General features: G+C 53.6%; 1 protein-coding gene and 1 long non-coding RNA gene across 16 annotated transcripts; both read left to right on the plus strand.

Annotated features, from left to right (window-relative positions):
• Positions 1–8,172: 8,172 nt before the first annotated feature.
• RGS3 (regulator of G protein signaling 3) lies at positions 8,173–207,566 on the plus strand. Of its 15 annotated transcripts, none has more exons than XM_039506171.1 (24): positions 8,173–8,287; positions 8,817–8,945; positions 33,513–33,563; positions 37,358–37,416; positions 38,302–38,396; positions 39,527–39,595; positions 41,121–41,181; positions 46,828–46,918; positions 48,427–48,494; positions 54,730–54,811; positions 63,118–63,223; positions 66,841–67,180; positions 68,985–69,024; positions 82,321–82,511; positions 86,861–86,944; positions 103,037–103,148; positions 124,550–124,593; positions 153,173–153,295; positions 187,991–188,578; positions 197,825–197,898; positions 202,998–203,099; positions 204,147–204,208; positions 205,469–205,635; positions 206,368–207,566. In XM_039506171.1, the coding sequence occupies exons 1-24, from the start codon at positions 8,266–8,268 to the stop codon at positions 206,551–206,553; spliced, it is 2,946 nt and encodes a 981-aa protein (XP_039362105.1). In that variant the 5' UTR covers positions 8,173–8,265; the 3' UTR covers positions 206,554–207,566. The 15 variants fall into 15 exon arrangements, with proteins under 15 accessions (XP_039362105.1, XP_039362106.1, XP_039362107.1 ...); XM_039506172.1 differs by lacking the exon at positions 8,173–8,287 and adding an exon at positions 8,295–8,440; XM_039506173.1 differs by lacking the exons at positions 8,173–8,287; positions 8,817–8,945 and adding an exon at positions 23,083–23,336.
• A 47,288-nt stretch (positions 207,567–254,854) lies between these two features.
• On the plus strand, positions 254,855–276,840 carry LOC120386666. Its single transcript, XR_005589841.1, has 4 exons — positions 254,855–254,894; positions 271,994–272,178; positions 273,511–273,650; positions 276,333–276,840. It is a non-coding gene; the product is annotated as an uncharacterized LOC120386666 (long non-coding RNA).
• Positions 276,841–284,421: the final 7,581 nt, after the last annotated feature.

The following is a 284,421-nucleotide window of genomic DNA, read 5'->3' on the forward strand; positions in this document are numbered from 1 at the left end:
ACACAGTGTGAGCAATTTGTCTAGAAACAGGTTAATTTAAAACTCAGCTTCGCCCAGAGATAAAAAAAAAGAAAGTTGTTTTATGCTCAAGGTCAAGCAAACCAAAGGCAGTACAAGTTACAGAACTGAGATTACATTTGCAAAGCTTAACTGTTTGGTGAGATCCAACAGTCTGACTTTGTGACGGATGCCGGTGCTGGTGTGGCTTGGTGATACTGGAGAAGCCACAGGTAGCTGACCTGGACTAGAATCTCTGAAAGAGACACCGCAGGAGATTCCAGGGTGTAAAAGAACAGCCTTCCCAAGAGCGAAAGCATGTTGGAAATTCTGAACAAGCTATATACAGGATAATCTCCCGTCCACCTATTCCCCTTTTCTGAATGTTATATACAGACGTGGCCAGTCTGGATATGTGTAAGTATGGGGCATTTATATCTTTCTTGAGTGATGTGGGAGCATTCCCAACACTCTCCATTGTTGTTTTATCATTTTAATGAAGCTTTAAAATTTGGTTATATGGTGTATTTTCTCTATCCTCCTGCAACGTCCTGCAGTGTCAGTTTGATCACCTGACATGAGGGATAATTGGTAACAGAAATTTGTCACAGTTTGGTGAGCAATAGAGAATGGGGGAACCCTGTAGAATTTACACCATCTATTTGTTTTACCCTTGTTGTTTTATGTTTGTTTTATTTGGTTCTGTTGGTGTTATATGTTGAGGATTGCATAATTAAAGGTGTGCCCTCAGCTGCAGTAAGTCTGAGAACTGGAGAAGGGTTTAGCATTCCTCTCTCCACCCTGGTTGACCAGGAAGGGTGGCAGGTGAAAGGATCTACCCCCAGTCGTAGCAGGACTGGGCAATAGAGTAGTTGGAGAAAAGGAAGCCCTGACTAAGCAAGTACCAGTCCTTCAGGGACTTGTTAAAATGTAACCATTCGTGCTCAGCATACGCTGTAACAGCAGTGTGTTTGCTACAAGAGGCAATTAAATAGTTAACGCCAGTGGGCCATGCGTTTTGCCCAGGTGGCGAGCCTCACACGGGAGGACTCGGGTAGTCTTGTGAATAAAATGTTTTAGGGAAAAGACCAGAAAGGTGGGGGCAGAAGCCCATGAAAGAAACGGTTCAGCGCAAAAAAAAAAAAAAAAAAAAAAGGATCGGGCCCAGGCGGGCAGGCAACAGACAGAGAGCTTGGAGAACAGGTTGGAAACTTTTGAGGGTCTCGTGGAAGGAAGAAGTAAGTGAGTGTAAGCATGGGGATTTCAAATACTCAGGAGGATATTTGGAATGGCGATTTGAATTGGTAAGTGGCTGTTGAAAGACAAAGCAAGTGATATAAGGAAAGAGCAAGTGATTTGAAGGAGAGTGAAGAGTTAACTCTGTAGTTGCTGGAGGGAATAGTAGTTGAACTTTGTAAAAATGCTAAAGAGAAAAGTTCTTGGTGTTTTTTTTTTAAATGTTTGTAAATAAATTCAGGCAAAGAAATTATTAGATTGCAATCATTTGGCTATGAACAATTTTGTTGAATTAGCTAAAGAATGTATACAGTGCTGTGTAAATGAAAATTTATTAGGCTTTAAGGCACTATCAGTGGTGATGTTTTCTTTCAGTGTTTAAAAGCAGGAGTTAAAAGTAAAAAGCAAGCCAGAAAGCATCTGTATTAATGCAAATTATCTAACTGATAAGGTAAAAGCCACTGAAACCTGGGCTGCCTATAAAACATATACAAGAAAATATGGGGTAATTCCCCTGTTTTGCCTAAAATCAACAAGGGTATTTGTATATTTTAAGCAATAATTGACTGCCCAGAAGGGGTAGACCTCTGTTTTTGTCTTTCAGATAATCAAAGAAAACTAATGCCAGCTAAACAGCATTCAACGTATCGTGATTTACTGGCAGAGTAAAAATTAAGTTTTGTGTTCTGTCTTGTGGTGTTTGTCTTGTAGCCAAATTGTTGTGATTAATATTTTCATGGAATGGTCTGGTTTGAAATAAAGCAGAAGGCTTGAATTGAAATGCAGATATTTGTTTTGTTCAACTTAAAATACAAAGTGTTTGGATACATCAGAAAAATGTGATCTATTAAAGTCTAATATATTTTCTTAAGTAAGAGAAAGAAACTACATTGGCCAAATCTTTTAATTGAAAATTGTTGTTAAAATTTGCATACTAACAGTCTTTGGAAGCGAGGACATGAAAAGTTAACCCACTCCCCATATTGTACATGGGATCCTTCTGGCTACCTCAGATTTCTAGCCAGAGGGCTGGGGATGGTGGGAAGCTATTGAACTAGAGCTTGTATTAAATGAACTCATCAAAGTGGGTGTGCTTGTCCTGGCTTGTTGTTCCAAAGCTCTGTAATAAGGTTATTTTAGTAGAAGGATACATGTGGCATACATTAAATAATAAGACTAATGTACTGTATAACAGCAATGTGTATGTGTTCATTGTTAACAAAAGGTGTATAAGTAAAAAGTAAGTTTCCTTTGTAGGTTAAAAAAGGAAGGCAAAAAGGGGAAAAGGAAAAAGAACGAGTTAAATGAGAAAAACTTTAACTAGCAAGCTCAGTCCAAAAAAAAAAAAAAAAAAAAAAAAGAAAAAGAAAAAGAAAAATACACTGTCTTCGTTCAAGGACACTTGGCTAACAACCAGAAAAGGGGGGCTGTACAATCTGCAAAGACACTAATGCAATGTGTTAGGTTTCCTTTTTACACAGGTAAAGACGCACTACCCGAAGACCCTAGCAGCCCTGCCACTCCATGGAACCTGGAGACCGGATCAATGTACAGGTCCACCAACAAAAGACTGCTTTGGCTCCACGCTGGAAAGGCCCTTATTGAGTCCTGCTGATTACCAACACCGCTGTGAAGTGCCAAAGACTGACTGCTTGGACCCATGATTCTCACTGCAAAAAGACCCGTCCACATAAGGAGAACTCTCCTATATGATTAGCCTATTCCTTCTTCTAGCTCCACGGTACCTTCTGGACAGCAGGGAAAAAGGACAAGGTGACGTGCTAGCTAACCTCTCCCTTGTCCGCTGACAGACCTACTGTGCCTTTGAACTTTTCTAGAAGAATCAAAAACCATTACAGGGTGATGTGCTGATAATCTCTCCCCTGTAGAATGCTAAACTACAATTGTTTTGGGAAAGAAGAAAAAAAAAACACTCACTCCACTGACATTGCCAAAGTCCAGGAATTCCTGACTAAAAAGGACATTGAGAACTGACCCTGGTAAAGAAACAAAAATTCTACACTGGCAGGAAGAAACTTGTGGGATCCTGTTTGGAAATGTGGTATTAATTGAATTTTGGGGTTTATTCTACAGGCTGCGCCCTGTGTTTTGGATAAATCCTTTAGTATGTATTGCCCTCCCTAATTGGATTTTAAATGACATTGCCTTTATCCAGTTTTCAGATCACTTTTACATACCCAGATTGCTCACAAGGGGCTGCCATTAGATTAGCACAACAAAGAGCCTGGGTTATTTCCTCTGGAGAAAGGGGAATTGACCAGATCCCTGTGGGCTGGGGCCAATAGTGTTGCAGTCATCTGAATTATTTTTCAAAGCCAAGAATATGCTAAGAAATTGGGCCAACTAGAAAAGGCCACTAGCCTTATTTTTGAAGACAGAGATGGTATTAAATATCACTAAGACTGGGAAGGCATTGCAGTGGGATCTAGTATGTTTAGAAATCCAGGATTTCCTGAATGACCAGCTGATGGCCATTTGGAGTAATCTTGAGTACCAGACTTGGCCCACTGCCCTTACAGACACATCTGAAGTACCATCTGATCTGTGGTCATGGAAACATATTCGGACACTTTCTGGATGAAAGTGTGTACATTCACAGTGCTCCTTCCAAGCATATGGACCGGTTAGGGTGGGTGTGGCTCCCACATACCGAATCCTGCTGGGTCCATGGGGAGGATGCATATGGGACTAAATTATTCACTGAGACATCTGGGAAATTAAACCATTAGGTATACCTACCTGAGTTATAGTCAGTGCCCCAATCCCTTAGTTGTTCAATGAACAAGGTTCCACTCTTTTGTCCATGCATTCATTCCTGGGTTGGGGGTGACTAAGCTTAAAAGAGCAGTTGTAAATATTTCTGCAGAGCTTCATTGCTTTTTGGTCTCAAAGTGTGAGAAAACTCAGCCAAAAGGTTTGGTGAGTATTCTCAAAGGGGGGAGTTGTTGGAAAATTATAGTGCTAATGAAGCCTTTCCGTATTAGGCCTGAGTAAACCAAAGTTATGTTATGCTTGTCCAAACTGTGTTGGAAAGCTTACAGAACTCATTAGACTGAAAGCCGTGTATCTACCTAAGTCAGCTATTTCGCTTATCAGTTTTGTTTGGCTCCCCAAGTATATGTTGGCTCCCCAAGTGTATGCAGCTGCGTTCACATGTATGCATCCAAAGTATCTAGTACAAAGGGTCAACGGATGTATCTTGTGTCCCCTTCAGAATGACAAATGTATCCTCAACAGATGTATCTTGTAGCCCCCACAAAATGATATATGTATCCTGCATATCCAATTATCCCCTAACAGATGCATGTACAGGTTCTACAGGTCAACCAAATGACGTAGACAAACGTAGGCTAAGTTGTTTGTTTCGGGGTATAAAGGTAAGCCCATCTGGCCATGTAAGGTGTGTCTCTTTCTCTGGCACTAGCCGAGAGGAACACCCGCTCAGCTGACCGATCAATAAAGGGTGTGGTACTCGTCTTCCTGTCTCCGTGCCTCCTTGGTGTAATTAGGTAAGCTCCGGGGAGAACGAGCCCTTTTGGCTAACAATGCCCCCCCAGACAATACACCCGAAACCCCTCTCCCCCAGAGCCCAGCCATGCCCCCCCAGACAATACACCCGATCCCCCTCTCCCCCAGAGCCCAGCCATGCCCTGCCCCAGACAATACACCTGAACTCCCTCTCCCCCAAAGCCCAGCCATGCCCTGCCCCAGACAATACACCCGAACCCCCTCTCCCCCAGAGCCCAGTCACGCCCCCCCAGCCTGACACTCACACCCCCCAGAGCCCCGCCACAACCACCCCCAGCCCAGACACTCACATCCTCTCCCCCCCGAGCCCAGTCAGATCCCCGTGCCCAGACACTCACACCCCCTCCCACTCTCCCCAGATGCCAGCTGTGGGCCACCTCCCCCAGCCCAGACACTCCCCCCCCCGAGCCCAGGGATCCAGAGGGAGAAACAGCCTGATGCTGGATCCCAGGCTTGTGTGGAGGTTCCTGCGCGCCACCTCCTTACTTCAGAGTGTGCTGGGAACCCTCCAGCTCCCCCCCTCCCCTCCTCCCAGCCTTGTCTTCTATTTGCAAGCTGGGCTCTGCCAGGTCCAGTAGCCCCTAGTGGTCGCCAACATCTCTGCAGCCTATTTCTGTGGGGGTAAAAGAAAATTCTGTGCACCCCACATTACTTTCTGCAAAATTCTGCATTGCGCAGTGGTGCAGAATTCCCCCAGGAGTAAAAAATGCATCTTTGAGCAGTCCTCCCTAGAATTTCTGGGGTTCATCCTATCTCCTTCTAGTCTCAGAATGGACCTGTGCAAGGTAAAGGCAGTCCTCGAGTGGGCCACGCCACAGCATGTTTGCAAACTACAGTGTTTCCTGGGATTCGTGAACTTCTACCAGTGATTCATCCTAAAGTTCTCAAGGCGGATTCCCCCTTGCTGACCTGCTCTGGAAAAACACCAGGTTCCTCTGGTCTCCTGGGGCCCAGAAGGCCTTCAAGCAAGTAAAATTTGCATCTACCACTGCTCTGATATTGGTCCACGCCGACACCATGCAGGGCCTTCACCATCAAAGCGAATGCTTCCAACTTGGGGACTTGGAGCAGTGCGTTCCCAAAGGTACGGTCCTCAACAGTTGCCACATCCAGGCACCTTTTATTCCAGGAAAGTCAGACCTATGGAGAAAAATAACAACATTTTGGACAAAGAACTCTGGTGGACCAAGTCATCCACCTTCATGGCCTCCTGAAGCACATTGTCTCTGACCACGGTGTGCAATTTACCTCCTGCAGTTGGCAAGAAGCTCTTCAGATTTTGGGCATCTGCTCTTGTCTCTCCTCTGCTACCGTCCTCAGACAAGTGCTCAAGTGGAGAAAACCAACCAGATCCTGGAGCAGTATCTTCAATGCCATATAAACCTTCCCCAGAATGACTGATCCTTGTTGCTACCTCAGGCAGAGTTCACATACAATAATGCAGAACATGCTTCTATGGGGCAAAGCCCTTTTTTCAAACTATGGGTTCCGCCCCTGGTCATACCTGCAGCTACCTGCAACTTCCCCCAACCCAGCAGCCCTGGACTGGATACAACAGAGACGTCAAACCCAAGATGACCTAAAAGTTCACCGGGAGGCAGCTCACCCGACTCATTGAAACAAGGGGCTAGCGGAGCTCTAATTTCCCACAGAGCTCCTGATGGGGGAGACACCCAGCCACACCCACTGGCGGGGACGGACTCATTACACCGGAGAGAGGCACAGGAACAAGGTGATTCCCTGGCTGTTTGTTACTATGCCCCCAGCCTGTTCCTGGCCTCCTTAGCCCAGAGCCGGGTCTGTTCCCTGTTCCTGCTCCTACACCCAGCCCCTGACACGGCCCGGCTCTGACTCCTGATGCCGACTCCAGCTCTGCCCCCTGCTCCTGTTCCAGGCGGCTGACTGTAACTATTAGGCATGACTGCTCACACCCTGTTTCCCTACAGCATGCCTGAAAGAGAAATCCTTACAGTACGTGAAACAAGTGTAAGTCAGATGCGTCTGGGTCTTAATTCTTTGCTACTTCTCCCTGTGACACACAGAACTGAGGTGTGGCTGTTTCTGATCTTGTGGAAAAATTGGGTGTAAGGTGTGTTCATACAATACCTTTGCTTCTGTGTATTTGTTTAGGCTGTGGCTACACTTGCATTTCAAAGCGCTGCCGCGGCAGCGCTTTGAAGCGCTAAGTGTAGTCAAAGCGCCAGCGCTGGGAGAAAACTCTCCCAGCGCTGTCCGTACTCCACCTCCCTGTGGGGAATAACGGACAGCGCTGGGAGCACGGCTCCCAGCGCTGGGGCTTTGACTACACTGGCGCTTTGTAGCGCCGCAATTTGCAGCGCTGCAGAGGGTGTGTTTTCACACCCTGCTGCAGCGCTGCAAATTTGTAAGTGTAGCCAAGCCCTTAGTGTATGTGTTTGGGGTGTGTGACGAACTGGGACTGTTCTTACTGTGGGCTGTGAATGCTGAGCGAGGGTGGGGGTGTTGGCCTGGGAAGACGATCTGCATTGGGGGATGGGAGACTGGCTGGAGGGAGGATACCTGAGCATGTAACGTGAGAACCCAGGAAGGGGTTAGAGGCAGGTGACTCCTCTGCCCAGGAAGCTGAACAAAGGCTGGAGAGTGAGAGGAGTTTCAGGAGGTGGCTGGGGAATGGAGGGAAGCAGAGACAGGACTCTGACCCCCTAAGGGGGCTTTGATGCTCCTGGGACCCCAAGATGGACCAAACTGGGGAGGATCCTGTTGTCTGTGCCTGTAAAACCTGTCTGGGACTGTGTTCCTGTCGTCTAAATAACCCTTCTGCTTTCCTGGCTGGCTGAGTCCTGGTGAATCGCAGGAAGCCCTGGGGTGCAGGGCCCCGACTCCCCCACACTCCGTGACAGGGCGGGCAGGCAAAAGGGATATTTAGAAAGGGCCCAAATCCCATTAAGGACCCATTTCCCCCCTAGGAATTGGATTTCTGTTCTCAGGGGTTTAGAACCAGCCCAAGTGCAGTATTGTGGTGACAGGGAAGCAGGTGATGTGAAATTAAACCTGTGCTCCAGAACTTCATTCTTATTTGTACAAAGGGTTGTAGAAGGGCTGTGTGGGCTTGTAGACGTCCACAACACACAGGGATTTTACCAAGGCTAGATGGCTGTCACACCCACAGCCGTGCTTCACTGCTCACAAAGAATTAGATAAGAAAAAGTTATTTGACCAGCAACCAAGGAATCTGAACTGCCCTGAAATTCTTTCTGTGCTAGTAGAAGGACATTGGACAATGCTGTGTCTAGAGTCCCTGACGGTGCCTGCTCCAGAGCAGTGCTCTTGTGCTGGCTAAGCACATGCTGTCCTGGGTACGCAGCAGGGTGGATTGTGACATCACTATCAGCTGCTGTCTTAGGGTGGGACTTTCACAAGTGCTCTGAGTTGGCTTGTGTCTGCTCCCACTGACACCTGCTGACTCTGCAGTGCTGGGAACACACAAGCCCATGCTGAGCACTGATGAAAATCCTCCTGGGAACATGTAGGGCTTCGCTTTCTATTCTGGTGTCGATTGGGGCTAGGTTGGGTTTGTACATGAGTGTACATCTCTGTGTCCCAAGGTGGCACAGGGAGTTACTCTGACCAGTGGGAAACGATTCCCTCTCTGTGCGGCAAATCTGCGTCTAAACCAAGGGTGAGCTCACAGGTTGGCCTCTTGCCATGGTTCATGGAGCTGCTGCTACTTGCTGCTCTGAGTTACAGGTCAGATGCGTGATTGCAGAGCAGCCCTGTGGGCAGCGATCTCCTTCCCAGCTCCTGGACTGATGGGGTTTAGTGGAGATTGCCATATCCATGATGCATCCAGAGGGGGAATGTGTCTGCTCCGTCCCAGCGTGAGGGCCCTGGCGGGTGTCTGGGGCAGAGCAGGGCTGGGCAGGGGGAATGACTGAACCTGGAGAAGGTGAGGTGGAGGATGCTGCACAGCCTGGCCCGCACCATGTGGCCACCTCTCTGTCTGTGCCGTGTGCTGAGTGAGGCTCTTCTCAGCTGTGCTGTGTTCTCTCGGGCAGGGATGGAGCTGGCGTGTGCATTGTCCCCTGAGGTGAAGGATGCCATAGTCCCATCCTTGCCGCGGAAGCAGAGAGGGGCGCGAGTGAGCCGGCGGAGGAAGATCAGCCATTCCACAGTGAAAGGAAAGGGTAGGTGGCTACGGGAGGTCCCTGCCCAGCGCTGCAGGGGCTGCCCTGGGTGGGTGTGGCCAGGTGCTGTGTGGCTGGGGGGAAGGGGAGATGACTGAGCATGGAGCAGCATGAGCACAGCAGGGTGGTGCAGTGCCAGGGGAGCACGCTGCAACCACCAGCTGACAGTAGCGCCCATGCAGCCTGAGAGATCAGGCCTGGTGTCGCAGTACCAGGCAGCGGACTGGGCAGGCGTAACCCCGGCGTAGCCTCCTCTAGAAGGTGCTGTGAAATCATCCCCTCCCCCAGAGCTGGGGCGAAGCCTCCCTGGCTACTGTCCAGGCCAGCGGCTTTGCTCTCCTGTGGGGCTCTGCTGGCCCCCCAGAGGGACTAGGCACTCCCCAGCAGCGAGAACGCTTGTGCCAGGGCACCCCGTGCCGGCTGCACAGAGATGGAGGAAATGAGCCTGTTTTGCCCAGGTGAGGCTGCCCGGGCCCAGTCCCAGTGGTACAGACATGACAAGGGGTGGGCTGCTCCTCTCCACGCCCACGGAGCGGTGACGGCCTGGCTGGGGCGAGCCCCCCGCCCCCGGCAGGGCAGTGCCTCTCTTCCCCATCTCGGGGCGCCTCTTCTAGGGCTGGGGGGGGGTCCCTACTCCAGGCCTGTTCGGCTGTTGCCAGCGAGGTTCGCCGTACAGGGTGGTGTTCCTGAGAGAAGGGCATAGAGCAGCCTGCCAGCTCTCACCCTCTACCAAGCTGGGCTGGATCCGAGACAGTGCCAGGGTCACGCTGAGGAGCCCCTGAGCTGGCTGTCCCAGTCCCCGCTGAGTCTCTGCCTGCCATGTGGGGTAAGCATGGTGGGAGGCCAGGACTGGACCAAGCATTAATCCATGTGATTAAAGGCTCCCAGATGTGCAGTGGATCAGCCTGACTCAGCTTTGTCTCTCAGGGACGCCCTTTCCATGTCTCCTGCAGCAGTGTGTGACCAGTGGTGGATTAGCCACTGGGCCAATGGGGCCTGTACCCAGGTGCCCCGGTCAGTTGGGGCCCCCTGGAAAAATGGGCACCCTCCACACCCCACCCCTCATCCCTGGAAGGAGCGCCGGTTGGGTGGGCAGACCGGGGCAAGCCCCCGTGTCCTGACTCCATTTCCCTGGCAGGAGTGCTGGACGAGGGAGCGGATGGGGGGGACGGACTGCAGGCAGAAGGGGTCGGGAAGGGCCCCTACTTACTCTGGCCCAGGAGCCCCACAAAACCCTAATCTGCCCCTGTGATGGTAGTAGATGCAGAGAAATCTGCTGGGGAATGCCCCCAAAATCAGTGGGGCAGCTGTGGGGCTACCCCAGAGGGTAGAGATTGGCCCATGGCTGGCGGAGCAGTTAGTGGTTCAGTCCCCAACTCCCAAAGAGCGGCGGTGAAATGAGTGGGCTTCTCGTGGGGAGCTCCGTACCTGAGTTACAAGCACTGGGAGTAATTACAGCTCTCGGACCAAAGGGCAGAACAGAACTGGCACTGCGAGGAGAGGGCTCCAGTGAACTGTGTTCCTAGGCACTGCAGGCGGGCAGCAGGGCGGGCGGCTCTGGGGGAGCTTAAGCCAAATTTCCAACCTGTGATGATGTCACCATCTCGAAATTCAGCGCAGTGTCCTGGGCAGGGAGAGGCCGGGGCTGCGAGGTTTGATGGTGACGTATTAACATTCCAGAAGCATCTTGAGGTCCCATTGTGCTAGGTCCCATTCCAAAGAGCTTCCCGCTGACTAGCCAGGACAGCCAGGGGCTGGGACAGGCACAGTGAGCAGAGGTGACTTGCCCAAGGGCACCCAGACGGCTGTGACAGAGGCAGGGACAGACTCCAGTGCATTGCCTGGTCCGCTGGACCATGCTGCCTAGAGACCCAGGTGCCTCTTGTCACTTGATATTGTCAAAATCAAAAGTTTTGTCACCTAAAACTTGAGACAACAAATGTATTTGATTAAACCCAGTTATCAGCAAATCCCACCCCCGTGTACAGCCATTGCAGAGCACCCTGGGACGTGTCAGTATTTGCAGACAGGAATAGAACAACTAACATTCCAAGCAGCAGCCCCCCACAAAGAGATGGAAACTTCCCTGCTTCTGCAACAAACCAGTGTTCAGAGACCGGTCGCGGTGACACTTCGGGCCCCTCTGGCCCCTCTTTTGTCTCTGAGGGCCCCCCTTTGATGTCAGCCCCTGTGAGGGGTGAAAGTAACTTAAAGGACTTACCAATACACTGGAGTACTGAGTGGGGGCGTGGCCTCAACTGGAAGAGGTGGGGCCTCAGCCAGAAGAGGTGGGGCCTTTAAATCAAGATTTAAAGGCCCCCGGGCTCCGGCTGTGGCTGGGAGCCCCAGGGCCTTTAAATCACCCCTGGAGCTATCAGTTGCAGAGGCAGCTGGGAGCCCTGGGGCTAAGAGGTGATTTAAACTGGGGCCCACCACTACCCGACAGGAGCCCCGGGCCCTTTAAAGCACTGCCTGAGCCCGGCTGCTGGAGCCTCAGGGTAGCGGCAGCAGGGCTCCGGAGGCGATTTAAAGGGCCCAGGGCTCCGGCCGCTGCAGGGAGCCCCAAGCCCTTTAAAGCGTCAGCCTGGGGAAGCCGGTCCGGTCCGGCACACCGTACCTGCCCGTACCGGCTTACTTTCACTTCTGGTCCTTGTGCCTTTCTCTCTCCTGGGGTGGGAATGCCATGATTCTCCCACCACACTCAGAATGGGCTCTGGGCTACAGCTGTCTGAATAGCCACTGCACTTCCCCCACATCCAGCTGGATTCAGCTCCTGTGGCCTTCCTTGCGGGAGTCTGTGACTGGTGTGGAGCAGCGTGACCCAGAGCAGGGCTTGCTCTGCAGTAGGAACAGAGCACTAGAGAAAATGGATTTTAAAACAACTGCCTCCAGCTGTGTGTCTTGCCTTGCCTAGAGTCCTGCCATCCTCCCAGGCCTGTCTTCATCAGATGGCCTCAGAGCGGCTCTGCCTGGTTCCCCCTCACGGCAGACAGGTCCCTTTTCATCCTGCCAGAGCTGTCTCGTTCTTTCCATGTTCCCTGGTATCTTCCGTCCTGGTGCAAACCAGGTTTGTGGGTTGGCTGGAGAGGAGGCAACATCATGAAAACGAATAGTTCTGGCATTGCCCCTTGAGAGCTCAGCGTTTGCTGAGAGGTGACTTATCCTGAGCCATTCATTCCCCTCCCAACAGCCCCCTATTAAACTAAATCAGTCTATCCATACGGTAGCAGCCCAGTCACCAGCCCCACAGACACCGTTCCTCAGTTTGCCCGGAGCAGCTCCAGATCTGTCAGTTGCCAAAAAATCCTTAGGATTGTTTTGATGCTTAAATGCAGCGGGGTCAGTGCGTACCCGTGTGCCCAGTAGAGGGAGCTCTGAAGGTTCTCTGAGCACCGTGCTCCTCTGGGCTGGCGTTGGCTCACTGCCCAAGCCGGCTGGGTGTGCGTGTCCCACCCTGGTCCTGGAGCCCATGGGATCCCAGCCCTCACTAAACGGGGGCTGGTGAGAAGAGACGGTTCTAGCTCATACCCCAGGGACAGACTGGGCGCTGGGTAGGATGATGGGGGTGGTGGGGCAGAAAGCGATGCCCCAGCCTGCGGCTGGTCCGGTCCCCTCGGTGCCAGCCCAGCTTCACCAAAGGCTCCTTCACCCCAGCACAAAGGGAAGGGGCATCGGAGCTTGTTCCCCAGCAGCCAGGTAGCGCCCCAGCCTGGTACACCTGCATGAAGCTCGATGGTGCTTTCGCAGGCACAGTGCGACCCCAGAGCAGTGTCCCTTTGGCGGAGGCCAGCTCCTGGCAGAGCATGGGGGTTGCATGTGGGTGATGGCAGAGTATCCACGCTGGGGTCACTGGGCAGCCAGGGAGCCAGAGCCGCCTAGCAGGGATTATTCCAGCAAATGGCATTTGCCTTGGGGCCCTGACTCCTTAATGCTCATAGCCACATTAACCACAAACTGAGTGCCAGGGCTGGGGCTGCTGCCCCCCGAAATCGGTGCTGTCCCTCCTGTGCTGGGAGACGACCTGGCGCAGAGCCCCCCAGAGAGACTATGTGGAGAAGACACCCCCCCCCACCCCGATGCCCCTGCCCTCCCTGTCCTGGCTTGTGCCCTGCTCTCAGGCCAGGGAGCCAGTGCTCCCCTAGGGGACATGCCTGAGTGCAGATTTTGGCATCCTTGGGCAGAAGCGTAGGGGCTCTCTGGCTGGGTCTGCTCCAGAGCAAGGTCCTGTCACTCTCCATCCCACTGCTCCCTTGTGCTCTGTCTGTCCCCGGCCGTCACTGAGAGTGTGAGCTGTCTGGGGCAGGGCCCACCTGGCTGGGTTTGTACACGGGACCCTCTTGGCAGGCACTGGCAGCAGCAACCACAGCTGGGGTCAGTATCTAGGGATCCCTCTGAACAACACAAAACCAAACTGGCTTGAGCCCCCCCCAATAGTTGGGGGAAAAGTAAACGAAACCTCCCTGGGCACCTCCAAGAGGCAAGACGTCCCTCTCGCAAGCACCGGGGCTGTGTATAACTAGAGAACACTCTGATTTCAAAGAAGACAACAAAGCAGTAATTGGGGAAAACACTGCAACAAGGACTAGAAAGTACACAAATGCCCCCGCCCCACAGTGTCTGGGGCAGTGTTCTTTGCCTCAGTTTCCCTCCTTGCAGTGGGAAGGTCTGGTGGATGAATGTCTCTTTAATATGCCAGTCCTCTTTTCCCTCCGCTGCACCCCACTCATGGCTTGTTGCCCTCTGCCCTGTCTTCTCACCACACCACCAGCTCCACAGCAGGTGTCAAGCTCAGTAGAGGTGTGAGTTCAGCTGTAGTGATCACTGGAGAAGACCCAGGCCTCTAGTCAGCTCTGTCTTTAAACCCTGGAGGGGAAAGGGTCAGCTGGCTCCTGGGGCCCTTAAAACAGATCCACTCCCTCGCCCGGATGAGAACAGCTATGCCCACCTGTTATGCCTTTCACTGGGGTTTGTCATACGATCCCCTGCTTAGTGAGTGGGGGTCAGCCCCCCCAATCAGGCAGGCTAAGCACAGGTCTGCTGCCCTATAACAGCACTTCATTACCCCAGCATTCACATTTTAGAAAAATTATTAAAGCCAATGTTAAAATGATCTAATACACAGGCTAAGGAAAGGGTTTCTCTACCTGTGAGTATAATGCTTAAACTGTCCAAAAGTACAAAATTTGGTTTCAAAGTCATAAAATACATCTAGTACATAGTCTGCAATATTCCAAATTGAGGTTAATAAATTTAACAATACAGTTAAAATATTAGCATCCAAATATTCTGGTACATCACTTACAAAAAGTTATATTAAGAGTAGCTTGTGGAAAGCAAATATAGCAATGAGTGTAGCTTCTCCTTCAGTAATTGAGAATTTAGGCTAGGTTGTGCCTCAGTAAATACAATCTACCAGAGAAGTATTTCAGTTACTTTCCTGACTTGATTTCTCAATGGCACTCCCGCTCATCTCTGCTGGTATTGCCGATGTCTGGTGACGTGTTCTAAATAGATGTCCCTCGACCACCTGATGGCGTCTGATACCATGAGTTGCCGCATCAGCCAAGCACAGTGCTGACCGATTCTGCATTCCTGCAACGCTCGCTTGTTAGTAGGATCCCATGTGCCCAGAGCTCCGACAATCAGTGTGTGAGTTTGGACCTAGTAACCCCTAGCTCTCGAAGTGTCAGCCCGAGGAGGGTATTTCTCCAGCTTTTGATCTCAGGTGTCGTGGAAGGCCGGGGTCCTGTTCTCAAAAGGAACTGTGACATCCACCATGATGAACTTCTTCTGTGCCTCATTGGTGATGACAGTGTCTGGTCGCAGTTGGCTGTCCCAGGGATGGCAGAGTTCATGGACACCTTCCCCACAGGTGGCGGGATGGCTCTGACTAGGCGATCCTGGAAGGCATTGTGGTGAGCTGCCAGGCTCTGGAATGGGGTTTGCAGATACACAGGACATGGGGTAGGGACTCACTGGCATAGCCGCACTTCCTGCATCACTTGTCCCAGTTTCCGTGACATACATCTCCGTTCAGCGGGACGCAGCTGAGACGGGCCCTGTGGCTGAACCTCCAGTCGGCAAATTGGGTGAAGCTGCCCCTGGAAGTGATTGCTGGCGACCCACTTGGATGTCACCTCGAAGGCCTTGTCCTGGTCCAGCTTCCGTTTCAGGTTTCCCACGTACTGGCAGCGGATAGCATCCTTCAGGGTTGTCTCCAGCATGGTTCTAGCTCTTGGAGTGATGATTGTGTGCTCTGTATTCTTCACCTGTGGCACCAGGACTCCCAGCTCCTGGCGTTCCTCGTACCACGTCCAATGGCAGCCAATACACTTCTCTGGTCATCGTGTAGCATTGCGAGCATGAGTCCAAAGCAAAGCCTCTCCCCCCCTTCCAATTTCACCTTCCAGGGAGCTGCTCTGGTAGGTGGCGACATCTTGGTCGGAGGAGGTCCTGGTGATTTGCTTCCTCGTGACATCATGCATAGCACTCGCTGCGATGTTCCTCACCATGGCGTCTGGGCACGTCAGAAGGCGGAAGGCATGAGTGATCATGGCAATGTCGCACAGATCACCCATTCGAGGGACGTTGGTGCCGCCCTGCCTGTGCAAGATGTACACCAAGTTCATTGCTGGCCCTCTGGAGAAGAAACATCCACTTCTTCACTAGCTGCCTGATGGTGTTGTCCATCTTCTGGAGAGGTACCTTCACCATGGCAGATCCCCGCAGGACAAATGAAATACGGGGGATCAGGAAGGTGTTCAAGGCATTGATCTTCTGCCATGGTGGCAGCAGGGAGGAGTTGATCTTGGCCACATCCCACAGGATCTCCGCGATCGTATCCTCAGGTGTCTGCTGGACATGGAAACCGTGGGCATGCCCAGATGTTGGTATGTTTGCCCGTCCTCAAGGAAGATCATGGGTTCACCCTGGATCTGGAATGGTGTCACCTGGACTGAGTCCCTTCTACTGCCATCGCTATGCAGGGATGTGCATTTCCTAGCATTGAAGCAGAGTCCCATCCAGTTAGTAGCTTGGCTGGTGACACTGAGCATTTGTTGGAGACTCTCAGGGTTGTCTGTGATGAGGACCAGATCGTCTGCGTTGGCCAGGATATTCATTCGGTTGCTGAACAGGTCCAAACAGTCTAGACCACTGGAGATCGCTCGAATGAGTGGTTCCATGGCTAGGTTGAAAATAATGGGGCTGAGGGGACTGCCTTGCTTCACACTGCTATGGATTGGAATTTTTGGAGTCTCTCCTTCCATGGAGTGGATGGTGGTGGTGCAGCCTACATAAAGTTGTAGAAAGTTTTCAGGCATCCCATGCTCTTGGACCGTGGCAAAAATGTGCTGGTGGGACATGGATCCAAAAGCATTAGGCAGGTCAAGCCATGCTATGGCATATTGCCTCAGTGGATGGCAGTTCGAAGGACAAAGTTGTGTTCGTAACAGCCTTTGCACAACATGAAGCCTTTCTGGATGGAGCTTCTCTGTTCACTGACCAGTCTGTGATCCCAGCCGCGAGGCAGCTGGTATAAAATTTGTACATGGTGGAACAGAGAGAGCTGGATCTCCAGTTGCTGGAGTCATCTCTCTTGCCTTTCTTTACCCAAAATAGCCAAAATTGATCACTTTGGCACAGAGGTGGCGCACATGGATTTCTGCCAGGGTTTATATATATATATATATATATTTTTTTTTGCAGGGAGTGGGTTCTGCACACTATCAAAACCTTTAAATTGTGCCCCCCCCAACTATCAACAGTTACTCGTCGCCTCTGCTTTGGCAAGCGGGTCCGTTCACTGATCATCTAGGCCAGGCAACCTTTCAGAAGTGCTGTGCCGAGTCTTCATTTATTCACTCTAATTGAAGGTTTCGTGTGTCAGTCAACCATTAACATTTTTAGAAGGTCTCTTTCTATAAGTCTATAATATATAACTAAATTATTGTTGTATGTAAAGTAGATAAGGTTTTTTAAATGTTTAAGAAACTTCATTTAAAATTAAATTAAAACGCAGAGCCCGCTGGACTGAAGGTCAGGACCCGGGCAGTGTGAGTGCCACTGAAAATCAGCTTGTGTGCCGCCTTCGGCACGCGTGCCATAGGTTGCCTATCCCTGATCTAGGCAGAATTGATGTGTCTGTGCAAATAGAACGCTCCTGAGGTCTTTTCTCCAGTTCATCACTAGATGGCAGGAGAGAACCCGTTCAGACACTTTTTACACACAGGACCTAGCACAATGGGGGGCCCCCCAAATGCAGGACAAATCTCATCTGACAACCTGCCCCCAAGTCCTGGCTGGCGGCGCAGCAGGACTCAGGCAGGCTACCTGCATTCTGTGGCCAGTGTCCCCACGCCGCTTCTGGAAGTGGCAAGCTGCTGGCACGTCTCTGCATGCCCCTGATGGGGGGAGGTGGCTCCGCGTGCTGCCCCCACCCCTGGCAACGCACAGAGACCTGCTGCCCCCCTCCCACCAAGGAGTGTGCAGAGATGTGCCTGCAGCAGGGCTAAGGCAGCTCCCTGCCCACACTGCCTCCCTCTCTCCCCGTCGCATCGCTCCCGGAAGTGGCCACCATGTCCCTGTGGCCCCCGGGGGGGGGGTGTCTCCGCACATTGCCCCCGCCCCGAGCACTGACTCCACAGCTCCCATTGGCCGGGAACTGCGGCCAATGGGAGCTGTGGGTGCGCTGCCTGCAGGCAGTGGTGTGCAGAGACCCCCTGCCCCCTGCCTAGGAGCTGCTGCCAGAGGGGTTTGTTTGCCAGTCACTTTGAGAGCCGCGCCACCTGAGGTAAGCACTGTCCCCCTGACCTCTCCTGCACCCCAAGCACCTGCCTCAGCCCAGAGCCCGCACCCAAACTCCCTCCCAGAGCCTGACCCCCCGCACCCCCTTCCACATGCCAACCCCCTGCCCCAGCCCAGAACCTGCACCTAAACACCCTCCCAGAGCCTGCACCCCTCACCCCCTCCTATGCCCCCTGCCCCAGCCCAGAGCCTACACCCAAACACCCTCCCAGAGCCCGACCCCAGCCCCTCTTCCACACCCCAACCCCCTGCCCCAGCCCCAGCCCAGAGCCCGCACCCAAACTCCCTCCCAGAGCCCGACCCCCGCACCCTCTTCCACACCCCAACCCCAGCCCCAGCCCAGAGCCCGCACCCAAACTCCCTCCCAGAGCCTGCACCCTCCTGCACCCCAGGCCCCTGCCCCAGCCCAGAGCCCGCACCCAAACTCCCTCCCAGAGCCTGACCCCCCGCACCCCCTTCCACACCCCAATACCCTGCCCCAGCCCAGAGCCTGCACCCAAACTCCCTCCCAGAGCCTGCACCCTCACCCCTTCCACACCCCAACCCCTGCCCCAGCCCAGAGCCCGCACTCCAAACTCCCTCCCAGAGCCTGCACCCTCACCCCTTCCACACCCCAACACCCTGCCCCAGCCCAGAGCCTGCACCTAAACTTCCTCCCAGAGCCTGCACCCCTCACCCCAACCCCTGCCCCAGCCCAGAGCCCGCATCCAAACTCCTCCCAGAGCCTGCACCCCTCACCCCCTTCCTCATGCCAACCCCTGCCCCAGCCCAGAGCCTGCACCCAAACTTCCTCCCAGAGCCTGACCCCCCTCACCCCCTTCCACATGCCAACCCCCTGCCCCAGCCCAGAGCCCGCACCCAAACTCCCTCCCAGAGCCTGCACCCCTCACCCCTTCCACACCCCAACACCCTGCCCCAGCCCAGAGCCCGCACTCCAAACTTCCTCCCAGAGCCTGCACCCTCACCCCAACCCCCTGCCCCAGCCCAGAGCCTGCACCCAAACTTCCTCCCAGAGCCTGCACCCTCCTCACCCCAACCCCCTGCCCCAGCCCAGAGCCGGCACCCAAACTTCCTCCCAGAGCCTGACCCCTGGACCCCCTTCCACACCCCAACGCCCTGCCCCAGCCCAGAGCCTGCACCCAAACTCCCTCCCAGAGCCCGACCCCCGCACCCTCTTCCACACCCCAACCCCCTGCCCCAATCAAGGTACCTCACTTTTTTTTCATTTACTTTCTATTACTTATAATATAGGAGGACGATGAAGAAAAAAATAATGAAAACGGGGGTGGGTGGGAGATGAGAGAATGTTTGTTTTTTCTTGGCTGGGTCCCAAGGCCTCCCCCCACTCCCAAAAATGAAGCTGCACACAGGGCCCCACTAACTCTAAATCCACCACTGCCTCCCAGAATGTCTGGGATCAGTAAATACCCACCCTGGTGCCACAAAAGAATGAGTCTGGTGGTACCTTAAAGACTAAGAGATTTATTTGGGCATAAGCTTTCGTGGGTAAAAAACCCACTTCTTCAGATGCATGGAGATGCATAAATCTGTTAGTCTTTAAGGTGCCACCAGTCTCCTTGTTGTTTTTGTGGATACAGACTAACACGGCCACCCCTCTGATACTTGGCACCCTGGTGCCCTTAGTCGGCAGTGTTGCCTGGCTTGCAAGCATGATGTCTGCGTGTGAACCCAGGAAATCAGAATGTGTGTGTGTGTCAGGGTTCCTTCCCCACTCTGAACTCTGGGGTACAGATGTGGGGACCCACATGAAAGACTCCCTAAGCTTATTTCTACCAGCTTAGGTTAAAACTTCCCCAATACCGTCCTTGTCCTTGGACGGTATTGCTGCCACCACCAAGTGATTTAGACAAAGATTCAGGAAAAGGACCACTTGGAGTTCCTATTTCCCCCAAATATCCCCCCAAGTCCCTTCACCCCTTTTCTGGGGAGGCTTGAGAATAATACACCAACCAATTGCCTTTAATAAAAGTACAGACCAGACCCTTTATTTTTAGGACACTAAAATCAATCAGGTTCTTAAAAGAAGAACTTTATTATAAAGAAAAAAGTAAAAGAAGCACCTCTGTCAAATTAGGATGGAAGGTAATTTTACAGGGTGAATAAAAGATTTAAAACACAGAGGATTTCCCTCTAGGCTCAACTTCAAAGTTACAAAAACAGGAATAAACCTCCCTCTTAGCATAGGGAAAATTCACAAGATAAAACGAAAGATAATCTAACACATTTCCTTGCTTTTACTTACAATTTCTGTAATTTTAGATGTATCATTTCAAGGTATCTTTTCAAGAGATGGGTTACCTGCTTGGTCTCTCTCTCTCCCCGAAGGAACAAAAAGAGAGCACAAACACCCCTCCCCCCCGATTTGAAAGTATCATCTTTTCCCATTGCTCCTTCTGGTCAGGTACCAACTAGGTTAATTGAACTGATTAACCCCTTACAGGTAAAATGATTCTGTACCTCTGGCCAGGAGGGATTTGATGTTACTGCATACATAAAGCTTGTTACCCTTCCCTTTATATTTATGACAGTTTGTATGAGAGTGTCAGTGTATATGTATATATCAGGGGTAGGCAACCTATGGCACGGGTGCTGAAGGAGGCACGCAAGCTGATTTTCAGTGGCACTCACACTGCCGGGTCCTGGCCACTGGTTTGGGGGGCTCTGCATTTTAATTTAATTTTAAATGAAACTTCTTAAACATTTTGAAAACCTTATTTACTTTACATACAACAATAGTTTAGTTATGTATAGACTTATAGAAAGAGACCTTCTAAAAATGTTAAAATGTATGACTGGCACATGAAATCTTAAATTAGAGTGAATAAATGAAGACTCGGCACAGCACTGCTGAAAGGTTGCTGACCCCTGGTATATATCAAAAGGTCAGTGTAAATATGTGTGTATCAGAGTGTCTGTGTGTGTAGATCAGAGTGTCAGTGTGTGTGTCTATCAGTGTCAATATGTATATCAGAGTGTGTGTGTATCAGTGTCAGTGTATGTGTAAAAGAATCCTGTGGCAGTTGAGGTGTGAAAACCAAGGGAGGAGAAACTGCTTTTGTAGTTGACAAGCCAGTCACAGTCTTTGTTTAATCCTGAGCTGATGGTGTCAAATTTGCAAATGAACTGCAGCTCAGCAGTTTCTCTTTGGAGTCTGGTCCTGAAGTTTTTTTGCTGCACGATGGCTCCCTCAACTAGAAGAGGGCCTCATCCTCCCTGATTGACCTAACCTCGTTATCTCTAGACTGATTCTTGCCTGCATATATATACCTGCCTCTGGAAATTTCACATGCATCCGACGAAGTGGGTATTCACCCACGAAAGCTCATGCTCCAATACATCTGTTAGTCTATAAGGTACCACAGGACTCTTTGTCGCTTCTTACAGATCCAGACTAACACGGCTACCCCTCTGATACAGTGTATGTGTATATATCAAAGGGTCAGTGTGTAAATCTGTGTGTGTATTAGAGTATCTCTGTGTGTAGATCAGAGTGTCAGTGTATGTTCAGAGTGTCATGTGTATATATATCAGAGTCAGTGCATATATCAGTGTGTGTGTGTGTGTGTGTACCAGTGTCAATGTGTGTGAAAGTATCTCTGTGTGTATATATGAGTGTGTATGAGAATTTGTATCTATATATTAGTGTGTCAGTGTGTGTGTCTATCAGAGTGTCTGTGTATATCAGTGGGTCAATGTGTATATCAGTGTGTGTGTATGTGTCAGAATGTGTGTGTATATGAGAGTCTGTGTATGTGTATATTAGAGGGTCAGTTTGTGTGTGTATTGCAGTGTATGTATCAGTCTCTCTTTCTGTGTATATTAGGGGGTCAGTGTGTGTATCTGTGTATCAGTGTCTGTGTATGTATATCAATGTGCGAGTGTGTGTATGAGAATTTGTGTATGTGAGTGTGTGTATCAGTGTGTGTGGGTGTGTATCAGAGTTTGTGTATGAAAGTGTCAGTTTCTGTGTGTGTATATCACTGTGTGTGTATGCGTATATCAGAGGGTCAATGTGTGTATCAGAGATTGTCTGTGTGAGAGTGTCAGTGTGTGTGTATGTATATCAGAGTTTCGGTGTTTATCAGTGTCTTTGTGTATCAGTGTCTCTCTGTGTGTATCAGAATAGCTGTATGCGTGTATCAGTGTGTGTGTATCAGTGTGTCGGTGTGTGTATCAGAGTGTCAGTGTATATTTGTGTGTGTTTGTGTATGTGTCATTGTGTGTTTCTGTGTGTATCAGTGTCTGTGTGTGTGTGTGTGTCAGTGTCTGTGTATCAGTGTCAATATCTATATGTGTGTTTGTGTGTGTCTGTGTGTATCAGTGTCTGCATGTGTCACTAGTGTCAGTGTGTGTGTGTGCGTCAGTGTCTCTGTGTGTGTATCAGAGTGTGTGTGTATGTGTATTGGTGTATCTCTGTGTGTCTGTGTGTGTCTGTGTATGTGTGTGTGTATCAGTGTCTCTCTCTGTGTTTGAGTGTATCTCTGTGTGTGTATCAGAGTGTGTATGTGTGTCAGTTTCTCTCTGTGCATATCAGAGTGTCTGTGTGTGTGTGTGTGTCAGTGTCTGTGTATCAGTGTCAATATCTATATGTGTGTTTGTGTGTCTCTGTGTGTATCAGTGTCTGCATATGTCACTAGTGTCAGTGTGTGTGTGCACGTCAGTGTCTCTGTGTGTGTATCAGAGTGTGTGTGTCTGTGTGTGTCTGTGTATGTGTGTGTGTATGTGTCTCTCTGTGTTTGAAAGTGTATCTCTGTGTGTGTATCAGAGTGTGTATGTGTGTCAGTTTCTCTCTGTGCGTATCAGAGTGTCTGTGTGTGTGTGTCAGTGTCTCTCTGTGTGTATCAGTGTGTATGTGTGTCAGTTTCTCTCTGTGCGTATCAGAGAGTGTGTGTGTGTCAGTGTCTGTGTGTGTGTGTATCAGAATGTGTGTGTATGTGTATTGGTGTATCTCTGTGTGTATCGGTGTCTCTCTGTGTTTATGAGTGTGTCTCTATGTGTCAGTGTCTCTGTGTATGTATCAGAGTGTGTATGTGTGTCAGTTTCTCTCTGTGCATATCAGTGTCTGTGTATGTGTGTCTGGGTCTGTGTGTATGTATCAGAGTGTATGTGTGTCAGTTTCTCTCTGTGTGTATCAGAGTGTCTGTGTGTGTGTGTCAGTGTCTGTGTTTTTGAGAGTGTGTGTGTGTGTCAGTGTCTCTGTGTGTGTATCAGAGAGTGTGTGTGTGTCAGTTTCTCTCTGTGGGTATCAGAGTGTCTGCGTGTGTGTGTGTGTGGCCAGGGCCTTGTTTGTTCAGGCAGGTGCAGCTCCCCATTCACGGCCTGGCCAATGGGCTGCCAGAGCCCTTTGTGCTGTTCAAACGCGGGCGGGCAGTTGGAAGCTGGGCTCTGTGCAGGCCGCGCGCTGCCGTGTTAACTGGCTGCTGAGGCTCCTGCCAAGCGCCCCCAGCTCTCCCAGCACAGGCCCGCTGGGCCCGGCGGCCATGGAGCCCGGCGACGTCCGCAGAGTCTCGCTCTGTGCCGGCCAGGCCGACCCGCTGGACTCTTCTTTCTATCTCACGACCTTCGGTGAGTGCCGAGGCCGGGGCGGGCTGGGCCTGTGGGGCTCAGTCCTGGGGGTCAGTCGGGCTGGGCCCAGGCTGGGGGCGGCTCCCTGGGCTGTGCTGCGGGGCTGGTGGCTGGCCTGCAGACTCGGGCCTGGGGCAGCTCCCCGAAGGGCAGATTTAAGCCCCTCACCCGTACTGTGCTGCCCATGCCAAGGAGCCGGGTGGGCAGCGATCCTTTCCTCTCTGCCTTGCTGGGCAAGACTAGCCAGTCCTCCCATCGCAGAGCGCGATGGTACCTGCACCTCAGCAATCAGCCCTGAGCACGAAGGGGCCGGGGCTCCTCTGAGGCTAGTTTTACTCTGGTGTTGCTGGACACATTCAGATGGGGCAGCAAGTGCAGAGTGAACTCCCAGCTGTGTGACGTGATTGTTGCATCGTCACAAGCTGTCACACTCTGAGTGCAGAGGTTTGCAGGGGTCTATTGTGTAAACATCTGGCTTGTGGAAGGGGCTCCTGCAGTGGGACCCGTCACACACCATTGAGCGTAAGAATCCCAGGGGTGGAGGAGGAAGTCGGGAAAGTCACAGTAACAGCAGCTTTGCTCCCTGCTCACCTGCTTTGTCAGATTAGCTGGGTTTGGATCAAGCAGTTTTTCGGGGGGGTTGGAACATCCCATCGCTGGTGGCTGCACATCCCTGGTGTTTGGAGAAGGCCCAGCACTGCTACAGCTCCTGGGTGGAGATTAGGAAATGTGCCCCCCCCCCCCCCGGCACTGATTTATAACTGGGTTCCTACCTCTCTTCAGCAGTATGTGATGCTTTGTCACCCTGGTGCCCTTTACTCGTGTCTTAGAAGTGCTACGATTTCGTGCTTGGGGGCCGAGGTTTGTATGTAGATGGGAGACACTTGTGCGCTGCATCTCTAACGACCCTAGTGTGATTGGGGGCTGTGGGGCTGTGATGGGAATGGGGCATGCTGGTCTCTCGCATACAGCGTGATGGGGAGTTTGGGACTTTACGGGTTAGGTTCAGCCCTGCAGTGCTAAGGGTCACTCTGGCAAGGTGCAGTGCGTGGTCACAGAGGAGCTGAAAGTGCTGGTTTGAGGGGCTGGTTTTCCTTCAGCGGCTGCTACGGGCAGAGATCCGCTTGGCTGGCGACTTTGGTTGTGCATTTCCACATGTCAGGTGGCTGGTCCCTTTTATGCACCTTCGCTCTGGAGTCCCTAGGTCTCTACTGCTGGGGTGTTCAGATCAATAGCCTTCCTGGAAGGAGTTTGACCCTTGCAGCCTAATCTCCATTCTCAGCTCTAGTGTAACCCAGGAGCAGCTTGTGGGGGCATGTCAGAAAGTGCTTTGAAAGCTGAGAGTCTTTCCAGGGACCAGAGGAGGCTTTTCAGCACTGTCCACTGTGTGGGCCAGGGAAGCGTTGGCTGAGGGGAGAGGCTAGACAAACTCCTATCATGCAGATGCCATGTTGGGCTGGGATCTAAGCTTCATATAGCAGCTCTGCAGCGCACCATGTGCAGCCGCGTCCTGCGTCTGGATCAGGGCCACGAGGCTGTTGGTTCAAGTGCCCCTGCAAGCTGCAGTCCTGTGCCCAGTGCTGCCCTGCAGTCCCAGGGGAGCTGTTTGGGGCCCACTTGGCTAGGGGTGCTTTGCCCTTCCTAACCGGTGCTCCCGCTGCATGGTGGGGTGAAAACTAAAGATCCTTTGGAAAAGAATCGCAGGCACTGCTCTGATTTCCCCTGAGTTACCTAATCCCTGAGCCACATGCGTACCCAGCCAGTGCACTGCCAGAGGCGGCTTTGTAAAGGGACACAGGGCCCTCCACTTCCAGGTCACTGGGCCTCGGGGCGCCTGGCTGGCAGTGGTTTGTAGCTTTTGCCACCAGGGTGCTGTGTGATGTCGTCTGCCCAGTGCCTTGCATCCACCAGAATTAAATACACAAACGCATGTTGTCTGTGTCCCTCTGCCTCCAGCCAGCGCCTCACCCGGGCCTTGGGTCAGCCACTCCCCACCCATGCCGTGGTTCCAGCCCAACCCTGGCATAGCCGGTGACTCTGGGCAAAGCCCACTGAATTCCCAGGAATAACTTCCAGTGACTTCCCAGGCCTCTGTGGGCTGGGAGCGAAGGAAAGGGCTGGGCACCTCTGCATGCTGCTGTTGGAGCACTTGGCATCGCCCATTCTCCAGCAGTGGCACAGGCCCAGGGAGAGAGCAGAGCCCTGTGGGGCTGCACAGGGGAGGGGCCAGGGCACCGGTGGCACAGGAGCAGCTGCCTCTCACCACCCTGTGGGCACAGCCCTTGAGGAAGGTTTCCTGCATTGCCTGGGCCGTGCCATCGCTCCCGGGCAGAACAGCAGCGGCCTGCGATCGACTGGGAATTTCAGCTTTCAGTGTGGACCGGGGTGGAGGAGATCACCTGTCAATCACATTGTATGCGGGCCCCAAAGACTCGTGTTCTGCCAGTCCAGAGCCGCTGCCGGGTGGATGGCTGGAGCTGTACTAAGCACGCAGCGCGCTGTGTCGGCTCTGGCGTTTGCAAGGCAGCCAGGGTCTAAATGTGAGAGCTGCTGAACACAGGCGTCTCCTGGGGGGAGGGTGCTTAGCACCTCTGGAGATCAGGCCCCAGGTGACTTCACAAAGCAGCAGGTTGTCACTGCCATTCCCTGGATCCTAATCAGATCAGTAAGTGGGGAGCGCGTGCATGTGCGTGGGTGTGGTTTTTAAAGCTCCATGCGCCACAGCTAGCGAGAGCCGTGGCCCTGGGATGTCCAGGGCAGCAGGGCCATCATGGCTCCAGGTCCCTGGGCCCACACTGGGGCCAGCTGGCTGCTCCTGAACAGGCCTGGAAATGCTCAGAGTCAAGCAGCAGAAGGAACTGAGCAAAACGTTCCTCCCCTCCCCCAGGGAGACCATGGAGAGCGAGTGACACTCCCACGCTGGGTCCCTCTGCTTTGCTGGGCCCTGGCCTTGGGATGGAGAGTGCCTGGCAGCCTCGTGATTCTGTGTGGAGGGGAGAATGTCCTGCGATGTTCCCTGCAGCTCCTTCCCTGGGTTCAGTCCCTGCAGTTGTACCGTGCATGTGCGGATGCGTCTGTGCGTGTGTGTTTGTGACAAACCTGATGCTGATTCCTGGTTTCCATGGGGGCTAGTGGACTATTCTGTGCTGACGGAGGTTGTTTTCCACGTTCCTCCATGCTGCTAGCACACAACGTTGGCATTTACTGGTGCAGTTTCCTTTTCTCTTCAAAGCGGCAAGGTCTTACTTACGGTTCTGTTTTAAGTATCAGAGGGGTAGCCGTGTTAGTCTGGATCTGTAAAAGCAACAAAGAATCCTGTGGCACCTTATAGACTAACAGACGTTTTGCAGCATGAGCTTTCGTGGGTGAATCCCCACTTCTTCGGATGCAAGTGGTGGAAATTTCCAGGGGCAGGTTTATATATGCAAGCAAGAAGCAAGCTAGAGATAACGAGGTTAGTTCAATCAGGGAGGATGAGGCCCTGTTCTAGCAGTTGAGGTGTGAAAACCAAGGGAGGAGAAACTGGTTCTGTAATTGGCAAGCCATTCACAGTCTTTGTTTAATCCTGAGCTGATGGTGTCAAATTTGCAGATGAACTGGAGCTCAGCAGTTTCTCTTTGAAGTCTGGTCCTGAAGTTTTTTTGCTGCAGGATGGCCACCTTAAGATCTGCTATTGTGTGGCCAGGGAGGTTGAAGTGTTCTCCTACAGGTTTTTGTATATTGCCATTCCTAATATCTGATTTGTGTCCATTTATCCTTTTCCTTAGAGACTGTCCAGTTTGGCCGATGTACATAGCAGAGGGGCATTGCTGGCATATGATGGCATATATTACATTGGTGGACATGCAGGTGAATGAACCGGTGATGGTGTGGCTGATCTGGTTAGGTCCTGTGATGGTGTCGCTGGTGTAGATATGTGGGCAGAGTTGGCATCGAGGTTTGTTGCATGGGTTGGTTCCTGAGCTAGAGTTACTATGGTGCGGTGTGCAGTTGCTGGTGAGAATATGCTTCAGGTTGGCAGGTTGTCTGTGGGCGAGGACTGGCCTGCTACCCAAGGCCTGTGAAACTGCTGAGCTCCAGTTCATCTGCAAATTTGACACCATCAGCTCAGGATTAAACAAAGACTGTGAATGGCTTGCCAATTACAGAACCAGTTTCTCCTCCCTTGGTTTTCACACCTCAACTGCTAGAACAGGGCCTCATCCTCCCTGATTGAACTAACCTCGTTATCTCTAGCTTGCTTCTTGCTTGCATATATAAACCTGCCCCTGGAAATTTCCACCACTTGCATCCGAAGAAGTGGGTATTCACCCACGAAAGCTCATGCTGCAAAACGTCTGTTAGTCTATAAGGTGCCACAGGATTCTTTGTTGGTTCTGTTTTAGTTCTCTCCAAGGCCCGCTGCCGTAAATCATCTGAGAACAAAAGCGACAAGGTATAAAAGGCTGCTGGAAGCAGGCAGGGAATCGCACCCCTTGCCTGACACGGCGTGTCCCTTCCTGGGGCCTCTGCTTCCGTAACATCACCACCGCTTTCCTTCCCCACACCAATCCTGGGCCAGGCGCAGTCAGGGAGCGCTGTGCTCTGCCTGTGTGCCCAGAATTGCCCCAGTTGAGACCCAAGCATGAGCCAGCCCCCCAAAATCAGGATTGGCTTAAAAACATACGACTAAAAATAGTAAGTTTGGGCTCTTTTTTGTTGGCCTTCTGGGTTTGGAGCCTTTAGGTTGCACCTGCATCACCCGACTTGGCCTTCCTCAGCCTGGAGGCCAGAAACGTCCCCTTTTGAAATGAGAGCTGAAATTCTCACTTAATCACTGGACTCCAGGAGCTGGGACTTGAAGGACAGAGACCTGTGAGAGGGTATTGCGAGCATTGTGGTGCCAGTCAGAATTCTTACCTCATTCAGTACAGGGCAACTCATCCTCCCCAGTAGAGCATAGCTCAAGTGGTGAATGAGAGCGCTACAGTAGAAGAAAGATGGAGTGTTGGTAGGAGATCCCTGCTACCGGGATCCAGCATGAGACAGCAATGGACATACACCCAACTCATTGCTCTGATGTACAGGTGGGAATACCCAGACTGCCCAGGGCTCCTTGGATGGCTCGGAGGAGTGGCAGGAGAGCTCTCAGCCCTTAACTGACTGTGATGGGGGGCAGGATCCTTCGCCAACAGACCTCTACTCCCAAGGGTTTTAGTTAAACAGGAGGTACAAACATGAACAAAGCCCAGGGTTTAATGCATCAGAGTAGGGATCATTGCCCTTGGTAGTGAGCCGGCTCTCTCATGTCCCCGATCACTCCCCCCTGCCCTGTCTCCACTAGGAGTTTACAAGGAGATCGTTATCTTGTGCTCACTTGTCTTGTAAAATTCCACCTTTATCCCTAGTGGAGACACAGCCTTGGTGGGCCTCACTTACTGCTTCGCTGGTGCCCAGAGAGACATCTCACTGCCACAAGACCCACATTTCTCAAATGCAGCCCTCAGCCTACCCTCTTTGTCTGGGGAAACTCAGAAAGCCAGCAGCTCCTTGGGTCCGGATTTGAAGTTAATAGAGTTTTTGCTGGTTGTTCTACATGGGGCGAGGCAGGTGTGGGGCTGCCTTTCCTGCCAGCCGCGGGACGAGGCCAGCACTGCGTTTGTCTGAGAAAATCTGAATGCCTCAGCTGGACCCATATTGCCATGTGGCTGCAGTTTGTTTATTTAACTCTCCCCACCTCAGCCTCCTGTCCCAGCCGCAGTGCATCCTTACACGTCTCTCAGGCTGTGGTTAAGCTTCACTGTCTTGTGTTCTTTGGATTACCGGAGTGCTTAGGAGCCTAGTCAGGATCAGGACCCCCGCGTGCTCAGTGCTGTACAAACACACCACACTAATGCCGGCTCTTTGCAGGTAGCTAGAGAGAGGCAGGGGCAAGTCTGTTTGCAGATGGCTTTCTGAGCCAGCACCGTCATCCGTTTCCTACAGGAAGATGGGGTTTTCCATACTGGACCAGTCTTCTAGTTTAGGGCCCTCTCTCTCGGCACCAGTGGCCAATCCCTAGTGGTTCAGAGATGGTCAGAACACCCCATAAAGTTCCGTGGTTTCACTAGGTGTTTTTTTCTCCTCCTCCCATCTTTTTTGTAAGTATTTGTACAGCACCTAGCACCCAGGGGCCCTAATTCATGGCCTGCTGGCACTACCGCCGTGCATAGTAAATACTAAACCAATCCTATGCCTCAGTGCTAATGACCCTGATCAGTGTCCAGTCCGAACACGCCTTCAGATTGAGTTATGCTGTCATAAAACAGCCTCACATCACTCAATTATTTTAACCCCAGCTGCAGCCTTCTGCCCTGCTTCTGCTGTTCTCGCTCTGCTTAATCTCAGCTCGCTGTGTTTAGGGAGCACCACGTGCTGCCTCCCAGAGCCAGGGCTCCCCCGCCACTCCTGGCGCAGATTCGATCTGTGCTTTCCTCTCCTCGCTCCTCAAATAGCCCTGGCACAAAAGCTCTCTGTCCCCTCGCGCTCCCGTTCATTAGCAGGCTGACTCCGGGTCATGCTTGGCTGGATCTCACCCTTTTGCTTTCGCAGGGTAGCCATTGTCAGATGTTAATGGCGGGATAACGAGGGCGTTCCCACGGCTTCAGAAATGGGAAGATGGCAAAAGGGTTAAAGTCCTGGCTCCAAATGCTGGGTTTGTTCTGGGAGCATGTTAAACACTGAGGGCCAAATTCACCACTGGTGGAAATCGACACAGACTTCAGTGGAGCTGCACTGACTTACACCAGCTGAGGGTGAAATGACCCCTCCCCGCCTTGTTATTGGGGCAGAGCTGTGAGCCGTCTGCCGTCTGCCGCTAAGGTGATGTGCCAGGACCTAGAGCCCAGCTGTGCCCCGGCTCGGCCAGTTGGAAATCTGGACTTCCTCATATTGCAGAGGATCTCCAGAAATACCTCATGGCAATGTAACTAGCGGGACTCTGCTTCCCCTCCCCCACGGCTGCTTCCCCCCTCATGGCCTGCCCCCAGTGATGCAAACAGCCACACTAGCTTAACTAACTGGCTGGGGATGGCACATGGGAATCTGTATGGCATGGAGCCAGGGCAGGATCTTTCCTGAGTCTCAGGGCTTAGGAGTAGCAGCCGTCACTCCCAGACCTTGTCTCGCTAATGTTACCTAGTCATTGCATTGAGCAGCCCAGCCCTAGAGCGCCAAGCCCTGCGCACAGGACGGGGAGTTTCGTTATCCCCGTTTTCGGGAGGGGGACATCACGGCCCACAGAGGAGAAGGGACTTGCTCCAGGTCCAGGAGAAGGGACTTGCTCCAGCAGCTCAGTAGCAGAGCCAAAATTAGCAGCCAGGCTCCTAGCCCGGCAGCCCCGCACTCACTGCCATGGGGATCTTTGCTTCCTCCAGGTGCACTGCAGGTCACTGTCCCAGTGAGGGGCTTTCTGCTGCCTGCGCGTGGGACGGCACAGCCCTTAGCAAAGCAGGAAATGCCCAGTGAAAGTGTTGCTTCCCCACAGTGCCGGCACCGCACCAGAGCTCTGCCCCCTGGGCGGCCAGCCCGGCCCCTGCCAGGAGGGTCCCTGGGGCATGGGGACTAGTTACCTGAACTCCTGGTAGGGAATCCCCTCTTCTGCTGTCCGTCCCTGGGGTTGTGCCTGGGCAGCTCAGTGTCAGCTCTGCCAACCAGCAGCAATTCCCTCTGGGTCAGGGCACCGCAGGGGGTGCTGATGCCTCTGGGATGGGCACAGAGACAGTGGCTGTGTGAGGGAAGGGTAAGGTGCTGGGCTCCTCCCCACTCCTGTTGGCACCCATTGGGCTGGGGGGGGATAGGTGCCCTGGCCACGGCAGGTCCAGGCTGAGGCTGGGTTCGGGCTGAGTTGGGGACAGGGGCCTCTCCTCCGGCAGTGGCAAGTCCCGGCCAGGGGGTTCCCTGAGCGCCTGCGCGGTACTAAATAGGCTGCTGTGTGGCCGTGCCACTTACAGGGAATGTAGCTCCCTGCTCCACTGAGCTTCTAGGCTGCTGATTGCCAGTGCAGTGCTCCATCCACTAGGACACACTGCCTCCCTGCCTTAACACGTTGCTAATGTCCCTGCTAGCAGGAGCATACACTGTGTGTGTAATTATACTCAGCGCTTCCCCAGGTGTTACTCTGTCAGACCACCCTCCCTGAGGCTCACTGCCCCTTGCAGCCTGCTAGTGGGGGCGGGTTGGTGTTACCCCAGGTTTGTGGGCAGGAAAGCTTTGGCAGAGGGGCTAAGGGACCTTCCGAGGCCACCCAGAGGGAGGATGGAGAGCTGGGGGTTGGGTTGTTGTATTAATTTTGTTGGAATATATGGGCCGAAGGTGTTAACATAACCCGATCACTGTCCAGTGTTAAACAAGGTCCAGGGTCCAGTATACAGAGCCCTCAGCCTGCTCAGTACCAGGGCAAACTCCATCAAGAGCATATAGAAAAGAAGGAAAAACAGCTAAAGTATTTGAAATGTGAAGTGCTGAATAAGGCTTTCATTTGAACTACATCCCTTGTTCCGTTTTCTCTGAGCTGGAGAGAGTTTTCAGAAGGAAGCCCCCACCCCACCCTTGTTTGACAGGCTACACTGCAAAGAAAATCTCACCGTACCGAATCTCAGAGCCCAAGTCATGCTATGGGGCTAAAACCAGCAGTGTAGATGTTTCTGCTCTGGCTGGAGCCCTGGCTCTGAAATGTGATGAGGGGGGAGGTGTGACATTACTCAGGGTACAATCTGGACACCTGCATCCGCTCAGTTCTCCAACCTGGTGTGCCTTTTACACTGCTTTGCTGTGAGAACAACCACTCCTTTTCTGCCCACACACAGCCTCCAGCATGTAAATCCCCCCCAGCCATACTGTATGCCACAGAACACATTTTATACAGTAGAATTTTATAACTTTACATACAATGTGGCCACACAGATTTTACCAGGACAGTAATGTTCAGCAAATTATGAGTTTTCATATGATACCTCCCAAGGCATATTTTCTACAAAATTTATCATAGTCTTGTAAAAAGGGTGACCTTAAGGGTACATATTGTCTCAGGAGGGTCTCAGAACCTGGGCTCCAGCCTGAGTGGGAACATCTATGCTGTTGTTTTTAGCCCTGCAGCCTCAGCCCCGTGCACCCAAGTCAGCTGACCCAGGGTCTGAGATTTGGTGCCGTGGGTTTCTCTCTGCAGTGTAGATGTACCCTTAGATGGTACTGAAGACGGTAATAACTGCCCTTTTGGGGAGAAGAGAAGAAGTTTGTTGAGACAGGTTGGAGCTGGTGTTGTTAAAGTCTAATTCTGTTTCATCCCAGGGTTGTCTGGGGTTTGGCTAGACCCGGTGGAGGTGGTGATGTCATCTGGGTCCCTCTCTGTGTCCTCGCAGGTCAGGATCAGGATGACGAAGGCCCCGCGGTCCCAGGAGACAGTAGGGGTGGCAGCCATGATGGTGAAGCTTGCTCAGTAGCCAGTTTTTCTCCCAAAATCTCTTTCCTTAAGGACCCCAAACGGGAGTGGGGGGTGGACTAGTCCATCTTCCCATTATTTTGTCCACCAACTAGGCCTAGTTTCTGACATATCAATTTTGGTTCATTGATACTCGCTCCCACACTGTTGCTGTTTACCAGGCATGATCTTAACACAGCCCTTGAGTTTTATCACAGGCCTTTTTGTTGGGGCTAAGCCAGTCTTTCTGCCTCCCTCGCGTACCTTTTCCTGTCGCGATTTGTTGGGACAGGTCATTGTGACACTTTAGTTACTGTCACTTACGCTGAACGGCTGAATTCACATTAGGGCATGTCTGTAGCCCAGTGATCACACGCCAGGGTTCAGGAGTCTCCCATGCCCCGTCTCTGTGGCCACATATCACTCAGCCCTGGGAGGCATGTTAAAGTGAGACGGATCCTTTCCAGGAGCCAGGTTTTCCCAGCCCTTCCCCACTGCCACAGGCTCCTCTACACGGGCAGCATCTCACCGAGCAGCAGCCCCTGAAATGCTGTTAGAGCAGGGAAGGGAGCCGGGGTGTTTAGTGGCTGGAGTGAAGCTGGCAGAAGGGCAGAGCCATGGGTACTGGGGGGTCCCTCTGCACCCAGCTGGGCTGGCTTGTGGGGCATAGTCGGCAGGGGATCTCCCTGGAGGAGTTCCGCACCAGTCGCTCATCTCTCTTTCTCCTGTTGTTTGCCCAGGTCAGCTGAAGCTGTCCATCGACATGCAGGCCCGGCTCCTTGTGCTGCACAGTAAGTATCGCCGAGCGGGGGCCGGGATACAGTCCATGTCACCAGCAGGGCAGGGGCAGCTCACGAGAAGGGCACTTTGCCTAGTTCTGTACCAGATCACAGTGTTAGCCCCAGAGAGGCTGGCTCAGCAGTGGGGCTTGACCGTGGGGCAGCTGGTGTGGAAAGAGCAGGCTCTGCTAGCAGTGGCTGCCGCAAGCTCACCAGCCGTGCTAGAGGGGCACAGAGCACCGCCCCACGTGCCTGTGCTCACCTGTGCAAAGGGTGATCTGTGGTCTCACCTGCGAGGATCTGCAGTGACTCTGGGGCCGGTCCTGCTGCCCTGACTTAACCCAGGCAGAGGGAGAGCAGGGCTCCAGCCAGATCTCTTAGCAAACCCAGGCAGGCTGCTCGCTGGCAGGAGCCTCACTCCTCCTGTGGTGTCCTTGAGTGAGTCAACAGCGATGCTGCCACCAGAGCACCCAGCGTAGCCCCTGCTCTGGGCGGCGCAGCCCGTCCGGCCCACTCTGCGTCACGTCGGGAGCAGGGCTGTGCTTTGCACGCCAGCTGCATCGAGCACTTTAGCAGGCACAGGACAAATCTCCAGTAACAGTGACACTGAGTGACCCTCGGCTGGCTCCTGAGCGCAGCATGGGAATCCCTCCCGTCACTCCCTCCAGGCCCCAGTGCTGGGGTTGATTTCCCACGATGCCCAGCAATCTGGCTCGGCAGCGTAGGGCCCTGCAATGCCCAGAGTGTGATAATGGAGCCCATGGGTCAGCCTGAGCTCACCCGTGATTGGCTGAAGTCCCCAAGGCGGCCGGACACCTGGACTTTCAATGGGGGGGAGGTGCCTCACCTGTGTGGGCACTTTGGAAAATCCCAGTGGGCGCCTACCTGCATGGTTAGATGCCTAAAAACCTTAGTAAACAGGGTCCCATCAAATTAAATGCACAGCGACGTCCCCAGCGACTGAGAGCCTCTGCGGTGATGTGAGCTCACCTAGCTCGCATGGCCAGTGCTTCTGGTGGATACATGTTCCCACACAGACAGCGGCGTGTGAAGCCTCTCACTAGCCAGGGAAGCAACTGCTCCCGGAAGCCCGGGGCTGAGCGCAGGTTGCTGTAGAACCTTGAAGGTGACCTGCAGAACGCTGGGCTTGTGGCATTGATGCTTCGTCATGCGGCATAAAGGACAAAAAGATTTGTCACAAATGGCCGTTGCTGGTGTCACTGGAGGTCTCAGATATGTGTACTGGGAGCTTTGGTGAGTGCATTGCCCTGTTACCCCTGTGGGGAGCTTGGTTTCTGGGGGGGACAAGGCTCGAGTGTCTCATCTAACCCCCAGTGCTTTGTGTACCGCAGCAAGCGACAGGCTCTGTCTGGCTCATAAACAGCCAAAAGGTCACGTTTTGACCTAATTTATCTCCTTTGGCCTGCTGCATTTCCTGACCTTGTGTGGCGATGCACTGAACTTTTACACTTAATTTCTGAAGAGCAGAGGAGAGGGGTCAGGGAAAGGAACAGGGGACCCAACCCTTCTTCCCTTCCATGATGGTGACAGTGGCCCGTGGGGCCTCCTCAGAGCCTATGGGGAGGGCCTGGGGCAGTTAGTAGCACACACGGAGACATGCCCACTGCCCGTGCAAGCAGAGCAGACGCAGTAGCAGGGCCGGGGTCCGGCCCACTGGGGCACGCAGCGCTCCTGACAGCAGACAGCAGGGTGGATGGTCTAGTGGTAAAGGGGCTAGTTTGAGTTCAGGCCAGTGGGCTCAGTCTTGTTCATGCCACGGACTCGCTGCATGCGCTTCGGGGAGCCACTGAGCCACTCGCTGCCCCAGATCCCCATCTGCAGAATAGGGGCAATACATTCTGGCCTTTGTGTGCTTCAGCTTCCTAGCTTTGTGGGCAGGCGCTGGGCAGCCGGGCGGGGCTGAGCTGTGCAGCCGTCTGAATGGAGCCAGGAAACACCCACCTGTTCTGCAGGGGGGATCTCTGTGCCCCAGGAGAAGCTGCCCTCGACGGCAGGACAGTTAGGGGAGCTGGGGAGCAGTGACTGGGAACTCCCTGAGCCAGCAGTGAGCCCAGGGCCGTGTTGGGATGGCGTGGGGCTGGGGAACCCCAGAGCTCCAGTGGGCTGGGCAGTGAGGAGAGAGGAAGTGTAGCTTGGGTACCTGGCCAGGGCCAGGTGAGCTGTATCTGTTAGCAGAACTGGCTCCCCAAGGGGCCTGGCTGAAGCTCCATTGCTTATAGCTGGTGCTGGCCCTAACGAAGCTGCTGCATGACCCAGCTCATAAGGGTGGCCTGGGTCCGTGCTCCTCATCCTTTCCCAGGCCGGCATTCCAAGCTGGAACGTGCAGGGCCGGTGCCCAGCCTCCTGCCAAGGGTGGAGTTCGGGTTTACAGAACAACGGAGAAGGGATGGTTTGGACCCTAAAAATGGCTGTAAGAGTCTGGCACAAACTTTAACCCGGTGTTTTCTTTGCCTGGGGGCTGGCCCGGAGTGCGTCTGTTACTGGGAACTTGCTCCACACCTCAGAAAGGATGGTAACAAATCGGAAAAGGTTCTGAAAAGAGCTGCAAGGATGATTTGAGGCCTGGAAACCTGCCTGACAGTGAGAGGTTAAAGCAGCTCAATCTATGTGGTTAACCAAGAGGAGGTTAGCGTGTGATGATGTGACCCCAATGTATAAATCCCCACGGGGGAGAAGCTTTCTGAGACTACAGAGCTCTTTAACCAGCAGACACAGAAGGAGACCCAGTGGCTGGAAGCTGAAGCTGGGTAAATTTAGGCTACAAATAAGGGAGGTGTTTTACCAGAGGAGGTGATTCACCTTTGAAACAACTCACCTCAGGATGGGGTGGATTCTCCACCCCCTGAAGTCTTTAAACCAAGGTGGGTGTCTCTTTCAGAGATTCTGCTCTGGCATAACCAGGTTGATGCAGGAATCCCTGGGGGAGATTCTCTGGCCTGTGCTTTGCAGGTCAGATGGGATGATCGTAATGGTCCCTCCTGGCCTTCACATCTGCGAAAGGGTCAGCCCCAAATATTGTAGTGGAAAACTAGGAGTGTGTGCAACAGAGGGGTCTTACTGGAAGCCCTTCGCTCCTGTGCTGTTTGTGACAGCCTGATCTGCACCTAGAGGAACCCAGGCCTCCCCCCGGCAGATGCAAAGCTCCTGCTGTCTGATAGCAGGCCGGGTTCTGAACGGCAGCTCCTGGCTTGCACAGCTCGGACAGCGCATCATGTGCAGAACAGTCTAGTTACCATCTCTGAGTGCCGGGGCCAGATTCTCATTTCACTCACACGGCTGGAAAGAACGGTGCATCGCCACTGCAGTCAGTGCAGGGAGGCTGGCTTCACCGAGGTGGAGCAGAGATGGAGCTCTGGCCTTTGCTGTTTAACTTGATGATACATTTGTCCCGGGGCCTGGCGCCAGTAGCCCCTGTGTTGTGTGAAGTCAGGCGGGTGAAATGCAATTTGTCAGCTGGATGCTGGGCTGCATCTGCTCCAAGCTCCCCTGCAGACGCATGTGTTCATAGGACAGTTTTACTTCAAAATAAAACCCTCAACCATTTCTCTCTGCAATCCCCCTTGTGCCCCACGAGCCCTCAGGGGCAGGGAGGTGCACGTGCGAGGAGCCTGCCAGGCGCGGAGGCTGCCAGCCCGTGTCCTGTAAGCCAGCTCTGGGTTAATCCTGCCAGTCAGGCTTGACAGGGAGGAGCCCGGCTTTCAGTGCCCGGCACCAGGGCATGAGCGCAGTGCTGTGGGAAGACGCCTTCCTTGTCTCTTTTCAACCACGTTTCATTTTCTTTCCAGTTATGGAAGCAAAGGGCCTGATGGGAAAAGAGTACCGGACATGCAACTCCTATGTGAAGGTGGGTTCTCAAGTCGCCCCAGGGGCTTTGGGTTCAGCTGGGGATGAGGATGTGACCACTTTGTACCCCTTCTGGTTTTGGGGTGAATTCCTCCAGGCATGCAGCTGGGCTCCCATCTTCACCCTGTCCCTCTTCTGGGGCGCCACAGAAATCGGGGCAGAACCTTTGCTTTGTGTCTGCCCATTTGTCCTGAACTCCCCCGCCCCCATCCCTGCATTTACCGGCTGCTGAGTAACTTCCCTGCACCAGGTAAGCTAAGACAGCCAGTCTCCTGTCAGGTGCTGGGTGCATCCCTGTGCTAACTGCACCTGGGGGCCGTGGCACCCGCCGATGGAGAATCTGTTGTCACAGAGTCATTACGGGCAGAGAGTGGGGGAGCCAGAGGAGAAAGCTCTGTCTGTGGCTGTCAGCGCTCAGCATGCAGGCTAAGGGAAGGGATGAGAAGGAATGATCAGCATTAGGCAAACTCCAGTAACTGCACGGTAGGGCACAGGCTGGGCAGCTCTGGTTAAACTGATAGCACCTTAGTAGGTCATTTCCATCTCTACGTCCTCTGATTCTGACCGAAAACCCTCAGAGAGGGTGTGTGTGTGTGTGTGTGTGTGTGTGTTTGCGCAGCTCAAACCCTGGGGTCTCTGACTCGCTAAGGAAGATTTTCTCCTGTTCACGTTGCCCAAAGGAGCTTTGTAATGTTGTGGCTAGACCTGGTCAATGCAAAGAGACCTAAACACCTGGCTAGCACAAACTAGACCTTTGCAACTTGGCCGTCCACAGAGCTGACTGGTGGGTCTCCTGATGAGCTGAGCATGAGACAGTTGCTGGGTTTGTGGCGAGTTTGTGTTTGCTTAAAGATGGCTAACGTGCTGTTTGTTTCTCGACATCAAGATGTCTGTAGTACCAGATACTGATCGGAAATGCAGGCAAAAAACCAAGACTGTTCCAGACAGCAAAAATCCCATCTTCCACGAGCATTTTCTCTTGTGAGTATGCAGGGTCCGAGGTGGCACCATCCCGTCCTTCCACTGGTTTGTGTTCCAAATGGGGCATGTGTTCGGAATGGAGCTGGAAGAGAGTCTGAACCGTAGCAAATGCTGCCTTAGCCTCTCACGGCCAAGATCCCGTTTACTCACTTATCAGAGGGGAGCCGTGTTAGTCTGGATCTGTAAAAGCAGCAGAGTCCTGTGGCACCTTATAGACTAACAGACATATTGGAGCATGAGCTTTCGTGGGGGAATCCCCACTTCGTAGCTCCAATAAACATGCCTCATGCATGATGAGGTTTCGTACTGAAATGGGGAGTGACAGACAGTATTTTGCTATTTCTTGGAGCTGAAATGCCTTGAACTATTGAACAGAGCTTTGCTGAAGCTCACAAAGCTGTGACTACACAGCATGACAGCAATACTCCTGCACATTTGGAGTTTCTTATTTGGTAGCTTCTATGCATCTGTATGGAGTTGGGGAAAACATTCCATTTCCTAGACCCTGAGCCTGCCACGATCTGGTGGATCAGTATGAACAAGGAAGGTAAAAGGATTTCCCAAAGCTCTAGCATGTCCTTGCATGGGAAGGGGGCTGGCGGCTTGCAGCGTTTTGGTGGAGTTAATTATTTCTAGCAGACCTGCCTCGGTCGGATCTCTGTACTCATGAAATATTCAGTCCGGCACAGAGTGATTATTTAGGAGTATGAGTGATCGTGTTTTTGTGGTGTTCTTCCTTTGATGTTTAACATGTGTCTGTCCTTAAACAACCTGAGCTGTGTTTCAGCACCTGCCCAGGAGAGTTCACCTCCCCTTGCAACAGCTTGTCAATAACAAATGTCTCCTTTGTTTAACCATGCAAGCAGCATGGCCCTCAAGTTCTTCGTTATGTAACAAACATGGATTGGAGCTTGCAGCCTTGTTAATTTTAGTAAATTAGTGCACAGTAGCTCGTTTGAGAAGACTGCCAATTATGGCAATTGCTGGGAAGCTCCATGTAGGAATCAGTGGGGCCGGGAGTGGGGGATGCGGCGTAGCTGGAGCATTAAAGGAACACTAAACCCACCCCTCGGTGTGTGTCCTGGTGGCGATGGGTGCTCTCACCCTGTCCTTTCTGGCTTCTGTTACAGCCCCGTTCAAGAAGAAGATGAACACAAGCGTCTTCTGGTTACAGTCTGGAACCAAGAGAGGAATTCCAGGTAAAGCCACTGCCGGGACGGGGCTGGGGTTGGAATGCTGCTGAGCCGTCTCTTTAACAAGGTTTGGAAAGGCTGGAGAAGGGATAAAAATACCATCTGCTCTGGCCACTTCCACGTGAGTTCCTGCGGAGCCTCGGTCCCGTGACCCAGCCTGGCGTCAGGGGGTGTCACATGGGTAGAGCGAGAGCGTGATGTGGCTGCTTGATCTGAGCAGTGGCACTGGACTGAAGGGTGGGTGAAGCACGTCTGCACACCCGGCCTCAGCACATGCCTCTGCTCAGGGGGCTCTGTCGCACGCTGGGCCCCGAGTGCTGCTGGGAAGCCGTGGATGCTGACTGCTCTCTGCACTCTGGCCGTGACCTCGGGTGATCCGGGGCTGCTGCTACGCTGACATTGAAGCAAACTGCAGTGCCAAGAGCAGACGCTGCTGGGGCCGGGGGAGCATTTTGCACAGTTGCAGAGAGGTTAGTTAGCCTAGGGGAAGCCTGCACAGTGTCTGCTCACACCGATGCCTGGTGGTAGCCCAGGAATGGCTCAGTGCCCACCCCGCATGCTGCAGGCAGCTTCACGTGCATGGCACATGGGCAGCCTGTTTCCAGTTGTGCTGGCCATGGGTGCAACCAGTCCAGATGTTCAGCATGCTGCACCCAGCTCCGAGGCCACTGAGTGGCATCCCTCACCAGAGGCACAAAGGGGCAGGATCAGACATCACATTGGGGGCAGCCAATGCTGGAGCCCATGCTAATGCCACACTGACTTAGGTGCATTACATTCTGCCCATATGCAAACGTGGTGCAGCCCTCCCAGTATCCGAGAAACTAAAGAAGGAAAAGTCCTGGTGGATCATTTACGCTGCAGCTCAGGTCTCAGGTCCCTGCATGGCAGCTGTCAGCAAATGCCAGTGTTGTAAAGGGCCGGGAGAGCTTCGGTCTCCGAGCAAATCCACGTAGTGGCCAAGCCGGTATGCCAGACGGGCTCTCCAGCGCCCCTCTGCTGTGCAGGGACGGATGCCCAGGCATGCAGAACTGCCTCCGTCTCCACAGTAATGCCCAGCAGGTGTCGAGCAGCAATGCCGCATGCTGCTGCAGCCTGGCTCCAGAGGAGCGTTAGCTTTTTTAACTACCTAACTAACCTCCAAGCCCCTGCCCCTCTGTGCCAGTCTGGGGTGGGAATCCAGCCACGACCATCTTTGGAGTGACACCGCGATCGGAGAGGAGCTAACACAGGAGGGGCCAGACCAAAGTGCAGGGTGACCTGGCGAGATCAGCGCAGTGGGGGCGCCTGCTGCCCGCAAAGCCCTGCCCTCAGAGAGAGGACAGAGCCCAAAGGTGCATGTGTGTCGGGGAGAGGAGGTGTGTAGCGCTGTGTCTCCTCAGCCCTGTGCTAACATCACTCCTGCAGGAGCCAGGCCCTCCTGGCGGAGGGAAGGGGCGGGAGCCGCGCTGGTGGGGAAGCTGCCCTGGGCCTCGGGGGTAAGGAGGGTTTAAGGGGAGACGCTAACCCTGCTCTCTGAATCCTTCTCCAGACAGAGCCAGCTAATCGGCTGTATGAGCTTTGGCGTGAAGTCGCTCCTGACCCCCGACAAGGTACAGTCCCTTGTGGGTACGGAGCACACACTGAGTTTGGGCCCTTCCTGTGCGCCAGGTGGGAGGAGGCGATATCCTCCCGTCCGAGGCACAGTGCCCTTGGCAGAGCCTCCCTGCGGCTGGGAGGGAGGGCGCCAGGGCCTCTGCGGGAGGCTGGCAGGAGAGTGGATTGGAAGTGACAGCTGGGGGTTGTTTTCCAGTGGAGAGAGCATTTCCGACAATGTGGTGAGCACGTACCCAGCTCTGCAGCGGGCGGAGGAAGCTGCTCTCTTTGGTCTGGGGCTGCGGGGAAGGCAGAGGAGTCCTGACAACGGCCTCCCTGCCCTGCAGGCGCCTCCTGGCCCTCTCCACCGAGGCGAGCGCAGTGAGGCTGCTGAGGTGGGGAGCCGGAGGGCCGGGGGAGTGAGGGAGTGGTGGTGACTCTCGGCCAGTGGCGCCTGCTCACCTTGGAGGTACAGGCCATGGGCTGACAGGGACCCCATCTGCTGCTTGCTGGCACTGACACCAAACACCAGTCCAGGTTCAAGGCTGCAAAAGGCCGCCCGGTCTTGGTTGAGTGAGGCCTGGGTGGCTCAGCAGCAGGGCCGGTGCTACCATTGAGGTGAACTAGGCGGTGGCCCTGGGCGCCAAGATTTGGGGGTGCCAAAAAGCGGTGTCTCCAATTTATTTTTTACAGTGGTTCCTCCCCGAGCGCGCGGTCGCTGCTCCACTTCTCCCGCCTCCCAGGCTTGCAGCGCCAATCAGCTGTTTGGTGCCGCAAGCGTGGGAGGAGAATTGGAGCGGGGCAGCGTGCTCGGGGAGGACGTGGAGCAGAGGTGAGCGGGGAGGTGCTGCATGGCTGGGGAGCCTCAGGGCAGGGGAGGAGCTGCCACGGGGGTGGGGGCGCCTCAGGGTGGAGGGGGGGTGGGGAGCTGCCGCAGGGCTGGATGGGGGGGGCGCAAGGTGGAAGTTTCGCCTAGGGCACGAAACTTCCTTGCACCGGCCCTGCCCAGCAGCCCCAGGGCAGAGTGCCAGGCTGTGCACTGGCCTGTGGCTGGTGAATGCAAGTGCTGCCCATCCTGCCCAGAATGGGGCTGTGTGCAGCACCCAGGGGGAAGAGGCGCTCTGCTTTCCCGTCCTGCAGCACCCCAAACCCTGGGCTCCTCCCTGCTGGGGCCGGCCTGGGGCATCCTGCTGCCTTTGTGTCACTGATCTGCAGATCAGGGACTGTGTTCACCCTGGCCGGAGCTGCCCCAGCACTGGCGACGGTGGGGAGAACAATGCCTGTCTCCCCACCTCCTGGAGGCCCTGGGAACGCTATGACCTGCCCCCAGGGGGACGGGCCCTTCCCTCTCCCAGCTGGTGAAAGCTCCTTCCCAGCCCTTTGCTGAGACTACCGTCGTTGAGCCTTGTCCCAGGCACGCGGGAAGGGCCAGCCCCTCTCACGGGACCTGGAGTTCCCTGACCCTTCTGCCCACACCCAAGCATGATTCAGCCCAGGGGGTAGCCCAGAGATGGTGCTGGCCTTGACGGTTCACCACCAGTTCTGGGCAATGGACACAGCTCAGTGGCCAAGGCTGATCGTTCCCGACATGCCACCAGCCTGGGGCCTGCAGACTGTGTGTAGCTGTCGACCGGTCTGGGGAGCGGATGTGGGGGGAGCTGTATTTCAGTGGCTCCCAGCCCCCTAGTGCTGGGCCCAGCGGGTGCCCTCCTGCTGCCATCAGCATGCAGAGAACACTGCTCTGCGGGGGCTGGCCCAGGCAGGCGTGGGGCGAGAGGTGCTGGCTGCTAACTGTGGCAGCCTGTTTGCTCAGTGGCATAGGCCATTCCTGAGCACACTGCCCCTGCTCTGTAGCCCTGGCTGAGGCCAGGTGTCCAGTCGAGGCACTGATTTAACCCTCTGAAGCCCAACACAATAACACTTCCACGGTGCGTTCCGCCCCTCGGCCCCCAAGGGCTCTGCAGAACTCACCGCCCATGGAGCCCCATTTTACAGGTGAGGAGAGTGAGGGTGAGAATTCTCTTTCCAGGAGTGGCACCGGTTTGGGGTGCCCAGCTGTGGGGAGCAGGCAAGGCGAGGGGCAGAGTGAATGGGGCACCGTGGCTAGTCAGAGGGGGGCGGGGGGCCTCAGGTGTGTGAGTGCGCTGGTTCCAGTGGGGTGCTTACAGCAGGGCATGGCAGATGGGGGGAGCCTTCTGAGCCCCAGCTGAGGGTGCAGCATTGTGCAGCCTGGGGAGGAGAGGGAGCAGGTGTCCCTAGCTGGGAGAGCCCCGTCTCTAGCTAACAGTTAATGTGAAAAGAAGAGTGTTGGAACAAGGGAGATAAACCCGCCTGGTTCCGTGTTTAACCCAATCCCTAACAAGGGACCAGGCTGCCACCTTCCCGGGGGTAGATTGTCTCCCATCTGCTGCTGTGGGACAGGACACTGGGCTAAACTGGCCTCGGATTTGAGCCATTCTGTGTTCAAACCCCCATCTTGTCCCCTTCGGCTCCCCGCCCCGGCTGTCCTTGCTGTTAGCTGCTCCGTATCCCTTGGGGTAACTGCATCAGGGCGTGGTACTAACCCGCCCTTCGCAGCCAGCGATGCCCCTGCTGGTGGGAATTCACTCACCCTCATCCTGTTACCAGGCCGGGGTAGGCGCCTGCTGCCCCCCTCAGCTGCTGCATTTTGTCATTCAGTGTCTTGGAGAAAATACATGAATGGCTGGGCCAGTGCCTGCCTCTCCCAGCATTGCCCACTCCTGTCAAGCCAGTGCTGCCACCTGTTGGCACTTTCCTGGTAACACAGCTTTAAAATCTACTGGGGTTTTCTTCCTCAAATAAACCAGCAACTCTGCTAAAGTAAATGGCTTCCACAGATCCCCACTTCTGGGTCCTGAGAAACAGGCAACCCAGCAGCTGGCAGACTGGACCAGGCTGAGCTCCATCCAGCCGGTGCCCTGTCACTGGCAGTGGCCAGCACCAGCAAGTGCAAGAATCCTGCAACACCTGGCTCTGGAGTAGGGGGACCAGACGTCCCATTTTTAAAGGGACAGTCCCGTTTTTTGGGACTTTTTCGTATGTAGGCACCTATTACTCTCCACCCCCGTCACGGTTGCTAGCTGGTAACCCTAGCCCACAAGGAAATGTCATCTGAACCCCCTCAGCTAGAGACTGCTTCCTGGCGTCGGTGTCCAGGGCTGGGGTTCACACTTCAGACAGGGCATTGAGAAATCCAAAGGGTTCAGGAAAGAGCGACAAGAAGGTCTGGAAACCTGCCTTGTAGCAAGAGACCAAACCAGCTCAGTCTATTAAGAGAAGGTTCAGAGGTGACTTGATCACAATCTTTAAGTCCCTGTACAGGGAGGAGATTTGAGAGCAGATTTAGTCTAGATCTAGTGAAGCAGACAAAGGCAGAGCAAGATCCAGTGGCTGGAAGCTGAAGCCAGACGAATTCACACTAGGAGTGGGGTCTACATTTCCACTCATCACTGGAAAAGCCTTGCCAAGGGATGTGATGGATTGTCTGTCTCTTGACATCTTTAAACTAAGACTGGGCGTGTCTTTGTGTTCTAGCTCCACTGGAAGGGATGAGTTTGATGCAGGAATCCCTGGGCGAGATTCTCTGGCCTGTGCTATGCAAGAGATCAGACTGGATGATCATGTCTGGTCTTAACAGCCGTGAATCTATTCATCTGCTTGCTCATGCCTTGAAACAGGGGGCTCATGTCCCCTCTAAAACTTGTGTTTTAGTCTTTAATAGTTACTACTGTGACTCTGGTACTTTGAGCCATATCAATGTCCAATGTTCTTTTGAATCTTGCTAAGCTGTGGCAATGAGTTCCACAGGCGAATTGTGACTTCCAGACTGTATGGGTAGAGGCAGGAGGCAGGTGTGCACACACAAACACACACACATCCTGGAGTCACAGAGGCAGGGTCTGGAGGCTGATGCTGTGAACACACAGCTGTCCCTCGCGTGGCTGGCATGAGCTGTCTTCAGGGTTCTGCAAGGTAATTCAGGAATCTCAGCGACAGTTTCCTGCCCACTGATTTGAGACTCTTCTTTAACCAAACCCTTTGTCCATGGTGTATGGAATGCCCTGCCCAGCCTGGCCCGCAGCATGCGTGGGACGTGGCGAAAGAGCCCTGGCATTGCCCGCCCAGTGTGGATTGCAGATGACCTCTCTGGTGGTAGGGCTAGAATACTGGCCACCTGCTGAGCTGCCAGTATGGGGCACACGCAGTGTAGACACATTTCAGTGAGGGACTGGGCTGGAACAACTGGTTAATTTCACATAGGCCACGCCGCAGCACGTTCGGTCAGCACTTCCTGGTGACAGATTTATAGCAGTGACCTAGTTCTGATATGGTCCTTTTGCATTATGAGGCTAGAGACCCACCTGGGAATACCCCTTTCTCACCAGACTCCCTGGATGACAGTGAAGTGGCAAAATACAGTGGCTCCAGGCCCTACCCCCATAGCAGTCCCTGATGCTGGCAGCATAGCTAGGGGACGGGGGTGTGTAGCCAGACAGCCTCTGTGCTCCAGCTATTTCCAGCGGCTGGAATGGCCCTTTGGGGCTATGGGCAGTGGGGGAGCCCTGCCTCCGGGAGGGAGGCCAGCAAGTGAGTCCCTATCTCGGGCTTGCTGTGACAGTGCTCGTGTGCGCTGGAGCTGAGGCCTTTCCATGCTAATGGCTGGAGGCCCGCGAATGGCTGAGCACAACCATTGCATCTGTTCCCGAGTCAGAGCAGGTGCAAAATCTGCTTTTCCTGTCACCAAACTGCACCTGGGTCCAGCAACCGGCAGGCCGGGGAGGAACAGAGCGGGGAAATAGCCCCAGTGAGGAGAGGGGTCTGAGCAAGGGATGTGGGGCCCTGTCACCCCCACCACAGCTGCCCCCTGTACCCTCAGCTCCCAGTCTCTTGTGCTCTCCTGCACCTGCTGCATCCTGCTCCTCCTTCACTCTGAGGAATCCCTCTTCCCGTCTCACATGCTCTCCTTCCACGCAGGGCCAGCTCCAGGTGTTCTGCCGCCCCAAGTGGCGTGCAGAAAAAAAAAAAGCTGTGGCAGTGCGATCGCGCCGCTCCACTCTTCAGTGGCAATTCGGTGGCTGGTCCTTTGCTCCCAGAGGGAATGAGGGACTTGCCGCCAAAGACCCGGAGCTGCCGCCCCAATAGCGGCCGGAGGGCCGCCCCCTGGTATTGGCCGCCCCAAGCACCTGCTTCTTTAGCTGGTGTCTGGAGCCGGCCCTGCTTCCACGGTGCTCCCGCTGCCTGGCACTCCCTGCGTCAGTGAGCCAGGCAGGCGCCTTCCCTTCTGCTGCAGTGCCCGGCTCACATGTCAGCCCCTGAGCTCAGCCAGCGCAGACACAGGGCGCCAGGGCCCTGTCTGCTCTGGGACACGCCCCTGTGCTGGGGCTGGCTCAGCCTCGGGAATCAATGGTGCTGCTGGTGGCCCCTCTGGCAGCACTGTGGATGCAGGGCCCCAGGGCCACCAACTTTGCTGACACTGGGCTGGGGCCTGCTGGGTGCAGAGGGTGTTCTGCCCAAGCAGGCACTGCGCAGCCAGCACCCTGCACTCACAGCCCTTGCACAGACACACTCTCCTGCGGGGTTGGAGGGCAGCTGCCCTGCTGAGCATGAGCTCTGCGGCTCTCACCCCCTCTCTCTGCCCCTAGGAGGTCAGCGGCTGGTACTATCTCCTTGGCGAGGACCTGGGCAGGACCAAGCACCTGAAGGTGGCCACGCGGCGTCTGAAGCACAGCAGAGGTGGGTCCCCCTCAGCAGCATGCTCTGGGGAGTGGTACGTCCCAAGAGCTAGCAGAGCATGGGTTCTCGTGCCCTGCCTCCTCCCCACTGTCAGTGTGTGGAGACAGGCTCCAGTGGAGAGCAGATTAGCAGAGCCCCCCATCCTATAGCTGGCCTCCAGGTCTATGTGGGCCTTCAGGGGAGACTCCCTGCCTGTGCTGCGTGGAGCTGGGCCTGGCTGGCAGCCTCCATTTGCCGTGCTCCAGGCAGTACTGCCAGTTCAGTAAGAAGAACAGGAGGACTTGTGGCACCTTAAAGACTAAGAAATTTATTTGAGCATAAGCTTTCGTGGGCTAAAACCCACTTCATCGGATGCATGCAGTGGAAAATACAGTAGGAAGATATATATACACAGAGGACATTAAAAACAACAAAAATTTTTCAAAAACAGACTCCAACGAGAAACTGCAGAATTGGAATTAATTTGCAAACTTGACACCATTAAATTAGGCTTGAATAAAGACTGGGAGTGGATGCATCATTAAACAAAGTAAAACCTATTTCCCCATGCTAATTTTCCCCCTACTGTTATTCACACCTTCTTGTCAACTGTTGGAAATGGGCCATCCTGATTATCACTACAAAGTTTTTTTTCCTCCTGCTGATGATAGCCCACCTTAACTAATTACCCTCGTTATAGTCAGTATGGCAACAACCATTTTCATGTCAATGCCCCCCCTGCCAGCTCCTCCTCCCCTACTGGGGGGGAAGGCGAAGGAACTGTTCACACCTCGACTGCTCTCAGCTCTCCTGTGGAAAGTTCAGCCCTCCAGCCCAGGGCCACTTCAGGGGAGGAGGAGGGGCCTGGCCTGGCAGCCATATTGTCTGTACACAGCCTGGATTTCCCGACCCAGCGACACTCAGACATTGTGGTAATGGGGCCATGTTAGCACGTACCCAGGAGCGATCCTGGGTGACCCACAGAGAGGGGGCATCTCCCCCCCCCGTCTCTCCCACTCGCTGTGCCTGTCACCACACGCCGCTGCATCTCACGTGCTCTCCAGCTTTGGGCCAGCAGCCGCCAGCCTTGGGGCCACTGAAATCAATGGATTCCTTCCTGTTGCCTCCAGTGAGCTTTGGATCAGGCCCTTGCTGAGTTCTCCATCCTGTCCGGCTCTAACCTGGGGCTGCCCAGTGTCTGCAGGAGTGGAGCAGGCCTGGGACCGGAGATGTGCTGCGGGGGTGGTGTGCACACCGTGGGGTCTGGGCTGGGACTCCGTCGCAGGGCAACATGTGTGCAGGGCACGTGGCAGCTGCCCATCATGCCACCCTCAGTGGATCAACAGGGAATTTCTGGGTCTTCGAATAACCACAGGAAATGCCCCCATGTTCCAGTCTGGAGCTGGTGCCCCCATAGATTTCATGGTGCTTGGCCTTTGTGCAGAGGGAGAAGACGCTGTCAAAGGCAGAAGCGTCTGCGTGGTGCCTAAGAGCAGCCTACGTGACGTGCTCTTTCTGTTGCCTTCTAGAGCCACCCCGGGCGAGCCAGCGGGCTGAACTGGGAACCCAGGAGGCTGAGAACATGGAGCAGCTCAAGGTAGGTGTGCCAGGGCCAGTGCTGCCCTGACAAGCTGAGCCCAATGGCTGCAGCACAGCACTAGTGACCCAGGAGCAGGGGCGGGAGACGACGCTCATCTGCAGTGTAGCAGGGCAGAGACCAGCAGGGAGGAGAGGAAAGTCTGGCGTTGCTGAGCAGGGGATTCAGAACGGGACCGTGAAATGAGTGGGCCTGTGATGGTTTCTCACACGCAGAGACAAGCCAGAATTACATTTGCTGTATACAGCAAAGCCCAGTGGGCAAATCTTCATGAGAGAGAGCGCAGTGTGTGTGACTCCTCTGTGGCAGGTTGTGTCTGAACGCAGCAGGGTGGCTTTTTTTTCCGTTTAGGCCCTGTCCACACTCCAGCATATAGGCTGATTTTGTGAGCAGTTAGTGACTCTAAACGCAATTGGTGTCTTCATGCAGCATGGTCAGTAGCCAGGACCCATAGCAGCTGCAGGCCTAGGCTGCCCCATGGCTCTGTTCTGGCACCTAGATCAGCCCTCTGTTTTGTTGCTGTGTGAACTGGACCCCTGGCCATGTAACCAGGCTGGTTGGCCCCCCTCCCTCCATTCTCTATGTAGTGGGACGTCCCAGGGTGCACTGTTACTGCTGCGGTATGTGCGTCTCCTGGGCACTCTATCCCCTGCTGGGGCCTTATGAGGATAGGGGTCCAGATTTCCCAGAATGCACTGGTATGTACCTAGCTGGGTGGCATGGCAGGTGTAGGTGCAAGGCACAAAGACTCCAGCGTGGACCCAGCGCCCCACCCCTTGTGACCAGGTCAGATGGGAGAATTGCAGCTGGTCAGAGTGGCTGGAGCTGCAGTGTGGATTGGACCATGAAGGTGAGATCTGTGGGAAACAGGCCTTGAGCGACATGCACCCCATGGGGAAGCTACCTGACAATGTGGGAATGTGCCTGTGCTTCCCTGCACACGTGCTACGGGGTGGTGCTGGAGAGCCCGGAGGCCATGGCAAGGCTTTGCTCTAGCTCAGGGAGAGGAGTGATTCATTCCAAAGACTTTCAAAGGAGCCAGAGCTGTGTGACTAGACTCGGGGTGGGCAAACTTTTTGGCCTGAGGGCCACACCTGGGTATGGAAATTGTACAGCGGGCCATGAATTCTCATGAAATTGGGGGTTGGGGTGCAGGACGGGGTGAGGGCTCTGGCTGGGGGTGTGGACTCTGTGGTGGGTCCAGAAATGAGGAGTTCAGTGTGCGGGAGAGGGCTCCGGGATGGGGCAGGGGGTTGGGGTGCGGGAGGGTGAGGGCTCTGGCTGGAGGTCTGGGCTCTTGGGGGGGGCTGGGGATGAGGGTTTGGGGTGCAGGAGGCTGCTCCAGGCTGGTACCAACGGGCAGGAGTGGGGGCAGGGCTGCAGCAGGGGATTGGGGCGTGGGAGGGAGTCAGGGGTGCAGGCTCCGGGGTGCAGGCTCTGGGAGGTGCTTACCTCAAGCAGCTCCCAGAAGCAGCAGCATGTCCCCCCTCCAGCTCCTATGTGGAGGCAAGGCCAGGTGGCTCTGCACGCTGGCTCTACCGCAGGTGCCGCCCCTGCAGCTCCCATTGGCTGTGGTCCCTGGCCAATGGGAGCTGTGGGGACGGCGCTTGGTGCAGGGGCAGCGTGCGGAGCCCCTTGGCTGCCCCTACATGTAGGAGCTGGAGGGGGGACGTGTCGCTTCCTCCAGGAGCTGTGCGGAGCAAGTCCCTGACCCCGCTCCCCAGCAGGAGCTCAAGGGCCAGATTAAAATGTCTGAAGGGCTGGATGTGGACCCCGGGCCGTAGTTTGCCACCCCGGACTAGACCGTGCTACGGACACCTGCTGATCTGTCTGAACATGCTGCGTTTTCACCCTACGTCTTTCCAGTGGATGTTACATTAAATCCTTTGCCATCCGAGTTGGGCGCTTGAGACCGAGGTCTCTGTGATTTATAGGAGAGGCAACGATGGGAAACAGCAACACAAACACGGGGCCCACGTCGGAAACTGGGCCCAACCGGCCCTGTGATTGATCTGTGCCAAATTTGCCTCGCTGCTTCCCTCAGCTGCATTCTCAGTTATTTGTTTTAAACTGTAGGGTTGAGCTAGACAGACCAACCCAGCGCCCTTATCCCTCCCTTCCTCTCACATAGGCAGGGTTTACATTCAGCCGGCGCTGGCCGGAGTGGAGCTCCCTCCTGTAAATATTTCACCCCCCCTCGGAGTTTTTGTAGCATGGTGTGGGGGGATGGGGGCTCCGGGAAATGCCCTGTAAGAATGAACACCACTGACCTCAAAGATGGCAAACTGGGGGAGGCAGAATGGCGGCCGGTCAGCTCAGCGCGGTCCCAGGCTGGCAGGGCTAGACACGGCCGAGCCAGTTTGGTTAGTGACTTCAAAGCAAGCCCTTTGTGTCCTCTGCTAGTTAAAATCCCTCTCACCCACAGCCACCAGACCATGCTGCAGGGACAGGGACTCCGGGGCCTCGGTTTGGTTGGGGTTGGAAGCCTTGCCTCATTTCTGCCCTGTGGAGGAAGCTGAAAGGAGCTTTCTTCGGGCTTTGTTTAGCTGCATTCTGCAAGGGTTCCCCTGTGACTCGGCATTCCTGGGAGCTGCTGCTGCAGTGTGCAGAGAGGCCATGTCACACAATCCAGCTTTGCACTGCATGTCTGACTTGAGGCAGAGTTTTGCTGTGCCTTTAATTCTGAAATTAAACCATGGGTGCCACTGACCTCCAAGCTTTGGGTCGTGCTTCCCCCCGCCCCCCTGTAAACACAAAGCAGTATTGTGCGGGTGTGTTCTGTGAAAACAAATTCTTCCTTGGTTTCCTAAAGCAGAATCACTTTTCCTCCCGTATCTTTAAACTAGCGTACGGAGTCTTTTTACTGAAGTGAAGCTTGTGCCGCCGAGGCCTGTGAAACGCTGCTTACACATCCTCCAAGTGTTTGTGAGAACCTCGCAATAACAAAGTGCTCTGTGCCGCTGAAGAATGCAGCAGGAACAAAAGCCACATCAACAGAGAAGGGACTAGGGAATACTGAATAGTTGACAGGAATTTTAATATAAAACTCTCTCTCTTCCTTGTCACTTGGAGTTTTCAGGAAGCCCTCTGTCTTATCGTAAAGCGGCATACAGCACAGACAGGGGCTTGGGAGGTGAAAGGTGGCTTCCTGCCATTCTTCTCTAGCGCTGGGTTCCCATGGGCGGTCATGCCAGTTTCACTGTGGCTTGTTCCATGCTGTTGTGATACAAGGAGACCAGGATTCCTGCTCCTTTGAGGGATTTAATTTCCATGGGCTAGCGGCAAGTTTAGAGCCTGCAATCATGAATCGCTTCAATGGACTCTGCAAGGTGTGCTCGGAGCGGAGATACAGACAGGTCTGTGGAACCCAACCCTAATCCGAATGCAAAGTGAATCCATCTGGGGGGTGCATGTCTATTTCAGAGTCCGAGTTAGGCATATGTGCGTGTGTGTGTTCTCCCCCTGCTGCGCTGGCTGTGTGTGTCAGGCTATTTCTCGTGTATTGGTTTGTCAGGATTGTTTTGCAAATGCTGTTATAGCAAAGATTGTGGAAATGCTTGGCAAGTCGGCGGCTGTGTAGATATGATTTCTGTCTGCGTACGGGCCGATCTGCAGAAGTGTGGATGGCCCCATGGTGGGAGCGAGCATTCAGCTTGCGCTAATGGCCTGAGTGTTAGTGCTCGAAGGACCTGCTGTGTCCCGGGGAAGTTCTAAGCTGAGCGGTAGTGTCCAATGTCCCGTTCATTAGTGGAGAGGAGGGCACTGCAGACTGGTAAGCAGATCCTTCCTTGTGTTTATCAGGCCTGCTTTGGGGAGACACTGATGGCTGCTAGGAAAGAGTCTTGCTGAGGTTATAAAGAAAAGTTCCAAGTTCTGTCTGACAGGGTTTGTCCGTGGCTCTGTCTGTCGCAGGGTATTTTTAATGGTGTAAATGTGGCTGTGTAGATGGATCTGCCTTGGCATTTCTGACACCAGCTCCCCATTGCTCTGCAGTGGGGTCATGGCTCACTCCCAGGCATACTGGGGTCCCAGCCCCTTTGTTGAGTTCTCCTGTTTACCCTAGTTCTGAGGCTAGGGCTGGGATTGCGGGATCGGGTATATGTGGCACTGCACTCCCTTCAGTGCAATGAATTAGTTTCACAATGTAGATGCGAAGAAGACAGAGCAGAAGGAGTCTCCTTGGTTAAACATGCCCCATCCAGTCTCTGGGCTGGATAAAGGCAACTCCACTCCGCTCTGCATGTGGAAATGGTTTACTATGCCTCTTGTCTTGGGCCATGTTAATTCTTGGTCTCCCAAATCCATTGAAATCTCCCCTGGCTCCTCCCCCACACCAGGGGTGTAGAGTTCTGATAACTCGGTGCCGTCTAGGGTACTGAAGTCACATGCCATCTCTGCACCCACCTTCCCTGTCTGGGTTCACACTTCCCAGCCCTTGTCTGCAGCGCGGGTGCAGCTGGGAGCTGTAGCCCAGAGCCCGAGCTCCAGTGTTTTGATCACTCCATCGTGAAGAGCAGAGCTGGGTTCCTTTTTCAGTAACGAAGATCTGTGCTCAGCTGCTGGTTCTCTTGATGCTGCATGAGCAGAAGTGACTCCAGCTCACTCTCCTGTGGCCGGGCTGGCTCTTCAGGGCTAGCAGGAGACATAACATGGCTCTGCCAGGGAAAGCTGCAGATCTGACATGCAGACCCACAGGACAGAGTAAGACGGTGCTGTTTTCACCCTGTCCCTTTGGGTCACCATCCCCACGTTTGAATGGGCTAGTGACATAAAACCCCCTTCCCCCTTCAGGGCTAAGAGTGTCTCTGTCAGTGGTCCAGGGGCAGAGGTGGGGATGGGAAGCCAGGGCTGGGGTCCGTGGCGTGGGGCTGTCCAAAGAGCTGCTCACCGAGCTCTGGTCAGGATTCCCAGGCCTAGAAACCCCCCTCTGGCCCTGTGTTTGAGCTACGCATAGAGAAGGGTCAAAGCTGAAGAGCCACCACCAGCATTTTGGCCTGTTTGTGACCCACCAAGCCCCAAAGCTACCCGTGGTGGTGGGACTGGGCGTGCTCTTAATGATGCCAGTGGAAGGGAGTTTGGGTTCGGAAGCCCACTGCCATGCTAGGGAAATGCTGGGAGACAGGGCGTGGAGCTCGGCAACCCGATACTATTGTGATTTCAGCTTCGCTTTATTAGAGCAAAAGATAGAAAGAGGCTTAGATTAAACTCTCCTCAGCCAGGATCTGTGGTTGCTTATACTGGGTCCCTCAATGGGATCCATCCTTCTGGCTGTTTATTTCCAGAAATCATGTGGGTCAGTTGGTTTCCCCCCACCCCCCTTCTTTTCAGTAAACCAGGAAACGTGACAAACTTCTCTGAAATAACATGTATAGGAACTGTGACTCTGAGCTCCCGCTGAAAGGCAGCCTGCAACCAATGAACTTCACTCTGTTCCTGAGAGCTCACAGCCTCCGGGGTCAGCGTGGCGAGGGGAGCCTTTCGCTTGTTCCCTGAATGCTGATGGAAAAACCCCATGAACACTCCATCCCTTCCCTTCAGAACTCCTTCCAGCCATATCCTACTCAATGAAAATACTTTAGCACAAAATTATGTGTGAGGCTTTCAGAGCGTCTTCGTTCCAACTGCTTTACAAATATGAATATACTAAGTCTTGCCACAATCCTGCAAGGTAGGGAAATGTCATTATTTACATATTACATAAGGGAAACCGAGGCACAGAGAGTTGCTCAAAGAAGTCACACCGGAAGTCTTCGTCAAAGCCAGGAATAAAATCATATCTCCTGGTTCCCAATCTTATCCTTTAACCCATCCTTCATCCCACCTCTAGAAGACTCCATTGGTTAGCAAGAGAAATTCAGGGGAGGGGAATTGTATTATCTGCCTGTAGTACAGGATACACAGCTCACCTGCTCACACATTGCAATGCCAAATTTTGTGTGATTTGTAAATGCCCTTTTAAATGCCCTTGGCTGCAGTCCAGCGTCAGATGTGTCAGCTATGTCCTGACCGTCTGCAGTAGTTTATGTCCTCCTACAAAGGGAGGACTTTTATACTGACAGCTGTTTGTTGTCTCTGAACAGTTCCATCCATCCCTCTCCAGTTGGCGATACAGATGCTGTTTTAATGTAGGCAGAAAAGTCCTGCGGCTGTGCATGAGCAAAGTGCTGGGTTCGTAGTGGTCACACACAGTAGCTGCCTTCCTGTGTAACAGGATGACTCTGATGTCTGTTTTCAGATTACAATCCCTCGAGGAAGGGATGGGTTTGGCTTCACAATCTGCTGCGACTCTCCAGTCCGTGTGCAGGCTGTAGACTCTGGTAAGAGAACAACCCATTTTTATACATCTTTTATTGTTGGACTGATTTGAAAGGGACTCCCCGGCCCCCTTTGCTTCCCTGTCTTAGGAGCCTCTCAAACCTCACAGAATTTTCCTTTTCTCTTGAACAGTTTCTTTTAAATGTCCCCTTTTTGCCTCTAATGAGGCCAGAGGCCAGCATGGCTGTCTCGTTACAGCACTGCCTGTGCTCAGCGCTGTACGCTCAGCAAGAAGGTATTTCGGTGTGACTGCTGGGCACAGGGCAGCGGGGGGGACTCCTGTGCCATTTCGTGGTGTTTGACACACAAATGGTGGCAACTAGTTTTTTCCTAATTGCTCATCGAGTGAGTAAAATTTGATTATGTAACGAGTACTCCAGACAGCCAGATATTGGGAGAGAGCGTTAATGGCTGGGTCCAAAGCCCATGGAAATCACTAGGAGCCTTTCTATTGACTTCAGTTGGCTTTGCATCAGTCCCTTCATTTCCACAGCAAAAGTCAGGAAATGCAAACGTTAAGTGGAAAAGCCACCTTAACTCTGCCCCTTGTGCTTATGCCTCACACACAGTGTTTAATGCTGGGATCCCATGCAGGTTCTCAAATAGGACAATATACTATTTGTGCTCTGTGTGGCATTCTGCAGTGTTTTGGTGTCAGTCTAATATACGTACTAGTACTGGCTGAGAAAGGTTCCCCCCCACAAAACATTTAGACAAAAACTATTTTATATGTTTTTGTTGGCAGATTTCGACAGAATTTTTCATTTTTTTGCCCGGAAAAAAAAACTCCCAACAAAACCATGAACACTGAAAATTGTTTGGTTTTCAACAACCGAAAAATTTCAGTGGGTCAGGCAAAATGTTTTGGCTTTACTGAAAATGTTTGCCAAACAGGCCAAAATATTACACATTTCAGTTGTCCAAAACTGACAACATTTCACAAACTTTGGGGTTTTAAAACGGACGCACTTTGGGTTCTTTTTAGTTGCGGTCTCGTTGTTGAGCATTTATGGGATGTGTTTTCAAGCTTTTCTCCAGAATCATCAGGGTGAGAAATGGATTTGTCTCTCCCACAAAAGTGACCTGGAAATCTAGTTTGCTATCCTGTACCTGCCTACTGAGGTAATGAGGAACCCAAATCTCATCTGCTTTTCCTGCATGTGAGTAATTGGGTCCTTGGTGTGCCTGAGGAAGTGAAAGTGCATCGCTGCCCCAATCCCAGGCCAGGGACAGCCTCCTGCAGCTGGGATGCAGCTGGCATCTCCTCCATGACACGGCTCAGCACGGGGGCTGCAGGAGCTGTGTAAATCCAGATCCCGAGGTGCGCTCCCTGCTGCATGCTGGTCTCTGCAGGGCTGTCAAGGTTCCTTCCCCACTCTGAACTCTAGGGTACAGATGTAGGGACCTGCATGAGAACCTCTAAGCTTAATTACCAGCTTAGATCTGGTTTTACTGCCACCACCCAAATCCTTTAAGACTTATTTGGGAAACTCTGTCTACCTTCCCCTGAGACTATCTCCCTCCCAGTAGCCTTGGGAGACTTCTCCACCAAGTTCCTGGTGGACACAGATCCAAACCCCTGGATCTTAAAACAAGGAGAAATTAACCATTCCCCCTTCTTTCCCCCCACCAATTCCTGGTGAGTGCAGATCCAACCCCCTTGCATCTCAAAACAAGGAAAAATCAATCAGGTTCTTAAAAAGAAAGCTTTTAATTAAAGAAAGAAAGGTAAGAATCATCTCTGTAAAATCAGGATGGAAAATACTTTACAGGGTAATCAGATTCATATAGCCCAGAGGAAGCCCCTCTAGCCTTAGGTTCAAAGTTACAGCAAACAGAGGTAAAATCCTCTTAGCAAAAAGGAACATTTACAAGTTGAGAAAACAAAGATAAAACTAACACACCTTGCCTGGCTGTTACTTACAAGTTTGAAACATGAGAGACTGATTCAGAAAGATTTGGAGAGCCTGGATTGGTGTCTGGTCCCTCTTAGTCCCAAGAGCGAACAACCCCCAAAACAAAGAGCACACAAACAAAAGACTTCCCTCCACCAAGATTTGAAAGTATCTTGTCCCCTCATTGGTCCTTTGGGTCAGGTGTCAGCCAGGTTACCTGAGCTTCTTAACCCATTACAGGTAAAAGGATTTTAGTGCCTCTGGCCAGGAGGGATTTTATAGTATTGTACACAGGAGGGCTGCTCCCTTCTCTTTATAGTTATGACAAGGGCTGATGTGGAGACTGGAGCACTGGGGGTTCAGAGGCACCCCAAATGAGTGCTCTGCCTGTGGTCCCCACCCCAGTGCAGGCATGAGATGGTGCCGAGGGCATGCTGCCGGCCCTCCCAGTCACAGGGGAGTTCCCCCCGCGAGAAGAGCCATGCCTGTCCTGGCTGGGGAAAGCTGGCAAAAAACGATGACTGTTTCTGATGGAAATAATCAACACCTGCTTGTGAGAAGCTAACCTGCCAGCCCACCCTGAGGAATGCCATAGGCCACAATAGTCAGGAAGCCAACACTTGATGCAGGAAACCACCTGGCACTGCCCCACCTGTAACTTCCCATTCCTTGGCAAAGTAACGGAGAAGCTAGCAGCAGCCATGCTTCAACAGCAAGTCTGCTGCATCCTGAGGCTTTGTCACCGGGCGTCGGAGCAGGGACAGCCGCACTGGCGCTGAAGAGGCTGCTCTCCTGGCCTTGGGTGTAGGTCCCATGTTGGTGCTTCCATGTTGTGACTTCCCCGCAGCTTTCAAACCAGTTACCACAATGGTCCGGTCAGTGTGGGGTGCAAATCCAGACCAGTGCATGGTTGTGTCATCACCTGCCCTGTAACCCTGGGCACCTCACGGTGCTTTGTTGCTGTAGCTCTCAGACTGGGCTGCTCCCAGCTAGCCTGACTGTCCATGTGCTAGACGGCCCTGGTTCAGCCGCTCTGACCCCTGTCTACAGCCCCACAGCGACTTCCACCAGCCTTGGTTACATCTGGCAGGGAGACCCTCACGCACTCCAAGTCCTGAATTTGCCCAAAGCCACATGCCCTGGGCAGATCAGAGCTTTAATATGGCTTATTTGTTCCTCTAAAGAGACAAAACCACATCACAGCTTATGAACCTCATTGGGGTGAACACAGCGCTGTTGGTTTATAGTAAAATCAAGTATTATTAATAATTAGCCATAGGTTAAGTGCTACTAAGTAAAAGAATAAAGTTAGAAAAGGTAACAAGCAAATAGAAGTGAAAACATGCATCTAAGAGTCTAAAACGTCACCTAGCAAGATACAGGCTTTGTTCTCTCACCAGTCGTTCTTCTTCCCTGCCGTGGCTGACTTTCCCTCAGTCAGGACCTTCCACAAAAGCACCAGGGGCTGGTTGCTCTTGTCTTCTTAGGTGAATCATCTCTATCTAAGCAGGTTTCTCATCTGCATTCAGTTCCAGAGACTTCAAGCTCCCGCTCCCCTCTTGGTTGAAGGACCAATCTTTCTCAGCTTGTACGAGCTCTAGCCTCTCGTGTTTCTCTAGTGCTGGAGGCCATATCTCCCAAAGGTCAATGACCTCGTGCTGTTCTTCCCTTCCTGTGGGCTTCCCATCCCCCCATATGATTTCGGTATAAATGAGGCTTCCATTGTTTGAGTCCATCATGCTTGATTTACATAGGAGACAAGTAAGTAGCTGTGTCTGGGCAGGCTGGGCAGCAGAATCTCAATGAGCATCCATAATTCCTCCTCTAGTATCAATACGGACGTTTTACCACCAGCGTGCTACAGGCATACAGAACAGACCTTCCATGATGCACGAATATTGTATTCAATGAGTTGATTCAATTGCTTATTATTTGAGATTTACATTCCGCTGTCTTTAGAGCTCCGATAAAGTGTCTCTGCCTGGGGCCTAGCCAGGCAGCCTCTTCCTCACACTTGTTAGCTGGAGAGCTTTGTTAGCTGCTATGTCAGCACATTCTCATTGTCTGTCAGAGTGTTTGGGAAGTAACTGCCTGGTCATGGTGCAGAAAGCTCGGGACTTTGTTTAGAGTGAGCTAACTCCTGGGGACTGGCAAACACATTTTAAGAATGATAATGTCAGTTTATGTCCATAACTTTGCCTCAGTTGCTCGCATCTGTATGACATGATGCTGGGAATACCCAGTGAGTGATGAGCTTTCCAGTGACAGATCACATGACATTTCCTAGCTACAGATGATAACAATAGTGAGTTGGGGTCAGGCCAGCTGGTATCAGGGGGCCCCTTGCCCTCTGCCCTCGAGCTGCTCAGAATGGCCCAGGCTGCTAACCTGCCTGTGTGACATAGTGGGACGGATGGCGCTGCACTACAGTGGCTCCACTTATTGCTCCAACAGCCCCAGAGAGTGGAAATGGGCAACTGCTCCTCTTCTACACCTCCCCCCATTGCAGGTCCCCCAGAGTAGCCAAGGGCAGCTGGTACAAACTCCATCTGGGCAAGTCCAGAGTGGCAGGGTTGGAAAGGAGAAGTGCTTACTTAGACCTGGCTGACTCGCCGTCCTCCCCTTCCGTTGAGGACATCTGCCTCCATTCATCCAAGTAGTATGGAACCGCGGTGCCCTGTTTGACTCAGCCGGAGTCTAAGAGAGAAGGTGGTGTCAGTGCATCGTCCACCTCCAGCCTGCTGGGAAGCTTCCTCACTTTGCTCAAAGGACGGCCTGGGCACGGTGGTCCATGTCTAGTTTTCCCCAGACCATGTCCATGGAGTTCACTGTACCCAGGGCTCAGTTGCTCATGCAGGATGCGGCATCCTGTTCCCTCCACAGGACCCATCTGGGCTCATCAGCATGAGTGTGGGTGGCCCAGTTGTTCTCTAGGAGAACAGCTGATAGCTGTGAATGTCTCGTAGAGACAGCCAAAGAGCCAGACTGAAGTGTCCAGAACTGTAAAACTGCTGGAGGGATTGTCTTCAAACATGGCTCGCATTTTCTGTCTTACTCAACAACATGGACAGTATTTTGTAAAGGAACCAAGTGTGTCTCTGGTGGAGCTGCATGGCAGGTGGTCAGATTTCCTGGGTAAACATGAGGTGTGTGGAACTTGTGTGTATATTCGCATCAATGGCTGTGTCAATCAATGGTGCAGACAATCTCCAAAGCTGGTGGTTATTCCAATACTTAGATCCACCAAACTAGCCACAAAACAGCTTCTATGATACCTCACTGGTTACCCAGGAGCCCAAACACAGTTCCCTTAAAGCAACCCACCCTTGGGCTTCCACCCAGACACCCAGGTCAAATATGATGAGGATTACGGAAAATCTTATTCATCATTTAAGAAAGTTCTACCAATCCCAAAGGATTGGGCACATTACCCACCAGGTCAATGAATATTTCAGATCTTACCCAATACACGTGTACAGCCAATTCCTATTAACTAAATTAAAATGTATTTAAAAAAGAAAGAGAGAGAGTATTGGTTAAAAGATCACTATAAATGCAGATACGAATACAGTTTTGAGGTCAGTTTTATAGTAGAGATGGGAGATTTAGTGTTGCAAAGAGTTCTTGGATCAGGCTTGAAGCAGTGATGAAATAAACTGCTGGCTTGTTAACTTGGTTGCTCCCAAATAATTGGAAGGTCCTCAGTCCCTTGGATAGATGCTCCCATAAGTATAAATCCATAATTCAGAGGTTTGAGCAGAAAAGTGGCAAAATGGAGGTGTTTCCAGGGCCTGGTATAGCTTCTGCCATGTGGAGGGAAACCCATTGTTCTAGTGTGTGGAAAATTACAGATAACAAGATGGAGTTTGGAGTCACATAGGCAAGTCACATGTCGATGCCTGCATTGCTTCATCATGGGGGGGATAGCTCAGTGGTCTGAGCATTGGCCTGCTAAACCCAGGGTTGTGAGTTCAATCCTTGAGGGGGGCATTTAGGGATCTCAGGCAAAAATCTGTCTGGGGATTGGTCCTGCTTTGAGTAGGGAGTTGGACTAGATGATCTCCTGAGGTCCCTTCCAACCCTGACATTCTATGATTCTATAGCAGAGGCCATTACCTTTACTCTAGTTAGAACATTCATACAAAAGTCTGTCCAGTGTGGATAGGCTTCTTCTGTAATTCATTGTGTTTGCTGATGAGCAATCAACAATATGCTGGCCAGACTGGATGCAAATTGCCCTGTGGATGCTATCACAGGAGCAGACACATATGAGATACAGATACATGGTCATTATTCATAACTTCAGATAGAAAAATGATACCTGCCTACAAACAGGATAATCATATTCAGCAAACTGTAACTTTTCCATTGGTGCCGTACTTGACACAGTTTGTACAAGATTTGTTGCAATTATAGAACAGTGGTAGCAACAATGATCTACGTGGTTACTTGCATCCGACGAAGTGGGTATTCACCCACGAAAGCTCATGCTGCAAAACGTCTGTTAGTCTATAAGGTGCCACAGGATTCTTTGTTGCTTTTACGTGGTTACCTTTAATCAATGTCACAGGCTGGAACTGTAGTGAGACTGTAGCATGTACATTTTACAGGGACGTGGTGTTTGACTTAAACAGGCATCCATAAATGACACTAACCTCATGGTATGCTTCACCCCTAGTTGGCCTGTTGCACACACAGTTCAGGCTAGCAATGACTGTCAGTTATTACAATCTGATGGCTTGGTGCTGGCTTCTTATGTTTAGGAGATTGAAGGTCTCAGAAAAGTTCCTAGTGGACACATATTTTTATCACATCAACAAGCACTGCCATTGACACTATTAACTCTCATTGGGAGTGGCCGGGAGAGGACCCAGTAGGTCAGACACGATGCTCACGGGGTGAGAACAGAATCTGGGAAGTAGGGAGGGAAGGGATGGGGTCAGTACGGGATCTGGGCAGTAGGGGAGGGAAGGGACAGGGGCAGTACCGCATCTGGGCAGTAGGGGAAGGGACAGAAGGGACTGCGTCATTATGGGATCCAGGTGGGAGAGAGGACAGGGATGGGGTCAGTATGGGATCTGGGCAGTAGGGAGGGAAGGGATGGGGTGAGTACGCGATCCAGGCATTAGGGATGGAACGGTTGGGGTCAGTACGGGATCCGGGCGTTAGGGAAGGAAGGGACAGGGTGAGTACGGGATCCGGACAGTTTGGAGGGAAGGGATGGGGTGAGTACAAGATCTGGTGGTAGGGAGGGAAGGGATGAGGTGAGTACAGAATCTGGGTGGTAGAGACAGAAAGGACGGGGTCAGTACAGGAACTGGACAGTAGGGAGGGAAGGGATGGGGTCAAGACAGGATCGGAGTGGTTTGGAGGGTAGGGACGTGGTCAGTACGGGATGTGGGTGGTAGGGAGGGAAGGCATGGGGTCAGTATGGGATCCTGGCGGTTCGGAGGGAAGGGATGTGGTTAGTACAGGATCTGGGCATTTGGGAGGGAAGGGACAGGATGAATACGGGATCCGAGCGGTAGGGAAGGAAGGTATGGAGTGAATACGGGATCTGGGCGGTAGGGAGGGAAGGGATGGGGTGACGACGGGATCTGGGAGGTAGAGAGGGAAGGTACGGGGTGAGTACAGGATCCGGGCAGTAGGGAGGGAAGTGACGGGGTCCTTAGAAGATCCGGGCGGTAGAGAGGGAAGGGATGGGATGAGTATGTGATCTGGGTGGTAGGGAGGGAAGGGACGGGGTCCTTAGAAGATCCAGGTGGTAGAGAGGGAAGGTACGGGGTGACTACGGGATCCGTGTGGTAGGGAGGGAAGGGATGGGATGAGTATATGATCCGGGTGGTAGGGAGGGAAGGGACGGGGTGAGTACGGCATCCGGGCATTAGGGAGGGAAGGGACGGGGTGAGTATGGCATCCGGGCGTTAGGGAGGGAAGGGACGGGGTGAGTACGGCATCCGGGCGTTAGGGAGGGAAGGGATGGGATGAGTATGTGATCCGGGCGGTACAGAGGGAAGGGATGGGATGAGTATGTGATCCGGGTGGTAGGGAGGGAAGGGACGGGGTGAGTACGGCATCCGGGCGTTAGGGAGGGAAGGGATGGGATGAGTATGTGATCCGGGCGGTACAGAGGGAAGGGATGGGATGAGTATGTGATCCGGGTGGTAGGGAGGGAAGGGACGGGGTGAGTACGGCATCCGGGCGTTAGGGGGGAAGGGACAGGGTGAGTACGGCATCCGGGCGGTAGGGAGGGAAGGGACGGGGTCCTTAGAAGATCTGGGCGATAGGGAGGGGGATCTGGGGTGAAGGAGCGAATGCCCCGGATGCAAAGCTGACCCCTGTACCTGTGTCCACCCCCTGCGGGGGGCTCTGTCCCGGGGCAGATTGTTGGCACGGCTCCTTCTCTCCATTAGGTGGCCCAGCGGAGAAGGCTGGCCTGCAGCAGCTGGACACCGTGGTGCAGCTGAACCAGCAGCCCGTGGAGCACTGGAAATGCGTGGAGTTGGCACATGAAATCCGGTGACTGTCCACACTCAGTACCCGTCGGGCTTGGGGGGGGGGCAGCCACGTGGGAGACAGAGAACAGGCCCCGGAGTGATGCTGAGCCCCGAGAGCTGGCCAGCTGAAGTGTGCGCTGAGCTGGCGGGCAGGTTTCCCTGCACAGCCGCCTCAGGGGTGGGGCGATCCCAGGAAAACCTGGACAGGCGGTACCCCCAGACTGGGCTGAGGCGGGAGCCTTGGCATGGGGCCCGTGTGCTGCAGAGGGGAGTGGCAGGTGGAGGGCGGGCCCAGCTGAGGGTTGCAGATTTGTGGGGCTGCCTGGGGGGGAGGGGGTACCAGTGTATCTGTGTGGGGAGAGTGGGGCGCGGGGGGAGCTGGAGGGGAGGGGAGGAGATAGAGCCTCAGAGGGGCACAGGGGTTTGGGGAGGGAGGGTCTCAGAGGAGGTGCAGGGGGCTGGGAAAGGGAGTTGGGGAGGGGGAGGAGAAGTCTCTGATTAGGGGTGTGAGGGAGGGGAGGCAAGAGTCTCTCGAGTGGAGCAGGAGGCTGGAAGGGAGAGGGTCTGAGGGGGTGCAGGGAGCTGGGAGGGGGAGTCCATTAAGCAGAGAAGGGGGAGGGGAGGGAGGTGTCCCTGAGGTGGTGCGGGCGATGGGAGGGGCAGTCTGGGGCAGTTGAGGAAGCGAGAGGGATTCTTGGGTGGGGATGGGAAGGGAAGGGAGAGGGAATCAGGGGAGGAAGTGAAGGGAGAGGGACACGGGGCGGGAGGATGGGAAGGGAAGGGAGAGGGACTCTGGGGAAGGAAGGAGAGAGGACTCTGGGGCAGGAACATGGGAAGGGAAGGGAGAGGGACTCGGGGCGGGAGCATGGGAAGGGAAGGGAGAGGGACTCTCTGGTGGTGGGGGAAGTGAAGGGAGAGGGACTCTTGGGGCAGGAGGATGGGAAGGGAAGGGAGAGGGACTCTCTGGTGGTGGGGGAAGGGAAGGGAGAGGGAATTTGGGTGGGGGAAGGGAAGGGAGAGGGACTCTTGGGGCGGGAGGATGGGAAGGGAAGGGAGAGGGACTCTGGGGGGGGGCAGGGCAGGGAGAGGGACTCGTGGCAGGAACATGGGAAGGGAAGGGAGAGGGACTCTGGGGAAGGGAAGGGAGAGGACTTGGGGCGAGGATGGGAAGGGAAGGAGAGGGACTCTGGGGGAAGGAAGGGAGAGGGACTCGGGCGGGAGGATGGGAAAGGAAGGAGAGAGACTCTGGGAGGAAGGGAGAGGGACTCGGGGCGGGAGGATGGGAAGGGAAGGGAGAGGGACTCTCTGGTGGTGGGGGGAAGGGAAGGGAGAGGGAATTTGCGGGGGGAAGGGAGAGGGACTCTTGGGGCAGGAGCACGGGAAGGGAAGGGAGAGGGACTCTCTGGTGGTGGGAAGGGAAGGAGAGGGACTCAAGGGAGGATGGGAAGGAAGGGAGAGGGACTCTCTGGTGGTGGGGGGAAGGGAAGGGAGAGGGAATTTGGGTGGGGGAAGGGAAGGGAGAGGGACTCTTGGGGCGGGAGCATGGGAAGGGAAGGGAGAGGGACTCTCTGGTGGTGGGGGAAGGGAAGGGAGAGAGACTCGGGGTGGGAGCATGGGAAGGGAAGGGAGAGGGACTCTCGGAGTGGGGCGGAAGGGAAGGGAGAGACTCGGGTGGGAGCATGGGAAGGGAAGGAGAGGGACTCTGAGGGGGCGGAAGGGAAGGAGAAGGAATTTGTGGGGGAAGGGAAGGAGAGGGACTCAGGCGGGAGCATGGGAAGGAAGGAGAGGGACTCTGGTGGTGGGGGAAGGGAAGGGAGAGGGACTCAGGGCAGAGCATGGGAAGGAAGGAGAGGGAGAGGGACTCTGGTGGTGGGGAAGGGAAGGAGAGGACTCTCTGGTGGTGGGGAAGGGAAGGAGAGGGAATTTGGGTGGGGGAAGGGAAGGAGAGGGACTCGGGGCGGGAGCATGGGAAGGAAGGAGAGGGACTCTCAGGGTAGGTGGGGAAGGGAAGGAGAGAGAGACTCGGGTGGGAGCATGGGAAGGGAAGGGAGAGGGACTCTGAGGATGGGAAGGGAAGGGAGAGGGAATTTGGGGGAAGGGAAGGGAGAGGGACTGGGCGGAGCATGGGAAGGAAGGGAGAGGAGAGGGACTCTCTGGTGGTGGGGAAGGGAAGGGAGAGGGACTCAAGGGAGCATGGGAAGGGAAGGAGAGGGACTCTCTGGTGGTGGGGAAGGGAAGGAGAGGACTCTGGTGGTGGGGAAGGGAAGGAGAGGGACTCTCTGGTGGTGGGGGAAGGGAAGGGAGAGGGAATTTGGGTGGGGAAGGGAAGGGAGAGGGACTCAAGGAGAGCATGGGAAGGGAAGGGAAGGGAGCGGGACTCTCTAGTGGTGGTGGGAAGGGAAGGGAGAGGGACTCGGGCGGAGCATGGGAAGGGAAGGAGAGGGACTCTGGTGGTGGGGAAGGGAAGGAGAGGGAATTTGGGTGGGGAAGGAAGGAGAGGGACTCTGGGGCGGGAGGATGGGAAGGAAGGGAGAGGGACTCGGAGTGGGGCGGAAGGGAAGGAGAGGGACTCTGGTGGTGGGGGTAAGGGAAGGAGAGGGACTCTGGTGGTGGGGGAAGGGAAGGAGAGGGACTTGGGGCAGGAGCATGGGAAGGGAGAGGGAGAGGAGAGGGACTCTCTGGTGGTGGGGAAGGGAAGGAGAGGACTCTGGTGGTGGGGGGAAGGGAAGGGAGAGGGACTCTCTGGGGGTGGGGGGAAGGTAAGGGAATTTGGGTGGGGAAGGAAGGAGAGGGACTCTTGGGGCGGGAGCATGGGAAGGGAAGGAGAGGGCCTCGGGGCGAGAGCATGGGAAGGGAAGGGAGAGGGAGAGGGACTCTCTGGTGGTGGGGGGAAGGGAAGGGAGAGGGACTCTTGGGGCAGGAGCATGGGAAGGGAAGGGAGAGGAGAGGACTCTGGTGGATGGGAAGGGAAGGAGAGGAACTCTGGTGGTGGGAGGGGAAGGGAAAGGAGAGGGACTCTCTTGTGGTGGGTGGGAAGGGAAGGAGAGGGACTCGGGAGGGAGCATGGGAAGGGAAGGAGAGGGACTCTCTGGTGGTGGGGAAGGGAAGGGAGAGGACTCTCTGGTGGTGGGGGAAGGGAAGGGAGAGGATACTCTTGGGGCAGGAGCATGGGAAGGGAGAGGGAGAGGGAGAGGGACTCTCGGGTGGGGGGGGGAAGGGAAGGGAGAGGGACTCTCTGGTGGTGGGGGGAAGGGAAGGGAGAGGGAAGTTGGGTGGGGAAGGGAAGGGAGAGGGACTCTTGGTGGAGCATGGGAAGGGAAGGGAGAGGGACTCTGGTGGTGGGGGAAGGAAGGAGAGGACTCTCTGGTGGTGGGGGGAAGGGAAGGCAGAGGGAATTTGGGTGGGGGAAGGGAAGGGAGAGGGACTCTTGGGGCGGGAGCATGGGAAGGGAAGGGAGAGGGACTCTCTGGTGGTGGGGGATGTCTGTTGGCTGCTGAAGTTGCGTGGCTTGGGGCACTCAGTGCCTAGTGTCGCCTGCCGAGCGTGTTGTTTGCCGTGCTAGAGCTGGGCTTGCCCGTGGGGCTGGCTGGCTTCTCCCGGCCGCATTCGTCTGACCCTCCCCCCCGGTGTCTCTTTCAGGAACTGTCCCAGTGAGATCATCCTGCTGGTGTGGAGGATCGTGCCGCAGATCAAGCCGGGCCTTGAGGGCATGATACGGAGGTCGTCCTGCAAATCTACCTACGACCTCCAGTCGCCTCCAAACAAGCGGGAGAAAAACAGCGCGGTGCCCTCGCGCCCTGAGCAGCGCCAGAGCTGCCACATCGTGTACGACGGCAGCGACAGGCTGGTGCTGAACAACTGGGCGCGATACACGGAGGTTGGGAAGCGGAGCCAGCACACGATGCCACCGTTGTCCCGGGCCGCCTCCGACGGGGACAAGAACTACATCCTCTTAGCCCCTCTGAATCCTGGGAGTCAGGTACGGCCCCCTCCAGCACTAGCGACGCCTGCCCCTGGGCACTAGCTGTGCCCCCCACGCTGGCCAGGCCTTTGCCTCTGACCAACTCGCCAGCCAGCCCTGCCTCCAGGGAACACCTGTCCTAAGCCACCTTCACCGGAAGGGGGATCCGCCAAAGCCCAGGCCCCAGGCCATGTGATCCCTAGAGCCAGTGCTGCCTCGTCTGTGACACGCTCTGGCTTTCCGGAGCTGGGCCCAGGGCTGCACTGGAGGGCTTCAGGAGTAGCTGGGGTGAAAGTAACTCACAGGACTTACTGGTACAGCTGGAGTCCTGAGGGGGTGTGGCCTCATCCGGAAGAGGCGGGGCCTCTCAAGATTTAAATGCCCTGGGGAACCAGCTGTGGCTGGGAGATCCAGAGCCTTTAAATCAACCAGGGGCTCCCAGCTGCAGAGGTGGCTGGGAGCCCCCGGGACTCAGGGGCAAATTAAAGGGCCTGGGGCTCTGGCTGCCAGGGGGAACCCCGAGCTTTGTGGGGCTGGAGCAGGGATTTAAAGGGCCCAGAGCTCCTGCTGCTGAGGGGAGCCCCAAGCCCTTTAAATCCTGGCCCCAGCCCAGCCGCCAGAGCCGCGGCCGGGATTTAAAGGGCTCTGGGCTGCCCGCAGCCGCAGGGAACTCTGAGCCCTTTAAATCCTGGCCCCAGCCCAGCTGCCAGAGCCGCGGCCAGGATTTAAAGGGCTCTGGGCTGCCCGCAGCCGCAGGCAGCCCAGAGCCCTTTCAATCCCCGCCGTGGAAGTCGATGCGGTCCAGCACGGCCTACTGGCTCTTGCCGGTACGCCGTACCAGACCGTACCCCCTTACTTTCACCTCTGGGAGTAGCCACTCTGAGCTCCCCTGAGTCAGCAAGGAGGCTCCTTCGGGAGGAGTGGGGTGCAGATTGAGTTGCTGCCAGAAATGAGGTGTTCAAAGCTCTTTGGTCCTCCAAGGGGCAGCACTGAGCTCTGAGCGCTCATGGGCTTTGACTCCTCACAGCTCCAGCTAGCCTGCGATCCTGCCTCCAGCCTCAGCCTCTCTGATGCTCCTAGGCAGGCCCTCCCCCGTCCCCAGCCTGCATGGGCACAGGCTGGACTTCATGCATGGAGCAGACACTGCTTCTTGCTGTGTCTTGGTGTCTGCAGATGCCCTGGCTATGGCCATTTGCAAGGAGCAGGCAATCAGCCCACAGCTGTGGGGTCCCTGGCTCCTGGTCCTGTGCACCAAGAAATGTCACAGTGGCATGATGCAAATGGACCCCAACGAGCCCCTTCCGCCCCCCAAGATGTCACTGGGGACGACCGTTATATCAGTGGCTGCTGGGTACGGTGTGGTTAGCTAGGAGGGGAAGAGAAGGGAACAGTACAGCCCTGTGGGGTGAGTCTGGGCTGCTGCCTGTCTGAAGTGATGCCTGCCCAGCCCGCCCAGCCACACGGGAAGGGGAAGGGGAAGCGTTTGTGGTCTTTGCTTATTTTCAGCACAGTACATTAGGCTTCCAAGCTGGTGCTGTGTCCCAAGGCCTCTTCCCATCCCCGGCAGCACTCACCATTGTACGGGGTGTGCTGATACTGTCCTGCTAAGGGGCATGGCGGCTGGCTGTGCTGAACCTGTTTAGCAGCAGGGTTGTGCCAAGTGCTGGGGGAAACCAGGACACAGGGCTGGAGTTCTCGCCATCAGTGCAATATGCCTCCCTCTGCGAAGTGCTTGGGGATCTCTGGAAGTCGAGTGCTGAGGGTTGCTGGTGTGCAGGAGCTGCAGGGAGTAACCGTGTCCTGCCTACTCTGTGTCTTCCAGCTGCTGAGGCCGGTGTATCAGGAGCACAGTGCCGCTGTGGGTAAGTGTCCATTCCTAGCAGCCCACGGCTCGGCAGACTTGGGAACTCTGCTGCCTAGGCAGTTGCTGTGGCGCCCCCCTCAGCAGAGGGGGCACTAGGCTGGGAGGGAAGCTGGGCTGGGTTCCCCTTGGCTGTGAACTTGTGCAGTCACTAAGCGGCACCAGCCCTGGCTAACAGAGCCAGCCTGAGGCCCCAGGAGGGAAAGCCTCTGGCTTTGTGCTTTGCAGAGACCTAAGCCTGGAAACATCACTGCAAGGGCTTGAGGAGACAAGCTGCTGGGCTGCCCTCCTTTGGCAGGAGGCAGGGGACCCAGTGTGGCCCCCACACCATGATTAGGGTTTGTCTCACAGCTTCACCTCTCTGGCCTTCCCCAGCGTCCTCAGGCCAGCCCTGTGCATATCACCTGCTGTCGGTGAGGGGGAACTGGTGATGTCGGGTCAGGGCAAGCAGCAGACGTCCTCTCTGGGGCTGGGACTGACCTTTCTGCTGCTCACAGAGGCGGCAGCTGCCCTGCAGTGCCTCATCCTTGCCAGAGCAGCAGCTGCAAGGGACCTGCACTCCTCAGCAAGGCATCGCATATGGAGGAAGTGCCATGTACTCTCCTCCTGGAGCCTGTCAGCTGTTCCAGCTGGGCATGGGGAGGAGCAGGTTGTGGGGTCTTGCTGCTGTTCCACTGAGTGGACGTCCCTGCCATGCCTGCCTGCCCACCCCTGCACCCCACCCCAGCCAACTCCTCCCTAGAAACTCCCTGCACAAGCCAGGGAAGACTCTCTCCCCCACTGAGCCCCTCCCAGCAGTCAGAGGAGACCAGGCCATCTCGGGAACAAAGGGGATCCATTTTGCAGCCGACCATAAGCCAGCACCAGAAGGACGTTTTCCACGTCCAGCCAAGCACCACCCAGCCAGAGGGCTGGAAACAACCCACTTGCCACCACAGCTTCCTGGTAGGGGAGACCCCTAGAGGAGCTGCTGGAGGGGTGGGGAAGCATGGCTGAGGTGTAAGGGCAGATGGGTCTGGTGAGGGCCTTGTGGAAGGCTTGGTGAAGATTATGGGAGGAAGATGGTAGAATTACTGGGTTATTTTGTTGTGTGAAGGAAAGCAAATCACGCTAGGAGCATCCTGCATTTAGCTGAACGAGGGGGAGCCGCCTTTGAGAGCTCTGTTCAAATCTGGGAGCACATCACTGCACTTCTCCCTCCCCCACCAGTGTGCCTCAGTTTCCCCATCTCTAAAATGGCGATAATGCTACGTGCCCTGCTTTGCAAAGTGCACTAAGATCCTGGGATGAAAAGCACTGAGGGTGGATATTCTGGCAGGTCTCTGAATATGTCCGTGGGCCTGTCTGCGATGCATTGCCTGGGTCTGCCCTCCTCAGGCTTGGGGAAAGGAGCTCTCTAGATGCTTGTGTTGCTCCTCATATAGGATATCCCCTAGCACTTCTCCAAAGGATTCATTTTATTACTGAGCAATTGGAACTGGCCCTGGATCTGCTCCTTACAGGGGTTAGTGCAGTCGAAGGTACACGACTGTCTGCGGCTGCTGCAGACACTGTGCCAGCTTTCCTTGCAATCCCGTTGGCTCACTCATCCATTCAGCTCTGGTGGGTCTCTTTGCTGTGGAGTGAGGAGCTAGACGGATAACAGCAAGTCCTGCCCTTCAGAGCTGTGGGAACTGATGCCAGTCTGGCTCCAGAGAAACGTGTACTTCTGGTACCCCCTGCTGGGCGAGCGGCTTCCGTGTGCTCTGGCGGTGACATGCCCCGTGACTCAACATATTGTCTGGGGAAAGGGCGTGTGGTTCCTGTGCACAGACTGCTCCAGAGCCGTGTGAACGGCAGCTCGTTTGATCGTGGGAAATCCTCCCTGCGCAGCGTCAGCTCCAAACAGGGCAGCCGGCTGCCGAGGTGCGTGCCAGGCGGGGGGCGTTTGCTGCAGAGTGAAGGGTTACATGAGGGGCGGTAAAGGGAAGGTGAACGGAGTGGAGGGCGACAGGGTTTTCTGTGACAATATGTGTGTTTGGGTTTTGGTGGACTAGATGAAGCAGGGCGCTGAGCTCTCAGCCTTTGGGCCATTACGTGCTCTTCTGAGGTGTGGGACGTTTGTTTCAAATCAGCCTTTCTGAAGCAGTGTCAGGTGTGCAGAGTCCTGGGCCGCGGCGTGAGGACAGGCTTGCTTGATGCAGGCCCACGTTAGTGCATCCTGTCTAGTTTTAATGCAAAACCACTTGTAGACATGGGCCAATGGGGCAGATGTAGCTCCAGCATTTAGCTTGGGCTTGCTAACGGGTTGTACTAAAGACGTGGTTTTCTAGAGCCAGCATTTGTGAGAAGCTGCAAAAGTCTTATCGTCTTCTTAGCAATCAGCCCTGTAGTCCCGGTGTGTTTGGCTGGTTGTAGCATGTTCTGCAGCCCTGAGTTCCTCTTTCTGCACGGCTGTCTGCAATACAGGAGGCCAACGACTTGCTTGCCAATGGACTCATGAGAAGTGTCTGCTTTCCCCCACTTTGCCTCTCCCCTCTGTATAACAGAACAAATCCCAGAGCCAGAGGATATTTATGTAAGATACGCCTAGATGGGAACAGGCTGGTGTGGAGAGAGGCTCTGGGCTGAGAAATGATCTTTCTGCCTGTCCTTTGTGCGTGGGTGTGCGTGGGTGTGCGGCTTCTCCTTGTGTTTGGTTTATTTATTTGGGCGATCTGTGCTGCTCGTGGCCTTGAAATGCCTGGGTTCTGTTGAGAGACCAGACTTCACATTATGGCAGCTCAATAAAATGTTCCCGAAGCAATGGAAGAAGCTAGCCAATGCCAAGAGATGGAGGGTTTATTCTCGGGAATTCCAAATGCAGCCCTCAAGCTGCTGCTGGGGTTGGGAGAAGAAGAGGGTGGATGGAGAGTGGTTGCAGTGGGAAGCTGTGCGTCTCAGTGAAGGACTTCGGTTAGCGCGGCTCAGACCTGCAGACCCAGCTTCTCCTTTCGCTGGGGCTGGGTGAGCTATGCCATACTAGCAGTTCTCTGTTGGCACCGGCCCCTTGCTTGAATCACCCCGGTCCTGCAGCTCTGTAGCCGCATCAGCGACTCCTGCAGGCAGCCACTGAACCCTGAAGCTGGCGGCCAGAGGGGTTAACTGCATGCGTGTGAGCTCCCTGCTGGACCTCAGCCTCCTGTACAGCAAGGACAGGCATGCCTCCAGGGGCGGAGGGAGGCCAGGAACCCGGCCTGTGCAGGGGGTCGGGCTAGTTTGGATGAGCATTGGTGAGGACAGATGTTGCTGAGCTAAAGAGAGTTTCTCCTGAGCTTGCTGAGCTGAAATGAGCAGTGTAAACACGGGACTCAGGGAGGGGCTCTCGACGCAGAGCATGTGTGTTTCAGACTAAGCCCAGCACAGGTGAGAGAATTGGAGGTGCTCAGCTGGGTACAGACTGGATGCTGGAAATCACCGTTTTCAGCCCGGAGCGCTTCACACAGCTGCCATTGCCGGGGAGCAGCAGGCCAAGCCCTCTGGCTTCTCCCAGTGATCTGGATGGACGGTGGGGTTGTTGTCTGCTTGGCTCCAGGGTAGCTTGAGAGCTCTGCTCTGGGTGTGTCATGGGGCTGCGGTTCTAGGTGTGGGCTAGGATGAGAAGTTCTCTATGCTTCTCTAATTGAACAGTCTCCTCCTGGCATTGGGGCAACTGCCTGTGCAAGTTTTCCAGCTGTAAAATTTTGTACCGAGTGTAGTTATTGGCCAGCCCCCTTCATGGATACAGTGTGGCAGCTGGGAAGCTCTGCAGTGGAAAAGCTGGGTGACAGCTGGAGTCTTCAGCATGGCTCCCACGTTTCCAAGACCCTGTGCAGGCTTCCCCAAGCTCTGAATTCCTTCAGATGGGAGATTTCCCTTAGCTGAAACCTGAGCAGGCAGGGGGTCGCTGCTGTCTTGTGGGTTATTACAACATTCTGCCACTGCTGGCCTGTGAAGAGCGTGTCCTTGCCATGGGGGCCTCCCTGTTGCAACTGGAGCCTGGTTAGGAAGAACCAGGATTTTCCCCATAGTAAACACTATGGGGAAGAGAAGGGGAGCAGGGGAGAGAAAACGCCAGTTAATCTGAACTGAGATTAAACAAGCAAACACTGGAGCTGTTGTCACCCGCCATATTGCAAGAGGAACATTGCTTTGGGCATGTTGGCTGCCTCCCCAGATCAGACCAGAGACAATTAGGAAACTACTTTTGATGGGTGACGAATTTTTGAAGTGAAATGAGGAGTTTTAGCAATATGGGGTAGTCACCTTGCCCTTCAGTGCCCGGCCATGAGCCCATCTCTCATCGTTTGCAGACTGTTAGCAAAGGGAAGATGGAATGAATTAGAGAATCCCTGTAGTTAGAGCTGGAAAGAACCTGGCAGATAACTGAGCCCACCGCCCCCATCAGGGCAAGGTACTGGACGAACAGGACTAGGGGGTGCTGCGAATACAGTGCAGTCAGTCTCTCCTGGCATTTATCTAAAAGCAAACACACTACTGCCTAATGGTTAAGGGAATATGTAATCGTAGAACCAGAGGGTTAGAAGGGACCACAAGGGTCAGCTACTCTAACCCCCGGCAAGAGGCAGATTTGTTGTGTCTACACTAGTGACTCTCAACCTTTCCAGATGACTCTCCCCCTTTCAGGAGGCTGATTTGTCTTGCGTGCCCCCAAGTTTCACCACACTTAAAAACTACTTGCTTATAAAATCAGATATAAAAATACAGAAGTGTCAGAGCCACACTGTTACTGAAACATTGCTGACTTCTCATTTTGTCTGTATGAAATTTTAGTTTGTACTGATCTCGCTAGTGCTTTTTATGTAGCCTGTGATAAAACTAGGCAAATATCTAGATAAGTTGATGTACCCCCTGGAAGACCTCTGTGTACCCCCAGGGGTATGCATACCCCTGGTTGAGAACCACTGGCCTAACCCATCCGGCCTCCTTTTGAAAACCTCCAGTGAAGGAGCTTCCACAGCCTTCCTGGGTGTCTGTGCCATTGTCCTGCTGTTCTGACAGTAGGACGTTTTTCCTGAGATTTCATCTATGGCCATGTCTACACTACAGATATTACAGCGGCACAGCTGTACCGTTGCAGCCTCACCGCTGTAAGGTCTCCCATGTAGCCACTCTCCTGTCAGCATAATTAAACCATCCCAACAAGCGGCGTTAGCTATGTCGGCAGGAGAGCGTCTCCCGCTGGCATAGGGCTGTGCATACCGGCGCTTCTGTCGGTGAAACTTATGTCGGTCAGGGTGTGTGTGTTTTTTCACACCCCTAATTGACAAAAGTGCTAGTGTACTATCTTCTGTGCTGTAGTTTGAACCTACTGCCTCTTGTCCTGCCCTCTGTGGCAAGAGAGAACAACTTTTCTCCATCAGTTTTATGGCAGCCTTTCAAGTATTTGAAGATTGCTATCATGTCCCCCCTTAATCGCCTCTTCTCCAAACTAAACATACCCAGCTCCTTCAGCCTTTGCTTGTATGGCTTGTGTTCCATCCCTTTGGACATCTTTGTCGCTCGTCTCTGGATCCCCTCCAGTTGCTCCACACCCTTTTTATAATGTTGGTTAGACTAGTATTTAGTTTGGAAAAGGCCCTACTTACTCCATGGCCTTATGCAGGAGTGTTTTGGCCTGTTTATGTACAGGATGGTTATCATAGACTATCAGGGTTGGAAGGGACCTCAGGAGATCACCTAGTTCAACCCCCTGTTCAAAGTGGGACCAACTAAATCATCCCAGCCAGGGCTTTGTCAAGCCTGACCTTAAAAACCTCTAAGGAAGGAGATTCCACCACCTCTCTAGGGAACCCATTCCAGTGCTTCACCACCCTACTAGTGAAAACGTTTTTCCTAATGTCCAACCTAAACCTCCCCGTCTGCAACTTGAGACCATTGCTCCTTGTTCTGTCATCTGCCACCACTGAGAACAGTCTAGATCCATCCTCTTTGGAACCCCCTTTCAGGTAGTTGAAAGCAGCTATCAAATCCCCCCTCATTCTTCTCTTCTGCAGACTAAACAATCCCAGTTCCCTCAGCCTCTCCTCATAAGTCACATGCTCCAGCCACCTAATCATTTTTGTTGCCCTTCGCTGGACTCTTTCCATCTCAGTACTCCAGATGAGGCCTCACCAATGTCGAATAGAGGGGAATGATCACGTCCCTCGATCTGCTGGCAATGCCCCTACTTATTCAGCCCAAAATGCCGTTAGCCTTCTTGGCAACAAGGGCACATTGTTGACTCATATCCAGCTTCTCATCCACTGTAACCCCTGGGTCCTTTTCTGCAGAACTGTTGCCTAGCCCTACGGTCCCTAGTCTGCAGCAGTGCATGGGATTCTTTCATCCTAAGTGCAGGACTCTGCACTTGTCCTTGTTGAACCTCATCAGCTTTCTTTTGGCCCAATCCTCTAATTTGTCTAGGTCCCTCTGTATCCTATCCCTACCCTCCAGTGTATCTACCACTCCTCCCAGTTTGGTGTCATATGCAAACTTGCTGAGGGTGCAGTCCACACCATCCTCCAGATAATTAATGAAGTTATTGAACAAAACTAGCCCCAGAACCAACCCTTGATACCGGCTGACAACTAGACATGGAGCCGTTGATCACTACCTGTTGAGCCCGACGATCTAGCCACTTTCTATCCACCTTATAGTCCATTCATCCAGTCCATACTTCTTTAACTTGCTGGCAAGAATACTGTGGGAGACTGTATCAAAAGCTTTGCTAAAGTCCAGAAATAGCACATCCACTGCTTTTCCCCTCATCCAGAGATATCATTTTCAGAGATAATGGCCAATGGCTCTGCAATCACATCTGCCAACTCCTTTAGCACACTGGGATGCAGCGCATCCAGCCCCATGGACTTGTGCTCATCCAGCTTTTCTAAACAGTCCTGAACCACTTCTTTCTCCACAGAGAGCTGGTCACCTCCTCCCCATACTGTGCTGCCCAGTGCAGCAGTCTGGGAGCTGACCTTGTTCGTGAAGACAGAGGCAAAAAAATCATTGAGTACATTAGCTTTTTCCACATCCGCTGTCACTAGGTTGCCTCCCCCATTCAGTAAATGGCTCACACTTTCCTTGACCACCTTCTTGTTGCTAACATACCTGAAGAAACCCTTCCTGTTACTCTTAACATCTCTTGCTAGCTGCAACTCCAAGTGTGATTTGGCCTTCCTGATTTCACTCCTGCATGCCTGAGCAATATTTTTATACTCCTCCCTGGTCATTTGTCCAAGCTTCCACTTCTTGTAAGCTGCTTTTTTGTGTTTAAGATCAGTGAGGATTTCACTGTTAAGCCAAGCTGGTCACCTGCCATATTTACTATTCTTTCTACACATCAGGATGGTTTGTTCCTGCAACCTCAATAAGGATTCTTTAAAATACAGCCAGCTCTCCTCGACTCCTTTCCCCGTCATGTTATTCTGCCAGGGGATCCTGCCCATCAGTTCCCTGGGGGAGTCAGAGTCTGCTTTTCTGAAGTTCAAGGTCCGTATTTTGCTGCTCTCCTTTCTTCCTTGTGTCAGGATCCTGAACTCGACCATCTCATGGTCACTTCCTCCCAGGTTCCCATCCACCTTTGCTTCCCCTACTAATTCTTCCCTGTTTGTGAGCAGCAGGTCAAGAAGAGCTCTGCCCCTAGTTGGTTCCTCCAGCACTTGCACCAGGAAATTGTCCCCTACACTTTCCAAAACCTTCCTGGATTGTCTGTGCACCGCTGCATTGCTCTCCCAGCAGATATCGGGGTGATTGAAGTCCCCCATGAGAACCAGGGCATGTGATCTAGTAACTTCTGTTAGTTGCTGGAAGAAAGCCTCGTCCACCTCATCCCCCTGGTCTGGTGGTCTGTAGCAGACTCCCACCACGACATTACCCTTGTTGCTCACACTTCTAAACTTAATCCAGAGACTCTTAGGTTTGTCTGCAGTTTCATACCAGAGCTCTGAGCAGTCATACTGCTGTCTTACATACAATGCAACTCCCCCACCTTTTCTGCCCTGCCTGTCCTTCCTGAACAGTTTATATCCATCCATGACTCCAGTCATGTGAGTTATCCCACCAGTCTGTTATTCCAATCACATCATAATTCCTTGACCATGCCAGGACTTCCAGTTCTCCCTGCTTGTTCCCCAGGCTTCTTGCATTTGTGTATAGGCACTTAAGATAACTCGCTGATAGTCCTGCTTTCTCAGTATGAGGCAGGAGTCCTCTCCTCTTGCGCTCTCCTGCTCGTGCTTCCTCCCGGCATCCCACTTCCCCACTTACCTCAGGGCTTTGGTCTCCTTCCCCTGGAGAACTTGGTTTAAAGCCCTCCTCACTAGGTTAGCCAGCCTGCTTGCGAAGATGCTCTTCCCTCTCTTCATTAAGTGGAGCCCGTCTCTGCCTAGCACTCCTCCTTCTTGGAACACCATCCCATGGTCAAGCACCACTTGCACCTCAAACTCCTTTATCCTTCTTCCCAGAGCCACGTAGTCTGCAGTGATCCGCTCAAGGTCATTCTTGGTAGTATCATTGGTGCCCATGTGGAGAAGCAGGAAGGGGTAGCGATCCGAGGGCTTGATGAGTCTCGGCAGTCTCTCCATCACATTGTGAATCCTAGCTCCTGGCAAGCAGCAGACCTCTCAGTTTTCTCGGTCGGGGCGGCAGATAGATGACTCAGTCCCCTGAGGAGGGAGTCCCTGACCACCACCACCCTCCTCCTTCTCTTGGGAGCAGTGGTCGTGGAACCCCCATCCCTAGGACAGTGCATCTCATGCCTTCCAATCGGTGGAGTCTCCTTCTGCTCCTTTCCCTCAGATGTATCATCTAGTCCACTCTCCGCATTAGTACCTGTAGAGAGAACATGAAAACAGTTGCTCACCTGTATCTGCATTGCTGGTACATGGACGCTCCTCTTTCTTCTTATGGGTTTCAGCTGCAATGCAAAGGTAGGAGCAGAAAATGCAGAGCGCTCTGTGATGGTCATAACAGAAATGGCTGGATTCATGAAGTGGCAACTGGAGGGACTGCAGCCTATGCAGCCACTTAGCACTGACGCTGCTGCACCCAAGCACTAGGCACTAGCAGAGGGACATTGCTTTAGGCAAGATTCCTTTGCTAGTAGCTCTCTGGAGTCTCATTTCACTTAAGTCCTAATGGCTGACCTGGGAGATTTCTGCCTGCTTGGTCCTCTCCCTGGTCTATGTGGAACACCAGCCACAGAAGGGGCAGCATCCATGGGGACTAGGGGCCAGCTTTTGGCTGGCAGAGAGATGCAGTCAGATCCCTTTGGCAATGGTTTTGCCCTGAAATCTCGACACAGAACTTAGATCCCCAGCCCCAAAGGCCCTTCATCTGGGCCCTGCTCTGGGGTGCAGAGCTGCTCTGGCTCCTTGGGGTGACGGGGGGTGGCAGCTCCTGCACTCTGTCCAGTTATGGTGCTGCAGATTCACTTCTGGCAGGCTGAGACCCCTGGGATGGGTCTGGGTCCCCCTATCCCTCCCCAGTGCTGTCAGTGGCCCCACGTCATAGGAGGGCTCTCTCTGTAGTCAGCCCCCACCCCGTGCCAAGGGGACAGCAAACAACACGTTATCAGTAGGAAATATTTTACAACTTCCCCCAGCTTGACAGCCCTGCTTTCATCTCCCCTCTGACGCTAACCATGGGCCAGATGGCCTGGCAGTCTCCTCCTCCCCAGACAGGCAGCACCCTGGCATTGCATTTTCAGAGCTACCTGCTTCTTGGTAGGCAGGAACTCCCCTGCCCCACATCCTTGGGGATAGTCAGGGCTGACAAGAGGGGAGGAAGCCGGTACAAATTACCGGGGCCCGGCGGTCTGGAAGGGGCCCGGGGCCCGGCTTCCCTGGCTTCGTCGGCCCTGTTTAGCTGGTCAGCTCTTGCTGGGGGGCCTGAAAATTTTTTTTCACTGGGGCCCGAACCCGCTCTCGGCGGCCCTGGGGGTAGTTCTGCGAAGGCTCTGAAGGGTGGGGGGCTGACAGCTCTAAAGGAGGGTTCATTGTCCCCCAAAAGCAGCACTTAGGCACTGCAGCCCTAGCCCTATGACCGGGTAAGCGGAGTTCTCTGCTGTGCAGTACCTGAGCGCATCTGTTCAGTGACATGTTGTGAGTGCCACCTACTGTAACAGCTGTCTCTGATATCCTGCCGCCAACACGCTCCAGCTGCACGGCATACGCACTTCACCATAACATTTGTCCCACGTGCACTCACGCTGCTTTCCAGGCTGAGTCACCTGCACAGTGTCTCCTGCTGACAGATGAATGAATCTGGCAGCTGGCCACTCGGAAACATTTGGGAATGCAGCTGTTATGAAAGCTGGGTGCATTGCTCTGCGGCTCGTAGAGTCTCACTTAGGTATAACTGTCCCAGGATTTGAGTTGACTGAAAAGAGCAGCTTCCCCCATAAGTCACCTGTCATTCATCTAACACTGTCCACCTGTGGAGCCCAAAGTGCGTTACAGAGAAAGGTGCATGTTGTTAGTCCCATTTCACAAAAGGGGAAATCGAGGAACTGGAGGCTGTGACTTGCCCCAAGGCCACTCATGAGTCAGAGGCAGGCTGGCATTAGAGGACAGCTCTCTTGACCCCCAGTTCTGTGGGGTCAGTCACCTTCAGACTGTGCTGACACTTGAGGCAGAGGAAGGGGGTTACAGTCCCCCATCTTCATGTGGTTTGCACACAGGTAGAAGGTGTGTCCAAGGCAGAGCCCATAGCTGTAATTGACTAGGAGGCTGTGTTACTAGCTATGCCCATTGCAGCCGCTATCATTAGTGTTATTAAGGGCATTAGTTTAATCTGTAACAAGACATGGAGTTTTGCAACCAGCAACCATGCTAAATGAAAGCAAACCAGCTGACCTCCAGTGCTTCTATATCGTGATGCCAACTTTTCCCAACCTAGCGCTAAAAATTTCCCAAATCTGGTGAAACATTCCCAGATAGTTTTCTGTATCCTGGGAAATTTCCCCAAACCTGGGAATTTGTGAGTAAAATGTTTCAACTTGGGAAATGGGAATTTTTGAGTAAAATGTTTTGAATGAAAATTCCCAAGAGTTTGGGAAATTTCCCAGGATACAGAAGCACTGCTGACTTCTACAGCTGGCATTCTGAAGGCAATTAACTCATTCTCCAGCCAGTGCAGCTACTGCTAGGATGGAAGCCCAGGAGAGAGCCCCACCTAAAAATGCCAGAGTGCTGCACGCCAGTAAAAGATCCATGAAACTCCATCAGTTAGTGATCCCAGCACTGTACCCCAGGCTATGTGTAAGCTCCCCCATGCAATGGACTGCACGCAGTTCTGACTGTCACCTTCTAAGAGGCTCCTGTCGCTAGGAGGAAGGCTCAGCTGGGAAATTTGGGATGCTGCCAGCTCTCGGCCAGTTGAAAGAGAGTGTGTAGGACACAGTCTTGCAGGGATGGGGGAAAGTGTGCTGAGATAGTTTGGGTGAGTTTAGATGGCGGGCTCCGGTATGTGCCTGCCTCTGGCTAATTGAGAATGATCCGCTCCCCTCCCTGCCACTGTCCCGCTCCCCTTGGGCATCCTGGGGGTAACCCAAAGAAGAGCTGTAAAACGAGTATCAGAAGGAAACGTTATATGGGTTACACCTACTAATGCAGAGGGCGGAGTGACACGGATAGTCGTCTGGATCGCATTAATCCCCCTCAGCTGTAGAGTGCACGTCTCTTGCTTCTCTGCACCCAGGCCTCCGACTGTGGGTGTGGGGAAATGCTCCCAGCAATCTGCAAGGTTCTGATCTGTCTAAATTGTGCCATTAGTGAGGAAAGAGTGGGTTGATATCCAAGCAAAGTGGCCCCCAAACCATCTTCACAGCACACGCAGAGCACCACCGACTCCGCTACCTGTCCTGAAAGAAAACTAATGAGGTTGGTCAGATTTCCTGAGCGTGACGGTGAAATACAATGCTTAAAAACCGAAACTGTGCGGGCTGGGTGCTGCCACTCTCACTCACAACGAGTCGTCATTGACGTATACATTCGCCATGTCTGAGCAGCTGTAATAGCCACTGGTCGCTTTGGAGAGGCCTGGGGTCATTCAGATACTTACAAAGAGATTTACAAATCCATTTTTGTGACATTTATTCTGGCGTCTCCCACCTCGAGCAGCTTCTCAGTGCTGCAGTTAAAAAAGTGACCTGCCCGAGAATGTTTTCTTCTCCCCATAATGTGAAATCTGCTCCCCGGGCCCCAAATACCCTAGGACTGGGCAAGATTCAGTTCTGGACCAGGGACAGGATTTCTGTATGAAAAAATATCACAGCTTTGATGTCCATCAGGACCAGGCCTGGGTGCTTCTTCCTCTGAAGCATCAGGACTGGCCCCAGCCAGAGATGGGACATTGGACGGGGTGGCACCGAGGATTCTCTCTCTGAGGGGTGTGGCTGGCTGGCTCCTGGTCTAACTGATCACCATACGTCGAGTTGGCAGTGACCTGCGGGGGGGTGATTGGCTTCCTCTGCAGCATGTGGATGTGGGTCACCTGCCAGGATTATCTCACGTAATCATTTCCTGGCCAGAAGTCCAGTCTCCTGCGGGCTGTGATACTTTGGTCTCAGTTCGGGTGTTGGGTTGAGTGTGCGGGTGCTGAGTGGTGTCGGTGGCCCAGGATATACAGGATATCAGACTACACGATCTGATGGTCCCTTCTGGCCTTAAACTCTATGACTCTTTATCCCATTGAGAAGGGGAGTGTCCATGCTTAGCAATGGGAAGAAGGTCTCAAGGTAGGGGACAGTTGTGGGTCTATTTACGCTCATGTTTAGAGCTGTTAGTTTTTATGAGTTTGAGCCCTGCTCCGTTGGATACATACAGCAAATAATGCCAATTACAGTCTTTAAAACTCGAAAACATTTGCCAAATATTTTTGACAACATCTGGTGTGTACAAAATACAAGATGGGTGCTGGGCTACTGCCTGGGTTTTATTGGCAGATAGTTGGGATTTTGCTGTTCACAAGTAATGCGACCAAAACCCTTGTACCAACCACCCACTGTGCTGTGTGTGTGAGTGTAAGTCATAGAGCCAGATCCTCAGCTGGTGTAAATCTGTTTGTGCCAGGTGTTTTGGTTAATCTTTGACTCACTCACTCAGCAGCTCCATGCACTACAATGCTGAGTGGTTATGATAGCACAGACACTGATTCCCTGCAGTTCTCAGTTCGAGTTACTCCCCTTTGCATGATCAGTGATGTCAGGAATTATGATGACAGAGTGGACTAGACCCTTGGAAATTCAGGTCTCGCTCTCTCTCCTTTGCTTTCTTTTGGTTTCTCACGGTCCCAGGAAATGCAGGGAAAGGCAAATCCCATACGGGATCCGGGCGGAAATCCAGGCTGATGAAGACAGTGCAAACGATGAAGAGCTATGGGAACTACCAGAACTGCACCATTGTGAGGCCTCATATCCCGCACTCCAGCTACGGCACCTACGTGACACTGGCCCCCAAAGTCCTCGTCTTCCCGGTCTTTGTGCAGGTAAGTGGGCCCTTCCCGGCACATCTGGAAACCAGGCTGGATGGCCAGGGGGGATTGACTGAAATCAGGGGGATTTAAATCACCAAGTGCAAAGCCTGGATTTAAATCATCGATTTGAATCAGCTTTTCCAGTTATTGTCTAAAGAAAGGTGCTTTCTCTCTGGCTGCTATAACTGATCAGACATGTTGATTTATAACCAGAGTGCCTTTACACTCGACTTGGTACATCTTTTCGCAGCCTAGGAGGGGCACAATAACACTATAGCAAGGTACACAGTTATTTATATAGCCTAATATTGTCAGATTCTTATCAATTGTACATTTAGTATGTTAGAAATGGGGAATGATACATTGCTTATTTATGAGACAATCAACTTTTGGCTCATGATTTGTGCCAAACTGCATTAGGATGGTAACAGGGATTTAATTAAACACACAAAACCACATATAACATTTATTTTGATTAAACAAAACAATCTTAAATGTTTTGGATACGTACATTTCTCTTATCAAAACCCGTTTCACATTCACAACTGAGTTATAAGAAGTTCAAGCCTTAACATATTTTGTATTAAATTCAGATTTCATTTTAAACAGGTTTATTTAAAAAAAAGAAAAACGTAATTTAAATAACTAAATTAAACCATCAGATTTTCCTGTTTACCCAGCGCGGATTCGGTGGCACGCCTGCGGGAGGTCCGCTGGTCCGCTGGTTCCGTGCCTTCGGTGTACCCACTGCTGAATTGCCGCTGAAACTGCGGGACCAGCGGACCTCCCGCAGGCGCGCCGCCGAAAGCCGCCTGCCTGCCGCCCTCCCAGCGACCAGCAGGCCAATCCCCACGGCTTGCCGCCCCAGGCACGTGCTTGGTGTGCTGGTGCCTGGAGCCGCCCCTGATGCTGACTCAGTTTGCAGCTTCTGGGATGAGCCCAGCCAGTTCCATAATCTAGTTTTCAAAACAAGTTCGCTTCCCTATCACTGCCTTCCACAGCAGAACTACTACATGTGTATTGCATGCATTATCTGAACTCACCGTGCCCAAGCAATGGGTGCATTCATGGTTTGTCTTTAAGGGTATGTCTACACTACGGGATTATTCCGATTTTACAGAAACCGATTTTTGGAAACAGATTGTATAAAGTTGAGTGCACGCGGCCACACTAAGCACATTCATTCGGTGGTGTGCGTCCTTTTACCGAGGCTAGCGTCGACTTCCGGAGCGTTGCACTGTGGGTAGCTATCCCATAGCTATCCCATAGTTCCCGCAATCTCCCCCACCCATTGGAATTCTGGGTTGAGATCCCAATGCCTGATGGGGCCAAAAATTTGTCGCGGGTGGTTATGGATAAATGTCATCAGTCAATCTTCTCTCCGTGAAAGCAACAGCAGACAATCATTTCGCGCCCTTTTCCCTGGATTGCCCGGGCAGACGCCATAGCATGGCAACCATGGAGCCCATTCAGCCTTTTTTCACTGTCACGTATGTCTACTGGATGTTGCTAACAGACGTGGTACTGCAGTGCTACACAGCAGCATCCCCTTGCCTTTGCAAGTTAGCAGAGATGGTTACCAGCCCTACTGTATCGTCTGCTGCTTTGCAAGTTGACAAAGACGGTTACCAGTCACACTGTCCCATCTGCTGCTGTCATGGGTGCGCCTGGCCGGCCTCGGTGAGGTCGGTCGGGGGCGCCTGGACAAAAATGGGAATGACGCCCCAGGTCATTCTCTTCTTTAAGTTTTGTCTAATGGAGAGTCAGTCCTGCCTAGAATATCAGGCAAGCCTACTAAAGAACCAGAGAGGCAAACGGCCGCCCTGGGTCAGAGCCCCAGACATCCCGCAGAAATGATGAGCTGCATGCCATTCTAGGGGGTGCCCCTGCAACAATCCCACCCGTTGCTTCCCTCCTCCCCAACCCCTCCTGGGCTACCGTGGTAGTTATCCCCCCATTTGTGTGATGAAGTAATAAAGAATGTATGAATAAGAAACAACACTGACTTTATTGCCTCAGCAAGCGGAGATCAAAGGGGGGAGGGGAGGGCGGTTGGCTGACAGTGAAGTAGAGTGAACCACCATTCTGCACTTGCTCAGCCTATAGCTGAAAATGGGAATCTGTGACAAGCACTAGGATAGAAGCACAGGCAGGACTGAAGCTCCATTTGTGTGTGGGCCTTTGGTTGACACTGGTAAAATACAAAATGTCCCAGGATATGTATGTTGGGGGACAGTTCTAAACGGCAGCTTCATTTTTTTATTTGCAGCAAAATGTAGAGGTCTAAGTATCTGATTGTGAGCCCTGGTAGCAAGGGGTGGGCGCGACCGCGCGGTGCTGCTGACTGGGAGAGCAGCCTGAGGCAGAAGCCTCCAGCTGCCATGATATTCCAGGCAGGAGTGAATCTCCATTAGACAAAACTTAAAGAAGAGAATGACCTGGAGTCATTCCCATTTTTGCCCAGGCGCCCCCGGCTGACCTCACCGAGGCCAGCCAGGAGCACCCACGGGACGATGACGACGGATACCAGTCCTACTGTACCATCTGCCGTCCGGAAGGGAAGGGAAGGGGATACTGCTGTGTAGCGCTGCAGCACCGTGTCTGCCAGCAGCATCCAGTAGACATACGGTGACATTGAAAAAAGGCGAGAAACGATTTTTTTCCCTTTGCTTTCACAGGATGGGGAGGGGGGGCGCTGACGACATATACCCTGAACCACCCGCGACAATGTTTTTGACCCTTCAGGCTTTGGGAGCTCAGCCAAGAATTCAAATGGTTTTCGGAGAGTGCGGGAACTGTGGGATAGCTACAGTCATCAGTCGCCCCTCCCTCTATGAGCATCCATTTCATTCTTTGGCTTTCTGGTACGCTTGTCTCAGCTCCTTAAGTTTCACGCAGCACTGTGTCGAGACCCTGTTGTGGCCTCTGTCCATCATAGCCGTGGAGATTTTTTCAAATGTTTTGGCATTTCGTCTATTGGAACAGAGTTCTGATAGAACAGATTCATCTCCCCATACAGAGATCAGATTCAGCATCTCCCGTACGGTCCATGCTGGAGCTCTTTTTTGATTCTGGGACTGCTTGGTCACCTGTGCTGATCAGAGCTCCATGCTGGGCAAACAGGAAATGAAATTCAGAAGTTCGCGGGGCTTTTCCTATCTACCTGGCCAGTGCATCCGAGTTCAGATTGCTGTTCAGAGTGGTCACAATGGTGCATTGTGGGATCGCTCCCGGAGGCCAATACCATCAAATTGCGGCCACACTAACCCTAATTCAAAATGGCAATACCGATTTCAGCGCTACTCCCCTCGTCGGGGAGGAGTACAGATATTGATATTAAGAGCCCTTTATATCAAAATAAAGGGCTTAGTTGTGTGGACGGGTGCAGGGTTAATTAGGTTTAACACTGCTAAATTCGAGATAAACTCGTAGTGTAGACCAGGCCCAAGTAAGAACACAACTGGGGCTTTATCAGAGGGGTAGCCGTGTTAGTCTGGATCTGTAAAAAGCAACAAAGAGTCCTGTGGCACCTTATAGACTAACTGGGGCTTTGTTACTGTTTTATTGTCTTTCCAAGTCAGTGACTCTTGGTTTCACTCTGAAATGTTCCCACACTTTAAAAACTGATATTAACGACAGTGTCTTTCAGTGAGTTCAGACTTTGCCTCTGTGCTTTGCAGTATTTCATCTTGTAGGCTTTGCAGAGCAAAGTCCCATCCCAGGCAGCAGTTACACCGCTCTGAACGCTCTTCTGCAGGATATTGTCTCAGAAGCTGATTTCTCAGCATTGTGCAGGAATCAGAGCAACTGATTTTTTTAGTTCTTGGCTTATCCAATGTCAAAGCAAGTTGCCCCTGCAAAGTTGGCTGTAGCCCAAAGTCCACTGCAGCATAGAAGGCACCTGCCCAGAGGCTCTTCATCTTGCTAATTAAGTTAATCCGTTAAAAAGGTGTTGCTCCCCATATTGGTGTTGAAGCTAGATGAGCCTGGGGTGGGCTAGTGCTGTGGTTGTGCTTCCTGCTCTCCGAGCCGCCACAGGCAAGCCCACGCTTTGCAGAAGAAGTAATGTACAGAGAAGCAGAAGCTGCTGATAATCTTTTTATAGCTTCCCATGACATAGGTGTTAAATGAGAGGGTTTTTTTCCCTTTTATCACTTAGCTGGACTGCAGAGTTTCCATCCGTGAGAGATGTGCTGTCGTGGGGCAGCTCACGGCTGCTTCACTTTCAGTGGTTTACAACTTAAACTAAAGGCGAGGAGCTTCGGGGGGTGGGGTGGAGAGTTAACACACGTTTCATGGGAAACTTTCTCATTTCAAGTTGATGTTCTGGATCCTTTTTTTTGTTTGTTTTAAATGTTTAGCCTCTAGACCTTTGCAACCCAGTCCGGACTCTCCTTTTGTCAGAGGAGCTGCTGCTTCATGAAGGCAGAAGCAAGACTGTAAAGGTGAGAATTTCAGTCGCTCCTAACATGGTTATTGTGCTCGTGCTTTTTAAACACATTCCTACGCAGCTAACGTGCTAGATTGAAAAGGTCAATGTTTGACTTTTAAAATGCTTCATCCCAGTGGAATTCAAAACCAGTTGTAGTGAGTTCATCTTGGGATAGACTAACTGCCACAGCAGCTGCTGGAGTCTTCCCTTCTTCGGATCCTCTTTGATGGCACGAGACAGAGAGAATTCCACACATGGCAAACACATGCCAGTCATTTGCCTAAAAGCCATGAGGGTTTGTTTCTGCTGAACTGTTGGCTCAGGATCTGATCCCGGGGGCAGGGTTGGGAACCTTTGTGCACTGTGGAAGCTCCCAAAACTGGAGAAACCAAAATAGGCTTCAAGGGAAACCATACCTAGATTTCACCAGGGTTTGGTTTTTGGTAAGTGTAGGTCCTGTAAGGGGAAATATGCCCTCTCCTAACCCCTGGCCCCTCCTCACTTGCTGTGTTTTGTGCCTGCGGCATTATCAGGAGGGGTGTGCAAACCCCTGACAACCAGACCAGGGCTGGGTACATGCTTGAGCCAGGCTGTGTACATCAGAAGTTTAACAGCCAAACCTGGGGAATCTGATGATTTCATCTGAGTTTTGCTTTGGCTTCATTTGGAGCCAAAATGTAGTGTTGCAACCCCCAAGTATTTGACGCTGAAGAAGAGGTTTGTCTAAGCTCCGTTGGGCTCTAGTCACCTGTCTCTGCCTGACATGAAAGCATGGGACTAAGTGTAGTTTGTTTTAGATGATTTTGCTGGAAAGACTGTCATGCGGCAGACCCTCCTTTTCCTGTCCAGTTACAATAATGAGTAGAGGTGGGAGAAAAGTTTCCGTCAAAATCTTTGATTGCCAAAAAATGTAGATTTGGGTTGACTAAAACATTTTACAAATTTGTGTCAATTTTGGGGAATTTTTTTTGTTGAAATGAAAATTATAATTATAATGAAAATGATAAAACAATATTTTTAAATTGGAAATGCTGAAATGAACCATTTTGACATTAACAAAACATCTCACTTCAATGTTTTGGGCTAGATTTCTATATCAACCTCCCCAGAGGAAGAGGTACCTGGGCACCCCCACACCCCCGAACCTTCAGCCCAGTGGTTAGAGCACTCACCTGGTGTATGGAGACCCACGGGCAAATCTCTGCTCTGGAGAAGGGACATGAATCCAGGTCTCCCCCTTCTGCCAGGCGAGTGCCCTAACCACTGGCTATAGGCTCCTCTGGGGATGGGTCTTTCTCAGTATGTCCCGTTGAAGCTGTTCTGTTTGTATAAATACTCCCTGGAGTAGGGACTGGACCCAGGTGCCCCCCAAACGGAGCACCCTACCCACCAAGTCAGAGTCGTTCTCATGCTGTCTGACCAGCGACTAGTTCTGCTTTTCTACAAAGTGGGAGAGCATCAACAGGAGAGAATGAGAGCCCCCACCGCAATACTCAGCAGCCTGGGGTTGGGGTGCTCACCAGGCAGGGGGGAAAACCTGGGTTCTGGTTCCTGCTAGCTGGGATTAGAATCTGGATCTCCCATATCCCAGGTGAGTGTCCTCACTATTGGGCTAAAGGGGGCACCAGCATCCGTGCCATCTCCTTGAGCTGGGTTTTGTGAATCCAGCCCTTCAGTCCCTTTGCTTTTATTAAAAATCAATTCCTTCGACCCAAAATGAAATGTCACGGGTCACTTGCTGGAAGCTTCTCTGCACCTTGAAGTCTTTAAACCATGATTTGATGACTTCAATGGCTCAGACACAGGTTTGATACAGGAGTGAGTGGGTGGGTGAGATTCTGTGTCCTGCGTTGTGCAGGAGGTCAGACTAAATGATCATAATGGTCCCTTCTGACCTTAAAGTCTATGATTTCATGAAATGTTTTTGGCTTCTTAGGCCTGGGCTACACTAGCAGGGGGGTTCAAACTAAGATATGCAACTTCAGCTACGCTATTCGCTCTTCACGTAGCTGAAGTCGAAGTATCTTAGTTCGACTTACCTGGCCGTCCTTACAGCGGCGAGTCGACTGCTGCGGCTCCCCCGTCGACTCTGCTTACTCCTCCTGCTGAGGTGGAATACGGGCATCGATTAGCGGATCGATTTATCGCGTCCAGACGAGACGTGATAAATCGATCCCTGATACATCGAACACTACTCGCTGATCCAGCGGGTAGTATAGCTGTACCCTTAGATTCACTGAAAACTCCAAAAGTTTCGGTTTCAGTTCAGCCCAAACTGAAATTACGTTTTGATTTTTTTGGAACTGCCACGAACGGAAAAATCCGTTCTTCCTCCAGCTCGGCTGTTATGTGTGTAGTCGCTCGGATGCTCGGTAACCTGTTTGGCTGCACAAAATTCTGTGTCTTGTCCATGCAGCCACGGAGGGACCTTGTCATTTACTGTTCAGATCCTCTTGTGTTTCATGTTTTTGGATGGCTGGTTGCGGAGTCTCAGAAAACCACCACCTCGCTCCTGGCCAATGGCACACAAGCATCTGTGTGGTTTAGCTCTGTTAAATTGCTCCTGTTCTTCTCTATGGTGTTCAAAATATAATTCCGCCATCTTTCTGATCTGATTCATTGGTCTTTCCATGAAAGTCATTGGAAAATTGTGTCATTAACTTGGGAAACTCATCACTGATTTGCAACTAGACTCTTGCCCTGCCTGCGCCTCAAATGTCCTTCACTGTCATGGCTCCTCTAGGACTACAGAGCCCCCCAAGTAAGTGCAGGTACACCGCTACCCCGATACACCGCTACCCCAATACACCTCTACCCCGATATAACGCCACCCGATACATCGCTACCCAGATACACCTCTACACCGATACACCGCTACCCGATACACTGCTACCCCAATATAACGCCACCCGATACATCGCTGCCCAGATACACCGCTACCCCGATATAACGACACCTGATACACCGCTACCCCGATACACCGCTACCCCGATATAACGCCACCCGATACACCGCTACCCCGATACACCGCTACCCCGATATAACGCCACCCGATACATCGCTGCCCAGATACACCGCTACCCCGATATAACGCCACCTGATACACCTCTACCCCGATACACCGCTACCCCGATACACTTCTACCCCGATATAACGCCACCCGATACATCGCTGCCCAGATACACCGCTACCCCGATACACCGCTATCCGATACACCTCTACCCCGATACACCGCTCCTGATAGCCACCCGATACACGCTACCCGATACACCTCTACCCCGATATAACGCCACCAGATACACATCTACCCCGATACACTACGCGCGACACCTCTGCACGACGATATATAACGCCACCCGATACACCGCTACCCGAAACACCTCTACCCCGATATAACGCCACCTGATACATCGCTGCCCAGATACACTACCCGATACACCGCTACCCCGATATAATGCCACCTGATACACCTCTACCCCGATACACCGCTACCCCGATACACCGCTACCCCGATATAACGCCACCCGATACACCGCTACCCCGATACACCGCTACCCCGATATAACGCCACCCGATACACCGCTACCCCGATACACCGCTACCCCGATACACAGCTACTCCGATATAATGCCACCCGATACACCGCTACCCCGATACACCGCTACCCTGATATAACGCCACCCGATACACCGCTACCCCGATACACCTCTACCCCGATATAACGCCACCTGATACACCTCTACCCCGATACACCACTACGCCGATACACCTCTACCCCGATATAACGCCACCCGATACACCGCTACCCCGATATAACGCCACCCGATACACCGCTACCCCGAAACACCTCTACCCCGATACACCGCTACCCGATACATCGCTGCCCAGATACACTGCTACCCCGATATAACGCCACCTGATACACCTCTACCCCGATACACCGCTACCCGATACACCTCTACCCCGATACACCGCTACCCCGATATAACACCACCCGATACACCTCTACCCCGATACACCGCTACCCGATACACCGCTACCCCGATATAACGCCACCCGATACACCGCTACCCCGATACACCGCTACCCCGATATAACACCACCCGATACATCGCTACCCAGATACACTGCTACCCCGATATAACGCCACCTGATACACCTCTACCCCGATACACCGCTACCCGATACACCTCTACCCCGATACACCGCTACCCCGATATAACACCACCCGATACACCTCTACCCCGATACACTGCTACCCTGATATAACGCCACCCGATACACCGCTACCCCGATATAACGCCACCTGATACACCGCTACCCCGATACACCGCTACCCGATACATCGCTACCCAGATACACTGCTACCCGATATACGCCACCTGATACACCTCTCCGATACACTGCGACCCGATACCCCGCTACCCCGATACACCGCTACCCCGATATAACACCACCCGATACACCTCTACCCCGATACACCGCTACCCGATACACCTCTACCCCGATACACCGCTACCCCGATATAACACCACCCGATACACCTCTACCCCGATACACCGCTACCCCGATATAACGCCACCCGATACACCGCTACCCCGATACACCGCTACCCCGATATAACGCCACCCGATACACCGCTACCCCGATACACCGCTACCCGATATAATGCCACCCGATACACGCTACCCGATACGGCTACCCGATATAACGCCACCCGATACACGCTACCCCGATACACCTCTACCCCGATATAACGCCACCTGATACACCTCTACCCCGATACACCACTACGCCGATACACCTCTACCCCGATATAACGCCACCCGATACACCGCTACCCCGAAACACCTCTACCCCGATATAACGCCACCTGATACACCTCTACCCCGATACACCGCTACCCCGAAACACCTCTACCCCGATATAATGCCACCTGATACACCTCTACCCCGATACACCGCTACCCCGATACACCTCTACCCGATACACCTCTGCGATACACTGCTACCCTGATATAACGCCACCTGATACACCTCTGCCGATATAACACCACCCGATACACCTCTACCCCGATACACTGCTACCCTGATATAACGCCACCCGATACACCGCTACCCCGATACACCGCTACCCCGATATAACGCCACCTGATACACCGCTACCCCGATACACCGCTACCCCGATACACAGCTACTCCGATATAATGCCACCCGATACACCGCTACCCCGATACACCGCTACCCTGATATAACGCCACCCGATACACCGCTACCCCGATACACCTCTACCCCGATATAACGCCACCTGATACACCTCTACCCCGATACACCACTACGCCGATACACCTCTACCCCGATATAACGCCACCCGATACACCGCTAACCCGATATAACGCCACCCGATACACCGCTACCCCGATACACCTCTACCCCGATATAACGCCACCTGATACACCTCTACCCCGATACACCACTACGCCGATACACCTCTACCCCGATATAACGCCACCCGATACACCGCTACCCCGATATAACGCCACCCGATACACCGCTACCCCGAAACACCTCTACCCCGATATAACGCCACCTGATACATCGCTGCCCAGATACACTGCTACCCCGATATAACGCCACCTGATACACCTCTACCCCAATACACCGCTACCCGATACACCTCTACCCCGATATAACACCACCCGATACACCTCTACCCCGATACACCGCTACCCGATACACCTCTACCCCGATACACCGCTACCCCGATATAACGCCACCTGATACACCGCTACCCCGATACACCTGATATAACGCCACCCGATACACCTCTACCCCGATACACCGCTACCCCGATATAACGCCACCCGATACACCTCTACCCCGATACACCGCTACCCCGATATAACGCCACCCGATACACCGCTACCCCGATACACCTCTACCCCGATATAACGCCACCCGATACACCTCTACCCCGATACACCGCTACCCCGATATAACGCCACCCGATACACCGCTACCCCGATACACCGCTACCCCGATATAACGCCACCTGATACACCGCTACCCCGATACACAGCTACCCCGATATAATGCCACCCGATACACCGCTACCCCGATACACCGCTACCCCGATATAACGCCACCCGATACACCGCTACCCCGATACACCTCTACCCCGATATAACGCCACCTGATACACCTCTACCCCGATACACCACTACGCCGATACACCTCTACCCCGATATAACGCCACCCGATACACCGCTACCCCGATATAACACCACCCGATACACCGCTACCCCGAAACACCTCTACCCCGATATAACGCCACCTGATACACCTCTACCCCGATACACCGCTACCCCGAAACACCTCTACCCCGATATAACGCCACCTGATACACCTCTACCCCGATACACCGCTACCCCGATATAACGCCACCCGATACACTGCTACCCCGATACACCGCTACCCCGATATAACGCCCACCGATACACCTCTACCCCGATACACCTCTACCCTGATATAACGCCACCCGCTACCCTGCTACCCCGATATAACGCCACCCGATACACCTCTACCCCGATACACCACTACCCCGATATAATGCCACCCAATAGAACGCGAATTCTGAAATAACGCAGCAAAGCAGCGCTCCGGGGGGGCGGAGACTGCGCGCTCCGGCGGATCAAAGCAAGTTCGATAGAGTGCAGTTTCACCTATAACGCGCTAAGATTTTTTGGCTCCCGAGGACAGTGTTCTATCGGGGTAGAGGTGTATATGCAGCGTCAGCAGAGCACTCAGCTGTGGGAGTGCAGCTCCCGTATGGGTGTGGAGGCAGTGTCGTAATATTTACCTCCCCCCTGCCCCTCTGTGGGGCAGTGAGTTAGTACAGCCCTGATGCCCACTCTGGGTTGATTGGAGTTGCCTGTCTCCGGTTCCGTTTCAAAGTCTACACGAGAGCAAAATGTTAGCTCACCCTGTGTCCCTGAGCTGCCGTTTCCGGCTGGCCAAGGTGAGGGGGCAGGAAGTGGAAGTAGATGGGAACATGAAGAGGGTCATGCTGAGGCGTTTCTAGCTTGAAGAAATATGCTGCCCTGTCACTATAGCCAAGTGGCTCTTGGGGCCCCTGCTGTAGACGTCCAAGCTCGGTCAGAGTGAGGGCGCCAGAGAACAAATGGGTCCTGTTGGTCCATCACGTCGAGGGGATGAGAGTGGGGTCTCCACGTCGGAGTTACCGCCTTGAAAGAACTGTGCCCTGGGTGTGAGTGCGGGAGATGGTTGGAAATCATGTTGCACTTGGGGCCGTGCTATCTGCTAAATCTGGCCAGGGGGAAGAGAGAAGAATATGTTGCTGAGGGCCGTGGAGCCTGGCTCTGGATACGACTAATGAGGTGGGAGGGGACAGGTTGGCAGCAGCTGCCTTGGAAGACTGAGCTGCCATGTTGGGCACAGTGCGCAGCAGCATCCAGGAGCAGCTCTGAGCCTAACTAGCTGCACTGTGGAGAGAGGAGGATCGTAACTAATAATATTTTTACATCACTCAGTGTTCGATCGAACTCAGCAACATCCCCACTCTAAGGTCTGATAAGAACATAAGAATGGCTAGACTGGGTCAGACCAAAGGTCCATCTAGCCCAGTATCCTGTCTACTGACAGTGGCCAATGCCAGGTGCCCCAGGGGGAATGAACAGAACAGGGAATCATCAAGTGATCCATCCCCTGTCGCTCATTCCCAGCTTCTGGCAAACAGAGGCCAGGGACACCATCCCTGCCCACCCTGGCTAATAGCCATTGATGGACCTGTCCTCCATGAACTGATCTAGATCTCATGGAACCTGGCAGAGCAGGAGGCAAGTCCAGTGCATTCCTTCAGAAAGCTGGAGACCTCCCTTCTCCCGTGGAACTGAGAGCACCTGCTTGTCATCCTTAAACCTTTCATGTCCGATTTACAGTGGCATGCCCAAGAGCAGAGCCTCACCCTATACTATGGAGTCTTGTGATGGGATCCGCCCGGGGTGCAGCCTGAGCCTGTGGGGCTGCTGTGCCCTCTGAACTCTCCCCAGCCTGGGAGTGGCCAGCAGCAAACCCCTCCAGGCACTGAGATCACTCAGCACAACAGACGTGGAGCCCCACACCCAGCTCGATTGCATGAATGCTCCCAGAGCCACTCATGAATCACACAGAGAAAGGCACCAGCCAAATCCCCCCAGCTCCCAGCACTGTACCCCAGCAATATACCGTCTTGTACTGCTCATGATGGGCAGTGCACATTTATTAATTGGTTCACAACTTCAGCAATGGAAAATGGACATATACCAGCCTTTGTCAAACAAGAGCAGATTTGCCCAACACTTCCTACAAACTCACTGGTAAAGATAAACAATTAAATAAATGTATTGACTATAAAAGGTAGATTTTAAGTGATAGGCAAAAAGTCAGAGTTAGTTACCAAAAGAAATAAAATATAAGCAGGCAGTCTAACCTCTCAACCCTATTAGACTGGGCAACAACTAGATTAAGCAGGGTTTCTTACCCCACTGGATATTGCAGTCCTTAGTATACAGAGTTCACCCTTGAAATCTGGGCCAATCTCCTCTGTTGGAGTCTTGTCTTCTTCTCAGTGTCTTAGTTGCTTGCAGCATGGGTGGGGGCAGGATAAAAAGTCCAGCATGTGGCCAGACCATGTGCTTGGGGAGCACAAGTCCAGGCATGCCTGGGGGGCATTGCTGAGTCTCCAGGCAAGGTTGAACAATTCCTCTGGTGTGGCCTCATGCAGGTGAGTCTTCGAATTGTAGCTCCCTTGCTGGACAATGGCTGTTGATGGGTTGTTTAATGCCTCACTTGGGTGTTAGTTACTTTCCTTGTTGTTGCCTCTGGGGAGCTAATATCTGGCTGATTCCCCAACTTACAGCATGTTTTAGTGACAACCACACAACACAATTCTCATAACTTCACATGCATTAATGATACACATCTATGATAGAGAAATGACTTTCAGCAGATCATAACCTTTCCCCTGATCCCTTACAAGGCCTGCTTTATATGTAAGATCACGATTCTATGAAAATGAGGATTATGGGGGTTGTGGGACGCTCCCCCAAGGTAGAGAATGTCACACCTCTCTTCCCACCTGGCTTGATCTCAGGGCAGCCCTCGGCCTTCTCTATCTCGCTCTCTGGCCTGCTTTCATTTCCTGGATAATCCCCTTTCCTCTCTGCAGTGTGCCTAGTGCCCTCTGCCCTCTTTCTCTTCTGACCCTGACCTGTGTCAGCCTAGGACAGCAGTTCTGAGTGGCAGATGCCTGGCACTGGTGTGGGCATTGCTCTCTGATCCCTCCGTTTGCCTGGGCTCTGAATCATTCAGGAGCGGGAAGCCATGGGGCAGCTGGCAGAGACTGAATTCCTGCATCTTGATTTCAGAATGAACTCTTTGCCTTTCCTCCTGAACTCCATTATCTTCCCCTTCACTTGGACCATAACTTGGCACTTCCAAAGCCAGGAACCCGAAGCTCTTTGTCCTCCACCTCCTGTAGGAGGGAATCGGTCTCCGTCTCTGGAGCCCTGCCAGAATCTGTCCTTTCTCTGGCCCGACCTCTGGTGCAATCCTTATTCGGGCCTCACACACATCCTGTCTAGACTATATTGCAATTCCCGCTTTTATGGTCTTCCGAAATCCCCCCAACAAGCCTCCAGCCAGAGGATCCAGAATGCTGCAGCCTGTTTTGCAGAGGAACCTAGATGTACTTTGCCTTTGTCTGGCCCATTCCCTAAAGTCCTTGAAGGCAGCCACTGAAGCTACAACAAGTTCCACCCACCCCTCTCTTCTCCCTGCTCCCTCTCTTCCCTGCCTTCCCAGCCATCGGGAATTCCATTCGGGGCAGCCGGAAACCTGCACTGGGAGCGCCAGCACGCCCCGATCCCCACCTCGGAGTCACAAGCAGGACTTTCTCTTCAGATCGTTCCTCGCCACCTTGTGCTGCAAGATCCCAGCACGTGGGGTGCCAGGTCCAGCTGGGAGTGGGGTAGCTGGGCCCGGCTGGGACAAAGGGTCAGATGGACCCACTGAACTCCAGGGGAGGTTTCAAAAGCAGCCTCTCAGTAACTGCAACTCACAGCAATTCCCTCCAGCCTAACAAGTCCGATTGGGCCAGAGACTCAATCGCTCTATACCGTCCCCTCCCCACCCCCACACTGCCATCACGTCTCCTTGACACCCCCGACCTCCTCTGCACCCCTCACCCTCCCATCCCCCCCAGTGACACTCCCATTCCCCTCCCCACCCCCACTCTGTCATCCCGCCCCAGTGACACCCCCCCACCTTCTCCTCTCCACCCCACCCTCCCATCCTTCCCCAGTGACACCCCTTATTCCTCCCCACCCTGCCATCCCGCCGAGTGACACCCCATTCCCTCCCTTCCCCCACACTGCCATCACGTCTCCTTGATGCCTCCCGACCTCCTCTGCACCCCTCACCCTCTCTTCCCGCCAGTGACACCCCTCATTCCTCCCCACCCCCACACTGCCATCACGCCTCTGCCTCCTCTGCACCCCACCTCTCTTCCCCAGTGACACCCCTCATTCCTCCCCACCCTGCCATCCCGCCCCAGTGACACCCCCATTCCCTCCCTCCCCCACACTGCCATCACGTCTCCTCTCCACTCCCTCACCTTCCCCTCTCCACCCCCACCCTGCCATCCTGCCCCAGTGACACCCCCTCACCTTCCCCTCTCCACCACCACCCTGCCATCCCGCCCCAGTGACACCCCCTCACCTTCCCCTCTCCACCACCACCCTGCCTTCCCGCCCCAGTGACACCCCTCACCTCCCCACACTGCCATCACGAGTGACACCCCTCATTCCCCTCCCCACCCCACACTGCCATCACGTCTCCTTGACACCCCCGACCTCCTCTGCACCCCCACCCTCTCTTCCCCAGTGATACCCCTCATTCCCCTCCCCACCCTGCCATCCCGCCCAATTGACACCCCCATTCCCCTCCCCTCCCCCACACTGCCATCACGTCTCCTCTCCACTCCTTCACCTTCCCCTCTCCACCACCACCCTGCCATCCCGCCCCAGTGACACCCCCTCACCATCCCCTCTCCACCACCACCCTGCCTTCCCGCCCCCGGGGCACCCCCGCACCGTCCCCATCCCTGGCCCTCCCATCCCCCTCACTGAGACTATAGGTCAGTCGGTACAAACCTGCGTTTAGATCATCCTCGCGATTGGATGTGCTGTTCTCCGAGCTCTGCCGGAACACATGGCCACGCGGCGGGAAGCCCTGGGTGGAATTCTCTGGCCTGTGTTCTGCAGGCTGCATTCTCATCATGGGCTTGTCTGCCCTCAAATCTCTACGAGTGTGTGAAAAGGACCTTTCCCAGGAAACTCTGTGCCTCCGTGCCCCGCTACCACACAGGAGGCTGCTAGCTCGAGCAGTGACAGCACCCTTCGGGAGAGATGGGTGGGTACCCTCGCCAGGGCCTCACTGGAGCAGTTGGGTGGCTCTTCTGGTGACCCACCTTGTTAGCAGTTAGAATCCTGCACGAAACTGCCGAGTCAGTCCTCGAGGCCGCTGCTCAGCGAACCCTCGGCTTGCTGAACCGAGGGACAGCACCCCCGGGCAGAGGATCAATAGGAAATGCTTTGCTTGTGCTCCAGGGCTGGCTTATTTCTCTACATGCTCCAGAAAAGAACAAGCTCAAATGCAGCCACCTTGTACAGTGGTATGTAACGATCTCACCCCTAACTTCTGGAATGCTCCCTCCTCCAAGTGTTTGCCATTCTCCTAGCTCTGCCGGAGGAACCTCTTCCAGGTGCCTAGGCCTTCCTAGTCCTCTGGGGGGTTCACCCTCCCTCGCTTTGCCATGGGGTTTGCGAGGAAGATGGAGGGAACCATTTCTCTGTGACGGGTGTGGCCTTTGGTGTAAAGTAGAATACCACCTTCTGAAAACCACCTGGACACTTGCACCCTGGTATAACGCCTCCTGTGTAATCTGCACTGGATTCCACTCCTGTTAGGTATAAACACCTCCTGTGTAATCTGCGCTGGATTCCACTCCTGTTTGGTATAAACACCTCCTGTGTAACCTGCGCTGGATTCCACTCCTGTTTGGTATAAACGCCTCCTGTGTAATCCGCACTGGACTCCACTCCTGTTTGGTATAAACACCTCCTGTGTAATCTGCGCTGGACCCTGCTCCTGTTTGGTATAAACCAGGGGTTCTCAAACTGGGGGTCAGGACCTCTCAGGGGTCACAAAGTTATTACATGGGGGGTCGCGAGCTGTCAGCCTCCACCCCAAACCCCGCTTTGCCTCCAGCATTTATAGTGGTGTTAAATAGATAAAATGTGTTTTTAATTTATGGGGTGGGGGGTCGCACTCAGAGACTTGCTGTGTGAAAGGTGTCACCAGCACAAAAGTTTGAGAGCCACTTGGATAAATGCCTCCTGTGTAGTCTGCACTGGTCTCTACTCTTGTTTTCTCTACATGCTGAATTTTAATTTTTCCATGTTCCCAGTAGGTCTGCTCAGAAAAGTGACTGTGAAATGGCATTTTATGTTCTGTGTTTGTGCCTCTGTGATCTTCAGTTCAAATCTGCTTGGCTTCTAAACTCAATGATATTTTGCCTCTAGCTTCACCCTACTTGTCTCTCCGTTTACTGCCCCTCTCCCTTTCCCTTTCAGATCCTTGATCGCACTGTCTGCAGCCTGTGGCTGGAGTTCCCCTCTGGTTTCTTCCCAGTCCCTCTCCAGTCCAGCTTCCACCCCTGCACCCCATTGAAACAGCTCTGACCAAAGTCTCTGCTGGCCTCTGCCTGGCCAGAGCTCAGAGCCAGTGCTCTGCCCTCCTCCTCCTCCACCTGGCAGGGCATTTTCCACAGGAAAAGATGAACTGTTTCATGTCGACTATTGTCATTTTCAATACAGTTAAACCATTTTGTGTTGAGTTTATTGTTTCTATTCATTTTGATTAGACTTTAATATCATGAAAATCATATTTTTATTATATTTTGTTATATTTAATGTGACAGAGAAAATATATTATATTTAATATTTTAATAAAATAGTTGAAAGGAAAAGAATCAACGTGATCAAAATGAAACATTTTGATGGGTCCGAATTTGAATTTTTTAAAAATTTTGTTTTGTGGGAAATTTTAAAATTGCAGCTTTTCATTCCGATTTGGAAGAAAAATAAAATAAATATTTCAAATGCTGGAGTTTCCCACGGAATGGAAAGTTCAGTGTGTGAGCAGCTCTACTTTAAAGGAAGCACTTTTCTGTTTTTATGTTCACTGGGCTTAAAGGGATGTGTGTTTGCAAAATAACTGTAATATTTTTCTTGGGGAGTGTGACAGACTCTAGGTCCTAGGATGATGAGAATGATGAGGGGCCTGGAAAAACTTCCAGGAAGAGAGATTGAAAAGATTGAGATTGTTTACTTTGAAGAGGAGATGAATAGGAGGCAGCATAATAAAAGCATGCAAAGTAATGAATGGTCTAGAGAAGGGAGATTGGGAACTTCTGTTCTCAGTCTCATAACACAAGAACAAGGGGCATTCAATGAAATGAAAGGGTGACAAATTAAAAACTGACAAACAGAAACCCTTCTTCATACAACACAATATTGGACTGTGGAACTCCTTACCACAGGAACTTGCTGAGGCCAAGAATTTAACAAGATTCAAAAAGGGGTTGGACATTTATATGGCTAACAAGAACATCTAGATTTGTTATAATTAATGACAATAAACATTTTGGGAGGGACATCAAACCTCAGGCTTCGAGCCAGTTTCTAACCATTAGGGCATGTTTAGACTGCAATTAACCACCTGCCCCTGGCCTGGGCCACTTGACTCGGACTTGTGGGGCTCGGGTTGCGAGGCTGGAAAACTGCTGTGTAGATGTTCAGGCTCAGGCCCCTTGAGGAGGCGGGTCCCAGAGCCCAGGGTCCAGCCTGAGCCCAAATGTCTATACAGCAATTTTTAGCCCTGCAGCCTGAGCCCCATGAGCATGAGTTAGCTGACCTAAGCCAGCCGTGGCCATGCCTTGCAGATGTACCCTAGAGACCCAATGCAAAGGTCCCATTATCCCCCGTCTGACCACTGCTGGGTTTTCACAGCTGGTACTGCCGCTGCCAGAGACAGGGGACTGGACCAGGTGGATCATGAGTCTGATCCAGTCTGGAGATTCCTATGTCCTATGACCCCCTCATGGAGCTAGAGTGATTTTGCTGACGTTTCCTGGTCTCCATTGTTTCCTGTTAGCACCCGTTGGCAAGTACAGCAGTGCTGGAGTATCTCCTTACCAGGCAGAGTGACAGGGCTGGAGGGATCCCCCAGGGAGTGACCCTTGGAACAAGCCAAATTCAGAAGCAGGCTTAGGGTGAGGTTTGTACTGTGTTGGTCTGGAAGTTAATAATTAAGCCAAACCCTGAGGGGGTGAGCGTGGGCAGCAGGGCCGGGCCTCTGGCTGTTCAGTAAGAGAAGCAAACACAATGCTAGTTTTATTTGTAAGCTAAAGCGAGGTTCATAGTTCTTCACTCCTGAGAACTCCACAAAACCAAACCTGTGGGCAGGAAGGAAAACTGACTGTAGCAAGGCCACTCATTTCAGCGTCAGCGCCAAACGCTGACACAACATACGGAGTTCTGTTAGAACCTGAAATCTGGGCCCTCGGCCTAGTGAAATCTGCCTTGGCTCTCAAAACCACACTGCATGTGTAAACAGTGACTCGGTCAGTGCCGTGGTGAAGGCTGGTCCAGGGAATGGTGGCGACAGAGCAGTAGCGAAGCAGCAAGTGGATTCTCTCTTACAACCCTAGCAAAAAGCATTCAGGTTTCTTAATTTTCTGCTTTTGGAAATAAGTTGCCACAAGTTTGGTCACAAAGACGTTGGGGTAGTTACTCAGCATCGTTCAGCGGCAGTGCCAGCATTCCTGGAGGTGCAGTACAACTGCTGGCACTGAGCTGGGGGTGATCAGGGAGAACAGCGGCAGGTTGGCTCTCTCCTGTGCCACTTCGTCCCTCACACAGCGCGCCTCTTGGCTGTCTAGGGAAGCACCCACTTTTAGAGGAGAAAGAAATTCAAGAGGTTCCCAAGGGTTTGTCCTGTCCCCTTTTCAATCTAGGGTTGGATGTAGGCTTTGGGCATCTGGCTGAGACTTGGGCAAGCTCAGAGTCCCGCGAGTGCCTTTCGTAACCAAGCCGAGCCATACACTGGCTGGCAGGACAGAACTGCTAACATCTGAGTCATGGAGTCCCACGTGGTGGATGAGTTGATTCTTTTGCTTTTTGCAGTAGCACTTAGGAGCCGTAGTCAGGACCACGCTGTGCTAGGAGCTGTACAAACCATTAACAAACAGTTAATGCCATGAATATATAGTAGGTTCCCTCGCCCGAGTTTCAGGGGAATTAAGTCGCTAAGGCCTGTAGCTTTCGTATTTTGTAATATTTGCATCCCAATTGCAGCCAAAATAATTATTGTTTTTAAGTATCATTGTTTGTCCCCATTACATGCCTGCAAACATTCTCCTTTAGCATGGCTCCTTCGGAGCCAACCTGTTGTTTACTTGAGGGGAGCAGGACAGTGTGTGATGGCTTAAAACAGAGTCAAAGCCCCTCAACCTCACCAAAATGGGTTCTCCTGCAATCTGAGCGAGTAAATGTGCTCCCGGACTGGAACTTCCACAACTCAAATCATTTCCTGTCCTTCATCTGGGGGTGTGAAAACCTTGGAAAAGAGGGTTGGAGAGAGAGCGGTGTGGTATATGCATGTGGGCACAACAACTGCATCTATTACATTCTGGACACATTGATTCCTCCCATCACAGGGCTCCAGAAGTCCCCTGTAAATAACAGACTGCAAGGTAGGAGTGATGGGTAATAACTTGTTGATTCTAGCAAGCTTCTGTCGTTTGAAGTAGTCTGAGTTTTGCAGTGTCTGAAATGCTCTTTTCATTGCCAGTGTGTCTCCAGAGGCCTCTGCGGTGCTGGAAAGGAGGTCCTGGCTAACTCTTGGGGCTGACGACTGTCTAGGCTGGAAGGAGGCTCTTTGGCAATGGCTTCTGATGCCTTCTGTGTTGTCATCTTACCCTCCAGGTGACTGTCTTCATCTACTCGGACTTGCTGCTCTTCACTAAGGAAGATGAGCCCGGGCGCTGCAATGTGCTGAGGAATCCTCTCTATCTCCAGAGTGTCAAACTCCAGGAGGGTGAGTGTGCCAGCAGGCAGAAGCTCCTTCATGCCTGGCTTTTGTGGACATTTTCTGGCTGTTGATTCTCAATGGCTCGCTGAGATCGCTGGCCCATCAAGGCCCAGTGGGCACGTGGGGCAGCCCAGGCAGCATGCCGTCCCCCACCGTTGTTTCCTGCTGTTGCAAGGGTTTCAGAAGTACATGATTTCCCCTCCTGCTTGTCCTGCTGAATGTACCCCCCATGGGAGGAGCTCAGGACCCACAGTGAGCCTTCCTTCCTAGCTACCCTTCCCTGGGGGTTCCAGCCAGCCCTGCCCACCATCACCCAACACAGGCTCCAGTCTGGTCATATTCCGGGGCACATAGGCAGAACTCTGGTTGCCAGGGAACTGCAGGCCTCTTGCAGAGCCTGTCCCTTGCTGTTGTGGGAGTGGACAGGGCTCTTCTCCAGGGATGACAGGCCGGCCTGTCCAAGGCCACTGTGTGCTGTGCAGTCACCATGCTGAGCTGCCCTTCCCCATCCCGCTGGTGCCATATTGGTTGCAGCAGTGGCTAGCTGAGACAAGAAGGGAAACGAAGGCTTGAGGTTTCCCCTCTGGTGCTTTAACAGAGCACAGCAGCTTCTTCCGCAGGTCTCTGACTAAGCTCTAGTGACCTTTGCTTACTCCACTTCCTCCTTCAACCGCCTACGGTTTCCCTTCACAGCCAGCCAGGGCAGTTTCTCCCATCTATGCCTTGACACACCGATGGCTGCTGGGTCGGGCTGGGAGCCTTCCTCTCACGCTGCCTGCCTGGCATGGCTGCTACACCCTGCTGATGGGCTGGCTGCAGGGACTGTTACCAGCAGAGATGGCTCCAGCGGTGGGGAGCGATCTGAAGCAATTGATTCAGTTGGGATGCTGGGAGGGGGTGGAGAGGCTTCTCAGATACAAATGAGGAACATCCCTTCCCTGACCCCGGTTCCCTGCCTCTCCTTCCCTGGGGCAGCCAGCATACCTGGGAACATGTGCAAATCCTCTCTGAACAGCCCTCTAGCCTGCAGCCCCCAAGAGGCAGCTGCTGAGGCTGGAGATGACGTGGGCGGTGGGTGGCGGGCGGGAGGCAATGGAGGTGAGATGGAGAACTGAGGAGTGGATGGTAGACACGGCACTGAAGGACTAGCCTGCTCATTGCTTCATGTTCCTGGTTTGCATTGGTGGGTTGTGCAGACTGGCTCACAGCCCACAGCTACCCCAGACCTTGGCCAGGCGAGCCTAGCACTCGTCCTGCTGTGTAACTGGTGCAGGTGACGTTATCTCATTGATGGAAGACCTGCTTGGGCAGGGCAGAGGAGTGAGAGTAGCTGACATTCTGTGTGGATGGAGTCATGAGGTGCTGCGGACATGGTGCACTGCCCGGATCTCCCCACCCCATCTCCTTCCCCAGCCCCAGGCCTGAAGTTGCTGTGGAATAGGGTTGCCCACCCTCCAGGATTGTCCTGGAATCTCCAGGAATTACAAATTAATCTTTAATTAAAGATTATGTCATGTGATGAAGCCTCGAGGAATATGTCTAACCAAAATTGGCACCCTCCTGTGGAACCAGGCTCTGCTATTTGGTATCCCAGTGTAGATGGCACTAGGAGTCCACATCTACTGCTGAGAGGGCACTCTCTGGAGCCGGGCTCTCCTTCCCAACGGATGATTTACTGAGTGTTTCCTGTTCGGGAATTTCCCATCACTCCTCCAGCTGATTGGAACTCTCTGGGAATTAGTTTTGGCTGTCAGCTTCTTCCAGTTCCTTGTGAGCTCTGGAGAGTGAATATTGGAGCTGTTTGTGACATGGTATGTTTGTTTCTTTTGCAAGAGTCACTTAGCATTGCCTGTTTCCAGGATCTTTCTGCCAGTGAACTCATTCACTAGACTATATGGGGAGAGCAGACACAATGAGAGATGACACAGGAAAAGCAAACTCATTTAGAAACAAGATAGAATATGCGTGAGAATGGTTTTGGCACTCTCCCCCCAGCGCAGGCAGGTTGTTTCTAAAGAACGGATACAGAAATGTTGCCCCTTAGAGTACGTCGGCACTTGGAGCTGGGGATTGAGTCTCAGCTCAAGGAGAAATGCTCACATGAGCTCTCATCGAGCTCACATGCTAGGGAGAGTGTAGCCACAGCCGCAGGAGGGGCTAGCAGCCCCCGGCCCAGCCCATTGGGATGTCCTTGGGACAGCTGGTTGCACTGCCAAGGCTGTGCTCTGGCTTTAGCTCACTAGCTGTATTTCCCCTCAAGCTGTGAATCACACCCCAGCTCGAAGTGTGGCCATCCCCTGAGGGGAGTACGTTTCTGTGGGCATCAGGTGCTTGTTTGATTTCACAGCTGGGCCCTGTGGCCAAGCTGTTCAATGGCCCTCGGAATCGTAACTGCTGCCAGATGGCTGCTTTCTCCTGCACCTGCTCAGGAGCTTGGAGAAGTTGGCTCTGCTCAGGTCCTGCACTGGGATGTGCCGTCTGCTCCTTCATGCCAGCTGGATTTCTCAGGAAGCTGTCTGTTATTTATTGCCTGAGCAAGCCCAGGGAGCCCCTCCCGAAAGGGATGTTTCTTTCTGCCTTTCCTAACCTTTAGCGTGACCTTCCCTAGGAATCCAGCTCAGTGCCGTTTGCTTCCAGAAAGTTGCCTGCTTATGGATCACACAAGTCTGGTGCAAAAACGTGTCACCGAGCCAGAGCCAAAGTCAAAAGCTGTCAGTCCCTTTTGGCAGTGACTTTCTGCTGCTCTCCTAAATAACTGAATGGCACGTTAATAGGAACAGGCGTATTGCTGAGTGTAACAATTGAGACATCTCCGGTACACTGAAGACCATTGTGATGTTTCCTGTTTCTGCTGCTCGCTGCACTGTGCTAAAGCAAATCAGTATAATCGGCTTTACAATGCACTGTCTTCCTGCTTTAGAAGCCCAGCATGGCTGATGAGCATCACGCCAGCCAGGGTTTCCAGTGTAATGGGGTGAGCGTCCTTGGTTAGATACTGTGGGAATTTCCCACTTGCTGGGACCACACCCTTACTGGGGTGGGGAAGCTTCAGATCGGGAATGGAAAGGGGCAACAATACATAATAGCCCAAATCAGGGATTCCACTGAGATCTGCCCCAGCCACGCTCCTTGTCCCCACCCTTTTCGCACTCCAGAGTAGGAACAGAGGCTTTGCCGTTTGCATGCTGCTCTGCTGGCCCAGTACTCAGGGTACCGAGGAGGCACCATGCTTAAAGCAGCCTCTTGTATGGTAATTAGCCCCAGGATTTCAACACTGTCCCACTCCCTCTGCTGGGCCGGTCCCATCTTGCTGCTGCTGGCTGGAGCCGAAGTGGCTGTTAGCCATTACTCGGTACCTTTGCTCTGTTCGGAGGTGCCCCCAGAGGCTAGTCTCCCTGTAGATGAGTGGCCTCCTCCAGGACACCCCCTTGGGGCAGCCCTGCCAGTGGCTCCTCGCCTCAGTGTCCCTCAAAGGACGTCACGTCAGGTTCTTACTTTACAGCATCATCCCTCCTGGGGGCCAGCTGATTCCAGCACGAGTCTCTACCTGAGTCCCGAACTAGTCCATATGCCCCAGGCACACAGTCTTTGTTCTCAGCACACCCCAGCTCTCCAGCAAGGGGACAGTAGCGGGTACATCCCTCCGCTGCTCCCCTGCCTCTGGCCCTGGGCACTAACTCTGCAGCTTAGAGCCTGCAGACATCTCCCTCTGCTGCTTCTCCTGCCTTCGGCCCTCTCCAGCCCGCCTGGCCCTGGGGACCCCCGTCAGCAAACCCCTCTTTCTTCTCTCCTGCCTTGAACCTGCCCCCAGGAACCACCATCTGTCTCTGGCAGCTCCCATCTCCTACCCTCGCCTGGCTGACTCCTGACTGACCTTTTGTAGCCCCCAGGTGCTGTCCCACTTTCTTAATTAGCCTGGCAGGGAGCCCCTGGTCTGGCCCAGGAGTGCTGAGCCCTGTTTCATGTAGTGGGCCAGCTGCAGGGACCTGGGAATGGCAGTTGTTGCAGTGCACTGCCAGCCCACCCCCTTTCCCATCCCCCCGGCCTGACAGCAGCCTCCCTGAGCTGCACCAGCGGGTCCCTCCAGGCCGCACGGGGCTAAGCAGCTCTTTCCTTTGCTCCTGGGTTCTTGTCGTCTGCTCACCTGCCTCTGAAAAGGGGGTGGGGGTGGGGTGCTGAACAGCTGCTGTGTACAGGGGCCCACATTACACACACTGATTGTTGGCTCTGTGGGGACATGACTGGCCTGCAGGGCTTAATCTGTGCTGGGTGGTTCTCCCCTTTTGCTCCCCTTCAGTGCTTTACAGCACATGCCCAGCAGGTGAGAGAGGGACACTGCCTGCCTGATGTGCTTATGCAAAGAATCTTAAGCATTTGGTCCTTGGCTTTTTGTGCTGCTTTCTCTCTCGTAGCATTTCCCTGAGTGTGGCTGATAACAGCCTGTGTCTATGTCACAGCAGAGCCGGGGTGGCATTCGACAGACCGTTATCACTGATTATTGGTGAGTGCTGGGGGCGGTACAAGAGGGCAGAAGCAGGTGTGCCCGGACCCTTTCCATTGCAATAGCATCGAGCGACTCCGACCAGTGCGGACCCCACAGATACATTCAGGGGCAGATCCTGCCGCCATGGCTCACCTCTGAGCGAGAGACACAGGGGCAGCAGGCCCGCTGGGGAGTGACTAGCGTGTGTTTCTGCACAGCTGATATTATATTTGACTCGCATGCTGTGGGCGCTTGCCGGAATGAGCACACGGAAAGGCCAGGGTCCTGCCCTAGAGAGGATGAGCAGATACGCCCGGTTCCTGCCCTAGAGAGCTTCCAGCATAAGAGCTGGGGAGTGAGGGCACCAACGACTTTCCTTTCAGTCCCTCTTTTCCTTGCTCCTTGGTTTTTAACCCTGGCCAGTTCTTCGAGTGCTTGCTCAGCTGTATTCCACAGCAGGTGTGCGTGCTGGGGTTACAGAGCACAGGGAGGGATCGGGGGGAGACGCTGAATAACAAACACCACAGAAAGGACAGTTACCTGTTCTGTAACTGGCGTTCTGCGAGTGCTTGCTCAGCTGTATTCCACAGCAGGTGTGCGTGCTCGCCACGTGCACCGGTGCCGAAGTTTTTCCCTTAGCAGTACCCGTAGGGGGGGAGCACCGGTGCGACCCCTGGAATGGGACCTCTATATTGCACTATAAGGGGAGCTGCACGCTCCCCCCACCCTCGGTTCCTTCTTGCCGCCAGTGAAGGTAGTCGGAACTTCATGCTCCAGCCTTGCTGCAGCTTTTCTAGTTAGCCTTAGTCGTATCGTTCTTCAGTAGTTTCTCCAGTTAGTTGTCTGGGCTCAGGGCATGCCCCATGCCCCAGGCTTCAAATCGTGCGACTCCTGTCGCAGTTCTATGCCAAGAAGTGATCTGCACACGCGGTGTCTCCGCTCCTTGGGCGAGACCCACGTAAGTGAGCGCTGTAGGAGCTGTAGATCTTTCAAACCGCGGACTAAGAAGGAGAGGGACATTAGACTTCACGCTCTCCTAATGGAATCAGCACTGACCCCGGCACCGGCATGCCAAATGGATTCGGCGCCCGGCACCACATCTTGGGTATGGAGCAAAGTCCCCTCCACTAGCCGGCACCGCTCCCCTTCAAAGAAGCAAGGGAAGACTCAACGGCGCCGAGAGAAAGATGGGGTGAGGCCGGACCCGAGCTGGGCAGCCCACGATCCCCCTCGGGACCCAGGCCTCCGACTCGCGTTGAGCGGAGCAGCCCGGTCCCATCCGCGCGTGCCTTCCCTGCGGTGAGGATGCTGTCAGACCCCAGTCTCGAGGGAAGCCGCCACCAGGAGAACAACAACCCTCCCCGACGCGGCACAGTCCCCGCTCCAAGGACCGCTTGCTGCCTCGATCGATGTGGTCTTCCCGCGGCTTGTGCCAGCCCTCTACCCCGCTTAGGCTGACCAGCTCACCACCCGCAAGGGAGCCTCGGGGCTCCTCTATGCCCTGCGACCGGGGACACAGGTACCGGGATAAGTGTCACCAACGCTCCTCCTCACGTCGAAGCTACCAAAGCTGATCCCGACCCACTGATGTAGACGCTCCGACTTGAGTTCCTGCTCTGCCAGACTTTGCGCACGGGACTCCTCTCCAGCCGCCGGGGAGAGTACAGGAGCAGCACCTTGGATGGGTACCGAACTTGGTCCTTGAGGTCCCGGTCACGTGGATGGCACCGTCGCGGGCACCGTCGCTCACATTGCTCCTACAGTACCATGCGGTCGGCAGAGGCCTCCCCATCGGCACCCAGCCACCCGTCTCCAAGCCATTTGCGAGAGCAAACTGCACTGCCCGGCACCCAAGTCTGTCAGTGGCACGGGACACCGTGGCAAGGGCAGTGGTGTCAATGGGCTCCGTGGCCGCAGATCCCTGCCCAGGCGAGACCCTGCTCGGTGGCCAGAGCGTCTCAGGCTCCTTCGGCCTCCCCTCCACGACAGAGGGAGAAATCAACAGGTCCCGAGCTGACGGCACCGCGCCCGGACTCTGACAGGGGATCGAAGCACTGGTACTGTCCAACTCCCTAGGCTCCATGTCAGTCCCCTCGCCGGCACTGGAGGATGCCATAGTGGCACCACCGCCTGTCCCACAAGAGGACTTCAAGGCTCACCAAGAGCTCCTCAAGCAGGTGACGTCCAATCTCCAGCTCCAGGCTGAGGAGATGGAGGAGCCGTCTGAATCTCTTTAATGTACTGTCATCCTCTGCACCGGGCCGTGTGGCCCTACCTCTCCACCGGGGGGTAGCCAATCTCTTGACTACCCTGTGGCAAACCCCAGCTTCCTTGGCCCCCATCTCTAAGAAAGTGGAGAGGAAATACTTCGTGCCGGCTAAGGGCCATGAATACCTGTACTCCCACCCGGCACCTAACTCCCTGGTGGGAGAGTCAGTAAACCACCGGGAACATCATGGTCAGCCCGTGCCCACCCCTAAGGACAAAGATGCCAGGAGACTGGACACATTTGGCAGGAAGGTTTATTCCTCGGCGAGTTTCCAGCTCAGGGTGGCCACCCACCAAGCCCTTCTAAGTCGCTATGACTTCAGTTTATGGGGGTCCCTACCAAAGTTCGAACCTCTCCTCCCGGAGCGGGACAAAAAGGAGTTCAGGGCTCTGGTAGAGGAAGGAGGGTCAGCGGCGAAAGCAGCCCTCCAGGCGGCGGCAGACGCAGCAGACACAGCAGCCCGTTCCATGGCCTCCGCCATATCCATGAGCAGGGCGTCGTGGCTTCTCCTGTCCGGACTGTCTGCAGAATCCCAGTCCTTGATGCAGGACCTTCCCTTCGACGGGAAAGCGTTGTTTGCAGACGAAACTGACGTCCGCCTGCATGGGATGAAAGATTTCCGTACAACCCTGCAAACCTTGGGCCTGTACATCCCTCCAGCAAAGGACAAACCTAGGCCGCAAACTTCGGCTCCTTCTGCTAGGGGCAAATACGAACCCCCACCTAAGAGACCGAGGGAACAGAGACACAGGTCCCAGCATCAGTCCTGCTTGGCCCCACGGCCTGGCCCCTTGAAGGGCAAAAGGCAGGGAAGAGTCCGTTTTGACTCTTTGTGGGGGGCCACCGGGCCTGTTGCCAGGGAGACCCTCCAGTTAATAAAGTTTGTGTTCTGCAACCGTTTATTTGCCTTCCGAGTGGAGTGTTCCCGGATAACATTGACCAGTGGGTCAACACTATTTCCAAGGGCTACACGTTGCAGTTCACTTCATCCCCACCCCCACCCACCCCCCGCGCTGGGTGAGCCTCAGGGACCCGGAGCATGTCTGCCTCCTAGAACAGGAGGTGATGCCCCTCCTCCACCTGGGGGCGGTGGAAAAGGGACCGGTAGAATTCCAGAACAAGGGCTTCTATTCTCGGTATTTCCTGATCCCAAAGGCGAAAGGGAGCTCAGGCCCATCTTAGACCTCTGGGATCTCAACAGTTTCATGGTCTGCTACAGGCTCCGTATGGCATCCCTGGCCTCTATCATCCCCTCCCTGAACCCGGGGGATTGGACCTCCAGGACGTGTACTTCCATATCCATATTTTTGAGGGACACAGGCGTTTCCTCCGATTCCTGGTACGGGGGGGACCATTACCAGTTCACGCTCCTCCCGTTTGGCCTTTCCACAGCCCCCAGAGTTTTCACCAAATGCATGGCGGTGGTAGCAGCCTATCTCCGGAGGAAAGGGGTACAAATTTTCCCTTACTTGGATGATTGGCTTCTCAGGGGCAATTCTCAGTTCCAGGTACAGGCCCAGGTGGGACTTCTGTCCACATATGCAGATCTCGGCCTAGTGGTAAACGAGGCTAAGTCTACGTTAGTCCCAGTTCAACGCATACAGTTCATAGGAGCTCTACTGGACTCATTAGAGGCCACAGCCTCTCTTCCCCGGGACAGGTTCAAGGCCCTAAAAGGTCTCATCGCCTCAGTCACGGCCTTCCCAGTGACGACAGTGAGGGTGTGCCTTCAGATCCTCGGTAACATGGCGGCATGCACGTCCGTGGTGCCCCATGCCAGGCTCAGAATGAGGCCCCTCCAGCTCTGGCTGGCCTCCCAGTATTCCCAGGCCCGGGACAGGCTGGACAAGGTTGTCACGATACCGTCCCAGGTAGTTGCTGCCCTACAGTGGTGGTCCCTCCCGTGCAACATGCTGCAAGGGGTCCCCTTCCGAGAAATCTCCCCCTCACTAGACCTGGTGACGGATGCCTCGGACCTGGGCTGGGGAGCCCATATAGGGAACATTCAAACCCAAGGGAGATGGTCGGCCTCAGAGTTATCCCTACACATAAACGTCAGGGAGCTCAGGGCGATACGGCTGGCATGGGTGGCCTTCAGCGGGCACCTTCACAGGAAGGTGATCAGAGTCCTTACAGACAATACGGCTGCGATGTATTACATCAACAGACAGGGAGGAACGCGCTCCTCGGCCCTATGCCTGGAAGCCCTGAGCCTGTGGGAGTTCTGTATAGTCCACGATATCTCCCTGCGAGCCTTCCACCTTCCCGGCGTTCGCAATGTGTGAGCCGATCACCTCAGCAGGGTTTTTTCCCACCAGTATGAGTGGTCATACACTGGGAGGTCGCCCTACAGCTCTTCCGAGAGTGGGGAGTTCTCCGGGTCGACCACTTTGCAACCAACCAGAACCGACACTGCCCCCAGTTCTGCTCCAGGGGAGGGGCGGGAAGGGGGGCGATCTCGGATGCCTTCCTCCTTTGGTGGTCGGGCCAATTTTTCTATGCCTTCCCACCTTTTCCCCTGATAGGCAAAGTCCTGCAAAAAGTAAAAGCAGACAGGACGTGGGTCATCCTCATAGCCCCAGACTGGGCCCATCAACACTGGTACGGGACCCTCCTGCAACTCTTAGCACAGGGGTAGGCAACCTATGGCACGGGTGCCGAAGGCGGCACGCAAGCTGACTTTCAGTGGCACTCACACTGCCCGGGTCCTGGCCACCGGTCTGGGGGGCTCTGCATTTTAACTTAATTTTAAATGAAGCATCTTAAACATTTTAAAAACCCTATTTGCTTTACATACAACAATAGTTTAGTTATATATTATAGACTTATAGAAAGAGACCTTCTAAAAACGTTAAAATGTATTACTGGCACGCGAAACCTTAAATCAGAGTGAATAAATGAAGACTTGGCGCACCATTTCTGAAAGTTTGTCGACCCCTGTCTTAGCGGCTCCCCCGCAGAGGCTGCCGCTTCGCCCGGATCTCCTCTCCCAGGAAGGGGGATACCTCCTCCATCCCAACCTGGCAGCGCTTCACCTGACAGTGTGGTTGCTCCGTGGTTAGATGAGGAGGAGGGGAGGTGTTCGGAGAACGTCAAACGAGTTCTGTTGGAAAGCAGAAAGCTGTCCACACGACGGACGTACCTGGTCAAATGGTCTAGGTGGGCAGGGGAGCAGGGAACTTCCCCATCGTCTGCATCACTCCAACTCATTCTCGATTACCTCCTATCCCTTAGGACCCAAGGGCTAATGCCCGCCTCCGCCACCCGCTGGAACAGGGCCACTCGGTCTTTTCCCACAGTGTGACCTCCCACTTTCTAAAGGGCCTGGATCATTCATTCCCGTATGCTAGTCCCCCCGTTCCGCAATGGGATCTAAACCTAGTGTTATCCCGCCTCACGGGTCCTCCCTTTGAACCCTTGGCCATGTGTTCCTGGTCTCACCTGTCATGGAAGGTAGCATTCCTTGTTGCTATCCCATCAGCCCTACTTGTCTTGGAGCTTAGGGCCTTGACCTCGGAACCCCCATATACCATCTTCCACAAGGATAAGGTCCAGCTTTGCCCACACCCTGCTTTTCTCCTGAAGGTGGTTTCTGCCTTCCTATGGATCAGGACATCGTCCTACCGGTACTCTGTCCTAAGCCCCATTCCTCCAACGAGGAGCGCCGCCTACACACGCTAGATGTACGTAGGACGCTGGCTTTTTACCTGGACCGAACTAGGCCGTTCCGGAAATCCTCACAGCTGTTCGTTGCGTCGGCTGGATCACCTCGTGCATACGCATGTGTTATGGCCTGGCAGGGGTTTCCCCGCTGCCTATCGTTAAGGTGCATTCTACGAGAGCTCAGGCCTTGTTGGCCGCCTATGTAGCTCACATCCCTATCCAGGACATATGCAGAGCTGTCACGTGGTCCTCTGTCCACACCTTTTCTTCGCATTATGCGATTGTCTCCCAAGCTCGGGATGATGCCGGGTTTGGTAGGGTGGTACTGCATCCCGGAAACCAGGAAACTCCTACCCACCTCCATCAGCCATAGCTTGGAGTCACCTACTGTGGAATACACAGGAGCAATCACTCGAAGAAGAAAGGACAGTTACCTGTTCCGTAACTGGCGTTCTTTGAGATGTGTTGCTCAGGTGTATTCCACATCCCGCCCTCCTCCCACTCTGTTGGAGTTGTTTGGCAAGAAGGAACTGAGGGTGGAGGGAGTGCGTAGCTCCCCTTACAGCGTGATATAGAGGCCCCACTCCAGGGGTCGCACCGGTGCTCCCCCCCCACGGGTACTGCTAAGGGGAAAACTTCCAGCACCGGTGCACGTGGCGAGCATGCACACCTACTGTGGAATACACCTGAGCAACACATCTCACAGAACGCCAGTTACGGAACAGGTAACTGTCCTTTCTGTGGTGTTTGTTATTCAGCGTCTCCCCCCGATCCCTCCCTGTGCTCTGTAACCCCAGCATATAAACAACCATTGTCACAGGCAGCTCTGCTGAGGTTGGGGCTGTGGGGAAGTTTGTAGATGGGGCAGGTGCTCGGATACCATGGTGATGGGTGCAGTGTTAAATCCTGAGTAGACAGAGAGCTGGCTGTCCTCTCCAGGGTGCTGGGCTGGGACACTCCTGGGGGCTGAGGCTTTTCTGGCAGGCTGTTTCGAGTGGTTTCTCGTTCGTTCCTTAGCTCACCTCTGCAGTATTTGTAAGCAGGGCCGGCTCCAGCTTTTTTGCCACCCCAAGCAGCAAAGAGAGAAGAAAAAAAAAAGAAAAGATAAAGCCGCGATCGGCGGCAGCTCGGCGGCTGCTCTATTGCACCGCTTCATTCTTCGGCGGCAATTCGGCGGCGGGTCCTTCCCTCCGAGAGGGACCGAGGGACCCGCCACTGAATTGCCGCCGAAGACCCGGACGGGCCGCCCCTTCCCATTGGCCGCCCCAAGCACCTGCTTCCTGCGCTGGTGCCTGGAGCCGGCCCTGTTTGGAAGGCGTTGGGTCTGTCCCTCCCTTTCACACTGTGCACCAGGCTGCCTCCCTGGCCCCGTGCCATGAACAGACGCATGCACACAGTGCGGTCAGCGCTCAGCATTTTACCGAGAGTCTGGTGAGATTTGGTGTTTTTCTCAAGGCCCTGGCACCGAGAGTCACGTGAATATGGGAGAATCTCAGCTTCTATTTGTTTCTACCAAGAAGGGTTCATAAAAGAAATCAAATGAAGAACCCAAAATGTGGGGTTTTTAACTCATGATTTTTAAGCCAATCCCTTGATTCTGGGTGGTCAGTTGCATGGTTTTTGAATGCTTGACATGAGCGGCTGGTGATCCAGCCATTGGGGGAGGCTAGTCCCGGCCCCTATCCTTGTGCCCGAAGTCCCTCACCTCCCCTTCCCCTTCTGTCCCCCCTCCCCCACAGAAGCCCAGAGCACCTCACCACGGCCCCAGCGGCATGGCAATGGTGCTGGAACATTTTTAATAGTGGGGGTGCTGAAAACCAGCCCCCTTACCCCTATTCACCCCCTCACCCCAGAGCTGAGGCCGGGACCCCGAGCGTGTGGGGCCAGCAGCCGGGAGTGCTGCAGCACTCCCCTCACCCCTAGTTCCCACGCCTGTGTGGTACGGCCGCAGCGCCTCCATCTCTGGATCACCAGGCAGCCAGCCCCGGAGCGCTGGGCGGTGCGACCCCAGTGCCAGATCCGTGAGTACCCGTGGCAGGTTGGCCAGCCTGGGCCAGGGCAGAGCATGGGTGGGGTCACGCCATGCTGTTTGGGGAGGCACAGCCTCCCCCAGCCTATGATACCTGCCGCCCATGATGCTTGGGGTTGGTGGTACTCATGCGCGCACACACACCAGGCTGCCATGTGAGTGTAGCTTAGTGACGCCAGAGGAGCACAGGCAAGCTGGTTTCGATCTCCCTCACCACCTGGGAGCTGTGTCTCGGTGGGAACCTCCAGCGTTCCTGGTGGCTGGGCCGCAGTAAAGACTCTGTTTTCCCCTCTCATTCTGTGTCAGTGCAGTGAACCATCAGAAATCCCAGCAGGGCCTGAGCTTGAGGGTTTCCTGTTGCTCCAGCTGCTCTCAGTGCTGGTCACAGATCACCTGCCCCTGTGGGAGAGAGTGTGTGTTGTAAATGCTCCAGGAAGTGATGGGCAGGTGATTCAGAGGCCTCATTAGTTTTGCCTTGTGGTTCTCATTACTGTTTATTGAGCCTGGACTCCAGAGGCAATCCCAGCAATTACAAGCCAGTAGCCTAACTTCAGTACCAGGCAAATTGGCTGAAACTCTAGGAAAGAACAGAATTCTTAGACACAGAGATGAACATGATGTGTTGGGGAAGGGTCAACATGGATTTGTCAAGGGAAATCATGCCTCACCAATCTCTTAGAATTCTTTGAGGGAGTCAATGAGCATATGGACAAGTGTGATCCACTGGATATAGTGTACTTGACTTTCAGAAAGTCTTTGACAAGGTCCCTCACCAAAGGTTTTTAAGCAAAGTGAGCAGTCCTGGGAGAAGAAGGAAGGTCCTCTCCTGGATTAGCAACTGGCTAAAAAGATAGAAAACAAAGGGTAGGAATAAAGAGTCAGTTTTCACAATGGAGAGAGGTCAATAGCAGGGTCCCTTGAGGATCTGTACTGGGACCTGTGCGATCAACAGATTCATAAATAATCTGCAAGAGGGGTGAGCAGTGAGATGGCAAAGTTTACAGATGATACACAGTTACTCAAGATAGTTAAGTCCCAAGCAGACCGCAAAGAGCTACAAAAGGATCTCACAAAGGATCTCTGGGTGACTGGGCAAGAAAATGGGAGATGAAATTCAATGTTGATAAATGCACAGTGGTGCACATTGGAAAACATAATCCCAGCTTTACATATAAAATGATGGGATCTAAACTGGCTGTTACGACTCAAGGAAGAGAGCGTGGCGTCATTGTGGATAGTTCTCTGACTACATCTGCTCAGCGTGCAGCAGCAGTCAAAAAAGCAAACAGAATGTTAGGAACCATTAGGAAAGTAAACCAGAAAAATTCATGCAGCCACTATATAAATGCCTGGTTCGCCCACACCTCGAATACTGCGTGCAGTTCTGGTCACCCCCTCTCAAAAATGTTACATTAGAATTGGAAAAGGAACATGGAGCGTCCCCTCTCCACCTGGTCACCTTCTTTAATGCTAATTACAGGGTTTGACAGACAGGTCTGGGTTCTTCTGGATCCCACCACCCCCTCAGCAGGGTGAATCTTCTTTCTTTTTTCCTATGAATTTATTTGGCGGTGCCTCCAGCCCCCTCGCTCCTTCCTGGCAGGGTCACCAGGGCAACTTGGGAGGAAGATTCTAACCTCAGGGGAACCCCCACTTACCTGCCAGATCGTGGGAGAGCCCAGGCTGATAATACCCATGACTTTCCCCAGCCACGTGACTGGAGGTAGCAAATGTCAGATCAGTGTCCCGTTGGTACATGTACTTTGTTGGGGCCCTTGATGACCGATGACCACGATATCGTCTCTGCCGTGGTTTAACCGTGTGGCTGGCTGGGTTCAGTTCAGCCCAGAGGACTCACAAGTGGGAGAAGGTGGTAAATCCCTCCACAGGTTTAATACGCAGCAGGTTATAAGATCCCCAAACCCTCACTCCCTGGCTTGAGGACACAGTTCAGGGGGTAGGGGGTCCCCAAACAAATTCTCTGACTAACTAACTACAAGATGGTGCCCTCACAAACTCCATGAATGATCCTCAGGTTCAGAGCTGACTCCGGACTCCTCAGTCACTGCAGAGGGGCTGATCTCTGCTGGCCGGGATCCTCTTCAGGCAGGAGTCAGGCTGCCTCGGTCCCAGGATTTCCCCTCCCCACAAAGGGGTGCAGGGCTCAAGGTGCAGGTTACACAACTACACTAAAATCCAAACGGTCGCCTCCTAGCCCAGCGTCCAGACACACACTCAGCAGGCAGCAGCCCTGGACTAGCAGCAGAGCAGAGCTGACCAGCTGGGGACGGGTCTCACCTAGGGAGCTGGAGGTGAACTCAGCCTGGCTGGGGAAGTTTCCCAGCAAAGCTCTACAAACTGGGAATCATCAGTGGAGCGGGAAAAGCCCAGCTGAGGGATCTTGCTTTCAGGTCTCTAGAGGCCAGTTCTCAGGGGGAACCTGCCTGCAGGCCTGGGACTCCCCAGCTCCCCACACAGCCAGTCCTGCCCTTGTCCTGGCCGGCTCCAGACTGACTCAAAAATGGCTTCTCCCCTTTCCTGAGCTCCCTGGGAGGGGCATCTCACTCCCTAGTGGTTGCTGGGCAGACTCTGAGTCTGCCTGGGCTTCCGCTCCGAGCCAGGGACAGCGCCTCTCCCTGAGCTGCCAGCAGACAGAGCCCCAGGAATCTAGCTCATCTCCTTGGGGGTTACAAACAGAAAAAGGCAACAAACATTATTAGGGCTATGGAACAGCTTCCATACGAGGAAAGATTTAAAAGACTGGGATTGTTCATCTTAGAAAAGAGACGACGAAGTGGGGATCTGATAGAGGCCTATAAAATCATGACTGGTGTGGAGAAATCATAGAATCATAGAATCTCAGGGTTGGAAGGGACCTCAGGAGGTCATCTAGTCCAACCCCCTGCTCAAAGCAGGATCAAACCCAACTAAATCATCCCAGCCAGGGCTTTGTCAAGCCTGACCTTAAAAACCTCTAAGGAAGGAGATTCCACCACCTCCCCAGGTAACCCATTCCAGTGCTTCACCACCCAACTAGTGAAAAAGTTTTTCCTAATGTCCAACCTAAACCTCCCCCTCTGCAACTTGAGGCCATTACTCCTTGTTCTGTCATCTTCTACCACTGAGAACAGTCTAGATCCATCCTCTTTGGAACCCCCTTTCAGGTAGTTGAAAGCAGCTATCAAATTCCCCCTTATTCTTCTCTTCTGCAGACTAAACAATCCCAGTTCCCTCAGCCTCTCTTCATAAGTCATGTGCTCCAGCCCCCTAATCATTTTTGTTGCCCTCCGCTGGACTCTCTCCAATTTATCCACATCCTTCTTGTAGTGTGGGGCCCAAAACTGGACACAGTACTCCAAATGAGGCCTCACCAGTGCTGAATAGAGGGGAATGATCACATCCCTCGATCTGCTGGAAATGCCCCTACTTATAGAAAGTGACTAGGGAAGTGTTATTTACCCCTTCACATAACACGAGAACCAGGGGGTCACTCGATGAAATTACTACGCAGCAGGTTTAAAACAAACAAAAGGAAGTATTTCTTCACACAACGCCCAGTCACCCTGTGGAACTCATTGCCTGGGGATGTTGTGAAGGCCAAAAGTATAACTGGGTTCAAAAAAGAACTAGGTAACTTCATGGAGGAGAGGTCCATCAGTGGCTGTTAGCTAAGATGGTCAGGCTGTGAGTGTCCCTAAATCTCCAATTGCCAGAAGCTGGGAGTGGATGGCAAGGGATGGATCACTAGAAAGTGCCCTGTTCTGTTCATTCCCTCTGAAGAATCTGGCCCCAGCCACTGTCAGAGCACAGGATACTGGGTTAGATGGACCATTGGTCTGACTCAGTGTGGCCATTCTTATGTTCCTGTGACTCCTCTTATCCCTTGCAGTGGGTATAAAATGTCAGAGGTAGACTTTTGGCTCCTCTGTACTTCCTCACCCCATAATAGGTGATTAGTCACCTGGCCAGTGTGTTCTTCCAGCCCTGGAACTGCCTACCTGTGTCCATTGCCCAGCACTGACCCCGCCATGGGGTCTGGGAAGGGAACGGAGGGGCCTGCAGAGGTAGGGTTCTTGCTTATGTCTGTAACTTTCCAGAAGGGCATTGGCCGCTCAGAAGGGAAATCAGTCCCGGTGGCCATGTGTTTTGTCCTCCCGTATTAAGCAGCCATCTGTTATGACGTATTATTGTAGGAACCCAAATACAGTAAATACAACGTCTCAAGACTGTAACTTTCCCAAGGCAGCTACTAGCCAGTGTCACTGTCCTCTTATCGGGCTGGGGGATGCTTGTGTCTGAGCTTAGCCAGCCCCTCGGGAAGCTGGATTATCAACCTTGCAAACGGGCTGTGGTGGCGGCTTGCGAGGCCAGTCTCCTGCCTGATACCCACATTGTGCTAAGCAGGGCCCTAGTTTCATCTCTCTGCTCTTCAGAGTGAAGGAAGCAAGGAAAGGCCACATTTGGGGGGAGGGGAGAAGTGGGAGTTTTGTACACTAAGGAAGAGTAAAGGGAAGTTAAGATGCTGTGGGGGTCCTGGCACAGCCTGCGTAGGAACTGGCAGCAGGTTTAAAACAAATAAAAGGAAGTTCTTCTTCATGCAGTGCACAGTCAACCTGTGGAACTCCTTGCCTGAGGAGGTTGTGAAGGCTAGGACTATAACAGGGTTTAAAAGGGAACTGGATAAATTCATGGAGGTTAAGTCCATAAATGGCTATTAGCCAGGATGGGTAAGAATGGTGTCCCTAGCCTCTGTTCGTCAGAGGATGGAGAGGGATGGCCGGAGAGAGATCACTTGATCATTGCCTGTTAGGTTCACTCCCTCAGGGGCACCTGGCATTGGCCACTGTCGGTAGACAGATACTGGGCTGGATGGACCTTTGGTCTGACCCGGTACGGCCGCTCTTATGTCTTGGGGTGCTGGTGGGCTGCCCGGGCACGTGGGAGTGGTAAGTCGAGAGGTGGTGTGTGAGCTCTTGACCAGCCCCTAGTGGCCACTTTGGAACCTGTGGGGGTGTGGAGGAAGCCATGGGCCCTTTCAGGTGCAGGAACGTACTTCTTTGCTTTTGTAAGGGTATAAAGCAGGCCCTGGACTCCCAGCCCCATTACTTAGTTACAGTAGCACAGGAGTATGAGGGCATTTTCCAGACCCTAACTAACCCAGCATGGGATGTGGCAGAGCAGAGCTCAGGATGCCTGCAGACATGCATTGTGCTAAAGTGTTCTTTATCTGACACCTCTCCAACAGCATTCCCAGCATATCGGGATGTCTCCAGCATGTCCTGGGACTTGGGCACAACTGTCCCTGCAAAGGGGACACCGTGGCCTTTAAAACCAAGGCCCTGCAGGGCAGGGCCGGCTCCAGACCCCAGCGCGCCAAGCGCGCGCTTGGGGCAGCATTTTGCCGGTAGGGCGGCAGGCGGCTCCGGCGGACCTTCCGTAGTGATGCCTGCGGATGCTCCACCGGAGCCGCGGGACCAGCGCACCCTTCGCAGGCACGTCTGCAAGAGGTCCCCTGGAGCCGCGGGACCAGCGACCGGCAGTGCGCCCCCTGCGGCGTGCCGCCCTGCTTGGGGTGGCCAAATTCCTATAGCCGCCCCTGCTCCAGGGTCCTCAGTCTTCCCCAGCCCTGGTAGTTGGAGTGGGGGAAGCCTGTGATCCCCCAGACCGTGCTCACCAAAGGCCAGCAGAAAGTCACTGTAAGGAAAAAGCTGAGCACGTTGCATTGCTGTGTGCACTGTCTTTGCTGCTCAGGGACAGCCTTGGAAGGATTAGAGTTTTATCAGTCAAAGCTGGTAAACATTGATTTCAGCACACCTGCAAAAACTGATCAAAATCAAAATGTGCAGAGAGGCAAAGTAGGGAAAACAGTGCTTGAGAATGTGTTAGGTGTCTGGAGGATATCGACTTGGTATATTTTGACATGTGATGTTGACAGTTTCTGTTTTAACGGCTATAAAGCTTTAATATTTGGTATCTCAGCATCTACTGTCATTAAATAATTATTGTCTGATCCCCCAAATTTCCTGCAATATGAAAATTTAAATCAATAAAAATAATAAAAATGCTTTTAAATACCCCCTGATATTATCCATCACAATTCTAAACAAATAAAGATTGAATTCTGCCCATCTCCCTCCTGGCGAAGGCACTGGTGGCGTCAGCCTCTCATGCCAGCAGGGAACTCCAGGGCTGCTGACTGCACTGGGATGGTTAGTCTGCAGTTCTCTGGAGAGTGTGCGGCAGCCTGGTTCCATCATTAGCGCTGCACACGCTGTGAGAATGAGACTGACTTGTACTGACTTTGCCATGAGCAAGAATCGCACCTGAGCGTGAATTGCAGCGCCAGCCTGCTCCACACAGGAGATAACATGCACTGGGAGCAGGGGGCCATGGCGCCCCAGGGGAACATCCTCCAGTAGGTTGAATGTCCAAGTGGCCCTGCGGTGTGTTGACTAAATCTCCTTGAGCGAGCCTGGGCTCAGGTGCCTGCCGCGGGCTGGCTTTCCCACGGCTCGGCACGGCCGGAGGTTCTCCTTCCCTCCAACGGATCCCATATGGCGGGCAAGGGGGCATCACGCTCAGCAAAGTCTGTCAGTGGAGAACGCCAGCCAGTGTGTTAGCTCAGCTGGTCCCTAGTGCTGCGGCACCTGTCTGGACTGGAGCGAGGCCTAGCAGCCTTCCTCAGCCACGCTGGGCTGAACGGGGTTAGGAGATGAGGAAGCTCCAGGCTTCAAAGGCTTCGCTGTCGCTTTGGAGTGACTCGTGCTCTCTCATCACCTCCCTTTCCAAGGGCCACGCAGGTGCCAGCTGCATGGAGACAGGTCTCCTGGAGAGCCTGTGCTGGCAGTGGCTCTGCAGGATAAAAGACCCTGTGGTACAGCCGCAGCTGGCCCAGGTTGGCTGACTTGGGCTCGCAGGGCTCCGGCTGTAGGGCTAGAAATGGCAGTGCAGACGCTCTGCCTGGAGCCTGCGCTCTGGGACCTCCCTCCTCGCAGGCTCTTAGAGCTCAGCTCCACCCTGAACCTCTACACAGCGATTTTTCAGCCCTGCAGCCCGAGTCGGCTGACCTGGGCCAGCCGCGGGGTTTTTATCCCTGTGTAGATGTCGCCACAGAATGCAGGGGAAGTGTTACGCCTCCGCTTCCTGAGCAGCGGCTCCTTCCGCCCCCTCAGGCCAGAGGCCGCCCTGCCGGGGGTGGGGGCAGGGCTAGGAGGAGTCAGGTCCCCAGGGCTGTTCCAGAGGGGGGGTGCACACTTGGAGCGGGCTCATGGGGCCCTTGTCAAGGCACATCCCTTTCCCCTGCACTGGAGAGTAGGAAACGGGGCAGCATGGCAGGGTGCACAAGCCCTCTGCCTCCTCTGCTCTGGTTGTCTTTCCCCCCATCCCCCTTTGGCTCAGGTATGTGGCCCTGTCCTGCATGGGCTGTGCAGATGGGAGGGATGTGAAGGCAGCCTCGCTGCAGACAGGGGTGGCTCCAGGCACTGGCGCACCAAGCACGTGCCTGGGGCTGCGGGGGGGGGGGGGGCGGCCTGCCGATCGCCGTGAGGGCGGCAGTCAGGCTGCCTTCGGCGGCACACCTGCAGGTCCCGCGGCTTCGGCGGCAATTCGGCGGCAGGTACGCCGAAGGCACGGGACCGGCGGACCTCCCGCAGGCGTGCCGCCGAAAGCCGCCTGACTGCCGTGCTTGGGGCGGCAAAATACATAGAGCCACCCCTGGCTACAGAGGATCTTTCCGTCTCACAAAGGACTTCGCAGAAATCCAGGAGGCTCAGAGACAGGCGATGGGAATGACCAGGGACAGACTCCCAGACCACGAGAGATTGGGAAGATTGGGGCTGTATCTTACAGAGGAGATGAATACAATGCTAACAGAATACAGAGTAATGCATGCACAGAGAAGGTATTTCAGGAGCCTCTGTTCAGCCTCTTATCACACAGGAACAAGGGGGTGTTCAACAAAATGGAAAGGCAGTAAATTCAGAACCCATAAAAGGAAATGCTTTTTCACACATTGTGTAATTAGACAGCGGAATTCCCTGCCACATGAAATTATTGAGCAAAAGAGCTTAGAAGGCTTCAAATGAGACTGTGCATTTATACCGATAACATATCCAGAGCTACGGTAGTAATAGCCAAGAGTTTGTCAGGGCTCTTGGGGGTCAGGAACTGCCCCTGGGGACAGGTTATCCCACACCTCCTCTGACGTAGCTGGTGCTGGCCACTGCCAGAGACAGGACACTGGGCTAGATGGACCTTGGGTTTCTGATCCAGTCAGGCAATTCCTGTGTCCCGATGTGAATTTAGGAGATTCCTTTCCCTAAAGCCCTAGGGTGGAGGGATGTTCAGTGATCAACGTGGAGACCAGGGGTGAGTGGGTGCGTCTGTGTGTAATGACAATTGCCTGTACTAGCTCCAGCCTTCTTATTCCCAGAGACCCCGGTCTGCAGCCTGCCAGGAGGGCAGCCAGTTCTGAGCGACGTTCCCCTCTGATCTCAGTGCTGGCAAGGGGGACTGGCCCAGCCCATGTGCTGCACAGCTCCCAGTGGAGCAGGGCCCTAAGCAGCCTCTTGCTTTGCTTCTGCATCAGGTTGGCCCTTGCCTGCACAGTGCATTGACCAACCCCACCAGGCTACAGCTGTGACAGAGAGAGAGAGAGAGAGAGAGACCCTTTTTCAGGGAAATGAGCCTGGAGAAAAAGCCCTAATTGTGCAGTGAGTAAATGGAAAGCACCTCTGCTTTCCAGACCAGCGCCAGTTTGCCTGCTTCATCAGCCCTGATCCATCCCCTTGGAAGCCAGCCGCAGCAGACATCGCTCCCAGCTGACAACCTGCCATGCAGAACTTCAACCTTTGCTCATTAAATGCAACCCCACAGCTGATTCCACTGCTGGTGCCAGAGATCTTTGCTTGTGGAGGCCCAGATGCAGCCAAAGCCTGATTTTGGCCTTGTTTTTTCCCTTATAGGTTCTTCTGAAGATCTGAAATTCTGCATCCTCTACCTTGCAGAGGTGAGTGTAGCGCTTTGGGAGTTGAACTCCACAGAGCCTAAAATGTACTGCACACTAACCAGTTCTTTGTAGTGGGGAGGGAGAGCGGAGATGGGCTCAATTACACTTCTCTTTTGAATTAGTTTGCCAGTTGTCGGGAAAGGAAACATAAATGGCTCCAGCCAGCATATCTGCATAAGAAGCTGTTAAGTGGAATCCAGAAGGCAGTGAAGAGTTGATGCCTGAACCTTTTCCTTCCCCCACAATCCAATCAGGGGGCAGCTCTTTCCCCACTGCTCTGACTTTCGATTGGTGCCTCTGGTTCTTTAGCCCACTCATGGATTTCTTTGCCAGTTTATTTTGATTTGAGTTTACAGGTGGTTTTCTGTTCTTGCCTTCAAACTCAGACTTTTAAACAAGCAAGTAGGAACAACCAAACCCAACACATAGTAAGTTCCTATTTATCCAAATGGCCTTGGGGTCACTGGACATTGGGGTAGACGGAAGTGCTATTTTGAGCTGCATATAATCCTGTCAGGTTTCTTTTACTGCTGAAATGGGATTAGGTCTCAGGGACTGCAGGTGACAGCTCTGAACAGCTGTACAAACACAAAGTCATTGATTAGCACTAAGAGGCTAATTGAAAAGTTATTAGCTGGTGATTAACTAACATAAGGTTTCAGGGAGGGCACACAGTGGATTCACATAACTAGGATTTTCGGATAAAGGGCATTTGCATAACTGGAATTACACTGTAAAACACAGATCTCAAAGCATATGGATAGGAGATGACTGAATATCATATACATGTTTATAATCACTTGTATTTTAGCCAAGTTCCCTTTGTCAGAAATGAGTTGAGAGAGCTGCAGAACTTGTTCTTTGTGAAATTAACCTACCCAATTATCAGATCTTGTGCCTGCTTTTTGTTTTTATTTTTTGCAAGTAACTCCATGTTGTTCCTGATTCCAAGGCCTGGTATTTAGAGGGCAGGAGTTTGGGTCTAGAACAGGGGTAGGCAACCTATGGCACGCGTGCCAAAGGCGGCATGTGAGCTGATTTTCAGCGGCACTCAGACTGCCTGGGTCCTGGCCACCAGTCCAGGGGGGCTCTGCATTTTAATTTAATTTTAAAATGAAGCCTCTTAAAGATTTTAAAAATCTTATTTACTTTACATACAACAATAGTTTAGTTATATATTATAGACTTATAGAAAGAGACCTTCTAAAAACATTAAAATGTATGACTGGCACGCAAAACCTTAAATTAGACTGAATAAATGAAGACTCGGCACAGCACTTCTGAAAGGTTGCCGACCCCGCTCTAGAACTTGCTGCATGACCCTCTCTCTTTGCCCTCCCCTCTCTGTTTGTCTATTTCAATTATAAGATCTGTGGGGCAGGAACACTCTGTCCCTATGCTACGTACAGCACCTAGCACAACGGGGCCCCAGCCTCGTTTGAAACCTCTTGACACTACCGTAATACAAATCAATAAGAATCAGGTTGTGACCCTAAAATGTAGCATTTTGCCCAATTGTCAGTTTCCCCTTGAAGCAGAGAGCATGTCAGGGGGAAAGTGCAACCCTTGTCCAAGGCTGAATTAGCCACCCCACAAGCAACAGGAGTCATGCTCACGGGGGGCTGGAGGAATGAAGCGGAGGGGAGAGCTCTCTCCTGTTGGCTTAGAGTGGCTACACAGAACTTACAGTGCATCACTGCCAGGACCGGCAGAAGCTCCCTATAAGTGTGTGTGTGGGGGTGGGGGGGCATGCACCAGTGCCTGAACCGTGGCCCCACCCCCACACCACCCCTTCTCCCCGAGGCCCCGCCGTCCACCCCTCCTCCCTCATTGCTGGCCATTACAGCTGGTAAAAAGTGGGAGGGCATAGCCCCCTGCCCCCCCAGATTGGTGCAGCTGTGCCACTGCTGGCTCTCTAGTGGAGCCCTAGCCTAAGAACCATTTTGGATTCCAACATACCATGTTTGGAGGTTTAGATTTTGCAGCAGTTTTTTGTGCAGAGTTGGCTTGTTCTTGCCAAGCGGTACTGAAATGCCAAGCTCTGGCCTCGTGCTGGGTTTGAGTGTCACTGTGAATCTGTCCCACAGCTCTGCTCCCTGGTACCCACAACTGCTACCCGGCTAACGTGATAGTGGGATCAAAAGTCAGAAACATTCACTTCTTGCTCTTCCCCAGCATTAATTTCTGCAGCCCTGCTGCTGAGGCCTGTAGCTCTGGAGAGGGGGCAGAGTTTCTGCAGCCCTGCTGCTGAGGCCTGTAGCTCTGGAGAGTGGGCAGAGTTTGGGCCAGTGATGCAGGACTGAGGAAGCCCTTCTTCTCCTTCTCTCCACTTCCCTAAGTTATGTCTAGCCTTGCGATTTCCTCTGTTCATCTTAGTCTGAAGCCAAGGGCATGCTTTCAGCTGTGTACTGTGGCTCATCCGCCAGTGGGGGGTGCTCATGCTTTGATCAGTGAAAGCCTCTAGACACAAAGATGCCATCACCCTAACGGTGCATCTCATCTCTGCTGAAAAGCCGTGGCCTCTCTCAGACTTGGGGGATCGCTGCCATCCCAGCCAGCATCTCGTTAATCTTCCCCTTCCACCAGTGTCACCCGCTCTCTACCCAGTCACCCACTGCTGCTGGAAAGAGCACAGAGCCTTCGTGCCTGGTTCAGGCGGGTGCAGAACAAGGGTAGAATAGACTCCTTGCCCCGTGCAGTGCGAGAACTGGTTGAGGGTGTCCAAGGGACCTGTACAAATTGCACTCTTGCCTGAAAATGCTGGGCCTGCCCTGTCTCTGTGAGGGCTGGAGCTGGCAGAGGTAAGGGGAAATATTCTGTCTCTGTTTTTTTCAGTCTGCTTCCTTTGTGTGTTTCCACCCGCTGTATATATAGCCAGTGTCACTCCCCGTCCAGGCAGGCAGCTACACCTGCTTTGCTGCTTTGGGGGAGCCCTTCATGCAGCACTGGGTGGGGGGGAGAGGAAAGGATTCTAAAAAATAAGACCAAGTGATTGTGAATACACAAGAACAGGCAGGAGGCTCGGGGAGGGCAGGCGAGGGGAGAGAGGTAATGATGAAGCGTCTTCCTTTCACCAAGCTCAGTGAGCATAACAGAGACATGTCATTCCAACTGTACAGAGGGGAAACAGAGGCGCAGAGAGGGGAAATGACTCGCCCAACATCAGATAGGTCCTATCAAATTCACACTCCATTTTTGTAAATTTCACAGTCAGAGCATTTAAAACACCTTGAATTTCATGGGTTTAGATATTTAAACCTTAAATTCTGTGGTGTAACAAAGCATGAATATGTATTTAAAAACAGCAAAATATAAACAGCATCTCTCGAGCTGGGGGGCCTGACCCGAGAAGGGGGTGCAAGGCTGTTGTTGGGAGGGGAGTCTCAGTATTGCCACCCTTCCGTTTCGCTGCTTTCGGAGCTTGGCAGTTGTAGAGCAGCTGTCTGGGCAGCGCCACCACAGCGCAGAAGGAAGGGGGGGCAGTAACGTGACCCCCCTTGAATATCCCTGCAGTCTTTGGGTCAGGACCCGCAGTCTGAGAAACGCTCTGTACTTTTGTATACTTTTACCCGGCCTTTAGTTTAGTGTAGGGTAAAAGTACACGACAGACCAGATTTCACGGGGGAGACCAGATTCCATGGTCCGTGACGCACTTTTCACGGCCGTGAATTTGGTAGGGCCCTAATCATACCTGTGAGTTAGTGGCAGAGACAGGAATAGAGCTTGTGAATCTTGACTCACTCATCTTCTCCCCTCGACATGCTGTCTCACTGCCATGACCAAGAGGTTACTGTCCTGGGAGCTAAGGAGAATAATGCAGCTGCTGCCAGTGCTAGACTAAAGGATGAAGGAGGGTTGATGGGTAAAGTACAGGCCTGGGAGATAGGACAGCTGGGTTCCAGTCTGAGCTCTGCCACTGACTTACTTGGTGACCTAGAGTGAGCCACTTAAACTCACTGTGCATTGGTGGGGTAAAAGCCTTACCTGCCATCTGCCGTGGATGAGGGTTCTGGGACTGAATTCGTTGTCTGCTGAGTACATGGAGATCCGTAGATGTACAGTGCTATCGAAATGCAAAGTGCTGCTGTTAGCAGGAAGGAAGGCGAATGAGAGTTCTAGTGGTTAAATTGTGGTGGGGTGGGCTCACTCCAGCTTTCCCCACAAACCCAGCTGTGCCCACTTGAGGTGGCAGGAGGCTGTGACTCACATTAGGTTATGAGATGATCACAATCATGCACAGATCAGCAATGAAATATCAGCCCAGCTTCGATACACGACAAGGTACTGGAACAAATTCTTTAATCGGTTTGTAAGCACCCAGAAGACAACAGGGTTATAAAGAATAGACAAAATGGATTTTTAGAGGAACAATCATGCCAAACCAACCTGATTACCTCCTTTGACAGGGATACTGGCCTAGTGGATTGGGGGAAGCAGTAGACGTGATATATTTTGATTTTAGGAAGGTTTTTGACAGTCCCACATGACAGTCTCCTAAGCAAACTAGGGAGATGTGGTCATGATGAAATTACTACAAGGTGGGTGCACAACTGATGGGAAGACCTTACTCCAAGCGTAGCGATCAATAGCTCACTGTCAAACGGGAAGATGTATCTAGTCGGGTCCCAGACGGGTCAGTCCTGGGTCCGGTGCTGGTCAAGATTTTCATTAATGACTTGGACAATGGTGTAGAGAGTATGTGTATAAAATCTGTGGATGACACTGTCACAGTTTTGGGGTAACTGCACCTGTATTCCCCTTTTGTGATCTCTCAAGGGCACCTATTGAAAGGTTTATGGCTCCCAGCTGTCTCCCACGCCTCTCTCCTTCCAGACCAGGGTTTTAAGGCTGCATAGCTCTATGATATCCCCAGCAAGCCAGTCTGCCTAGCGGACAATGCCTGCACTTTGCTTTCTCTCTGAGAACTATGACCAGTGTATTGCCAGCAGTCACAAGTCACCATGCAGCTCCTTCCGAGCAAGCACCTTTATTCTTAAGGTAAAAGCATCACAAAGAAAACATATTAAGACAATAAAGGTTCCTATATGCAAGCTAAAAGCTTACCGTAGGTCAGCCCTCAGTCTCATAGGCCCCTGGTAGGTTCAGTTTTTCCAACCCTTCCACGAGGATTGGGGCACCCTTTGGAAGGAGGTCCTGGCTGTTTACTGGATCAGAACAAACAGCCTGAGTCAGTTTGAACTCTGGCTATTTATCCAATAGTCCTTTTTTTATCTGTTGGTCTCTGGAAAGCCAGTTTGAACCAGAATGCATGAGCCTCCCCAGGAGGTGGTTTGTCTGGTGGGTTCCACCCTGGCTGATTTGCCTTAATCTCCACCCACTGTTCGTAGTTCCTGGAGGAGCTGTGCAGCCCTGCCCCAATGGAGCAGGACAGAATCATACAGGAACCATTCATTTGAAGCAGTGGACCCCAAAGATATTACAGGCATTGTCCTATCCCTCCCAGATGCCAAGTTGGGAGGGTTTCTGCTCTTTGGAGGACAGAATTAGAATCAAAATGGCCTTGATTAATTGAACAATTGGTCTGAAATGAACAAGGTGAAATTCAATGAAGACAAGCTCAAAGTACTACACTTAGGAAGGAAAAACCAAAGCTTAGCTACAAAATGGAGACTAACTGGCCAGGGCTCATAATGCTGGGGAGGATCTGGGGGTTAGAGTGGCTCACAAAGTGAGTATGAGGCAATAATGCAGTGTAGTCCTAGGGTGTATTCACAGAAGTGTTGGGAGGTAACTGCCCTGCTCCACTCAGCACCGCTGAGGCGCAGCTGCAGTGCTGTGTGCAGTTCTGGGGCCACACTTTAGGAAAGATGTGGACAAATTGGAGAGTCCAGAGGAGAGGAACAAACATGATAAAAGGTTTAGAGAACCTGATCTGTGAGCAAAGGTTAAAAAAACCGAGCACGTTTAGTCTTGAGAAATGAACACGGGGCGGGGGGGGCCTGATAACAGGCTTCAAATATGCTAAGGGCTGTTACAAAGATCACAGTGTCCACGAAGACGGGACAAGAAGGAATGGGGGTAAGCTGCAGCAAGGGAGATTTAGGTTAAATATTAAGGAGAAAGTTCTAACTCTCATGGGGGTTAAGCAGAGGAACTAGTTCCCCTGTCACTGGGGGGGTTTCAGACAAACGTCTGTGTGGGATGGTCTGGGTTTACTTGGCCCCGCCCCGGTGGGGGGTGGGAAATGGACTGGAGAACTTCTCAAGGTCCCTTCCAGCCCTCCAGTTCTGTGGTTAGTGCCAATGGTGTTTTAGTTTTCATCTTTGGGCTTCAGAGCAGCTGCCCCTCGGGACAGGTAGGGGCAGAGCTCACCTCTGGGAGCTGTTGTTTCCGCCTGACCACAGAATCAAGCAGGCATCACTCCAGTCATTGGTTATACTAGGGCACATTTTCAAGGTTATCTCCAGAGTTGTGTTGCCTAGAGACTCGGTCTGTTTTAAATGAAAGCTGAGATTCTGGAGCACAAGTTGGCAGCCTTAAAAAAAGAAAGTCCCAGGTGTCCATGCCTCCCAGAGCCAGCAGTGTGTGCCCCACAGAGGGGCTGTCCCTGTCATCCTGATGGATGTGCTCGTCAGTCTGGGCGACAGCTGCATAACTTCCCTTTTTGCCTGGGCACGAAGCTCAGCCTCCCTGCAGACTGTGGAAACAGAGCCTGCTTCCTTTGGTAAACAGTGCTTTCCCGCTGAGCGCGGCTGGCTCCAGGCTAGAGCCGAGGGAGGGAGGCCAGGACAGCAAGGAGACAGCCACGGCTTGTGACAGGAGTGTGCCAACGCCTCAGTGGGAGAGAGTCTTCTGAACTGACAGTGGGGTTACACAGTCAGATTCCTGGGCACCCTTGGCCGCACTGGGCTGTCTCAGCCCTGCAGAGCTGCTAGGGCCTGCTGGCAAACCTGGCCCATGATGAGTGCATCCTGCAGTAATTCAACTGCCTCCCACCCTCCAAAGCCCAGCCACATGCAAGAATGCGAGGTGGGGAGACTGGTTCCATTGGACCCTGCCATTGCTCTCTTCTCACTGTCCCTGTGGGGGTAGCACCACTGGATTTCCCGTCCCTCACTGGCACGGCACGGCACCCCCTTCCTCTTCCTCCTCTTTGCCAGCAAATGGTCAATTCAGCACAAGGTGCTTCTGCCTGAGGCCTGCAGGAGCTCCAGCAGGAAGCGAATTTCAAATGGGAGGTGATCTGCAAAGCTGAGTAAAGAGTCTTGTGCCCCTCTTGCTCCTGCGGGAATTCTGCGCCTAAAAATTCCGTGTACGATATTTTAAAACTCAGCATATTTTGTTTGTCAAAATAACGCAATATAATTATGGTTTCAGTGTAGCAGCCGTGTTAGGCTGTATCCACAAAAAGAACAGGGGTACTTGTGGCACCTTCGAGACTAGCAAATTTATTTGAGCATGAGCTTTCGTAGGCTACAGCCCACTTCATCGGATGCATAGAATGGAACATAGAATATAATTGTGCTGGTTTCAATTATTTTGGTAATTTCTTTAAACTAGAACACAGTGGATGGAGAATGGGAGTGGGCAGCACTGGAGGAAATCCCAACCCCCTCTGTCTAATAGTAATGTCACTAGGTTTGACCCTTTATTTCTAGCTATTAGTCAACAAATATATGCAGCCGCATGCTCAGTGTTACATCACAGGCAATTGAAGAGCAAGTGAGGGCTGGGGAATCAAACTCACAATTTATATTGGCTACTGAGCACCTCCAGCACATTGAGATAGGAAACTTTTTCAGTCCAAAAATGTAGATCAGTTCTAATCACTGAAGCACCATATGCATTTATAAGCCATACTGTCCTTTACAGCACAATGGCAATGTAAAGGAGCCTTACAACTTTAACACCTGTTTTATACTCCTGGGGGAATTCACTAAGAACAATGGGAACAATTCACTAAGCAGGCAGGCTAGAACTAGATAAATTCATGGAGGACAGGTCCATCAATAGCTATTAGCCAGGATGGGCAGGGATGGTGTCTCTAGCTTCTGTTTGCCAGAAACTGGGAATGGGCGACAGGGAATGGATCACTTGATGATTCCCTGTTCTGTTCATTCCCTCTGGGGCACCTGGCCTTGACCACTGTCAGAAGACAGGATACTGGGCTAGATGGACCTTTGGTCTGACCCAGTATGGCTGTTCTTATGTTCTTATGTACATTCTGCTCAGCCTGAGGGGACAGAGCCTGCCCCATGCCTACCTCCGCAGAAATACCCCAAAGCCCTGCCCCTCCACGCCGAGCGTGCTGCAGTGGTGAGCAAGAGGGACAGAGTGTCTCTCTCTCTCACACACTATGACTGCCCAGCCCCCGACACCCACCGTCATTTACCTCTCTACCGGCTGCTCCAGGCGCCCGACTGACCAGCCTGCGCTGCTGGAGAGGGGCGTGCGATCACTCTTGTGGCTTCCCTTTGCTTCATTTTTCTGCAGGGAAGCAAAGAAATCTGCGGGGGACATGAATTCTGTGCATGCACAGTGACACAGCATTCCCCAGGAGTAGCCTCTGTGCTTATCTAAGATGGCTAAAGAGGGCTGGGAGGTTGTCCCCTGTTTGGGACGCTCTGTGATTAGAGCTCTGCCCTTAGCTGTGTGGGAGAGGCCTGCAGTCTCCAGTGGTGCGCAGCATTGGTATGGAATCTCATTCCAGGAGGCAGCGGGCCAGCCACTAGCAGTAATTACCCTTTGCGGCCGATCCAGAATGGTGATGGAGGTTGTTGTTGTTACACTTGTTTACAGCATACCCATCACCAGGGCTTCTGGGCGCAGAGACCTGAGACCTAACAGCCGCTGCGGTGGCTTTGTGTGATTGAGGCAGCTGCTGGTGGAAGCTCTCATCTCATTATTTATTATCTGCATGTCATCTGTAATGAAACCTTTAATTTCTTTAATGGCTTTGTAAGTAGAGAAGGATTCCATCGTGCCCAGCACGCTGCGCTCTCACTCCGAGAAGAGCATTTCTCTGTAGACTGTTGCTCTCCAGGGGCCTGATATTCTTGAGATGGTTTATGAATAAATATTGATTTTCTCCAGTAATGTGGGAGTTTTAGTAATAGCGTCAAGTGTGTTCTGGATATTGAAATACTTTTAGCTGCGTATCAGTTGCTTGATTTGTTTTTAACAGAGTGGAGATTTCAAACTTCAGTGAATACTGCAGTGTAACAGAAAAGCTACAATTAGTCATTGCTCTGATTACTCACAAAAAGATCACTCTGCATAGGTTTAAAGGTCTCCTGACTATCATGATTATTTACAGTCAAATACCAAACTGCCACTGAGTGTCAGCTACAGGCTGTGATGGAGGTAAGCGTTTGGGCTCTTAGGACACAGAGTGCATCTTCCTAGGTGTTTGTACCATGCCTGGCACAAAGGGGTCCCGGTCCGACTGGAGTCTGGGAGTGCAGACTGCACTGTCCCTGGTAATGCTCGTTCTGTGCTGGAATGTGTGTGGAGGGACAGGCAGACTTTGCAGAGCGTTGTCATTGTCCTTTTTTTAAATAAAGTGTGTTAATGTTAAAATCACTTCAGTGAACACATTCCTGCTACACCATGCAGGATGTCCCTTCTTGACCAGGCATTCAGACGGGAGCGCCACTGCCTGCGTCCTGCACTAGGCATTGCACTGGAGGGGCTGCTGGTCCGCGGCACTGGTCTCTAGTGAGGCCCCATCCTGCCATCGGCTCCGCATCGGTGGATCCCTGAGCCCATGCAGAGCCCTGGGAGGCAGAAGGCCTCACACGGTGCATTCAGTTGCCACATCAAGACCTTATGCAAACAGGATCAACTTGTGTCCTGACTGCTAGTGTAAATCTCAAGGACCCCATGAACTCCCAAGGAGTTCCCTTGGATTTATTCCAGCCGCATAGGTCAGTGTTTGGCCCCATATGGCACCAGGAAGAGGCACGTTTGACAGTTAATTTGAATATAATCGTATTTCCCAGATATTGCGTTAACTCTCCTAGAGCCTAGTTCAGGCCCGGTTTTTAAACCACAGATAAAATACATATGCTCGTAGAATTAGTCACTGCCCTCTGAGGCAGTTGAACAAAAAATTTGTTGGGTAAGTTTTACTACCAAACACAAATTTAGGTTGACTGCTACTTAATTGGCAGCTTAAGGTATCGAGAGCTAGCCCCACAGCTGGTGTAAATCAGCCTAGCTCCATAGGCTCCCTGGGCGTATGCCATCTTACCCCAGCTGAGGATCTGGCCCCCAGAGTATCCCATATGCTTCACAAGATGAAGTGTTCTTAACCTAATGGCCTGATGAGAGTGGTATTGTTACATTCCATTATACTGACGCCTGTGAGGAGCAGAGATTGACGAGTTCTGTCTCCTCCCCACGCCCAGGGGATTTGCATACTCTCCTGTGAAGGGAGACTGAAAAGAGTGAGATTGTTTACTGTAGAGGAGATGGATGAGAAGGGACATGTTTAAATGCACCCCAAGGCAAGCGGAAAAGAGGCCGCCCAAGAAATACCTGGCGACGCGACCTTCAGGTTGATAGCAAAAAAATGGGCTATACCTGGAACCAGCTAGAAAATGGCCCAGGATAGAACTCTGGAGATCTGTGGTTGGTGCCCATACTGGTGGGTGGGTGGGCATGAATGTAAAATAACGAACAGCCTAGAGAAGGCAGATTGTGGAAAATTCACAGCCAATAAAAGGAAATACATTTTCACACAATGTATAATTAGACTGTGGAACTCACAGCCGCCAAATACTGTTGAGGCAAAGAACTTAGTGAAATTCAAAAAGGGCTTGGATGTTTCTGTGGATAACAAGAATAGCCAGAGAGGTATTAGAATGGATGTTTTGGAATGGATGCTTAAACCTCATACTTCAGGGCTTCAGTTACTTTCAAACTATTTGAGATCATCATTCATTCATTCATTCATGCCCGTCACCCCAACCGGGGTATGGGCCGCCAACAACAGATCTCCATAGTCTTCTATCCTGGGCCATTCGCTCTAGCTGGTTCCAGGTATAGCCCATTTTTTTGCTATCAACTTGAAGGTCGCGTCGCCAGGTATTTCTTGGGCGGCCTCTTTTCCGCTTGCCTTGGGGGTTCCACTGCAGTGCCTGTCTGGTGATGTTGGTTGGCTGCTTGCGTAGTGTATGTCCTATCCAGCCCCACCTTCTCCTTCTAATTTCTTCCTCTGCTGGGAGTTGATGGGTCCTCTCCAAGAGGTGGATGTTACTGATGGTGTCTGGCCAGCGGATCTGGAGAATCCTTCTGAGGCAGCTATTAATCAAGGTCTGGATCTTCCTGGTGGTTGTTTTGGTTGTCCTCCAGGTTTCAGCTCCATACAGTAAGACTGATTTCACGTTGGAGTTGAACAGTCGAATCTTTATTGCCAAAGACAGCTCTCTGGAGCTCCAGATGTTCTTGAGCTGTAAGAAGGCTGCTCTTGCCTTACCAATCCTTACTTTGATGTCTGCGTCTGTGCCACCCTGCTGGTCGATGATGCTACCTAGGTAGGTGAAGGACTGCACTTCTTCCAGGGGGCTTCCATTCAGTGTGACTGGGTCGTTGCTGATGGAATTGATCCTAAGGATCTTGGTCTTGTCCTTGTGGATGTTGAGGCCAACGTGTGATGACGTGGCTGCCACTACGTTGGTCTTCTCTTGCATCTGCTGTTTACTGTGCGAAAGGAGTGCAAGGTCGTCGGCAAAGTCCAGGTCATCAAGCTGGGTCCACAATGACCATTGGATTCCATTCCTACGCTTGTAAGTGGATGTCTTCATAATCCAATCGATGACGAGAAGAAAGAGAAGTGGTGACAACAAGCATCCTTGTCTGACTCCGGTTCGCACCTGGAAGCTGTTTGTGAGCTGCCCTCCATGGATCACTCTACAGTGTATGCCGTCATATGAATTCTTGATCAGGTTGACCACCTTTGCTGGGATGCCATAGTGCCGAAGGAGCTTCCAGAGGGTCTCTCGATCCACGCTATCGAATGCTTTCTCATAGTCAACAAAGTTGATGTACAAGGAGTTCCACTCCATAGACTGCTCGACTATGATGCGGGCGTTGCTATCTGGTCCGTGCATGATCTGTTCTGCCGGAAACCTGCCTGTTCATCTCGTAGCTGTGGATCGACGGCATCCTTCATTCTCTCTAAGAGGACTCGGTTGAAGACCTTCCTGGCACCGACAGGAGAGTGATTCCTCTATAGTTTGCCAAGTTCCTGAGGTGTCCTGGCTAGTGGAATTTGATGAGATATCCCTCTTTCCAGTCAGCCGGAATCACTTCTTCTTCCCATATTTTCTCAAAGAGTGGGTACAGCATTTCCACTGAGGCATCCAGGTCTGCTTTCAGGGCCTCTGCTGGGATATCGTCAGGTCCAGCCGCCTTCCTGTTCTTCATCATGGTGATGGCTTTTCTGATCTCGTCTCTGGTTGGTTTATCGCAATTGATTGGGAGGTCCTCGTTGGCTGGGTCAATGTCTGGTGGATTTGGTGGTGCTGGTCTGTTCAGGAGTTCCTCAAAGTGCTCCGCCCATCTGTTCATCTGTAGTTCTATTCCTGTTATAGACTTTCCCTGCTTGTCTTTAACGGGACGTTCTGGCTTGCTGAACTTTCCAGACAGTCGCTTGGTAGTATCGTACAGCTGTTTCATGTTACCGCTGTATGCTGCCTGCTCTGCTTCTGCTGCCAGTCCATCCACATAATCTCTCTTGTCCTTCCTAATATTCCTCTTCACTGCTCTGTGGGCTTCAGCATACTCTTTTTGAGCTTTGGCCTTTGCTGCTCTAGTCCTGCTGTTGTTGACTGCTGCCTTCTTCTTCTTTCTGTCTTCTATCTTTGTCAAGGACTCTGCTGTGATCCACTCTTTCTGCTGGTGTTTCTTAATTCCAAGCACTTCCTGGCATGCTGACCTAAGTGTGTCTCTCACTTTCTGCCATCTGTTGAGTACACTGTCTTCCTCTTCCTCAGACCGATCCTGTAGTACTGAAAACTTATTCTTCAGCGTCAATCCAAAATCTTCCTTGGTCTTATGGTCCTTCAGAAGGTTGACGTTGTACTTCGCTCTTCTGTCTGACGCGTCTATCAGTTCCTCTTCAGCTTCAGCTTCAATCTGGCCACCACTAAGTGATGGTCGGACGCCACGTCTGCTCCTCTTCTAACTCTAACGTCCTGCAAGGATCTTCTGAACTTCTTGCTAATGCAGACATGGTCGATCTGGTTTTCTGTCATGCCTGCTGGCGTACCCAGGTACTCTTGTGGATCCGCTTGTGAGGAAAGATGCTGCCTCCTATGACCAGATTGTTAAGTGCACACAGATCCACAAATCTCTCTCCATTCTCACTCATCTCTCCCAGGCGTGGGTCCCCATGACTTGTTCGTATCCTGTGTTATCAGGTCCAATTTTGGCATTAAAGTCTCCCATAAGGATGGTAATGTCTTTGTCTGGGAGAGTCTCTAATATTTTCTGGAGTCTGTTGTAAAAGTAGTCTTTGTCCTCCTCTTCACTGTCATTGGTTGGAGCGTAGCACTGAACAACATTCATCTTAATCCTCTTCATTTTAGTTCTGAAGGATGCTATGATGATCCTGGGACCATGTGCCTCCCAACCAATCAGTGCTCTCTGTGCCTGCTTGGACAACATGAAGCCTCCTCCTGTGTGTGGTGTCGTCACTCTCTTCATGTCCTGAATACAGCAACAGCTCTCCTGTCAACAGTCGTCTCTGTCCAGCTTGCGTCCATCTTGTCTCGCTAATGCCTAGTAGGGTCAGGTTGTTGCTCCTCATCTCTGCTGCAACCTGCGCCGTCTTTCCTGACTCGTACATGGTCCTCACGTTCCATGTGCCGATGGTAATCCTCCTGGCTGCAAGAAGGGTGATCGGCTTAGTGGCTTCCTCGCGGCTTTCACCACCCAGCGTCATGCATCTTCGAGTTGAAGACCCTTCTTTTCCAGGCTAAAAGTCTCTGTTAACTCTATTGTTGGCGTTTCTGTAGCAAGCTGATTTTTACAGGGTGGAGTTGCTAGCCCCACGCCCAACCCTCCTCCTTTACCCTGACTTGGGACAGGCAGATGGCCCCAAAGGACCTCTCTGGTGGAGTTTATTTGAGATCAGGATGAGACCTAATGTGGGAGGGTTCTTACACCTTCCTCTGCAGCAGCTGGTGCTGGTCGTTGCCAGAGACTGGGCTAGATGGACCCTGGGTCTGATCCAGCCTGGCCATTCCTGTGCGCACATCCAGGGCCAGCTTTAGGGAAAGTCATGCCCTGGACGGACTTCTGTTTTGGCACCCCTGGCCCCCGTGGGCACAGCACCCTCCATTGCCCTGGCCCCCCGTGGGTGCCTCCCCATTGCCACTGGACCCTGCGAGCTCCCCACCTCCCCTTTGCCTCAATCCTTGCACCCCTAATCCCTCCACTGTGCCCCCTCCTGTACCCCTAACTCCTGCCCTCTTGCACCCTAAACCCTGCACTGTGCCCCCTTTACCCCAATCCCTGCACCCCTAATCCCTCCACTGTGCCCCCTCCTGTACCCCTAACTCCTGCCCTCTTGCACCCTAAACCCTGCACTGTGCCCCCTTTGCCCCTAAGCCCTGCACCCTGACCCTTGCACCCTCTCTGCACCCCAACCCCTCATGTGCCCCCCTCCTGCACCCACATGGGGAAACTGACCTGGATGCATGGAGCAGCTGGCATTGCTGCTCGCTCCCTCACTCCAATGCTGCTCCTCCACGCACCCCTAGGGCGCCGTAACGGGGGAGGAAGGAGCGTGGTCGGGGCTCCCTGCGTCCAAGTCACCTTCCCTACCTGGGCTGCATAAGAGGAGGGCAGGAGAGCAGCAGCCCCTGATGCCTCACAGCCCAGCCCAGCCCAGGTGGGGAAAGTGACCTGGGCGCACCGCGGAGCGCTTGATGTTGCTCCTCGCTCCCTTCCTTGCAGCCCCCTAGCGGGGCGCAGAGGAACGTTGGGCGGGGGGGACAGTATCTGTGGGTCACCGTTCGCCTCCCTGCCCCCATGTTCCTCCGCTGGGAGGAAGTAGGGAGCAATCTGGGCACCCCCACATGACACTCCCTTGCCAGCCAGGAGCCGTTTCTGACTACGCTGGCAGTGTGCACCTCTGCGCTGCCGCCCGGCACCCCCTGACTATGGCGCCCTCAGGGGCGGCTCCAGGCCCCAGCATGCCAAGCGTGTGCTTGGGGCGGCATGCCGCGGGGGGCGCTCTGCCGGTTGCCGGGAGGGCGGCAGGCGGCTCCGGTGGACCTCCCGGGTCCGCTGGTCCCGTGGCTTCGGTGGAGCATCCGCAGGCACGTCTGCGGGAGGTCCACCAGAGCCGCGGGACCAGCAGACCCTCCGCAGGCACGTCTGCGGGAGGTCCACCGGAGCCGCTGGACCGGCGACCGGCAGAGCACCCCCCATGGCGTGCCGCCGTGCTTGGGGCGGCGAAATGGCTAGAGCCGCCCCTGGGCGCCCTGGGCAGTCGCCCAAGTGGCCCACCCCTGAGGCCGGTGCTATGCACATTTCCCTCACAAGGGGGCGGCGAGTCTGCCAGTGTGCAGTGGTGTGTCTTGTGTGACACAGACCAAGTGCATGGTACACAGATTTACTCAATGCAAACTCTCCATGCTGCCAGTTATCACTGGCATCTTTCTGCGATCAGCCTCGGCTGGGAGGGTGAGCCTCAGGCACAGGTCCAGGGCACACAAGCTCTGCCTGTGTGTGCTGCCACTCCCCGGGAGAGGCCCAGCACGGGGAGGTGGGGACAGGGCAGCCTCTGCCAGAGGGCTTCTAATTTAGTTCCGCTCTCTGGGCCATTTCTTTCTGAAAGTCTGCGGTGTCAGTGTGGGCCTGAATCTGCTCCAAGGCTCCCTGAGGCTGCTGGGCGTGGAAATGAAGGAGCTCGGGGGCGGGGGCTGGAAGGAGCCTAGCAGGCCTGGAGGGGCTGGGTGCACACTGGAGGAGGGCGTTCAGCTGGCTGCCTAGGAGGTGGACTTCCTCCTGCAGGGAGGGGCTCAGCCTTCCTGGGAGAGGAGGGGCAGCTTGCCCTGGCCTAGAGCCCAGGGTGGGAGGAGAGGCCAGGCTCAGCGAGAATGTCCCCTCCATTGTGTCAGCAAACCAGCACTGTTCCCATTGACACCCGCAGCGAAGCCAGGCCCAGCAACTCTCACCCGCAGCTTTTGTAAGCAGCCTGCCTGGAGGAGAAATGAGCTCTCCTCTCTTTCTCCACCAGCTGGCATGTGTAGGGTTGCCACTCCCAGTCGAAAGGGACCCTGGAGGGTCCAGCTGGCACTGCCAATCGGGCCTTTAAAAGTCCAGTTGGCGGCATGGGGGGCCCGGGGCTAAGGCAGGTCCCTGCGTGCCCTGGCTCCACGCGGCTCCAGGTCCCTGCAGCCCCTAGACTCATGGGCGGCCAGGGAGGCTTCGCCCACTGCCCCTGCCCCGAGGGCCGGCTCTGCAGTTCCCATTGGTCGTGGTTCCTGACCAATGGGAGCTGCAGGGGCAGCGCCTGGGAGTGTGAGGGCAGTGCACAGAGCCACCCATGCGCCATGGGGCTGCACTGCAGGGACCTGGCGGCCGCTTCCTGGGAGCTGTGGTAAGCGCCACCAGGACCCTGCACCCTGAACCCTCTCCTGCACTCCAACCCCCGCCACATCCCAGAGTCCCCTCCTGCACCCACACTCCATCCCGGAGCCGGCACCCCAGCCCCCTCCCCCAGCCCCCTCCTGCACTCCAACCCCTGCCACATCCTGGAGTTCCCTCCTGCACCCACACTCCCTCCCAGAGCCGGCACCCCAGCCCCCTCCCCAGCCCCCTCCTGCACTCCAACCCCCGCCACAGCCCAGAGTCCCCTCCTGCACCCCCACTCCATCCCGGAGCCGGCACCCCAGCCCCCTCCCCAGCGCCCTCCTGCACTCCAACCCCTGCCACATCCTGGAGTCTCCCAGAGCCGGCACCCCAGCCCCTCCCCAGCCCCCTCCTGCACTCCAACCCCGCCACATCCCAGAGTCCCCTCCTGCACCCACACTCCATCCCGGAGCCGGCACCCCAGCCCCCTCCCCCAGCGCCCTCCTGCACTCCAACCCCTGCCTCATCCTGGCAGAGCCCTCCCCAGCCCCTCCTGCACTCCAACCCCCACCACATCCCAGAGTCCCCTCCTGCACCCACACTCCATCCCGGAGCCGGCACCGCAGCCCCCTCCCCCAGCCCCTCCTGCACTCCAACCCCCACCTCATCCCAGAGTCCCCTCCCGCACCCACACTCCCTCCTGGAGCCTGCACCCCAAACCCCTCATCTCTGGCCCCACCCCAGAGCCTACACCCCCATCTGGAGCCCGCACTCCCTACCGCACTCCAACCCCCTCACCCCAGTCAGGAGCCTGCTCCTTCACCCCAAAACACTCATCTCCTGCCTCACCCCAGAGCCCTCAGTGCCTTCCTGCACCCTAACCCGCTGCCCAGCCTGGTGAGAGCGAGTGAGGGTGCGGGAGAGCGAGTGACGGAGGGATGGAGCGAGTGGGGCGGGGTCTCGGTGAAGGGGCGGGGTCTCGGTGAAGGGGCGGGGCCTCAGCAAAGGGGCAGGGCAGGGGTGTTCGGTTCTGTGCGATTAGAAAGTTGGCATCCCTAGGCATGTGGCTTGGCAGCAGCTCTCACTAGCAGCAGGTCTCTTGGCTAGGGAAGGGGACACCAGCAGCTGCTGGCATGTCTGGGGAGGAAGAGCCAGTGGATGAAGCCTCCTGGCCCAGATTTCAAGGTCACAAAATTGGGTCCAGAGGGGCTGTGGCTGCTGCCCTAAGAGGTGCCCCATATGGCAGGGAGGGTCTGTGCTGGCATGGAGGGACCTTAGGAAGGCTGTGAGTATCCAGCCTAGCAGCTGGTACCCTGTATTCCCTTGGCAGTCTGGGTCTGGGGAGGGAAGGAGGGAGATCATGTTGCGGGTACTTGGAGGAGAAGGGCAGGAGGGTGTGAGGTCAGTGGTATTTCAGACAGGCGATACCTGTCTGATTGGCAGCCGTAGCTTAGGGGACTGCTGCCAGGGCTGTGTGAATTTTGCATTCTCTGTCCGTGGGAGGGATGGAGTGTTTGCACAGTGGGCCTGGCTCTTGGCTTGCCAGAAAGGTGTTTGCACAGGGCCTGTGGCCTGCAGACAGGTTTGGTGTTTGTCTGGACAGTCCCAGGGCTGGGAAATTCCCATGCTCATTAGAGACACCTGGCTGGTTTGTGGAAGCAGGAGGAGCTGTGTGAAACAAACCCTTCAGAATGGCTCCTCCTAGTCCGGGGCTCCCAGTACTGCCTGCCGTCCAGTGAGACGTCCTGGGATCCGGGACCCTCAAGAGGGCACTGCTCATGGTCTTCCATGGCAGCTGCATTCATCAGGGCAGCAGGGGCTGAATGATGCCGGGGGAGACTAGCTAGCCAAGGGGGGCTCCCAATGCTTAATTTGTAATAAAAGAGGTGCTGGGGCTCAAGCAATTGTTTTACATTTATAACTGACCTGCCAGGCCCAGAGGTGCCGGGGCTCTGACCTGCCAGGCCCAGAGGTGCTGGGGCTCTGACCTGCCAGGCCCAGAGGTGCCGGGGCTCTGCCCTGGCACAAATTATGCACCGGGGGCTCCCTTCCCCCAGTGACCGGGGCCAGCCCTCCAGAATGAATGGTGACCCTGTCTCACTACATTATCCCCGCTCCCTCCATGCTTACAGGTGGCTGTGGGGAGGAAAGGGGCAGAGAAAAATCTCTCCTCTCAAGGTCTTTCCCGGATGTCACAGGAGGAAAGGGCGGTAAGGGGGGCAGATCCTCTCAGCCCAGCACAGGTAGCAGCAGTGCAAACTGCTCACACTTCCCCCAGAGCATGGCACACCTCCCCCAGGCACAGCAACATTGCAGCCTGTCTGCAGAGAGTCCAGCCAGGGAGCCCAGCAAGTGCCAGCTGGTGGCGATTCTGGTCCACAGCGTTCCTGCCCCTACACAGCCTCCAGAAGGTGCTGCCTTTTGGTCAGCCCAGCGCTGGTTTGGATTTGAACAGTACCTGGAAATGGTTCACCGTCAGTGGTGGCTCCAGGCACCGGTGCTCCAAGCGCGTGCCTGGTGTGGCAAGCCATGGGGGGCGCCCTGCGAGGGCGGCAGTCGGGCAGCCTTCAGGGGCGCGCCTGCGGGAGGTCCGCCGGTCCCGTGGATTCGGCAGCAATTCGGCAGTGGGTATGCCAAAACCGTGGGACTGGTGGACCTCCCGCAGGCGCGCCACCGAATCTGCGGGACCGGGGACCTCCTGCAGGCACGCTGCCGAATCCGCGGGACCGGGGACCTCCTGCAGGCGCACCGCCGAAGCCGCAGGACTGGCGGACCTCCCGCAGGCACGCTACCGAATCCGCGGAACCGGGGACCTCCCGCAGGCACGCTGCCGAATCTGCGGGACTGGCGGACCTCCCGCAGGCACGCCGCCGAATCTGCGGGACCGGGGACCTCCTGCAGGCGCGCCGCCAAAGGCAGCCTGCCTGCCGTACTTGGGGCGACAAAAAAGCTAGAGCCACCCCTGTTCACAGTGAAATCACTTCGTATTTAGAGTCCAGTTCCTGCTGTCAGCACTGGGGCCCTGAGTGCAGGTGTATGGACGCATTGGAGCAAGGGTCATCGCTGTCACTAGCTATTTATTTGCTGAGCATAATGCCTTTGCCCAGCACGCTAGATAACAGGAAAAAGCAGCAGCCTCTGCCCAAACCAACTTACTGTTCACAGCACGTGCAAGCAGCGTGGTCCCAGCAGGCCGGACAGCTGGCCAGGAACAAACCTGCAGGCTGTGGCCCTCGTCTGGCTGACCGGATGTGCTCAGGGCTTGTCGGGTTACTACGGGAACACCTGCCCCAGCCCCACAATCTAGAGTCCACATCCGAGAGCTGGGAGACTGCCTTGGTCTCAGTCCAGGGCTGAATGCCTCAATGCTTTGTGGCCTTGGGGAAGCTGGTCCCTTGTCTTGAACAGCTGGTAAAATTGGAGTCAAACCCTAGGAGCCTCTCAGAGTGCTGGAGCTGAGCAGAACTGAGGTGTGCTGACACGTGTGCTACTATTCTGGGATTGTGTTCCTAGGTGCCCTTCAGGGCAGTGCCCAGGCTACATCCCTCTGTCTTTGGTCCCAGATCTCAGTCCCCTGGCTGGGCCCCACTGGTATATGGGGGAAGCTGCTCTGGCACTTCCACTCCATGCCAGTTTTGCTGCTCTGGGGCAGTAGGTCTCAGGAACATGGGGGAGCACAACCTTTGCTCAGGGAAGACAGAGCTGATCGAGATGGCTACTGTGAGAGGAGAGGCACTCCCTCCCCTGGCTGTATTTCCTGTTCTTCATTACTGGCGCTGCGGCTGCGGCCGGCCAGCCACAGAGAGCTATCATCACTCTGGGCCTGTGCCAGAGGGAACAGATAGTGCAGGGTGCGTCGCCCCCAGGCTTCACATTTCCCACTGCCCACAGGCTCCCTGCCAGAGCAGAGAAGTGGGGTGATCTGGGCTAGTGACCTTTCCTCTCTGTCCTGGCTCGGGCCCAGGTTGATCTGGCTGATCCAAACCCATCCACAGAGCCCAGCTTTCTCTGGAGTAGCAGTATCCATCTGTGGCGGGTGTGAGTGGGCAGAGGGGAGGGAGACGGGACAGGCTCTCTGTGTTTGCTTCCCCTTTGCAGCAGCATCTCCAAGGAGCATCCTTGTCCCTCTGTGTGGGGGGAGCTCTGTAAACAGCCTTCCCAGCATGGCCTGGGGCAGGGGCAGTGGGGCCAGAGTGCCGGCAGGGAGAGGGGAATGGCCCCACTGCAGACAGACTCTCAAGATTTCATTTCAAAAAGACCTGCCCGCCTCATGGGGTGGTTGTTATTTGTTATCCCTGTTTGTTGTTTGTATAGCCCCAGTCACACACCAGGAGCCCCTGTGCTGGGGGCTGCGTAACACAGCCCCAGGGAGCTCACCGTTTGTAAGACAGGTGGGGACAATATTGGGATGGGGCCCACCGGCCCCTGAGTATTGCCAAGGCAGAGATGGGTGCCTGAGTCTGCAGCAGGGCCCGGGGCCCATTGCCCTAGCTCAGTGCAGGTCTCCAGCACGCCCTCCCGCCCCAGTGCCATTGGATGCCACAAGCTGACCCCTGCTCCCACTGCTTAGTGTAGTCTGGGCCTTCATGCAATCCTGCCCTCCTCCCCAGTAAGCAGGGAGTGAGGCTCTGATGCCCATGCAGGGTTAACTGGCCTCACTGCCCCAGAGAGGGCTGGGCCAGGCTGTGGGCAGAACTCCTGAAGGTCTGAGATTTTGGCTGCTTATCCGAATGGTGCCTGTTGGGGCGGCTCCAGGCACCAGCGCAGCAAGGGGGGCGGCCTGCCGGTCACCGTGAGGGCAGCAGTCAGGCAGGCTTCGGCGGTGCGCCTGCAGGAGGTCCGCCGGTCGTGGATTCGGCAGATCACCCGCAGAAACGCCGCCGAATCCACGTGACCAGCGAAGGCCACCCGACAGCCATGCTTGGGACAGCAAAAAACACAGAGCCGCCCCGGTGCCTGTGTCCACCCTGGGGTCCCCTGAGCCCAACAGGAATGGTCTGACTCCTGGTGGCTCCCCAGCATGGTGGCCAGCCCTGCCCTGCGTGTCAGCCTCACATGACGGGGTGTCCCACATCGGCTCACCCTGAGCACCTGCAATAACATGTTTTTCGAAAGCTCCATGTAAACAGCCAGTTAGAACGCGGCTGGCAGCGCTCCTGTCAGGCACTTTATCTGGTTGCAAATGTCCCTCTCCCGCCATCTGCATCCTCCTTCCCCAGCACTGCGAGATTAAACCACGTTTTCTCTTTGCAAACATTGGCAGGGGAAGCAGCAGCTCCCTGAATGGAAACAATTGCAGGGCGGCTGGTTGCCTGAACTCACAGGTGGTCTCTGTGCAGTGTGCTTGTCTGGGCTGCATTTCAGGGCAGAGGGGAGGTTGGATCAGCTGGCTGCTGTGCATTCTGCCTGCCCACTACATCCGAGGGTCCCAGACTGAGTCGGGGGCTTCTGGGGTTCCAGATTCCTCGCAGGTACCTGCTGGGTTTGAGTTGGAAGTCCTGGGGGAAGCCCCCGGGGGTACTGCTGCCTGAGGAATGGAGAGCCGGGGACCCTGATTAGGAAGGTTCTTAAAGCGGAGGACAGTGTTGTGTTCATCTGAGCAGACGCTGTCTGTGCATCTGCTGCTGTTCCGCACTGGGGTACCAGCTAGGTGGGCACTGAGCTTGACCCAGTCTGGCAATGCGCATGGGCCTCAGCACACAGGCAGGGAACTAGCTGAGGGGACAAGCAGCGTGTGTGAGCGGATTGGCTGATGGTTAAAACCCTTCATGTATCTGCCTCTGTTGTCTGCTGTGCAAACGGGCTGATTTTCAGAGGGGGGTGTTGGTGCTTGATTGATTTCACTGCACACACTCAAACCGATGAAAAAAATATTTCCATCAATAATAACTAACATTGACAGACTGGCAAAGTGAGAAAAATGCTGCTTGAGAACTTACTAGAGTTTGATTTAAGATATTTAGTTGATGTATTTTGACATGTGATGTTGGCAATTTGTTCTTAGCTTTAACTTCTTGAATCCCAGCACCCACTGTCCTTTAAATAATTATTGTCTGGCCCCCATTTTCTGGCACCCCCATAATTTCCTGCAGCTGTGAAAATTTAAATCAATTAAAATAATAAAAAGCTTAAAAATAAACCTTGATATTGTCTGTCTAATGATACAAAAGCAGTTGAATTCTGCCAAGCCTAGCTAGCATCTACTTAGCGAGGGGCTGTAACGTGGGATTAGGCGAGCCCTGAATGGCTCTCAGTAAAGTGGAGATGAAATGTACTTGGAATCTCTAAGCCTTGCTCCAGGGGAATTGCTGCAGCTCTGTATAGACTGTGGAAGATGCATTAGTTACAGTATCTGGGCAGTCACATGACTCCCCCTAGCTACACTTACACCTATTAGGCTCTATTGATTTCTTTGAAATCGTTCACTTCCGCTGCTGCAGACCCCAGAGGGCAGGGCAGGTCTCGCACCATGCCGGGATTTTGGGACTGGCACTCGGCTTATTTCAGAAATCTCCAAAGATTGTGCATCAGCCTGGTATAATGAAGATCAGATTGATCTACCTGACTGGAATTTGGGCCTGCGCACTGCCGGATGGCGGAGGCTGGGTGTGCTGGGCAAGGAAAGGGGCATTGTGTCACTCTCAGCACTGGTAGACTTTGGTGGCGGGGGAGGGTGGGGCTGGCGGCATCAGGACAGGACGCCTTTGGGCAGGATGGGAAGAAGCAGGGAAGGGAATCCTGGCATTCCCCCTGCCAAAGAGGACTGGTCTGGTTTATGGAGTGTGCCGAAATGCCCCCTCCAGCTCCCAACTCATGGTCAATTTGGCCTTATTAAAAATACACAGAAAGGGACTTAGGCCCCCAGTGAGTGTCACTGGGAACTGTGCACCCAACTCTCTTAGGCATGTTGGAAATCCCCCCTCCACCCAAAGAGAATTCGAGCTGACAGTGTCAACAAACATTATTCCCAGTGCCCAGCCCAGCAGCCGGCAGCCCTCCAGGTTTCACAGCCTGAGTGAACTCTTGCAGCTTTTACTGCCCCTGCGATAGCTGACGCCACAAATGATGTTTTTAAAGGTAACTTGCAAATGGGGCTGTGATGCTGGCAGATCAGGGGCTAGCTCACGCCAGGGCCCGTCTCATCCGAACACGGACAGATACCTAGCTGGAGCCAGTCTGGCTTGCCTGTGTGGTAGCATTCTTAAAGCAGGTATTAGAATGATAGGAATGTGTTTAGGGTTTAGACTTTATTGAATGCTTGTGAGTGGCTGCCGGCATTAATCTCACTTATAGCGTTCGTACCCCATATAGCAAGGTAACATTTGAGCATTTGTGTTGTGAGCTTCTGTGACTGTGTAAATCACCAGACAGGAGAGAGACATTAACTAGTGTGAATTGCTGGTTTCTAACAGAAAGTCCTGCCCAACAGAGAAGGTCCATCGACACCAGATGGACTATTGTGGGATATTAAAGAGGATAACGTACTTTGTTGTTCTCTAATTCCCCCCATGAAGATGAGTCATGCAAATAGACTCCTCCCATCAGTTTAGTATCAGAGGGGTAGCCGTGTTAGTCTGGATCTGTAAAAGCAGCAAAGAGTCTTGTGGCACCTTATAGACTAACAGACGTTTTGGAGCATGAGCTTTCGTGGGTGAATACCCACGAAAGCTCATGCTCCAAAACGTCTGTTAGTCTATAAGATGCCACAGGACTCTTTGCTGCTTCCCATCAGTTTGCAGCTCAGAGCACATGGGAGGAGGGGAATAAAAGCCGCTAACAAGAAGGAACTGATGAGGAGAGGCTGAGGGAACTGGGATTGTTTAGTCTGCAGAAGAGAAGGATGAGGGGATATTTGATAGCTGCTTTCAACTACCTGAAAGGGGGTTCCAAAGAGGATGGATCTAGGCTGTTCTCAGTGGTAGCAGATGACAGAACAAGGAGCAATGGTCTCAAGTTGCAGTGGGGGAGGTTTAGGTTGGATATTAGTAAAAACTTTTTCACTCAGAGAGTGGTGAAGCACTGGAATGGGTTATCTAGGGAGGTGGTGGAATCTCCTTCCTTAGAGGTTTTTAAGGTCAGGCTTGACAAAGCCCTGGCTGTGATGATTTAGTTGGGGATTGGTCCTGCTTTGAGCAGGGGTTGGACTAGATACCTCCTGAGGTCCCTTCCAACCCTGAGATTCTATGATTCTCTCTGCTGCTTGGACTCTGGGGAGACAGTTTGTAGGCACAAGCAAGAGGCCTGCAGTGCTTAGCCTGGATTAGCCCTAAAGATCATATAGAGCTTGCTTGTTATAGAAGTTTCTCTTATCTTTTGAAACGTAACATTTAACCTTGTAAATAACTCTCTTGTTTCCTTTTCCTATTCATAACTCTGTGTCTAGTTTATCATAGGATTGGCTACAAGTGTTGTCATTGGTGTGAGATCTGCACTTGACAATTGGTTGATGAAATCTAAGTATAAAACTTTCAGGGTTTGTGCCCTGGTTCTTCACAGCCTGCCGTGATGCTGCTACTCACACTCTCGAGTCACTGTAGGCAGCTTGACAGGGGCTATTGGTTTTGTGCCATTATTTTCTTTTGATGAGGGATTAGAAGGCCCAAGGAGGCCTCAAAACCTCACTTGTTTTTATATCAGGTCTTCCCTGTGTTTTCTGGTGGTCCCCTTGGAGGAGGAGAAAACTAGAATGGGGGCTTTTTCTTAGTTAAAATAGAGGTGTTGCTCTTTAACTCAATGAGCTTTTCTCCCAACAGTTTGTAGTGCATATGAATTAAATGAGTTTTAAAAATCAAACAAAAATTAGAGCGTTTGACATGCTCGTGGGGGAATTCTGTGCTAAAAACATAAAAATTCTTTGCACAATGATTAAACATTCTGCATATTTTATTTGTCAAAATAGTGCAATAGAATCATGCTGGTTTCAATTATTTTGGCAATTTATTTAAACTACAATACAATGGATGGAGAATGGGAGTGGGGAGCATTGGAGGAAATCCCCAACCCCCCTCTGTCTATTAGTAATGTTGCTAGGTTTTACTCTTTATGTCTAGTTATTTGTCAACAAATATATGCAGCCGTATGCTCAGTGTTACATCATAGGCAACTGAAGAGCAAGTGAGGGCTGGGGAGTCAAAGTCACAATTTATATTGGCTACTGACCATCTCCAGAAAGGTCAGTTGCAAACAGTTCATGGAGCACATTGTGACAGGAAAATGTTTTAGTCCAAAAATGTAGATCAGTTCTAATCACTGAAGCACCATATGCATTTATAAGCCATACTGTCCTTTACAGCACAATGGCAATGTAAAGAGCCTTACATCTTTAACACCTGTTTTATACTCCTGGGGGAATTCACTAAGTACAATGGGAACAATTCACTAAGCAGGCAGGCTGCTACATTCTGCTCTGCCTTAGGGGACAAAGCCTGCCGCACGCCTGCCTCCTCGGAAATACCCCGAAGCCCCGCCCCTCCATGCAGCGCATGCCACAATAGCAAGCAAGAGGGACAGAGTGTCTCTCTCTCTCTCCTGCATGGCTGTCGAGCCCCCACCTTCAGCGGTAATTTACTTCTCTGCCAGCTGCTCCGGTCGCCCAAACTGCTGTCCGTGCTGCCGGGGAGGGGCTCGTGACCACTCTTATGGCTTCCCTTTGCTTCCCCATCAGAAGTCATTTTTCTGTGCGGAAGCAAAGAAATCTGTGGGGAACATGAATTCTGTGTGTGTGCAGTGGTACAGAATTCCCCCAGGAGCATTTAAACAATCTGACTAAAAAGCATTTCCCCTCCCAGCTGCATACTGTCTGTGACGTCACAAACCTGCAAGTTCCCAAGCTGCCCACAGAGCCTTCCAGTAAAACAGAATAGCTAAGACCTCACCTTTCTGATAGAAAAACCCATTAGGCAAAAAACACAGTCAGGCTTTTTTTATGCCTCATAAGGAATTTAAAAGGCCTATGACCAGCATTTTATTACTTGCAGGTCACTCTTAAAATCCAGTTTTGCAGAATTAACCACAGCCTGAAATCATCCAGCTGCAGGTCCTTCTAGGCCATATGTGAAGGGAGATCTGCCAGGCTCCAAGCAGACCCCACATTGCTGCTTAGCATGTAACTTTGGGGGTAAGAGGGTGGCAGTTCAGAGGCCGGAAGATGTTTCCCGTTGGGGGTGTGCAAGTGGGTTTCACCAGCTCCTGGGGTGGGCGCTGACCCAGGGAACAGGCCAAGGGAGAGCAGAGCAGTTTGTTCCCACACACATATTACAAAGTATGTGTGGTGGGGTCACAGCAGATGGGAGAGGCTGAAATATGTGCTGGGATGGGGGTGCAGGCTCACTGGCACCTGGGGGTGCGCCAGGCAGATGCCCATGAAGCTCCCTTGCTTAGGATGAGTTCCGTCATTTCTTTTCGTCAGTGCATGCTGTTCCTGGTGGCTCTTCTCCATGTGACCCAGGGACCTGTTGGTGCCCACTGGAGAAGGAACAGGGGTGTGTAAGGGTTACAGCAATCCCCTGGGTCTGGTCTCTACATCATAACTTGTCAAGGGCATCATGTGAGGTCTCTGCTGTCAAACTGGTCACCATAGCCAGTGTGAGCGGAACGTATGGTAATACGCAAGGAGTTACGTATCTGCGCTCTTAAGGGCTGTGAGTTGGAGGTGGTCACCAGAAGGAGATAAATAAGTTTCTTTCAGGCAGGAAACACTTAACTATCAGTCTGGCTCTATGTTAAATTGAGTATTGTATCCTTCAGCATGGCCGCCTATTTACAGTCTGAGCAAAATGCTAATCATGTGAGCAAAATGCTAATGGAGAGATTGCAGAGCCTCACTCTCCAGGAAAACACAAGCCACAGAGGGTGCAAGTGAAGACAGTAAGGGTAGGAAGTTGGAACTGTGTCTGGAGTGCAGAGATACACCGTCACCTGGGGACAAGCTGCCAGCTGGTTGTCTGATGTCACAGCCGGTCTGGTTGTTCAGTGCTGGGTGAGGTGCTCTGGGGGAGCTAACCTTTCCGAGACAGGAGAATGGCTTCTTAGTTCAGTTCAGGCTCTAGAAAGCTCTCGTGATTTTAGTTTATATGTAACCGTTTGTTTCCGTTAATTCTACTTGCTACTTCTCTGTCCTGTGTTCTGGGACCGTGTGCGTGTTTTTACTGAAATGCACCTATGTGCTGTGAGTGGAGGGGGGCAGGATCCTGAGGTGTACCGGGGAAGCTGGGGGCACTGTCCCTTTGGGACCAGCAGATCTGTGAATTCCGTGTCTCTAGCGGAGCAGGGGCCGGGCACTCCAGGGCCATGCTTGGAGGGTGGGATGTGCCTGCCCAGGGAGAGCAGGGCCTGCGTAGGCAGAGAGCGCCAGGCTTGTGCTGCCCGTGGCTGGTGTAGTCAGGCGCTGACCCCAGGCAGGCACAGACAGGGCTCTGCCATGCTAAGGGTGGGGCGCAGCAAGGTGCCTCACACTCCTGGGTACTTCCAGGAAGCATCGCACCCAATCTCTCATGCAGCCTTTGCCTGATCACAGATCACAGGACCTGCTGCCCCTGCCCCTAAGCCAAGCTGCTGTGCCACCCGGGCCCCTTGTGCAGGTCTGACGGCTCCCGCTTCCCCCTCGATTGGCCCTAGCCCTGCACAGCCTAGGCTCGGCTGCTTTCGTTGTGCAGGCTCTGGAGTCTCCAGCTGTTTGCACACAGCAAAGAGCAATTTCCATCCTCTGAATTAGCTCAGTAGCCACATTTGCATTGTGGTGTCACGTGATGCAATATTACCGACAATCTGTCCAGCTCTCACCACCCCGCTCCCACTTATTGGCACCATTGCTCCGCATTACAGCCAGCGTGCCACTTCCGAACTGATCTGACCCTTTGCTTTGCTCTCTCCTTAGTGCCTGAAGTGATGGGCACTTACTCAGAGCGAGCTCTCCACTCGCACTTACATTCATCCGAGGTGGGGTTTGGGAAGCTTGTACTTTGCAAACAAAGCCAGGGCCGTGACATGCCGCTAATGACCTCGCTCTCTGCCTGTGTTTCCTTTACGTCAGAAGTCGGAGTGCTTATTAAGTTTGGAGGCTTACTCCCAGGAGCAGAAGAAGAGGATCTGCTGGTGTCTGGCTGAGAACATCACTAAGCAGCAGCATCCGGCAGCAGCTCCTGCAGAGAACAAGGTAAGGAGCTGGCGGGCTGGCCAGCTGGGCAGACAGGGCACACTCCTGGCACCACAGGGCTGGGGCCTTCCCTGTCACAGGGGCTTTGCTCATCTCACATTCCTGCAAGGACTCTCAAAAACCAACTTGAGCCAGGGGTGCTGCCAGCTCACATCAAGGGGCTGCTGGGACTGCAGCTTCCAAGGCTGCACTGGAGAGCATGTCGCTGGATTTACAGCCACTGACCCAAGCTGAGCCAGACTTTGGCAAACTGGCCCCTTTCCCTGCTCCCTGGGTATCTGTTTGGAGAGCACAGCTCCAGCACACAGACTGTCCCCAGAGATAATGCCTGGCTGCAGGGCAGGGATGATCACAGAGGGAAGCAGCGCCTGGCAATGCACACAAGGTTCAGGGCCCTACTGAAAGGCCAGAGCCACGGGGGCCCTGCGTAGCTGCACTGCGGGGACCCGGCCTGCTTTCCCCAGCAGGGTGGCCTCAGGCTGGCCCCAGCGGCCTGGTGTCGCGGCACGGAGAGGCTCTGTTTATCCTACACATTGAGGTGGCAACACCAGCTCTCCTGCATTAAAGAGGTTCAGTCGGCTTGTGAGCCGGGGAGCCTGGAGTGCTCCGAGCAGAGTGTGGGAAGCTGCTAACGTGTCCAGTCCCTGCCCTGGCGAGAGACCCCGGGTCTCCTTGGGCACTGCTGAACCGGCCAGCAAGGGGCCTGCTAGTGCCAGGGGCTTTCCATGCTGGGGCCCTGGCTTCCCTCAGGAGCTGGGCTCACTCCCCTGTTTCGGTGGGAGCAGAGAGGGGTTGTCTGGTATTTCTACCGTCAGGGGCTCGCAGCCATTCGCTCAGCCCTGCTGAGGACTGGAGCAGCTGGCCACGGTGGCAGAGGAGCTCAGTCTAAACCCCTAGAGATGCCGTGGTGGGGGGAATAACTGGGTCCTGTCCACACAAGCGTGTCCCCGTGGCTCTGCTGGTGGAGCTGCACCGCTCCTAGAGCAGCGCTGGGAGAAGGGTTAAAGCTTTGCCCAGACACCTCTGGCCGGCTCATGGTCGGCCTTGCTTGCCGCGCAGCCTGAGGCTCTCATTCGTGCTGCGTTTGCAGACGCAAGGCGGGTGCTGAGGGACAGAAGGTCTCAGCCGCCTGCCTGACTCATGTGCAGAGAGAACGTGGCATTTACTTTGCAGCGTCCCAAACTGGGTCAGCACAAACTGACTCTGCAGGAGACAGAGCGTCCAGACGCCGTCTCCCTCGGATTTCAAAGGAGCTGGAATAGCTTTGTGAGGCAACAACAAACCAGTCTGAGACCCCCGATTAGTAACTAACCCCCCAGGAAATGTAAATAATGCCCCCCCACCCCGTCGGGTGACAAGGCTCCGTATCCATCCATCCCGTGGGGACTTAGCTGACCTGCCGTGTGTTTGTGGAATTGCAGTGTAGGCTATTGCCAGGACAATGTGTGAACCTGAGCAGCACAGCTGAGGTCTCAGCAGGGAGGAGTGGTGCAGCTCCACCTCCTGATGTGCCAACGGGTTTGTGGGTGATTCGGGAGGCTCGACCCATTTTCAGTCCTTTTCCTCCTTCCATCTTCCAACGCCGTGTCCGTGGCTGGGGCAGGCGAGCTATGGGGCATCCCCGGATCCCGTACAGTCTCTTCCACCACTGCAGCGCTCAGCACAATGATAGGGTGTGCCTGTGTAACCAGCGTTCCTAGGGAAGACTTTAGATCCTAGCTGTGCATAGTCTGGTGTTTGCGTCATTCCTCAGACCGGGGGAAGAGTGAGGCTGAGTCTGTGCGGAAAGGACTGGAGCAGGCGCCGTTCCTGGGAGTGGGGTAGAGGAAACGATCTGAGAGACTAAATGCCAACAGGAACTCTGGCAGGAGCTCTTACACTGAAGTGCCACTGGGTTGCGTGATCTCCCCTCTGAGTGCTGAGGACACAGGCATTTTGCTCTGGCACTGAGGGCTTTGGCTGTGCAGGGTGATACACACAGCGAGGGGCTGTGTAAGAACTCACCTGACAGCACTCGGACGAGATGAATCAGTCACTGAAGGAGTAAGGATTTGCTGTGGTTTATGTGCTGAGTCAGCAGGGATCCTGTCAACAGTTCTAGCGCCAGCGTTCAAATCATTTCCCTCAAAAAACTCTGCCCAGTCTGGCTTGGCTCTAAGATTCACCAGGGGATTCCTCTAGAGTCAGCGTTTGCAGTGAGTCCAAATCAGGGGAGTGATGGTGGCGGCTTTGGTGCCCTGAGAATGAACCGATCTCATAAAGGAGGCTCTTTGTTGAGTCCAATCACAGAGGAAGCTGCAAGGTCTCGTGTGTCTGTCCTGCACCTGGCAGAGCTGGCGCTGGGGAGCTGGTGCTCAGAGTATGGACTGGCCGCCTCTCGCCATCTCCCATGGCTTCGGAATGGGTGGACTGAATGCCAAGTAAATTCCTCACCAAGCCCATTGGAATATGCCCATGCAGTCCCGGGGTCAGTGGGGATTGTCCCTTCCGCAGTGCTGTGTATTGTTCCCACCGGCTCAGAGGCAGCAGGCGAGGAGGAGGCTGGGACATGATGAGAACGTTGCAGCTGAAGACACTGTTGGTGCTATTTTATTAAATGAACCGAGGCACAGAGAGGGCAGGCGGCTTGCCCCGTGGCACCCAGGGGATTGCTTCAGAGCTAGCGCCCATGGGCTGCCTTCTCCGCTGGGAGGACACCCTGGGCATGGCGGGGGGAGGGGGTGCCACTGAGCTCTGATTCTGGGACCAGAATCTCCTAGTCTCTTCTAGTCTCCTCTGACTGGCTCTGGCCATGGGGCCAGAGTAACTGGAAGTGCCACCCCTCTCCTGCCCTGACACACCCAAGCAGACAAGCTGGGGAGATCCAGCAGCTTTCTGGCTTCTTTGTGCTGCTGGAACAAAGATGAGATTCTAACCCATATCTGCCAGACCCCCACCTTACTCCTGCCCATCTTCATTCCTTGCAGACCCCGGCGGCGGCGGGCAGGATTGAACCGGGAACCTCTGGAGCTTAGTGCATGAGCCTCTACCACATGAGCTAAAAGCCACCTGCCTGTTGCCTAAGGCTGTAGAGCAGACTCATTAATTGCTCCCTAAGTGGTCTCCGTGCCACTACATGGGCCAGAGCACCACACCCCGGAGGTGTGGGGGTTACACAGGCATTAGCACTGACTCCTGGTGCTCCTGGCTCTTTGGGCCCAGTCCCTCCTTTATGGCTGGGGTACGTGGAATGTTCTGGCTGAATAGCATCTGCTTCCAGATGTGTGTTTCCCTGCATGCTAACTGCAGTGGAAATCTGCACTTCATGTGCTGTGCTGGTAGAGAGCCTGTCAGTGGGGTACAGCTGGTATTGGCTCCTGACCCAACCCCGGTCCCGCCCATAGGGAAGGTTTGGAGGGAGCAGCAGGGGTTCGTGAGGCAGAGTCCTCGGCCTTCTATCTTGCTGCCAGGACTCTTCTGCTTTTTGTTTTAGAGCTGGCAGCTGGGAGGGCCACTTGCAGCAGGGTTGTGGGGGTGGGAAGTGGGGTGGTTTGCAGTCAGCTGAGGCACAGCTGGGCAGCTGCACAGCACAGCTGGGCTGCCCATGTGAGGCTGGCCCACTTGGTGTAGGCTATGCTGCCCCTCTGCCTATGTGGACCAGGGGTGAGAACGTGGGCAGTTGGAAAGCTTGGTCACATGGGGTGTAAAAAGCCACCTCAAGGTCACCTCGGTTGGCAGGACAGTGTCTCCTGAGGGTAGTTCTGACCTTGGGCTGTAGGACTGCAGATGACAGCAACCGTCTTCCATGCGGCTTGGGGACTAAGCTATGGCCAGTGCATCTCAGCTCAGAGAATCCAGGACCCACACTCCCTCCTGCACTGAGATACAAACCGCTGGGCATGGGACAGGTTGAATAGTTGTGGAGGAGAAGAGTTGAGTGACGCACTCCCTGAGTGACATGTGTGAGCTTTTTAATGGCCGTATGAACATGCTGTAACAGTGGTCACACCAGTACCAAAGATAGAGGTAAAATCACCTCCCTTCTCTTACTCGAGATTCCCCTCTTCATGCATCCAAGGATGGCATTAGCCCCTTTGGCCCAGAGCATTGCACTGGGGGTTCATGTTCAGCTGATTCTCCACCAGGACCCTGTACCCCTTCTCAGAGCCACTTCTTCCCAGGATAGAGTAAGTACGGCCTATATTGTCCCCGGTTAGTGTAAGGAAGTTTCCCATACTGTCAGAATGGCCTACCTGTTATTCCTAGACGTATGACTTAAAGTTTGGCCATACTGAAAAGCATGATGCTTACTTGCGCTCAGCTCACCAAGCGATCCAGATCGCTCTGTAGTGACCTGTCCTCCTCTTTATTTACCACTCCCCCAGTCTTTGTGTCCTCTGTAAACTTTATCAGTGATTTTATTATTTTCTTCCGTGTCATTGATAAAAATGTTAATAGCATAGAGCCAACCATTCCCTGTAGGACCTCACTAGAAACACACCGCTTGAAGATGATTGCCTGTTTACACTTACATTTTGAGACCTATCAGTTAGCCAGTTTTAAATCCATTTAATGTGTGCCATGTTGATTTTGTATCATTCTAGTTTCTTAATCAAAATACAGTGTGGTATCAAGTCAAACATCTTACAGCAGTATAAGTATATTGCATCAACACTATTACCTTTTTCCACACAACTTGTAATCTGATTAAAAAAAAATGTCAGGTTAGCGTGACAGGATCTGATTTCCATAAACCCATGTGATTGGCATTAATTTAATGCTTTATTAATTAAGTCCTGTATCAGCAGCCCCATTATTTTGTCTGGGATCAATGTCAGGCTGACAGGCCTTTAACTATCCAGTTTATCCTGTTTAAACAGTGGCACAAAATTAGCTTTCTTCCAGTCTTCTACAATTTCCCCAGTGTTTCAACAATTGTTGAAAATCAACATTCATAGACCAGCAAGCTCCTCAGCCAGCTCTTTTAAAAATACTGAATGCAAGTTATCCAGACTTGCTGATTTAAAAATGTCTAAATTTAGTGACAAGATGGGTGAGGTAATATCTTTTATTGGATCAACTTATGTTAGTGAGAGAAACAAGTTTCGAGCTTACACACAAAGCTTTTCTTTCTCACCAACAGAACTTTGTCCAGTATTACCTCACTCATCTTGTCTCTTTAATATCCTGGGACCAACACAGCTACAACAACACTGCATATAACTTTCATAGCTGCTGTTTAACATCCTCCTCAGTTACAGTTGGAATGAAAAGTGTTTTATACTTATGTAGTCATACGATATGAGTACATCATGTGGTCCCCCCCAAATGCAGAACAGAAATAGTTATTGAACACTTCTGCCTCTTCTGCATTTTTTATTGACAATTCTACCATTTCCATCTAGTAATGGACCAATACTGTTATTAGGATTCTTTCTGATCCTAGTATGCTTAAATAATTCCTTCTTATTGTTCTTAACTCCTCTGGCCATAGAGGGCTTCTTGTGTCCTTTTGCTTCCCTTATCAGTTTTCTACAGTTCTAGCATCTGATTTATATTCATTGCTATCAATTTCCCCTTCTTCCATTTGTTATCTATTTGTTGTTGTTGTTGTTTGTTGTTATTATTTATTATTTATAGTTGCCTTCATTTCCCCTCTAAGCCAGTTGTTGATTTTAACCAATGCAGCCTTCTTTCTCAGTTGTGGCTTTTTGGGCATCTAGTAAAGTGTTCTTAAGTGCGTCCCAATTATCATTCACATTTTTCTGTTTAAATTCATCCTCCCAGCTGATTTGGCTTTTAATTGTTTTCAGCTTTGTGAAAAACTGACCCTTGAAAACACCAAGTATCTATATTATACTTGGTGCTTTCAAAGGGGAAAGACAATAACAGAAAATGTGGAAATGGCAGAAGTGCTAAATGACTTTTTTTGTTTCCGTTTTCACCAAAAAGGTTAGTAGGGATTGGACATCTAACCGTGAACACCAGTAAAAATGAGGTAGAGTTGAGGCTAAAATAGGGAAAGAGTAAGTTAAAAAAATAGAACAGAAGTACTTGTGGCACCTTAGAGACTAACAAATTTATTTCATCTCATGCTGAAATAAACGTGTTAGTCTCTAAGGTGCCACAAGGACTCCTGTTCTTTTTGCGGATACAGACTAACACGGCTGCTACTCTGAAACCTTAAAAAAATAGATAAATTAGACATCTTCAAATCAGCGAGGCCTGATAAAAGCATCCTAGAATACTCAAGGAGCTGACTGAGGAGATATATGAGCCATTAGCGATTATCTTCAGAAACTCATGGACAACAGGAGAGATTCCAGAGGACTGGAAGAGGGCAAATATAATGCTAATCTATGAAAAGGCGAATTAGGACAACCCAGGGAATTACAGACCAGTCAGCTAAAATTCAGTGCCCAGAAAGATAAGGGAGGAAATTATCAAACAGTCAATTTGCAAACACCTAGAAGGTAATAAGCGTGGATTTGTCAAGAACAAATCATGTCAAAGCAACCTAACTACTTTCTTTACAGGGTAACAATAACAAGCCTTGTGGATGGGGAGTGGCGGGGGAGCAGTAGACGTGGCATATCTTGACTTTAGTAAGGCTTTCGATACTGTCTCGCATGACCTTCTCATAAAGAAAGTAGGGAAATACAACCTAGATGGAGCTACTATAAGGTGGGTGCAAAACTGGTTGGAAAACAGTTCCCAGACAGTAGTTATCAGTGGTTCACAGTAAAGCTGGAAGGGTTTGAACTGTATTGGGTTTGCAGATAACAAATGCGATCAAGTCAAGATAAGCAATTGCTAATTTTTAGGTCTGTGATCAATTCTTCTTTATCCATCAAAACAAAGTTGCCAGCAGCAGCACAGAAGTAAGAGCATCAGTACCACAACCCCTCTCCCATCCTACAATAACCTTGCAACCCCCACCCCCAGCTCCTTTTTGGGTCAGGACGCTACAATTACAACAAAGACTGCTGCACTGGGCAGCACAGTACGGGGAGGAGGTGACCAGCCCTCTGTGGAGAAAGAAGTGCTTCGGGACTATTTAGAAAAGCTGGACGAGCACAAGTCCATGGGGCCGGATGCACTGCATCTGAGGGAGATAAAGGAGTTGGCGGATGTGATTGCAGAGCCATTGGCCATTATCTTTGAAAACTCATGGCGAAGAGGGGAGGTCCCGGATGACTGGAAAAAGGCTACTGTAGTGCCCATCTTTTATAAAAGGGAAGAAGGAGGATCTGGGGAACTACAGGCCAGTCAGCCTCACCTCAGTCCCTGGAAAAATCATGGAGCAGGTCCTCAAGGAATCAATTCTGAAACACTTAGCGGAGAGGAAAGTGATCAGGAACAGTCAGCATGGATTCACCAAGGGCAAGTCATGCCTGACTAACCTAATTGCCTCCTATGAGGAGATAACTGGGTCTGTGGATGAGGGGAAAGCCGTGGATGTGTTATTCCTTGATTTTAGCAAAGCTTTTGATACGGTCTCCCACAGTATTCTTGCCAGCAAGTTAAAGAAGTATGGACTGGATGATTGGACTATAAGGTGGATAGAAAGCTGGCTAGATCATCGGGCTCAACGGATAGTGATCAACGGCTCCATGTCTAGTTGGCAGCCGGTTTCAAGTGGAGTGCCCCAAGGGTCGGTCCTGGGGTCGGTTTTGTTCAATATCTTCATTAATGATCTGGAGGATGGCGTGGACTGCACCCTCAGCAAGTTTGCAGATGACACTAAACTGGGAGGAATGGTAGATACACTGGAGGGTAGGGATACGATACAGAGGGACCTAGACAAATTAGAGGATTGGGCCGAAAGAAACCTGATGAGGTCCAACAGAGTCCTGCACTTAGGATGGAAGAATCCCATGCACTGCTACAGGTAGGGGACCGACTGGCTAAGCAGCAGTTCTGAAGAAAAGGACCTAGGGGTTACAGTGGATGAGAATTTGGACATGAGTCAACAGTGTGCCCTTGTTGCCAAGAAAGCTAACGGCATATTGGGCTGTATAAGTAGGGGCATTGCCAGCAGATCGAGGGACATAAGAACATAACATAAGAACATAAGAACGGCCGTTCCGGGTCAGACCAAAGGTCCATCTAGCCCAGTATCTGTCTACCGACAATGGCCAATGCCAAGTGCCCCAGAGGGAGTGAACCTAACAGGCAATGATCAAGTGATCTCTCTCCTGCCATCCATCTCCATCCTCTGACAAACAGAGGCTAGGGACACCATTCCTTACCCATCCTGGCTAATAGCCATTTATGGACTTAACCACCATGAATTTATCCAGTTCTCTTTTAAACACTGTTATAGTCCTAGCCTTCACAACCTCCTCAGGCAAGGAGTTCCACAAGTTGACTGCGCTGCGTGAAGAAGAATTTCCTTTTATTTGTTTTAAACCTGCTGCCTATTAATTTCATTTGGTGACCCCTAGTTCTTGTATTATGGGAATAAGTAAATAACTTTTCCTTATCCACTTTCTCCACATCACTCATGATTTTATATACCTCTATCATATCCCCCCTTAGTCTCCCCTTTTCCAAGCTGAAGAGTCCTAGCCTCTTTAATCTTTCCTCATATGGGACCCTCTCCAAACCCCTAATCATTTTAGTTGCCCTTTTCTGAACCATTTCTAGTGCTAGAATATCTTTTTTGAGGTGAGGAGGCCACATCTGTACACAGTATTCAAGATGTGGGCGTACCATGGATTTATATAAGGGCAATAATATATTCTCAGTCTTATTCTCTATCCTCTTTTTAATGATTTAATGATTTAATGACATGATCATTCTCCTCTATTCGACATTGGTGAGGCCTCATCTGGAGTACTGGGTCCAGTTTTCGGCCCCACACTACAAGAAGGATGTGGAAAAGTTGGAAAGAGTCCAGTGAAGGGCAACAAAAATGATTAGGGGGCTGGAGCACATGACTTATGAGGAGAGGCTGAGGGACCTGGGATTGTTTAGTCTGCAGAAGAAAAGAATGAGGAGGGATTTGATAGCTGCTTTCAACTACCTGAAAGGGGGTTCCAAGGAGGATGGATCTAGACTGTTCTCAGTGGTACCAGATGACCGAACAAGGAGTAATGGTCTCAAGTTGCAGTGGGGGAGGTTTAGGTTGGATATTAGGAAAAACTTTTTCACTAGGAGGGTGGTGAAGCACTGGAATGGGTTACCTAGGGAGGTGGTGGAATCTCCTTCCTTAGAGGTTTTTAAGGCCTGGCTTGACAAAGCCCTGGCTGGGATGATTTAGTTGGGGATTGGTCTTGCTTTGAGCACAGGGCCGGTGCAACCCAGTAGGCGACCTAGGTGGTTGCCTAGGGCACTAGCATTTGTGGGGCGGCATTTCGGGTCCTTCGGCGTCGACCGCGGCGGCCGGATCTTCGGCCACCCCGGTCGTCATCAGCATTTAGGCGGAGGGAGCTGGGGCAGGGGGGCGCGGGGAGGGCCGCCTGCAGCAAGTAAGGAGGTCGCGGCATGCAGGGGAACTGCTCCCTGCCCCAGCTCACCTCTGCTCTGCCTCCTCCCCTGAGCACGCCGCCCCGCTCTGCTTCTCTCCCTCCCAGGCTCGCGGTGCCAAACAACTGATTGGCGCCGCAAGTCTGGGAGGCGGGAGAAGTGGAGCGGCGACAGCGTGCTTGGGGAGGAGGTGGAGCAGAGGTGAGCTGGGGTGGGGAGCTGCCCGGCGGGGGGCGCCTTAGGGCGGAGGGATGGGGTGGGGAGCTGCCGTGGGGGGGCGCCTTAGGGCGGAGGGATGGGGTGAGGAGCTGCCCGGCGGGGGGCGCCTTAGGGCGGAGGGGAGGAGCTGCCGTGGGGGGGCGCCTTAGGGCAGAGGGCTGCCACAGGGCTCAGGGGAGGGAGGGGCGCAAGGGGCCTTGGGCGCGAAACATCCTTGCACCCGCCCTCTTTGAGCAGGGGTTGGACTAGATACCTCCTGAGGTCCCTTCCAACCCTGAGATTCTATGATTCTATGAACACTCTGAAATTTCAGATTTAAATAGCTGAACTCATGAAATTTACAATATTTAAAATCCTATGACTGGAAATTGACCAGAATGGACTGTGAATTTGGTAGGGCCCTACTCATGCCCAGCGGCAGCGGACCGGGAAGGTAGAGGCAGCCTGCTCAGCCAGCACCACAGTGTCCATTCAGGAGAATCAACTGCAGCCCAAACCCTCCTGCTTGTCCAGAGCCCAGCTCAGTGACAGGCGTCATCCCACCGGCAGAAAGGCTACGGCGCGTCGGGGTGCTCAGGCAGCGCCAGCTGGGCACACCTACAGAGCATGTGCACCTGGAGCAGGGGAGCTCACCACAGGAAAGGGGGAAGTTTGCCCAGGAGGAGACGCTGCTCCACTAGGGTAGTGCCTGGCCTCCCCTCTCCCTCCCCTGTTTTTGTGGGGGCAGATGGATATTGCAAGACTGACATGGGCGAGAGGCCCTGTAAGGCTGCTCCCAGCCAGGAGCCTGGGGCGGGACCCAGGCAGTGCGCGAGGGCCTGGAGGTAGGGGGATTGGGAGCCCGATCCCCCTTCGCCGGGCCCCCGCCTCGGCTCCCGATCCCCCATCGCCGGGCCCCCGCCTCGGCTCCCGATCCCCCTTCGCCAGGCGCCCGTCTCCGCTCACCCTCTCCACTTTCACGAGGCCGCCACCTCCACTCCTGATTCTCCTTCACCAGGCTCCTGTCTCCACTCACCCACTCCACTTTGTCCAGGCCCCCGCCTCAGCTCCCGATCCCCCTTCGCCAGGCTCCCGCCTCGGCTCCCGATCCCCCTTCGCCAGGCGCCCGTCTCCACTCCCGATCTCCCATTGCCAGGCTCCTGTCTCCACTCACCCACTCCACTTTCACCTGGTCCCCGCCTCGGCTCCCGATCCCCCATTGCCAGGCCCCCGCCTCCACTCCTGATCCTCCTTCACCAGGCTCCTGTCTCCACTCACCCACTCCACTTTGTCCAGGCGCCCGCCTCAGCTCCCGATCCCCCTTCGCCAGGCGCCCGCCTCAGCTCCCGATCCCCCTTCACCAGGTGCCCGCCTTGGCTCTCTATCCCCCAGCACCAGGCTCCCGTCTCCACTCCCGATCCCCCATCGCCAGGCTCCTGTCTCCACTCACCCACTCCACTTTGTCCAGGCGCCCGCCTCAGCTCCCGATCCCCCTTCGCCAGGCGCCCGCCTCAGCTCCCGATCCCCCTTCACCAGGTGCCCGCCTCGGCTCTCTATCCCCCAGCACCAGGCTCCCGTCTCCACTCCCGATCCCCCATCGCCAGGCTCCTGTCTCCACTCACCCACTCCACTTTCACCTGGCCTCCGCCTCGGCTCCCGATCCCCCTTCGCCGGGCCCCCGCCTCGGCTCCTGATCCCCCATCGCCGGGCCCCCGCCTCGGCTCCCGATCCCCCTTCGCCGGGCCCCCGCCTCGGCTCCCGAACCCCCATCGCCGGGCCCCCGCCTCAGCTCCCGAACCCCCATCGCCGGGCCCCCGCCTCGGCTCCCGATCCCCCATCGCCGGGCTCCTGTCTCGGCTCCCGATCCCCCATCGCCAGGCTCCTGTCTCCACTCACCCACTCCACTTTCACCTGGCCCCCGCCTCGGCTCCCGATCCCCCATTGCCAGGCCCCCGCCTCCAATCCTGATCCTCTTTCACCAGGCTCCTGTCTCCACTCACCCACTCCACTTTCACCTGGCCCCACCTCGGCTCCCAGGCCCCATCTCCAGGCCCCGCCTCCAATCCTGATCCTCTTTCACCAGGCTCCTGTCTCCACTCACCCACTCCACTTTCACCTGGCCCCACCTCGGCTCCCAGGCCCCCATCTCCACTCACCCATTCCCCCCCTCCCCTGGCACCCACCTCGGCTCCCAGGCCCCCATCTCCGCTCACCCATTCCCCCCCTCCCCTGGCACCCACCTCGGCTCCCAGGCCCCCATCTCCGCTCACCCATTCCCCCCCCTGCTCCTGATTCCCCCCTTCACCAAGTCCAGCAGATCTCAGGTGTGTGGAAGTTGTGACCCAACCCTGGCACGTGGTTTCTCTGCTCAGTGACAGATTGCAGACGTGATGCAAGCTCCTGGGACAGTTCCTGTTGCACCTTCCCCCTTATCGAGGCTCAGAGTGCAAAGCTCAAAGTTCTGCAAGTGGAGCTGAGCTTTGGCGTGTGAATGACAGAGCCCTGCAATGGCCAGGCTGTGCACCCCACGTCGCTTGGACACGCTGGCTGGGGCTGGACGCTGATTCCCAAGGTATGCTGTGCTGTACGTTGTGAGAGAACGCAGCCTGCTGTGCAGATCCTGGAGCAGCCAGGGGCTGGAGAATTCTGTCTCCAGTTCCATTTGTGTGTTTTCTTAGGCTGGTTCTAAAGTCGTCCTGAAACCCCTCCGGCAAATGACCGTGCTGTTTCCTTGGCACTGTCTGCCGAGCTCGTGTCCAAGTCTGGAGCAGCGCTGATCCCTCACACGCTCCATACATGGGCTTGTTCTCGCCACAGGAAGAGATGAAGCCTAATGGAGACTGGAGCAGCCTCCGGCCCTTTCCGTTTCAGCCCTGAAGGAGGCATTTTTAAAAGCTCAGGTTTGCTCCTATGCGTCCTGGGAAGGGCTGGTGCGAGGCAGCCAGAGAAAGCGGTGCCTGCCGCACAGGGGGGCTGAGCTGCTCTGGAGCACTGAGCATCATTTGAATTGGCTGGTTTCTGGCACAGGCTGAACTGGTTTAATCCAATGATGTGATTTAATGAGGACAATAAAATCCTGCTTAAGTGCAGCCCTCCCAGTGAAGGGGAGATGCTCGCCGCACAAAGGAGGGCTGGTCCTGGCAGCTCTCTCCTTTTGCTGCCCTCTGAGCCCGTTCTGAGATATTTGCCAAAGCTTCGTTCTTTCCAGCATGCTGGTGAGGCAGCGGCGTGAGACTGGCCTGGCTCTGCCGCCAGCGGGGATGTCCCCCGCCTCTCTCCCGCTTTCTGCGGCGGTGACTCTCTCCGGTGCACGATTGCCAGGCAGTGCCAGGGAGCTGCTCGACGCTGGAGACAGCAGGGTGGCTGTGGACAGCGGGACGGGGGTCCCTGGGCCAAGCCTTGCAAGCATCCTCAGCTGTGTCCTGTCCCCTTTCTCCTGTACTCTGGGGAGGTGGCGGCAGATGCTGGTATGTATCCCAGCATGAGCAGTTTTGCTGGGGGATTATTCCCAGGAGCAAGAGGAGGGTGGGATGCTGTCCGCTCGCTTGCCTGAAGGATGGGAAGCTAACGCGCCACCTCTCTGTCTAACTGTCAGAGCAGGGGCTGGGGCGGGGTACGGCTGTGAGCAGCAGGATTTGCTAGTGCCATCCAGCACTTCAGCATGAACCGAGGCTGGGTTCCCCGTCAGGGCACGTCCCGGGGGTGCAGGGCTGCTGGAGCAGGCTGCAGAATCCACAGGACAGGCTGGGTTTGCTCTGCCCGCTCTGGGGAGCAGCTGGTGCCAGCGCTCTGACGGTGACGAGGAAACGAGGCAGTACAGGAGCCTTGGGGGCCCCCTGCTCTCCTCTGCAAGACTAACTGGGACCCCAGGATCCCGGTGGGGCTTGAGCGGAGAGCTGGAGGGTGGAGAGGGCAGCGTGCAGGGTGGGAGCCGGGGACCTGACTCTCACGGATTTCCTGTGTGCCTTGGGGCAGGACATTTCCCTTCCATGTGCCGCAGCTTTCTGCTCTGTAAGAGCGGCACCTCGGCGCCGTGCTTTGGGAGCGTGGCGTTAGGGCTCATGCCAAGCACCAGGCTTTCAGTAGCCTTGTCCTTAGCCAGATGTGGGCCCTGCCTTTGTTCTTTCTGCCTGGTGTTGGCTCCCCTTATTCTGTGCGGTGATGGGGTGGGGTCCCTTTGACCACTGCTGCACTGAGAGCTCGGGGCTCTGCCCTGCTTCAAGGTGGTTGTGTCCTTGTTTCTCCTTGCTGCGCTCTGCACTGGCTGTAGTCCCAGCGCTCTCCTGGTGCCATGCCTGCACCCTGCGAATAAAGCTCAGGGCGTGAGGCTGCATCGCTGCCCGATGGCACTGACACGGCATCCTGCCCTGCCTAGGGGAGCTGCACTGCTACGGTGACCTTTCCCACCCAGCCTCGTGCAGCTCCTGCGCCAGACAGGGGGGTGCTGGCGGCCAAGGAGCCTAGGCTGAAAGGTGTTTGAGGGAGTTGAGCTTGGCAGTCTCTGTGTGCTCCGGGGCGCTGACGGTGGGAGCCTGTGGTCAGACGTGGCGCCTGGATGGACAGTAGGGTGACCAGACATCCCGATAAAATCGGGACTGTCCCGATTTTGAGGAGTTTGTCCCACGTCCCGCCCAGAGTACGGCCGGGACGCCGTTTCTCCCGATATTTTGTTTCCTGGTCTTCGGCGGCAATTCGGCGGAGAGTCCTTCAGTCGCGGACGGTCTTTGGCAGTATTTTGGCGGCGGGTGCTTCTGTCGTTGGTGGCAAGGTTTATTACCCTCTGCTGAAATACCGCCGAAGACCGTCCACGACTGAAGAGCGCTCTGCCAAATTGCCATCGAACTCCCGGACGGGTGAGTGTTAAAAAAAAAAAAAAAACAGACAAAAAAACGCCCCCCCTGCAGCGGTCCCGATATTTTCCGCTTAACATCTGGTCACCCTAATGGACAGGCTAGTGTAGTCAGCCTGAAAGGGACAGACTCTCCTATGTCTCAGTCTGTGTGTGCGTGTGCACACGTGTGCATTTCCCTGGCTCTGTGCATGCTTTTGCATTTCTCTGTGGGTACACATGTGCATTTCACAGTATGTATGCGCTTGCGTGTTTCCCTGTGTGTGTTTATGTATTTCTCTGAGTGTAGATACATATGTGCATTTTGCTGTGTGCGTACACATTTGTTTATTTTTCTGTGTGCACACGTGTGTGTGTTTACGCATGTTCCTGGGTGTGCACATGCACATTTCTCTTTGTGTGCATGTGTGCACTGTGCATTTCTGTATGTGCGCATTTCCCCGTTCATGCGTTTCTCTGTGTGCATGTACATGTGCATTTCTCTGTGTACACATGTGTGTGCATTTCTCTCTGTGCATGTGTGAGTATTTCCATATGTGCATATGTGGAGACTTACCACACACACACGCACTGTTATCTAGTACACAGAACGTGTTGGGTGTGCAACGACTCTGTTGTAAACATGGACTTGTTATTCAGCCCGAGGGGCAGGTCCATCTGTGCTCATGCAGTGTCAGTTCTGGCACTTACAACCCAAAGATTGGAAGGGGCTTGGGTTTGCTTTGGGATCAGGGCCACAGTAATTGCTCCAGTTCATGCCTTGAATGCCCTAAGAGCAAAGCCAGCTTGGAATCCTGTACCCTGCTCAGCTCAGGTGACGGCCTCCAGCTTGCAGTGGGAGCAGCAAATGCCGGTCACGGCCCCCCAACACCAACCCCTTGCTCCTCCTCCCATGGAGGCTTCCACGCTCCCCCAGCCCGAGCGGGGAGCTGACTTGGATTACTGACGATAGGGCTACACACTCTCCAGTGCCCCTTTTCCACCCCATCCTTCCACCTGCACGGAGCAGCAGGGATATGTATCACCCAGTCATTGTGTTCCTTAGCACCAGCTTTCAGAGCTAACGCAGTCGCCACAGCAGGGCCAGGGTCGCCCGATCAGGAATCGGTTTGTGATGGTCGCTCACTGCCTGGCTTTGGCAGAACTCCCAGGAATGTCTCCAGAAGTGCTAAGAAGAGGAAAGCGGGGCCGGAACTGACCCTGGATTGGGGCTAGGCTCATGTGAGCTTTCTAGTGGCAGCTCTCTAGTCTGTGCTGTGACTAACAGGCCTACGGGCAGCTCCTGCACGGGGTGTGTGTCAGGCTGTCCTGCAGTGGCTCAAGAGCGTGAGCACCAACCTCAGGGCAGACGGTTAAGAATTGGGGCACAATCCCCACATGGGTTGAGTTCTATACTTGTAGTTCACCAACAAATTATCATGTGTAAACTCCTCAGGCACTGCAACAGCCTAAAACAGGCAGTCTCCTTGGGCACTGTGATCTGTCGCACCAGCCAGGGGAGCCTGCCTCTGTGATGGATGGGCCCTTACCCCACCAATCACAGCAATATTCAGGTTACTTCCAATGCCAAAGGGCCAGTCACTTACCCCAGCTCAATTGCACCTTTGATCTCACGCCAAAGACAAGGCTGGGAGCCCATCCTGCAATGAACGACATCCAGGTTTATGACGAGGAGAAGGAAAGAAGGGAGCTAGTTATGAGGTTAAAGCAGGTACAAATGAGTTACAATCAGCAGTTTCAAAAGGTAACAGAAGTTTCTATAAGGAACAAGCTCTCGATGACCTTTAGGGCTAACCCAGGCTAAGCACTTGGGATCCTTTGCTTAAGCCTAGAAACCTTTCCCCAGAGTCCAAGCAGCAATAAGATCCAGTCGCCTCTTGTTAGGGGTTTTAATTCCCTTTCCCCCTTATGCTTTGAGCTGCAAACTCCGCTGATGGGAGGAATCCACTTGCAAGACTCATCTTTGGAGGGAGGGAGAAGTAAACAGCCAAGTATTTTGTCCTCCGCAATGTTTCCCTCTAGTCCGCCTGGCGTCAATAGGCCTCCGTGTCAGGCAGAGCGTAACCCTCCTGTTGGAGCTCAGCGCGTCACTTCCCTCTCCGCTCTGGTGATTTACACAGCCCAAGTCTACGCTGACCTGAGTTACGTCGACGTACAGCCACTGCATGTCCACACTCCGCTCCTTGTGTCAGCGGTGTGTGTGCCCTCACTAGTGCAGAGAGCAGGGCACCCTGGCAGCTCTCCCACTGTGCAACTTGCCACCATCTCGCACAGGGTTTGCAACGCCTCCTGGGGGCAAACAAGTTGTGCAGGGGTGACTGGGAACATGGTTTCAACATCCCTTGATGCAGTTTTCTCCATCCCATAATTTTATCTACGTCCCATAACGTTTCGCGCCTCTTTTCAAAAGCCCTGCAAACCCGCCCATCTGCCATCTCCGTGTGAAGCATGGATCCTGCACAGCTGCGCGCTGTTGTGAGGAGTTGCGAGCACGGGGCACCTGAGCCTGCAGCATTTGCAGAGCCACCAGAGGAGCCGCAGGGAACCTGACGATTCCTTGCAGGCTAGCTTGCTGTAGGACATCGAAAGAAACAATTCCAGGTTGCTGTTGGCATTCCTGGAGCAGCTGCAGACGGGGGATTGCAGGCTTTAGGCCCGAGAAACGAGCACCGACTGGTGGGATCGCATCATTATGCAGGTTTGGGATGACAAGCAGTGGCTGCAGAACTTTTAGATGCGCAAGGCTACGTTTCTGGATGTGTATGTGCTGAGCTCGCCCCAGCCCAGTGACACCAAAGTGAGAGCTGTACTGCCAATGGAGAGGCGAGTGGTGATCGCTGTGTGGAAGCTTGCGACACCAGACTGCTCCCAGTCAGTCGGGAATCAATTTGGAGTTGGGAAATCCACCGTTAGGGTTGCTGTGATACAAGTGTGCAGGGCTCTTAATCACGTCCTGCTACGAAGGACGGTGAGTCTGGGCAATGCGCAGGACAGAATGGATGGTTTTGCAGCAGTGGGGCAATAGACGTCACACACATCTCTATTTTGGCACCAGACCACCTCGCCACAGAGTAATCAACAGAAAGGGCCACTTCTCTGTGGTAATGCAAGCGTTGGTGGATCACCAGGGATGTTTTACTGACATCAACGTGGGATGGTCAGGGAAGGTGCATGATGCACACCGGTTTGAGGACACAGGCCTGTTCCGAAAGCTGCAAGCAGGGACTCCCTTTTCAGACCAGAGGATTAGCACTGGAGATGGTGAAATGCCCATAGTGATCCAGCCTACTCCTGACTCCTGTGGCTTACAAACCCCTACACCGCCACCTTGACAGCAGCTGGGAGAGCTTCAAATACAGGGTGAGCAGGTGCAGAATGGCAGCTGAATTCCTTTTGAAAGGCCACTGGCACTGTCCACTCACAAGATTAGACCTCAGTGAAAAAACATCCCAATGGTTGTAGCTGCCTGTTGTGGGCCTCATAATATCTGTGACGCAAAGGGGGAGACGTTTCCGCCGGCGTGGAGGGCGCAAGTGGCACAGCGGGCTGCTGAGTTTGAGCAGCCAGACAGCAGGGCCATAAGAAGAGCTCAGCAGGAACCAGTATGGCTCAGGGAGGCTTTGAAAGGCCATTTGAATAGTGAGCCCCGGCAATGTGTGTTGCTGTAGCATGCTGTGCCTGGCATTGGTTTTTTGCACCCCAGTATGAACCTTGTAATGAGTGTGTGTGTGTGTAGTCGCAGAACATTGCAAATGCACCTCTTGCTATTATCTGTGAATGACGTCAGCCCCAGCCAGCATATGTTGTGAACTAATAAAGATGAATTAAGTTTCCATAAATAGACTTTTATTCCAAACCCAGGTAAACAGACATATTTATAATGGAATGAAACTTTATACATACAGGGAAAAGCATCTTTAAAGGGGAAAGAACAGTCATGTCCATTTCACAAGCACATACACCAACCGTGCCTCGGATTGCCTGTATCCCCCTCGGGGTGCAGTAGTAGGGGTCGTGTAGCGGCCTTGGCCATCACATGGAAAATGTGTGTGTGTGTGGGGGGGGGAAGGTGGAAGGAGGTCCCAGAATGCAGTTCTCTATGGGCTGCAGAGGGAGGCGAGCACAGGTCTGTTGAACCTGAAGATCAACAAGTGTGTGTCTGCTGCTTGAGACCTGCTCGTATCTCCTATCGGGGGGTAGCCGTGTTAGTCTGTATCCACAAAAACAACAAGGAGGCCGGTGGCACCTTAAAAACTAACAGATTTATTTGGGCATAAGCTTTCGTGGGTAAAAACCCACTTCTGCCTCGTTGTTGTTTTTGTATCTCCTGCTACACATCCCTCTCCTTTTCCTGTGCCTTTCTCCTCTCTGCTCTATCCCTGGCCATTCTGTCCACGAGGGTGACCTCCCAAGCCCTGTACTCGGTGTCTGAAGCACCAGAGACTTCCAGGATCTCTTGGAACATGTCAACCCACGTCCTCTTCCTTCTCCTCCTTAGCTGGCTGAGCTGCTCTGCTGGGGTGGTTGGAGAGACCCTCAAGACCACATTTCCAGCTGAAAAAGATACAGTGCATAGAGGTGCATTTATGAGTACGTTCACAAGGCACACAGAAACTTGGTGCACCTGACCGAATCCACACAAGTCGCAAGCAGTACAGTCTCACTGCTCCTTGGGATTCCTAGAGCATGGCGGCAGTCCCAGGCATGGTGAGCACGGCCCAGGGTGGGGGCGAGTTGGGACAATAAGGGGGGGTAGCTCACAGGCATGAGTTTATGCAGATAGGGCAGTTGAACTGAATATGGGCACCGCTTCCCACAGATAGTGGTGGGTTTAGCTGATTTCTCACTCCTGAGGGTACCGAAGGCTTAAAGGGAACAGCTCCTGCACGCGTCCGGCTGCAGACTGGGTTCATATGCTGCTAGCCTGTGTGCTGCAATGGTGCCTGCTGAGTAACTGCTGAGTGGCCTGGGAAAGTGTCCTACCACGGTGGAAGAAACCTTTGGCAGAGCATTGCAGAGTACCTCCAGGAAAGTGTCCTCGAGATCTCTCTGGAGGGTTCACGGGACTCTTGGGGGTGGGGAGTCTGCTGACGATGGCCTGGACCTTGTTGTAAAAGTGGCATGTCTGCGGCTCTGCACCAGAGTCGCCGTTGGCCTCCTTGGCCGTCTGGTCTGCCTGTCGCAGCTCCTTGGCTTTCACGCGGCCCTGCTGCAGCGCCCGCTTGTAGCCCGTCTCTCCCATGCTGCGAGTGATCTGCTCATATAGCAACGTTTCTGTGGCTGGGCCCCCACAGCTCTTCTCCCCACAGACCCAGGAGATCCACCACCTCCTGTGTGCTCCAGGCAGGTGTGTGTCTGCAGCCTGGAACCAGCATAGTCATCTGGGCAGTTGCTAGGGGAGCTCTCCACACCGAGCAAACAGGAAATGGAATTTCAATAGTTCGTGAGGCTTTAGAGGGGAGGGGCGTACACAGCTGCCAGCCAGCGGAGTTCCAGAGTGGTCACCATGGAGCATTGTGGGACATCTCCTGGAGACTGCTAGAGTCGACGTAAGTGTCTACACTGACCGTGCATCGACCTAACTATGTCGACCTAAGTGCTACGGCTCTTGCGGAGGTGGAGTGGGTGATTTACATCGCCGGGAGCAATGTTTCAGTGCAGATGCTTTCAGTGTTAGGTCGACGTAAGCTGCCTTGCATTGACCAACCTCTGTAGTCTAGATCAGGCCCCAGCCACAGAGGCTTACCATGCAAATGTGCCAATATTCCCTTACAGGATGGGATACAGATGTTAGAAGTGACATTAATATCGACAGCAACTCACAAGCATTCACAACTGACAGGGGAGCCCGTCTGGGTCCAGCGAGGTGTTTGTCAGTGGAGACAGACAGACCTTGCTGTAAGCTGGCACCTTGTCGGCCAGCGTCACAGAGGGCCCTCGCACTCTGCCCAGGGTGTGGGCCGTTCCTGGTGCCAGCCAGCCCAGGTTACAGGAAAGGAGCACAGGGATGTGGGCAGGGCCGGCTCCAGGCACCAGCTCAGCAAGCAGGTGCTTGGGGCGGCCGCTCTGGAGAGGGGCGGCACGTCCGGCTATTTGGCGGCAATTCGGCGGAGGGTCCCTCACTCCCGGTCGGAGCGAAGGACCTCCCGCTGAATTGCCGCAGATCGTGATCGCGGCTTTTTTTTTTTTTTTTTTTTTTGGCTGCTTGGGGCAGCAAAACCCCTGGAGCCGGCCTGGCTGTGGGAACCAGTCCCTGTCAGTAGAAATGTTCCCTAAATGAGTGTTTGTGACCAGAGTTTTTTGCTGTCCAGCTTTGCTGTGGACACTGCAGCACAGCCCTGAGCTTGGCCCTGGGTTCCCTGCCTCTGGATCACAAGGAACCTGGGGCAGCTCTCCAGTGTGAATGGGAGCAGCTCCCACTGGCTTCAAATCGCTTGGGGCCTCAGTGCCAGGACCATGCAGGACCCAGGTACAGCTCAGGGTGCAGCTGCCCTGGGGCCAGATTCTGCCCGTGGCCCGTGCCAGGGAGTGCGTGTGAAGGTGGCTATGGCGCTTTGCCCCGGCTGGCAGACACCAGACTTATTGAGCTAATGAGATTTCCTGTTGGTAACAAGAGGAAGCCAGAGCTTCATGTGAGGTGCTGGGCCAGGCTTGGCAGCGAGGCATTTCATGCCCTGCTCTGCCACCACACCGCATGGACCATCCCCGCGTCTCTCTTGGGGGGCGTTGTATGTACAGGCCGAGGTCTGTGTACCGAGCTGAGTTTCAAGCCCCTTTCCAAGGCTGGCAATGTATTTACACTCAAGTCTGGCTTCATGGCAGCTGAGCGCATTGTGTAATCAGCTCAGCCAGGGCGGAGCAAGGAGCTAATGGCAATGATGGCTCTTGTGCAGAGTGCTGGGTAAACAGCTGGAGTGGAGTGGCCTGTTGATAGCTGGGGTCTCAGTCCACAGCCTGGAGGGCAAGGTGCCTATCCAAGTCAATTCGCCGTAATGCCGGGGGAGGGAGATTTAGCAGAGGCAGCTGAAATCTGACCTTGCTGTTAACCAAACCTGACCAGCACTGAGCAGCAGGGCCTGGCAGGGGAGGGGAGGGCTCTGCTCAGATAGCGATCACCCACTGCCTCCGCCTGGGCTGAGCTGGGCTGGGCTCTGCCGCGTTCTCTGCCTGCCCAGCCAGCCAGAAATAACGGGACTGCAGAAGGCTATGGAGGAGCACTAGCAAACTGGAGGCGTTGGCGAGGTGCCAACTCCCGTGGGCGCTGATGCACAGCACCAGTGCCACACCCCGTGCTTGTGCTCTGGGCGTGCTCAGCGTGGCAGTTCTGGCGGGAGTTTGGGGGGGGGCACATGCGTGTGTACCTGGGCATGTGTGCGGAGTAGAAGGGGACTGGGCCCTGCCAGCCGAAGCGAAACAGGCGCCTTGTTTGGCAGCTGTGGCTCTGGGGCACGTTAGCAAATGCGAACGGACTTGGCACTGCAGCTCTTTTCTCCCTTGTGGTTTCCCTTGGGAATGGTGCTGGCTCGAGGGGGCCTCCAGTGAAGAGCTGGGAGCGGGGCGGCCGTTGCACAGTGCAGGGACTGCTGGGGTTAAGGACCTTCGGTTTGAGACATGACACATTTTCCAGCAGAAAGTAGTTTGGAAACATAGCGGCAGCGTTTCTATTTACAGGAAGCATTAAAACTGGCCTCTTGCTTAGCGTCGCCTGAGGCCAGGGCAAGCTGGAAAAGCTGATGCAAGGAGTTTAAATCTGATCTAGAGATTTGCCTGGTGGCACCGTGGTCATCCACCTGCCTTTTCGCAGCAGGTAATGGTGCCTCTGGGGAACTCCAGCAGAGCCTGCAATAGAACAATGGGCACAAAGGCACGCGCTGGCTGGGGAGAGGCTGGTGCGTCTTCAGCTAGCATTTGACATGGACATTAATAACTGCAGGAGCAGAGGCTGGCTGTTGCGCTAGCATCCCACTGCAGCTCTGATGTGGACGTATATAGGGCACGGGCGCTGCTAGTTCTCATGCAGCGGGCGGAGCTGCAGGTTGGGTGTTGTTGCAGGTAGACGTGGATGCTGCTGACTGGGATTCAGCTCCTCACGGAGAGAACAGACTTGGTATGTGTTTCACTGAAAGTTTTGTGGTGGGTGGTTTGTGCCTTTGATCTGCTGTGAGCTCGCTGGGGCTTGAAGTGTCCGAAGAGGCAGCATGTACCCAGAGATTGGGGCAGAAATGTCCTTAAATCAAAAGGCATCTTCAGTTTCCAGGACTCCCTGCTCCAGTTCTGGCTTTGCTCTCTGATGGGGGAATCTGTTCTGTTTCACCGTTGCTCTGTAACCTTGCAAAGTGATGCTGAAAGGTATCTTCTTTCACAGGATTAAAAACAAAGCGATCGCATTAAAGGGAGAAATGAGCTGGGTTTGCAGGGAGTGCGGCTGGTTGCAGTTTCCCCTCAAGTGCTGGGCTGTTCCAGGAGGGCCTTTTGGAGAAACCATCCGGTGGCAAAAGCAACATTTACAATGTGAGCTGCAGACGATGGGCTTTCTGCTGAAAGTGGTGCTGCCGCTCGCTGCTTTTGCAGCCATGTATCAAATGGGTGTGTGATCTAGCAGCCAGCTTTAAACTGACCACTTCAGCAAACTCCCTAATCTCAGCTGGGAGAGGGGGAGGGTGGAAGAGTTGGACACAGGACAAATGTAGCAGGGGCCAATAATCCATTTTCTCGGCGGTGTGTATGAAGCCAGCGGTTTGGGGAGGGCGGGCTCAGTGCTGTGACTGTAGGTGGCTGCACATGGGGAGATTTCTTCCTCTTCGTGTGTGTCTCTGCTTGCTAGGAACATGCTGCATGTAGTTAGAGCTCCCCTCTGCTCTGCTCTGTGCTGGGAGGGGTTTGCACCCTGCTCTGGTGTGTGCTGACACTCTCAGAAGGCTGACACAGGCTTGTCTGCTTGGGTGAATTCCTCTGCTTTGGGGTTTCCAACTCCTGGCAGCCCTGCATGCCCTGGGGACTCCAGCATCATGATTTGTGGGCATGTTCTGTGCATCCCCTTCTGGGATCCACCGAGACGGTTACCCGGTTCACGGGGGCTACCCTCCCCCAGTTGCTTGTTTTCAAGGCTGGCTGGGACGCTCCATCTCCTGGGCAGCCGTGGGCGATTGCAGTTCTGGGAGACGAGAGAGGCCTGGACTCTGTCTCAGGATCCTGCCTAGTCTGGAACATGCTGCCCTTGGGATGGTCTCACCAGATGGCTCAGTGCTGTGAGGGCCCAGGCGATGGGCACCCGGGCCACGGGGCTTGGAGCCTGGCGGCTCCCTGGGCACGTGCGCCAGGTGAGAGTTCACTGGTTCAAACCAGTTGCCATGGCTGCTGAAGAGTAACGTGGCGAAAGCAAAGAGGAAAGGCGATGGCTGAGAGCCATGGCCCCTCTGAGCCCCGGGGCTCCCCGCGGGCTGAGCCGAGCAGCGCGATGCCTGCCCTGCGAGCAGCGAGGTTGCTGGCTCAGCGCACTGACCTGGCAGGGAGCGCGCCGAGGCAGCCAAGCGCAAGTGCCACGAGCTCGCTGGTTCTAGTCTAGTTGTTCGCAGTATTTCATTACCTCACCCCGCCATGGGGCAGCATTTGCATGGTGCCCCGGCATGGCAGGACAGGCGGGTGGCCGTGCAGGAAGCTCCGTGCCTGTTCTCTGCATGGCGCTGCGCTGGCTGTCATGGGCTGGCTTAGCTTGCTGAGCATCCAGCCCCCGGCTCTACCCAGAGCAATCCAAGGCGAACCCCTCTGTCCAGGGGCGGAGTGGAGTGGAGTGCAGGCAACAAGGGCTGGTGTCATAAACCACTGCAGCTTTCGCACACCCAGTCCCTCTCCCTGACACAGACACCCAGCCATGCCCACTGCCCCCTCTCCCAGCTGGAGAGCTGACTGCCTCCTGGGGGCCGGGGAAGCTCTGGCGGGCTGGCCGCTCAGGGAAGGTCTGTTGTTGCTGTTTGGCTGCTGCCGTCTCCAAGATGCCATCACTACGGGAAAGCATGATATTCCGGAGTTGAACAAACAAGCTTGTTTACAGTTCATTTCTAGAGCGTGCGGAGCCTGGTCCTTTTATGGACATGTGGTGTGGTCCCTGCAGCAGTGAGGGCTGTGTGATACCCTGTTAAGACTTAGTTTATCCAGAGCTATCAATTGGGGATGACAGTAATGGGGTAATGGGATTATTCCAGGCTGCTGACATAGGATCATTTCCTTCTGCAAAGGCCTTTGTCTCCTTCCAGGGCTCGGAGACATTTCAGGCAAGGCTGGCGTTGGGTTTTGTTTGCTTTACAAGATCCAGACAGTTACAATGGCACCCACTGTCCTCCTTTATACATGCACCAGGAAAGCCCCCCAGCCGACTAGATCATCCCGCTGGCTCTGATTCTACAGCACAGGCTGGTGTTGCTGATACATGTATTGTTCTTCGCCACTTCAATAGAGTCGGTGCTGCCTTGATTCAATAGTTAAGCAGAGAGTTGCTGTGAATGGGGCCAGCACCTCATGCTGGCCTCTGCACAGGTGAGTCTCCCTCTCTGGCCCTGCACAGGGCAGCCCATCCCAGTGGAATCCAGTGCCTGGCTGACAATCCCTCCAGGTGAGCAGCCAGGGGAATCCCCTTCGGCATCCTGTCCTGGCTGCCTGGCTATGGAGACAGCACACAAACAACCCCTTCACTCTGGCCTGCCATGTTCTGGGGTTTGCTGTCCCAGTCACCATCCCAGAGTCAATGCTCAGAGCACAGAACGAGCAGAGGGAGGAGGGAGACCTCTCCTGTTGGAATTTATTGCAGAGATTGGTGGGGGCCAGGTGCCCCCTTGGCCTGGGTAGTGGGGGCCCAGGTGCTGCTGTTGACCTGCGTAGCTCCGGCAGGTTTCTGCAGTAGAAGTCCCTGTCATGTCCCCTTTGCTGTCTCCCTTTCCCCCTCCCCATGCAGGTGCAGCCCTGGGCCTGGCAGGAGCACTTTCCTGCCCTCCCCTTTAAATCACAGCTCTGGATAACTTGCACCCCAGAGCTGTGGTGCTGTGGATTTTCAATAAGCCTTGGAACCCTGGGAAGTGCCAGAGGGCAGGAAGGAAGCGAATGTCGTGCCAATAGTTCAAAGGGTAAACGGGGTAACCCGGGTAGTTATAGGCCTGTCAGTGTGACATCGATCCCGGGCAAGATCCGTGGAGTGACTGATGCCGGACTTGATTAATAAAGAATTAAAGGAGGGTGACAGGGTAGTTGGCCCATTAGAGGAGCCTGGGCTCAGTTGTCCTGTTCCAGTCCAGCTGCGGCCAGCTGGGCCAGTGAAGAGGGTGGGGGACTAGAGGAGGCCAGGTGAGATCCAGTGGTTCAGTCGGGGGAGCAGGCGATGAGAGCTGCCAGAGAGAGAAGACGGTTCCTGGGAGAGGGCTGAAGGCAGGAGAGCTGCAAGGCGGTGCTGGCTGGTGTCCCCAGGCCAGAGAGCCAGGGCCAGAGGCCTGCAGGAAGGCAGCTGCAGAGGGCTGGGTCCTAGAGGAGCCATGAGAGGCTCCCTGCAGAGATGCTGTAGGAGCTCCGGCTGGGAAGAGCAGGGTTGTGCCCCAGAAGGAAAGCCTGGGGTGGCTGTTCTGGCTGGGGGTAAAGAGTCCAGGTCTGGTGCAAGACCCCAGAATGGTGGGAACGAAGCCCGGGGTTTAACACTGACTTGCACAGGTTGATATGGGCTGTTGTGGGACAGTGGGTTTGGGGCTTTGGTACTGGGTTTTGGTTAATACACTGTTGATGAACCAGAGAATAAGCTCGTATGGACTTTGTGGGAACCCAAGAGGGAAACTGAGGTGAGGGCCACTTGCAGGGCTGCCACAAGGGAGCGCCTGAGAGGAGGCCACTCGTTTGCAGAGGGTAATAGAATTAATGCCAAGCAACATGACTTATGGAAAATAGAGCAAATCAGACTAACTTGTCCTCCTTTTTTTCTATGAGCTTAGAAGCTTGGTTGATAAAAGTAATAGTGTGGATGTAATTGACACTTCCATCAGGTACCGCACGACATGATTAGAATGAAATACAATTAACATAGTAAACGGATTTCAAATCGGCTAACTAATGGCTCTCCAAATATACTGATAAACAGGGACTCGTCTCTGAGTGGGGGTGTTTCTAGCGGGGTCCTGCCGGTAGCAGGTCCTGGCCCCAGGCTATTGAACGTATTTACAAATCAGTGGCCCTCGGCCTTTCCAGACCAGCGTGCACTGGGGCTGATTTCTCTCGCGTCCCCCAAGTTTCACCTCACTTAAAAACAACTTGCTTCCAAAATCAGATCTAAAAATACAAAGGTGTCACAGCCACAGTAACACTGAAAATTTGCCGACTTTCTCATTTTTACCAAATAATTATAAAATAAATCAATTGGAATATAAATATCGTACTTACATTGCAGTGTGTAGTACATAGAACAGGATACAAATGTCCTTGTATGAAATTTTAGTTTGTACTGACTTGGCTAGTGCTTTTTATGTAGCCTGTTGTAAAAGCAGGTAAATATCTCAATGAGTTGGTGTATCCCTTGAAAGAGCTGGGTGTACCCCCGGAGTACACGTACCCCTGGTTGAGAACCACTGTTGTAAATGACCTGGAATACAACAGGATAGTCTGCAGATGACACAAACATTGGGAGCGTGGTTATAAAGAGAACAGGTGACTGACACCAAGCAGGCGGCTCAGCTGGACCGCCCGCAGGCATGACTGCGGAGGGTCAGGACGAAACCGGTCCCTGGTCCTAAAAAGGTTGGGGACCCCTGATCTGGATCACTTGGCAAACTGGGTGCAAGCAAACAATATACATTGTAATGCAGCTAAATGCAAATGTATCGGTCTAGGAACAAAGGATGTCAGCCATACTTTGAGAATGGGGGACTCTGCTGGGGAGCAGTGACTCTGAAAAAGATTTGGGCATTGTGGTGAATAATCATCTTCCAGTGTGATGCTGTGTCCAAAAGGGCTAATGCAATCCTGGGATGCATAAACAGGGAAATCTTGAGTAGGAGTCAAGAGGTGTTTTGACCGCTGCTGGAATCTGTGTCCTGTTCTGGTGTCCACTATTCGAGAAGGATAGCGAAATATTGGAGAGGGTTCAGAGAAGAACCATGAGAATAAGGAAAGGACTAGAAAACCTGCCTTAGAGAGAGAGACTCAAGGAGCTCAATCTGTTTAGCTTAACAAAGAGAAGGTTAAGGGGTGATTTGCTCACACTCTATAAGTACCTACATGAGGAACAAATATTTCATAATGGGCTCTTCTGTCTAGCAGAGAAAGGTCTAACACGAGCCAATGGCTGAATGCTGAAGCTAGATAAATTCCGATTAGAACTAAGGCGTAATTTTTTAACAATGATAATAATTAACCACTGGATCAATTCTCCAAAGGGGGAGGGACAGCTCAGTGGTTTGAGCATTGGCCTGCTAAACCCAGAGTTGGGAGTTCAGTCCTTGAAGCAGCCACTTAAGGATTTGCGGCAAAATCAGTACTTGGCCCTGCTAGTGAAGGCAGGGGGCTGGACCCAATGACTCTTAGGGTCCCTTCCAGCTCTAGGAGATAGGTATATATCATTATTAAGGGTTGAGATGGATTCTCCATCACTGACAATTCTGAAATCAAGACTGGATGTTTTTCTAAAAGCTCTGCTCCAGGGATTGTTTGGGGGCAGTTCTCTGGCGTGTGTCACAGGGGGTGAGTCTAGATGATCACAGGGGCCCCTCTGGCCTCAGAATCTCTGAATTTCACACAGGCACCCGACAGACAGGGCTGACTTTCCACTACTCATACTCTGCTGGTTTGAGCCCAGTGACCAGAGAGAAATTCTGCAGCTGGTACCTTTTCAGGAGTCCCTGAGCTGCCCAGGCCACTGCAGGTTTCATTGGGGGCCAATAAAGTTTCCTTTCAGTTTGGTGCACACAGAGCCAGGTGAGCTCAGGGCTGCCCCTCTTCCAGAGATTTCTGAGCCATCCTCTGCCCTGCCCTTGCTGTTACATTCCAGCAGGCCTCTCCTCCGGTGCTGACATCCCACTCTGCAGTGAACACTATGGCTGGAGTTCACACTGGAGAGTCTTGAGATGGGAAACCTGCCGTGTGGCCCTGGAGAGGGGTGTCTGTTCATATCCTGCTCACAGCAGACCCTTTGATTGAATTTGCAGAGAGATTTAATTTAATCCAAAAATGTTTCTCATCTTAAAGGAGCTTGTTCATTTCCTGTTAGCCCTTATCTGATGCAGGCATCCAACAATATTAAATGTAAGGGTTGATCTGATAGGCAGCCTTCAGGCGCGAGCAGAGACTGGCACGGGGATTGCTGCGAATCAGGGAGCACTAGGACAAGTCACCTGTGTAGGTTTTCCCATCATTATTTCATGAAATGATAATACTAATGAATGTGATATAAATAATGCCCAAGCTAGTATGATTGCTGGGCACACTTGGTAGGATGAGCACCACACAGCAAGTTTGGAAACATGCAACATTTGTACAAGAAATTGTCCTGGGGGTGGGGGTGTGAAATGGCTCGTGGAACTGAGAGTATGGAGCATTTTAGCTCCAGGTCTCTGGTTTGACTCCAGATCAGTACTATTCAAAATCTGAATGTCATGACAGTTGTCTGGGGGCCTGGGTCTGGGGTGCTCCAGAGAACACCAACACAAGTGACTCTCTGGGCTTGTCTACACTGCTGTCAGAGTGTGACTGCAGCATGTGTAGACAGCCCCCAGCTAGTTGTGATCTAGCTAGTGTGAACAATAGTAGTGAAGCCGCAGCAGCAGCACAGGCCACTCAAACATGTACCCCGGATCCTGGGTTGGAGGGGTTAGCCCGTACAGCTGCCCATGCTGCTGCTGCTTCACTGGGATTGTTACTTGAGCTGACTTTGATCTAGCTGTGTCCACACATGCTGCAGTGTAGACACATCCCTACACGTGTTTGCCAGCTGCAGCAGAGAGGCCAAGGAGTGGGTGGGTGTGTCTACTCAGTTCCCCTCTCATGGGAGAACCAGGCTGCTCTGGTCTGGGAGATGCAGGCTGGCAGTGTACCTGCTCTGGATAAAGAGAGGATTCCGGCTCCAGAGGTGTCAGGCCAGTCTATTACTAACTGCCCTTCCTTGCACACATGAGCAAGGCCTTTGGCTGGCTTGCTGCATGGGGCAGTTATTGACCAGAGCTACTGTACCGCTGCCTGCAGTGACTCAGAAGCGTGAGCACCAACCTCAGAGCAGACTGACAGGAACCAGGTCAAACCCCCGCCCTGGCTGTGAGTTCCAACCAATTATCACTGGTAAACCCCCCCAAGCACCATAACAGCCAGAACGTGGGGTCACAGGCAGGCCCCTTGGGTACCCTGATCTGTCGCACCAGCCAGGGGAGCCTGCCTTGTGATGGATGGGCCCTTACACCACCAATCACAGCAATATTCAGGTTACTCCCAGACCCAAAGGGCCAGTCACTTACCCCAGGTCAATTGCACCTTAGATCTCACAGGAGCCCATCCTGCAATGAACGACATCCAGGTTTATGACTAGGAGAAGGAAAGAAGGGAGCTAGTTATGAGGTTAAAGCAGGTAAACATGAATAGGAAAAGGAAACCAGCGTGTTATTGACGAGGTTAAAGCAAGTAAACATAGGGACACAATGGGTTGCAATCTTAAGTTTCAAAAGGTAATAAAAAGTTCTCTGACTGGCAAGCTCTAGCTGTCCTTTGGGGGAACCCAGGCTAGGCAGTTGGGGAATCTCTCGCTTATGCCTAGAAACACTTTGCTCCCCAGAGTCCCCCTGAAAACCGGCCTTATGACTTCCAGGGCTCTAAGAACAGCTGTCCTGTTCAGGACTGGTCCGTCCCAGGTGTTGCTGGCGCTGCAATCCCCTACTAAGGGGGTAGCCATTCTAAGACCAGTCAGGGACTAGTGGAGCTGGGTGCCATTCTGGGATTCCCCAAGCTTCCCACAGGTGCAGGAATCTCTAGGGGCTCTGGGTCCCTTGACTGCAAGATGTCTCCAGGGTGCACTGAGTCTGGCACTCGGGGTGCAGGAAAGGGCCCCAAAGTTCCTAGAAGACCTGGTTGTTCTAGGACAGAGCCTGCTGTCTGCGCGGTGCCCAGGGCCCCCTGTGGCATTGCCCAGGACTGGCAGCAGTTTTATTGTTGCATGTGAAATCTGGTGGTGAGCGATAATCTATACAAACCTGATCTGTGGGCGGAAGGAGCACTTAGCCGCTGGTTCGTTAGCTCTGCAGGGAGAGGTTAATGATTTCCCCAGGGCGGGGAGTGCCCGCACTGAGGGAATTGCTGCTGCTTGGCATTTGTTTCAGAACTACCTTGTTCTTGGCTTTGTGAAGCAAAGGAGTAAATCGGCAAACTTCCCTGGGAGACTCGCCTCTCGCAGGTGGTTGCTCATCCTCCTCTGAGAGCAGGACACCTTCCGGCCCAGCCTCTGCTTCCCCTCTGCCCCTGCTGCCCAAAGAGAGAGAGAGAGCGGAAGAGCAGCAGGGCACTCCAGGGCTCTCCAGCATTGCCTGGGGCTGTAGCACCGGGGACCCAAGTGGAAAAGGAGGCTGTTCACACACATACTCACTGGAGTCCCTGTGAAACAGCTGCGAAAGGACATAGCGCCTCAGACAGAGGGATGTGTGTGTATGTGTGTAGACAGGTGTGTGTCCTATCCTGATTGCAATTCACAGTGTAGGACTCAGGGGTGCGTGATGGAGGCAGGAGATACAGCAGACAGTCCCCCCCGAGCACACGCCTGTCCTCATGGGGTCAGGAAAAAGAAGGAAAGTCAGCAAAAGCCTTTGAAATGTCAGGTATGAATTAGAGCTTTCACTGGGACAACAGCTCGTCCTCGCTTTGCCTTTGGCTGCAGAGAGCTTGTATCAGGAGAGCCCCGGTGGACAGGATGCTAGATGAGATTGAAGGTGGTGCTAACTGCCCTGGTTGGGAAAAGAGAAAACCTAGTGCAGCTGGGCTGGAGCCACGTTAAACACAGGCCCAACCCACGGTCTGATGAGCTCCGAGACCTGGCAAACTTGCACCAGCCCCTAGCACAGTCATAGAATCATACACTATCAGGGTTGGAAGGGTCCTCAGGAGGTATCTAGTCCAACCCCCTGCTCAAAGCAGGACCAATTCCCAACTAAATCATCCCAGCCAGGGCTTTGTCAAGCCTGACCTTAAAAACTTCCAAGGAAGGAGATTCCACCACCTCCCTAGGGAACCCATTCCAGTGCTTCATCACCCTCCTAGTGAAATAGTGTTTCCTAATATCCAATCTAGACCTCCCCCACTGCAACTTGAGACCATTACTCCTTGTTCTGTCATCTTCTACCACTGAGAACAGTCTAGATCCATCCTCCTTGGAACCCCCTTTCAGGTAGTTGAAAGCAGCTATCAAATCCCCCCTCATTCTTCTCTTCTGCAGACTAAACAATCCCAGTTCCCTCAGCCTCTCCTCAGAAGTCATGTGCTTCAGCCCCCTAATCATTTCTGTTGCCCTCTGCTGGACTCTCTCCAATTTTTCCACATCCTTCTTGTAGTGTGGGGCCCAAAACTGGACACACTACTCCAGAGGAGGCCTCACCAATGTCGAATAGAGGGGAATGATCACGTCCCTCGATCTGCTGGCAATGCTCCTACTTATACAGCCCAAAATGCCATCAGCCTTCTTGGCAACCAGGGCACACTGCTGACTCATATCCAGCTTCTCGTCCACTGTAACCCCTAGGTCCTTTTCTGCAGAACTGCTGCCCAGCCATTCGGTCTGTAGCAGTGCATGGGATTCTTCCATCCTAAGTGCAGGACTCTGCACTTGTCCTTGTTGAACCTCATCAGGTTTCTTTTGGCCCAGTCCTCTAATTTGTCTAGGTCCCTCTGTATCCTATCCCTACCCTCCAGCATATCTACCACTCCTCCCACTTTAGTGCCCACTCCTCCCAGTCACAAGCACCAGCTTCCTCCAGGTCCCAGGGGTGCTCAACCCCCCGCTTCGCCCCAGGCCCCACTCCCACCCACCCCTTCTCCCGAGCCCCACCCCCACCCTGCCTCTTCCCGCCCAGTTGTTTGAGACAGGGGGCTCCCAGCAGACTCGCCCAGCTGTGTGCCCCAAGGAGAGAGGATTTCTTAGTGCCTGCAGGCTGCTAAGGGGCCAGCTGTGCCCTTTTCCAAGCAATGCCTCATCCCGGGCCGTCCTGGAGCACTGCAGTGCCCAGGGAATGTGGCACCGGCTGGCCCACGAGTGCTGGGTGCCGGCTCAGAGCCGGCCAGCAGCAGCAGCAGCATCAGCAAGCGACCTCAGTGCTGCCTGCTCTCTTGCTGTGTTCCCACGTCTCACTCCATGGGGTGTTTGTCTCAAAACCCAGCTCCGAGCTGTAGTTCCCTGAGAACCTCACCTTCCCCAGGGGAAAGAGCCCGGGGCTGGCCCTGCCGGCTGCAGAACTGGGGGCAGCCCAGGCTCAGACACCGGAAGGTGAAGAACAAACCTGACAAAGATCATTTGCAAAGATCCCATGTTTTTCTGGGGCCTGGCTCACGGTGCTGCAGGGGGGTGGGAACACGGCGCCCCACAGCAAGAGGAGCAGCAGGCAGCAGGGGGCTGGGATCTGGGAGCCCCGAGTGAGTGGCCTGTGGCCAGCCCAAGGCAGGCTGTAAGCGCAGGCCAGGCGGGGCTGAGCCTTGGGCAATCAGCAGATGAACAGGGGCCGGCACTTCCCCTTCGCTTTTTGTTCCTGTGGCGCAGGAGGGGCAGGAGCTGCCAGACGAGTGTGTCTGGTTTCACTGCCTGCTTCTCCCTGCTGCAGCCTGGCCCTGGTGCTCGGAGAGCCGGGCCCAGCTCCGCCGGATCTCCGGGAGGCCGAGCCAAGCCATGGCGGGTGCTCGGGTGCCATGGAGGGTAAGGACAGTGCCTGTTGGTCACGGGCTCTGGCTGAGCCCATCTGTGTCTGGAACCTGTGCCGGGTGCCCGTAGCCAGCCTGTGCCAAGCCGGCCTGGCCTGGCCTTGTGCACTGCCAGTGCCTGGTCCCCACCACCCCAGGGACCGTGGCTGCCATGCCCAGGGCTCTCAGAGCTAGCTGCTCCTGGCACTCCGCGGGGACCCGGCAGAGCTGATTCGGGCGGACCTGCCACACGACATAGGGGGCTCCACTCGCAAGCAGCCCAAGCCCTATGGCGAGGTGGGGCTCATGGGACAGACTGGGGCTGGTGGGAAGCCCTGGTTCTCCAGAGGGCACCCAGGCCACGCAGGCTGCCAGCAGCGGTCCCTGGCTTGCGCCTGGTTCTGAGGTGAGGGGGCGCGTGGGCGGTCCAGGCCTGGATGCCGTCCTGCCATCATTTGCCCCCCCTCCGTGGCACTGCTCCATGCCTCACGCTGGCCTGAGAGCCCTCGGCAGGGACGGGGCTGGGGGGCCCGGCCCGGCTGTAGGGAGGATAATAAAGCAGCATGGCCCCTCGTTCTGTGAGTCGCTGGTCGGGGCTGGAAGGACGGTGCCCAGTGCTGCCTGCCTGGGCAGCAGACGGGAGACCTCCCCCGGCACCAGCAGAGGGCAGCACGCCCCAGTCCAGAGCTGGAAGAGCTGCGGCCTCGCCCAGCTCCTTGTGGACAATGACCCAGCAATGGGGCTGAATCGACATGTTGGGGGATTAGAAATAGAGACCTCGGTACGCGCCCCCCGGGACACTGGGGGATGTTCCTAACTCCCTTGGCACAGGCCCCCCCGGGACACTGGGGGATGTTCCTAACTCCCTTGGCACAGGCCCCCCGGGACACTGGGGGATGTTCCTAACTCCCCTTGGCGCAGGGCCCCCCGGGACACTGGGGGATGTTCCTAACTCCCCTTGGCGCAGGGCCCCCCGGGACACTGGGGGATGTTCCTAACTCCCCTTGGCGCAGGGCCCCCCGGGACACTGGGGGATGTTCCTAACTGGGATGTTCCTAACTCTGGGACACTGGGGGATGTTCCTGACTCCCCTTGGCACAGGGCCCCCCGGGACACTGGGGAGGTTCCTAACTCCCCTTGGCACACTGATCCTGGGACTCTGGGGGATGTTCCTGACTCCCCTTGGCACAGGGCCCCCCGGGACACTGGGGATGTTCCTAACTCCCCTTGGCACACTGACCCTGGGACTCTGGGGGATGTTCCTGACTCCCCTTGGCTTATCGTTTCCCCCCTTTTGTCCTGTCTTTCCCTGGCAGATGCTTGAGACGGACACTGAGGAGCTGAGGGTGATGCCCTCGGAGGAGGAGAAGGTGGCAGGGGGCGATGCCTGCCCGGCCACAGAAGGGGCAGCGGAGGGGGCGTTGAAGGAGGCTGTCCCACTGGAGGAGGAGAAGGTGGTGATTGCGGCCGAGCGTGTGGAGGAGCAGCCTGGCTCCAGCCCGGCCTTTGTGATCCCGGAGCTGCGGCTGGACAGCACGGCGGACGGCCCGACGGACGAGGAGGATGAGGAGGAGGAGGAGGACGAGGAGGAGGAGGACAGTGACCAGCACTATCAGGAGAGGAGCGAGGGGAAGCGCTGCAGCATGATTGAGCCGTCGAGCTGCGAGCCGACCTACACCCTGACGGTGCAGGGCTCCCTGCGGCGCCGCACGCACAGCGAGGGCAGCCTGCTGCAGGAGACCAAGGGCCACTGCTTCACCTCCGACACCACCCTCAACTGCCTGGACATCCAGGGCTCCCAGGCCCGCTGGGCACTGCCCTCGCCCAGGACCCTCAAGAAGGAGCTTGCCAAGAACGGGGGCTCCATCCACCAGCTCGGCCTCCTCTTCTCTGGGCACAGGAAGGTACGTGAGCCAGAGCCCCCCGCTCCCTCCCCATGCCGGGGCTGCTCTCCCTCGCGGTGGGGAGGAGCCGGGGGTGCCCTCCCTGGCTGGGATGTCCTGCTGTCAGGAGGGCTGAGCTCCTCTCCCCCATGGAGGGGTCCCTCTGCACCCCAGGGGATACAGGCCTGGAGCCAAAGAGAGAATGGGGGAGGCCGGACTAATGCCTTCCTCATCTGCATGGCCCTGGGCTGATCCAGTCCCTGGCTGCGGGTGTTGTGGGGGGCACAGCTGGGGAGGTTGGCATGGGGCCCCAAGCACTGAGGCTTCGCCCGCCGGGCGGACAGGCCTGTATCCCTGCAACCCAGGCGCTGGGGGGTGCCGTGTGCCCGCCCGCCAGTCCTCACCCTGTGCCCAGCCTGCCCATGGAGGACAAGTCACTCGGTGAGCCTGAGTGCCAGGCCCCAGCCCAGCTGTCTCCAGAGCCCAGGCACTGTAGGACCCGCCGCCAGCATCCCCAAACTCCCACCCCCACTGCAGGGCGGAGGTGCCCTGCTACGCCCCAAGCCGCAGCGTGGCAGATGGCAGCTCGATGGCGGTGGGGTGGGCGGGCGGCATTCATGGAGCTGCTGTGCCTCTCCTCCAGATTGGGCTGGTTTGGGGTGTGCTTTTGGTGCCCCCTCCAGGCAGCCCAGTGCAAGTTCTGCCCCAGTGTCCAGCCCTGGGCTCATCCGACCCAGCCCCTCCGCCCCCAGCATCAGTGCTACCAGCGCCTCTGCAAGGCAGGTGGGGATCCCCTCCGAGCTCCGGGAAACCAGAGACTCCAGCCTGGAGCCCCATCTCCCCAGCAGATGGATGGTGCCTGGCACGGGGGAGCTGAGCCCTCGCCCCACGGGGACGGGCGACCCTGCCAGTGATGTCATTGTCTGGCTCCTCTGGCAGCACCGTCTCCTCGACAGCTTCCTCCGCAGCCGGATGTTTAATGTTCAGTCCTGTGCTCACACGGCGAACGTGCCTGGGGGAGGTGCCCCTGGCAGCCCCCTGCTGCCCCCACCCAGGACTTCCTGCTCTGTTGCAGGGGCAGGCACAGCCCTGCCACTGTGCCCTGCAGAGACCTGGGCAAGAGCTGGGCCCTGTGCAGGGGACACATCACCATCATATCGGTCACATCACAAAATCCAGGGGGTGGGGGTGGGGCCGAGGGGTTCGGCGTGTGGGAGGGGCTCAGGGCTGCAGCAGTGGTTGGGGTGCGGCGGGGCTGAGGGCTCTGCCTGGGGGTGCAGGCTCTGGGGTGGGGCTGGGGATGAGGGGTTGGGGGGGTGGAGGGGGCTCAGGGTGGGGCCGAGGGTTCGGGTCTGGGGCGGGGCTGAGGGGTTGGAGAGGGGCTGAGGGCTCTGGCGGGGCTGGGGATGAGGGGTTGGGGGGTTGGAGGTGGCTCAGGGCGGGGCAGAGGGTTCGGGTCTGGGGGGCGGGGCTGAGGGGGTTGGGGAGGGCTGAGGGCTCTGGCGGGGGATGAGGGGTTCGGGGTACAGAACTCGCCGCAGCAGCCCGGGGCCAGGAGAGGCGCCTCCCCCCGGCCACGGCAGGTCCAAGGCAGCGCCGCGCTGGGGCCCTGAGCCCTGCAGCTGGGCAGCTTAGAGGGAACTTAGCCTGGTGCCAAAGAACCTCCTGGGGTGGAGCCTTTGGGCTTCCCCCCCGTTCCCGGGCTCTCATCCTGCACCCGAGCCCCACCCTCGGTGGGGGCCATCAGTGTGTTGCCATGGCCACGAGGGTGATGTCAGCAGTATCTTATGACTTCACTGCTAAATGAGTAGAAGGAAAGAGCATGTTCAAACAATCCTCCCTATTGCCCCAGATAGAAGAGTGGTCGGGAGTGAGGGGCACCGGCAGAGCTGGGAGGGGGGAGCGCAGGGCTGGGCTAGCAGGGGCTGCGGGTCGGGAGTGAGGGGCACCGGCAGAGCTGGGAGCGGGGAGCCCAGAGCTGGGCTAGCAGGGGCTGCGGGTCGGGAGTGAGGGGCACCGGCAGAGCTGGGGGAGCCCAGGGCTGGGCTAGCAGGGGCTGCGGGTCGGGAGTGAGGGGCACCGGCAGAGCTGGGAGGGGGGAGCGCAGGGCTGGGCTAGCAGGGGCTGCGGGTCGGGAGTGAGGGGCACCGGCAGAGCTGGGAGGGGGGAGCCCAGAGCTGGGCTAGCAGGGGCTGCGGGTCGGGATTGAGGGGCGCTGGCTGAGCTGGGAGGGGGAGCGAGGGCTGGGCTAGCAGGGGCTGCGGGTCGGGAGTGAGGGGCACCGGCAGAGCTGGGAGGGGGGAGCGCAGGGCCGGGCTAGCAGGGGCTGCGGGTTGGGATTGAGGGGCGCTGGCTGAGCTGGGACTGGGGAGTGCAGGGCCGGGCTAGCAGGGGCTGCGGGTCGGGAGTGAGGGGCGCCGGCTGAGCTGGGAGGGGGGAGCGCAGGGCCGGGCTAGCAGGGGCTGCGGGTCGGGAGTGAGGGGCACCGGCAGAGCCGTGTGTGGGGAGCCCAGAGCTGGGCTAGCAGGGGCTGCGGGTCGGGAGTGAGGGGCACCGGCAGAGCTGGGAGGGGGGAGCGCAGGGCTGGGCTAGCAGGGGCTGCGGGTCGGGAGTGAGGGGCACCGGCAGAGCTGGGAGGGGGGAGCGCAGGGCCGGGCTAGCAGGGGCTGCGGGTCGGGAGTGAGGGGCACCGGCAGAGCTGGGAGGGGGGAGCGCAGGGCCGGGCTAGCAGGGGCTGCGGGTTGGGAGTGAGGGGCGCTGGCTGAGCTGGGAGGGGGGAGCGCAGGGCCGGGCTAGCAGGGGCTGCAGGTCGGGAGTGAGGGGCGCCGGCAGAGCTGGGACTGGGGAGCGCAGGGCCGGGCTAGCAGGGGCTGCAGGTCGGGAGTGAGGGGCACCGGCAGAGCTGGGGGGGGGAGCGCAGGGCCGGGCTAGCAGGGGCTGCGGGTCGGGACTGAGGGGCGCCGGCTGAGCTAGATTGGAGCGCTTGCCCTGCGCCCACCGGAGTGGAGTGCGGCAGCTGCTGTGTGCTGTGTTCTGTTGCACAACAAATACTGACAGGAAAGAACCTGCCCGTGGCCAAGCTCTGTGCAGGGGCTGGCGGCCCTTCGCGGCGCTCCCCTGGGGGCACGTCCCGCTGGGAGCTGCCAGCGGGTGACTCACTCCGGTTACTCCCCAGAGGTTTAGTGCTCCAGCTCTCCTGGGGCCCTGTCAGCGTGGGCCTGCCCTGCCCTGCGGGCAGTGGGGCGGGGTCCCAGGCCTGCAGCGCTCGGCGCCTGGGGCTGGCAGGCAGCTGGGCTGGGGCAGGGCCGTGCTCTCGGGGGGCTCTGCAGCCATGGAGACTCTCAGGCCAGAGGGTGAGCGTGGGGCTGGGCGCCGCGGGGGTTCAGGAGACGCAGCCTGTCCCAGGTGCCCCCTTCGCCAGCCAGCCCAGGAGCGGCTCTGCCCGGAGCCACCCTAGGGCGCTGGGGGAGGAATCTGGCCGACGGGGTGGGGCCCAGCTGTGCTGAGCGAGGTGCCAGCTGCCCGCAGGAGATGCGCTGGCGCAGCGCGGTGAGAGCCTGCAGGGAGCCAGCCTGCGGCCAGCGCGACTCTGCTGCCCCCTTCTGGGCGAAATGAGGAGTGCTCCTCAGACAGGCCATGGGCCTGTGGCTCCAGGGATGGGGTCTGGGCTCCTGGGGGGAGACGCTCTGTCCCTGCTGGCACCGGGGCCACCAGTGAGCCCAGGACGACTGTGGCCCCCCAGCACTGCTCCACCTGGGGGTTTGTTACAAGGTCCACCCTTGCCTGAGAGCTGCAGCCTGTCCAAATGGGCAGGGCCCTGCTGTCACGTGCCTGAGCCGAGCTGCAGCTGCGACACAGCTGGCTGCCGGAAATGGGCTTCCTGGGCAGTTCCCAGGCCACCGCTGCTATTGCAGGGCAGGATCTCCCAGCCTGGCTCACGCGGTTGCTCTGGTCGCTGTCATCCCGTTGTTTCCAGCGCAGCGCCCCCGTTCTGTGTATGCCGGGGATATCAGCGTGGCTCCGACACCACCTGCTTTACTGGGGGGCAGGCGGGAATCCCAGGCCAGCCCCAGCAGGGGTCTCCGGTGAAGTTGCTAGGAGCAGTGCAGAGGGGAGAGCCGGGGGTCAGCCTGGTGACTGGCTCCTCATGGGCGGCTGGACCCGAGCGCCCCATGAATGGCTGTGACTGGACAGTCTCGCGCTGGTGCTGTGGCCTGAGCCCCCTGCTGCCCACCCACCACCCCATGCTCAGAAGAGCTGCAATGGGCTGTAGGGAACAAACCCCAGCCCGGTGCTCAAGGCCCCGCCTCTGACGGGCCACTCAGGAGACCTGCTGGGTCTGGGTCTGGGTCAGAGACCCCCGTCCTGCTTGCTCAATGCGAGGGCGCCCACTAGTGGGCAACTGTGCTGAGCCATAACGGCCTCCTGGTTGGGGGCTATTTCCCAGGGTCTCCTCCCTTGCAGCTCTTGGGTCGGGTGGGGCCTATGGCACATCGGGGCAGTGAGCCCTGTGCATTAGCCAAGTGATCCCCACAGCTTAGAGGGGGAGACTCAGACAAAATAATAAATAAAAAACCAGAGAGCGGGGGCAGGGGGCACCATAAGCACCTTCTCCCCACAGCTGCTGCTCCTAGGGCATGACAGTCCCCCCTCCCCGCCGCACCGTTGATCTCTGTTTCTCACGGCTCACTCCGTGCTGTGGGTGCACGTGGCAAGGTGAGCGCTGCCTGCCCCCCGCCGCGCTCGCAGCCCTGCAGGATCTCTCCCCCGGCTGCCCAGGCGGCGGTGGTGCGCAGGCCTCAGCAGCAGCTGCTGCAGACTGGTCAGTGGCCCTGTGCTCTGCCCCCACAGCTCCTTTGACCCCAGAAGATTTGCTCTGGGTGCAACTGGAGGCAGGGGTCAAGGTGATCCCTTGATCTTTCGGTGACTCAGTCAACCGGGCCGGGCAGCTTTTCTGCTGGCTCTGCCCCCTCTGCCTCAGTAGCTGCGTGACAAGGGGCAGAGAGGGGCGAGGGGGCGCAGGATGGCTGGGGCACCCCAAGGCACGCTCATGAGCCTGAGGGTGGCACTCCTTGCCCGGCCCAGATTCCCTGGCATGCCTGTTTATTTCATGGGACAGTGCCAGCAGACAGGAAAGGAAACTGCCCCACTCAGAGCATCTGTCCTTTCTCACCCTCTGATTCTAGCAGCAGCCCAGTCACCCTGCAGACCCCAGCCCAGGGCCCCTGCCCCGATCTGACACCCGCCCGCTGGTTCCTGGGGGGGCTGAGGGAGGTCGTGGGGGTGCAGGCCAGGGAGCAGTAATGTAGTCGAGGGGAAATGCGGGGAAACGGAGTCTGCCCACTTCTCATTTGGGGACACTGGAGTTATGCTTGGGGTACTTTACTCCCACTTCTTATCGCTGACCCTCCTGGGGACAGTGCAGGGCCTGGGGAACAGCCCCTCACCCCTCCAGCTGCTAGCGGCCCCACAGCCCCGGGCCGGCGTTCCCTGCCCCCAGGCCGGCGTTCCCTGCCCCCAGGCCGCCCCACAGTCCCAGGCCGGCGTTCCCTGCCCCCGGGCCGCCCCACAGCCCCAGGCCGGCGTTCCCTGCCCCCGGGCCGGCGTTCCCTGCCCCGGGCCGCCCCACAGCCCCAGGCCGGCGCTCCCTGCCCCGGGCCGGCGTTCCCTGCCCCCGGGCCGCCCACAGCCCCAGGCCGGCGTTCCCTGCCCCGGGCCGGCGTTCCCTGCCCCGGGCCGCCCCACAGCCCCAGGACAGCGTTCCCTGCCCCGGGCCGCCCCACAGCCCCAGGCTGGCATTCCCTGCCCCGGGCCGCCCCACAGCCCCAGGCTGGCGTTCCTGCCCCCGGGCCGGCGTTCCCTGCCCCTGGGCCGCCCCACAGCCCCAGGCCGGCGTTCCCTGCCCCCGGGCCGCCCCACAGCCCCCAGGCTGGCGTTCCCTGCCCCCGGGCCGCCCCACAGCCCCCAGGCTGGCGTTCCCTGCCCCCGGGCCGCCCCACAGCCCCAGGCCGGCGTTCCCTGCCCCCGGGCCGCCCCACAGCCCCAGGCTGGCATTCCCTGCCCCCGGGCCTCCCGGCTGCCTCCCAGGAGACCATCAGTGGCTCTGACCAGCTCCCCGAGCTCTGAGCTTGCTGCACACAGAGATACAGCAGGGTGGATGAGGCCCATCTCCAGCCAGGGGCATTGGCATGAGACGGTCACTGCTGCCATGCCACCGGGGAAGCCACTCTTCCTATGGATGCTAACAGGGATGAATTGCTGTGAGGGGCTGACCGAGCCTGGGGCTCAGCCCTGAACGCTGCCGCTGGAGGTGGGCACACTCCCCGTCTGAGGGGGCAGGCGTGCAGGAGAAAAGGGAAGAGAGACACCCAGGGCCCTTGTAGCAGCTTGTTTGGGGGTATCTCCTGCCCGCTGCTGAGGGGTTTAACAGGGACTAGAAAACCCCATGTGACCTGCCTACGGAGTGCCCTCTAGTGGTAGTTCTAATTATAATACTACTAAGAACAGGAAATGCCTCTCGGACTGCGCTACCCAGAATGCCCCACTGGGGGCGGGTGGGGTGCCCTGTCTGCACATTGCTACCAGACACCTCCAGGTGTTTTCTTCCCAAAACTTCCAAAGTTCCCTGTCTGCACAGTGTGCACAGGTCCCTTTTAACCCTTCTGTGTCTGGTGCCGCAGAGCTCTGTCGCTCCCCTGCCTGCCTGGTGCTGCATTCAGAGGTGGTGGTTGTAAGGCCCCCATGGTAGGTGGGAGCTGTGGGACGGCTGGGGCTGAGTTTAGGCTGCTGTCTGCCTTTTGTCTCCATGCGGAAGTGGAGGCTTTGCCGACAATGGAAGGAAACGTTCCCAGGGCTGCAAGTCGCCTGGGTTGCAGTCCCTTGCCAGGGCCGTGGTATTGGAGGGCTGCATTGTTCGGGGCTGATAAGCTCCGGAAGCCCAAGCTTAGAATGGAAGGAAGTCCCGGGGCTGCTGGGCTGCGGAGCATGTTCCCACGGTAGGGCCAGGCTGCCGGGAATCCTGGAAAGCGCGCACTAGTCCTGCGTGGTGCTGCGGCTCCGTGAGCAGGGGAACGGGCGCAGCCAGCCCGCACTGCCCCTGGCACAGCCCTCCTGCCCAAGCCGTGCTGTCTGTCAGGGCGGACGCGGGTGTGGCTGAGGTTTGCAGTGTGCTGCAGGCAGTGCTGGAGCTGTGGGCACAGAAGGGCGGGAGACGGACAGCCTGCCCGCTGGGCATGGCCTCCCTCTGGCCCTGAGGCCACGTTTCCCCGGTGGCAAGTACTGCTGGGGCTGCCTTTGTGGGTGCCCACGCCGAGGCAGCTGGATCCTGGTAGGAGGAGGTCAGGGCTTCCGCAAAGCGAGCCGCCAGAACCCGGGGCAGGTCTGTTCACATGGCCGGGAGGAGCTGAATCCGGCTCAGAGACTGGGGAACCAGGCCCCTTTGAACACATGGGCCATTGCTTCAGTCTCAGGCAACGGTCCCAGGCAGGAGAGAGCCCCGCTCGGCTCCCCGAGCCCAGAGGAGTCGGCAGAGCTGGCAGGTCCTTGTAAACGGAGCCCGTTTGCTCAGGAGTCAGAGCCCACCCTGAGCAGTGCGCGCGTTGAGAGCGGCTGTGGCCGTGACTCTCTCCCTGTCCCGGGGTGAGCGGGATGGTGTGCATTACCCAGAGCAGGGTTTCTGGGGCAGGAGTTTGTTTCCATTGCAAGCCCCCCTGCCACGCAGAAATAGCCGAGCCGGGACAGGGTGCAGTGGTGAGTTCTCCAGGGTGCCTGCTTTGAAATCGCAGGATTTCTATGATTGGATTCCTTAGACTAGTGCCTGCGCAGCTGGGACCCTTCAGATAGAGACATGCACCAGGCCCCAGGCCTGCTTCTGTTGGCAGCAGTTTTACCACTGACTCCGAGGGGAGCAGGATTGGGCCTCAGTGCTTATTCCAAGGCTAATTTAAACACCTGTGGTTTCCAGAGGCTGCTGCTCTTGCCTTTACCTCAAAGAGAGGGAGCAGCACCCAGGGGCGGCTCTAAGCCCCAACAACAGGACCGTTGTTGGGGGGTGGGGGGGTGGCAGAGGCCGGTTGTGGTGCGGGGTGGGGCAGAGGCCTGTTGTGGTGGGGTGTCAGGAAGCCTGTTGTGGTGCGGGGAGGCAGAGGCCTGTTGTGGTGGGGGTGTCAGGAGGCCTGTTGTGGTGGGGGTGTCAGGAAGCCTGTTGTGGTGCGGGGTGGGGCAGAGGCCTGTTGTGGTGGGGGTGTCAGGAGGCCTGTTGTGCTGTTGTGGTGGGGGGTGTCAGGAGGCCTGTTGTGGTGCGGGGGTGGGGCAGAGGCCTGTTGTGGTGGGGGTGTCAGGAAGCCTGTTGTGGTGCGGGGTGGGGCAGAGGCCTGTTGTGGTGGGGGTGTCAGGAAGCCTGTTGTGGTGTGGGGGAGGGGCAGAGGCCTGTTGTGGTGCGGGGGCGGGGTGTCAGGAAGCCTGTTGTGGTGCGGGGGTGGGGCAGAGGCCTGTTGTGGTGGGGGGTGTCAGGAGGCCTGTTGTGGTGCGGGGGTGGGGCAGAGGCCTGTTGTGGTGGGGGGTGTCAGGAGGCCTGTTGTGGTGCGGGGGTGGGGCAGAGGCCTGGGGTGCAGGGGGGCGTGGGGGACTCTCTGATGTGTTGTCCCTCCAGTGGCTGGCAGGGGCTGCTGCCATTCTTTGCTGCATGGCTGCCCCTCCCCAGACCAGTCAGTGGGGGCAGAGGGGCTGGTATCCCCAGCCCTGCTCCACCTCCACCCTCTGGGCGCTCCCTGCCAGCCAGCGTCGCTCACGGGCAGCCCCTTCCCAGCATGGTGGAAGGGCCTGTGGAGGAATAGGGATGAAGCTGGCCGGGTCTGGGCCGGGACTGACCCTGAGAGTGTGACCAGATGAGCTGCGAGCTGTGCTTTGCACCGGCCCGGAGGATGCTGGAGCTGGCAGGGACCCTCTCACTGTGCCTGGGACAGCCGTTGCCCCAGGCAGCCTGCACTGTGTGTTTGACCTTGCCCCAGTCCGAGGAGGTGGCCCTTGGCCCAACAGCCTTCGGGGCTGGCCAGGGATCTGCACAGAACTCATGCTCACCTCCCCATGCTCACACGGTCTCTGCTGGCAAAGGCTCCTTCCCCCTGCCTGGCTAGAGGAGCCTCCGTCCCTGGACCACAGGCCCCAAAAGCCTTGTCAGTGGGAGCGGGAGGCACGCGGTGCCACTCGGGGGCGCAGGCACACACTGGCACCATGATGCAGACAGTGTTTTTGTATTTCCCCCTGCAGCTCAGCGGAACAGACAACGAGTGCAGCTGTGAGGATGGGGACGAGGCCTCCTGCAAGAAAAGGAGCAAAAACTTGTAAGTGGCACGCGAGGTCCGGGTCAGAGCGTTGTCCCACCTGTGCTGTGTGGCTGCACTGCCCCCAGGATGCCACTCAGGTCTTAGGCTGTGATTGGGAAGGGAGGCTGGTCTGTCTGTGTTTGAAATAACGAGGCTGTGCTCTGTCCGGGCTGGGTCACTGGTGGGCCAGACAGAGCTCTGTGCAGCTGAATGACCATCGCGTCCTTGCCCTCGGAAGGACAGAACGCAGTAAGATCTCCCTTTAGATTCGTGGCTAAAGGCTGACTCTCCTTGAAGGGAACTGGCCCTCCCCCAGGGCGTGTAGGGGAGTGCATGCTGGAGGCAGCGTGCAGGGCCAGCAGCAAACAGCTAGGGTAAGAATGGAAGATGTTAGGGGCTCGTTTCTTTCTTGATGGGTTTCTCACAGGCCCTCTTGCTGCTGGGGCCCTGGAACACAGGATTCCCTGGGCTGCGGCAGGGAAGCGGAGGTCAGAAAAAGGACATTCAGAGTGAGTGAAACTTGAGCTGGGGCCTCCTTCCTGCTGGCCCCATGCAGGGAGAGGAGCAAGGAAGCTTGCAGCTGCTGCTGTTTACTATCCCAGGAAGGAGCCAGGCCTGTAAGAACTGCTAAGGACTCCCAGCGGTGAATCCTCTGACTGAACAGAAGAATGAGGCCAGCGAGGGAAGCTAACCAGGCTGGTCCTTTCTAACTGCTCAGGTTTGGTCTGTGCTGACCTTTGGCTGCGTCTAGAACTGAAACCCAACCCCACCCACACACACACCTACCTTTTCAGGTTTGCAGTCATGCTGCAAGCCGAGCTGTAAGTGTTACAGGTCACACAAGTGTGCCCTGAGTGTGCACCCTTGCACAGAAACGTGGGTTACGGATCTAGTTCTTACATGTGCAGACAGAGGGCCATGGGAAAAGAAGCCTAGGAAGCACCTATGGTCATCACCGTTACAGGTTTGCTTTGGGAAAACTGCCTTGCATTTGAAAAGCAAAGGTGTGACCAGATGCACATTATAATGACAGCCTGGCAAATGGGCTCTGTCCTCCTTAACCATCCCTTGGGGCAGCCACAGAAACCTGGGGGGCGAGGGGGGAGGTATTATTGTCCTACAAAAATAGGTGCCAAGTGTGGTGTGGATGGAAAGCTACTGTGTAAACAGCCACAGGTGGAGCAGTTATCGGCCTGGTACGTCGGGTGGCTGACGCAGCCGTAAGGGATCACTTCATAATGGGCAGTGCTCTTATCCCAGGGGTGCCCAGGAGGTGCGGACACTCCTTGCCCCTTGGCTAGGTGTGCAGCGTGGTTTAAATAGAGCAGTACATGGGAGTGCCACCAGGGGGCAATGTTGCCACGTGGGGGTGCAAGCAGGCACTGCAGTGGAAGGGTTCAGGTTTTTGCATTTTTGATTCTTTCCTCCTGACAGTTCAATTTAAAGCCAGTCCGTCCCAAGCCGCTTTTCATGCTCCCGCGCTGCGGGCAGAGCACCGGGACCTTGCCCCACCGCTTGCACAGGCTGGGAGAGGCCAGCGCGGATGAGCGCGGCTGGGAAGGAAGACGAGGACTCAGACTAGCCATTTGAGATGGGTCTCAAGGGCAGCTGCAGGGCCCTGTATCTGCTCCTCACCTGGGGACAATAGGGGACAGCGGCAGATTCCCGGGGGAGCGTCTCAGCGCTGGGCTGCCCTGCTATTGGCTGAGACGCTGGTTTGCTGTCAGTCCATGTGGAGTATTTCTGGTGCCTGCAGCTGGGAGCTGGCACTCTGCTTCTTCCCCAGACCAGGGCACACCTCCAGCCATCGCTCGCCCACTGACGCCTCCCAATGTACCACACCATGGTGGACTTTTCAGAAAAGTACCTGGAAAGGTAGGATTTCTTGCCCAGTTGTGGGTGGTGGCCCAGAGCCCAGGAGGGCAGAGGAATTGATGTGATGCTGTTTGCTGTGGTCTTTGTGTGTGTGCGGGTGCTGGAGGTGACATTGCAGCAGTGCCAGGCAGGCTGGCATGCAGTGGTGGCTGCACTGCACGGGCACTGAGAGAGGGTGTAGGGCTGCTGTGAGGAGCTGAGAGACGCCCAGGCAATGAGAATCTCCGACCCTCTCTCTTTTCCTTCCACGAATGATTGAACTTGCGAGACTGTCCTAAACCAGAATATCCAGGGCATGGCTGCTTCTAGGCCCTCGTGGTTTTGAAAAGAGTTGCTAGCCCCAAAATGAAAGAGAAAAGAGTTTTCTTATAAGCTGTCACTTTTGCTGCTATGTTCCATAAGGCAAATAATCCACTGGGGACCTGGCAGCTCAGTTCTGTGGATTTCTCCAGCTGATGCAGCCTTGGTAATGGGAGGGCTGTTTCTGTTGTGTGTTTGCAGTTATGTGCAAGGAAAACAAAGGACAGTTGTCTCTTGCAGTTAGTAAATGTGGAATCTCATCAGGTGTTGTTTCTTTGCATGTGATCGATAGAAAAGTCACCTGGAGCTGTCTGGAACTGCTTAGTCTCAGGCAGGAGATACAGAGCTGTTTATAGCCAGAGATTTGCACTATGCTGATATGTAGGTATTTGTGCGTGGTTATGTTCACATGCTCTCTGTATGTGTCCTTGTAAATACCAGAGTGCTTGTAACCTTCTCAAGTACACTGCCAATGCAAACGGCAGGGGATGATTTTGCAGAGGAATAACCACTGAGTTGCTAAGTTAAGAACATGGCTACAATTGTGGGTTTGAGATGTGTAGGGTTGTGTGGCTCTCTCTTGGAAAACGGCACTCAGGCATTAGCATTCCTGGGAGTGCTGTAATAGGAGACAGATGGCATTGGAGGGCTAGATTCCTTGTTTAGAGCCTGTTTTCCCACGTTGCTTTCTGACTGATCCTTGGCAACGAACAACCAGCGTCCGAGTCACTGCCCAGCCTTGGCCACTGCGAGCTCCATTCAGCAAGGCGCTGAGCACTCTAACCTCAGTCCAGCAAAGTATTTAAACATGTGCCTCACTTTAGGTGCCTGACAAGGCCCTTTGAAGTCAATGGAACATCACAGGAGCTTAAAGCCAAGTATGCACGTACGTGTTTGGCTGGCTCGGGGCCTGAGTGCGCAGCACCTTGCAGGGCTGAGCGCTAAGCCACCTGTCATTCAGACAAGAGAACCATTTTCCAGGAGGGTCTCTTCTCCCAGCCCCTGTCCTGGGCTGGAGAGCCACTGGATTGGGTGGTGGCCAGGTCCCCACCAGGCCATTCTGCGCCATGGTCCCCTGAGCATTGGATTCTCTCTTCCATTGCCTAGCCACTCTCCGCAGTGACTGGGCAGATGTGCTGCTGCTTAGTGGCTACTGTCCTGCGCTGACCCACTGGGGACTCCCCAGGCTGCCATCTGCACAGCTAGACGCCTGCACCATAGTCAGGGCTTGGGAGACTCTGGGAAGAGGGAGTGTGTCTAGGACAGCTCAGGAGATACGGTGCCAAGGGGCGCTGTGCAGAGCCCTCGGACAGAACACACAGCCCTGGCTCCAGCTTGTTATCTGCATGGGACAAAGACATACCTTGGGCCTTGTCAGGAGGGCAGGCAGGTGGCAGAGAGATGGGTGGGGAAAGCGTCACAAGGGCCTGGATCTCCTCCACTGGCAGGGACGGCCGTTGCTTCGGCCCAACAGTCCCCTCCTGGGCCACACTGCAAGTCAGACGCACCCCTGGGGCCGCGCAGTGTGCCACGTGACTGGGCCGTGCTGGTGCTGCTGGGGCTGGAGCTCACCCACTCCATGCCCTCCCCAGCATGGCTGCGTGGGCCTGTCAGCTTTAACCGGACAGCCCAGCAGTTGTTGGCTAAAGCCTGTTCAACTCAAGGCAGCCTTGGCCTTAGTTTAGAAACTACCAATCAGTGGTTTGTGTAAATGGCTGCCGAAGTCCTCTCTGGCCTTCCCAGGGCAGAGCGTCTGTAAACCCCTGTGGCCCATGCACAGCTCGGGGGCTTCCCCGGCTCTCTCCCATGGCGAGGTTGCATAGAATCAGAGAATCTCAGGGTGGGAAGGGACCTCAGGAGGTGTCTGGTCCAACCCCCTGCTCAGAGCAGGACCAACCCCAACAAATCACCTTGCACATGGAATGAACAGCTGGCAGGGTTAGCTGTTTTCCCTAGCCAAGTCCAGCAGTTCTGCACCGACTCCCCATGTCCTCCCTGTGATCGGCCCAGCACCACGGTGAGCCGAGCCCCTGCCTGCCCTGAGGACTTGTGGCAAGTCGATGTCTGAGTAAGGGCAGCAAGATCAGGCCCTTTTGCCCAGATGTGGGCTGCACCAAAGCCCTTGTGGTGCTCTCGCTGGAGGCTAAGGCCACATCTACGTCGCTGTCTGCCTGTTCTGGTGCAGGGCCCTGTGCTTTGCCAGCTCTCTGGTGCCCCGGCATTCCTGAGGATGCCTGCACTCTATAAATAGCTCCTCGTAAATCCCTGCCTGCCGTTCCCCGCTCCGGCAGAGCCCCGCTGGCCTGTCCTGCCGCTGGGCTGCTTTTTCCACCTTCCTTTGGTTGCCACAGCAACCGGCTGCGGAGTCGTCGGGAAGAGCTGCAGCCCCTGTGCAGGGCTGTGCACAGCTGGAGCGCGGCCGACGCCCTGACTCACACATGCCGCAGTCACTCCTCCGGCCCGGTCCCTCCCACTTCCCGGCTCGCTGGCCCGGGGTGAGAGCGCAGCGCAGAGCTCCTGCAGCCTCTGGCCAGGCAGGTCGCTGCGCTCCAGGCTCAGGGTCCCTCCGTGGGCTCGCTGCCTGGAGCGGGGGGCACAGCCATGCCCTTCCTCCGAGACCTCTCCAAGCCCCAGCCCCTGGAGTTCCACTCGGACATGCTGCTGGGCCTGCCGCGGCCACGCAGCGGGAACCTGCCGCGCCGGCACACCATGAAGGAGTAGGTGTTGGCGTGCGCTGGGCGAGCACAGGGACATGCAAGGGAGGGCTGGCCCCCGGCTGCTCCGTCTCGCCTGCCTCGGGCCGGGCGGGAAGCTCTCGCACTGATCAGTCAGCCACCCTCTGGCAGCAGGCTCCCGAAACAGCTGCCTCGAGTGCGAGCGTGGGGCCACTGCTGTCCCCAGCCCTCACCACCCTGGGCACTAAAACCTGCTCTTCTCTCTAGGGCCAAAGACATGAAGAACCGACTGGGGATATTTCGACGGCGAAACGAGTCTCCAGGAGCCAACCCCATCAGCAAGCTGGACAAAGCAATGAAATCCCTCAAGTAGGTACTGGCGGTGGGAGGTGCTGGGCTGCCAGAGCTGCTCTGCTGGGCCCTCTCTGGGGTGGGGGGTGCCTGCAGGCAGCACTGTGACACCTCCCCACCGCAGGGGTTACAATACAGGCTGGCATGGGAGCAGCCGCACTGACCAGGTGTCCCCAGGACACCCAGCGCCCGGCCAGGATGGCAGGAACAGCCCCACTGCCCCGAGTCCCAGGCCATATCCTGACCTAGAGGGCTGGATTTTAAACTGTTGTGCTCAGCGTGAAGCCACTAGGGCCGGGTGGGTGCCAGCTGCTGTCCCCCGCCCATGGCAGCAGGGGGCAGGCTGCCTTGGCTAGCCAAAAGCTCTAGATGTTAAGGCCCCAATGGAGAAGTCTGACCTCCTGCCTCACCCAGGCCGGAGAACCTCCCTCAGCGCATCCTACTCCAAGCCCCATGACCTGTGGCTGAGCTACCACGCAGCTTCCGAAAGCTCCGGCGCAGCTGCCCCGCATGGAGGATTGCCCAGCCGTCGGCTCAGGCCGTTCCGCAGGATCTGTGAGCCAGGAGGGACAGTGGCCCCTGCACAGCGCCTCCTGGGTAACCCCTCGGAGAACAACTGCTTCCCCAGGAGACGCTGTCTGTGCTCAAAGCCCCGGCTCTGGAGGGCTGGTCCCTGCTATCCCGGGCCGGGCTCAGTGCAGAGTGACCTGGGATTGAGCTCCCTCGCTGAGCCCAGGCTGGGGCACGAGCACAGGAGGACCCAGCCTGCCACCAGAGCACTACTTGTGGCTGATTCTCTCCTGCCCCGCCCCGGGGGCAGAGCACCTCGCCAGCAGCCCATTGTCTGAGCCTGAGGCTGGGCTGCGACCGGGCGGAGAGAGGCTGATTAGCTCTCACCTGCTCAAAGCTACTGCCTGGCTGGGGGTGCCGAGGCTGAGTCTCTGCATGCTGGGGAGGGGGTGATGTCTGGGTGTCAGTGCAGCTGCTGCTGTTCAGCCAGCATGGGCAGCTCAGGAGCCAAGAGCACGAATTTGCCTTTCCAACAAACGGCCCCTTCCATTGCAGGCCGACCCCGGAGGAAGCTCTCAAGTGGGGGGAATCTCTCGAGAAACTGCTGCTGCACAAATGTAAGTGTTTGCTGCTCCCCCCCCCGCCGGCAGGGTTCAGGGGGGTCACGTGCCAGCCCTGAGCTCTCGTGTCTCGCTCTGGCCTCATGCTTCAAGAGTGTGATTCCCTCGGGGGGTTCCCATGGCAAGTGTTCAGCGTGGGGCTGAGGCACTCCCCTTCCCTCTGCTCCCTGTGGGGCTGGGAAGCAGGCCAGGCCCTGGAGGGCACCGTGTCCTCGAGGGACAGCACTCCAATTCCAGCCCAATGAGCCGAGTAGTTTCTTGATTCTTCCTCTCTGGAGAAATGGCAGTGCTAGAAATTCCACCTCCTCCCTTCACGGGCCGGTCGGGCTATGTCCCAGTGCACAAGCTAGGCTGGGGGAGATGGTGTCACTGGATGGTTAGGGAGTGACAGGGTCTGTGGGTCCTGTGATCTGTGCCCCTCCACTCTGTGTCGCAGGTTCCCCTCCGGAACGGGAGACAGGGATATCTCTCCATCTCCTGTCGGAGTTGGGAGGGCAGCTCAGGAAGGTGTGAAAAGCACTTTGAGAAGCTTGGATGGAAGATGCTCTAGGAATGCAAACTTCTGCCATTTCCTGCCCTAAAATGGTGTCACGGCCACAGAACGGTCCCTGCGTTCCACCCCAGAGGTGGCTGCATTTCCACATAGACACACCTACAGACACTGCACCTCCTGCCCCGCAGTGCTGGGGTGGGCCCTCTCAGCTGAAGGCACTGTCTGATGGAAGGAGGCCCCTCTTGCTGGGCTCAGAGGAGATGCTTGTTGCTGTGATACCTGGCTGAGAGGTGGCCATAGTGAACGTTACCGCCCGTGGCCCAGCTCCCTGTCGACATGGAGCGGATCAGGCCGATGCTCAGACCCGTCTGCGGTTCTCCGCACTGAGATGAGGCGCTTGCCCCAGTGCAGCGCGGCAGCCTGGTAGCACTAGTGAGGGCACCGCTCCAGGGACACTCGGCGTGCTTCTCACACCAGAGCAGCTGCAGCCTGCCTGTCCCCGGCAGGACTTTGTGGGGGCAGGACTCCCAGCCCTTCCCCCAGTTCTCCGGCTGCGGTAGCATTTCCAGCTCAGAGTGTAGACATCAGGTGGAGGGACGGGCATGGAGCATGTCTCCCCAGGCATCTGTTTCCCTCAGGGCAGAGGGAAGAGTTTGACAGGACGGGGTGTCAGTGGGATCCTACAGGGGCTGTGCTCTCCGAGGGGGCCTGGCGAGGCTGGCTGCTGGGGCCTGGCAGTAGAGCTGTGTCTCTGCTCCCCACAGATGGGCTGGCTGCCTTCCGGGCTTTCCTGCGGACGGAGTTCAGCGAGGAGAACCTGGAGTTCTGGCTTGCGTGCGAGGAGTACAAGAAGATCAAGTCCCAGTCCAAGATGGTCTCGAAGGCCAAGAAGATCTTTGCTGAGTACATTGCTATCCAGTCATGCAAAGAGGTAACAGGGCGCGTCTGCTGCACCCGGGAGGGGCGGTTCCCAGCTCTGTATTCTGCACAGCACAGACGCTGCTCGGGGCCCTGGTGCAGCACACTGCCCTGCCGGGGCCCCATGATGCCAGCTGTCAGAAGGGCAGAGAGCACAGGGGACCATGCAGTCGGGGGGACTGCGTGCTGGGGGACAGAGAGGCGCCAGTTGGTGCCTGCTCTGGAGATACTGGCCAGTGCCCCATAGCAGGCGTGAGGCCCTGGGGGCAGGAAATGGGCATTTGTACAGTCTGAGGCTGTGGCTGGCTTCAGGGTGGACTCGAATTCCAGGGAGCCTCAGGTTGCCAATAGAGGCCCACACTGGCCAGAGGGTAGCATCCAAAAACATCCATGGCCTGATGTCAGTGCTGCCGAGTCAGCTCGGGGGGGGCTGGTCTCTTAGCAGCACCTTGTCGCCCTGTAAAGTGCTGCTGGTGGCTTGGAGGTGCCCTAATGACACCCATTAAATGATCCCTCCATGGCTCCCGTTTCGGAGAGATCCAATGCCTGGTTTGTGCCTGGTCTGCCCCTGCCGAAGCCCTTCCCAAGTGGGTGACGGTGCCTTTGGAATGGAGACTGAGTGATGCGTAGGCCAGGCTGGAAAGGCTGCAGCACCTGCTGTTGCTCCTCACTGAGAGCCAGGTGTCTGCTGTGCCCGGCTATATGGGGACGTAGCTGACGGGGACTGTCCCTTGTTCCTCTGCAGGTGAACCTGGACTCCTACACACGGGAGCACACCAAAGAGAACCTGCAGACCATTACCCGGAGCTGCTTCGACCTCGCTCAGAAGCGGATCTATGGGCTCATGGAGAAGGACTCTTACCCCCGCTTCCTCCGCTCGGAGTTGTATTTAGACATAATTAACCAGAAGAAATCCAGCCCCCCACTGTAGATCCCAAGGACTCTGTCTGGGGCAGACTGGGAGCTGTATGTTTACATGAATTCGACTGGGACAGTCTTCCCTGAGCTGGACGAGGGGAGCATGCCTTTCTGCTGGGATTCACACCCATGGAAGCCATAGCTCTGTAGCGAACGGACGCGTGAGCAGGCCAAGGCAGAGAGCTAGAGGCCAAGGGGGCTGGAGAGCCGAGCAGTCTGGTACTGTTCCATTGTACCGTTCCTCAGGATCTCGCCGTCTCACCGGTACGACGCCCTTTGCTGTGGCTCGGGGGGGAGGGAAGCTCCCACGAGACGACTGTGACGCACTGGCCTGAGCTTTGTCTTTTGTTTTGGGGGGCCATAAGTTGGTGGGCAGTGAGGCTTTGGGGCGAGGGGAAACCAGCAAGAACCGGACCAAACCGCTTTCCGTGGCGTTGCCATGCTCCCGTGGCCCGGCAGAACTCGCACTTGGCCCTGATCACGGCCCAGAACGGCACTTCCTGTGTCTGTGTGTGGCCATGTGCCCCTCAAGCAGCGAGAGCCAGTTCCTCCCCCACGCCCACCGCACGCCTCTCGGTTTATTTATTGACCTCCTGTAGCTGGACGCGTTGCTGTGTGATGGGAACTCCTTGCATCCTTTCCTTTGTTAATTTACAAGTGCAATATTTCTGCGTCTTGGAGTCCCGCGGTGGAATGGACGCCATCTCTTCTAAGAGTGTGTACAACATTTTCTAACTCGGTGGGTTTGATTTGACAAACTCGGTGCTCCTAGCAGCAGGCCGCTGGGAGAGCCCGGGTGTATATATAGTTCTGTGACAACGGAGGGTTTGATTGTGTAGATAAACAGCTGTGTGAATCAGACACTCTCACTGCTCTGATAACAATGTCGTGGTCTTAGTGCCGGACCTGACGGAGTTGGACAGAATGCCTTGCGTCTAAGTGCCCGGTTTACAATGCAAAGCATCTCTGCAGCTAACAAAAACATGTTGAGGTCATGGTTATAGTGTAAATAAAAGGAGAATATAATTTCTTGTACCTGCCTTTTCTTCATGGGTTGTTTCTTTAAACAGCTGGCCAGTGTGATATGAACTGGGACCACAAACCCAGGCGAGCCTGCTCTCCTTGCCCAAACAATGGCTCCAAAGCCAGCAGGGCTGAGACGTTCCTCCAGGAAGGACCCACTAGTGTTTCCACCCAAAGAAAAGTCAGCAAAACATCTTGTTCCATAAGGCTCAGCATCTTTTCCATAGGTGTGAAAAATGAATTCACACTGCAGGCTGATTACCACTCCACCACTGCTTGGGCGTGGCCTAAAGGGGCCAATCGACCACTGCTTGGGCGTGGCCTAAAGGGACTAACCTGGTTTCAGATTTAACACAAGCTTTTCCTTCCAACCCCCAGGAGCAGTAGGGCCGTTGCCATGAATTTTTTAAAAACCAAACTACTCCCCTGCGGTGTTTGTAACCTGAACATTGCAGCACAGGGCCAGGACCTGAGACGACTAGTCACCCAAGGGGATTTTCATTATCCAGTGAAAAACCAAATGTGAACAAGCAGCACCAGCAGTGACAGGTAACTGCGGCTGGTTTGAAGCCTTGATTAGTCTTAGCTCCACAAAGAGCGTTTGTGTTTGAAAGTTCTATTTTTAACGGCCGTTTTCCTTTGATCTGGGCTGGTCCATTATATTCCTTGCGTCTGATGGTCTCACTAAAACCCGAGATCTCAACAGATCATCGCTTGGTGTCTTTAATTCAATTTAATTCACCACATCTCTGGCTAAGAGCTCTGCCAGAAGGTCTGTGCTCAAGGCAGGAATCACTTGATGGAATTCACAAGCCTGTGCTGTGCAGGAGGCCAAACTGGATGATCTAATGGTCCCTTCTGGCCTTAACACCTATAAATCTATTACAAATGATCCTGCTTTACAGACGGGCTCTGTTCCAATCCCTCACCTGTCTGGGCCTCTTACATTGACCATGCTGTTAAACTGGCATCTGATTTAATTCAGTGACACCCGATTTTACCTTCCAGCCGTGTTCAGCTTTACACAGCAGTACCAGTTCACTTTACAGGGCCCCCGCTCCTTTCCTGATCAATTCTGTGTATGCCGGGGTGCCTAAGGGCCAGCCGAAATGGGCCCCATTGTGCTCAGCGCTGCACAAACACAGATCGCAGCCGGTCTCTGCCCCGAAGAGCTGACAAGCTAAACAGCCCAGCCTGCCACGGCGCAGGTGTGGAAGGGGTAGAGCAGAGTGACCCCTGGCATGGCAGTGCCATGCGTTGTGGGGCGGGCGGGGGGGTTGTCAGGAGGGACGAGCAGAAGGTAAAGGGGAGAGAGGGACAGGATGGGGAGGAGACGGGTCAGTGTGGAGTGATGGGGAGGGGAGGGTTGGTGCAAACAACCCATCAGCGCAGGGCAGAGAAAGTCCAGTCACGGCTATGGCTGCTGGGCCCTGCTCCAGAGTCCCCGGCTGGCTCCTCTCTGTGTGGCTGGGGGGATGGGAGGCACTGCCTGGGTCCTTGTTTCCCCGGAGGGAGGTCTTGGGGAGTGGCCCCCCCCAACCGCGCCCCATTTTGCTCCACCTAGTGCAACAGTCTTTTAGCCGGGGGTTGATTTGCTGCCAATGACCATTCTGACACTGCTGCCCTGGGACAGCAAAGTGATCCAGCTACTCCATGAACACCTCCCCCTCACCGGGGGGAGGGACCAGGCCTGACTGGCTAGTGCCCACCGAGTGCTGCCGACTGCAGGCTGACCTCCACGGCTCCTGGCCAGCGACCAAGTCAAGCATGGGCCCGGCACCCGCCTGGTGGACCTGCCTGCTCCAGGGCATTTACCAGCGAAGGGAAGAGGCCATTTCCCCCCAGTGCTGTCACCCGCCCCTCACCCAGCCTACAACCCCAGCCCTGCCCGGGCCTTGCCAGCTGCCACAGCCAGGCTTTGCCGAGCAGGGCCCAGGCTTCCCAAGTGCTCAGGGCACCTGCCCTGGCTCGTTGCTGGCCAGGCAGTGCTCTGACCTCAGCAGCCCTCCAGCACCAGCCACGCGCAGCAGGAGAGTCTCTGGGCCCTGTCCCAGGGGCGCTGCCCGTGCTGCTGTGTGCCATGAGCTCCAGCAGACTGGCGCCATCAGCCCCCTCCCATGTGCAGGGAGCAGCCCTGGCAGGCACCGAGACCCTGTCTACACTGCAGCGGCCCAGCAATGGCGCTGGAGCTTTGCCGTGTCGTAGAGTGACAGTTGGGGTTCCCCGTCGCCTCAGGCAATCCACCGCCCGAGCGGCTGACCCTAGGGCAATGGAACCATTCGGCCATAAACCTCGGGGGGGCGGTTGGGTTAACGACTGGCTCACCCCCTGCCTGCTGTTGCTATGGCAACCTCATGTTAAGTTCTTGTCCTGTCCTGGGAGATTAAGGAGAAAATTTACCTCCCTCCTCCTTGTAACGACCTTTTATGTACTTGGAAATTGTCATCACGTCCCCTCTGTCTTCTCCTCTCCAGACCAATCAAACCCGTTTTTTTCAATGTTCCCTCACAGGCCAGGTTTTTCAGACCTTTAATCATTCTGTTGCTCTTCTCTGGACTTTCTCCACATCTTTATTGAAATGTGGTGCTCAGAACTGGACACAATACTCCAGTTGAGGCCTAATCAGCACAGAGTAGAGCGGAAGAATTCTCGTGTCTTGCTTACAACACTCCTGCTAATACATCCCAGAAGGACGTTTGCTTTTTTTGCAACAGTGTTACACTGTTGACTCATATTTAGCTTGTGATCCACTATAACCTCCAGATCCCTTTCCGCAGTGCTGCTTCCCAGGCAGTCATTTCCCATTTTGTATGTGTGCAACTGATTGTTCCTTCCTAAGTGGAGTACTTCGCATTTGTCCTTATTGAATTTCATCCTATTGACTTCAGACCATTTCTCCAGTTTGTTCAGATAATTTTGAATTATAATCCCATCCTCCAAAGCACTTGCAGCCCCTCCCATCTGCAAACTTTATAAATGTACTCTCTATGCCAGGGGTCGGCAACCTTCTGCACGCGGCCCATCACGGTAATCCGCTGGTGGGCCGCAAGACGTTTTGTTTATGTTGACCATTCGCTGGCATGGCCCCAGCATCTCCCAGTGGCTGTGGTTCGCCGTTCCTGGCCATTGGGAGCTGCGGGAAGTGGTGGGCAGCAGGGGCATTCTGGCTGCCACTTCCCACAGCTCCATTGGCCGGGAACAGCGAACTGAGGCCACTGGGAGCTGTGGGGGCGGGTGTGTGTGTGTGTGTGTGTGTGTGTGTGCGCGTGCGCGCCTGCAGACAGTCAACATCAGCAAAATGTCTCGTGACCCGCCAGTGGATTACCCTGATGGACCACGGGCTGAAGGTTCCTGACCCCGCCTCATTTTCACTGGCATTCACTATGTTAGACGTCCAATTGCTACTAATCTTTTTGGTGAAAACCAAAACAAAAAAGTCACTTCGCACGTCTGCCATTTTCACATTTTCTGTTATTGTTTTCCACTCCGCATTGAGTAATGGGCCTATGCCACCGTTTCCCAAATGCGGCCACCAGGGGTTTTCCCTGTGGCCATGGCTGCTTTCTGGGCGGTGATGGGAGCGGGGGCGGCAAAACGTGTCTCCGGAGACGGGTGGGGCACAACCCTGAAGGAGCAAGGTGAGTTCTCTACCTGCGGGGGGCACCAAGGGGCTTAGTGGGGCTCAGACTTCAGCTCTAGGGTGGTTGGGCAGTGAGGATTTAGAGAGCCTGGCTGCAGACTAAGGCTCCAGCTGTGGGGCTTCACACTCCAACCTCTGGCCATGGGGCAGTGGGCTCAGATCTCTGGCTCTGGCGCCGACCATGTGTAACATGCAGATTTATTTGTTTTTCCTAAAGTTAATTAAGTATTTTAGGAAAAATTGTCAGAGCGGCCACCAGCAAGCGTTGGTGACCACACTGTAAGGCCACCAAAAAATGCGTTGTGAGAACCTCTGGCCTGCACTGTCCTTGACCTTCCTCTTACTTCTAATGTATTTGTAGAATGTTTTCTTGTGACCTGGTTTGCCTCTAGCTCGTTTAATCTCATTTTGTTCCTTGGCCTTCCTAATTTTGTCCGTATATACTTGGGTAAATTTATATTCATCCTTTGTAATCTGGCCTAGTTTCTGCTTTTGGTAGGACTCTCTTCTTCTTGGAGTGCTTGCTCGTGTCGGTTCCAGGCTAGGCGTGCGTGTGCCCACATGCACAGTTGTCGGAGACTTTTGCCTTAGCGGTATCCGTAGGCAGGGCCGGCTCCAGGCACCAGCTCAGCAGGCAGGTGCTTGGGGCGGCCAAGGGGAAGGGGTGGCACGTCGGGCTCTTCGGTGGCGGGTCCCTTGGTCCCTCTCGGAGGGAAGGACCTGCCGCCGAAGTGTGGCTGAAGAAGAAAGCGGCGCTGTGGAGCTGCCGCCAAGCGCAACCGCGGCTTCCCCCCCCACCCCCCGCTGTTTGGGGTGGCAAAACCCCTGGAGCTGGCCCTGTCCATAGGGTCATGTGGCGCCCCCTAGAGTGCTGCGCTCATGCGCCGGTGTATCAGGCACTGCCGACCCCAAGCCCTCTTAGTTCCTTCTAACCACCTGTGGTGGTTAGCCAGAGCGCCTCGTCTTGCACTTCGTAAGAGCGTGAGCGGTTCTTCATAGACCTTTGTTCTGCCTCATCTGTGCATAGTTACTAGTAGTTAGTTAGCTCGGTAGTGCTAAGTAGAGTACGTAGAGTCCCGGCTGGGACTTTGTCCCTGAGCAGGGCATGCCCCAGTCTCCTGGCTTCAAGCCACATGCATCATGGAGCAGGCGGATGCGATTAGTGACCCCCAGGACAGCTGCCTGAAGTGTTTGGGGGAAGCCCATAGAAAGGACAAGTCTTGCCTCGTCCTCATACACCAAAGGAGAGGGATACCCACTTGAGGGCCCTCCTCATGGCGGCTGTGCTTCGCCCCGCGTCAGAGCCCTCTGCAGCAGAACCCATGCCAAGTACTTTGGCTTCGGTGCGAAGCGCCCACCAGCACCGGGCTCCACCCAGCACCGCTCCCCCTCGCCGGTGCCGAAAAAGAGCCAGAAGAAGAGGAGCCCCTCGGCGCTGAAGGGCAAGGGGGCTGTGGGCAAAGGACCTCTGTCAGGCCATGCACCCGCTATGGGGCTTCATGGGGGTACTGCTGAGGTTCGACCCCCAGCCCGGCCCAGGATCCACCCCGGGAAGCGGCAAGGGTTCCCAGCTTCTCCCAGGGCTGTCAGTGCCTGAAGCAGTACCGGCAGCTAAAGAGCACAGCCCACCGGCTCCGCAGGCACCACGCCAGGTGGCTGACTTGGCTACGGCCCCGGCACCGAAGAGCAAGCCTACCAGAGTGCAGCCGTACAGGATGGCGGCGCACCCCTGGTCACCAGACCACAGGCGCAGGCCTCCGGCTCTGCGACCGCAGACCCTGGCACTGCACCCTAACTCTCCAGCTAGAAGGCCCAGATCCTCAACGCACTCCCCACTTACTAGGCATGGGACCCCAGAATCATAGAATCATAGAATCTCAGGGTTGGAAGAGACCTCAGGAGGTATCTAGTCCAACCCCCTGCTCAAAGCAGGGCCAATCCCCAACTAAATCATCCCAGCCAGGGCTTTGTCAAGCTGGGCCTTAAAAACCTCTAAGGAAGGAGATTCCACCACCTCCCTGGGTAACCCATTCCAGTGCTTCACCACCCGACTAGTGAAAAAGTTTTTCCTACTATCCAACCTAGACCTCCCCCTACCGCAACTTGAGACCATTGCTCCTTTTTCTGTCATCTGCCACCACTGAGAACAGCCGAGCTCCATCCTCTTTGGAACCCCCTTTCAGGTAGTTGAAAGCAGCTATCAAATCCCCCCTCATTCTTCTCTTCTGCAGACTAAACAATCCCAGTTCCCTCAGCCTCTCCTCATAAGTCATGTGCTCCAGCCCCCTAATCATTTTCGTTGCCGTCTGCTGGACTTTCTCCAATTTGTCCACATACTTTCTTCAGTGGGGGGCCCAAAACTGGACACAGTACTCCAGATGTGGCCTCACCAGTGCTGAATAGAGGGGAATAATCACTTCCCTCGATCTGCTGCAATGCTTCTACTAATGCAGCCCAATGTGCCATTGGTCTTCTTGGCAACAAGGGCACACTGCTGACTCATATCCAGCTTCTCATCCACAGTAATCCCCAGGTCCTTTTTTGCAGAACTGCCACTTAGCCAGTCAGTTCCCAACCTGTAGCAGTACATGGGATTCTTCCATCCTAAGTGCAGGACTCTGCACTTGTCCTTGTTGAACCTCATCAGATTTCTTTTGGCCCAATCCTGCAATTTGTCTAGGTCACTCTGGACCCTATCCCTACCCTCCAGCGTATCTACCTCTCTCCCCATCTTAGCGTCATCTGTGAACTTGCTGAGGGTGCAATCCATCCCATCATCCAGATCATTAAATAAGATGTTGAACAAAACCAGCTCCAGGACCAACCCTTGGGGCACTCCACTTGATACCGGCTGCCAACTAGACATGGAGCCGTTGATCACTACCCGTTGAGCCCGATGACCTACCCAGCTTTCTATCCATCTTATAGTCCATTCATCCAATCCATACTTTTTTAACTTGCTGGCAAGAATACTGTGGGAGACCGTATCAAAAGCTTTGCTAAAGTCAAGGTATATCACATTCACCACTTTCCCCATATTCATGAGAGCCAGTCATCTCATCATAGAAGGCAATCGGGTTGGTCAGGCATGACTTGCCCTTGGTGAATCCATGTTGACTGTTCCTGATCACCTTCCTCTCCTATAAGTGCTTCAAAACGGATTCCTTGGGAACCTGCTCCATGATTTTTTCAGGGACTGAGGTGAGTCTGTAGTTCCCTGGATTCTCCTTCTTCCCTTTTTTAAATATGGGCACTGTATTTGTCCATTTCCAATAGATCCCCCGATTGCCACAAGTTTTCAAAGATAATGGCCAGTGGCTCTGCAATCACATCAGCCAACTCCCTCAGCACCCTCAGAAGAATTAGATCTGGCCCCATGGACTTGTGCATGTCGAGATGCCATTCCCTGTACTGCCAGTACTGGTGAATTCCCAGCTGCAGGTCGCCTAGACCCAGGTCACCCTCCCACAGGTGGTCTCCTAGACGTTGGCCACTGTCCTGGAGAGGCTTATCAGGATCATGGCGCCGGTCCCGGTCAGCCCAGTACTCCTCCTATGGCAAGCATCACTACTCGCCTTCACCTCGCTGGTCACCCACCCAAGTCAGCAGGCAAACCCAGGCCTTGACGGCTCCACCGTGGTCGCCAGAGGGACAGTGGTCCGGGTTGGACCAGGAGTTTTGCCCTTCACCCCACAAGGGGAACTCTCCGCCTATGTGGGAGGCTGGCATGGCATCGGTCATGGGGCCGTTACAGCAGGGACAGTGGCCCACCTAGTGGCCTTACTGGAACCCAGTGGGGGGGCCGCTGATTCCAGTCACATATTCCCAACCCTCCCTGGCCACCTCGGACAAGCTGGCACTGCTGGCACCACAGCTGGAGCACAGCCCCAAGCCAGATGTGGGCACAGCGCACCAGACCCTGGCACTGAAGGAGCCCTCCCCTGACCAGGAGGGGGAATATGCTCTTCTGTCGGCAGTACAGTCCTCGGCGTCATCCCCGCACGAGGCAGTGACTGGGCCGTCCCATGCCAGGAGTCCCCCGGACGACTTGAAGAAGCACCAGGCCCTTTTTAAACGGGTGGCTGAGAACCTCAGCTTGCAGTTCAAGGAGGTCGTGGAGGAGACCGATGACCTCTTCAATGTGATTTCGGCCACCATCCCTGCCCGGGTTGCATTGCCCCTCTACGCAGGGGGCCTTAAGATGGCCAAGTCATTGTGACAAACACCCCCCTTTATTCCACCAACCTCTAAGAAGTGCTTCAAAATGGATTCCTTGAGAACCTGCTCCATGATTTTTTCAGGGACTGAGGTGAGGCTGACTGGCCTGTAGTTCCCTGGATCCTCCTTCTTCCTTTTTTTAAAGAGGGGCACTACAGTAGCCTTTTTCCAGTCATCCAGGACATCCCCCCTTCGCCATGAGTTTTCAAAGATAATGGCCAATGGTTCTGCAATCACCAACTCCTTTAGCACCGTCGGATGCAGCGCATCCGGCCCCAGGGATTTGTGCTCGTCCAGCTTTTCTAAATAGTCCTGAACCACTTCTTTCTCCACAGAGGGCTGGTCACCTCCTCCCCATGCTGTGCTGCCCAGTGCAACAGTCTGGGAGCTGACCTTGTTTGTGAAGACAGAGGCAAAAATATCATTGAGTACATCAGCTTTTTCCACATCCTCTGTCACTAGGTTGCCTCCCCCATTCAGTAAGGGGCCCACACTTTCCTTGACTTTCTTCTTGTTGCTAACATACCTGAAGAAACCCTTCCTGTTACTCTTAACATCTCTTGCTAGCTGCAACTCCAAGTGTGATTTGGCCTTCCTGATTTCACTCCTGCATGCCTGAGCAATATTTTTATACTCCTCCCTGGTCATTTGTCCAATCTTCCACTTCCCGTAAGCTGCTTTTTTGTGTTTAAGATCAGCAAGGATTTCACTGTTAAGCCAAGCTAGTCGCCTGCCATATTTACTATTCTTTCTACACATCAGGATGATTTGTTCCTGCAACCTCAATAAGGATTCTTTAAAATACAGCCAGCTCTCCTGGACTCCTTTCCCCTTCATGTTATTCCCTCAGGGGATCCTGCCCCTCAGTTCCCTGAGGGAGTCAAAGTCTGCTTTTCTGAAGTCCAGGATCCATATTTTGCTGCTCTCCTTTCTTCCTTGTGTCAGGATCCTGAACTCGACCATCTCATGGTCACTGCCTCCCATTTCCTATCCACTCATCCCCGTGCAGCATCACTGATCGTGTCTGCAGTGAATGAAAGGGACAGGCAGGGACAAGTTAGTGGCACACTGAAGAACAAGGATGCCAAAAGACTGGACTTGTTTAGCAGAAAAAGTTTATTTGACTGCTAGTCTACAATTCAGGGTGTCTAATCATCAGGCCCTGCTTGGCAGATATAACTTCAATCTGTGGGACTCCCTGAAAAAATTCAAGGAGGCCCTCCCACAGGATCATGTCCAAGCGTTCGCTGCTCTGGTGGACAAAGGCACGTCAGTCACCAGGGGAGTCCTCCAAATGGCCTGGGACGCTACCGACTCGGTGGGTAGGGTGGTCGCGTTTGCGGTGGCCATGAGACGCAGCTCTTGGCTGCAGTCCTCTGGGTTGTCCCAGGAGAGGCAGGCCACAATCCAGGACCTCCCCTTCAAGGGTACAGGGCTCTTCGCTGAGCTGATGGACTCAAGGCTCCATAGCCTTAAAGACTCCCGAGCCACCTTCCGCTCCCTGGGCCTTCACACCCCTCAAGAGTCCAGGAAGACTTTCCGTCCTCCTCCTCCTCCCCTTCACCAATCTGAGTCCTGGGGAACTCCCAAGGCGGGCTCCTACAGGAGGAAGGACAAAGTCAAGGGGCATAAGTGGTGATATCCATTGTCTTCTCACCTGGCTGCTCAACCTGACCCTCCCAGAAACCAGGGAGGCCAAAAGCAGCTGTTTTGAGGGTGCACCCAAGGATGATGCCCCAGTCAATCCACTGGATCCATCCCTATCTTTCCTCAGCCACCTCTGCCCTTTCCAGTTGGCCTGGTCCCATATCACCTTGGACCATCAGGTGCTCGATACAGTCTCTTCGGGCTATACCCTACAGTTTATCGCCAACCACCCATCCTACCCTCCTTCCTTGTCCCTCTTCAAGGACCCTTCTCATGAGCAGCTCCTCATTCAGAAGGTTGACAACTTCCTGCGCCTGGTGGCAGTCGAGGAGGTTCCTCGGAAGATGGAAGGAAGAGGGTTACCTAGGGAGGTAGTGGAATCTCCTTCCTTAGAGGTTTTTAAGGTCAGGCTTGACAAAACCCTGGCTGGGATGATTTAGTTGGGTTTGGTCCTGCTTTGAGCAGGGGGTTGGACTAGATGACCTCCTGAGGTCCCTTCCAACCCTGAGATTCTATGATTCTATGGTTCTACTCCCATTTCTTCCTAATTCCGAAGGCAAAATGGGATCTCAGACCCATTCTGGACCTGCATGGCCTCAACAAGTCTCTCAAGAAGTTGAAATTGTGCATGGTCTCCCTGGCTTCCATCATCCCCACCCTGGATCCGGGAGACTGGTACGCCACCCTCAATTTAAAGGACGCATATTTCCATATTTCCATTTTCCAGGGACATCAGTGCTTCCTCTGTTTCATGCTGGGCCAGTGCCATTTCCAATGCCCTTTGGTCTCTCGTCGGCCCCGAGAGTGTTCACAAAGTGCATAGTGCCAGTGGCCGCTTACCTGCGACATCGAGGAGTCCAACTTTACCTGCACATCGACTACTGATTAATAAAGGGACGGTCCCTGGATCAGGTGCAATGCAGCCCAATATGCCGTTGGCCTTCTTGGCAACAAGGGCACACTGCTGACTCATATCCAGCTTCTCGTCCACTATAATCTGCAGGTCCTTTTCTGCAGAACTGCTGCTTAGCCAGTTGGTCCCCAGCCTGGCTAAGCCAGCAGTTTTCTTTAAATGAAGCTGCAAATCTCATAAAATCACTTGACTCCAGGAACTTCAAGAAATACAGCAAAAACCCCTGAGGCTTGTGATAAAATAGCAAAAGTTAGCAACAATGGCCCAGCTAGTGCCCTGAGCTGCCAGATCAATCTTTGAAGTGTGTGCAAGAGAACTGTGGGGTTGTACTTCGAGGACGAGTTGCACTGTTGGAGCTGCAAGAATTGTATTTCCTGCTCCCTTTGGTGGTGCAGAGTGACTTGCTGTAGGATGCACGTGTTCTGAACCTTGCACAGGCAAAATGCAAGCACAAGACTGGTGCTGATGCTATTGTTACAAGAACTTTTAAGGCTGAATGAAGTTTTGTTACGGGCATACTAAGGGATACAAAATCAGCTGTAGAGAAGACTATTGTTATCACTATTCCACGATCACTTAAAGAACTTGCAAGAAATTTGGCTTATTCTGTGTCCAGTTCCAAAGGGCCGTGCGTAACAAGAGCTTCACAGTGCCTCGCCCAGATTCACTGTCCAGGAAGCTCAGTCCTTATAGGCACAGTCCCCAGTACCACAGCTGTTGTGCCCTGGGCAGGGATCTGTTTGCTGCCCCCTCACAGACCATGTTTTGGGAAGGGCTTGGAGGGGGAAATGGGAAACTTTGAGTGGAATTTTAATTCTCATCAGTAGCCTTTGCAGATCATAGAATCATAGAATCTCAGGGTTGGAAGGGACCTCAGGAGGTATCTAGTTCAAAGCAGGACCAATCCCCAACTAAATCATCCCAGCCAGGGCTTTGTCAAGCCTGACCTTAAAAACCTCTAAGGATGGAGATTCCACCATCTCCCTAGGTAACCCATTCCAGTGCTTCACCACCCTCCTAGTGAAAAAGTTTTTCCTAATATCCAACCTAGACCTCCCCCACTGCAACTTGAGACCATTGCTCCTTGTTCTGTCATCTGCCACCACTGAGAACAGTCTGGATCCATCCTCTTGATGATGAAGGCCTGGATGTTCTGGCAACTCTCATGATTTTATCACCAGTCTCATTTGGTGTTTTTCTTAAAGCCCCAGTCCCTCAAGTCATGTTATTGTGTGAGAACTCCAGTGTTCATAAATGAAAAGGATGTTTCTCAACGTCGTGGTTGTGGGAAAAGCCTAAAAACCTTCAAGTAAAGGCTCAAATACCAGATGCCAAATAAAAAGAATCTTAAATGTATTATAATGAAAATCTCAAAGTTTTTTTTAAACCAATTTCATGAGTTTTCGGGGGCCTGCCTGACTGCTGATTTGTGAACACTTGGGGCTGGGAACACTGGTTTTGGTGCCCCTATGAAAAACCCCCTGAAGCACCAGCCCTGCATTCAGATACAAGCCAGGGCAGCAGGGGAGCTCCCTTGAGCGGTGCTGAGTTGCAGCAGCTGAGGAGCCGGCCCATTCAATTGCAGCCTGACTCCTCTGAGCCTGTTCAATTAGAGCAGAATGGGGAGAGCTGCTTGGAGTCAGCAGGTTTTTTTGTATTTTGGAGCCTCTCACCAACCAGAGATTCCTCCAGGATGAGAGACTCCCGGGGCAGGGAAGTTAGTTTTCCATGTGAACTCGCCAGCTGGCACTTTGGATTCACTTCAGTAAGATTTGGTCTTTTGAAAGCAGCTGGGTTAGTAGCTAAAACTAAATCCTCTGTTTGAGTCAGTTAACTACTTCAGAGAACAAAGGGCAAATCTAACGGCCGGTAACATCCTCCAAGAGGGGAGACAAACGCCCATCTGGCAGTGCAGGTTCCCCTTTCTTATCGATCGGCCCATCAGGTATGTGACTAGCGCTAGGAGAAAGTGGCAAGCGGTACTGGAAGGACAGAGCGACTTTACAGAGGTATCAGGTATGCGTCTGTCATTAGGGGTGGGTCGACACGTCATTCTTTGTGTATACATTTTATTAGTTCTGTTTTTAACTCCTTTAACTTTTGATTAAAGCAACCAAATTCCTTGCAAATCAGTACACTAGAAATAGGGTTGGCCTAGAACGTTTCTAGTGACTTTTTTTGAAAGTTTACAATTAAATTAATACCTTTTATCATCATCATCATCATCAAAACTCTCCTGTTTGGAAACGATGCCGTCTAGGCCCACACGTACTCTGCATAGACAGCCAGTCCTTCACATTCCACAAGCACACAGACATTTCCCCATGCTCAGACTTCAGCTAATTGTCTTAGACATTTGAAATATTACTGGAAAATATTAATATTACTGCAAATATTACTGGATTCAGAGATCATAAAGCCAGAAGGGATCATTGTGAGCATCTAACCTGACCTTCTGCATAACACAAGCCATAGGATGTCCCTGAATTAATTCCTGTTGGAACTAGAGCAGATCTTTGAGAAAAACATCCAATGTTGATTTTAAAACGGCCAGTGATAGAGAACCCTTGGTAAATTGTTCCAGTGGCTAATTCCCTCCCCTGCTAAAAATGTGCATCTGACGTCTAGTCTGAATTTGCCTAGTTTCAACTTCCAGATCGTGTTAGACCTTGGTCTGTTAGGCTGAAGGAGCCAGTCTCAAATTTCTGTTCCCCATAGAGGTACTTACAGACTGTGATCAACTCACCCTTTAACCTTCTCTTTGTTAAGTTACATAGATTGAGCAAATTGGAAAACATGCCTTATAGTGACAGACTCAATCCTTTAATCATTCTTGTCTCTGACCCCTCTCGTTTTATCTTCATTGCTCTGACTCCCATTTTTCTTGCCACCTCCTTCAGGTCTCCAGTCAGTGTGTGACATATTCCCTGTCTCTCCTCCAATCGCTAGGTGATCAGCGTAGCCCAAGCTTTGGTTTGGGCCATTTCAGTTCACCCATCCTGACTGTGGCAATGACTGTCACTTTTTCCACAGCCGCATGGAAGAGCACTGAGGACAGGGCCTTTCTTCCTGCCTTCACCTAGTATTGATTTCAGGGGGGCAGAGGTTTCACTCCCTACTCGCAGCCACAACCACATATTTATACCATCCTAATAACTTTATCATGGATTCCAGCCTACTCCTCCAGGAGATTACCGTGGTTATGTAGCCAAGGATCACTTTAGCCCTTTTTGTCACAGCGTCACACTGGAAGCTCACGTTCAGCTGATTATCCACCATAACCCCCACGTTTTCTCAGTGTTGCTGCTCTGCAGGACAGAGTCTCCCCTTCTGTGAGCATGACCTACATTCTTGGTTCCTAGATGTATCGAAATGTATATTGTCTGTTTGCATCCATTTTACCATGCAATCCTGATCCTGCTGTATCTGTGACCTCTCCTCTCTGCTATTCACCACTCCCCCAATCTTTGTGTCATCTGCAAACTTCTTCAGCAGGGATTTTTGTTTTCTTCCAGGTCATTGCTCAACATGTTAAGCAGTGTAGGGAGTGTTAAATACGATTCCTGAGGCACCCCACTAGAAACACACCTGCTAGATAATAATTCTCCATTGACATTTTGAGACCTGTCAGCCAGTTTTTAATCCATTTAATGTGTCTTGCCTTGTTCATTTTGTATTGTTCTGCACAACAGTTTTATTAAAAACTAGTGCCAGGCCAAATGCCTTCCCAAAGTCTAAGTCTAATACAGCAACACGATTCTCTTTATCAACCAAACTTGTAATCTCCTCATCCAAATAAAAATCACATTAGTGTCCCAGACCAGGCTGTAGGGGGTCAGACTAGGAGTAAGAGTCAAGAATCAGCCAAGGGTTGGAGCTGGATTCAGTAGCATGGGAGGGGGGGGACAGAGAAGCAGGGATCTGGAACAAGGCAAGGAGGGGACAGGAAGGCAGGAATCAGAAACGATACAGGGCTCAGGAATTTGCCTAGGAGGCTGGGGCCAAAGCAGCAGCCACCCAGGGATTCACCTAGTTGCTCAGACAATTTTCTCTGCCTCCTTCTGGTTGAAATAGTGAGTCTGAGCCAGCTGGTGGGGGCGGGTGTCTCCTCCGCTGGGAGCTTTGTGGGCAGTGCCAATGGTGAGCGAGGGCCCCGCAGCCCACACTCCCTACTGTACCAGCGAGCTCCCAGGTGGCTGCAGGCTGAAGCTAGCCTGGGGATGCAGATCATGGGTTTCAAACATTAGTTTTACATAAGCTCATGTTCATTGGCATTAATTGTATTAACTTCCTTTAATTCTTTACAATCAGCTGCTCCATTATCTTGCCCAGGATCGATGTCTGGCTGACAGGGCTATAATTACGAGCTCATCCAGGAATATTTTAAAAATATTGGCACCACATTGGAAGAAAGCTGATCTCTGGAACGTTCTCAGTCTTCCAAGAATGATTGAAAATTAATATTAACAGCACAGTCAGCCCCTTGGTCGGTTCTTTTAAAACCCTTGGATGCTGATTCTGGCCCCTTTGTGTGCAAAGCACCGCAGCCAGCACGGGGAGAATCCCCCCAGCACAGCAATGGCTGAACAGGGGTAGCACAGAGCCTCTCTCAGCCTCCAGTGCGGTGAGGCTGCCCCAGGGACTAGCAAACACTGGCACAGAGCTTTTCCTTTGGAGGTCTCAGTTAAGCGATGACTCTGGTAGCAAGCGCTGCAGAGCTCTGCCATTGGCAATAGCAATAAGTCACTCCTAGGAAAAGTCAGTGAAACTGAAAGACATGAGAATAAAACACTCCTGTAATTAAAAGAAGTAAAAATAAACACTACTTCTCTCCAGTGTTGAATCAGGCTCCTTTGCTCGCAGTTGTCAAGGCCATAAGCCTGACTGGCCAGGCGCCAGGGCAGGAAAGCAAGTGGTGGTAGCAATCCCCAGAGCCCAGAGAACTAATTCCGGAAGCATTCCGGGCATCTCCCATTGCTCACTGTCTGTTTCGGCCCTGCATTAGGTCATTCTGATTCCTTGGCCCATCCAACTCCCACAGTCCTTTGTCTTTGAGGGAAGAAGGCAAACAAACCCTCGACTCTCTTGGCTGGCCTCGGGGAGGTGGGTCCGTCTGGAAGGAGGGGAGTGAAACACGCCTTTCAGTGTTTCTAAGGAGCCCTGCAGTGTAATAACACCCCCAGCGTGGGCTGCACAAATGCGGGAGCATCTGGAAATGTCGGAACTGGTTCCAAAGCAGCACACGGCTCGGTAGTTTCCAAGGTTGTTCCTTTTAAGAAATGCAGTTTCTTACCAATCCCCATATAGCAGCTGGCTCCGAATCACCGATTCTTTTCCCAGCAGCTCAAGATTCCCAACCACGCACTGCTACAGCTCCGAGCTGTTGTGATCAGTTCTCCAGCCTCCTCCTCCCGAGGTTGGGCCATAGCTTGTGTCCTACCATGTGTTGACCCTGGAGCTGCCTAAGCCCCTGTATGCTCAGGGTGGGGTCTGGTTGGTGCAGCCCTTGGGATGCTAAATGGATTCACTTGCCTGACAAACTGGGGCTGAGTTTCCCAGCTCCCTGGTTCCTCTGCTGTGGCATGTGCATTGCACTACAAGTCTGCTGTCACTCTGGTCCCAGGAGCTCTTGGGATAGGAAGGACAAGATCAAAGAGTAACATACTGGAAGAGAACCTGGCTCACATTTTAAAAGGGGAACTGAAAAGTAAAATGAATGAGTTTGTTCTCTTTGCTGCCTCCTGATGATGTGTTTTCCCCAAACCCAACCCCTCCATCTCATTTTTTTTTCTGTTTGTTTTCTAAATTAGAACTATCAGGAGCTGACTGTGGCAGATTGACAATATCCTGCACGAACCATATGGGATTAAGATAAATGTTATTGAATTAAATTAAACCTTCTCGAATTAGGGTTAACCCCTTTGGAGTTCATTGTACTGCACCTCTAGTTATAGCACCCCTACTTACCCAAGTGAATAACAGTCCTCTGGAGGTCAGGGGGGGCCGGGCTGAAGGTCTGGGCTCATGGGCTATATTGGCAGGTATTGCCCTCTGGAGGTCAGGGGGACTGGGCTGAAGGTCTGGGCTCATGGGCTGTATTGGCAGGTATTGCCCTCTGGAGGTCAGTGGGACCGGGCTGAAGGTCTGGGCTCATGGGCTGTATTGGCAGGTATTGCCCTCTGGAGGTCAGTGGGAACAGGCTGAAGGTCTGGGCTCATGGGCTGTATTGGCAGGTATTGCCCCCTGGAGGTCAGTGGGAACAGGCTGAAGGTCTGGGCTCATGGGCTGTATTGGCAGGTATTGCCCCCTGGAGGTCAGTGGGAACAGGCTGAAGGTCTGGGCTCATGGGCTGTATTGGCAGGTATTGCCCTCTGGAGGTCAGGGGGACCAGGCTGAAGGTCTGGGCTCATGGGCTGTATTGGCAGGTATTGCCCTCTGGAGGTCAGTGGGACCGGGCTGAAGGTCTGGGCTCATGGGCTGTATTGGCAGGTATTGGCCGGTGGAGGTCAGTGGGACCGGGCTGAAGGTCTGGGCTCATTGGCTGTACTAGCAGGTATTGCCCTCTGGGGGGTAGTGGGACCGGGCTGAAGGTCTGGGCTCATGGGCTGTATTGGCAGGTATTGCCCCCTGGAGGTCAGTGGGAACAGGCTGAAGGTCTGGGCTCATGGGCTGTATTGGCAGGTATTGCCCTCTGGAGGTCAGTGGGAACGGGCTGAAGGTCTGGGCTCATGGGCTGTATTGGCAGGTGTTGCCCTCTGGGGGGTAGTGGGACCGGGCTGAAGGTCTGGGCTCATGGGCTGTATTGGCAGGTATTGCCCCCTTGAGGTCAGTGGGACCGGGCTGAAGGTCTGGGCTCATGGGCTGTACTGGCAGGTGTTGCAGGACAGGTTTCCTTTAATCGGTCAGTTGTCTGAATTGCCAACAAGTGCTTTATGCACTAAGCTATGGGGAAGGGGGGTCTTGGGGGGAGGGGAGGAGAGGGGGTTGGGGCAGCAGGCCTGTTAAGTCAGTCTAGCCCAGCCCTTCCTTTTATACAACAGACACAGAGCAAGGGAGCTCGGAGCCACATTTCAGCTCAGTGTGATATTGTTTTTATGGCTGAGCTATATTAAGCTCCTGAAATGCTGACGCAGCCTTAATTAGAGCAGAATTATGAACAGTCGTTACAGGAGCTTCATTACAGGGTCTGCTGTGACTGTGCTAATCCGCAGCCTTGTGCCTGTGTGGCCGGGAAGACACTAGCAGACTCCACAGTCGCTGTGCAGTGAATTCTCGCTAACAGCAGCTGGGGTTGCTGGCAGATGCTGGAAGGAGCCACGCACGGCATATCGGGGGGGCAGGAGGGGGCTGCTGCAAGGGGCACATCAGCCCAAATGGCGGCATCAGGGATCTTTGCCTGGAGGCAGCTCAGTGGTACCTCCCGCTGTAGCCAGGAGCTGTACAGCAGTGAGGAGCCGGTGGTGCCCGTATTAGGGGTGCTCAGCATAGGAGTCAGTCATCCCCGTAGGCCAATCTCCGACTCCCAGGGCCCCCTCTGGCATGGGGCCCTGGGAAGCTAAGTTGCTCGGGCTTTGGCTTTCAGCCCTGGCCCCCAACGAGTCTAACGCCGGCCCTGCCCTCTGCTTCATTTTTGTTGACCCCCTGAAACCGACTCATGGCCCCCAGATCTCTGGTTGAGAACCACTGCCATACCCCCTTCTCCATATGCCCTTCTCCATACCCCCTTCTCCATACGCCCTTCTCTATAGGGGCTGACTCCGTGGGTGCTCCGGGGCTGGAGCACCCACAGGGAAAAAATGGTGGGTGCTGAGCACTCACCGGCAGCCCCTCCCATCAGCTCCCCTCCACCCCCCAGCGTCTCCCCCTCCCGCCTCCTGCAATCAGCTGTTTCACGGCATGCAGGAGGCTGGGGGGGAGCGAGGATGCAACGCACTCAGGGGAGGGGGAGGAACTGGGTGGGAAGGGGGTGGAGCGGGGGCAGGAAGAGACAGGATGGAGCTGTGGGGGGCGGCGCCTGGGGCAGAGCTGGGGGTCAAGCACCCCCTGGCACTTTGGAAAGTCGGCACTTGTGCCCTCCTCTGTTCTTCTGTGGCTGGACTGTCACACATCCCATAGTCGCTCTTCAAAGAGTTCTGCCACCAGCCTCCTTTTCCTCTCCACGAAGCTGCTGCACTGACACCTTGGTTCTCCTGCTATATCAAATTGCAGTTAGCTAACATCTACACGGGCCTTGTTCTCCAGAGTGCTTTGCAGGCAGCACTGGCTAATTCTGGAGGAAGTTACCCTGACTTGTGTGTATTCCCAGGAGTCCTTCGTACTCAGCTAGATTATCATCAGTAGTTTGGTGGGAGTAGGAGTGAGCCATGTTTGGGGAAAACGCGGATTTCTTCAGGTTCATGCTTCAAAGACCCCTTCAGGTTTCATGCTCCAGCTGCTACAAGCTGAATATTTTCTGCAGGTGCGATTTCAGGTTGGGCCCAGAATTAGGAAGCAAAGGCAGCAACTCCTGCAGCGGCGTTGAAGAAAGCAAAGCAAAGAACCTTGCAGCTGGGTGTTGTGCTGTGTCCGAATGGGCTGCAAGGTCTATGGAGTAAAGCAACCTCAGCAACACCACAGGTCCGTCAGGTGAAAAGCCTGCGTGAAACAAATCAGCCACTGGGTTATGGCGTCTGCCGCTCGAAGGCGCCTTCTGATTACACGTCCCTGTCATTACTCCAGCCGACTCCTCTGCTGCATCGCTCTGTTGACAGGTTTGACTGAAAGGTTTGTGCAACCCCATACAAGCAGTGGGAAGTGGAAACGCATTATTACAACGTGGTCTCTCATGCTAACGCCATTCAGCTCAGCTGTCTCTCTCCTGAGGACCTTCTGCGCCAAAAAATTAAAAATTCTGTGCACAATATTTTAAAATTCTGCACATTTTATTTCTCAGTAAATGAATGTGGGGAGCACAGGCCCCTGGCTGCATGGAGGAGGGAGATCACCCTGCAGCGCCTCCTCCCCCAGGAGGTGGACTTGGCACTGAGGCTGCACCTGACCCTGTCACAGCACAGGGGTCGGGTGGGGTCTGTCCCAGAACCAGCCCGGGGCCCTGACCCTCTGTGCCAGGAGGACCAGGTGTGGGCAGGCAGGCTCCACCTGGCAGGATCCAAGTGTGGGCAGCTCAATAGGGGGTCTGGGTGTGGGGGCAATGAGACACTGCAAGGTGGTCCAGGTGAAGGTGGTTGGGGCTCAGCGGGGGGGCTGGGTGTGGGGGACTCAGTCAGGGGAGGTCCAGGTACTGAGAGAGGGTCTCACGGGGATGGGGGTCTGGGTGTGCAGGGCTCATCAGGGTGGTCCAGCTGCAGGGGTGTGGCTCCTCCGGGAGGGAGTTTGAGTATGGGGGGCTCAGTGGGGAGTGGTCTGGGTGCCGGATTGGGGATCTGGATGTAGGGAGGGTGGGGGAGTCTGGGTGCGGGTTGGGGGACTCGATGAGGTGGGGTTTGGGGTATGGGGGAGCTGAATGGGGGGTTCTGGGAGTGTGGGGAGTGTAGCTCTAGGGGGGTGTCTTGCATGGGGGATCTGGATGCATGGGGAAGTAGTGCCTGTACTGCGAGCCCTCCCACTGCAGCTGAGGCGTGGGCAGAAAGGAAGGTTAGTCTTGTCCTCAGCCCAGCCGGGACTAGCAGCTGAGCTCAGTGCAGGGTAGGAGACACCAGCTGGGGGATCCTCAGCCCCCTCCCCTGAGGTGATTTACATCTCTGCCAGCTGTTCCGGACACCTGAAACAACACGCCTGCACTGCTGGGGAGGGACACATGATCGCTTTTGTGGCTTCTCTTTGCTTCCCCGGCCGAAAGTCATTTTTCTGCAGAGAAGCAAAGAAATCTGTGGAAGACGTGAATTCTGTATATGTGCAGTGGCACAGAATTCCCCCAGCAGTCGGTAGCGTACCCATCACTGTGCTGTATAGACATCTGAGAATACAGCACTGAGACACACCTATACTTGTTCTCCATAAAGGATCATATTCCCCACTATGTGGTTAATCAACAGTACTTGGGTTTGTTCGTTTTGCTTTTAATTCTCGGATGAGATTTGCAAAAGCTCTGAGTGTTTACCTAACTCTGCTCCCATTGAAGTCAGTGGTAAAACTCCCATTGATTGAAGATTGAAAAAAACTTCATTAATGATCTGGAGGATGGCGTGGACTGCACTCTCCGCAAGTTTGCAGTTTGCACTAAAGTGGGAGGAGTGGTTGATACGCTGGAGGGTAGGGATAGGATACAGAGGGACCTAGACAAATTAAGGATTGGGCCAAAAGAAATCTGATGAGGTTCGACAAGGACAAGAGTCCTGCACTTAGGACGGAAGAATCCCATGCACTGCTACAGACTAAGGACCGAGTGGCTAGGAAGCAGTTCTACGGAAAAGGACCTAGGGGTTACAGTAGACGAGAAGCTGGATATGAGTCAACAGTGTGCCCTTGTTGACCTCCTGTGGTCCCTTCCAACCCTGATAGTCTATGATTCTATGTGACTGGAATAACAGAGACCTGGTGGGATAAATCACATGACTGGAGTACTGTCATGGATGGATATAAACTGTTCAGGAAAGACAGGCAGGGCAGAAAAGGTAGGGGAGTTGCGTTGTATGTAAGAGAGCAGTATGACTGCTCAGAGCTCCGGTATGAAACTGCAAAAAAACCTGAGAGTCTCTGGATTAAGTTTAGAAGTGTGAGCAACAAGGGTGATGTCGTGGTGGGAGTCTGCTATAGACCACCAGACCAGGGGGATGAGGTGGACAAGGCTTTCTTCAGGCAACTAATAGAAGTTACTAGATCACAGGCCCTGGTTCTCATGGGGGACTTCAATCACCCCGAAATCTGCTGGGAGAGCAATACAGCGGTGCACAGACAATCCAGGAAGATTTTGGAAAGTGTAGGGGACAATTTCCGGTGCAAGTGCTGGAGGAACCAAGTAGGGGCAGAGCTCTTCTTGACCTGCTGCTCACAAACCAGGAAGAGTTAGTAGGGGAAGCAAAAGTGGATGGGAACCTGGGAGGAAGTGACCATGAGATATTCGAGTTCAGGATCCTGACACAAGGAAGAAAGGAGAGCAGCAAAATATGGATCCTGGACTTCAGAAAAGCAGACTCTGACTCCCTCAGGGAACTGATGGGCAGGATCCCCTGGCAGAGTAACATGAGGGGGAAAGGAGTCCAGGAGAGCTGGCTGTATTTTAAAGGATCCTTATTGAGGTTGCAGGAACAAACCATCCCAATGTGTAGAAAGAATAGTCAGGGGGGATCGCTCAGTGGTTTGAGCATTGGCCTGCTAAACCCAGGATTGTGAGCTCAATCCTTGAGGGGGCCATTTAGGGATCTGGGGCAAAAATCTGTCTGGGGATTGGTCCTGCCCTGAGCAAGGGATGGGACTGGATGACCTGAGGTCCCTTCCAACCCTGAGATTCTATGACTCAGGGCCAGGCTTTCAAGTGCTCAGTGTCAGGGCTGGCTGCACTTCTGTCCCCTCTCTAGGCTCTCCCTATGCCCCGGCCCTTCCCTGGCCCAGGGTGCAGTTCTCCCCCTCTCAGACCAGGCCCTGGGCTATGACACCCTGTGTATCCATCATGCTTACCCTGCAGCTCCAAAGGGGTTCCACACCTGTGGTTTTCCCCAGTGGGGAATAACACAACCAGGCCGCCTTCTTAAACCAAAGTATTGTTTAATCTTAACAGTAGCAACAGAGCATAGAGAGAAAAGGATTGTAAAACAATAAACAGTCTGTGCGCACGTCCATCTCACCCACAGGCTAACCAGCCCCTGCCAATAGCCCAGGCAGGCCCAGCTTCTTCAGGCTCCTTGAGGGACGCCTGTGTCAGTCTGAACAGCTCCCAACAACTCCCCCAAGAAAGAAAGAAACTCTTTGTATCCCAACATCCTCCTTTTGCTCTTCGCGCTCCCAGGCTTGGCGCTGCCTGGCAAAGCCAGTTTTGTAACTTGGCTATAGCCCCTAGGTAGAATCTTTACAGCTATTAGTTTGGGCACCGTCTCTCTACAACCCTGCAGTGTCTATTGGGGGTGGTGGTTTATCTTGAGCCATTGTTTCTCTTCCAGCTTGTTTCCCCACAATCCCCCTATTAAACTACACCACTATATTCCTCCAGGAAAACGTCCCCAAAACCAGGTCAACAGACTAGGGACCGAATGGCTGGGCAGCAGTTCTGCAGCAAAGGACCTAGGGATTCCAGTGGATGAGAAGCTGGATATGAGTCGACAGTGTGCCCTTGTTGCCAAGAAGGCTAACGGCATTGTGGGCTGTGTAAGTAGGGGCATTGCCAGCAGATCGAGGGACGTGATCATTCCCCTCTATTTGACATTGGTGAGGCCTCATCTGGAGTACTGTGTCCAGTTTTGGGCCCCACACTACAAGAAGGATGTGGATAAATTGGAGAGAGTCCAGCAGAGGGCAACAAAAATGATTAGGGGGCTGGAGCACATGACTTATGAGGAGAGGCTGAGGGAACTGGGATTGTTTAGTCTGCAGAAGAGAAGAATGAGGGGGGATTTGATAGCTGCTTTCAACTACCTGAAAGGGGGTTTCATGGAGCAGGTCCTCAAGGAATCAATTCTGAAGGTTTCAGCTGCTTTGCATAGCCAGGCTGGGCCCTGCAGGGGCCAGGAAGAGCAAATCATCATGAGCTCCTGGTGGCCCGTGTCATGTAGGTTGTGATGCTCCTTAGCTCTCTGGGGAGGGGCTGGCGTAGGGGGCAGGTGCCAACTCTTTTGGAGGGAAAACCCAGGGACACTGACTCATTGCCATGTAGGCCAAGTGGTGCCGCTCACCCCGGTCCCTGCTGGGCTCTGGGATGTCTCTCTGCCGTGCTGCTAAGCTTATACAGGCCTCTGTGAGGCCTCTTTGCTGAGCAGATTGCACAGTGACGGGTGAAGTATAAAACCCTAGACAGACAGCCGGACAGGCCTGATCACATGACACAGGTCCCCGGGAGACCACGCCGGCCACACTGGTGCATAAAGCTTGCCACTGAAATCTATATGAATGGCCCAGTTCCAAAGATGCCTGCAGTTCCCATGGGCATCAAGCTTGTGCCTCAGTTAGCCCTGCTCTAAAATGGGCATCATCCTGTTTACCTGGTTCTTAGCAAGTTGCGAGGATTCATTAATTAATATCCGTCAGCTGCCAGAGCTCTTTGGCTGGAAGGAGCTAATGAAAGCGGAATGCAGCTGCCAAACTGCCCGGGCCAGGCCACACGGACAGGACAATAGGAATTTGTTTCACTGCGGCATGAGAGGAACTGGAAAAAACAGGCCAAGAGCCATGGGAATGGGATACCGAGAGCTTGGTTTGGCTGTGCACATGGTGTATCTATTTTACTGCAGTTAGTTATTTGCAGCTGTGGCTTTTGGAACCCTCCTATACAGTTGCCACTTTTTGCTTCCATGGCTCTGCGAGAGCTAGTGTGAATTCCTGCCCTGTACTTCTTAGAAACTCCCGAAGAGCCTTCAAAGGGTGAAAATATCGGCCAGTCAAAAACCGTTTTCCAATAAGGTTACAACATTTTTGAGATGTATGACTGTATTCTTCAGGGGTCAGACCAGGCCACACAATCACACATTTTCCTGTTACTCTGAACGCCTAAAATAATTGCGGTGGTTACCAGAAATACAGCACTGTGAGAAACACTTTTTTTTTCTGTTTCATGAGCTAATCCCGATGATGAGTTACAGATCCCCAGTCTGGGCTGCAGGTTTTTATGGAAGCAGTTACTCCTCCATTCAAATAGCAACAGCATTGTTTCACCAAGATTGTAATTGCCAAAGGATCTGTATAAATCAGAGCAATATGATGTAGGTGGGACAAATGCTTGTTAGATGAGCCAGTCTGTGTGGTCCCTCACAATGTAGTCTCCTTGGTGAAATGATAGCAGGGCTGATTCGAAGCTGACCTACAGCCAAGCCATCACAGAGACTGTGAATTTTCCTTTTCACAAGGTATGAACATTGTCTTGTATAGTAGCCGTGACAGGAACTGACTGACAGCAATTGACAGACACTATGTATTGCGGAACCTTTCAACCTAACAGCACATGCAGCATCCCACCAGTCTGCCTCAAGAGGGGAAGGTAATTCAGTCCCCACCGCCCCCTCTCCAAGGGTACATCTGCACTGCAACAGAAGGTTGTGTTCTTAACTGGGGTTAACTAACCCACAGCAGAAAAGGCAGCACAACTTGGTTATTAACTCAGGTTAGCAGTTTGAGTCCAACCCCAGGCTCACGTATAGACTTTACCTTCAGCTGCTAACCCAAAAGAGTATCATAGACTCAGAACTGGAAGGAACCTCGAGAGGTCATCTAGTGCCGTCCCCTGCATGCAAGGCAGGACTAAGTATTATCTAGATCATCCCTGACGGATGTTTGTCCAACCTGCTCTTAAAAATCCCCAGTGATGGAGATTCCACAACCTCCCTAGGCAATTTATTCCAGTGCTTAACTACCCTGACAGTTAGGAAGTTTTTCCTAATGTCCAACCTAAACCGCCCTTGCTGCAATTTAAGCCCATTGCTTCTTGGCCCATCCTCAGAGGTTAAGAGCAACAATTTTTCTCCCTCCTCCTTGTAACAACCTTTTATGTACTTGAAAACTATTATCATGTCTCCTCTCAGTATAGTAATGCATGTATCTAAAAATGGCACTGTTGTTGAGTGTGTACATTAAGGGATACCATGGAACAGGGCAGGACTTCTTCAGAGCTCTGGTGGAGTCCAACCCCCAACTATAAAAACTTCCCACTGAAATTACACAAATATGTATGTGCAGTGCCAGCAGAACATTAGGAGTTAGAATGACACATTAGTTTCTTTAAATAAAGACAGTGCATAAACAAGTCTTATTTTTTAAGCCAAGTGCTATGTCTTCACTGCTATTTTAACCTGAGTTAGCTAACGCAGGTTAGCTAACCCATGAGAAGAACACACCTTTCTTTCTTTCTTTCTTTCTTTCTTTCTTTCTTTCTTTCTTTTTGCAGTGTAGACATACCCTGAGATTAATCTTTTGAAAATCTGACTAGGTGTGTATCTTTAGGCACCGAAATACCTTTAAAAATCTGATCTTTAGGAACTTATGCCCGCTGACTTTCAAGTCACTTACACTCTGTGATAGACTCAGGCTTCTAAGTCACTTCGGTGCTTTTGAAAAATGTAACCTAAATGTAAATGTCCTGCCTTGCTCTTATTTCAATTCATTCACTTCAAATATTAGCTCTCCCAAAGGAATAAGAAGAGAGGCAGGGATCTATCAGCTGTAGGAAGTGCTATCAATAGGGCTGTCAAATGATTAAAAATAATTGCAATTAATCATGAGATTAAAAAAGGTCACTATTAATCACAGTTTTGATCACACTGTTAAACAATAACAGAATACCAATTTAAATTTATTATAAATATTTTTGGATGTATTTCTACATTTTCAAATATATTTATTTCAATTACCACACAGAATACAAAGTGTACATTACTCACTTTATATTATTATTTTTTATTACAAATATTTGCACTGTAAAAAAGTTAAAAGAAATACAAGTACTGTAGTGCAATCTCTTTATCAAGAAAGTGCAACTTACAAATGTAGATTTTTTTTACATACCTGCACTCAAATACAAAACAATGTAAAATGTTAGAGCCTACAAGTCCACTCAGTCCTACTTCTTGTTCAGCCAATCGCAAAGACAAACATGTTTGTTTACATTTACAGGAGATAATGCTGCCTGCTTCTTATTTACAATGTCACCTGAAAGTGAGACCAGGCGTTTGCATGGCACTGTTGTAATTCTTCCAAATTCTCAGCTGGTGCAAATCTGCGGGGCTCCATCAAAGTCAATGTTGCTAGGCTGATTTGCCCCACTGATGAGCCGGTGGCTATTTATGAAGCAGCCAACACAACATTCGCAGCCAACACAAGCTAGGCGAATGGAAGAAAACGTCGTGAAGGGGCGGAGCAGCCCCAGAACATTGTGTGAGCAAAGAGAATGGCTTCATAACAACTCGATCAGTGCCATAGTTCCCGGCCGCCACAACACTGGAATGTCATCGCGCAGGGATGGCTGGAATCCTCCCTAGCCAGCCATGGGTTCCCCAGAGACAATCTGGCCACTGAGTTTGAGCCCAGGCAGGCTGAGGGGGAGCATTCACACCTGCTGGGCCTGGTAGGATATTCAGACACTGGAGGTGATAGTCAAGCCAATATCGAGTGCATCACTGAATAAGATTCTGCTCCATAGGCTGAGGTGTTCATCTCACCAGTTCTCCAGTACATCGGCACAGGCACCGGGACTGAATCTCACCTTTCCTGGAGGCAGCCGGCTGCACCATGGGCAAGGCTATGCCACTGCTTCTTCCTTGTTTCTAGTGTACTGCTTGATGCAGAATCTGACACTGGCTTAGTGTTCAGATCCTACCCCAATGGGCCTGGCTGATTCACTCTGAGAAGCCAGCCACATTGTCTGCCTCAAGTGAGCCACAAGTGATGCCTGTCTCTGGGCAGCAGACCAGAACGAGGTTGCCTCAGGCAGGCCTTTCCTGAGAGCCCCTTGCCTCTCCTGGCAGGTGTGGGAGCTAAGCCCATGTGACAGAAATTACAGGGGAAAGCGCCAAAAGTGAAATCTCTGCAAGCTGCATGGAAACTTTTTAAAGACACCATAATAGAGGCTCAACTTAAATGTGTACCCCTAATTAAAAAACATAAGAACCAAAAAAGTGCCACTGTGGCTTAACAACAGAGTAAAAGAAGCAGTAAGAAGCAAAAAAGCATCCTTTAAAAAGGGGAAGTTAAATCCTAGTGAGGAAAATAGATAGGAGCATAACCTCTGGCAAATGAAGTGTAAAAATACAATTAGGAAGGCCAAAAAAGATTTTGAGGAACAGTCAGCCAAAGATTCAAAAAGTAATAGCAATTTTTTTTTAAAGTACATCAGAAGCAGGAAGCTGCTAAACAACCAGTGGGGCCCCTGGACTATCGAGGTGCTAAGGGAGCACTCAAGGATGATAAGGCCATTGCGGGGAAACTGAATGAATTCTTTGCATCAGGCTTCATGGCTGAGGATGTGAGGGAGATTCCCAAACCTGAGACATTATTTTTAGGTGACAAATCTGAGGAACTGTCCCAGATTGAGGTGTCATTAGAGGAGGTTTTGGAACAAATTGATAAATTAAACAGCATAAAGTCACCAGAACCAGATGGTATCACCCAAGAGTTCTGAAGGAACTGTAGTCTGTAACCTATCATTTAAATCAGCTTCTGTACCAGATGACTGGAGGAAGCTAATGTGACGCCAATTTTTAAAAAGGGCTCCAGAGATGATCCTGGCAATTACAGGCCTCTAAGCCTGACTTCAGTACTGGGCAAACTGGTTGAAACTATAATAAAGAACAATATTGTCAGACAGATAGATGAACATCATTTGTTGAGGAAGAGTCAACATGGTTTTAGTAAAGGGAAATCATGGCTCACCAATCTACTAGAATTCTTTGAGGGGGTCAACAAACATGTGGAAAAAGGGGATCTAGTGTACTTAGATTTTAAAAAAGCCTTTGACAAGTTCCCTCACCAAAGGCTCTTACACAAAGGAAGCTGCCACGGGATAAGAGGGATTGGATGGTAACTGGTTAAAACTCATGGATTGGTAACTGGTTAAAAGATAAGAAACAAAGGATAGGTATAAATGGTCAGTTTTCAGAATGGAGAGAGGTAAATAGTGGTGTCCCCCAGGGGTCTGTTCTGGGACCAGTCCTATTCAACATATTCATAAATGATCTGGAAAAAGGGGTAAACAGTGAGGTGGCAAAATTTGCAGATGATACAAAACTACTCAAGATAGTTAAGTCCCAGGCAGGCTGCGAAGAACTACAAAAGAATCTCTCAAAACTGGGTGACTGGGCAACAAAATGGCAGATGAAATTTAATGTTGATAAATGCAAAGTAATGAACACTGGAAAGCATAATCCCAACTATACATATAAAATGATGGGATCTAAATTAGCTGTTACCACTCAAGAAAGGGATCTCGGAGTCATTGTGGATAGTTCTCTGAAAACATCCACTCAATGTGCAGCGGCAGTCAAAAAAGCAAACAGAATGCTGGGAATAATTAAGAAAGGGATAGATAATAGGACAGAAAATATCATGAATGCTGTGAGCAGATGTGGTCGCCCCATCTGAAAAAAGATATATTGGAATTGGAAAAGATTCAGAAAAGGGCAACAAAAATGATGAGGGATATGGAACGGCTTCTGTATGAGGAGAGATTAATAGGACTGGGACTTTTCAGCTTGGAAAAGAGGCGGCTGAGGGGAGATATGATTGAGGTCTATAAAATCATGACTGGTGTAGAGAAAGTAAATAAGGAAGTGTGGTTTACTCCTTTTCAAAACACAAGAACTAGGGGGTCACCAAATGAAATTAATAGGCAGCAGGTTTAAAACAAACAAAAAGAAGTATTTCTTCACACAACACACAGTCAACCTGTGGAACTCTTTGCCAGAGGATGCTGTAAAGGCCAAGACCATAACAGGGTTCAAAAAAGAACTAGATAAATTCATGGAGGACAGGTCCATCAATGGCTATTAGCCAGGATGGGCAGGAATGGTGTCCCTAGCCTCTCTTTTCCAGAAGCTGGGAATGAGTGACAGAGATGAATCACTTGATGGTTACCTGTTCTGTTCATTCCCTCTGGGGCACCTGGCACTGGCCACGGTTGGAAGACTGAATACTGGGCTAGATGGACCTTTGGTCTGACCCAGTAGGGCCATTCTTAGGTTCTTATGCCATCTGCTGTCAGCCCCTGGTGTTCCCCCTGAGCTGCCAGTCTGGTGCCACTACAACCCAGGGGCAGTGGGAGGCAGGGGGCATTTTGGTGAAAATGGCCAAACTCCCTGCACTCCTTCAGCAGCTTCCCCATGCTGATCTCCAGTGAGCAGAGCTTCTCACACAGCTGGCCTGAGGCCCAGCTACCTACTGGAGTCACGCACCCAGCCTCAGAACGTGTTGTCTGCTGAGTCACTCATCAGCCAGTGCTCCGGCATGGTGCCAGGGGCCCTACTGCAGGGCAGCCAGCCGAGGGCCTTTCCTCTCGGAGTCGCTAGAGATCTCTGGGGCCCTGGCCAATTCCCAGGCTGGGCTTCTCTACCTCAGTGGCCGTGGGACACAGAATGCTTCACCCGCGTTGTCCTCAGGCGTTGCTGCGTGCTGTACGCTGCAGCCAGGAGCAGACGAGGGGTTCCCATTACCCAGACGTTACCCAGATGCTGTCCAGGCGGCTGGCTCCGTTCGGCATGTGCATTGTGAGCAACTGGCTGCTTCTGACTGATCACCAGACACCCAGGATTGTACAAAATGCCCATTCAGGCCAGTCCCAGCCTGGGTGGGGGGAGGGAAAGGCAGCTTGGAACCACCCCTTCACCTCTGGGCTCCTCCGGCGGCCCCCACCAGTGTCATGTACAGCGGGCCCAGAGCCTGCTCTGATTTGCACAAGGAACTAATTAGCTCAGCCCAAGCCTTTTGCATCCAGTGGCAGGTCGTGGCAGGGAACCGCCTCGTGCCAAGAGCACAGTCGTGGTTGTTTCCAGGCGGACACAGAACAACGGCGCATTTCACTGTGTTGTGCTTCCCACTCACCCTCCTCTTATCAGGACTCGCCCTCCTCCCAGGCGCAGCTCGTCCTGTTCTGGCTCCATCTTCAGCGCCTGGCTGGACGGGTCTGAAGGCGTGGGTCCCATGTTCAGGCTGAATGGGAGAGCCGAGGGGGGGAATCGCAGGCTATCTCCCTGCCTGTTATTAATCTCTAGTGATGACAGCACAGCACAGCACAGCACGAGCTCTGGCTTCACAGACCGTTCCTGGGGCCTTTTCATTTCCCTGTGAATCTCAGCCACAACACTCCTCCTGCCTCACGCTGCAGAGCTCCGGGGGCCGAGGCTGTGGCCAAGACACCTGTGGGTGGGTTGTGGCTTTAGGGTCCTTTTCTCCTCTCGAGCTCGGGGTTGGTCTGAAAGCCGCTCTAGCTTTGCCAGGTTGCACAGTCGGGCATTGCCAGGGGACGGGGATGATCCAGTCGTGCCCCCGTTCCAGAGGCAGGAAGGTACGAAAGGCTGGATGGTACCTTCAGTGCCTAGGCCTATGTGGGCAGTGAGGGGGCGAGCGTCCCGGGCCGGGGAGACAGACTCACGCTAGCAGGGCTGGGGCTGAAAGAGCCAGAGTGGCCCCTGCGGCTTGGCTGCAGCTCAGGCTCTCCAGTCTGAGCTCAGGTGCCTAGCCGGGGTCACAGCGTCCACACTGCTATGTCTGGTGTGAGCCCTGCTGGCGCGGGCCTGCCTACCTGGGCTAGGAGGCGCGCTACCAGCGGCAGTGTAGACCTGCCTCGTGTGGGGTGTGGAGCTATGGGAGACACAATGAATGTGTGTGGGGGGGGTTGTGCCTGCTGCACACTCTGGCCAGTTCAGGGGCCAGGCCCCCTTTCTCCTTCCTGCTCCTCGCCCCCAGGAACCACGAGGAGGATGCAGTCCCTGCTTATGAGCCTTAAGCTGGGATTCTGCCTAGGCCTGGAACAAAGGGGGAGGGGACAGGGCTGGGAGGAAATTGAAAGCAACAAGAAGAAAACCCAACTACTCCAAAGCTTCTCTGTGCTGGACAGCGGGAGAGGGCTGAGCTGAGGTCACAGTTTGGGGTGAAAGCTCAGGGCCATTTTATTTTATTTAACTTAGTGTAAGGGCAAGGCTCCTAGTTGCACCCCAGGCTGGGAGCAGTCGGGAAGGCTAACAGTAAAAGGCCCCAGACTTCGTCAACTGGGTACTAGCCAAATGCTAAGGGTCTGATGCTGCAGCCTGCTGGCTGGTCCCCAGAGAATTCCCCCCAGTCTGGCCTGTGGACGGCCCCTGCCTGTTAGAAATGCATTTGTGATGCCTTAGTGCCCTTCTGAACAAACCGTCCCTTTGGTGCAGCTCAGCCCGTACAATGTGCAGCACCATGAGGGTGACCAGATGTCCTGATTTTATAGGGATAGTCCCAGTTTTTGGGTCTTTTTCTTATATAGGCTCCTATTACCCCCCACTCCCTCTCCCGATTTTTCACACTTGCTGTCTGGTCACCTAAGCACCATGCTCTTAGCTACATCACCTGCTCACTTCTGTGTTGCCTCTCCAGCACCTAGCTACCCCCCGCCCCCTGGCTGCGGTTACTGCCTCTGCTTTCTGCTCTCTTTCCTCTCAGTTCCATGGGCTCTCACCCCCCCCAGGTGGCTGGAAAATGGACACTGTCCTTGCCTACTTCCAAACACACCTTCTGAATCACTCAGACCCCGGTGGTCCCTTATGGAAATGTGACTCGGGCTCTAGGGGGAGTTTTTAGGGTGCATATTTTAAAAAATCCTTTCCTCCTATTTTGCTGTTGCCAGTTCTCAGGGCTGACTTCCAGCCGTGGAAGGTGAACTTTGTGTTTCTTTGTTCCCTAAGCAACCTAAACCAGGCCAAATAGCATTGCTTTTCCGCAGCAACATCTGGTAAACATCCATTCCCAGCTTCCCTCTACCTGCGGGCGGTGCTTTCAGCCAAGTACGGGGCTCTGCTTTGAAAGGTCCCTTGGGCAGCCAGTGTAGAGACTGTGTCTTCGCTCTGCTGCCTGCCTGCCTCAGGGTTTGGACGGGGCTTTGGAAAGTAGGTTTCCATTTATAGACGATGACTGAATCCGAAATAACTAACCTGGACTGTGTGGTTATGGGGTGGGGAGGGGGCTGGCCTCATGGGCAGAGAGTGAGAACTGAACCATACAATACAGCCTTGCTACGGAATGCTGCTCGGTGCTTTTAGCAGAGTTGGGGGAACGGCGAGATGTTACCCACGGTCATGTCAACAACGGTTGTGTCGGCCATTTCTCTGCCCCCTTTGCAGTCACTTCTCGGGACTGCGATTGGAGTTCTGTTCAGATCGGTTTTCAGAGCAAATAAACTCGGGTGCAGGAGCCCAGATCTGTTTAATCATGAAATTCATGTTTGGAGAAAACCAGCCCTGGCACTGGGCGAGCACAAGGTCTGGGCAGTGCTGAAGCTGCACTGATGCCCTAGGTGGGATGTCAGTGGGGCTGAGGCCTGGCGCTGGCTCGCCGTGTGGAGGTGCATTTCACCCAGCGTGGTTTCCCAGTTAGAACTGTAGCTGTCTCTCCCTGTTTACAGCTGCCGGATGTTTGTGTCCTTGCATTACGTCTACAACAGGGAGAGAGGTCAGAGCTCAGGACTGGGCATCAAGGGACCTGCTTCCTCTGCTAGTTCTGCCTCTGACTCACTGTGTGAACCAGAGTAAGTCACATCACTAGGCTGTGCCTCAGTTTCCCCATCTGAGAAGGCGATAATGAAGAGAGGGCCAATGTAGTCTAGTAAAATGAGGTGTCGGGTGCACCTGAGCTCCAACCCGGGGTGGGGCTGAGTTGTCTGCCCAGAGGCAAGTCGCTGACACTCTCCCAATTAGTTTCTCCGGCTGTAAAATGAAGGCTGCCGGGGTGGGGTGGGGGCTATCTGCTGGCTGCATACTTGGAGGGGTGCAGGACTGGGAGGTGCTCAGTGTTATTGGTAACACGGTTCCAGCCTCCCAGGAATGCGGGATGGATCCATCCAGGAATGAGGAAATGTTTGTAGAGTTGCCCTATCCCCCTACCCATGGAATTGGATTGTAAGGCTGGAAAGGACCCTCATCACGTCCAGCCCCCTGCGCTGAGGCAGGGCCAAGGAAACCTAGACCAGCCCTGAGGGGTGTTTCTCCAACCTGGTCTTAAAAACCTCCAGTGACGGGGATCCTGCAACCTCCCTTGGAAGCCTGCTCCCGATCTTAGCTACCTTATAGCTAGAAGTGTTTCCAATGTCCAACTTTAATTCCCCCTTGCTGCACATTAAGCCCATGTGCTTCTTGTCCTCCCTTCAGTGCACCAGGAGAGCAATTATCAGGGGGCAGCCATACCATTTTGAGGTCACTCCCTTCTCTTCACGTGTCAGTATAACAACGCCTGCATCTGTAACTTTCACTCCGAGCATCTGAAGAAGTGGGGTTTTTACCCATGAAAGCTTATGTCCAAATAAATCTGTTAGTCTTTAAGGTGCCACCAGACTCCTCGTTGTTTTTCTGGAGAACAATTGATAACTATCCTCTTTGTAACAGCCCTTAACATATTTGAAGACTCATAGACTCATAGACTTTGCAGGCCACAGAATCTCACCCACCCACTTCTATAACAAACCCCTAACCTGTTTCTCAAGACTAGACGTGCCCAACATTTTTAACCGTTCCTTATAGGTCAGGCTCCAATTTGTCCCCATCTTTCCTAGCATGCGGTGCCCAGAAATGGACACAGCATCCAGCACTGAGCAGAGCAGGACCATCACCTCCTATGTCTCACATACAACACTTTTGTTAATACACCACAGAATGACATTAGCCTTTTTCGCAACGTTGTTGAGTCATAGTCAATATGTGACCCACTATAGCCCCCCCAGATCCTTTTCAGCAGTAGTCCCGCCAAGCCACTCAGTCCCCACTGTGTTGTTCTCCATTTGAGTTTTTCATCTTGTTGAATTCATACTAATTCTTCAATTTGTCAAGGTCATTTTGAATTCCTCCAAAGTACTTGCAACCCCTCCCTTCTTGATGTCATCCACAAATTTTATAAGCCTACTCTCCACTCCACTATCCAAGTCATTAATGAAAATATTGAATAGTGCCAGACCCAGGACAGACCCCTGCAGGACCCCACAAACTACATCTCTCCCACTTTGTCAGTGACTCATTTATAGCTACTTTTGTGCACCTACCTTATAGTAATTGCATTTAGACCACAGATCCCTAGTTTGCTCAGCTGTATGTCGTGTGGGGTTGTGGCAAAACCTTACTGTCAAAGAAGAAAATTAGGTTGGTTTGGAGTGATTTGTTGTTGATAAATCCATGCTGGTTATTCCTTATAGCCCTATGAGAGTGGGGAGGGAGAGCTTGGTGGTTTGAGTCATTGGCTTGCTAAGCTCAGGGTTGTGAGTTCAATTCTTGAGGGGACCACATAGAGATCTGGGGCAAAATCAGTACTTGGTCCTGCTAGTGAAGGCAGGGGGCTGGACTCAATGACCCTTCAGGCTCTCTTCCAGTTCTAGGAGATAGGTAGAGCTCCATACATTTATCGTCCTCTAGATGCTTACAAACTGATTGGTTTGTTGTTTCAGTGTCTTTCCAGGTATCAAAGTTAGCTTGACTGGCCTATAATTTCATGGGTCCTCTTTGTTCCCCTTTTTAAAGATAGGTGCTATGCTTGCCTGTCTCCAGTCTTCTGGGACCTTACCCGTCCTCCAGAAGTTCTCAAAGATAATGGTTCTGAGATTGCTTCAGCTACTTCCTTAAGTACCGTGGGATGAATTTAATCAGGCCCTGCCAACTTGAATACATCTAACTTATCTAAATGTTCTTTAACCTGTTCCTTCCCTATTTTGGCTTGTGTTCCTTCCCCGTTATTGTTAATATTGTGTTGAGAATCTGATCACCATTAACCTTTTCAGTGAAGACTGAGGCAAAATATATATTAACCACCTCAGCCTTCTTGTTGTCACCGTTCTTAGCTCTGCTTTTCTGTAAGTGTAGCGGCTCTGCACTTTCCTTCATCTTCCTCTTCTTATTGCTTTTTATATCCGTTGCTTGGTGTAACTCATTTTGTGCTTTATCCTTTCTGATTTTATACCTACATGCTTGTGCTGGTCTTTGTATTCCTCCTTAGCAATTAGTCCATATTCCCCCTTTATATAGGGGTCTTTTTTGATTTTCAGGTCACTAGAGGCTCTTGATGTGCTCATGTTGGGCTTTTCCCAACTTTCCTTCATCTTGGGATAGTTTTCAGTTGTGTCTTTAATACTGTCTCCTTGAGAAACCGCCAGCTCTCCCGAACTCCTATTGCCCTTTGATTTTCTTCCAGCTCTCTGAGTTTGTTAAGATCTGCTTTTTTGAAGTCCATTCACCAAGTCTATTCTGCCGTCTCACTCCTTCCTTTCCTTAGAATCATGAAATCCATCATTTCATGGCCATTTTCACCCAAACTGCCTTCCACCTTCAGATTCACTACCACTTCCTCCCCATTGGTCAGAATTGAATCTAAAATGAGTGCGCCTCTGGTTACATCCTCCACCTCCTGAAAATCACCCTCCTGCACGCCCCGCCAGCCCCCGCCGGGTCTCAGCTGACTCGAGGGGAGTCTGTCTGAGCCCATCCCCACTGTATCTGATGTTCACAGTGGGTGAAATGCCCCCTGTGCACAAGGCCTGTGTGTAACTCACTTCTGCCTGGGGCACCTCCAGTGGCTGGTCCCCAGAGGGGGCTACCATAACTGCATCACATGAGCCCTATCCATTCCATATGGTCTAGTGCCGGCCTGGGGACGTGGCTGGGGGAAAGGTCCTGCTAGCTTAGATCCCTTGGTGACCAAGGCGCCTTGTGTAAATGTGCCCCCGAGTTCCATTCACACAAGGCCCGTTCGTGTCAGCCCCACAAGACGCTTGTGAGCACCAGGGTTGCTGCACAGCCCCAGAAACTCAATAAAGCCTGAGCCTCCAACAACTCGTTGCCACCCATTTCCCTGCAGTGCGGAAACGGCCCCATTCTTCTTGGGGTTTCACTTTCTGACCACATGGGAGCCATTCGCAGCATAGATCCTGGGCTGCTGGAGCTCCAAGGCTGAGGCCTGAGCTCACTCCCATCTGCCTTGCTCCCAAAGCAGGAAGCAGGAGGTGGACCTGGCCTCGCTCTGTTTCTGTATCAGACTGGGGGCAGAAGCTGGCCGGGAAGGGAAGCATGCGCCCAGCTTTGCACAGAGGGATGGAGCAAGGGAGCAAACCCCAAGCTCAGCTTTGGACCCACCAGCAAAACGGTTCATTAGCAAGGGATGCAAGTGGAGGCCGGAGGTGTAAAGGCCGCAGAGCTACGTGCTTCCCCCTTCTCCGCATAGGGGGCAGGCTGGGGCTCGGTGGGAGTGTGCCGTGCCAGCCCAGGATCCCTGCAGCAGAGTGGAATCATCCCAGGCAGTGTAAGTTAGAGAAGCTCAGTGGTTTAATTCACAGTCCCAGAGAGTCCCTCTGTCTCCTCTCAGCGACAGTCATTACCAGCCCTTGGCAGCTCTGAGGGGCTGCAGGTGGTTTCCTTTCCCTGGAGAGGGGCTCAGCTTTCAGAAGTCTGAGACACCCCTGCTCTAATCTCCTCTCCCCTGCAGTGTGGGGGTGTCTGGCTGGCAGGTGTAACCGCAGATTCTGTTCCTAGCCCCTGCAGTGTGAAAGGCACATGGCTCAGGCACTGTTCTGGGACACACACCTTGGGCCCGTCCCTTAGGAGCTCTCTGCCCATCGAACGAGATGTGCAATGTCCAGGTCTCAGAGACATGCCTGCACGCACTGTTTGAACTAACATGCTAAAACCAGAAGTGGGGTGTGAGGGGCTAGCCAGCCATGTACACACCTCACATCTCAGACGAGGAGGTCCTTGGGGCTGCGAGCCCATCACACCGCACAGCCACGCTCTGGGTTTTGCAGGCCAGCTCAGTCAGTGCTAGCACGGATACGTCTCCGCCACCTGGAAATGACACCTCCGCTTGAAGTCAGCCATAGCCTTCATCTCTCCGTCACGCCTCTCCCCAGCTGGACTCGAGCTCCCCGGAGGTGCTGGGAGGCTACGCTGGTGAATGATGGGGGAGATACTCAGACACTGAGGTGAGGGGAGCCATAGCAGTAGGGAGCTGGGCTGAGACTCTTACTGAGCTCTCTGCTCCTATCCCAGGGCAGTGAGTTTACATCAGTGACTCAGCGCACGAGCCATAAGCTGCAGAAGGACCCAGAGAAAGTTGGCCCTAATCACTGAGGTTTCATATCACTGAGCTGAGTTTTCAGCACTGCCCTGGGACTGGCTCAGCCTCAGTGACCTGGGTCTGGGCTGTAGGCTCCTGGGGAAGCATCTTGGCTTTCAGACCAACCCAGGTGAGCCTCAAAGCCAGGCTGATTTGCTCTTTCTCGGAAGTGAGAACATGCCCATCATTATACAGCCTTGCTGTGGCCGAAGACTTGGCTGTTTGCTCATTTGTGCCTGTCTGTTCCCACAAGGCCCAGCTGAACAAAGACCTCTGCTCAATAGCATCTGACCCTAAATGATACTGGGCCACCAAATTCTGCTCTCAGTGATACCAGTGTAAATCCAGCTTAACTGCATGGAAGTCAGTGGAGTTACTTGGGATTTACACCAGGATAAGTGAATTGGAATCTGTCTCACTGTGTCAGTTGCAGTTTGACATGCTGAAGCAGCTGGCAGTGACATCGGCAGGGCAAAGATTGTTCTCATCCGGCCTCTCCATTCTACATAAGCCTGCAACTATCTCATTGCGGCTCAAGCCAAAGGAGGAGGCAGTTTCCTTGTCCCACCTGCTGTGGCAGCTGCATACACCACTCTGTATTCCCCAGGCCTCCTGCCTGAGAAATGCCCAGACCTGGAAATCTGGTGGAACATCTTTTGGAGATTGCACGCTGCCCAAGAACCACAGCCTGTTTCTAGGTCAATTCCCTCTGTTGTTGTCTCCCTTGGAACCTGCTTAAAAATAACCAAAGAGCAAAATTGTTTGTGGAAAAAACTCTTGTGGCTTATGTCAGCTCATCTGACCTGGTAATTGAATTTACTTCTGAAGCTGGGATGTGCTGGAGGAAACAGTTTTGACTGACAGCCTCTGTAGAGAAACCAGGCCTGTAGCTAACTGCATTAGCCAAGTCACTTTCAAAGCAGGATTCCTCAGGCACTTTGCAAGGGCTGAAATCTTCTACCAGCTACGTTCCAAAGAGAAGCTTGTAACTGCAGTGAGCTCGTGTTTAAACTGGAAGGACAGAAGCACTGGAGGGGAACAATTACAAACACAGCCCCAGAAACGCTGTAAAAAAGAAATTACCATCAATATCATTGGGCTCCATCCCAAACTCCGGGAGTGAGATTAGCCATCACAATTAACTTCTGCATGTTCTCTGAACAAACTGTGCAAGTTCCCTCATTCCACTGAGAAACCGCAGAAGATAACAAGAGCTGTGATCTGGCACGAGATCCAATGGAGCAAAGGAGGGAAGTTTCCAAAGACTAATTTTTCTGTTCATGGCCTTGGCAACGCGAGGGCCGTGAGGTGGTTTGAAACTAGCACTTTTCATGGCCATCAGGTGAAGACCTCCCTCTTCAAGCCAGTGCCACCTTGGAGGTGTCATACTCAGGGAACCTGTTGACCGAGTAATGGAGGATCTGTTAGTGCTCACTGGACTTTGTCAGTGGGAAATACAGGCTCCCAGGTGGACTTGCAGTGTGGGTAACCCTCCTTTCACATTTCACTGTGGCAGCACCACGCAGCTCTCCTCTCAGTGGACGGCAGCAGCCCAGGGAAGGACCATTCTGAGGGAGGAAGCCCCATGCCCATGCTATGCAAAGTGATTCTGTGAAATTGGCCCCTTGTCCAGTGGATCATCAACAGGACCATTAACTAAATTCCATTGCAGGACCCAGCGATACCCTTGATCCCATCTCTGCAGCACGCTTTTGAGAGGTGTCCGAATGCCCCACGAAAGTGTCTCGCAGCAAGACCGTCTTTTCCCAGCTGGCTAATGGATAAGAAAAATACCTCGGCCTAATCTGTGCCCCAACCGATAAACGCCTGCAAGCTGCCAAGTGACTGTGGAACAGATTATTTCATAAATCTCTCACAGTCGGCGCCTCTGAAGAGTTCTCCTCAGATTGTCCAACCGACCGAGGAAGAGTCAGTGCTCCTGCCGATAACATTTGGCCAGTACATGTCGTTGTGCATCTGCTGTTTGTGGATTGCTTTTTCAGAGAAAGCATCTTATGTAAGACCTTGGAAACTCTATCTCACAATGTCCTTCATGCTTCAGAGGGGAGATTTAGTCACATATTCCACATTTTTCATCGGAACTAGGACAGCATTCTGGTTTAAGGTCAAAAACACCGGAAAGTTTCTGCCTTTCAACCTTTTACCTTCAAGAACCCTTTTTTCTTTTCCAGGACAGAAGAGACAGTTTCTTTTAACTAATAAGTGGTTTGAGCTAATCTGCGGATGTTTGCTAAGCCTGCAGTCATTCCATGTAATGGTGCTCCATTGACGTGTATTGAAGACTATCGAAATTATCGTACCAGATGATATTACAGTGGCTGAATAATAGTGGGTGACCTTCTTCCAAATCAGGCAGCGCAGGGATTCTCTGATGCCTCAGCTGAGCAGCCTACCTAGTGGATGCAAACCCCTCCCTCCCCATTGTGACCTGCACTGAGCTTGCCTGCCAGCCAGGCCTCACTCGGGAGAGAGGCGGTGGACACCTAGCTTGAGAATCTCACTGGGGCTTAGGCACAAGCCAGCGCCCCAAGCAGCCCAGGAGCTGTGGGGTGGCATCAGCACGTAGGTGCTATTGTGCATGCCCGTTGGTGGAAAGTGCGGTACCCTGGGGATGTCAGGCAACAGCTGAACGGTGGTTTTGTGAATGTCAATGGAGCTTAAATGTTGGATTTAGGTGCCTAAAGAGGCAATTAAGTGCCTAAGTCTCTTGGGAATCTAGTCATAGAATCATAGAATATCAGGGTTGGAAGGGACCTCAGGAGCTCATCTAGTCCAACCCCCTGCTCAAAGCAGGACCAAACCCAACTAAATCATCCCAGCCAGGGCTTTGTCAAGCCTGACCTTAAAAACCTCTAAGGAAGGAGATTCCACCACCTCCCTAGGTAACCCATTCCAGTGCTTCACCACCCTCCTGGTGAAAAAGTTTTTCCTAATGTCCAACCTAAACCTCCCCCTCTGCAACTTGAGACCATTACTCCTTGTTCTGTCATCTTCTACCACTGAGAACAGTCTAGATCCATCCTCTTTGGAACCCCCTTTCAGGTAGTTGAAAGCAGCTATCAAATCCCCCCTCATTCTTCTCTTCTGCAGACTAAACAATCCCAGTTCCCTCAGCCTCTCCTCATAAGTCATGTGCTCCAGCCCCCTAATCATTTTTGTTGCCCTCCACTGGACTCTCTCCAATTTATCCACATCCTTCTTGTAGTGTGGGGCCCAAAACTGGACACAGTACTCCAAATGAGGCCTCACCTGTGTTGAATAGAGGGGATTGATCACGTCTATCAATCTGCTGGAAATGCCCCTACTTATACAACCCAAAATGTCATTAGCCTTCTTGGCAACAAGGGCACACTGTTGACTCATATTCAGCTTTTCATCCACCGTAACCCCTAGGTCCTTTTCTGCAGAACTGCTGCCCAGCCATTTGGTCCCTAGTCTGTAGCAGTGCATGGGATTCTTCCATCCTAAGTACAGGACTCTGCACTTGTCCTTGTTGAACCTCATCATATTTCTTTTGGCCCAATCCTCTAATTTGTCTAGCTGTTTAACAGCACACGCCAGCACTAAAAGAACAGGTGCATAACTGGCTGGATAACCGTACTCAGAGAGTAGTTATTAATGGTTCCCAATCCTGCTGGAAAGGTATAATGAGTGGCGTTCCACAGGGGTCTGTTTTGGGACCAGCTCTGTTCAATATCTTCATCAAAGACTTAGATACTGGCATAGAAAGGACGCTTATTAAGTTTGCAGATGATACCAAACTGGGAGGGCTTGCAACTGCTTTGGAGGACAGGGTCATAATTCAAAATGATCTGGACAAATTGGAGAAATGGTCTGAAGTAAACAGGATGAAGTTTAACAAAGAGAAATGCAAAGTGCTCCACTTAGGAAGGAACAATCAGTTTCACACACACAGAATGGGAAAAGACTGTCTAGGAAGGAGTACGGCAGAAAGGGATCTAGGGGTTATAGTGGACCACAAGCTAAATATGAGTCAACAATGTGATGCTGTTGCAAAAGCAAACATGATTCTGGGATGCATTAACCGGTGTGTTGTGAGCAAGACACGAGAAGTCATTCTTCTGCTCTACTCTGCGCTGGTTAGGCCTCAGCGGGACTATTGTGTCCAGTTCTGGGCACCGCATTTCAAGAAAGAGGTGGGGAAATTGGAGAGCGTCCAGAGAAGAGCAACAAGAATGACTAAAGGTCTTGAGAACATGACCTACGAAGGAGGCTGAAAGAACTGGGTTTGTTTAGTTTGGAAAAGAGAAGACTGAGAGGGGACATGATCGCAGTTTTCAGGTATCTAAAAGGGTGTCATCAGGAGGAGTGAGAAAACTTGTTCACCTTAGCCTCTAAGGATAGAACAAGAAGCAATGGGCTTAAACTGCAGCAAGGGAGATTTAGGTTGGACATTAGGAAGAAGTTCCTAACTGTCAGGGTGGTTAAACACTGGAATAAATTGCCTAGGGAGGTTGTGGAATCTCCATCTCTGGAGATATTTAAGAGTAGGTTAGATAAATGTCTATCAGGGATGGTCTAGACAGTATTTGGTCCTGCCATGAGGGCAGGGGACTGGATTCGATGACCTCTCGAGGTCCCTTCCAGTCCTAGAGTCTATGAATCTATGAATCAGGAGAGTGAGGGTTGCAGTCTCTGATTTCCAAACCACAGGGTGTATTTGTTAAACTGGGGATTGTCACAAAACTCAATCTGCCCTAACTGAGCAGATTCCCAGGCAGCAGCCGAGCCAGATTGTAAGAAATTTCACCTGATGACAGAGGTGATAGTAAGCCGGTACAGTCTGGTACGGTGTACAGCAAGAGCTGGTATGCCGTGCTGGACTGGATCGGCTTCTCCGGCGGTGATTTAAAGGGCCTGGAGCGCCGTGGCGGCCGGAGCCCCAGGGCCTTTAATTTGCCTCTGAGCCCTGGGGCTCCCAGCTGCCTCTGCCACAGCCGGAGCCCCAGGGCCTTTAAATCCAGAAAGGCCCCGCCTCTTCTGGTTGAGGCCACGCCCCCGCTCAGGACTCCGGCGTACCAGTAAGTCCTTTAATTTACTTTCACCCCTGCCTGACGATCACATAGAAAGGGCCGTTCAGGGCTGAAAGGTCCCTATGTGGCATAGCCACAGTGACTAAAGGAGAATGTTTAAATGTGATTGGCTGCTATTTAGAAGAACTATTACTAACATGTGGAAGAATGGCAGAAGCTTTGGGACCCCCAGAAGTGGTTCTGAAAAGGCTGCAAAAGTAAGGGATTGAGAGAGAAACGTGCTTTCTCCTAGACCCAAGTTGCTGATTTAGGACCTGATCCAGCAAAGCACTTAGCATGCACATAACACTAAGCACATAAGACCGGCCATACTGGGTCAGACGAAAGGTCCAGCTAGTATGTGAACAGTCCCTCTGTAGTCAAAGCAGCTACTCATATGTTTCAGGTTACAAACGTGTTGAAGTACTTTGCTGGCTAGGCCTTTGGACATAGCAGCGAGGCAGAGAGGCCAAGACATGCTTGAGAGGTGAGATCATTTCTGGCCACGTTACACTGCTGTGGTAGATGCGTCTGAAATTTGTTCACACTTGGGGTCTTCAGTGCTATAGAAAAAAGTCCAGTGGGTTTGTGCTAGAAGGCAAAAATCAGCCTTTTGAAGAAGCAAAATGGAGCCATTCCAATGTTTTGGTCCATTTTAATCAAGAGTTTCCTTTTCCATGGCCATGTGATGCTTCTCCAGCCAGGCCTGGAGCTGGAATTTTGCACATATGCACAGATAGGAAGGAAACACCCATAACATTTGCTTCCAGACCTTTAGCAGAAACTAGGGATTGTTTCAGTCATTACATTTCAGTAATAATTATCTGGAAAGAAATGTGCCTCGGTCACTGATCACAAACCTCAGGTAACAATGATACCAAGCTAGTTTTCATCAGTAGGTCTCAAAGAGCTTTATAAAGCAGGGCAGTATCATTATCCTTCCTATATATAATAGGGAAACTGAGGCACATAGACTTGCCCCGGTCACCCAGCAGAGCTGTGACTGGAACCCAGGTGTCCTGAGTCCCAGGGCACTGCTCCAGCCACTAGGCAACACTTCTCCCTAGACAGTGCCTCCAAAGGGAGGGGCTGTCCCTCTGGGGGGGGCAGAGTGGGCTTTAGTCTTAGTTGCATATTAGCGTTATAGCCAATAACAACCCAAGTGCAGCCTGCTACCACTGCTGCGCTACCCCCAGCCCGCGGACCTGAGAGAGGCCAGCAGAGGTATCGGTCGGGGTGGCCACACTTACCGACCCTCTGAGCCGCAGATGACAATCATCAGAAGTTTGAGAGCCAGGGCTAAAGCCCCGAGATGCCCCACCCTGCTGGGCCGAAGCCTTGACCCCCGACAGGCACGCCCCCCCCAAGACCCCCCTCCTAGCTGGGCCAAAGCCACCACCCCCAACAGGCACACCCCCCCGAGACCCCCACCCCGCTGGGCAGAAGCCCCAACCCCCGACGGGCACGCCCCCCGCCCCGAGGCCTCCCACCCTGCTGGGCCGAAGCCCCAACCCCTGACAGGCACCCCCCTCGAGACCTCCCACCCCGCTGGGCAGAAGCCCCAACCCCCAATAGGCTCTTCCTATTATGGCAGAAGAGAGAGGTTCAGAAATGAAAAAGGAGCCCGTTTTGGGTAGACTAATAGCCCTCTACACAGGGAAGTTACTCTATTTCCAGACAGATTTTGAGCAGTGGAGGTTGCTACCTTATTTCTCTTGAAAAAATGGCTTTTCAGCAGATGCATCACATGTGCTTTCAAATGCCTGTTCCCAGAGGGAACCTTTCCACTTTGGGCAGGCCTACAGTGCAAAAATGCCCTGCGGCCATGTCTCCGAGCCCAGCGTAACGGGCTCGCTGGGTTTCAGAGCCTGGGCTCCAGGCCGAGCAGAAATGTCAACGCTGCTATATTTAGCCATGTAGCGAGAGCCCCGCAAGACCAAGTCAGTTGATCCAGGCTTGGAGACTCGCTGCAGCAGGTTTTTTGCAGTGCAGACGTAACTAATGGTCAATCACAAGACAGAGTTAATAATGCTAAAATGCCAACATTGCCCGCTAACAAACCTACCCCTTGTCACACTAACTGGAGGCCTTGTGTAATGACAAGCGATTAATTTAAAATAAGACCTGCCCCTCCCAAACAACTCTCGAAGGGAGCAAGGCAAACTGAGCAGCGGTGGGTCACTGCTTAAACGGATGTTTTGGCACCAACCTGCGCCACTCTCGGTGAAGTGGGCAACGCATGTGGCACCAAGAGCGGCAGAGCTGGGCAGTGCAGTGTGGCGCTCTGCAGCTTAGTCAAGACATTGCCGAGAAGCTGAGCTGCTCTCCCACCCTTTTGCATCAATCTCCTCGTGACATGACTTGACTTTAGCAAAGCTTTTGATAACAGCCTCCCACAGTATTCTTGCCAGCAAGTTAAAGAAGTATGGGCTGGATAAATGGACCATAAAGTGGATAGAAAGCTGGCTAGATGGTCGGGCTCAATGGGTAGTGATCAATGGATCCATGTCTAGTTGGCAGCCGGTATCAAGCAGAGTGCCCCAAGGGTCGGTCCTGGGGCCGGTTTTGTTCAATATCTTCATTAGTGATCTGGATGATGGGATGGATTGCACCCTCAACAAGTTTGCAGATGACACTAAGCTGTGGGGAGAGGTAGATATGCTGGAGGATAGGGATAGGGTCCAGAGTGACCTAGACAAATTGGAGGATTGGGCCAAAAGAAATCTGATGAGGTTCAACAAGGACAAGTGCAGAGTCCTGCACTTAGGATGGAAGAATCCCATGCACTGTTACAGACTAGGGACCGACAGGCTAAGCAGCAGTTCTGCAGAAAAGGACCTAGGGGTTACAGTGGATGAGAAGCTGGATACGAGTCAGCAGTGTGCCCTTGTTGCCAAGAAGGCCAATGGCATATTGGGCTGTATTAGTAGGAGCATTGCCAGCAGGTCGAGGGAAGTGATTATTCCCCTCTATTCGGCACTGGTGAGGCCACATATGGAATATTGTGTCCAGTTTTCGACCCCCCACTACAGAAAGGATGTGGACAAATTGTAGAGAATCCAGTGGAGGACAGCGAAAATGATTATGGGGCTGGAGCACATGACTTATGAGGAGAGGCTGAGGGAACTGGGGTTATTTAGTCTGCAGAAGAGAAAAGTGAGGGGGGATTTGATAGCTGCTTTCAACTACCTGAAAGGGGGCTCCAAAGCGGATAGATCTAGACTGCTCAGTGTCTCAAGTTGCAGTGGGGGAGGTTTAGTTTGGATATTAGGAAAAACTTTTTCATTAGGAGGGTGGTGAAGCATTGGAATGGGTTCCCTAGGGAGGTGGTGGAATCTCCTTCCTTAGAGGTTTTTAAGGTCAGGCTTGACAAAGCCCTGGCTGGGATGATTTAGTTGGGGTTGGTTCTGCTTTGAGCAGGGGGTTGGACTAGGTGAGCTCCTGAGGCCTCTTCCAACTCTGATATTCTATGATTCTATGGTCCAGGGATAGAACGAGGCCATTGTGGAGTCTTGACGTTCGCATTTTGTTTCCATGACTGGCTATGGGAACACTGCTCACGGGATCACATACACCAGCAGCCTGGCACCGGGGGGACCCTGAAAGCCCCAGAGGGAATGTTTGCTAGGGATGCATTCCAGTTGCAGAACACATCTGGCCTGGGGCCTGGGCACACTAAGTGCACGGCCATGAAGTGGGTAACGGGAGGATGGTCTCGTATTTCCTGCTGGTGCTCGCGTTGGAGGAGCCAGTGCTGCATGGCGGGGGCTGCACAGGGAGAGCAGGCATCTGCGCAGTCACTGTGCTTTGCTGAGCAGTCCAAGCCATCTGTGATTATTTGCAAAATGTTCGATGAGCCCCCTGTGGGGCAGGGGGAGCTGGGCTCAGGCAGTTCCCAGGAGAGCCCAGGACTCATAGCATGGCTTGCAGGGGAGTTTGTCCAGATGCAATCCCCTCCAGGGCCCAGCCCAGGCGGGCTGGGAAGCCCTAATCAGCACTACGCAAGCCAAGGTTCATTCGCTATGCACCCCCCCAGAGCCGTCTTGTGCCTCTGTTCTCGGGTCAGGCCACAATGTCACGTGACACAAGTGGGGTGAACAGCAGAGCAGAATTTCCCACTCACTGTGGTGACAAAGCCCACGGTGAGCTCGCCGAGATTCCCAGGCACGTTAGTCCTTGGTTATTAGCATTCACTCGCTGCCAGGCACTCAGGGCCCTGACGGAGCCAAGCTGGTGCCTGGTGAATGTTCCTGGGCCAGCAGCGTCCTGCCTGGGCTTGCCTGGGAGAAGGCCTGTGGGACAGCAATGCAGCCATGGAGGGGAGGGAGAGCAGTTGGGGGTTGGGCAGAAGCACAGTCTCTGGCCTAGCTTGAGGGTAGGAGCAGGAATGGCTGGAGCTCCCTGGCTCACAACAGTTCCCCATCCCCCCATTCTCTGAGATCCTGGGCCTGGCAGGCAGGTTTGCTGGGAAACGAAGCCCCTCCTAGCAGCCAGGTCTGTAGTGCCAGCTGCTGGCATGCCCCAAACCCAAAACTCCATTTGGGCATTGGCACTGGCCCTCCTTCCCGTGCTGTACAGGGGTGCGAGGGCACCTGGGGTTTGTGTGGCCCCTCACTGCCAAACTGCTCTGTGCCGGCCGGGGGTTCAGCCAGGTGAGATGCCAGGGCTGGTACTGATGGGGGGGTGGGCAGCATTCCAGGTGGTGGGACTCTGGCGGGGGTGAAGGGCATTGATGCCGGCTGAACCTGTGCATGGCACTTCTAATCAATGACATTAGACAGAGACAAACTCAGCTTGTCCCAGGCCACATCCCTGCCAGAGTCACGATGCTCCCCCCAGCACATGTGTTTTGTTCAGCCAACACTCGCTTTGCTTTTTAAAGGTCGCCCCATTGCTCCTGCTTTACCCCGGGGACCCGGCTAACTGAACGGCTGCTCTCTATCCATGGGGATCACATCACCCAGGTATGTGTCATCACCTCCCAAGCGCCCAGCCCCGCTCTCATCAGTCACTGACGGTTCCTTAAAAGCGAATCCCTTCAGCCCCCTGCCCTTCATTGTTCCATGTCTCTGAACGCCACCCGGCCCATCTGCCTCATCCGCATGTGGCAGTGCTCGGAGCGCCACACAGGCCAGAAGGGACCAGTGAGATCATCCCGCCAGACCTGCTGCATCACACAGGCCAAAGGACCTTGTGATACCTCTAAACTCTGAACCTCGGGGTGGAGCTAGAGCCGAGTGTTGGAACAACACCCAGTCTGGATTTAAAGATTTCAGTTGGGGAAGAATTCACCACAGCCCTTGGTAGTTTGTTCCAGTGATTAATTTCCCTCGCTGTTACAAATGTCTGCCTTACTTCCACCTTGAATTGGGCTAGATTCAACTGCCAGCCACTGGCTCTTCTTCTGCCTCTGTCTATGAGACTAACTAGCCCTCTGCTATCCAGCTCCTGCCGGACGATATTCCAGGGTGCTTTTAGCAGAGCCATGGCAAAGAGGGACCATCTGGGCTCCATCGCATGACGCCTCTGCCTATGCAACCCAACCCCCTGCTGGCTTCTTGCAAACCTGTGTCATTTGCCGTGCTCCTCAAAGCCACGAAGAGGAGGAATGCTCAAAGCCATGTCCTGCTTTAGCTAAGGAGGGGGAGCTGTAACCCGCCCCCCCACACACACACTGCCACCGGTGGGCAGGACAGCAGGGGGCCAGCAGAACTGTCCCGTGCACAGCTGTGGGCTTTGCCAGTAACCCTGCTGCGCCGTCTGCCTCAGCTCCGTGTTTCACAGCCTTTTGCTCCAAGGCAGGTTTTCAGCCCAGCGCCTTGTCTAGTCATGGCCACAGCCTCCCTTGTGACTCCTCTGGTGCAGATAAGGAAGCAGAAAGGAAACAGTAACAGCTTCAGTTATTTTTGGCGAGTGGAAGATTCTTATTACCAGCCTGACTTTCTAACAAACAAACCCCCCTTCATTCAAAGCAAAGGGGAAACAAGCCGCCCATTTATCCCCTGCACTAACGAGGTCATGGAAAGAAATTAATGGGAACTCAGCTGACAAAGCAGTTCAAAGACTGAGCCAATTATATCAGGGCTGCAGCCCAGTAGATCTATTTTGGGCCAGGCAGGAATGGCCTGTAGAGGAGAAGAGGGGAGAACGTGTGTGTGAATTTCCTCTCTCCACACAGACAGCAGCAGCTGAGAGAGAAGGTGGTGCCTGGGTAAGGAGGCAGGTGGGCTCCAGCCCAGCCTGGCCACAACCTGCTCCTATGTTCAAATCAGTTTGGGAGCTGGGGGCTCTCCTAGTAGGCAGCTGCATCTGGAAGCAATTTCTCCTGGGCTTGGACATTGTCCAGAACATAGGGAGGCCCTGTGCCTGCCTCGGGACAGGTGTAACAAGCTGCTCTCGTGCTGCAGAAGGAAGCGTCGTGTGCTGGGGCACAGAGCTGCCTCTGAGGCTCTGATGTAAGTCCCAGTGGTGACTGATTAGCCATTGGCTCCAGCTCCTTGTTTTGGTCACATGCTGGATCCAAAGTGGATGAAGCTAAATGGAAAAGAGGGACTCGTTCTGGAATAAGAGCGGCCTCATGACGGCTTATCCCAAAATAGCTGTTCGGAAATAATTATCTCGGAATAGCTGTTTTGGTAAATTTCCAAGTGTAGATCAGTCCTAAGTGCTGCCTGTGCAGCTTCCTGTCCACACCGGGACACAGGAACTGCCAGACTGGCTCCAACCGGTGTTCTGGCCGTGGCCAGCACCAGCTGATGCAGAGGAAGGTATAAGAATATGAATAACACATACACTGTACAGCCACACACACACACACACTGTATACACCCACAGCCCCACATACTGTACAGCCACAGACACACTCATACTGTATACACCCCCCGCCCCACATACTGTACAGCCACAGACACACTCATACTGTATACACCCCCCGCCCCACATACTGTACAGCCACACACACACTCATACTGTATACACCCCCCGCCCCACATACTGTACAGCCACCGACACACTCATACTGTACAGCCACACACACACTCATACTGTATACACCCCCGCCCCACATCCTGTAGAGACACAGACACACACATACTGTACAGCCACAGACACACTCATACTGTATACACCCCCCGCCCCACATACTGTACAGCCACACACACACTCATACTGTATACACCCCCCGCCCCACATACTGTACAGCCACAGACACACTCATACTGTATACACCCCCCGCCCCACATACTGTACAGCCACACACACACTCATACTGTATACACCCCCCGCCCCACATACTGTACAGCCACAGACACACTCATACTGTACAGCCACACACACACTCATACTGTATACACCCCCCGCCCCACATACTGTACAGCCACACGCACACACACACACTGTATACACCCCCCGCCCCACATACTGTACACCCACAGACACACTCATACTGTATACACCCACAGCCCCACATACTGTACACCCACAGACACACACATACTGTATACACCCACAGCCCCACATACTGTACACCCCCCAACACACACACATTATACACCCACAGCCTCACATACTGTACACACACAGACACTCATGCTGTATGCACCCCCAGTTCCACATACTGTACACACACACACACACACACACACACACACACACACACACACACACACTGTATACACCCACAGCCCCACATACTGTACACCTCCCAACACACACACATTATATACCCCCAGCCTCACATACTGTACACCCACAGCCCCACACACTGTACACTCACAGACCGTACACACAGAGACACACTCATACTAGATATATACACACCGACACACACATATCTCAGCTGAACACTGACAAACACCCAGCTGGACTCAATCTGACACCTGGGTATTAGGATTGTTAAAGCAGGTATAAGAATGTGTTTAGACTTTATTTAACGCGTGTACGTTGCTGCCTGTATTAATCTCACTTGTAACACCTGTATCCCATCCTGTAAGGAAATACTGGAAGGGTCGTATTATGAACTTCTGTGACTGTAAATCACCAGCCACTGGTGTAGTCTCAGCAGGATACAAACCTGTGTGCGAGACCCCAGTGTATGGCCATGAGCACCAACCTCAGGCAGGCTGTGAAGAACTAGGGCACAAACCCCACACGGGCGGTGAGTTCTGTACTTAGATTTCACCAACCAATTATCACGTGTAAACTTCTCAGGCCCCATAACAGCCTAAACCTGGGGTCACAGACAGTCCCCTTGGGCACTGTGATCCGTCGCACCACCCAGGGGAGCCTGCCTCTGTGATAGATGGGCCCTTACCAGGGGCGGCTCTAGACCCCAGCGCGCCAAGCAGGAGCTTGGGGCGGCCGTTTCCCGGGGGGGCGGCATTTGACTCCAGTTGAGCTCCCGCCGGCATGCCTGCGGCAGGTCCACCGGAGCCCGGAACGAGCGGACCTGCCGCAGGCATGACTGCGGCGGGTCCCGTCTTCCCGCGGCTCCGGTTGAGCTCCCGCAGGCATGACTGCGGCAGGTCCGCTGGTCCCAGGCTCCGGTGGACCTGCCGCAGGCATGCCGGCGGGAGCTCAACCGGAGCCGTGGGAAGAGGGGACCCGCCGCAGGACCGGGGAAGGGCGGCGCAGCGCTCCGCGCTGCTTGGGGCAGCCTACTTTCTAGAGCCGCCCCTGGCCCTTACACACATTTTTATAATCCTAATACCTATGTTAACAATACTAACACACAGGCGAGCCAGACTGGTTCCAGCCAGGGATTTATCAGTGTTCAGCTGAGACAGGGGGACATTGGCATGAGCCGGCATCTGGTTTGCCGGTGCTACACACACACACAGAACGTATACACCCATCTATGCACACACACATGCATGTAGGAGAGTAACTGCGGTTTGACAGGTGCATCACTCTGCTGGTTGTGTATGCCGTGCGCTATCCCAAGGCCCGCTGCTGAGGTGTGCTCCGGTGGGTGTGTTTGCTGGTATTGCTGAATGATGGGACTCATTGACCACTGACCTGGGACTGAGCTGGACGCTGGGGGTCTCTCTCCTTTTCGGGATGAGGGCTCTGACACGGCCCACGGGACAGCAGCTCTTCCCAGCCTTCCTTGCAGCCCTGATTGTTTTAAAACAAACCTTTTGTTATGAGCTCAGGCCTTCTATGGTTTCCTATGGTGGAAAGCAGCCCTGTATGCTGTACTGCGGTACCACCTGCACACAGTGCTTTGGGTGCCCTCTAGCGGCAGTTCTAATTACAGCACCTAGTACCCGGCATGCAGAGAACTATCTGGGGCCTGATCCTCAGCTGCCATCAAGGAGCCAGAGCTCTAGGAGCTCCAGCAATACACAGGACGTCAGGGCAATCGGTGTGGATAGTTTGCCCAAAGTTTGTAGTGGAATTACTACTGCACGTTGGTGGGATGCACAGGCTAAATACCGGGCTCTGCGTGTCCCCGCTGCTCCGGCCCGGGGGTCTCTGCGCGCTGCTCTCGCCACAAGCGCTGGCTCCACAGGCGCAGCTCCCATTGGCTGAGGTTCCTGTCCAATAGGAGCTCTGGGGGCGGCTCCTACAGGCGTGGGCAGCTCGCAGAGCCCCCTGGCCTCTCTGCCTAGGAGCTGCAGGGACATACCAGTGGGAGCCGGGCACCCCCACCAAGTAAGTGCCCCTGAGCCAGCACCAGGCCGCTGCAGAAGTCACAGAGGTCATGGAATCTGTGACCTCCATGACAGACACGCAGCCTTAATAATTGCCTATTCCTTGAATCAGCAGGGTTTATTATAGTCTTCATAGAATGAGTCTCCAGTTCCCCTTTTCCTGCTGATTGTTTCTTCCCGCTTCACCTGATACCTTGAGAGTCTCCTTACAGCTTCTGCATAAGAGACGTTGTTCACAATGTTTGTCTTTTGCGTCTCTTTACTTGCCTGGCCGCACTACACTCTCTAGAGGCCGGACTGTGATTGCTACAACAGCGACGACATTTGGCCTCTGTCCTTCCCATACCGTGTCCCTAGGGAGAGGCCTGCTGTCCTCCACAGTTACGGCATCTTCTTTTCCCTTTAACTGCGACGTGCCCATACCGTTAGTGCTCATAACACTGTAGGGGAGAGGGGAGATGCGGTTTGGGTCTGAACAGCTGAAACCCCAGGGTTACTTTCTCAGGTAAATTCATCACATGTAATTAGTACATATTGATGGCTTGTTTTCTCTTCCTCATTTACTAATTAGTCACTTACTTACCAACACTTTATTTTCTCCCATGCGTTTGGTTCTCCTATCATTGGTCAATGCCAATACACTCCGTATCACCCACTTTAGTTCAGTCAAATCCTTTGGTAGCTGGCAACTTATTTTGACTTTCATCAGCACTTTACTTTTTAGCATTTATCAGCTTGCTCTTTGTTTTTACATTCAGTGAAAAGATCCCCTCCTCGCTCTCACAAGATCCCCTAGGCTTCCTTAAATCCAGTCAGCTACTTTCCTGGGGTTAACATCACTGAAGCTTAGTTCTTTGGCTTGGGATCTTACAAGTGTAACATGAAGAAGTGGGTATTCACCCACGAAAGCTCATGCTGCAAAACGTCTGTTAGTCTATAAGGTGCCACAGGATTCTTTGCTGCTTATGCTGGTTTATTTCCTTCCTCAGCTTAGCTCTTATGCTGATATCATCGTCGTCTGATCTTGCTTCTAGTCTCTTCTTTTTTTCCTACTTTGTAACCATTCTCCCTTTCTAATAGACTCTTCTTCAGTTTCTAGAGCAGGGTTTCTCACACTAGGGGTCGTGACCCCTCATGGGGTCACAAGGTTATTACATGGGGGGTTGCGGAGTGTCAGCCTCCAACCCAAAATCCTGCTTCTCCTCCAGCATTTATAATAGTGTAAAATATTAAAAAAGTGTTTATAATTTATAAGGGGGGCGGGTCGCACTCGGAGGCTTGCTCTGTGAAAGGAGTCACCAGCACAAAAGTTTGAGAACCGCTGTTCTAGAGTAATATCATTTGGGGTCAGAAAATCCTCCACCTCCTCTCCCAGCCTAGCCCATTTCTGTTCCCAACTTCCTGGCTTAACAGCAGCCCTGCCTGTTCCTTCTCAGCTGGGCTCCATCATCAATCAGCCTTTCAATCATAGAATCATAGAATCTCAGGGTTGGAAGGGACCTCAGGGGGTCATCTAGTCCCACCCCCTGCTCAAAACAGGACCAATCCCCAACTAAATCATCCCAGCCAGGGCTTTGTCAAGCCTGACCTTAAAAACCTCTAAGGAAAGAGATTCCACCACCTCCCTAGGGAACCCATTGCAGTGCTTCACCACCCTCCTAGTGAAAAAGATTTTCCTAATATCCAACCTAAACCTCCCCCACTGCAACTTGAGACCATTGCTCCTTGTTCTGTCATCTTCTACCACTGAGAACAGTCTAGATCCATCCTCTTTGGAACCCCCTTTCAGGTACTTGAAAGCAGCTATCAAATCCCCCCTCATTCTTCTCTTCTGCAGACTAAACAATCCCAGTTCCCTCAGCCTCTCCTCATAAGTCATGTGCTCCAGCCCCCTAATCATTTTTGTTGCCTTCCGCTGGACTCTTTTCAATTTGTCCACATCCTTCTTGTAGTGTGGGGCCCAAAACTGGACACAGTACTCCAGATGAGGCCTCACCAATTGTTCAAATAGAGGGGAATGATCACGTCCCTCGATCTGCCTGGTTACAGGGCAGGTGGTGACTCATCCCCTCACTGGTCTGGATTGCACCCTGAACCCCACGACAAAGTGATAAATAATGATACCGACAGGTTAGTTCTGGATCCCTTGGTAAGCTGAATACAAAGAAAGAACATCCATTTAAATACAGCCAGATGCAAGGTCAGACAGCTAGGAACAAAGACTCTAGGATGTATTTAAAAGATGAGGGAGTGTATCCGGGAAAGCAGGATTCCAGCCATACAGAGGGATATAATTTCCGTATTTCTACTCTATCTTCCCATTAATATGGGAGATTATGTTACCCCAGAGTATGGCACTAGTGAGGCCTCTGGCAGAGTGCTGTGTCCAGTTCGGGTGTTCACACTTCAAAAAGGATGTTGAAACATTGGTGAGAGTTCAGAAAAGAGCCACAGGAATGGTGCAATGTCTGAAAAACCTGCTTTCCAGCAGAGACTAAAGGAGTTCACTTATCAAAGAGGTGACTTGATCCCGGTCTACATGTACCTGCATGAGGAGATTCCCGGTAGCCGAGGGCTCTTTCATTCAGTTAGCAGAATAAGATCCAATGGCTGGAACCTGAAGATGGAGAAATTCAAACTAGACGTGAGCTGTACATTTTGAACCGCGAGGGATGGGGGGGATTGTCTGTCACTTGGGAGCAGAGTTTTAAAGGCGTTTAGATTCCTAAAGATGCAGAAAGCACCTAATGGGACTCTCAGAAGCACCCATGTGTCCACACCCTTTGGAAACTCCCACTAGGTGCCTAGCTGCACCTTTAGGCCCCTGAATACCTCTGACAAGCTGGCCCTTGGAGTCTTTAAACCGGCTGTCTCTTTCTGAAAGATCTGCTCCAGGTTAGCCCCAAGTAGGTTGGGCTGGATGCAGGAATGGCTGGGTGAGTTTCTGTGGCCTGTGATGGGAAGGAGGTCAGGCTGAATGATCTAATGGTCCCTTCTGACCTTCAGATCTATGACTTGATCAACATGTACTGGTTCCATTCACTTCCCAGTGGGACTGTTTCTTCATTCTCCGCTTGCTCGTCTCTATCCTCCAGAGAGCGGGAGCCACTGGGATGCCATAGAGACACCACTACGGCCCAGTTTGCCATGTATCCCACCTCAGCCAGACTGGCAGCCAGTGCTTCCGAGGATAGAAACTGGCCCTTAGTAGTGCCCTCACTCTAATATGCCTGACCTTGATTCAACACCGACCTGGTGTAAGTGAGCTCAATTCTCATTGGTATCGGGGGGACTTTAGCCTGCTGATCTGAACGCTCAGTTTGGCCTTGTGGGAGGGAACATGCTCTGTAGCACGCAATGCAGCCTGTGTTTGGGTCATGAGCCTGGGTGTCAGGCGATGTGATTTCTGTTCCAGCTCTGCCCCAGACTCTGGGTCCTTTGTCAAGTAACTCGACCTTCCTGCTGCTCAGTCCCCAGCTGTAAAGGAGGGACACGATCTACCTTGCAGGGGTGTTCTAAGGCCTGGTTTGTGAATGTTTCAAACTGCTCCAAAGGCCTCAGAACTGCCCCATTTGAAGGTTGCCCTGACAACTGATCCTTGTAGTCTGTGGTACGCACAGGTTTCTGAAGTGGTAATAACATATTGGTGTAACAGGCCACTTCTCCATGACCTCGGCTCACTGGTTGTCTCTGCACTGAGGGATGGATTCCTCATAGTCCAGGGAAGAGCGCACACACTCTTATAGACAGGAGCCGGAAAACATAAGGCTTCCAGCCCTACACAACTGTACATGCTGAGGGACAGTGAGAACAGAGGGGAGTTTTGGGACTGTTCAGGGTTCATGGCCAGTTTTCAAGCTATTAACATACATATGTCATTTAGCAACAGCCTAAAGCAAACCGTCCTCTCCCTGATACAACTGAGGGAGCAGGAGCCAGTCAAAGACCGACAGACAAGACTGGATGATGGAGCAGAACCAAGACCAATGGGGATTATGGTCAGAGTCTCTCAGGACCATGCTTCCTGCTCTGCATGGAGCTCATCCTCAGCCTCTGACTGATTCCTGGTAAATATTTAGAATGCTCTCGAGGAATTGGCTGCAGATTGCAGTTCTGGGCACTCTGGAATGCTGCATTTTATTTCCTCTGGGATTTCTGGGTCTCCAGGTAAAGTGCTCGCAGCTGGGCATGTGCTGTTATATCTGGCATCAACCTGCATGGGCCCTTGGCATTAAATTGTGACAACGGTAGGGGTTAGAGTAGATGGCCCTTGCGGGCCCTTCTAGCCCTGTGATTCGGATTCTAAGTTTCCCGAGCTCTGTGGCAGCGGCAGTGGGGTGCACTCTGTGTGGACAGAAATACAGCATGTGCTGACAAGAGACAGAGCCAGCCCGGTGCCAATAGAGTGGCCAAAGTAGCTGTAAAATGCTGCCCATTTGCTTTGGTTTAGAGTCTAAAGTTTAGACTGAGGCCCTTCTGGGTGCTCAGATGTGGCTAGTGAGCTGGCTCGGAAGGAGTGGTGCGCCCATGTAGACCAATGAGACTGGGAGCTCTGGAGAGTACATTTCCAATAGGGTAACCCCCCACGAGCTGTGCAAACACCCCTTCATTGGAGAGCCCGCCTGACAGACAAAGGGACCATATCTGTCACTGAGCCTCGCTCCTTCCTCGTGTCCTCACGGCTCAGCAATCTTCCAGCATAATTCCACCCTGAAGCATCAGCCGTTGCTCCATCGTTTACATGGCAATTGAGCCCCTTCCCCTGTAATAGCCACAAAAATAATCACATCCCTCTCAAAATGATTAGGTTCGGTCTGGAGCCGAGGCAGAATTTTTCTACCAAATGTGAAGTGAATGGGCCGAGGGAGTCCTGAGTCCCCCCTCCCCCCGAATAGCAAAGCACTCCCTAGAGTTCCAAGAGGCATCACATGGGTTTTTGCTCCCCCAGCCCCCACCCCAGCAAGGCGGATGCAGGGTACCAGACTTCTCTCCCCACCACCGAGTGCCAGGGGCCAAAGGGCAGTTGGTTGCAGTGTTGCCCTTTGAATGTGGAGCAGGGCGGCAGGACGTCGGCCCTGAGGAGATCAGCAGGGGCTATGGCAGCTTTGCCGAGACCTCAGCTCTCATTGATGTTCAGTGCCAGGTTCTAGCCCCTTGTCTTCTGACAGCTCAGTGCTAGGGCGGCCTCCTGTCCCTGGAAGAAAGAGACTTTTCCCTCCAAAAGGCTGGTGAGAGCATTCTCCTGGGCTCGGAATGCTCCTCGGGCCATTAGCCCTGCAGGCCTCAGGAGGGAGAAGGAAGAATGCCCCATGGTTCTGCCCCACAAGCCTCCTGGACTCACTTCTTCTCTTTCTCTGGGCCTCTGGGGAGCCCAGGGACAGGACTCACAGGGGGCCCAGCAGGTGAGGAGATCAGGAAAGCACCAGCGCTTCCCACTCCTGCACCCTGAGCGTCTCACCATGGCCCCCTGCTGTCCCCAAGCCCCTCCCCCATGGCCAGATGATCAGGGATCCCTCAGGGGCCAAACCAGGGCAGAGGAGGAGGGGAAGGAGCATTCCCCTGTCCATGGCACCCCATGGACCCCTTGCTGGGACTCCCCTTTACTAACCAGACAAGGAAGGGAGCAAAGTGCTAGTGCTTTCCCCTACTGTCTTCTCATGCACCCTGGAACTGCTCCTGAGCACCCCGTCTCGCTCGGCTCCCACAGCCCCCGAGCTGGTGCGGAGCAGGGCTACAGAAAGCATAACTTCATCGCCCTCGGGACTGCGGGCAGTCACCAAACTTGCTGGGCTGGGTGAAACCCCAGGGCAAAATTGAGAGGGGACAGGGCTCGCCGGGGCAGGAGGAAAAACGTTTGGTGTTTCCTTTTGGCGTCCACGCCGATAGCAAGTGCTCTGAGTTTGCAGAGACAACAGGAGAGGGGAGCACTTCTCCGGCCCTGCTGGTTGCCAGTCAGTTTGCTGAAGCTGAAGAAACAAGAGAAGAGAAAACAATGAGAAAACTCTGGCTAAGAGGGTCTCAGCTGCAGAGAGAGGGAGCTGAGAACTGTGCTACATTTCTAACAATGGGAAATCAACCCCCGCCCCCTCTGTTTGCCCCAGCCTGAGCCTGTTTGGTTATTGAGGACAGATGCTAAGCAGAACGGTCTGTGGCAGGGTGGAGGGGAACAGAGGCTCCAAATCAATCGAAACTCGATGCAGCTGCTGCAAAGCCCATAAAGATTGTAGGCAAATGGAAGTTTCCTTTCGCTTGCATTCAACTGGGGACGTTTGTGTCTGGAAGCGAGCTCATTCCTAGCAGCGGCGGCTCTATGTATTTTGCCGCCCCAGGCATGGCAGTCAGGCGGCTTTCGGCAGTGTGCCTGCGGGAGGTCCGCTGGTAATGCGGATTCGGCGGAATGCCTGCGGGAGGTCCGCTGGTCCCGCGCCTTCAACAGAACCGGCGGACCTCCCGCAGGCGCACCGCCGAAGGCAGCCAGACTGCCGCCCTCACAGCGACCGGCAGGCCACCCCCCCAGCTTGCCGCCCCAGGCACGTGCTTGCCGCCCTCACGGCAACCGGCAGGGACACCCCCCGCGGCTTGCCGCCCCAGGCATGCACTTGGTGCGCTGGTGCCTGGAGCCGCCCCTGATTCCTAGGCCATTATATGTTGTGGCGACGTCCTGTTCTTTCCTTTCTCACTCAGCTTCTCTAGACGTTAGCTGCTCTCTGGTCTTAAAATGGGGCTATGCAGGGGCAGAAATAGCTGGTGAGACACAGGGTTCAAATGGGAAAAGAACCCCCTCTCTGCCTCCCTATTGCAACCAACGAGCCCAGGCCCGGTTACGTACAGACGCTTGGTTTGGAAAATTGAGTCCTCTTGCAGCACACACGCAGTCTGTGTCGGCACAGAGTGACATCAGCTGTACCAGCAGGTTAAAAATGTTCTTCAAATCTGAGGTCATGGCTGAGGGACATCGTATAATCTGTGAACAACGTGATTAGCACTGTTACATACATTTTTAACATGCCTCAGGATATGGACTGCTCCCTATGTGAGCACAGTCTCCGCCATCTGCTCCTCCTGCAGAACCTCTTAGCACTTCACAGAGGTACGGATTTTACAGGCAGATGGGGACACAGTCATTATCCAGACTGACCTCCTGTGTGACACAGGCCATAACATTTCACTGAGCGATTCCTGCACGGAGCCCAGCAGCTGTGGTTGAGCTGGATCATGTCTTTTAGAAAGACCTGTGACCGTCAGGTGAAGATTCCAAGCGATGGAGAATGCTCCACGTCCCATGGCAGCAGTTCCCATAGTTAATTACCCTAGTCACCCTCATGGTGCAAATTTTCAACTTAGCAAAGTCCAAACTGAAAATGCCTCCCACCACTGGATCACTTTGTCTGCTAGATTAAGAGCTCTCCAGCAGGATCAGGCTTCAAAGTGTTCTCTACAATGGGCAACTGAACCATCGCTGACAACGGCGTTGGGGAACAGCCCTGCTTGGCGTGGGGTTGGGAAGGGCTGAAGTGCTCTTGTAGCGCAGGTGGAACCATTTCTGATGCCATGTCAGCCAGGGTGCATGGCCTTACCTCGACTAGCATTTTTCTGCCCATTGCACCCCCTAACACCTGCATTGCCATAGCGCCCTCGGTGGTAGCAATGGTGCGAGTGCTAGTGTAGACAGGCCGCCGCTGGCAGCTACCGGTGATTTAACCACTATGTTATCTATACCTGGCCATTTGGCCCACTGGATCCAGACTGAGTAGCCTCATCTTACTCATCACCTGCTGTAGCCGGGGCTGAGCAAGGGCAAAGGAGAGGCTCGAGCGGATGGGATTTGTATATTGTAAACACAAAGGTTATTTAGGCTGGCAAGGAGACGCGTTAGAGAGGATGTAAGTGAGGGGTTTAAGAGACTAAGAGGTGATGTGAGGATGGATCAGTCCCTCCGATTCCCCAGGATATGAGAACAAGGGCTCTCCCAGAATGAAAGGCCAGTAAATTTAGAACAAATTAAATGAACTATTTCTTCACCCAGCATGCCCAGGACCTCAGGAATTCACTCCAGCGGGGGGGATGAGGGGGCAGAGCTAAAAGCTATTCCTTGGATTTGAAAAGAGGTTGGCTACCCTGAATGTGAACGTTTGCCGTTCCGCAGTCAGGGAAAAAAGAACTCGTGTTCAGGGGTCAGGAACGAAGAGCTTTCCAACAGACAATACAGCACGCGTCAGCCAGACGCTGCTTGGGGGAAGAGTCATCTCTCTCCAGAGAGTCGGATCTTGGCAGGACTCTGGCCTGGCTGGGCTAGGGATCTGGCTGACTGGTGGCATTCCCTACATTCCTAGGTCCCCAGATGCTTTGTCTTTGGTTCATCAGCTTTTCTCCAAATTAACTTATTGGTTGTTTGAGTGAATGTCAAAAGAGGGATTCTTCCCGCTGAGTCAGCGCCCAGCCTATACCCAGAATGCCAGTAGGAGGCGCTGTGTGCAGGTGCTTTCCCCTTTGAGTCATTGCTGCTGAACCCTGCCATCATAGAGATGAGCCATACCACCAAGGTCCTGACCATCTGGGGTCATTAAAGAGCCTGTGGCGGTCTTTGCAGGGGACGACCCAGCCATAGTGAGCTGGGCTAATTCCAGCTCATCCTACTTGATACTGACTCCCTACAGATTCAGTGGCTAGATCTTCAGAACATCTTCTCGTCTGGGGAAAGGTTTCCAGGAAGCTACACGGCTGGGTTCTGTGTAGTCCATTGTGCGGGTCCCGTGGGCTGCTCAGAGCTGTAAAGGTCACTCCATGCCACACACCTGTGTGCTATGAAGCTCTCAGCTGGAAACAGAAGTGCTGGAGCCAGGGGACCAGGCTAAGCTACAGGAGAGGAGACTCGCTGCCCATCAGGGCGCTAGCTCATGTCTTGTTGACATTGGGAGGAGAATGTAATTGCTTTTTAATGGCTCCACTGTTGGCACCAGTGGGCTGCTCAGACCTCCCCAGCTGTTTCTGAGCAATGCTGTTTTATGTCTGTGGGTTTTTCTTATTCCTCCATTTACAGCCCATCTCTAGGGCCTTGCCAGAGTCGGGCAGGAGGAGGCCAACCTTTTACGAGAGCTGTTTTGTACCAACAATAACGAGCTGCCTCTTGCCGACCTCATGGGTCACAAGGTGCCTGACAAGCTGTAGCTTTAGCTGGCTGACATGCAGCTCTCTTTGGCGTGGAACAGGGAAGACCACCTCTAGCCATCAACACGACACCGCTGGCTTGGGAGAAAAGAAGATGTTCTGAAGATCTAGCCAGAACCTGCCAGCCCTGCTCCCAGTGGTGCTGGCCTGCCGGATAATGAAGGGAATGTGAGCAGCAAGCCCGGGCAGGGCTCTTGGAAGCATGGTCCTGCTAGTGAAGGCAGGGGGCTGGACTCGATGACCTTTCAAGGTCCCTTCCAGTTCTAGGAGATAGTTATATCTCCAATTATTCATATTCATGTGTGTCTCACAGCACAAAAAGTTGCCCGGCCACACTTGACCCTCCTTTATGGAGCTGCCACATTTTGTGCGGCATCCTGTGTGAGGTTTTATTCAAAATATTTAATTAGCTAATTTGCATATTTACAAATAATTTGCCAGCCCAAACACTGAAAAATCATGAGTCAGGCTCCAAAAATCATGAGATTAGATTAACTGAGTGCTGTCCATCCTGTGCTGTGCCCCGGGGAAAAAACTGTTTACGTGACCATGTAATTAAAGATTGTATCAGTGCATATGCACAAGGGGCCTAATTAATGTTGCCTGGGCAACCTTAATTCTGGCATTGCCTAACCTTTGGGTGCGTGGCTTTGCCATTTGAATGTTCTCTTAATGTCATCTTTTGCTGCTCCTACGTTGAACGAGCTTTAAGGTTGCAAGGCCAGGTACCGAGGGGTTGGGAAATGCCAGAGTGAAGGTTTTCCACAAAATCGCTAACTCCGATGGGATCCGCTTTCCAATCACACTGTAAAAAGCTGGTTTATTTAATTCACACACTGAGAAAAAACAGTTAAATAGCGTCTGTCGCTTTTGGTGTGATATGCAACACAGCTCCACACTGCATTCATTCTGCCACCCATTTGACTGGCTTGTGTCACAGACTGGCAGGTTTAAGGCCCAGCTTCCCGAGTGAGGCCAGGGAGGAGCAGGACTTCATTAGGTTTGCTCAGTTCTTAGCAGATGCCCCTACTGAGATGCTCACAAGTGATTTTTCAACTACAAAACTTAACAACAATAAATAACAATACATCGTGTCCCCCTGTTTAGGTTCGTCTAGAGCAGCCACTAGAGGAGCAGGCGGTGACACATCCTGCCCCAGTGGGTTATACGGCTGGTTTCTAGTCAGTATTAGCTTATGGCTGATCAGGGGTTCTAGCCCTGCCTCTGGGAGAGGAGAGCAGTTCATAGTGGTTACAGACAGTGTAACTATTCTAAGTGTGGCAGTGGAAAATTGGGGTTTGCTATGAGAGAGACTTTGGGCCTGGGCCTGCAGGGACCTTGCATTAGTTCTCTGCTAATCTCATTCAGAACTGTAATGGGGTGGCCAGCAGCTCTCCTAGGCTGGGGGTCGTGGCCTGAGCCAATCATAAGGGTAGTGAATTTAAACAGCACTTTAAAAAGGGTGAGAACCGCGCTCCTGGTTGGCTCTGTCCAGCCCAGGGAACTTTCTCCTAGGCTGCAGGTTATTTGAGGTGCCGGCTCTCGCTCAGCAGTGAGGGAGGCTGTTCTTGCCTGGCCACATGTTTTGTTGTCGAGATTGGCGCCCAGACTTGCCATCATCACTTTAAAGAGTTGTTTCAAAAGCCTAGTAGGAGGGGAGGGATAGCTCAGTGGTTTGAGCATTAGCCTGCTAAACCCAGGGTTGTGAGGTCAATCCTTGAGGGGGCTTAGGGGGGATGGGGCAAAAAATGTCCTGCTAGTGGAAGGCAGGGGCTGACTCACAACCTTTTTCTTTCCAGTCAGTTCTAGGTCTATGATTATCTCCCATTTTTCTTTTACCTTAGTCATGTGCTTACCTGACAGGGCTGTTCTAGGCATCCCACCAGGGCCACGTGCACCCCTGGCCACGTCTAGGACTGCAGTGTTCTGCTGGGGTGCAAAGGAAAAGGAGATGCTCCCCAGCAAAAAATGCCCCATTTTTCCACTGGTTTTTATAAACTTTCCAAAATTGCAGCACACCAAACAATCCCGAGTGAGCCAAGGGTTACAATCCTTTTCTCCTTTTACTAAAACTCACTCCAGAGCATGAGCTAGTCACCACTTTCCACCATCAAAATGAAAGTATTTAAATACAATCATAACTATGGTGCAGTTACTGTTGAATCATCAGCAGCAGAGCCAGCAAGTCATCTCTTGGCTCCCAGCCCAGCCTACAAAATAGCCTATTCTGTGGCCATGTCTGAGTCCTCTCCAAGGGGCGTGATCACACCTCAGCCCCCTCCAGGCTGTCAGGGCCCAGGGCCACCCCTGTGCCCCCCTCCAACCTGTGGAAGCCAGGTCCTCATCCCCTTACAACTTGGAGGAGCCACACAAGCATCACTTCTAACCTCCTGGGCCTCAGGCCCATGCTGAGCCCTCTCCCACCTGCCTCCGTCCTGAGCCTTTTTCACCCCACTGGGGCATGGAGCAGGGAGCGGAGAATGTCCTCCCAATGTTATCCGCACCACAGCGCTCCTGGCCCCTTCTGAATCACAGGACGTTGCACATCGTAAATGGGAACATGCTTTTCCTTTGTTGTTTCAGTGCATGAAGCAGAGCGAAGGCAACAGACCTCAGGAAAGGATAAGCTGCCGTTATATGTTAGAAGAAAATGGATTCATGTCATACTAGTGATAGTGCAATTCTAGTCCTGAGCCTCCCTCCTAGCCCCTGCTATTCCAGTCCTGAGTCCTCACACAGCTCTGCCAATAACACCTCAGTACTAGAATACCGCACCTCCTGCTATGCCAGTCCCTGGGCCCCACATGCAGCGCTGCTAGTGCACCCCCGGTGTGGGAGAGGTTGTAGTGGGGGTCTGTGATGTAATACACCCCTCTATTCACACCTTACACACTATTGTAATAATCTTTGTACAAAGTGTTCCTTGTGAGGTATTGTTTGAAAGGTCATAATTTGCTGATCAGTATTGTCCGGTAAAATATGCATGGCAACATTGTATGTGAAGTTATAAGATTCCCCTGTATGGTGTCGTTAACATGTTCTAAAAACCACAGCTCTGCCCAGGCAGAAGTTGACAAACAGAAGGTCTGTCCTAAACAAAATAATGTGTGCTTGCTTTAATTTGCATTTAAGCAGTAAACAGAGTAATCAAGCAGGAAGGGAAGCAAAGGATGCTCTAGCAGGAGAGGGAAAAGCAGCAGGGAACATCCTTCCCTATTGACTCTTTGTCTTTTGAATCTCAGCTGGTAATGGTTTTTCAAGCGGAGGACTGACACTATAAAAATGAGGAACAAATACCCCAAGACACACACTCCTCCCTGGCATTTACAGCACCTGAAGCAACAAGATAAAGGAAGCACTTGCTAGATTTAGGGAGAAGAGGTCCTGACCTGAGACGTTTGGTTCGTAAGGCTGCTGAGAGGATGTGGTGAGAGAAATTTTGCTTTGAGTTTAACATAGGTTGTTAAGTTAGGCACCAATTGTGTTTTATCTTTCTTGTAGCCATTTCTAACTTTTATGCCTCATTACTTGTGCTCACTTAAAATCTCTCTCTCGTAGTTAATAAACTTGTTTTACTGTTTTATCTAATCCAGTGTGTTTAAATTAAAGTGTCTGAATAACTATTTGAAATGATAAACTGGCATATTCTCTTCAAGGAATAAGGGATTTAAAATATTTCTACTGTCCAGGAGAGGACCCACATTTCTGGGGGAAATCCAGGATGGGGTGTGTGTTGGGGTCACCCTGCAGTATAACCCAGGCTGGTGAGAGCCAGAGCATAACCCAGGTGTGGCTGGCAGGCTGCAGTTACACACAGACACTCATGGCTTGCTCGCATGCTGAAAGGCTGTTTGTGAGCGGCCCAGGTGGAAGCTACTTCAGCAAGGCATTGTGAGGCACCCCAGAATGCAGGATAGGGGTGGCATCGCCCCTCACTGCTCTGGACTGTACCCTGGTATGTCACAGGGTAAACAGCTGAAACTTGCCCATCAGTAGGCAGTGGCAGAGAGGTGCAAGGAGCCAGCAGACTCTGCTCTCCAGCACTACTGGAGGGCACTGAGATGCCCTAGAGAGCAGGCAGGGGTGCTCAGGGTAGGGGCATACTGAGGGCGGCTGGCTTTGTGGGTGCTGGTTTTAATATGACAGTTAAAGGAAAAGGGAGGATGTGTATTTCAATTACTAGAGCGCCAGGACAGCAGCAATATAGCTGCGATTACGATCCTGTGGCCATCAGTTGAACAGGCTAATTGGGTCTTGGTTGAAAAGCAGTTTCCTTTTATCAGTTCTGAATTTTCCACCTTTCAATTTCATTGACGTTTTCTTGCCATTAGGAGACGGAGTGACTAGAAGTCCCCAATCTCCCTTCCTTGGCTGATTGGTTATTTTGTATCTTTTTATCACGTCCCTTCTTCTCCATCTCCTCTCTAAGGCAAACAATCCCAACCTGTCCAATCTCTGTATGGCAGTTTTCCCATGTCCCTAGTCATTCTGGCTGCAGGACTCTAAACCTCCTCTAGATCTGTAGTAGCCTTTTGGAGACGGGGTGCCCAGTGTCGCATGCAGGATCCAGATGAGGATGGCCCATTGATTAATATAAAGGCATTAGAAGATTTTCAGTTTTATTCTCCATCCCATTCTTTGGCATCCTAGCATCTTGTTGGCTTTTTTGCGTGCGGCTGCACCCTGAGCAGAGGTCTCCGTTGAGCTGCGCACAATGCCCAGGTCCTTTTCCTTGGTGCTGTTATTGTTTCTCTTACAGGAGCATCTAGAAGTTCCACTCATGGTCAGGCTTCTTGTGCCAGGCGCTGCCCAGACATTGCAAGAGTCGGTCCTTGCCCCAACGAGCATGCAGTCGAAACAGACGAGAGGTGGACGAACTCGCCCAAGATCACCCAGCAGGTCAGTGATAGAGCCAGGGACAGAGCCCAGGCCAGTGCTGGGCCACACTCCCTCAGAGCACAAAGTCAGTCAAATTCCTCCTCCCAAGGTGCCTCACTTTGCCTTTGTCACCCTGAATTCCAGCTGCTGTCATGCTGCCCATCCCCTGCCCTTGGCTGATCCCTCTGAAGTTCTCACAGGCTTCTCTGGTCTTGACTAAGCTAAATAATTCTGTCATCGGCACATTCTGTCACCTCCCTGCTCTCCCTCTTTTCCAGACCAGTGAGAACTATATTAAACAACCCTGGGCCTAGAACCGATCCTTGTGGCGCCCTGCTGCTAACCTGCCAATGAATGAAAACTGACCGTTTAGTCCTAAATGAGTGTGGGATGTGAGCCATGCAGTGCTGTGTGTGTGTGTGATGTGAGCCATGCGGTGCCGAGTGGGGTGTTTGTGTGTGATGTGAGCCGTGTATGTGTGCGTGTGTCCATGTGGTATGAGCCATGCCATGCTCCATGTGTGTGTTGTGAGCCATGCTGTGCTGAGTGGAGTGTGTGCGTGTGTGTGATGTGAGCTGTGTGTGTGTGTGTGTGTGTGTGTGTGTGTGTGTGCATGTGTGTGTGGTATGAACTATGCCATGCTCTATGTGTGTGTGTGTGTGTGTGTGTGTGTGTGTTGTGAGCCATGCAGTGGTGTGTGTGTAGGGACTGCGCGGTGCGTGTGTGATGTGTTCAGTTCTGTGCATTTCTTTTCCCTCTCGCTGGTTGGTGGAGGGGAAATCCCACTCACCGTAACCAGCGCTGCAGCTTTTCTCTGTGTGCGGCTCGACTTGGCTCTGGGCCCTTGAACCTGCCCCTACCGGCCCCAGATCTGTACTCTGCAAAGCCACAGGGCGCTGTTGCTGCTGATCAGTCACCTCGGGGGCTTCTCTGCCTGGACGATTTATGTTTTGCACAGGAGAACAACATTGGTTTGGTGGGTATCGTGAAGGGAGGTGCCATGGGCTCCTGCTAGCGGGCGGGACGGCTCTGTGCTGGTGCGGGAGGAGACCTGCTGCCCTGATTTCCCAGACACAGTTACTGTGCACGCAGCAGGGTCCAGGGATGGGGCTGCTGTCCCTCTACTCTGTGTGGCTTCCTCCTTCACCCTTGGGCTCTCCCGTGACACTCCCTGTCCTCTCCCTGGCTTCCCCCCAGTCTCCCATGAATTCACAGCCCCTCAAGTCCCCCCTTTGGTCTCCTTCCCCCCAGCAAGGCTGGATTCAGGCAACCCAGGGCCCTCGGTCCCTGTGACCTTGCCCAGTGCAATACCCTGCTCGATGGCCCCACCACCAGAGTGCGAATCCTCCCGCACAGGGGCAGGGGGTGGTATTAGCAGGGGCCAACCTCACAGATCTGTGTTTGGCTGAAGATGGGGCCTGCACCGCCCCTCTGGCCAGGTCAGGGCTTCCCCACTCCGTGGATCAGTGCTTCAGCCAGGCTGGGGTCTGCCCCGGTGTTCCCTCTAAGCTGCGTGGTAGAGCAGCTGCCCAGGAGAGATTCAAGTGCCGCACACTTGATTAGCAGAACCGTGCACATCCAGCAGCCTGTGTTTGGGTGCCCCTTCCCCCACTGCTGTGCACCCACGTTGCTCCTGCAGCTGCTCCCGGGACCCTCCTGTTAGCTGTGCAGAGCAGGTGGTGGGAGGGGGGTGTTGATGTCAGGGTGTCCCCTTCCCCTGCCCGTGTTCTCCATCTCTGCAGAGCAGGGGAGAGGGGACAGCCTGGCTCAGCACTCAGAGAGCAGGAGAGAGCTGCTATGGTCTGAGATCTGAACCAGCCTTCCCGGTGAGTGAGCGAGACTGAGTGCCTTTCTTTAAGAGACAACGCACAGTCTCTGAGACGTCCCAGCAGCCAGCTCACACAGTCTTTGTAACTGCAAAGCCCAGCAGAGCTGGTGGCAGCGAGGTCCCCTGAACCCCTCCCAGGGGGTGGTGGTGCCTTTCCCCAGGAGCTGTGTGGGCAGCTCCCACTCCCGGAGCTGTGCTTCTAGGCTCTCTGTGGATGTTGCTGCATCAGTAAGATTCTCATCGCATTTTGAAGCTTTTGTCGCCAGCCATGTGGGCTAGGAAAGTAATTATTTCTAAATGAAAGCTGAGACTCTGCTCTCATCCCATGACTCCAGGAGCTGGGGCCCAGACCTCTAACTCCCATTGATTTCAATGGCAATTGGGCACTAAATATCTCTGAGGACCCGGGCCTGGAGCCCTACACACAGATCTACAGAACCTTTGCCTTGATCTGGCCCTGCAGCACCTCTTTCCCCTGAGATTTGAGAGGGGCAGGCGGTCTCCTCCTTGGCATGTGCTGAGTCTCAGGAGCCAGAATCTCTCCCCCTCTGCAGCATGTGTGTGTGTGGGGAAAGCGGCCTCTCCCCGCTGTCAGCTCTCTGGTCGTGCTGCTGTCTGAGCTGCTTTGCAACGAGCGCAGGAGGAAGGTGACTGAAGCTGTACAGGGCACAGCAGTGGGCACAACCATCCTTTCCTTCCCCCCATGGCCTCCCCCTCTTGCCCCTCCACAGCGCTGGGAGGTGGGGTGGGAATGGCTCCCTTCGACAGGTTCATTTAGGCCCCTGTGATCTGTGAGCTACGTGTCTCCTGGGAGCGGTGCTGGTTCTACCTCTCGGCACGTTTGGCATTATGACTCGCCGTCTCGTTTCACCTAGGGTGGATTCATTTGGCCCCATGTGGAGACCTGACCCACGTTCGCTCTGAAACAGGCCACCTGAAATCTTCCCTTGCTGCCGTGATGCCTTTCGTAGCTCCCATTTCCCACCCCCGGTCACACTGAACTACGTGCAAAGCCAGGGGTTACGGACAGCTGCCTCAGCACGTGGAGCAGAATCACGGCCACACCGCCCTGCGCAGGCCAAAGCAGTTAAACGGGCCTTTGAGTGTTGACGTCAGTTTACATCGAAGTAGTGAACAGAACCATGGACACAGCAGGGGGAGGAGACTGCAGGGAGCCAGGCAATTTGCATTTTAGCAGACGAGCTTTGGGGAGGAAAGAGTGTGGAGCCTCCTGTACCACTAGGCTCCATGACACGTTCCTCACTGCTTGACTGAACTTTACTTTGAGAGGAAACCTTCAGAAAAATCCATCTCAGAGCTTCACTGGACTATAAACGAAAGGGGCAGAAACCCCCAATTTCTCTCCTTCACCCAAGAAGACAAAGGAACAAGCCCCTTTGGGCCTCTGGAAGACATCCTGAGTGAGCAGGTGAGTCAGCCACCGTCTTGCTGAAAGACCGATGGTGAGAAAGGCCACCTTGAACAAAGCCTAGAATCAAGCCTTGCTAGATTGATGTGTGTTTGCACTTTTATGCTTGTAACCATTTCTAACTGCCTCAGACTTGAACTCACTTCAGATCCTGTCTCCTTTTGTTAATAAACTTGTTTTACAATTAATCTAAGCCAGTGGGTCTCAAACTTATTTGATCGCACTCCCCTTCTCTGTGTCTGTTGTAGTTCACGCCCCCGGCCACACACGTACATAAACCAGTTTAAAAAAATGAACATGCAACTCTCACTAAATATTAAAAAGAAAGACACTGATTCCAACAGAACCAATGATCCATTGTAATAAGAGCAAAAGCAAAAATGAGCTTGTGGTCGATGCTTGCAATGAAATGTGCACACCACATTGTAGCAAATGGATTAACGTACAGATGGCAAAAACTTTGTCTAATGCTCTGGAAGTTTAACAGAAATCTGTCAAATGCACAGCGCCATCTTAGGCTATGTCTGGAGGACTCAGTTTTGCTAGTTATTTGTTGCTGTGGGTAAATTAGGTGCAGTAATTTTTCCCCTTAAACTTCTCATGGCACCCAGAATACATTTCATGCCTCCCGGGGGACCTACCCCACATTTTGAGAACCTCTGATCTAACCCACCAGTGTTATGTGTGTACTAAAGTGCATGCCGACTCCACTTAACATGGCAAGTCGGTGGGTTTTGTCTCCTTGAAGGAGCAAATGGACCTTATTATTCCTCCGAATATTGCAGGAGAAGGCTGGACATTGCAGAACAGGCGGGTTTGGGGAACTTCAGGACTGGGGGTGTGTTGGGGTCACCTGCTGACATTCACCAAGCCTGGTAAAGAGCAGCATGTGTCCGTCAGAGCAGCTGGCAGGCGGTTGGATTCCGAGGGGTTGAATCAGACCTATACAGCATACAGAACATGCTGGCTGGGTGTGTCTCAGGCAGGGAGCCACAGTAGCAGAAGCATTTTGGGGCACCCAAGGTTATAATACAAGTGGTGACAATCTCTCACTGGTCTGAATTGCTCCCCAGAAATGACAGGACTCCCTCACTCTCCTGTTGAAGCTGTTCCTCTGTGGATAACTAGGGACTGGAGCCAGCATCTCCCACTCGACCACAGAGTCATTCCCTCTCTCTGGCCCAATGACTATCTAAGTATTTACCCACAGCCTCTGGTCCAGAGGGAGAATGACCCTGAGCTCCGTTTTCACTATTTATCCAGTGTCACAGCCTCATTAGGAGAGACTGAGGGACCCCCCACATCAGGAATAGCCTGTGGCTCAGTGGTTTGAGCACTACCATGGGAGACCCTGTTAAATCCCTTCTCCCTGAGACACAGGATTGAGCATGGGACTCCCACAAGCCAGGGAAATGCTCTAACTACGGAGCCCAAGGTTACACCAGCCCCCTGGCTTCTGGCTGTGCATTGCTAAGCAGAGAAAAGGGCAGGGCTCAGCACACAGCCCTCTCATTGGTGCGCCTAGCGGGCTGGGTTTGGGACCTCTGTTTGAAGGCTGATCTCTCCCCCGTTCGCTGTATAGGAGCCTCAGCACCTCCTCAGGCTGTGTGACTTGCTGTGTGTTCCCACAGATCTCTAGAAGTTCTCCTGTCCCCCCAGGTATGTCAGAGACACTTGCCGCTGGCTGTGCAGGGCATGGCCAGGGCTGCATGGCTGCATGTGGTACCTGGCTCCCTGGAATGGCGCTGTTTCCAACTCTCTTGGCATGTTTGGAATTGCAGCTCTGTGTCGGATCCCTGGGGTGCAGCCTTGGACTGTGGGACCACTGTGTCCCCTTAACTCTCCAGCCCAGGCTGTCTCTCAGAATGCTTTGCTAGTGACAAGCAGCAAACCCCTCCAGGTGCTGTTATCACTCAGCACAACAGATGTGAAGCGCCACACCCAGCTAGATTGCATGAATGCTCCCAGAGCCACTCATGAATCACACAGAGAAAGGCACCAGCCAAATCCCCCCAGCTCCCCGCACTGTACCCCAGCAATATACCGTCTTGTACTGCTCAAGACCCTTTCTTGAGCAATGCAAGTTTATTAATTTGGTTCACCACTTCATCAATGGAAAGTGGATATACACCAGCCTTTGAACCTGAGCGGATTTACCAAACACTTCAGGCAAACTCACTGGTAAAGATAAACAGTTAAACAAGTTTATTGATCACAAAAGATAGATTTTAAGTGATTATAAGTGATAGGAAAAAAGTCAGAGATAGTTACCAAAGACAATAAAATATAAGCCCGCAGTCTAAACCTTAACCCTTAGCACACTAGACAGTATTTAGTTCAAGCAATGTTCTAACCCCAGTGGATCTTACAGTCCTTAATATACAGGTTTGTCTCTTAAACCTGGGCCAGTCTCCTCTGTTGGAGTCTTCAGTCTTCTGAGAATATTTGTTGCTTGCAGCATGGGGGGGTGGGGGAGAGAGAGAAAAGGCCAAGCATGGGGCCCCATGTTCTCCTTTATACCCTTAGTCCATGTGCTTGGAGAACACAAGTCCAGGCATGTCTGGTGGGCATTGCTGAGTCACAAGGTGAAGCAATACCCCAGTGTGTCTCTTGTGAGTGAGTCATTGCATTGTAAGTCCTCTGCTGGACAATGGCTGGTGATGTCTGTTCAGCACCCACCCAAGTGTAGGTTACCTCCCTTGTCATTGGATCTGGAGAGCTAGTATCTGGGTGCTTCCCAAACCCACAGCATATTTTAGTGAAGATCATACAATACAATTCTTCTAATTTCATATGCATTGATTATCATAGAATCATAGAATCTTAGGGTTGGAAGGGACCTCAGGAGGTCATCTAGTCCAACCCCCTGCTCAAAGCAGGACCAAACCCAACTAAATCATCCCAGCCAGGGCTTTGTCAAGCCTGACCTTAAAAACCTCTAAGGAAGGAGATTCCACCACCTCCCTAGGGAACCCATTCCAGTGCTTCACCACCCTCCTAGTGAAAAAGTTTTTCCTAATGTCCAGCCTAAACCTCCCCCTCTGCAACTTGAGACCATTACTCCTTGTTCTGTCATCTTCTACCACTGAGAACAGTCCAGATCCATCCTCTTTGGAACCCCATTTCAGGTAGTTGAAAGCAGCTATCAAATCCCCCCTCATTCTTCTCTTCTGCAGGCTAAACAATCCCAGTTCCCTCAGCCTCTCCTCATAAGTCATGTGCTCCAGCCCCCTCATCATTTTTGTTGCCCTCCGCTGGATTCGCTCCAATTTATCCACATCCTTCTTGTAGTGTGGGGCCCAAAACTGGACACAGTACTCCAAATGAGGCCTCACCAGTGCTGAATAGAGGGGAATGATCACATCCCTCAATCTGCTGGAAATGCCCCTACTTATACACATATTTAGATAGAACAATGGCTTTCAGCAGATCATAACCTTTCCCCTGATACCTCAACTATATATATACACATGAGGACAATGCGGGTTCCAGGGCACTCCCCTGAGGTATAGGGTGTCACAGGCTCCACAGCTCATTTCACCTAGTGTGGATTCATTGAACATCTTGTTGAGATCTGACACCCATCCTCTCTGAAACCTTCCCTTGCTGCACTGAGTCCTTCGCTAGCTCTGATTCACCACCAGCAGTCGCTTCCATAGTACTCTAATAAACACGTATTATTCCCTTTCTCCTCCCCAGTGATAGTCTGGAGTCTCCTCTGGCTTTGCAGATGCATGGGAACAGCAAACACAGGGGGAATTTAGACCCACTGGTGGGGCATTATAAGAAACACATGGCCCCTGGCACTAGGCCCCTGGCAGTGACTTTCTGTGGGCAGCACACAGGGCTCTCTTTAAAATAACCATTCCCCCAATGTGCTTCCTGTTTCAGAGGGCTGAGCCCTTGGCTTCAGCTAAAGATTAAATCACAAACAGCTGCACGTGCCCAGACCCTGAGCAGACCAGCACAGCCTCGGCAGGGTTCCTCTCTTCCTGGGACTGGCTGCACTGTTCCCAACTGCTTCCTAGTTAATAATCCAACCCAATCCCTGCAGTTTATGGTTTATGCAATTCTCCAAGTGCAGGAGTGCGGTAGGAAAAGCATGCTGGGGTTCCCCCGGTGTGAGATTGGGGTCAGTCCCCCTTCTGAATTATCAGCAGAAACTTCCGAGGCCAAATCTGGCACCGTTATATAGGGAAGGGCCTAGAGTTAATGAAACACAGAAGTTAAAGGCCAAACTCTGCTTTCAGTTACCTCGGTGTGAACTGGGAGCAACCCCAGAGCCCAGGCTGACACCGAGTAAGTGAGAACAGCTTAGCCCAAGGCTGGCACTGCCCACTGCTGCTGCTTCTCCTCTGCAGGGTTAACTAGTTGGCCTCAGTCCTGGCGTCTCCCCTGCACACACAGCCCCTTCCGACACTGCCAGAGAGCTGGTACCAGGCTCATCAGCTGGCTCCAGCACCTCAGCACTCAGAGCCTGGCACCTGGGGTTTCCCCTGCCAGGGTACCAAGTCTCACTGGGCCCGTTGTGCAGGCAATGCCACACCATCCGTGGCTAGTAGGGGAACTCCAGCCCACCCTCTCCTATAGATTACAGTCCAGGGTCCCTACAACACACAGCCGAGGTCTGCTCAGTCCCCTAACCTGCTGCTCTCTCCTCAGAGCTGCTTCCTACTCTGCCTCCTGCAGACTTTCTTCTCCACCCTTCTGGGAACACCGTCCCCCACGGCCGGGCTCCCAGGGGTTTTACTCTTTCCCTCTCGAATGCACACAGGGGGGCTGCAGACTTCCTCACTGCAGCCATTGCTGTTGCAGCTTCCTGGCTTGATCCTAGCCCAGCCCTCACCTGCTCAGCTGAGCTTCCTCTTCCAATTAGCGGTTGCTTCTCCAGCCTAATCCCCCCATGTGTGGCTTCTCCCACTAACTGGCCCTTTCTCAGCTTTGTGAACCCTTTCATGGCTGGTGTAGGGTGAACACCCCATCACACCAGGGCAATATTCCTAATGGAGCCCACCAGTCTCACCACCCCAAATTCAGGGGCAGGGACTTGGGGAATCACAACACAGATCTGGATCTGCATTTTGCAAATGGCCCATGTCTTTGCAATGGGCTGAACCAAACCCTTAGAAATGAATGGCTCTGAAATGTGATGACTGGGATCTCGGTATGCTTATATTTAGCCATTGAAGAAGTGTCTCCGGTCCTTGACTGCACTCAGGTACTGTAGCTGAAACAGGATTTGGAGCTGTCCATCTTGGAGCACTCCGCAGGGATGATGCTGTTTCCTAATGCGAGGCTATAGGTGGAGAAATAAAGGGTATCTCTACAGTGCACCCTAAGCCCGGATCTGTGGGACTCAGTGTTTGCAAGAAGCCTGTGCTGGAGCATTCCCACTGCATTGCAAAGCTGGGTTTACAGTTGCTGGACCTGGGTCTCCCAGCCTTCCTAATGCATCCATACTGCGCTGCGCAGACCTTCTGACTTGGGTCTTCAGCTTGACCTGAGTCCACACTGAAAACTGACAGGGCTTGGCCCTGACTCACCGTGGGACTTGGGGCCCAGGTCCTAAGACTTGAATAATAGAATCATAGAATATCAGGGTTGGAAGGGACCTCAGGAGGTATCTAGTCCAACCCCCTGCTCAAAGCAGGACCAATCCCCAACTAAATCATCCCAGCCAGGGCTTTGTCAAGCCTGACCTTAAAAACCTCTAAGGAAGGAGATTCCACTACCTCCCTAGGTAACCCATTCCAGTGTTTCACCACCCTCCTAGTGAAAAAGTTTTTCCTAATGTCCAACCTAAACCTCCCCCTCTGCAGCTTGAGACCATTACTCCTTGTTCTGTCATCTGCCACCACTGAGAACAGTCTAGATCCATCCTCTTTGGAACCCCCTTTCAGGTAGTTGAAAGCAGCTATCAAATCCCCCCTCATTCTTCTCTTCTGCAGACTAAACAATCCCAGTTCCCTCAGCCTCTCCTCATAAATCATGTGCTCCAGCCCCCTAATCATTTTTGTTGCCCTCCGCTGGACTCTCTCCAATTTATCCACATCCTTCTTGTAGTGTGGGGCCCAAAACTGGACACAGTACTCCAAATGAGGCCTCACCAGTGCTGAGTAGAGGGGAATGATCACATCCCTCGATCTGCTGGAAATGCCCCTACTTATACAGCCCAAAATGCCATTAGCCTTCTTGGCAACAAGGGCACACTGTTGACTCATATTCAGCTTTTCGTCCACTGTAACCCCTAGGTCCTTTTCTGCAGAACTGCTGCCCAGCCATTCGGTCCCTAGTCTGTAACAGTGCATGGGATTCTTGGATTCTTCCGTCCTAAGTGCAGGACTCTGCACTTGTCGTTGTTGAACCTCATCAGATTTCTTTTGGCCCAATCCTCTAATTTGTCTAGGTCCCTCTGTATCCTATCCCTACCCTCCAGCGCATCAACCACTCCTCCCAGTTTAGTGTCATCTGCAAACTTGCTAAGGGTGCAGTCCACACCATCCTCCAGTTCGTTAATGAAGATATTGAATAAAACCGGCCCCAGCACCGACCCTTGGGGCACTCCGCTTGATACCGGCTGCCAACTAGACATGGAACCATTGATCACTACCCGTTGAGCCCGACCATCTAGCCAGTTTTCTATCCACCTTACCGTCCATTCATCCAGCCCATACTTCTTTAACTTGCTGGCAAGAATACTGTGGGAGACTGTATCAAAAGCTTTGCTAAAGTCCAGAAATAGCACATCCACTGCTTTCCCCTCATCCACAGAGCCGGTTATCTCGTCATAAGCCGGGAGGCTGGGAGGGTGGTGCGGAGCCTGAGGGCTTGCTGACCTGAGCCAGACTGATTTGTGTGTGTGGATGGAAGGGAGGTTTAGACACAAACCTGAGTCAGAGTATGGGCTTAGTGTGTAGTATAGACATAGCTTAAGATGCTACGGAGGAGGGAAAATACCAGGCTGTGCATGTGACAGATGCGGCTTTTCTGGCCAGTTAATATTGGCACCAAAGGCCAGATCTGTTCTTACCAACATCAACAGCAACCTCCATTCACTTCACTGGTGCCGAATGGGCAGAGCTCAGTGCAGGATGGGCCCCAGGTGCAGCCACCCAGCTATGCACGCAAACCTGGGCAGCTCTTGAGTGCCTTGGAACCTCGCCTTGGCCTGGCAGGCCCCTGTGGACATCCCTGTGGACATCCCCTTCCATTACCGAGACCCACTGAGTGGCCAACAGGGCTGTTGACATTTCTGCTGCCCGGAAATACTGAGTTAGTTATTTTCTCCCATTCTATGGGGAACACATGAGTTTGGAATGCACTGAGCAATGCTTGCAGTTCTTTCTTTCTTGCTTTCTTAAAAGAAAGGCAGAAAATTGCTTTATTGTGATTTTAGGCTGTATTATTTGAGCTGAGAATGTAAATACCTCCAAGTCAGGACAAAAGGAAGTTGTGGGGTAAAGCCAGAGTGACTGGGTGGCTGCACTTAGGCACCGCAAGCCTGGGAGGCGGGAGAAGTGAAGCAGCGACGGCGT

This window comes from Mauremys reevesii, linkage group 19 (genome assembly GCF_016161935.1).
Source record: "Mauremys reevesii isolate NIE-2019 linkage group 19, ASM1616193v1, whole genome shotgun sequence".
Lineage (NCBI taxonomy): Eukaryota > Metazoa > Chordata > Testudines > Geoemydidae > Mauremys > Mauremys reevesii.

What these genes read in the sequence shown, in the direction of transcription:
- RGS3 (XM_039506171.1), top strand. Translation starts at nt 8,266, where the DNA reads ATGAAAATCCTCCTGGGAACAT. An exon ending in CCGGCTCCTTGTGCTGCACA is followed by an intron (nt 33,564 to 37,357) that starts GTAAGTATCGCC and finishes TTTTCTTTCCAG; the next exon opens with TTATGGAAGCAAAGGGCCTG. An exon ending in AAAGCAATGAAATCCCTCAA is followed by an intron (nt 203,100 to 204,146) that starts GTAGGTACTGGC and finishes CTTCCATTGCAG; the next exon opens with GCCGACCCCGGAGGAAGCTC.